The following is a 276472-nucleotide window of genomic DNA, read 5'->3' as shown; positions in this document are numbered from 1 at the left end:
AAACATACCTATTGGCCCTCTATGTTATATTCAGTAACTGCCCTATGATTATCAGGAGTACCTTGCTTAAATTTAGTGTGACTCCCAGATATAACTATAATGTGAGACCTTGTATTAATTAATTGCATAAGGGTTTGTGAATTAGTGCAGTACAGCAGATGGTAAAGTTAATTTAAAAACCATGCTGTAGGGCTTCCCTGGTGGCTCAGTGGTTGAGAGTCCGCCTGCCGATGCAGGGGACACGGGTTCATGCCCCCATCCGGGAAGATCCCACATGCCGCGGAGCGGCTGGGCCCGTGAGCCATGGCCGCTGAGCCTGCGCATCTGGAGCCTGTGCCCCGCAATGGGAGAGGCCACAACAGTGAGAGGCCCGCGTACCGCAAAAAAAAAAAACATGCTGTAGAAGCCTGAAAGCCATGCAGCACACCTTTATCTTTTTTGTTGCACAAATTCTTTTAGAATATTTCAGATTTCCAATTGGGTCAAATTGTGGACCTTTGTTTTAGTATTTTCCCTTTTTTTCCTTCCCTATTCTGTTTTCTTCACCACTGGATATGCTTCGGTGGAGGGGGGTGACCTCTCTACCCTGGTATTTATAAATTTTTTCCTCCAGAGAGCCTCACATTAGTGCTATCAGAGTTAGGGACCTCTCCCGTGGGAGTTGTAGGGTTTAAAGACCTCGGGATTAAATTGGCTTTGCTGTGCTACAGGGATGCCATGGGTGTTTTCCCCTAGAGCCCCAAGAGCCAGAATCTTACCTTAGAGGCGGGGCAGTAGCAGCAGCGGAGGTCCTGAAGAGTCCTGATGAGCCCTCTGGTGTAAGAGTGTAGATTCAGCCCGCCACCTAAGGGCTGCCATTCCCCTTCTCACCTCGGTTTTCCTTTCTCTCTTTTTTTTTTGTTGTTTGCGGTACGCGGGCCTCTCACTGTTGTGGCCTCTCCCGTTGCAGAGCACAGGCTCCAGACGTGCAGGCTCAGTGGCCATGGCTCACGGGCCCAGCCGCTCCGTGCCATGTGGAATCCTCCCGGACCGGGGCACGAACCCGTGTCCCCTGCATCGGCAGGCGGACTCTCAACCACTGCGCCACCAGGGAAGCCCCTTCCTTTCTCTTTTAAAGGAACTGTTCTTTCAGGAGTGACCGGCCAATGGAGCCAGCTCTTGCCCAGAGTACACCCAACCCCCCCATACCCTGTACTTTGAGGCCAAACAAGCACCACACTCAACAGATTCACTCTAAACACATGGTTAGGTTCCCACCAAGACATCGACCCAGGACCACTTTAAGAAGGGCCCCAATCCCGTACTTGCTCCCAAACAACAAGAAATTATCTGCATCTAGAACTGGTGGGGTCAATAATACAACACAGGGCAGCACAGCTCACAGCACGAGCTCCCCGACACCCAGCAGCCCAAGGCACTGGCCACCATCAGACAGCAGAGCAGGTGAGCGAGTCGGAGCAGGAGAAGACAGACCCACGGGTGGTGGTCATGTGTGGATGTAGTGTGCCCCCCACACATACACACACACCAAGGGGGAAGGAAAAGGCTTATGAATCACATAATTGAGGTCTCAGGGAAGGGGCGGCCTCTCAAGCAACACTGAATGGCTTCAGAAAGCAAGGAAAGGAGCCTGGCCTGGGTGTTCACTGCAGTTAGGGCTGGGGCAATAGTTCCTGCACTGGCAGGGCTTGTGTGGCTGGAACCTCCTGCTCTAAAGGAGAGACCACTCAGGCTTCCTCATCAGTTTTGCCCAGGTGGCGGCACAAGGGGAAGGGAAGGGAGGCTTAAGCTAGGGGCTGTCAAACATTAAAAAAAAAAAAACCAACAACTACTGTATAGCACAGGGAACTCTACCCAATATTCTGTGATAACCTATATGAAAAAAGAATCTAAAAAAGAATGAATATAGGTTTAACTGAATCACTTTGCTGTACACCTGAAACTAACACATTGTAAATCAACTGTACTCCAATAAAATTAAAATATTTTTTAAGTAATAAAAGAATAAGATTTAACAATTCAAAATATATACAAAAACTTTTTTAAAAAAATGAGAACAACTCGTCATTACAAGGACAAAGGTGGGTCAAAAAACATGCATTTGCAACTGCCTCTTTTCATATAAAGAAACACTAATAGGATGCTCAAGAAATGATCGACACTGGTTATTTGGGGGTGGCTAAAGCAAGAGCACTGGAGGGACCAGGATTTTCCGGTGATGAGTCTACTTTAGACCTTCTTATCTTTCAGATTTTTGCTAACCTTCTATGCATTTTTTTCTTAAGATTTTTTTTAATGTGGACCATCTTAAAAGTGTTTATTGAATTTGTTACAGTATTGCTTCTGTTTTGGTTTTTTGGCCACAAGGCATGTGGGATCTTAGCTCGCTGACCAGGGATTGAACCTGCACCCCCTGCACTGGAAGACGAAGTCTTAACCACTGAATGGCCAGGGAAATCCCCATGCATTTTTAATTTAAAATAAACTGAGTAATTTATAGAAACCATATTACCATTAAATAGTTTTTATTTATCTTGATTTTTAAATTTGATTTTAAATTAATTTAATCTTAACTCTTCTACATAGGAAAACATCCAAAGATTTAATCCTTTACACACTAACAGTTATAAAACTGCAAATCATACAAAATGTTCATGAAATAAAATTTATATTTTAATGCAGGACAAGAAAATTTAAACATATTCTCTCTGCCCATTTGGGCCACTCGTCCCCTTTTATGTGCAGTGTGCCTCTACATTTTTCATTAACCAGATCTCCTCAAAGACAGGAATGCCTGCTTGACCATAAAGAACAATTTCCTTCTGATTCCAGTAAGGATACGCCTTAAAAGATAACATTCCTCTCTCAGTCCTATAAGGGGTCATGATGACCCATCACCTTGTGCATGCAGATCTGGACTATGTAAAATGTCAATATGTCATTTTGATGTATACTTCTTTGCCTCAAAAACGTAGATAACTGTGCTTTGACTTCTAATAGGCTGAACAGTCCTCTGAGCTTTCTGAAAGATTGTCTCCTGCATATGAATCCTTGGGTTGGCTTGAATAAAATTCTCTATTTCTTTCTTAGATTAAGTATTGATTAATTTTTCACCAACATTTGCATGGTGTATTACACCAAGCAGGATATCAAAGACATCCACCAGGGGATACCTGGAGGCTACTCCAAACTGGCACCTGGTACCAGCCTGGAGCCTTTGAGCCCGGCCAGCTTCTCAGTGCTCCTCAGGTGCTCCAGCGAGTTCTGATATCCAGATCTCATTCCTTTAAGTGACAGTCCTAAAATTGTATTTGAGCTGTTTTTACTTGAGACTTGGTATCTTAAGGGGCACTGGTGCATTTTCATAGGTAGGGGTCTAGGGCAGCAGTCCCCAACTTTTGGCACCAGGGACCAGTTTCGTGGAAGACAATTTTTCCATGGATGGGGGTGGGGGGGATAGTTTGGGGATGATTCAAGCACATTACATTTATTGTGCTGTTTATTTCTATTATTATTACATTGTAATATGTAATGAAATAATTATACAAGTCACCATAATGCTGACAGGAGGCGGAGCTCAGGCAGTAATGTGAGCGATGGGGAGCGGCTGTAAATACAGATGAAGCTTCGCTCGCTCACCCGCCGCTCACCTCCTGCTGTCGGCCCGGTTCCTAACAGGCCACGGACAGGTACCGGTTCATGGCCTGGGGGCTGGGGACCCCTGATCTAGGGGGATCAGGGTAGGAGACACAGGGAAACATAGGTGGCTAGTTTTTGTTAGTTTGGTTAAATTGAAAAACAAGCTGATATACGGTTTGAAGAAACTGCTAGTGAAATGAAAGACTGAATTACTCAGCTCTGAGGAAAAGGGACACTTTCTCCTTCTGGCCAGAAGGTGTCCTCAGGTGTCTGAGAACCTAGGGGAAGTGTCTTGAGTATTAATCCTCATGACGTGCAGGGGTCCCACAGGGAACCGCTCTACAACCATTAAATAAATTTTGCTCATCTGGGGATGCATCATATAAAGGCTGATCACCTAGTGCTCTAAGCACCCGTGGCAGTTTTAGACTGTTGGAAGGAGAAACCAAGACATACAAGAGCTGAACCGAGTCAAGGGTAACGCTTTGGGGAGCGGGACTTAGAAGCAGCACACATTTGATTCATCACACTGTCCTCACAGAGTTGTTCAGATCATATCCGAATTAGGCTACCAAATCAAGAATGGGGAACCATGCCTCAAAGGCCAAAGAGCTCCTTGACAGACAGCCACCCATGGGAACCGCAGATACGTTTATGTATAACACCTATGGAACTGACACTTGCAAGTATTTAACTAAACAGCAAGGTCTGACCAAAGATAACTTCTCCCTGAGATGGCCCAAATGCGGCACTTTTGACTTACCTAAATTGGTTTATTTGTGCACTCAATTAGAAAAAGCTAACTATAAGATCAAACAGCCAGAACGGGAAGCATATTTTAATTGGTACCTAGAAACCTCAAAATGAGGGAATGATAGAATGGCTTCATTACAAGACACAAACCAAAAATTACTAGAAACAGTAGCTAAATTAGAAAAGACCTCAGAGGCCATTGCTTCTCCTCCTCCTTTCCCTCCTTCCCTTTCAGATTCTTTGTATCCTCTTCTTTCTGAGTTCCTCTGTCCTGACCTCCCTACTCTTCCACCTCCGATTTCAAAGGAAGAACCTACTGAGTCTAACAAAAAGGATAAAGACAGCCCTAAAATAATAGCTGCCCCCTTTAAGGAGAAACCCCCAGATAGAGGGGAACCTGCTCTTATCCATATCCCTTAGACTAGGACAGAACTTAACTAAGGAATTTCCAGATCCTTTATAAGATCCTTTGCTTGGGGGGCTTCCCTGGTGGCGCAGTCGTTGAGAATCTGCCTGCTAATGCAGGGGACACGGGTTCGAGCCCTGGTCTGGGAAGATCCCACAGGCCGCGGAGCAACTAGGCCCATGAGCCACAACTACTGAGCCTGCGCGTCTGGAGCCTGTGCTCCGCAACAAGAAAGGCCGCGATAGTGAGAGGCCCGCGCACCGCGAGGAAGAGTGGCCCCCACTTGCAACAACTAGAGAAAGCCCTCGCACAGAAACGAAGACCCAACACAGCCAAAAATAAATAAATTAATTTTTTTAAAAAAGAACCTTTGCTTGGGTTTTGCTACAGAATTTGATCTTACAGTAAGAACTTACAAGCCTGAATATTCAAACTTGTAACAGCTTGTATATTTACTAGTCTCTGAAAGTAAAGCAAAAGAATGGCTTCAAGAAATAAACTGGAAAATGCCTGTGGAAGATCTTCATAAACATGAGGTGGCAGATCACCAGAAATGTAGAGAAACTGCCCACAATCTGTATCAGGCTACTATGAAAAGCTTCCCAAAGATAGGTTGGGCAAAAATCCATCAATACAAAGGTCAAGAGACACTATTATTTCAAAAGATTTGAAAAGACATTTCAAACAACACTCTGGCATGACTCCAGAGAGTTTTCTGGACCATGAGAATGATCCAGTATTACACTCTTTTTTTTTTTTTTTTAAGAAGGATTAGATGAAGAATTGGCGTGACTGTTTAAAAGATAGGAACTTTACTGGGCTACTCTACATTCTAATGCGCTTGTCACCGTTGGTGACAAGCTCTCCAAAACCTTACAGAAATGAGAAAAAGAAAGCTGCCAAGGTTATGAACAGCAGTTCAGTGGTCCCTTGAAATCACCTGGACCAAATTTCAGTCAGTTTTGAGAAAAAAACCGCACCCGTTTTTATTGCCAAAACCTGGGCATTTTAAAAGAGACTGTCACAGGTTTAAATTAGATTTAGAACACGGTAAGATTAATAAGGAACAGGGCTGCTCTAAGGATTATAAGAGGGCATTCCCCCTCCTCCTCACAAACACCTTAGGGGAAATTGAAATAACAATCGGAGGGGAGACTTCTAAGGCCCTTGTAGACACGGGGGCTACCTTATCCATTCTCAACTCTACCCTCATTCATTGCCCTCTCCCCCCAGAGTAAACAGTCAATTCAAATGACAGGTGTTTCTCATTTACCTGTGCCAGTTTTAAAATCAGACACCGAAACTTTTCAGTTAGGAACTAATCACAGGAAGACGTGTTCCTTTTGGTGAAATGTGCTCCAACTCATTTGATAGGATGAGACCTTTTAGAGGCACATAATGCCCATATTGCCTGAGGGGCAAAATGATTTTAGAGTTAGTAAACTTAGATGCAGACCAGAAATTGATGGTTGTGAAATTGATGGCTGTGAAAACAAAAGTTCAGACAGATAAGGGGAAATTAACGATTCACTGTTATAAGTGCCTGAGGAATCATGGTCATCCTCCTCCTCAGACATAGGGAAAATCAAGTCAGCCACTCCCATTAAAATAACTATTGATAATCCCAAGCCTCTACCCAGTATTTGACAGTACCCATTTAGACCAGAGGCATTCCTGTTGTTCAGGAATTCCCTGAGAACGGACTTACAATTCCTCGTACTAGTCCTCGCAATACCCCCATTTTGTTGATAAGAAAGCGAAATGTAAAAGGCTGAAGGTTTTTCAGGACCTGAGAGCTATAAATAACACCGTGATCCCTTGCCACTCTGTGGTTCCTAATCCTCACACCCTGCTCTCAGCCATTCCAGAAGACACCTATTATTTTTCAGTAATAGACCTATGCAGTGTGTTATTTAATACTGGAAAAGGAAAGCCAATACCTTTTTGCCTTTATGTGGGAAGATCATCAGTATACCTGGACTGTTATGCCACAATCCTATACTAAAAGCCCTACTTATTTTTCTCAAACACTTAAAGCTGATTTGGCTGATGTACACTTTCCTAATGACTGTTTTAATTCAATATGTAGACGATTTGCTTTTGTGGTCTAGAGCTGGACAGAGACACTGTTCATCTGTTACAACAGTTAGCCTCTAAGGGGCATAAGGTGTCCAAAGAAGACAAAGAAAGAATCAAGAGAATCCTGGCTTTCTCACTTCCCAGAACAAAGAAACAGCTGAGAGGATTTCTAGGTCTGACCGGATATTGTAGGAATTGGGTATCTAATGTTTCCTTCATGGCCCAATCCCTCTATGTGTTACTTAAGTCTAACTGACCAGACCCAACTGAATGCACAACAGAAGAAAACGTTATAGATTCCTTAAGATCTGCATTGACTTAGGCTTTGGAATAAGGCCATCCGAATCAAAAATTACCATTTTTTTCGGTTTGTGCATGAAGATAAAGGAAACGCCCTAGGTGTGTTAACTCAGAGGCATGGTGACAGGCATCAACCCACAGGATATCACAGTCAGCAGCTAGATTCAGTGATGAAAGGGCTCCCCACCCTTCATGAGGGCTCTTTCAACGACAGCTCTCTTGTGCAAAGCTAGGGAAGAACTTAGAATGGGGTCTCCTTTGACTACCCATGTTCCACACTCAGTTGAAATGCTTTTGAATTCTCATCACACTCCGTACTATGCTGTGAGTCAACTCTCCTCTTACGAGGTATTGTCGTTTTCTTCACCTAATATTACTTTGGCTCAATGTAGCTACCTTAACCCTGCAATTTTACTTCCAGCAACCCAGGATGATAATGACCGTGACTGCATTATGCTAACGTTATCTTCTTATGCCTAGGAATGACTTACAAGAAATTCCTGTTGATAATGCTAACCTAATTTGGTTTACAGATGGATTTTACTTACCTAGCTAGATATGCAGTAATATCCACTGTGGACATAACTGAAAGCTCTTATTTACCAGATGCAAAGTTGGCACAACAAGCTGAATTAATTGCTCTAACCAGAGCTTGCCAGCTAGCTTAGGATCAAGTAGCAAATATTTATACTGATAGCTACTATGTTTTAGGAGTATCTCATGGTTTTGGAATGCTCTGGAAGTGAAGGGGATTTCTTACTTCCTCAGGCCAACCCATAAAGAATGGGAAGATAGTGTCAGAATTATTAGATTCTATACAATTACCTAAAAAATTGGCAAAAATACCTGGACATTTCAAATTTGATTCAGTAAAGGCAAAAGGGAATTAATTCACTGACATAGCAGCTAAATGAGGTACTTTAAGTTCCATTTCTGTCCAACTTCAAGGATGTCTGCTGCTCAAACCCAATGTAACTGTTAAGAAACTTCTTCTACAGGCTCAAAAATTAGTACCAAAAGATGAAAAACAAAAACGGAAAAAGAAAGGCGGATTCTTTGATCCCACCTCACAAATATGGTTCGGACCAAATAAGAGACTTATATAGTGCCTATATAGGGGCTCAGTTACCCTTACTCCAGCATGTGCATTCCCTGACCCATTTGGCTCCTGAAAAAATAATTTTATGGGGGAAACAGTATATCTGGAAGCCCTCCCCTATGGTAGCCCACAAAACATATGCCCGGTGCACTGTTTGCCCTAAATATAATCCCAGAAAACAACTGCATGAGTCACAAGGTCATTTTCCTCTTCGTAAAGGACCCCTGGAATTATGGCAATTAGACTTTGTCCAAATGCCACCATCTCAAGGATACACATATATTTGGGTAATGATCTGTATGTTTTCACACTGGGTTGAAGCTTGTCCCTGAAGGAAAGCAACAGATTTAGCAGTAAAATGCTATTGGAAAAAATAATTCCTGAGACTTCCCTGTGGTGCAGTGGTTAAGAATCTGCCTGCCAATGCAGGGGACACGGGTTTGAGCCCTGGTCTGGGAAGACCCCACATGCTGCAGAGCAACTAAGCCCGTGTGCCACAACTACTGAGCCTGCACTCTAGAGCCCGCAAGCCACAACTACTGAGCCCTGGCACCACAACTACTGAAGCCTGTGCACTCTAGGGCCCGTGTGCCGCAACAACTGAGCCCGAGTGCTGCAACTACTGAAGCCCATGCACCTAGAGCCCTGCTCCGCAACAAGAGAAGTCACCACAATGAGAAGCCCACTCACTGCAACCAAGAGTAGCCCCTGCTAGCAGCAACTAGAAAAGGCCTGTGCGCAGCAACTAGAAAAGGCCTGTGCACAGCAACGAAGACCCAACGCAACCAAAAATCAATCAATCAATAAATTTAAAAAAAAATTCCTGTTTGGGGGATCCCTTCTGAGTTGCATAGCGACTAAAGGACTCATTTCACTGGACAAGTAATTAAATCTATTTGTGATATTTGGCCAATAATGCAGCATTTTCACTGAACTTATCATCCCCAATCTTCGGGATTGGTGGAAAGAACTAATCATACTATCAAAACTCAATTGTCAAAACTCTCAGAGGCTTTTAATCTTTCATGGCCAGAAGCTCTCCCACTGGTGCTTCTCAAATTTATATCCCCTCCTTTGGGTAAACATCAATTGTCTCCTTCTGAAATAATCACTGGGTGATCTATGTGCTTAGATGAAGGCATGTATGAACCAGCATTACTTAAGGGAGATATATTACATTATTGTCAAGGGTTCATTAAAGCACTTCAAGAAAACAAAAAGGTAGTAACTAATCCCTTTCACAGTGAGCTCCCTGGAGATAAAGACCTTAAGGACCACAAATTATTACCTGGAGATTTTGTCTATTGGAAAAGACATCAGATAAAGGACTCTTTACAGCCACATTGGAAGGGGCCATATCAGGTATTACTATCAAACCCCTGTGCTGCAAGACTTAAAGGAGTAAACTCCTGGATTCCCATTTATCACCTTAAAAATGCCTCCTCTCCTGAATGGACTGCAACTCCTGTTTCTGACACACAGCTTCTACTAACCAGACCAGGATGAGAAGATGACACCTGAAGTAGACAACTTATCCAAGATGCTGGACTAGGCCTGCATACTGATTACCTTGATTTCTCACATTTCTGCTTATGAGCCAAACGTATTTCTTTATTCAGTTCAATCATATGCAAGCTTCAAAAATCAATCCAATAGCTAGATTTGTGGCCAATTACCTACATCCAGCACTTCTGGATTACCCTGGTGGATTTCACCTCTCCAGGGTTCTGATTGGCTAGTCCTCAGGGATTTTATCTTAGAAAAAGAAACTCTAGTACCATACAAGCTACTGCTGGTAACACTAAGCAGGGGACTTCTCTGGTGGTGCAGTGGTTAAGAATCCGCCTGCCAATGCAGGGGACACGGGTTCGAGCCCTGGTCCAGGAAGATCCCACATGCCGCAGAGCAACTAAGCCCATGTGCCACAACTACTGAGCCTGCGCTCTAGAGCCCATGAGGCACAACTACTGAAGCCTGCGCGCCTAGAGGCCATGCTCCACAACAAGAGAAGCCACCACAACGAGAAGCCTGCTCACTGCAACCAAGAGTAGCCCCCGCTAGCAGCAACTAGAGAAGGCCTGAACACAGCAATGAAGACCCAACGCAGCCAAGAATAAATAAATAAATTAAAAAAAAAAACACTAAGTGGGACCCTCTTACATGGCCAGTTAGTGACACCTGTTCTGAACCCAGCCATAAATATTCGTTTTCACTAGATGTTACTCAGTCCCAACCAGAACAACGTGCTAGAGTTAAACCTAAAAATGTGACTACCCATCTCTTTGGTGGTGTTATCCCCCAGTTAGGGGATGGATTTATTTGCCAATCCCAGGATATGGCCACATAAATATGAGGGCCCCTCTTTGCTGGGAGCAAACCAAGTATACCAAAGATAATCAACCTAACGGCATTCATAAATTAGGGTGAATACCACCTGAAACTTGTCAACATACTATAACTTTAAGAACCAGTAATTCAGGGGGATGGGGAAGGAGGGGATGAATTGGGAGACTGGGATTGATATATATACACTATCAATACTATGTATAAAATAGATAACTAATGAGAACCTACTGTATAGCACAGGGAACTCTACTCAGTGCTCTGTGGTCACCTAAATGCGAAGGAAATCAAAAGAAGAGGGGATATATGTATGTGTATAACTGATTCAATTTGCTGTACAGTAGAAACTAACACAACATTGTAAAGCAACTATACTCCAATAAAAATTAATTAAAAAAAAAAGAACCAGTGATTTGGGACTTCCCTGGTGGTCCAGCAGTTGGGACTCCGAGCTTCCACTGCAAGGGGCACAGGTTCGATCCCTGGTCGGGAACTAAGATCCTGCATGCTGCATGGCGTGGCCAAAAAAAAACAGTGGCTGGTTTGGAACTGACTGGTTCAGACAGCCTAGAATATATTGGGTGGCTCCTAATGAAACCCAATGGATCTGTGGAACAAATTTATGGTCTTGGCTTCCCCCAGGTTGGCTAGAAAAATGCATAATTGGTTTCCCTTGGGCCCAGGGTCAACTACAGGTAACCTTGGAAACAACCCCTGCCAATCTGCCTTTAATGTGAGCGCACTGGATTCAATCAGTTTTCCATTGGTATGATCATTTGGCTGAGGTATTTGTTCCTTCACTTGGAGTAGAAAATGTTATTACTCACATAAAGGCTTTAACAAAAGTTACCCAGCAAGGCTTGAATAATAGTAATCAAGCTATTAGTGTGCTCAATTCAGAAGTTTCCACGATGAAAACAGTCCTACAGAATCGTATGGCTCTTGATATTTTAACTGCTTCCAAATGGGAAACTTGTACTATAATAATACATCCTGAATGTTGCGTTTTTATACCTGATGAGTTTTCTAACATAACCCATCTTATAACACATATGAAGAATCAAATTTCTGCTCTGAATGATCCTCTTCCCAGTTTAGGGGAAATACTAGGAAATGGTTTGGTTCTGGGGGATCTTGGCTTAAATCTTTACTGATGACATTGTTACTCCTATTGGCGATTTTGATTACCGTTTGTGTAACTTAGAAAGTGATTGTTTCTTGCCTTTTGTGCTGTGTTATCACCTACTCCTACTAAGATAATGATATCTAAACAACTTGAAACTACTGATCACATCTTTAGTTCTCTATAAAATAAAGGACGTGCACAATGCACATGCATGGTAAAATAGCCCAAGTCCTCCTGGACAACTTCTCAGTGTAACAAAACCAGGGAGGGGAAGTGCTGACAGGACAGATTAGCCATGAAAGTTTCCCAAGAGGAACTTACAACCACAGGACTTCCCATAGGGAAGATCTCGGAGGGAGGGCACAAGGATTTCATGTAATGTAGTTCCACGTGGTTATTCTCAGCTTTCGCTCATGTAAAATATCCACAGACAAGAAATAGATATTTTAAAAGCTGTCCTTGGCTCTGTGGTAAAATGATAATTAAAATACTGCATCTATGGGACTTCCCTGGTGGTGCAGTGGTTAGGAATCCACCTGCCAATGCAGGGGACACGGGTTTGATCCCCGGTCCAGGAAGATCCCACATGCGGCAGAGCAACTAAGCCCATGTGCCACAACTACTGAAGCCCGCGCACTCTAGGGCCCATGTGCCGCAACTACTGAAGACCGCACGCCTAGAGTCCAGCTCCGCCAACAAGAGAAGCCACCGCAACGAGAAGCCCATGCACCACAATGAAGAGTAGCCCCCGCTCACCGCAACTCGAGAAAGCCCGCACGCAGCAACGAAGACCCAACGCAGACAAAAAAAGAGTCTAAATTTCAAAAGATACATGCACTCCAATGTTCACTGCAGAACTGTTTACAACAGCCAGGACATGGAAGCAACCTAAACATCCATCCACAGAGAAATGGATACAGAAGATGCGATACATATATACAACGGAATATTACTCAGCCATAATGAAATAACGCCATTTGCAGCAACATGGATGGACCTAGAGATTGTCATATTTAGTGAAGTAAGTCAGACAGAGAAAAACAAATATATGATATTGGTTATATATGGAATCTAAAAAAATGGTACAAATGAACTTATTTACAAAACAAAGAGTCACAGATGTAGAAAACAAACTTACGGTTACCAAGGGGGAAGGGGGGAAGGGATAAATTGGGAGACTGGGATTGACATATACACTCTATTATACATAAAATAGATAGCTAATAAGGACCTACTATATAGCACAGGGAACTCTACTCAATACTCTGTAATGGCTTATATGGGAAAAGAAACTTAAAAAGAGTGTATATACGTATAACTGATTCACCTTGCTGTACAGCAGAAACTAACACAACACGGTAAATCAACTATACTCCAATAAAATTTTTTTTATTTAATAAATAAATAAATAGGACAAGAGCCCCCATACAGTCCTAGATACTATCCCAACATAATCCCCTGGGTACACAATTTCCAGATATTAAAGTTGTGCAACTTTTGACAAAATAATAAAATAAAATACTGCGTCTATTTGAAATGCACCACAGAAGACAAATAGTTGATAATGATGCCATGACCGGAGGACGGATGCTTGCGTTTCAAGCGGTGGGATGGGATCTGGACATTCAGGCACTAACTGTCAGTCCTCGGAAGAGCTACATTTGGGGGATAGGGTCGTAGATTTGAGCCCTGCTTCCCAAATATCCGGAAAACTCAGGAGAAAACGGGACTGGGGACCCCTCCCCCAGACCACAGCTCCTCCCACGCACGAACCACGAAGACTGAGTCAGGATTGTCCCTTGTTGACCATCCTCGTGGTCACCGCACAATCTGGGGCAAACGACGGGCTGTGGGCTTAGAGCTGCCCAGAAAGGCTCCGGTCCTGGAACCGAAGATGCCGCCCGCAGTGACAGGACCAGACGCCCGGGGTCCCGACTGCCGGCCCCGCCCCCAGGCTGCGAGTTAGAGGGGACTGAGGTCTGAGCGGCGCCGGACGCGGACTCGGCTCCGCAAACTCTGGGGTTGACCGAGGGGAGGCCCGGGTTCCGCCATGGCCAGTTTCGTCCAGCTCTTGTCTCTGGACGCCCAGTCTCGCGCACTCACCATTTCCCGGCTTCCGGAGTCCCTCGGAGTCGCCACTACGGCTTCCATGGCGGCTCCCGTGGCTGGTGAAGGTAACAACGCGACAGGCGGCACGGCAGAGCCACACGGAGCCCTCCGCGGTAAAGCAGACACCAAGCCATAACCTGCATGATCTGAGAGAGTAAGAACGTCCACGCCGCTTAGGGAGCGTCGCCCCACCCACCTTCCCCAGCGGCGTCCCTGATTGGACAGTTCTTAAGGCTCCGCCGCCCCTACGTGCCGAAGTATCTGTGGGCTTGTCTGTTGCCACCAGAGATTTTGGTATTTAACCAGAACTGGTCCTGGACCCCTGGTCGGACAGTGCAGCTCCTTCTGAAAGCGGGAAACAAGTGTGCACAGGGGATTCCAGTGTCAGTTTCCAGATGGAGAAACGCGCTTGGCCAGGGCAAGAGGAGCCCCCCGGCCAGGTAGACTAGAACAGGAGCGCCTGATATCCTACCAGAGTCAGGGTCTTGGGATAATGCTTCGAGGCCATTCATGAACTGTGACCCCTGTTTACAAGCACACTTAAAATTTACCTGACGAGGGACTTCCCTCGTGGCGCACTGGCTAAGAATCCGCCTGCCAGTGCAGGGGACACGGTTTCCATCCCTGGTCCAGGAAGATCCCACATGCTGCGGAGCAACTAAGCCCATGCACCACAAGTACCTAAGCTCTAGAGTCCATGTGCCACAACTACCGAGCCTGTGCACCACAATACTGAAGCTTGCACGCCTAGAGCCGGAGATCCGCAACAAGAGAAGCCACCGCAATGAGAAGCCCGCGCACCGCAATGAAGGGTAACCCCTGATTGCTGCAACTAGAGAAAACCCACACGCAGCGACGAAGACCCAACGCAGCCAAAAATAAATAAATTTAAAAAAAAAAGAATAGTCAAGAAAAAAATTTTTTTTAATTACCTGAACATATGTGATAGAGTCTGGCTCCATTTGCATCCTTGACTGTTGACAGCGCTGAGGCATCCACTCATTCCTTCCCCACTCCCACACATTTGTTACTTTAAAGATCCCGAGGTCTCGAGAGAAGCTGGCTCTGGTGGGAAGTTTGAACACACAGCCCTAGCCTGAGCATAGGGACTCCTCTCAGACCAATCACAAGCTATGAGATGTGCTCAATAAAACTTTCAAGAGTACATTTTACACTGGAAGGAAATTTATATCTGTTTTTTAGTGTATCTCTAGAGAACTTTGAAATGCAAACAGGTATAATATCCATAAGGCAATCGAATTCTTATTTTTACTGATATAAAAATAAATAAACAAAAGGTTACTTAAATTGGGATGTACCTGTAAACTTTTTTTTTTAATTCATTTTTGGCTGTGTAGGGTCTTAGTTGCAGCGGGCTCTCTAGTTGAGGCACCTGGGCTTAGTTGCCCCGTGGCATGTGGATCTTAGTTCCCCAACGAGGAATCAAACCCATGTCCCCTGCACTGGAAGGCAGATTCTTAACCACTGGACTACCAGGGAAGTCCCCTGGAAACTCTTAATATGCTTAGCAGATTGGATCAAAACTAATGCATGCATGCATTTGTTTGTTTGTTTGTTTATTTATTTATTTATTTATACAGCTTTACTGAGATATAATACACATATTATACAATGGACTCCTTTAAAGTTTAAATTCAATGGTTTCAGGGGAATTCCCTGGGGGTCCAGTGGTTAGGACTTGTGGCTTTTACTGCGGTGGGTCAGGGTTCGATCCCTGGTCAGGGAACTAAGATCCCGCAAGCCACATGGCGCACCAAAAAAAACAGAAACAAAAAAACACCCTGTGGTTTCAGTATATTCACAGATACATGCAATCATCACCACAGTCAATTTTAAAACATTTTCATCACCTCAAAAGAAATTCCTCTCCCCTTTAGCTATCAGTTTCCTAACCTCCCATCTTCCTCCTCCAAGCCCCAACCCTAGGCGATTGCTAATCTATCAATACTTTCCATTTCTGTAGATTTCCCTATTCTGGACTTTCATGTGAATGGAATTATGTAATATGCGGTCTTTGGGATCAACTTAAGTCACTTAGCATAATTTTTAAGGGACATCCATGCTGTAGCATGTATCAATAACTGATTCTTTTTTTTTAATTTTATTATGGTAAAATACACCTATAATATTTAGTCTTAAGCATTTTTAGTATACACTTCAGTGATACGAAGTACATTTACATTGTTCTGCAGCCATCACCACCTTTCCATGTACAGAGCTCTTCATCCTGCAAAACTGAAATTCTGTATCCATTAACCAGTAACTCCCCATTTCCCTCTTCCTCCACCTCTGGCAATCCCCATTCTACCTTTTGTCTTTATGATTTTGACTACTCTAAGTATTGCATACAAGTGAAATCACACAGTATTTGTCCTTTTGTTACTGGCTTATTTCATCGTGAGCATGATATCCTCAAGGTTGATGCACGGTGCAGCATATGTCAGAATTTCCTTACTTGTTAAAGGCTTACTAATAAGGAAGGACTTACTGCTGTCATTTTGCTATTTGGTTTTTGTTTTGTTTTGTTATTTTAACATCTTTATTGGAGTATAACTGCTTTACAATGGTGTGTTAGTTTCTGCTTTATAACAAAGTGAATCAATTATACACTATTTGTTTTTTATATGCCTTATAGGTTTCCTGTGCCACATGTACTGCATTACTCTCTTCTTTGTGTTTGTTTGTTTGTTTTGTTTTGTTTTGGTAGTGAAATCTCATTGGTAGTTCTTCTCTCATTGCCTTTTGTGTATATTCTATAGCTATTTTCATTGTAGTTACCACAGAGATTACGTTTAACATCCTAAAGTTATGGGAATTCCCTGGTGGTCCAGTGGTTAGGACTCAGCACTTTCACTGCCAGGCCCGGGTTCAATCCCTGGTTGAGGAACTAAGACCCCGCCAGCTGTGCAGTGTGGACAAAAAAAAAAAGTTTTTTTAAATCCTGAAGTTATAACACTCTAATTTGAATTTATACCACTTTAATAATGTACAAACAGTCTTATCCTTTACATTTCCATCCCCAATCCTTTCAGTTGTTGATGTCCCCAAATTATATCTTTAGACATTTTGTGTCTAAAAACATAAACTAATAATTTTTAAAACTCATTAGTTTCTTAGATTATGTAGAAACTAACAGATGGAGTTACAAACCGAAGCTACAATAACATTAGCTTTTACTTTAATTTTTTTCAAAAAAATTATTTATTCATGGTTTCACCAGCTATTTGCTAAAAACAAAAGTTAATCTCAGTGAATTCTCCTTGTTATTTATTAAACTATTTCCCTCTAGTGTCTTATGTCTACCAGATATATTAATCCCCTTCTCTAGACACTGCCAGGTATATATCAAAATGTTATTACTATTCAATTATTTATTTATTTATTTATTTATTTATTTATTTTTATTTTTTTTTTTTTTGTGGTATGCGGGCCTCTCACTGTTGTGGCCTCTCCCGTTGCGGAGCACAGGCTCCGGATGCGCAGGCTCAGCAGCCATGGCTCACGGGCCCAGCCGCTCCGCGGCATATGGGATCCTCCCAGACCGGGGCACGAACCCGTATCCCCTGCATCGGCAGGCGGACTCTCAACCACTGCGCCACCAGGGAGGCCCTCAATTATTTATTTTTGTGTTCTTCATGCAGGTCAACTCCTAGTTTATTTTATTATTTTTAAAATAAATTTATTTATTTATTTATTTATTCATTTATTTTTGGCTGTGCTGGGTCTTAGTTGCTGGCTTTCTTTAGTTGTAGCAAGTGGAGGCTACTCTTCGTCTGGTGTGTGGGCTTCTCATTGCAGTGGCTTCTCTTGTTGTGGAGCCCAAGCTCTAGGCACACGGTCTTCAGCAGTTGTGGCACACGGGCTCAGTAGTTGTGGTACATGGGCTTAGTTGCTCTGCGGCATGTGGGATCTTCCCAGACCCGTGTTCTCTGCATTGGCAGGCGGATTCTTAACCACTGCGCCACCAGGGAAGTCCCTCAACTCCCTACTTTAACGCATCATCATATTAAGCAGGTAACAACACAGCTTCCTTCTCCCATGGTTAAATTGTAGCCTTGAGACATTTTGGTCACCTTAACTAGATTGAGGCACTCTAGTTTTTATTAAACACAAGAGATGACTTGCTGGTTTTGCAAAAGGCTTGCTGAGTGTCTCATTAATATCCCTTTCAGATATTAACTGAAAGGCAGCTTGGTGGGGAACCTCCCACCCCTGTGCCCAAGAGATCTGAATGTCTCATGATAAGGAAAAGTATTTTAAAATCAAAACACACAAACGCGGTTTCTCATTCTGCCCATCTGGATGGCACCAAAGGTTTGCATTTCTGTCAAGCTCCCATATGATGCTGCTGCTGCTGATATAAGCACCACATTCTAAGAACCACTGCTCTATCTAAAGGTTAAAAGTAATTAAATATGATCATCTACCAGTGCTGTGAGGATTAAAGGGAATACTATATATTAAAGTGCTTGATAATCTTAAACATGCAACATTTTTTTTTTTTTGCTGTACGCGGGCCTTTCGCTGCTGTGGCCTCTCCCATTGCGGAGCACAGGCTCCGGATGCACAGGCTCAGCGGCCATGGCTCATGGGTCCAGCCGCTCCGTGGCATGTGGGATCCTCCCGGACCGGGGCATGAACCCGTGTCCCCTGCTTCGGCAGGCAGACTCTCAACCACTGCGTCACCAGGGAAGCCCAAACATGCAACTTTTTAAATGTTGGTTGTTACTACTCATTTGTTATGTGAATCTCAAGGTGAATAATTATATTAATCTTTGTTGAGGTTTCAAGAGATAAATATAAAGAAAGGATGGAATATAAGTCTGATTAGTTTAAATGTTAACTTCACTGACTTCACAAATTTCCTAATGATCATCTAGGTTTTTGCTAATGACTGTTGTTGATTCTTACTAGAGCTTCCAGAAAGACTGTGTAATCATATATTTAACTCAGTGACAAGGTTGTATCAGAAAGCTCACTCGTTGAAATATAACCTAACAAAATCAATGTAAAATGGATAGGTTCAACCATCTATAAGATGGCACATTAATTTTTTAATGTATTAGTCTCATAAATCATGTAGAAAATAAAAAGTGGATTTACAAAGTGTTGTTACAATAATACCAGCTTTTATCATTGTCCCTGTATTTACATTTACTGAGATCCTTATTTCTTCATATGGCTTTAAGTTATGCTCTCATGTCCTTTCATTTCAACCTGTAGGACTCCTTTTAGCATTTCTTGCAGGGCAGGTCTAATGATAATGAAGTCCCTCCACTTTTGTTTATCTAAGAATGTCAATCTCTCCCTCACGTTTGAAAGACAGTTTTGCTGGGTATAGGATTTTTGGTTGACAGGTTTTTTTCTTTTAGCACTTTGAGTATATCAGCCCACTGACTCCTGGCCATAGTTTCTAATGAGAATCTGCTGATTATCTCATTGATGATCCCTTGTATATGATGAGTTGCTTTTCTCTTGCTGCTTTCAACATCCTTGCTTTCTCTTTGGCTTTTGACCATTGGATTATGTGTCTTAATGTGGGTCTCTTTGAGTTCATCCTACTTGGAGTTAATTGAGCTTCTTGGATGTTTATATACACAGGTTTCATCAAATTTGGGAAGTTTTCAATTATTTCATTATTTCTTCAAATATTCTCTGCCCCTTTTTCTTTCACTTTTCCTTTTCTGGGTCTTCCAAAATGTGTCCACTTGATGGTTTCGCACAAGTTCCTTACACTCTGTTTACTTTTCTTTAATCTTTTTTCTTTCCCTCTTCAGCCTCAATAGTTTCCAATGTCCTACCCTACAACCTTGCTGAACTTGATGAAAAACCATTCTAGGGCTTCCCTGGTGGTGCAGTGGTTAAGAATCCACCTGCCAATGCAGGGGACATGCGTTCAAGCCCTGGTCCTGGAAGATCCCACATGCCATGGAGCAACTAAGCCCGTGCACCACAACTACTGAGCCTGCGCTCTAGAGCCTGCGAGCCACAACTGCTGAGCTTGCGTGCCACAACTACTGAAGCCCGTGTGCCTAGAGCCCGTGCTCCACAACAAGAAAAGCCACAGCAGTGAGAAGCCCACACACTGCAACGAAGAGTAGCCCCTGCTCGCCGCAACTAGAGAAACCTCACACGCAGCAACAAAGACCCAACACAGCCAAAAATTAATTAATTAATTAAAAAACCATTCTAGTAGGGTTTTTTAGTGGATTCCTTAGGGTTTTATTTATACAATATATGTCATCTGTGTGTAGAGATAGGGTCACTTCTTACTATCCAATCTAGATGCATTTTACTTCCTTCCTTAATTGTCCTGGCTAAAACCTCTAGTACATTGTTGAACAGAAGTGGCAAGAATAGACATTCTTATTTCACTTTTGATATTTGAAGGGAAAGCATCCAGTCTTTCACCATTAAATATAATATTATATGTGGGTTTTTCATAGATGCTCGTTATCAGATTGAGGAAATTTCCTTCCATTCTAGGTTTGCTGAGTGTTTTTATCATGAAATGATGCTGGATTTCCCCCAGTACTTTCTCTGAGCCTACTGAGATGCTTGTGTGATTTGGCTCTTTATTTATTTTTTAAACTGTCTTTTTTAAAATTAGTTTATTTTTGGCTGCGTTGGGTCTTCATTGCTGTGCACTGGCTTTCTCTAGTTGCGGCAAGCAGGGGCTACTCTTCATTGCAGCGCACAGGCTTCTCATTGTGGTGGCTTCTCTTGTTGTGGAGCACAGGCTCTAGGCACACGGGCTTCAGTAGTTGTGGCACATAGGCTCAGTAGCTGTGGTGAATGGGCTTAGTTGCTCCGCGGTATGTGGAATCTTCCCGGACCCGGGCTGGAACCCAGGTCCCCTGCATTGGTAGGGGGATTCTTAACCACTGCACCACCAGGGAAGTCCCTTGGCCCTTTATTGATGTGATCTTTTACTACATTAATTGATTTGGGGATGTTAACCCAACCTTGCATATGGAATAAATCCCACTTGCTTATGGTGTGTAATTCTTTTTATATACTACTGGATTCATTTTGCTAGCATTTACTGAGGATTTTTGCATATATTTTTAAGAGATTTGGGTCTGCAGTTTTTCATATTTTTGTATGATCTTGGAGTAAGAGTAATTACTGGTCTCAGTGTTGTTCCCATTCTACTTTTTGGAAGTTTTTGTGAAGAATTGGTATTATCCATTCTTGAGATGTGTTGGTGAGGGTTTCCCTGGTGGCACAGTGGTTAGGAATCCGCCTGCCAATGCAGGGGACATGGGTTCGAGCCCTGGTCCGGGAAGATCCCACATGCCACGGAGCAACTAAGCCCGTGCGCCACAAATACTGAGCCCACACGCCTACAGCCCGTGCTCCACAACAAAGAGGAGCCACCACAATGAGAAGCCTGCACACCACAACGAAGAGTAGCCCCAGCTCACTGCAACTAGAGAAAGCCCGTGTGCAGCAACGAAGACCCAACACAGCCAAAACTAAATAAATAAAATAAATTTATTTTAAAAAAAATTTTAATGTGTTGGTGAAAACATTTGGGCCTGGGCTTTTCCTTACGGATAGTTTTTTTCACTAGTAATTCAACTACTTTGCTTGTTTTCTTTTGTTGTTGTTGTTGTTTAACATTTATTTATGTATTTATGTATCTGGTTGCACCGGGTCTTAGTTGCAGCAGGTGGGCTCCTTAGTTGTGGCTCACCGGCTCCTTAGCTGTGGCATGCCAATTCTTAGCTGTGGCATGCATTTGGGATCTAGTTCACTGACCAGGGATTGAACTCAGGCCCCCTGCATTGGGAGCGCAGAGTCTTATCCACTGTGTCACCACGGAAGTCGCTATTTTGCTTGTTATATATATAGATAAATAGATATAGATATTCACATTTTAAATTTCATCTTGAGTTAGTTTCAGTAGATTTTGTCTTTCTAGGAATTTGTCCATTTCACATAAGAGTTCTAATTTGTTGTCTTATGATTGTTCATTGTATTCCTTTATAATCCTTTTAATTTCTGTAGCATTCGAAGTAATGCCTCCTCTTGCTTTCTGATTCAAGGAATTTGAGTCTTCTTTTTTCCTAAGTCAATCTAGCTCAAGATTTGTCAATTATGTTGATCATTTTGTCCAATGACAGATGAATGGATAAAGATGTGATACATATATACAATGGAATACTACTCAGCCATAAAAAAGAACAAAATAATGCCATTTGCAGCAACATGGATGCAACTAGAGATTATCATATTAAGTGAAGTAAGTCAGAAACAGAAAGACAAATACCATATGATATCACTTATATGTAGAATCTAAAATATGACACAAGCGAACCTATCTACGAAACAGAAACAGACTCACGGACATAGAGAATAGACTTGTGGTTGCCAAGGGGGAGGGGGTTGGGGAGGGTAGAGTGTGAGGTTGGGGTTAGCAGATGGAAGCTTTTATATGTGGAATGGATAAACAACAAGGTCATACTATATAGCACAGAGAACAACATTCAGTATCCTATGATAAACCAAAATGGAAAAGAATGTTAAAAAAAAAGAATTATATGTATGTATAACTGAATCACTTTGCTGTACAGCAGAAATTAGCACATCATTGTAAATCAACTATACTTCAACTTAAAAAGGTTAAAAATTATGTTGATTATTTCGTTGAGTTATTGGTGGCACCTTGATAGTGTTGTCTACCTACATGCAGCAATCAACTGCTTTTTTTTTTTTTGGCCACACCACGTACCATGTGGGAGCTTAGTTCCCCAACCAGGAATAGAATCCAAGCCCCCTGCAGTGGGAGCGTAGAGTCTTAACCACTGGACCACCAGGGAAGTCCCAATCAGACGCTTTTTAGGGGAACAGAACTCTCCCTGGCTGGCCAATAAATAGTCCAAAGCTGTGTGGACATCAGCTCCCATGGTAGCCAGGGAAAGTTTTCCTCCAGGAAAAACATCTAAAATATTAGTCTCCTGCTGCATGGAGCAGGAGACGTTGGACGTTGGACGTTTCTTGACCGGCATCAATGATAGGAGTTTGTTGAATGACATCATGTGTGTAGGGCAGTGCCAGTGACAAGTGAGTGCAATTGATAGGAAAATGGCACTTTTATTTTGAGATGGGCCAGAGGGTTCTGGGTTCCCAAAATGAAATATTGGCACCCAGGATACACAGAATGGGCTATAAGAGGGGTAGGTTTTGTCTCCCATCATCTTTGGGGTTCTCTGGGGACTTCTTAAATAAGATCTGAAACGTAAAGTTCTTTCAGTGCATTCCATTGTTATTAAACAGGAGCCCCCTTGATGTAGTGGTAGGTGTGGGTTGAGGGGAGTTGTTCTATACTCCTAGGATTCAGTCTCAGTCCTTCTCTTTCATTCTTGATACTGAAAACATACATCATGGTTTTGTCAATGCCTTCTTGACAAAGACTACCAGGATGACATCTGTAGTCAAAGAGAAGGGGTGTAAAGAATCAGGGTAATAAGGAGGACTGAAAACCATAAATGACAATGACTTGCATCAGTAAGAGAATGCTCAAAAGGACTTCTTGTAGGCTTTGGGTTTGTGAGACTCTTTGGGAAATTAATACATTTAAAAACAGCCACATAGGGACTTCCCTGGTGACGCAGTGGTTAAGAATCCGCCTGCCAATGCAGGGGACATGGGTTCGAGCCCTGGTCCAGGAAGAACCCACAAGCTGCAGAGAAGCTAAGCCCGTGAACCACAACTACTGAGCCTGAGCTCTAAAGCCCACGAGCCACAACTACTGAAGCCCACGTGCCTAGAGTCCATGCTCCACAGCAAGAGAAGCCACCACGAAGAGAAGCCCGTGCACTGCAACGAAGAGTAGCCCCTGCTCACTACAACTAGAGAAAGCCTGCGTGCAGCAATGAAAACTCAATGCAGCCAAAAATAAATAAATAAATTTTAAAATAAATAAATAAGTAAGTAAAAACAGCCATGTAGAATGGGAGAAAATACTTACAAATGAAGCAAATGACAAGGGATTAATCTCCACAATATATAAACAGCTCATGTGGCTCAATATCAAAGAAACGAACAACCCAATCAAAAAAACAGTGGAAGATCTAAACAGACATTTCTCCAAAGAAGATATACAGATGGCCAAAAAGCACATGAAAAGATGTTCAATACCACTAATTATTAGAGAAATGCAAATGAAAGCTATCAATACAATGAGGTATCAGCTCACACCAGTCAGAATGGCCATCATCAAAAAATCTACAAACAATAAATGCTGGAGAGGGTGTGGAGAAAAGGGAACCCTCCTACACTGTTGGTGGGAATGTAAATTTATACAACCATTGCACTGTTGGTGGGAATGTAAATTTGTACAACCATTATGGAGAACAGTATGGAAGTTCCTTAAAAAACAAAAATAGAGCTACCATATCATCCTGCAACCCCACTCCTGGGCATATACCCAGAGAAAACCATAATTCAAAAAGATACATGCACCCCAATGTTCACTGCAGCGCTGTTTACAATAGCCAGGACATGGAAGCAACCTAAATGTCCATCGACAGGTGAATGGATAAAGATATGGTACATATATACAATGGAATATTACTCAGCCACAAAAAAGAATGAAATAATGTCATCTGCAGCAACATGGATGGATCTAGAGATTGTCATACTGAGTGAAATAAGTCAGACAAAAACAAATATGATATTGCTTATATGTGGAATCTAAAAAAATGGTACAAATAAACTTATTTACAAAACAGAAATAGAGTCACAGATGTAGAAAACCAACTTATGGTTACCAGGGGGAAGGCAGGGGGAGGGATAAGTTGGGAGATTGGGATTGCCATATACACACTACTACATATAAAATAGATAGCTAATAAGGACCTACTGTATAGGACAGGGAACTCTTCTCAGTACTCTGTAATGACCTATATGGGAAAAGAATCTAAAAGAGTGGATATATTGGGTTGGCCAAAAGGTTCGTTTGTTTTTTTTCCCATAAGATGGTTCTAGTAGCACTTAGTTGTCTTTAACTTCATTAGAAACAATTTCGTTAGATTGTATGTGACAGCTATCATATTAGCGTGCATTTTAAAAAAAGACTTATCAAAGTTGGTGAATTTTTGTGTAGCCATTTTAATATTGAAGATAGAAGGAAAAAGCAACATTTTCGGCATATTATGCTTTATTATTTCAAGAAAGGTAAAAACGCAACCGAAATGCAAAAAACGATCTGTGTAGTATATAGAGAAGGTGCTGTGACTGAACGTGTCAAAAGTGGTTTGCGAAGTTTCGTGCTGGAGATTTCTCGCTGGATGTTGCTCCACAGTCGGGTAGACCAGATGAAGTTGATAGCGATCAAATCGAGACATTAACTGAGAACAAGAACGTTATACCATGCGGGACATAGCCGACATACTCAAAATATACAAATCAAGCATTGAAAATCATTTGCACCAACTTGGTTATGTTAATCACTTTGATGTTTGGGCTCCACATAAGTTAAGCGAAAAACACCTTCTTGACCGTATGTCTGCATGTGATTCTCTACTTTAAAGTAATGAGGACTTCCCTGGTGGTGCAGTGGTTAAGAATCCGCCTGCCAATGCGATGGGACATGAGTTCAATCCGTGGTCTGGGAAGATCCCACATGCTGCGGAGCAACTAAGCCCGTGCGCCACAACTACTGAGCCTGCGCTCTAGAGCCCGTGTGCCACAACTACTGAAGCCCGCGCGCCTAGAGCCCATGCTCCCAAACAAGAGAAGCCACCGCAATGAGAAGCCCATGCACCGAAACGAAGAGTAGCCCCCGCTCGCCGCAACTAGAGAAAGCCTGCGCACAGCAACGAAGACCCAACGCAGCCAAAAATAAATAAATAAAACTAATTAATTAGTTTTTTTTTAATGAAAATTGTTCCGTTTTTAAAACAAATTGTGACGGGCAGTGAAAAGCGAATATTGTAAAATAACGTGGAACGGAAGAGATCATGGGGCAAGCGAAATGAACCACCACCAACCACACCAAAGGCCGGTCTTCATCCAAAGAAGGTGATGTTGTGTGTATGGTGAGATTGGAAGGGAGTCCTCTATTATGAGCTCCTTCCAGAAAAAGCAAATGATTAATTCCAACGAGTACTGCTCCCAGTTAGACCAACTGAAAGCAGCACTCGACAAAAAGCATCTGGAATTTGTCAACAGAAAACGCATAATCTTCCATCAGGATAACGCAAGACCGCATGTATCCTTGGTGACCAGGCAAAAACTGTTACAGCTTGGCTGGGAAGTTCTGATCATCCGCCGTATTCATCAGACATTGCGCCTTTGGATTTCCATTTATTTCGGTCTTTACAAACTTCTCTTAATGGAAAAAAAATCAATTCCCTGGAAGACTGTAAAAGGCACCTGGAACAGTTCTTTGCTCAAAAAGATAAAAAGTTTTGGGAAGACAGAATTATGAAGTTGCCTGAAAAATGGCAGAAGGTAGTGGAACAAAAGGGTGAATATGTTGTTCAATAAAGTTCTTGGTTGAAATTGAAAAGTGTCTTTTATTTTTACTTAAAAACCTAAGGCATTTTTTGGCCAACCCAATATATATATGTATAACTGATTCACTTTGCTGTACACCTGAAACTAACACAACACTTTAAATCAACTATACTCCAATAAAAATTAAAAAAAAAACAGCCATGTATACAGGGTAATTGTAATTGAGAAAAAGCACACACACAGAAGTCTCATGCTCCAGAGTCTGATCCAGTTTAATTCCTGCCCCTTTGTAGAGGTAGTTTGGGGGCAAGGGTTTGAGGTTTGTTTTGATCCCACGATGGCTTTCCTTATCTCTTTCCCTAGTTCTCTGGTAAACTAGCTGACCTGTTTCCTTTATTGCTCTCATTAAGCTACTAGCCTCCTCTTCACTGCTTACCACCAAAATCTCCATTGTTTTTGAGAATACCCTTAGTCTTGAACTTCCACATATGTTTCAAATAAAGTTAGCTACCTTAGAGTTTGGAGCTATCTCTTCTTAGGAATTGCCTCTGCCTATGAGCAATATCTTTGAGCCACAGCTCTGGAATTGTGGGTGAGGACATTGACTTGCATCTCTCTGAGTTACGCTTTGCTTTATGAGCAGGACATTGGTGTGGTTGGCAGCCTCTCATCTTCCTGGCTTGCCTCTCGTAGCATAGAAACTCCACCCTATGAACAAGCTAGGGCAAGGGCAATTGGGGTTGTATTCTCAACATGGCATGCCTGAGGTAGAGTCTCTATCAATGGCAGCCAGGTGGAAAAGATGAGCCTCTGAATTTCTTGCTTCACTCACCTGGAAAGAGCCTCTGCAACATGTTGCTGGAGGGGATAAGAAATGCTGTTGGCTGTGACAAAGGGAAAGAGAGGCATGGACATATATACACTACCAAACGTAAGGTAGATAGATAGTGGGAAGCAGCCGCAGAGCACAGGGAGATCAGCTCGGTGCTTTGTGACCGCCTGGAGGGGTGGGATGGGGAGGGTGGGAGGGAGGGAGATGCACGAGGGAAGGGATGTGGGAACAGATGTATATGTATGACTGATTCACTTTGTTATAAAGCAGAAACTAATAAAAAAAAAATACATGATGTAAAAAAAAAAAAAAAAAGAAATGCTGTTGGACTGCCCCTCCCAGAGGGATACCACAGTCCTCCACTGAGAGCAGAGGGTAGAGGAAGACTTGTGTTCTTGGCTGCCCCTGCCTGGAGTGGAGTTTCTATCACACTGAACTGGGAGGGGCAGAGAGCAAGTTGTGGTTCAGATGCCCTAGACTCTCACTTAGTAGATTTTATTGAATCAATGTTTCTTCACTTGTAGTATGCCATTATGACACTCCTAGAGACTTTAAATAATTGGGTTTTTTAAAATAATTTTTACCACTTATACTCATTTTTCTAGAGAGAGCATCCATTGAGCTCCTCATGCTGCCATTTCTGGAATAGCATTTTTCTTTTGATGCTATGGTGAATGGAATTTTCTTAATTTCAGTTTTGGATTTTTCATTGCTAATATATAGCAATGCAATGGATTCTTTTTTTTTTTTTTTTTTTTCAGTACGCGGGCCTCTCACTGTTGTGGCCTCTCCCGTTGCGGAGCACAGGCTCCGGATGCGCAGGCTCAGCGGCCATGGCTCACGGGCCCAGCCGCTCCACGGCATGTGGGATCTTCCCGGACCGGGGCACGAACCCGTGTCCCCTGCACCGGCAGGCGGACTCTCAACCACTGCGCCACCAGGGAAGCCCCAGATTCTTGTATATTGATCTTGCATCCTATGACCTTGCTATTAGTTCTAGTAGCCTTTTTTTCCTTTTTGATTCAATAGGAATTTCTACAAACAAGATCATGTCATCTGCAAAGATAGTTTTACTTTTTTCTTTCTAATCTTTATGCCTTTTTCTTTCTTGTCCTGAATTAAGTAGGTATTCTAGGACAAATTTCTAATAGAAGTGGTGAAAGGGGACATGTGCTCTATTTCCAGTTTGAGGGGGAATGCATTCAGTCTTACACTACTAGGTAAAATGTTACCTGTAGGTTTTTCATATGTTTCATCAGATTGAGGTTGTTTCCTTCTATATGTAATTTGATGAGAATTTTTATCATGAATGCATGTTGGTTTTTTCTCACGTTCTTTTCTGCATAGGGAGAGATTATCCCATGCTTTTTCTTAAGCTTTTTAATATTGTGCCTTACACTGATTTTCAGATGTAAAGTCCATCCTTGCTTTTTTTTTTTTTTTTTTTTTTTGCTGTACGCGGGCCTCTCACTGCTGTGGCCTCTCCCGTTGCGGAGCACAGGCTCCGGACACACAGGCTCCGCGGCCATGGCTTGCGGGCCCAGCCGCTCCGCGGCATGTGGGATCTTCCGGGATCGGGGCACGAACCCGTGTCCCCTGCATCGGCAGGCGGACTCTCAACCACTGCGCCACCAGGGAAGCCCCCATCCTTGCATTTTTTAATACTATGCTTCATTATAGTGTACAAATCTTTTGTGTATTGCTGTATTTCATTTCCAAATATTTTGTTAAAGAGTTTTTATATTTGTGTCATTCATCTGGTGGTGTTTTTTTTTGTTTTCTCACAGTCTACCCAAACCCAATACTGTTCCAGTGTTGTTGTTGTTTTTTCAGCTTTATTGAAGTATAGTTGACAAATAAAATTGTAAAATATTTAAAATGTACAGTTGACCCTTGAACAACACGTTTGAACTGCGTGGGTCCACTTACAGTTTTTTTTCAATAAATATAGTACCTGTATTTTCATTTTACAGATCTTTAACTAAGGGTGGGGAAAAGTTTGTGTTCAATTAGAGATCAGAATGTGTGGAATCAAAAGAACTAGGTTTTGAGTCCTGATTCTGTCCAATTCTATCCTGTTTCAGCTTCCTGTCCTTGGGTGAGTCATTTATCAATTCCTTTGTTTTTGAGGCAGAGATAGCAGTACGATGATTTTTTACTGCATTGGGGGTTGGGGCCCCTAACCACCGTGTTGTTCAAGGGTCAACTGTACATCATGGTGATTTGACACAAGTATACAATGTGAAAGGATTCCTGCCTTTTTCCTTGTGATGTCTTTGTCTAGCTTTGATAAAATAATTTATGATGCAGTTCCTCCTCTTTTATTGGTGTTGTTTTGGTATTATTTCTTCTTTGAATGTATGTTAGAATTCCAAGAGTGAAGCTATCTGGTCCATGGCTTTTCTTTGTGGGAAGATTTTTAACTACAAATTCAATTTCTTTACTTGATATAGGCCTATTCAGATTTTCTGTCACTATTTCTACTTGAGTCTAGGTGTGTGTATTGCTAGGAATTGTCCATTTCAAATAAATTATTCAATATGTTGGCATAATGTAGTTCATATGATTCCCTTATAGCTTTTAAAATCTCAGGTATGTGTGTAGTGATGGCTTTCTTTTTTCCTTTTTTGGTAATTTGTGTATTCTGTTTTTCTTGGTTGGCCCTGCTTTGATTTCATCCATTTCCCTGATTTGTCAGAGAACCAACTTTTGGTTTTATTAATTTTTCTCTATTGGTTTTCTGGCTTTCTAGTTCATTGATTTCTGCTTTTTCTTAATATTTACTTTTTTCCTTTGATTTGATATACTTTTCCTTTTCTAGCTTCCTGAAGTTGGAACTTAGTGATTTTACATCTTCTTTTCTAATGTATTTAAAACTATAAATTTGACCCTAAAACTTCTTTGTGTGTATTCCATAAACTTTGATGTTCTATGTTTGTATTTATTTACTTTGAGATATTTTTACAATTTTTCTTCTGATTACTTCTTTGATATTTTTAAACTTTTTTGTGATTTGAATTATGTGATTTCTTCTAGGATCCAAGGCAATTTTTTTATGGTTAAATTCTTGAATTCCTATATAGTTAACATCTTTTCCCATTAAAATGACTTAGTATCCATTCATATTAGTAAAAACTTATATCTTACTTTCATCGATACCCTGCAGCCAAAGACCACTAGGAACACAGTTGTAGTGGAACAGAGTTGAGTTACTGATTCATTGTAATGATGGAAACCACACACCATGAGGAACCATGATGCATCTCAGTATAGGGTGACTTATTGTATGATTTGAGCTTGCACTGGATGTTTGGGGGGGAAGTTCAGGAATCAGAGCTTTGGATTAATAGTATCAGGAAATAAATATAATTCTATGATTGGAATCATTTCTGGAATCATTCTTATCCAGAAAGCAGAAAGAATGGAATGGGGCTAAAAAGAGATCAAGAAGCAACAATCAGTCATCTGTGGCAGACTACTGAGGGATTTGGTCATTTTTGTGGTTTGGATAATTTTCTTATATAATCCAGGTACAGACATATAGTGGCCTTGTATTAGTCTTGTTCCATCACAGTCAGCAAGTAAACCTGTGTGATGCTGATTGTCTGTAAAATAGTTTATGTTCAGGAATTCCCTGGTAATCCAGTGGTTAGGACTCCGTGCTTTCACTGCCAACGGCGCAGGTTCAATCACTGGTCAGGGAACTAAGATCCTGCAAGCCGTGTGGCATGGACAAAAAAATAATAATAATAATTTATGTTCAACAGTAGAGCAACATAACCTTGTTGTGAGTGCCAGGCCAGCAGCTAGCCACACCAAGGCCTATCTGGGACTATCTGTTCAGCTACCACTTTGCAGAGTGTGATTACTGTCTATGAGATACCATTTCCAATGTTTTATGGAAGTGAACTCAGTACACATAGATTAATTCAGTAAACCCTCAGCAAATTCTATAAAGTAGATTTTTTTCATATCTTTATAAAAAAGAAGTGAGGCAATAAATTTCAGTAAACTTCCAGAGGTCACAAAAGCTAGTAAGTGACAAAAGATTGAATTCAAACCCATACCATTTGATCATTTGGCTCAGAGATCATGCTTTTTTTTTTTTTTTTGGCCATGCAGCTTGCGGAATCCTGGTTCCCTGACCAGGCATCAAACCTGTGCCCCCTACAGTGGAAGCACAGAGTCTTAACCACTGGACTGCCAGGCAAGTCCCTCAGAGATCATGCTCTTAATGCAGCTCTAATTTAGGAGCATCTCCTCTGTGCCAGGTGTTCTAAGTCAGAAGTTGGCAAAATTTCTCTGCAAAAGAGCCAGATAGTAAATTTTCTCATCTTTGCAGTCTATATGGTCTCTGTTACAACTACTCGATTTTGCCTTTGTTCCCCTAATAGGCAACTATAAATATAATGTAAACACACATGTAAACAAATATATGTGTTCCAATTAAATTTGACATACAAATACTGGTGGAGGGCTGGATTTGGCATGTGGGTCACATGGGATGCTGACCCTTGCTATAGTCTATAAACTAACTGTACTCAAAAGTAACCAAGGCACCCTAGGGTTTTGGTGTAGAGGCATGAAAGAGGAGGTCTAAGTGTCTTCTTCCTCCTGCTTGAGATCAATGTGTTGTCTGTCTCCATGAATAAGACACAGGACAAAGAAAGTAACAAAATATTATGCACAGAATGATGTCAGCAAAAAGGTGGGCTAGGAAGCTCCAAGTTCTTGTCCCCCCACAGAAATATTGGCAGGGGGAGCAGAAACTGTCTGAGCCGACTTTGCAAAGCTCTGGAAAACAATCAAAGGTTTACAGCAACCAAGTGAATGCCCAATCAAGAAAAAACCATCTTCACAAATGAACCTATCTACAAAACAGAAACAGACTCACAGACATAGAGAACAGACTTGTGGTTTACTAAGGGGGAGAGGGGTGGGGGAAGGATGGAGTGGGAGTTTGGGGTTAGTAGATACAAACTATTACATATAGAATGGATAAACAACAAGGTCCTACTGTATAGCACAGCGAACTATATCCAATCTCCTGGGATAAACCATAATGGAAAAGAATATATTAAAAAAAGAATGTATATATGTGTTAAAAAAATAAATAAAAAAGAAAAGAAAGAAGAGGCCATCTTCAAATAGTAGGAATATTTTATGCCTCTTTTCTTCATCCTTTCCTGATCCTCTCCCAGGCATGGTGGTGCCCGTAGTATGGAAGCAATGGCAGCCTGTTTCCCAGTTCCCTCCCTAGAACCCAAAGGAGCAGAGCAGACCTTAACTGCAAATTATTATGCGTCTCTGCTCTAACCTGTCTGAAGGACCCCTGAAGGACTGACACAGGCACTTGTCTCTGTTTCACCTAACTAGGAACCCCAGTGGGAAAAGCAGCCTGAATGGCTTATAAAAGCTGCAAGGTGACCACAGACCTGCAGATGACTGGGGCAAGAGAATGTGGGTAGAGACATACGATATACCATCTGAGGCCTGAGGAGAAGATGGAGTGAAACTCTTCAGGAAATTAGGACATTTAAAAGCAGCTGTGGGGCTTCCCTGGTGGCACAGTGGTTAAGAATCCACCTCCCAATGCGGGGTACACAGGTTCAAGCCCTGGTCCAGGAAGATCCCACATGCTGTGGAGCAACTAAGCCCCTTGCGCCACAACTACTGAGCCTGCGCTCTAGAGCCCGCGAGCCACAACTACTGAAGCCTGTGCACCTAGAGCCCGTGCTCTGCAACAAGAGAAGCCACCGCAATGAGAAGCCCGCTCAATGCAACGAAGAACCAACACAGCCAAAAAATAAAAACAAATAAATAAATAAATTTATTAAAAAATAAATAAAAGCAGCTGTGGGCAGGGTGGTAGGGATAAGTTGGGAGAATGGGACTGACATCTACACACTACTACATATAAAATAGATAATAAGAACCTCCTGTGTAGCACAGGGAACTCTACTCAATACTCTGTAATGACCTATAAGGGAAAAGAATCTAAAAAAGCGTAGATATTGGGCTTCCCTGGTGGCGTAGTGGTTGAGAATCTGCCTGCTAATGCAGGGGACACTGGTTCGAGCCCTGGTCTGGGAGGATCCCACATGCCGCGGAGCAACTAGGCCCGTGAGCCACAACTACTGAGCCTGCGCGTCTGGAGCCTGTGCTCCGCAACGAGAGGCCGCGATAGTGAGAGGCCCGTGCACCACGATGAAGAGTGGTCCCCGCTTGCCACGACTAGAGAAAGCCCTCACACAGAAACGAAGACCCAACACAGCAAAAATAAATTAATTAATAAACTCCTACCCCCAACATCTAAAAAATAAATAAATAAATAAATAAGTAAGTAAGAGTGGATGTATGTATATGTATAACTGATTCACTTTGTTGTACAACAGAAACTGACACATTATAAATCAACTATACTCCGGGACTTCCCTGGCAGTCCAGTGGTTGAGACTCTGCACTTCTACTGCAGGGGGCATGGGTTTGATCCCTGGTCGGGGAACTAAGATCCCACCTGCTGCAGGGTGTGGCAAAAAATAATAAATAAATAAAATAAATCAACCACATGCCAAAAAAAATTAATTTAAAAAAAAAGCAGCCATGTACAGGGGGATTTAGAAGGCCATGTGCACACCCAGACAAGATGCACACTCTGAAAAAAGCTAAGACCTCAAAGTTCTCACCCCAGGTTCAGAGCAAGTCCAGCTAAGTGTTGAACGAGTGGCCCAGAGCAGATCCAAACTGCAAAGACCAGGAGTGCTCCTGACAGTCATGAAACACTGTCAAATGATCATACTAAGGGAGGTAAGTCAGACAGAGAAAGACAAATACCATATGCTATCACTTACATGTGGAATCTAAGAAAAACAATAAAAAGTACAAATGAACTTATTTGCAAAACAGAAATAGACTCACTGATATAGAAAACAAACTTATGATTACCAAAGGGGAAAGCAGGAGAAGGGATAAATTAGGAGTTTGAGATTGACATATACACACTACTATATACAAAACAGATAAACAACAAGGACCTACTGTATAGCACAGGGAACTATATTCAGTATCTTGTAATAACCTATAATAGAAAAGAATCTGAAAAAGAATATATATATATATATGTATATCTGAATCCCTTTTCTGTACACTTGAAACTAACACAACATTGTAAATCAACTATACTTCAATTTTTAAAAATAAAAATTTAAAATAAATTAAAAAAATTTTTTTAATTTAAAAAAAGAAACATGTCAAAACATTAAACACAAGCTAAAGAAACACAGACTTCAGTAATCACAGACAAGCAATGGAGTTTGCAACAATAGTTTGGAGAAGTCTCAAAACAGGGTACTGTAGATTTCTACAATTAAAAAAAAAAATACAAACCCTAGGTAAGGGAAAGAATTTAATTTCCAGAGTTATCACATTAAAACAGTCAAATCGGCACTTCCCTGGTGACTCAGTGGTTCACAATCCGCCTGCCAATGCAGGGGACACGGGTTCGAGCCCTGGTCCAGGAAGATCCCACATGCCGTGGAGCAACTAAGTCTGCGAGCCACAACTACTGAGCCCCCGTGCCACAACTACTGAAGCCTGAGCACCTAGAGCCCGTGCTCTGCAACGAGAAGCCACCACAATGAGAAGCCCGTGCACCACAACGAAGAGTAGCCCCCACTCGCCACAACTAGAGAAAGCCCGCGTGCAGCAACAAAGACCCAACGCAGCCAAAAATAAATAAATAAATATTTTTAAAAAATTAAAAAATAAAATAAAATAGTCAAATCCCCAATTTTTAACAACAACAAAAAGAGGACATGCAAAGAAACTGAAAAACATGCCCACTCAAGGAAACAAAATAAATTGACAGAAACTGTCCCTGAAGAAGTCAAGACATCAGACTTACTAGACCAAGAGTTTTTTTTTTTTTTTAACAGAGAAAAGAAAAACGATGGAGAAAATCAATGACACCAAGTTTGGTTCTTTGAAAAGATCAACAAAACTGACAAACATTTAGCTAGACTGAGAGAAGATGCAGACTACTAAAATTTAAAAATGGAAGAGGGTATGTTACTACTGATCTTACATTAAAAGGATTACAAGAGAATATCATGAATAATTTTACACAAGTAAATTGGGTAATTTAGATGAAATGGACAAATTCCTAGAAGTACACTATACACCAAAACTGAATCATGAAGAAATAGAAAAACTGAATAGACTTACAACTAGTAAGGAGAACAAATCATTAATCAAAAATCTCCCAGCATAGAAAAGACCAGGACCAGATGGTTTGACTGGTAAATTCTAGCAAACATTTAAAGAAGAATTAACACCAATGCTTCTCAAATTCTTCAAAAAAAAATTTAAAAGGAGAGAATACTTCCTAACTTATTCACTGAGGCTAGCATTGCCCAGATTCCAAAGTCAGATAAAGACACCACAAGAAGAGAAAACTACAGACCAATATCTCTGATGAATACTGATTCAAAAATCCTCAAAAAAATTAGCAAACCAGGGACTGGTGGCACAGTGGTTAAGAATCCGCCTGCCAATGCAGGGGACATGGGTTCCATCCCTGGTCTGGGAAGATCCCACATGCTGTGGAACAACTAAGCCCGTGAGCCACAACTACTGAGCCTTCATGCCACAACTACTGAAGCCCATGCACCTAGAGCCCGTGGTCTGCAACAAGAGAAGCCACCGCAATGAGAAGCCTGCACACCTGAAACTAACACAACATTTTAAATCAACTATACTCCAATAAAAATTAATAAAACAAAAATTTGGTAAGGCGTGTTTGTCAAGGTCCCATATGTAACTACAGCCAGGCCCAGGCATGCTCTTCAGGTGTCCTTCACCAGCCCACACTGGTGACTCCTTCTTGAGGGGAACTTGGAAACATTTTCAAGGGATGAATATGACAACTGGGGCTATGTGAGCCCACAACCAAGACAGGGATGCTCTCTCCAGCCTCCAGGTCCAGCCAGGGCTGGTCACAGCCTGGGTGGGGGAACTTAGAAATGTTTTGGGGGACACCTCCAAGTACCAGGCCTGATCTGGGCTGTGGACAGGACCCGGGCATCCTCCCACAGCAGCTGGAGGGCCTCTCTGGCTGGCTGACTGGTTACTACAGAGACTTAGAAAATGTTTCAGGTGGTGGATTCAGCGAACAGGACCCACATGTGACTGTAGTTCTCCTGGTATAGGGACCTGACCTGGGGCCTTCCTCCCCTCAGGAAACATTTTCAGGAGGTACAGGTGGTGACTGTGTCCCGCTGAGGGCAGCTGACCCCAAGAGCAACCTCCTCAGGCCTCCCTTGCAGCCCCCTAAGGATTCAGCCATCTGAGGAAGACAGAAACTTTTTGGAGATTGGGATTGACATATATACTCTAATATGCATAAAATAGATAACTAATGAGAACCTGCTGTATAGCACAGGGGACTCCACTTAATGCTCTGTGGTGACCTAAATGGGAAGGAAGTCCAAAAAAGAGGGGATATATGTATACATATAGCTGACTCACTTCGTTGTACAGCAGAAACTAACACAACATTGTAAAGCAACTATACCCCAATTAAAAAAAAAAAAAAACTTTTTGGAAGGCCCACATGGGAATGAAGCCCCCAGGGCATCTAACTGGAACGTCCTTCACCTGCCAGGGCCAGGGCCACACCCTCACCCCAGGCAGAATTGGAACCGATTCCAGCAGCTACTTCAGATGACCAAGCATCTCCTGGGGACCCTGTCCATGGTACCTACCCCCTGCACCCCACTGGTTGGCCTGGGATGGTCCCTGCCACTGGAGGGAGGCTTGCAAAGGTTCGGGGGCGGGGAAAGTGTCCAAGAACAGGCCCCCAGTGTAACTGCAGTTGGACATTGGGTGCCCTCTCTCGGCCTCCCTGTCCCCTCTTCAGAAGGGAAAATTTTCTGGACGCACATCATGCAACAGTGCACCGCGCGATGCTGGCCCCAAGAGGGGGACCTAGAAAAATTCTCAGGAGGCACTCCAGACAAGCGGGCACGAGGTGGGAATGCAGCCGAGTCTGGGGCGCCCTACCCCGGTCACCTGCAACGCCTCCAGTCAGTCCTCGCTGGTGGAGGGGACTTCCGTGCGCCAGTCACCCTGCCCATGCAGTTCCCAGATGCCCCTCTCCTTTATACAGCAGAGACAACCTCAGAGGAGCCCGTGTTCAGAGGCAGAGAGTGTCGCATCCCAGAAGACGGCACTGCCGGCCTTATGGAACTCGCCCTTGGGCTCAGCAGTCGGATCCCACTTCAGTGGAGCTCTGGGGACTATATTAAAAAAAAAGGCCACCAGGTGGCACCCGACAACCAGCGCGACCTGGACGGACCTGGACCCCTAGACACCACCTCTCCTGGGTCTCACTCAAACAGTGTACCTCGGCTCAGCATCCGGGGTTGGCCTGGTGGGCCCAGGACACCGTCCACGGAACTCCCTGGACAACCGGGGCTGATCTCAGCCTCCAAAGGGGGACTTAGCCATTTTTTAGGAGGCACCCCCAATGACCCGGCCCCACTTGGGACTGTGGCGGGACTGGGGACTGTGACGGGGCTGGGGGCTGGGGCTCAGCCTTCTCCACGAGCCTCCAGGGCCATCTCAGTTCAGCCTCCCCCTCCCAAGAGGGCTTAAAAATATTTGGGGGAAGCACATCTGGTGACCCATCCCCACGTGGGACTTCCCCCAAGCCCTGGACAACCTCGGAGGTGGTCCTTAACCCTACTGGTCACTGCCTCTCTGCAGAGGAGGAGTTGGAAACATTTTCCAGAAGCATATGTGATGAACAGGGCCCACCTGTGACTATGGCTAGGCCCAGAACATCTTCCCTGGGGCCTCCCTGGATGGCTAGGACCAGTTGTCTCCTCCAAAGAGAGATTTAGAAAAATGAAGAGGGGGAGAAGCGCATCCACCAACTGGACCACACAGGTGTCTGCAGGTAGAAGAGGGGAGCCCTCTAAGCCCAGGCCAGTGGCCCTCATCCAGAGGGGGACTTGGAAACTCTTTTGAGAGGCACGACGACAACACATGACCACAGTCATGTCTGGGTACCTGCCCCCTTGGCTGACTTCCTGGCTCCGACTAGCTCCCACCAACAAAGGGGGAACCTCTGAAGATGGGACCCTTAAGCAGGACCATATAGCAGCCTCTAGCCGCCCCCCTCAGCCTCCATGGCTGGCACAGCTGGTCCAGTGTTCTAAAGGGGACTTGTGTTTTTAGGGATTGTCTCCAGTGACCAGGCTTTAAGTGGGTCATTGGGTGCACCTGGGGCACCCTCCCTGGTTGGCCCAGGCACATCCTCAATCCAGGCCCCAGACAGGCCATGGGCATTCCCACCCAGCCTGGGTTGGCCCTAGCCTAGTGAGGAGGACGTAGAGATCTTTTCAGAAGGTGATCTTAAAAGTTGGCACCCAAGCAGGACCACTATGGGCCGGTGTGCCCTGACACAGCCTCTCTGCCAGCCTGGACCTGTGCTCAGGACAGAAGAATGCAATGATCAGGGCACAACGGGATGACAGCCAGGCCACAGTCACACTCACCAGGACACACTGGTCCATCCAGTCCTGTCTATACCACCAGAGGGGACTAGAAATGTTTTTAGTCATGCCACACAAGACCACTGGCATGCTAAGGTCCCCACACAGACTCCCTGACTATCCCAGAGCCTGTCCACACTGGATCAGGACTTAGAAATGTATTAGGGGCATGTTTCTGCCAACAGGCACCCACACTGGATAGTAAGTGGGTTGCCATGCCCTCGGGCCTCCATGTCTGGCCCAGACCAGTCCTCCCCTCCACAAAAGGTCACGTAAACTTTTCAGGAGGGGCTCTCAGTGACCATGACCAAAGAGTGATAGCACCTGAGCCCGTGGCACACACAATGGGCCAGTAGGTCCAGCCCAGGTCATTGCCTCTTTGAATGGGGATGTGGGTGTGTTTTCAGGAGGCACCACCAGGTGCCATGGGTCCGATACCAGGACCTGTGCAGAACCACAGCCTGGCTCAGGCACCCACCCTGAGTCTTTCTGGCTAGGCTGTGCCTGTGCCCACTGCCAAGGACACCTTAGAGAGGTTTACAGGATGCATCGGTGATTGGGCTCCATGCACAACTGAGGGAGGACCCAGGGCAACATCCATGGGTCTCCCTGGATAATGCCCTGGATTTGGATACATTTTCAGAAGGCACATGGATGTCCGGACACGAGATGCCACTCCTGGGGCACACTGCCTGGCCCAGCCTGATCCCTTCCACCAGAGGAATATTTACAAGCAGTTTTGGTGGGCACTTCCTATGACAGGACCCGATGCAGGACAGCAGGCAGCCCTGGGGCACACGCCCCAGACTATCCTAGTCAGCTCTGCTGCCTTCCCCTTCTGGAATGAAATTTTTAAAAGTCTGGGGATGGGAGTTCCCTGGTGGTGCAGTGGTTAGGACTTAGCACTTTCACTGCCGTGGCCCCGGGTTCAGTCCCTGGTCAGGAGAACTAATATCCTGTAAGCCACACAGCATGGGTGATTGGACCCCAGGCAGGATGGCAAATAGACTGGGGTGCCCTCCTTGGGCCTCTCTGGTCTGTCTCTCTAGGGGGAGACATAGAAAACTTTTTTCAAGAGGCACATCTGCCACCTAGACCCCATCTGTGTTCTGCCCGAGGGTTCCAAGTCAGCCCAGGCTCATGCCTGTTCCCCCACCAAGGGGGATGGAGAAATATTTTCTGGAGGCACATCTGAGAATCAGGGGCCTGAGCATCCAAACACTGTTCTCTACACGGCCTACAGGTGGGCTTGACATGCCCTCCCAGCCTCCAGACGCCTTCAAGGGAACCACACAATACTGTATCGACTGGAGGGCAAGTCACTTCCTTTCAACTCTAAACCTCAGGTTTCATCCCAAGGTCTCCTTTCTCTGTAACAGACTCCAGAACACACCAGAACCAGGGTATGCCAGGCTCTCTACCTGTCTCCTGGGAGGCCAGAAGCTCCAGCACACCTGTCCAAGGCCCCACTTTGGGACCTGCCTCTAACTCTTCCTCCACCCCAAGACCTCCCAGATTCCCCACCTTCAGGGCCCCAAGGTAGAGTCTGGGAGGCCCTGGGGTATGTCTGGCTTTCAGGGCCCAGGACAAGCCAGCACAAGCCTGCCCTTAGTGGTTTCTCAAAACAGCTGTGTCAGGGACTTCCCTGGCAGTCCAGTGGTTAGGACTCGGCGCTTTCACTACCGTGGCCCGGGTTCAATCCCTGGTCTGGGAACTAAGATCTCACAAGTCGCAGGGCATGGCAAAAAACAAAACAAAACAAAAAACAGCTGTGTCACAGCCCTAGTGGACGGAGGAGTGAAGCAAGAGTGGAGGACAGAGTGGTAGGTGAGGTGGGGTGTGAACCGTGTAGACTCTGGTGAGAGGATTCAAACCAGCAAGTGGTCTTCCTGCAAGGCCTCGGGTCAAGGGTCAGCTACGGTTTGCTGACCTTTCTGGGTCATAAATTCCACTGCCTTCAAAATACAAAAAAAAAAACCCACACTCAGTTACACCTTGACCTGAGTCTTTTCTTGGTAATGGCATTTTAATGGCTTTCCTTGGTGGTAGCAGCAGCAGCAAGAGAAGGGGGAGAGTTTGCCCCACCCCTGGAGGAGTGGGCTCAGGCTCTGGGGGAATCTTGCCTCCACCAGGTCTAGCCGTCCTCTTCCCACTGGACTGAGGCCAAGAAGGTGCGGATTTCCATGGGCTGTAGCGTAATGGTGGTGGAGAGCAGCCGGGAAGGAGAAGGATGGGGGGTGGGGCCTGGGAAGGTGGAGGGGAGAAGGAGTGAGGGACGTAGACTTCCTTTGCCTTAACACCCCTATGCCACCCCACACCACACCTGTGCTCCCTTCTGAACACAGACATACCACCTTAAATCCGTCCCCAGGGCCTCACTCGCAGACCCTTCAACTGCTTCCCAGGGCCTAGATACCACCCCCAGATCCCCAAATCCCTCCCCAGTGCCTGGTCACCATCCTCACACCTACAAGTCCCACCCCAAGGACCGTCAAGCCAACGTCTGCCTCTAGAACTAGACACCGACGGAGATTCTCAAATCTTGTTCTTGGGACTGCACTCCATTCTCAAACCCTCAAGAACTACCACTAGTTTGCTGGACCCACCTCAGTCCCTTAAACCCCTAACCTAGATCCGAACACCGATCGACTCAGGCCCTCGAGCTCTATACCTGGACCTGGTCAACATTCCCACACCTCCCACCCGGCCCCCAGCTCCGGGCAGGCCCCCACCCGTGTTTGGTGTCCACTGGAGCCTGGAGGCTTGGGCCCGGAGCTGGCTGGCCGCCAGCGTGGTCTCCCGTAGGTCGGTGATGGTGAAGGCGGAGAACAGGTCCTGCGGGCAGTGGATGGGCCGGGCTGCGTTGGGACAAAGCTGGGGTTTCCCCTCCCGCCTCTCTCCTGTCTTCTTCCCACCTCTGCCCTCCTCACCGTCAAGTCCAAGGTCACCGGAGAGCTCAGGTTGCGGCCCGAGTCCTCCCCTACGGCGAACTGGTGCTCTAAGCGCAGCAGCAGCGTCTCCGGTCCCCAGCGGGCCAATGTTAGTAGATGCACGGAAGGCGGCAGCTCTCGGCGCAGCCCCGAAAACTGCGGGAAAGAGTGGCGCCGGGCTGAGCCAGGAGAGGTGGAACTGAGCGGCGGTCAGGAGGCGGAGACCCGGCGTGGAGGGGCGGGCCTTGGCCGCGGTGAGGGGCGGGGCTTACCGGGGAGGGGAGGGGCTCACTCAGGACAGAGCCAATGAGGGAACGGGGCGGTGCCAGGTTGGGGGCAGAAAGGATTTGGTCTGAGACTGAGTTAGGGCGGGGAGGAAGAGTGGAGAGACCCGGCTGGAGGGGGTTAGTAGACGAGAGGGCCGGGCCGAGGCTGCCGGGGTGACGGGGCTGAGCTAAGGGGACTGGACTAGCATACGTCCTCCCCAGGACAGGTAGGGGCAGGCGAGGTGGGTCCCAGTTAAGCCTAGGTAAATCCGCCCTCAACCCCGCCCCACCCCCGCAGGCTTCCTTCGGGTCCTCTTTCTGCCGGCCCCACCGCCCCTCACCTGCGTGCGAGGGGCGACCTCGAGGCGGTAGGGGTTGCCGCCACCTCGGGCCAGCACCACCTGCGGGGCCAGGACCTCCTTCTCCGCCTGCAACCGGTGCCCGGCGGCCGCGGTCCGGGCCTTGTCCAGCAGCACGAGGTGGCGCCCTCGCACCCAAAGCCCCGACCCCTCCTCCAGCAACGGCTCCCCTACTCCGCGTGCATCGTCTCTCAGCAGCCTTCTGTGCACCTGCGGGGAGAGTGGCCAGGAGAGGGCGAGGGTCCTTCTAGCCAATTTCTGGGCCAGAAATTGGGTAAAAGCAAGTGGGAATTTCAAGAAAAACTGAAGATTGGGATGGAACGGATGAGGACGAAGGTCTGGTAGGGGGTCCCCAGTAGAACTGGGGATCCGACCTAACAAGGGACTAGGACAGAGGGAGGTAAGGATCTAATGGGGGCGTGGATAGGGCAAATCAGGGCCTGGAGGGGAGGCTTGGGTAAGGATTGGATAAAAGCACGGAGTAAATGTCTCACATGGGAATGGAGGGCTCCGCTTAGCGGTGACCACAAACGGAGGGGTGCACCTAGCAACAGAAACTGGCTTCAAGGTCCTGCAGGGGGCCAGGGAGGGAACTGGTGGGAGGACCCTGACTTAGATGGGGCTCGGACCACTCACCATGAGCTCTAAGGAGCCGTCACTCAGGCTACTGCCCCCCTGGGAGCGGTCAGTCAACACAGTCAGCTGCACGTTCCCATCCTGGGGGGCAAGGGGTGAGTGAGGGGCTGCACTGCCGGCCAGCCCTGGCCCCCAGGCAGGCCCCACAAGGATGGTGGAGACTGCTGAGGACAGTTGGGAGATGTTAAGAATAAGAGGTAACCCCTGCTCTGTAAAGGGGTGTCAGGAAGATGTGGGGAGCAGGATGGGGGATGGGTACCGTGATGTAAATGCGACTGTTAACTGGATAGTAGTTTCCCGCCACTGGCTCAGTCTGGTTCAGCTTCCAGGTGAGTCGATAATCCCGCCTGGGGTGGGGTGGGATTTGATCAGGCCCGGGGTCTGGCTCCCCTTCCCCGCTCACCCACTCCTCACTCCCCCTTCACCCTCTCCCTCCCACACTCATTAGGATCAGCAGGTGCCCCCACTGGCCCTGGGCCCCGAAAGACCACAGACCACCCCTCAGTGCCCCCAGTCACCCCACCTCCTCTCCAGGATCTCCCGGCCATTGCTGTCAGTGTAGAAGAGTCCGTCTGTCTCCAGCACAGTGTCAAAGCGACTGATGACCTCCTTCCCCCAGCCATCACTATACCCAATGGGACGGCAAGGTGGTGAGCCTCACTTTAACTCCACTCTGCCCTTCACTCAGCCCCCACTCCCAGCCTCCACCACTCACCCCACAGGTATTGGCCCCACCGTCCACTCCAGCTCCAGGTGCCGCTGTCCCGGGTACAGACGAACCACCTGGGAGCACCAGGCTGAGAAGTTCTGGTGCACTTCCTGCACCAAGGCTGTCTGCAGGCACATGGGGGTGAAGGGCAGGTGTAAGCATGCAGCTGAGCAGAGGTAAGCCCTGCAAATGTCCGCCCCTGCTGTGAAGCTCATAAAGGCCTACATCAGGGTCGACCCCACTAATAGCTTGGGAGCCCCACCCACCTCCCCCACCTGCCTAGGTGTGATGCCCACACTTTGTACATCAGTCATAGCCATGTAATTTTTTGAGTTTGGCATACATGCTTGCTGCCCACCATTACCCTATCTCCCCTCCTTAGAACAGGATTCGAGCTTAGCACATGGCTACTGGGAATAGACTGTACTGTTTCACCTTTCCTGAGGTTCTGAGTAGCTGTGTGACCATGTTTGGCCCAGTCAAAGTGGTGTGAACAGTGTTCCTTGCCCCTTTCCCTCTTCCACTGGCTCAAATGCAAATGTGATGGCTGGAGCTTGAGCAGCCATCTTGGGCCATGAGGTGGAAGCTGAATGCTAAGGAGGGTAGAGCAATAAGATAGAAGACTAGGGCTTCCCTGGTGGCGCAGTGGTTAAGAATCTGCCTGCCAATTCAGGGGACATGGGTTCGAGCCCTGGTCCAGGAAGATCCCACATGCCACAGAGCAACTAAGCCCGTGTGCCGCAACTACTGAGCCTGTGTTCTAGAGCCCACAAGCCACAACTACTGAGCCCGAGTGCCACAACTGCTGAAGCCTGCGCACCTAGAGTCCATGCTCCACAACAAGAGAAGCCGCCACAGTGAGAAGCCTGCACACCGTAATGAAGAGTAGCCCCCCCTCTCCGCAACTAGAGAAAAAACCCACACGCAGCAATGAAGACCCAACACAGCCAAAAATTTTAAAAAATTAAAAAATTAAAAAAGATAGAAGACTAGATGACTACTGAACCATCCCACCTGCCCGGACTTTCCGTTAGATGGAAAGAAACTTCCATCTTGTTTTAGGCATGGTTAATTTGGGTAACTCTGTTACAGGAAGCAAAACTATATCCTAATACAGTGACCCAGGTATGCAGGTGTTCACCTCAAGGAGAATCATGTCAAATGTGAGGCTTTCCGTTACCTGCCCCATTCCCACCCTAAGAGGAAACGTCAACGAGAGGCCCCAGGAAACCCCACAAGCCTGAGCCCCTGTTCCCAGCCAGATACACCCTCAAATATCCACCCTAAGTTAGAATCACTGAAGCCCTATCCAAGTGTGAATCTTTAAATGTCCACCCCAGATAAAATCCCCTCCTACCACAGATCCTTGGTGAAATCTGCAAGCAGTTACACCTGGCTCTCCCTATCTGTTGGCCAAATGGGAACACCCCACCCCCAATTTCAAAATCTAAGTATAATCTTGACATTCACAACAGATGTGAATGCCTTTCTACGTGCTTCCATGGCGTGACTGTCACACAACCAGCCATGAATATCAACCCTGTGGGAGGATCCTCAAGTATTCCCCTCGGGTGTTAGCCTTCTTATTTGTTGGAGATGTAAATCCTCCCCCCACTGTACACATGGCACACCACCCTCCACACACACACCCCCCACATGCCCCATCCCCAAGTGCCCACTCATCAGTCTTAACCCCTTACCTTCACAAGGTGGGTTTGAGCCCAGTGGCTCACAAGCAGTGGTTCCTGTCGGTTGGGTCTGAAGATGTAGGCACCTGAGACCTGGGAGCTTAGACTGTTGCCTGTACTGGCGTTGTACCTGGGGCCAGGGCAGGTGAGAGTCAGGCAAGGGACCCCAGCTCTGCTCACACCTGTTCCCTGACCTGGTGGTCCTCGCTCACCAGTAGAAGGCTTGGCGAACAGGCAGCCGGAGGTTCTGGTCCAGGTTCTCCAACTCCATCAAGAGCCCTGAGTCCGGGTCAAACCTAGCCCGGATGTACTGGGGAGAAAAGGGTGGACAGACATTAATGACCACCGCTTCAGCCAACGGCAGCTTCATCCTTCCTGGGGCTCAGGAGAAAACCCTGGAGTCACCCACCCTTCCCTCCTCTCTCTCACTCCTCACCTCTGACTCTTTTAGCAAATCTCCACTTTCTACCTTACCCTCAATCTGACCACTTCTCACCACCTCAATGGCATTGCTGGACTGCAGCCAACCCCTTCCTGATCTCCCACCTTCCATGCTCGCTACCCAGTCTTTTCCCCCCATAACCGCCAAAAGGTGCCTGTTAACACCAGAAGTGAGATCACAGCCCATCAGCTCGGGACCCAGGCTGCTTATGCAACTGACAGAGGAACCACAGTGCCAGGACCCACAAGATTTTTAGGGCCCATGGAAAGGTATAAATCTCAATTTCTTTTAGGTTCAGAAGAAAACCTGAATGAAATAATAATGAATATATTATATTGAAGTCTGCATGGTTAATATTCATGTTAATATCCATACTATCATGAAATATAGTTTTTAACATATTTTTATGGAAGGAGGGACCCACAAAGGCCAAAGTGCTAGGACCCACAAGAGTCTTAATGCAACCCTGTTTCTCCCGTGGTTCCTTCACAGTAAAAGCCAGAGTCCTCCCCTCAGCCTTCCCTTAAGGCTCACATGATCTGACCTATCACCTCCACCCCAACACCCTGTTTCAGCCACACTGAGTGTTCTTTGAACACCCAACACCCGCCTACTTGAGGGCTTTTGTGTCTGCTGCTCCCTACCTGACTGGATCCCTCTTCCCCCAAATGGCCACACGGCTCCCTCCCCCAAGTCTCTGACATGCCTCACTTAATTTGCAAAACCCTACCTCCATCAGCTCTGACATTTCTGTCAAGTGTCACCCATGATTACATTGGGTCCTCATAACAGCCCCAGGAGAGGACACTGAGGCTCAAAGGAAGACGGTCACTCACTTGAGGACACACAATGGGGCGCTGATGATGCTAGACCATGAACCTAAGACCCACTGACCGAGGGTCCATGTGGCTTACTGCCACATCTCAAATTTGTCACCCAGGAATGAAAGGGGATATGAATAGGGTCTCACCTCATTCTGGATGACCAAGACACGAGACCAGGGCTTCTGGGATCTGGGATGGTGGATGTGGGCCTGGGGGCTTTGACCAGGCACCTGGGTTACTGAGTAGATGCTGAAGCCCAAAGCAGGCACTGAGGCTGAGAAAAGCAGCTCCTGACTGTCTGAGCTGGGAATCATCACCACCTTGGGTAAGGGACGAAGGAAACCAAGTCAGGAAGCTGTGAGTACACATATAAAGCCACACCACACATACGGGGTGGGGGTGGGGGGTCAAACTTGAGGAGGGGAAAGAGCTCCAGGATAGGGAGAAGAAATTTAGGAGTTGCCCAGAGGGGATGCGAGTGTAAGAAATGCTGAGTTAAAGATTGCAAAGAGGGAATTCCCTGGCAGTCTAGTGGTTAGGACTCAGCGCTTCCACTGCAGGGGGCACATGGGTTCGATCTCTGATTGGGGAACGAAGATCCTGCAAGCTGCATGACCAAAAAAAAAAGATTGCAAAGATTCATAAGGTGGGAAAAATCCACTAGGAGGGTGGAGCTACTGTGGGAGGTGGGAGAAGTGAGGGAGTAAATTCAGGAAGAGATCCTCGACACAGGGGAGGGAGAGAAAGACAGATTCTTGGCGGAGGAAGAGGTTAGTGGGAAGAGGCCTTCCAGGATGAGGGGAATATTCATAAACAGGAAATTTTTTCATGGGGAGATATTTAAAAGGGTAAGAGGTCTTCCCTGGTGGCGCAGTGGTTAAGAATCCGCCTGCCAGTGCAGGGGACACGGGTTCAAGCCCTGGTCCGGGAAGATCCCACATGCCGCGGAGCAACTAAACCCGTGCACCACAACTACTGAGCCCGCGTGCAGCAACTACTGAAGCCCATGCGCCTAGAGCCTGTGCTCCGCAACAAGAGAAACCACCGCAATGAGAAGCCCCCGCACCACAACAAAGAATAGCCCCCGCTCGCCGCAACTGGAGAAAGCCCATGTGCAGCAAAAAAGACCCAACGCAGCCAAAAATAAATAAATAAAATACATTTTAAAAAGGGGGGGGGGGAGAAGATACTCACGAGAGGGGGTAATGTTCCCAAGGGGGTGTGATATTAAGGGGTTGAGGGGGAAGATATTCAGAGGAAGAGACAGTAATGGGCAGAAGGTATTCATGGAGGGGGAGGTATCCAAAAGAGGGAGATGTCCATGGAAGGAGAGATCCATGGAGGGAAATAAACCTGGGGGAAGTGTCCATGGGGCGAAGGGAGAAATGCCCATGGCGGGAGGTTTCCAAGGGGTTAGGTATTCATGGGTTGTGGTATTCAGGGAAAAAGATTTGTCGAGTGGTCTTACATCGCTGGGCACAACTGTGCCACTGGGGTCCCTCACGAGGAAAACATGTTTGCTGACAGGCAGCCGCACCATCCAATCCACTTTCCGCCCCAAGGGGTTATAAATGGTCACCTGGAACTGGGGTGGGAGGGTCAGAGCAGGCATGGGTCACAATACGCCTTCTGCAAACCCACCCACCATGTGCAGCAACTTCCCTGGGTGATGTCCCTGGGTGATTCAAACCCCCAAGTGGTGCACTGGTCTCCATCCTGCCGCAGCTTCACTGAGCCCACAGTGACCTCGCCCCAGAGTGATCAGCAACCCGCTGAGGCCTCCAGAGCCATCAGCCCAACCACGCCGCCGCCCCGCGGTTTCACTGGCTCTCATCCCACCCACCACCCACGGAATCGGTCCCCCGGCCCCGCCCCTCCCCGTCGAGGCCGGCTCACGCTCTCCGAGGTCTGGGTGAGCGGACAAACGCTGATGTTGAGCTTGCGACAGAACATGAAGTCCTCCTTGGAGCCACTGAGACTCGCCAGCGCATTGCTCAGGAGAACCTGGGGAGGCTCGTAAAGTGAAAGGTATGCTCTGGCCCCCATGCGCGTCTCCTCCTCGCCGCCCCGCCCCCAGCCTCGCCCCTGCCTTGCCCCTGCCTTCTCCGCCCCTCCCATCCCAGGACCCGCCCCTCCTTCCACGAGCCCCGCCCCACGAACCCTTCCAGACACCACTCCGCTGTTTTCGACCACGCCCCGTAATGGCCCCGCCCCTTCTGCTCCAGGGCCTGCCCCTTCCTGTCTCCGCCTCTCCCAGGCTCCGCCCTCGCACCTCGCAGGGCCCCCAGCCTTCTGAAAGTTGGCGAGCGTAGTCGTTGGCCACGTGCTGGCGGGAGGTGCCGCTGACCGCATCGTGGTGCTGGAGCACGGCCATCGCCTCATCTGCAGGCAGACGGTGAGCCAGGTGGGGTCTCCGCAGGGCTCTAGGCCCCCGACCCCAAGGAGACGTGAAAAGTCATGTGCTGGCAGGCTGGGTTCTTAGGGGCTTTAAGAATGGACTCGAGGGGGCAGTGGAGGTCTGGAGTCCAGCTTCAGCCTCGCCCCCCGTCCCCTCACCCACTGGACACCTACTGAGGGGTGCACTGTCTCCGGAACCATAGGGTCCCACGTTGGCTGCCGGACCCGCCAGCGCCTCCAGCTGGTTGCACACCTGTAGAGCAAGGGGTATGTTGGGGCACCAGGCCTGTCAGGACCCCTGAGCCACCCCCTTGAGCCTGGCACCCACCTACCTGCAGGAAGTTGTAGCTGAGGCGCTCATAGCGTTTGAGGGCAGGCCGGCTGGAAAAGTAACCGGTCCAGAACATGTGGGGGCCGTCGGCGTAGGGGAAGAAGTCATCCTCTTTCAGCGACCTGCAACGGCAGCGGCATTGAGGGCAGGGTCATGACCCACAGGGCATGCCACCCATCCCCAGGCTCCCCAGTCCCCCCAAATACCAGGTGAGGTTGGCCTTGTTCAGCTGCCAGAGATAACAGGCTGGAGTGGAGTAGAGAACATTGACGCGGCTCCCATTGGCCTGTTGCTGCGGGGAGGTGTCAGTGTGTGAGCCCTCAGGAGCCCGGGGAGGGGGGAGCCCACAAGTGTGCACATACCTACTCACACACACACGTGCACACATTCATGCATCCAGTCGGTTCAGATTCTCTTAATACACAGTTTGAGTGCAAACCAATGGCCAAGTGTGAAAATGAATGTTGGCCAAAGCTAAATATTACCAGCCTGGAAAGAATTTCAGGGATGCAAGAATAAACCTGAGATTTTACTAAACTTTAAATAATTCGAATTTTATTATTTAAAACTTTCATGGAAAAACTAAATATGACATCATAGGACAGGAATAATAATTCCTCAGCACTGTAAGGTTATTGCCAGATGACACAACTGTTACAATGAATGGAGGCTCACTTTCAACTGAGGGAGGTGGAGGAACAAGAAGGTGACCTCCGTGAGTTAAAGGATGTTTGTTCTGCTCGAGTTGTGTCCCCAGTGCCTCGTACACAGTAGGTGCTCAATAAACACTTGAATGACCTAGAGAATATTATACTTAGTGAAGTCAGAGAAAGACAGATACTATATGATATCATTTATATGTGGAATCTAAAAAATAATACAAATGAATCTATATACAAAACAGAAACAGACTCACGGACATAGAAAACAAACTTATGGTTACCTAAGGGGAAAGGGAGGGGGGAGGGATAAATTAGGAGTATAGGATTGACAGATATAATCTACTATACACAAAGTAGATAAGCAACAAGGATTTACTGTATAACACAGGGAATTATATTCGACATCTTATAATAACCTATAATAGAAAATAACCTGAAAAAATATATATAACTGAATCACTTTGCTGTACACCTGAAACTAATACAATATTTGTAATACAATACAATATTGTAAATCAACTATACTTTAATTTAAAAAATAAACAAAACAAACTTGAGTGAATGAAGAGAAATGCATAGGACTACATGCCTTTATGTGCAAACACACATCTACACCCCTGAACACACACTCATGTACAGATTTACATACACACACACTGTGTTCACTGAGCAAACAATCACTTGATTCTGCAGCATGCTCAGGATTGTGGACACAATTTACAACCAGAGACTAGCCCTGCTCTCACAGTATTCACAGCCAAGTGCAGAGGAAAGAAACTGAACAGACAGTCAGTTGGTTACATTCAGCCTAGATGTATCATCACAGGTATTTGTGGGGACTCCTGTGAGCACAGAGGAAAAAGCAAGAGCTCGGCTGGGGCCTGGTGAAGGCTTCCTGGAGAAGAAGACGTTGCAACTGGTGTCTTAAGCAGCAGAAGATTTTCAGCCCCAAATAATAATAATAAACAACCATAATACTTATTATTTACCTGGCACTGGTCTACCGGTCTATGCAAATAAACTCATTAAACTTTCATCAATAGCCCTGTCAGCTGGGAACCACCATTATGCCCATTTCCTAGATAAGAAAATTGAGGCACTGACTGCTTAAGAACATTCCTCAAGGTCACAGAGCCAGTAAGTGGCAAAACCCGGATTTGAACCAAGGAACTCCATTTCCAGTAAGATGGAGTGTGTGAAGGAGCAGGCAGGAGAAAAACCAAAAGAGTGTGATCTTCTGGCAGCCCAGGAACAGGGTATTTGCAGGAGGAAGTAGTCAAGGTGTTGAAGCCTCCTCAGGGACCAGGGGCTTGGGGAGGAGTGGGAAATGTCTTCTGGAAGGCCCTTGGTGACGTTACGGAGAGCTGTTTTTGGTGAAACTGGTGCAGGGAGCGCGTGGAAGGTGAGGACATTAAAGACTGTGCCAGGGCTTCCCTGGTGGCACAGTGGTTAAGAATCTGCCTGCCAATGCAGGGGACACAGGTTCGATCCCTGGTCCGGGAAGATCCCACATGCCACGGAGTAGCTAAGCCCGTGCGCCACAACTACTGAGCCTGAGCTCTAGAGCCTGCAAGCCACAATTACTGAGCCCATGTGCCACAACTACTGAAGCCTGCGCACCTAGAGCCCGTGCTCCGCAACAAGAGAAGCCACGACAATGAGAAGCCCGCGCACCACAACAAGGAGTAGCCCCCTCTCGCCACAACTAGAGAAAGCCCGCGCACAGCAACGAAGACCCAACATAGCCAAAAATAAATAAATAAATAATTTTTTTAAAAAAATAAAAATAAAAAAGACTGTGCCAGTAGACAACTCTTGGGATGAAATGATGGGGGAGGGGAGACGAGGTTCTGTGCTGATGGGAGAGTGAATGCCTGCCCACACAGTCACAGACCATTTACAGAGGCCACATCAATACATCCACGGTAGACAGAATAATGGCCACCGAAAGATGTCCATGTCCTAATCCCCAGAACCTGTGACTGTGTTAGGTTACATGGCAAAAGGAAATTAAGACTGCAGAATTAAGGCTGTTAATCAGCTGACCTTAAACTAGAGAGATTATCCTGGATTATCTAGTGGGCCCAATGTAATCACAAGGGTCTCTAAAAGTTGAAGAGGGAGGAGAAAGAAGTGAGAGTGAGAAAAAGAGATGTAGCACCAGAGGCAGGGTCAGAGAGCTGCTATGTTGCTGGCTTTGAAGATGGAGGAGGGGGCCATGAGCCAAGGAATGTGGGCAGCCTCTAGAAGCTGGACAAGGCAAGGAGACTTTTCCCTAGAGCTTTCAGAAGGAACGCAGCTCTGCTGACATCTTGATTTTAGCCCAGTGAGACCCATGTCAGACTTGTGACCTACAGAACTGTAAGATAACATGGTTTCTGTTGTTTTAAGCCACTGAGTTTGTGGTAATTTGTTAAAGCAGCCATATAAAACTAAGATAGCACCCATAGATAATGTAGGTGACCCAAGGCCCAGGGATACAAGCACAGGTGCCCACGGGGTAGGCACACTCACCTGGGCATTGACCAGCTGGATGAGCTTGTCAAGGTTCTTGAACCACATGTTGGCATTCTCATATTGGAAGTCTGAGCCCATGGTCATCACAGTGTGGTTTGTGCGGTAGTGCTGGCCCTGTAGGTGGGATGAGGGGTGTCCTCAGGCCAGGGTGTCCTGGGCCACCCCTGTGGACAGCTGTGTCTCGATATATATGTGGTCAAGAATGTGGGTGCACAGAGGCATGGGGGGCAGGGGTGGAAGTGTGTCACGTGGGAGCAGAGGGACATACAGAAAAATAGCCACAAGCTGTTGAGTAATTCTCTTGGGCTCACCACCCAGACATGGGTACTGAGGCACTGTGCCATGCTGTCTCACGATCATGGTGGAGGTGTGCAGTGGTGAAGGGGTCTGCATTTCTAGTCAGGAATACACACAAATCCAGGAGGAGGGCATAGTGATGGTGAACGGAATACTACCTTCCTCTGAGGATGGTGAGGAGGTGCTAGGGATTGCCTGGGCCGGTGGAAGGGTCCCGTGCATGTACACCAGAGGCACAGGTTCTGGGTGCCAGGTTACCTGGGCAGTGGCCAACTGCAGGAAGTAATGGACCAGGTCCTTGGCGTTGTACTCAGGGCTGAGTGGGTCCTCCACAAAGGGCCTGTCGGCACACAGCGTGTCCCAGCACAGACCATCCGGTGGGTTGTAAATGTTGGGGAGCACACCTGTGGGCCGCACCAGGCTCAGGGGTGGCCCCACCCCCTAGACCTGCCAGGCCCCACAGGGGACGGACTTCAGAATTTGCGGGGCCCAGTGCAAAGTGCAAATGCTGGGCCCTTGTTCCTAAATTATTAAGAATTTCAAGACAATGACAGCTGGCTATAGAACCAAGCCCAGGGCCCTTCTGAGCGTGGGGGCGGCCCTCTCCCCACCCCACCCCCTTACTGGTGAAGAGGTCCGCGGCGGGGGGCTTCAGGCTGGCGCTGGCCCGCCACACCTGCTCCATTTCCATCTTCTCCTTCCGCGCGCTCTTGTCTTGATAATCCAGGCGTCCGAAGAAGAAGCCATCAAAACCCATCTGGAGGTGGCGCAGGATGAGGAGCGGGATGGGAGAGCCAGAGAGGGCAGGATAAATAAGGGCCTATAGCCCTCTCCTCACCAGCCGCCACCCCTTCAGAGCGCGGATAGAAAAACCAGGTCTAAAACCAGGGAGGCCCTCCAGTTCATTTTGAACTTGGGGAGGGTCGGAAGTCCTGCGGGAGCGCCGGGAGGGAGCTGGTCCAACGCTAGAACCCACCTCCACCTTCCGCAGCCTAAGCACGAGAAGGAGGCGGGGTCATGGCACAGGTAATGAAACCGGCTGCAAAACGGCAGGCCATCGCCTGCCACCCCACTGGGGGAGGAGCCAGGATCAGAGCAGACGGGGTGGGGTCGGGGAGTGGGGGAGGAGCCAGCTGGACAGGAGGGTGCGGGGGGTGGGGGGGTGAGCCTAGGCTGGGGCAGAGCAGGGTCAAGGCCAGAGAAGAAAAGGAATGGGATTCACAGGTCACCCAAGAGGCAGGGTCTCAAGGGGCCAGAGGGCCAGGGGCAGGGCCTGGTCCGAGTGAACTTTCAGGGAAGGGAGGGGCTTGAGTGACCGGGGGAGGAGTCAGAGGGAATGAAGGGGCTGGCCCAAGAGGCCAGGAAAAGACCTGCGCGAACAGCGAGGCCTGCTCCCTAGAGTGGCCGAAGGGGTCGATGTGCCAGGCCACACGGGGGCGCCCGTCGCTGCCAAACGTGTCCTCCAGGAAGCGCAGCCCGAGTGTCATCTGGTCGATGATGGCTCCGTAGTGGGTGGCCGCCTCATCGTTCATCACCCAGCCACCATTGGCAAACTCTAGGCGTCCTGTGCCGGGAGGGGCAAAGTCCAAGTCAGCTGGCAGGGACAGGAGTGGGGCCGGGGTTGGTGATGCCAGGGACGAGAAGACCTGCCTGCATGCCCAGGCCTGAGAGGCGAAGAGGGGTCACCCCCAGGCCAGTGTAGAGAGATACTGAACAGAAGGCCTCCTGGCATGGCAGGCTTTCCAGAGGACTCACTGGAGGTGGGGCCTTACAGGACGCACAGGAGTTCTCCAAATACAGAGAAATTCCAGGCAGGTGCAGCCACATACAGGCAGCACTTGGTATGATAAAAATCTCAGAAGCCAGAGTAGTAGAAACAGAAGCTGGGCTGGGTTTCCTCTTTTCACTTCCTTAGGGCAGGCTCACCCTGGCGCACCAGGTCCCGCACGATTTCCTGTGTTGTATTTGTCTGCTGTCGCCACCAACGGGAGAAGAAAGCAATTTCCACATAGATGAAGCGGCGGGTGGGCTCCGCCAGCAGGGAAGAGATGACCGAGTCTAGGATGTACTGCACGCCCGCGTGCTGGACATCATTCTGGACTGTGGGAATAGGGGTCAGGCAGTCAGGGACCAGCAAGCCAAGGGGCATATTCCTAGACACAGGAGCCCAAGCTGGGCATTGCCCCCACCCTAATGTCCAGGGCTGAAAAAGAATTCGAGGGGCTCCGAGGGGCCATGGGAGTCCTAGGGGTCAGTCCCCACCCTCTACTCACTGCCGTAGAAGTACTGGTCCACTGTCTTGAGCCAGCCCACGTCATCATGTGTGTGGGCCACCAGGTGCACATTCAGCATGTCCGGCTCCACCTTGGGGCATGTCTGCACAGGGACCCCAAACACAAACACACATACCCTGTCAGTAACCCCAAGGTTAGGAGGCAGGTTGCAGTGGGGCGTTGGAGAGGACATAAGGTGAGCCTTGATTTAGAGGCAAGTGACTCAGGTGGGGCCAGGCCCTCCCAGGGAGGACACACATAGTTGTGTCACAGATGCAACTCCCACCTGACACAACTTCTCAGAGAACCTCTCATTCACACCCTGGGGAAATAATAGTAGTAGCTAATGTTTATTAAACATTTGCAAATACCAAGCAGTCAGCCTGCGGGGTGGGGGCGGTATTAGCTCCAGTTTTCAGATGAGAACACTGAGGATCAGAGAGGTGAAGTGACTTGGCCAAGATCACGCAGCCAGGAAGTGGAGGAGCCAAGCTAGAACTTCAGGCAGCTGACTCCCAGCTCTCCACCAGTCCTCGCCACACATACAGCCGCTCACGTCCAGCCACACAGGTAAATGCATGCAAAGTCCAAAAGCAAGGGAAGCAGACCCAGACAGCCCCATTCTCACACACGCACAGCCAGACTTCTCAATGACACAAAGCATGCACGCAGACCACACTGTCATATTAGCAACCATTCACTAGGCGCCCACAAAACAGACCCACCCACACCTCCGGACCCTACTGGAGGCTTCACTCTGGCTCTTGTACATTTCCGCTCGCTGGCCGCGCTCACCTGGTATCCCGCGGCCCAAGCGCTGGGAGCCGCCAGCAACAACAAAAAGAGAAAGGAGAGAGGCGGGAGCGGTGGCCACAGCGCCCAGGAGCTCGTCCGGGACCCCCCCGCGCCCCGGCCGCCGCCAGCGCGGACCCCCGAAGACCGCGCGTCAGCGTCCATGGCTCTTACGCCGCCGCCGCCGCCGCCGCCGCCGCCGCCGCCGCCGCCGCCGCCGCCGCCGCCGCCGCCTCCCGGGGGTTCCCGGGCCTGGCTGGGGCCGGGTAAACGCCCCGCCTCCAGAACCCAGCTTGGCCAATGGGCACCGGGGGGCGGGGCTAGGGAGTGGCCCGCCGCGTCACGAGACCAAGGCGGTAGTTCTGGGTACCGCTGGGGACAATGCGGGCGCTAGGAGCGCAAGGAGGCGCTGGGCGCGTCCCACTCTCGGGGTGCTGGTTCGGTCAGACGAGCCTTTAGCCTCTCGTGGCCTCTGTGTGGCCTCCATGTGGACTTCGAGTGCCCTTTTGTCCCCCTGGGCGCAGAGGTCTCAGATTTTCCTACGGATGCTGTGTTTGCCTTGGAGGTAGAGTATATGCCTAGGATCCTAGGGTATTCCGTTGACTTTCTGGGCTAGGGTCCGCGAGGGACCTAGCTTGGCTAGGAACAGAGGTTAATGGGGGCTCTGTTCTGTCCTATGCATGGAGACGTAAAGTAACCGCCGTTACGGTGCTGGGGAGGGGAGGCATCCAGCCTTGTTCGAGAGATACCGGTGTCCTCTGATGAGGAGTGAGAACATGGCAGGTGGGGGAGAACTCAGCCTTTCATGCCTTCCCCCAGTCCCTACCAGTCCATCCAGTTTGCTGACAATACCCCCATTCCTCTGATAAGAAAACCAAAGCACAGATTCCTTAGATCAGCAGGGCTGTCTGCTGAGTTGCCAGAGGGCAGGGATCACTGTTCAGTCTCTGGCAGCTGACTTAAGGCTCGAGTCTTGTGAAATAAGCAAGTGAACTAACCAAAATGCTCCAGACTGGGGACCCCACCCCAAGCCTGACTGAGTGGAGGAACCGGAGCCCTTCCGCCTGTTATGACAATGCACAGAAGGAGAGAGAGGTCTCAGAGAACCAGAATGCAAAAATTTATTATTAACTGGTTTCAACAAGAAAATGAGTGGATACACCTAGAAACACGGATAGTATCTCCCCCAACAGCAGGCAGGGTGGGGAAGGAAGGCAGGAGGGGTAGGCCTAGGAGATTCCCCTCTCTGCTTCAGCGAAGTGGGATCCCAAGGACAGGGCCAGGTTCCCTCCATCCAGCTGCAGGCCCCAAGACTACCTCACGCTGGTAAGCCCAGGACTGCAGCTGACGGCAGGAGGCTGAGCAGCCACGGGCCAGGCTTAGGGCGTAAGGTGGATAGAGGGGTCCAGGATGTGACCCCTCTAGGCTGACATCACCAGGGGGGCGTCATGGGCTGAGGGTTCTGCAGATATGACATCACCACAGCAGAGATGGACAGCCTGAGATGGGAGAGAGGTGTCAGTCCAGGATGGATAGGCTTGGGGTCCCCTCCCCCTCACCCAGGAGTCCCTCCCTCTCCAGATCCAGCCTCACATGAAGCTACTCATCATCTGCTTAGTGTCCTCAGAGCTCCGGGAGTTGGCGAAGCTGATGAAGGAGCAGTAGACAGCGACCCAAGCGCACCACTTCAGCTGGAAGAGGTAGGTGGATGGGTGGGTTAGGTCGGTGAGAGGCACCCCAATGAGCCCCCACAAGGGCCATTCCCAGGCACCGGTTCCAACCCCATTTCCACCTGATGCAGCTCAAACCCTGAGCCCCAGGAGTCTCTCCGTTCCAGACCCCCATAGTTAACCCCAGGTACCCGAGTTCTGGTCCTACTCCCTGTCCTGCATCTCTGACCCCACCATGTCCCCTCAGGCCTAAGGAGCCTGGCCTTTGACATCCCCCATCGTGTATGGACCCCACATTTTCTCCACCAGTCCCCACCAAGTTGCATTAAAGCCTGGCCCCACCCTCAGACTGACGTCCTATGTGCCACCCTGACCCGGACACCTGGCTTCCCCAACAGCTCTAGCCTTCTTCACCCAGCATGACCCCAGCCCTGCCCCCTCAGCACTGGTCCTGCTTCATTCTGAATCCACGCCTTCCCCCACTGTCAGGCGGAGCTACGGGAAGGAAACTCAGCCCTGCCCACCTTGAGCATGAGGCCACACATGCTGAAGATCATGCCGAGCAGGTTCATGTAGTCCGGCGTTGGGTCATCCAAGGCTGGGTTACACTCGCTCGGCGGGGGCTTGTACCTGCAGCAGGGTCAGGGGTGCTCAAGCTCTGCCCCCAGGATGGGCAGGTGCTCCCCTGGGCCTCCAACCCACAACGTGAGGCCCATTCCCATCGTTAAAAATAAAACCACAGGCCCAAAATGGAGTCATTTATGCTAGGCCATGCCACTGAACTGGGGCTTAGTACCTCACCTAATTGGAGCTTCAGCCTCCCCAAGAAATGTAGTCTCAACCAGTCAGTCAGGAATTTTCTGGTCAGTACCAACGAAGTAGTCTGTCACATGGGCCCCTCTCCCCTCTCCATCCCCCAAAGGAAGAGGTAACCCACCTAATAAGACCCTTTTTTCCCAAAAAGGAGGTGACTTAATCTGAAATAATCCTTTCTTCTGTTTATGACTTCCTTGTCCTGTCTTTAAAAACCTTTCCCTTTCTGTAGCCCTTTAGAGCTCCCCTCTACTTGCTAGATGAGATGTTGCCTGATCCATGAAGCCTTCAATAAAGTCAATTAGATCTTTTTTTTTTTTTCCTTTGGGGTACGCGGGCCTCTCACTGTTGTGGCCTCTCCCGTTGTGGAGCACAGGCTCCGGACGCGCAGGCTCAGCGGCCATGGCTCACGGGTCCAGCCGCTCCGCACCATGTGAGATCTTCCCGGACTGGGGCACGAACCCGTGTCCCCTGCATCGGCAGGCGGACTCTCAACCACTGCGCCACCAGGGAAGCCCTGTCAATTAGATCTTTAAAATTTACTCAGTTGAATTTTGTTTCTTCAACAGATCTGGTGGCAGCGACAGGATCCAAACTAAACCTCTGACAGCATCCGGGGACAACGAGAAACAGAAGCATGGTACCCATGAACCCCTTTTTGAGTCCACTGTCTTTCTCGCCGTTTCTGGGAGCCATGGGTAAGTTTCTCTCAGTTCTGACCTCTGCTCTCTTTGTGTCACTCCCAATCTAATTGGCTCTCCAGCCAGTTCCCCATTTGTCTGGAATCACTAGTTCCATGTTGGGAGCTGCTGGTAGTTCGGACCACAGTTCCTCATTTGGTGGGATACCCCCAGCCTTGGCTCTGTTCCCAGATTCCATGTTAGGAACTGCTGGCGGTATGGTCTGCTGTTCCCCGTTTATTTGGGATCCTTTCCCAGATTCCACGCTGGGCACTGCTGGTGGCAGCTGCGGTTCCCCATTCGTTTGGAATCAGCCCACAATCCTCATGTGGGGTCTGCGGGTTCAGTCCTTTCCCCCAGCGCCAGGTTCTGTGTAGGCAGTTGGTGGTGGTGCGCACAGGGCCTTTTTCTTGGCCAGGCCGCAGTAACTGGTTACAGCTGGAATGTTACGGTATTCATGTTTGTCTGTCTTGCTTTGTGTAGATAAAGCCAGCTAAGAGAGATGGGAGCTTTCACCTTTAATGAATCAAGCATGCCACCCATCAGCACACCTGCCTTTTTTATGTCTAAGAACTATAATCCCAAAAGCTGTAAATATCTACAAAAATGGCAAAATATTACTAAAAACAACCTAGAATTACAGTGGCCACTGTGGGGAATGTGTCAGTGAGACAAGATTGTTTATTTCAGAAGTGCCTTTGAGGGACTTCCCTGGTGGCGCAATGGTTAAGAATCTGCCTGCCAATGCAGGGGACATGGGTTCGAGCCCTGGTCCGGGAAGATCCCACATGCTGCGGAGCAACTAAGCCCGTGCACCACAACTAGTGAGCCTGCGCTCTAGAGCCCACGAGCCACAACGACTGAGCCCACGCACTGCAACTACCGAAGCCCGGGGGCCTAGAGCCTGCGCTCCACGACAGGAGAAGCCACCGCAATGAGAAGCCCACACACTGCAATGAAGAGCAGCCTCCGCTGTCCACAATTAGAGAAAGCCCGCACACAGCAACGAAGATCCAATGCAGCCAAAAAACAAATAAATAAATTTATTAAAAAAAAAAGAAGTGCCCTTGAAAGTGAGGGTTTCCAAATTAAGCAAACAGAATGGGATACCTATTTTCATTGGTATATGGAAGCTTCCAAAAGGCTTCAAGTTTCCAAAATAGCTTCATTAAAAGATGGGTTACAGGGCTTCCCTGGTGGCGCAGTGGTTGAGAGTCCGCCTGCCGATGCAGGGGACATGGGTTTGTGCCCCGGTCTGGGAAGATCCCACATGCCGCGGAGCGGCTGGGCCCGTGAGCCATGGCCTCTGGGCCTGCGCGTCCAGAGCCTGTGCTCCACAACGGGAGAGGCCACAGCAGTGAGAGGCCCACGTACCACAAAAAAAAAAAAAAAAAAAAAAAAAAAAAAAGATGGGTTACAAAAAGGCTAATGAAAAATCAGAAACACAAGAAGTACCTAAAACAAAAAAGGAAGGGCTGACATGACTCCTACTGCTCTCCTCTCTCCTTTTTTTTTATAAGACTTTTTCTTTTTTTTTTGGCTGCGTCGGGTTTTCGTTGCTGCACGCGGGCTTTCTCTAGTTGCAGAGAGCAGGGGCTACTCTTAGTTGCGGTGCATGGGCTTCTCATTGTGGTGGCTTCTCTTGTTTTGGAGCACAGGCTCTAGGCGTGTGGGCTTCAGTAGTTGTGGCTCGCAGGCTCAGTAGTTGTGGCTCTAGAGCGCAGGCTCAGTAGTTGTGGTGCACAGGCTTAGTTGCTCCACGGCATGTGGGATCTTCCTGGACCAGGGCTTGAACCCGTGTCCCCTGCATTAGCAGGCGGATTCTTAACCACTGCGCCACCAGGGAAGCCCCTCTCTCCTTCTTTACCTGAGTACTCATGTTTTACTGATTTTCTTTCTGAACTGCTTTTCCACTCTGAAGGGACTATTCAACAGTTACCATGTAAGAGAGAACTACCCAAGGTTGCAGACGAACCTCCTCGGATATCTTTCACTCTTTGGTCAAAGATGGAACTAAGGGCCATAGTTAAGGCATTTCCTAAACCTAGGGAGGAACCCCAAAAGTTCTTTGAAGAATCTGGAGTCATCATCAGGGCCTCGACCCCAGGCTGCAAAATCTTTATCAGCTTGTGCACATGCAGGTAGGACCTGGTGAAGCACCAAATGGACACAGGAAGCAAAATGGCAAAACCCAGAGGATTATCTTCAAGATCCTCAACCAGAAAAAGGTGGCAAAACAGCACCTGACCTTTTATAAGCCATTCCTAGAATCTTCCCTACCCCAACTGATCGGTCTATTATTAAACACGCAAACCAAAGAAAGATGAATCGGGCCAACTTTAAGGCACGCTTGGAAGCTCTCCTCCTATGGCATTCTGGTCCCATATAAAAGAGTCACTCAACCTGCTCTTAGCTGCCCTATTTACAAACAGATTATCTCCTGAGATTAGTGCATTGATAAAAAGACAGAAAATAGGATGGGAGACCACCAGTCTGATGGAGCCAGTGACCATAGCTGAGCACTTTGAAACGACCTTAGAGCAAGACCACAAGCAAAAATTTTCCAAGTTGTTGGGCTTCCCTGGTGGCGCAGTGGTTGGGAGTCCACCTGCCGATGCAGGGGACACGAGTTTGTGCCCCGGTCCGGGAAGATCCCACATGCTGCGGAGCGGCTGGGCCCGTGAGCAATGGCCGCTGAGCCTGCGCATCCGGAGCCTGTGCTCCGCAACGGGAGAGGCCACAACAGTGAGAGGCTCGCGTACCGCAAAAAAAAAAAAAAAAAAAAAAAAAAAAAAAAAAAAAATCACTGAGCAAGGTGACTCCTTCAACGGGAACTTTCTTTTCTTAGCAGGGATCGAACCCATGCCCGCTGCATTGGAAGTGTGGAGTCCTAACCACTGGACCCCCAGGGAATTCCCAATGGGAACTTTCTTTGACATATTTGATTTTGCCTGGTTTGGATCCTGGGGCCCATGGCTCCAAAGTGCACTCCAAACATTGTGAATTATCTTGTTTATTATAATAATCTCCCTGGTGCACTTAATCTATCAAAAGCTTTAAATGCATACTCACTGCCACTAACCACCAAGCAAAAGATCTCCTTAAGACTCGAACATCAGAAAAGTAACAAAAAAATGACGAACTTAAAAACTGTGAACCTGAAGCCAGCCAGGACCTGTGACTATCACAGGGGTTAAGCAAAACCATCATAACCTATGGTTAGCACACAAAGGAACAAGAAAAACTGCAAGAACCTCAGAGCAGTAGCTGAGAGTGGCACTCATGCCTTAAGTTTTGCTCACATCTCTCAGTTAAGCTGAGAGTCTGATTAAGGTGGGGAGGGTGGGAGGAGGGGGCATTGTTAAAGAGAAAACCACAGGCCAAAAATGGAGTCCCTTATGCTAGGCCAAGCAAACAAAGCAGGGCTCAATACCTAACCTAACCGAAGCTTCAACCTCCTCCAGAAATGTAGTCTTAACCGGTCAGTCAGGAATTTTCTGGTCAGCACCAATGAGGTAGTCGGTCACATGGGTCCTCTCCCCCCTCCATCCTCCAAAAGGGAGACGAGGTAACCCCACCTAATAAGACACTTTTTCCCCCGAAAGGGAAATGGCCTAATCTGAAATCACCCTTTTTTTCTGATTATGACTTCCTTGCCTTGCCTTTAAAAAACCTTTCCCTTTTTGTAGCCCTTTAGCGCTCCCCTCTACTTGCTAGATGGGATGCTGCCCAATTCATGAATCATTTGATAAATCCAATTATATCTTTAAATTTTATAGCTGAATTTTTTTGTTTTGTTTTTTAACACCATGACAACTAGGATCCTCACCTCAGCACTTTGTTGGGCCTCCGTGGGTCTGACATACTGTTCGCGGACATAGCGAGTCGCACCTCTTCCGCTGCGGGAGTCTCAGCTTCCGGCGGCTTCCGGCAGGGAAACGGAGGATGGCTTTTAGAGTAACACCCTCAGCCCTCGCGCTTCCGTTCCTGCCGGCGGGAGCTGGAACTCCCCCCATCCAGGGGACAGAGAATTCGAAGAAGCCAAAAATGTTCCAAGAAAACAGGACGTGGGGGAAGAAACCGAGAAGCTGGAAACAAGCTTCAGTGTTTCCAACGCTTTCTCCAAAAAGCCTAAACGTTGAACCCGGAAGTGAGAAATAGGAAGTAGACTATGGAGGACAATAATAAGGTTACACCAAAGCGTGGGTTCCCAGGGCAGAAAGCCTCGGTGCGGGCAACTGTAAGGTGGCGAGGAAGGGAGGGCGGAGCAATGGCTTTCCCGGAGCCAAAACCGCGGGGCCCGGAGCTGCCTCAGAAACTGTTGAAGACGTTGGACTGCGGGCAGAGGGCGGTGCGAGCCGTGCGATTTAATGGTGAGCGCCCTTATCTTCATTCCGGGTCCTACCTCCGCCTCCTGAAGTCGGCGGCCCAGTAACCCCCTCGTGGTGTTCCCCAGTGGATGGCAATTACTGTCTGACTTGCGGCAGCGACAAGACCCTGAAGCTGTGGAGCCCGCTGCGAGGGACGCTACTGCGGACGTACAGCGGCCACGGCTACGAGGTGCTGGACGCGGCAGGGTGAGCCGGGGGCCAGGCCGGGATCGAGGCGCTGAGGCCGGGATCAGAGGTAGACGCTGATCTTCCCTGCTCTGCCCTCTAGCTCCTTTGACAACAGCAGTCTCTGCTCCGGCGGCGGGGACAAGGCAGTGGTGCTGTGGGATGTGGCATCGGGGCAGGTCGTGCGCAAATTCCGGGGCCACGCGGGGGTGAGTGCAAGCAAGAAAGGGCCTCGTTAGAACGGACCGGAATTGCGTGTAGGTGGTGACAGGGACCCACCCCTCCCCACGCAATTACAGCGCAAGGATCCTTCCCCACGGCCCCGCCTTCACCAAGCCCCGTCCTTGCAGTTCCTCCAAAAACTTCCACCTCCCCTACCCCTAGCCTTTTCCCTTGCTTTAACTAGCACTGGGAACCCTGCTTTTATCCCCATTCTCCAAAGTCCAGCCTTCTCTAAGCGGCTGTTCCTGTTTTGCAGAAGGTGAACACAGTGCAGTTTAATGAAGAGGCCACAGTTATCCTGTCTGGTGAGTCCGGGGCCTAGGCAGGTGGGCGCAGGGGGCTGCCCCGGCCCCCCCCAAACCTGATCCACCTTCATGCTGACCTCACAGGCTCTATCGATTCCACCATCCGCTGCTGGGACTGCCGCTCGCGGAGACCTGAGCCCATACAGACGCTGGACGAAGCCAAGGATGGCATATCCAGCGTGAAGGTGTCAGACCATGAGGTCCTCGCAGGGTGAGTGGGTCCAGGACCTTGCCCGTCCCCAGGTGCCACTGGGGATCATAGCTCTGTACTTAGATTAAAATCTACTCTCAAAAAAAAAAAAAAAAAAATCTATTCTCCTCACTGCACTCACAAGGCCTTGCATGGTCTGGTCTCTGTTGTGCTCTCAGTTTTTATTCATTCCCAGGCTCATTTCTGTTAAATATGCCACACATGCTCCCACCCCAGGACCGACTTTTGCAATTGCTCTTCCTGTGCCTGGGCTACCCTTCTACTACTTATTCAGAGTGTGTTTGAGTACCCCCTGCAGGTCACATTTTCAGTCAATGAGCATACAGGAGTGAAAAGATAGGAAAACAAGGAAAAACCCCCGCTTACATAGAGTTGATATTCTACCTGCAGGAGACAATTAAAAAAAAAAAAAATTCCCATGCAGGGCTGCCCAAATGTTGCCACAACCTGAGGGAGTGCCGATACCACCACTGGGGGCATTTGGGCTGCATGGCCTGGTGGCCTACCCAGTTCCCACACCTCCCCCCCTTGGACTGCACATGGTTGGCTCCTTCTCATCCTCAAGTACCAATTCAAACGTCACCTCCTCGGGGAGCTGATTACCCTCAGTCAGCAAGGCTTCACGTTGGCAGCAAGTGCTCCTGGCTTGGTAGCGGCTGTGTCCCAAGCTCCCACACAGGGTGTAGCCCAGAGAAGGAGCTCAGTATAAATCAGAAACAGATGCAGTGGGACCTGATTGGCCCCTGGGGCTGAGTCTCAAAGCCAGTGCCTCAGAATTCCACTCATGAATGCACTTCAATGCATGTTTTCTGGGGCCAGTCCTGAACATGACATGACAGTGAAGGGTGCCCAGGAAGGGCAGGCACCCAGCCTTGCTCTCAGGGCCCTGGCCAGGTGAGAGGGTACAGGAACACCGAAGCTGGAGCCCTGGACCTACTGGCCCCTGTGATGCTTCAGCTGGATCCATCCTCTCTTGCAGCTCCGTAGATGGCCGGGTAAGGCGCTATGACCTGAGGATGGGGCAACTCTTCTCAGACTACGTGGGCAGTGAGTGTGGCTGGGGCTGTGAGGCAGGCAGGGAAGGTGGGGGCAGCACGGGAGACCCCAGCCTGACCTGCTTGCCCACCCCTTCCCTTCCCCCAGGCCCCATCACCTGTACCTGCTTCAGCCGGGATGGGCAGTGCACCCTGGTGTCCAGCCTGGACTCCACATTGCGGCTTCTAGACAAGGACACAGGGGAGCTGCTGGGCGAGTGAGTCCTCAGGGCTGTGGGGCCCCTCCCCCACTCCCAGTAAGGCCCCAAATCCCCACTGATGCCACTCACACCCAGGTACACGGGCCATAAGAACCAGGAGTACAAGCTGGACTGCTGCCTGAGCGAGCGTGACACGCACGTGGTCAGCTGCTCCGAGGACGGGAAGGTGTTCTTCTGGGACCTGGTGGAGGTGAGCCTCTGCACCGGGGGTCCTGCCCTGTCCTTACCTGAGTCACTCCCAGGCCGTTATAAGGGAGTGCTGTTAGAACTGAGGGCTGGAAGGAGGAGTGAGTGAGGGGATGAGGCGAGAACATTCCTGGCAAAGGGCACAGCATGTGCTAAGGTTTGGGGTTGTGGCACACACGCATCAGTCAGGACATAGAAGCACTCTGGATGGCACTGGCGGCAGCAGAATCCAGGTCAGGCAGGGCCACTGGGACTGACCCTGGAGTAGGAGGAGCGGATAGTGGCATCTGACCTCAGGGGAGACAGGGCTGTAGTTGTTCAGGAAATCTGAGCTACCTCTGAGCATCCCTGTGGTATCCAGTCCCCAAGCCCTGTGAGCCCTGTCCTGATGTCTCAGCCTGGTGGGGGTGTCAGGATGCGAACTGAACAGCCAGGCGTAGTGGGGTCAGAGCTGGGGCTTGGCCAGAGAAGTAAGCCTCCTAAGAGGATGGAGGGAACCGGGGGGCCCTGGAGAGTCCAGGGGCCAGCTCTCCCTCTGGGAACTAAGAAGGTGCCAACGTTCTGCCTACTTCTCGAGGTTCCTGTAGACCGGAAGTCACCCTGAAGGGGAGGGCACATGAAGGGACACTTTCCAGATGGAAAGAGGAATGGTGGCCTGCTTGAAGAACTGTGTTTGTTGAGCTATGACTGCAGGGTGATGAAGGGAGCGGGCATTGAGGCTATCAAGTGGGCGGGTGAAGCCTAGATGGCGGCAGAGGGGGAGGGAAGCTGGGACCCACATGTGACCGGCCGTGGAGGAGGGTAGTGGCTGTGAAGGTGGAGAGAATCAGCAATCTCTGGGCATGGTCTAAAGGTAGAACCAAGAGGATTTCCCGACAAAGGGATGTGAGATGTAAGAGATAGATTCAAGATGTTTGACCTGAGCACCTAGAAGGACAGAGTGACTGAGGGGCTGAGTTTGTGGCTGGTTAAGTTTACAGTGTCTCGGAAGTACTTAGATGTATGTGGCTGAGAGCGGGGGAGAAGCAGCTGAGGGGAGGGAGACACACTGGTGACACTCCCACTCCCAACCCCCTCACTCCACAGGGTGCCCTGGCGCTGGCCCTGCCTGTAGGTCCCAGTGTGGTGCAGTCGCTGGCCTACCACCCCACGGAGCCCTGCCTGCTGACCGCCATGGGGGGCAGCATCCAGTGCTGGCGGGAAGAGACCTACAAGGCGGAGGGTGGCACAGGCTGAAGCCAGGGGACCCACGACCAAGGACAGAGAGAGAGACAGCCTGAGAAGGACCACTGACCATTTATTCTAGACATGCTGCTGACCACGGAGTTGGGAGGAGCTGGGTCTGCAAACTAATAAATAGAGGAGGTGGTGAGGCCTCCCTGGGGCTACACCGTCTAGTGTTCAGTCCTCATTCTTCTCGGGCGTGAAGGCATCTACCTTCTGGGCAAAGGTTTCAGCCACGAGCAGAGGAAAGACCAGGGAGGCATCAGCATAGACCTGTGGAGGGGACTCAGGTGAGCCACGGGACCCAAGGCCGTACCCCGGGAGACCCTGTGCCCCAGCTGGCTGGTCGGCCCTCACCTTGACAGGCTGTGCGTCCACCCGGATCTTGCCCCAAGAGACAGCTTCATCTGGCCGGGCGCCCGAGTCAGAGCCATCAAACTCCTGGGCTGTGTTGATGTAGACAGCGTAGTCAGCCCCATTCCGCTGTAGGGAGGGGCAGAGTGGGCTGTCAGCCACACAGACTCCAAGGCAGGGCACTGTAGCTAGAGGCTGAGGGACGTGTTCCAGGTGAAGGAAGCCCTTGGCGGCCCCTCACTCCAAGGGAAGGGCCCCACGTCAACATCTGGGCAGAGTGAGGGGTCACGGGGTGCTGGGCAGACAGTGGGCAGTGTTGCTCCAGACTCGCCTCCTAGGTAGCAAGAGCCCTCCCACATCTGCCACCAGCTCCATAGAAGACCTCCAAATCCAACTTACCTCTCCCCTCTCTATGGCCCCCACCCTGGTCCCCTCATTTGTTCCCCCCCAGAGCAGCCAGAGAGCGCCTGAGAGCACCTGAGTGGCTCTCAAGGCCCTGCACTTTCTGCCTGTCACCTCCTCCCACTCTAGCCTTCGCCGGCCTCCTGTCTGTTCCCTGACCTACATCAGGCACCTCAGAACCTTTGCACTGACTGGTCCCTCTGCTGGGAATTCTATCTCGCCCCCACCCCCCAAGACAACCACATGGCTCATGGGACCACCCCCTGAAAAACCTCTGTTCGCAGGTCACGTTTCCCAGGAAGCTTTCCCTTTTATGAACAGCACCCTTTCACTTGCCATCTCGTCATGCTCCCTTATTTTTCTCCATAGCAATTACTGCCACCTGATATGCATGTCACCTGTTTGCTATCTCCCCCCACTAGAACATCAGTGCCAGGAGGGCAGGGATCTTGGCCTGTCTAGTCCACAGCTGTCTACCCAGCACATGGCATAGGCCTAGTACACAGGCCTGTCTGCATGACAGGCCTGAGTGCCACCCCCTACTAGGGAGCACACACACTCCATCCCTGCTCACCATGAGGTTGGCGTTGGCAATGTGGTGCTTGACCATGCCACCGCCCAGGATGATCATCCCAGTGCGCTTGGCGAAGATGGCCTGTGTGTTGATGAGCCTCAGGTCTGGGAAAGAGGGCTGTGTCAGGCCGCGGGCCCAGGCAGCCCTCCTCCCCCGCTCCTCTGGAGCCCCAGCACCTTACCTTCAACGATGTCCAGGACCAGGCCTGGGTTCTTATAGGAATGGAAGAAGATCATGTCACCCAGCGAGCCATCTGTGAGTGCCGGGCTCAACACAGGGATGTGGTTCTGGGAAAGAGCAAGACAGGAGAGCGGTTAGAGCTTAGAGCCCTGCAGGGGCAGTCTGGGAGCATTCCCTCCTCTCTGCCTGATTCTGGGCAGGGAGCTTAACTTCACTTGTGCCTGGCACATAAAGAATGGTAGCTCTTGGGCTTCCCTGGTGGCACAGTGGTTAAGAATCTGCCTGCCAAGGCAGGGGACACGGGTTCAAGCCCTGGTCGGGGAAGATCCCACATGCCGCGGACCAACTAAGCCCGTGTGCCACAACTACTGAAGCCCGCGCGCCTGGAGCCCGTGCTCCGCAACAAGAGAAGCCACCGCGATGAGAAACCCGTGCACTGCAACGAAGAGTAGCCCACGCTCGCCGCAACTAGAGAAAGCCCGCGCACAACAAGGAAGACCCAACGCAGCCAAAAATAAATAATAAATAAATTTATTTTTTAAAAAAAGAATGGTAGCTCTTGTTTTTCTGATTGCTGGACCCCATAGCCTCTGAGGAGCATGGGACCCTACACCAGGCCCCATGGGGGCTGCTAAGCACTGCCCCCAACTGCTTCCCAGTAGTCTGGGAGTAGAGCCAGAACACAAGGACCACACTCAACAGCTGTGGGACCTCAGGCAAATTGCCTAACCTCTCTGTTTCTGAGGTTCCTCACCTAGGAGTGGAAATGATAAGAATAGTACCAACTCCCCAGGTGGCTGTAGAGATGAAACAACACATGCCAAAGCCTGGCAACTTTGCCACCACCCAGCCCCTCACCTTCTGGGCCCAGTAATACACTGACTCTGCGTTGTTTATCTCCTTGCCAAGCCGGGCGATCATCTTGGAAGGCGTCCACTTCACACCCTAGGAGGAGACATCAGCTTCAGCAGCGGCACCTCCCCTGACACCCACCGTGCCACCCCCCCTCAGGTTCCTCCAGCCTCACCTCCGTGTTCTGCTCCAGCACCATCTGGTCCAAAATGGGCATCAGCCAGTCCTCAAACTTGCAGTAATTGTCATTGGGCACCAGCAGGTTTCCGATCCTGGGGACAGGAGGCATGTGGGCATCAGGGTCCAGGACCCTCAGCCTGGCTCCCCTACCCAGCACCACTCAGGGCCCCCCACCTGTTGATCCCGTTCTCACGTAGCTCCTTTCCCCTGAGGCTGAACTCGCCCAGGTATGTGGGCGCCAGGCACTTGATGAGATCCTCCTCCACACCCCCAGCTGTGGTCACCAAGACGTCCACCTGCAGTCACAAGGCAGTGAGGTTGGCCAAGGAAGGGAGGCCCTGCTTTCGTACCAGGCAGGACTCCTAACTCCCAACTCTCATCCAGTGACCCTTGTGGGGAGCTCTGCTGCAAAACAAAACTGACCCATAGTTCCCTATCTCACTCCAATGACCAGTAATCTTACTGCCCATTAAGACCCAGAGAGGCCAAGGCCACAACCCCACCAGGTCCCCACCATGTTGTGCTGCACGAGGTAACGGATGGTCTCACGGATGCCCGAACTGATGAGGTTGGATGTGTAGCCCAGAAAAATGGTGCAGCCGGTGAGTGGGCGGCAGCTCTGGGTCAGGTCTGCATGTTGGTCTTCATCCTGAGCCAGCGGCTCTAGTTTCTTCTCTATCTAGGTGTGTAAGGGCAGGGTCGAGTTAACCTCTGGCCCCAAACTCCAGCCCAAGGACCCCAGGTGGGTTTCAGAGACAGACTCCGCGCCCAGGCCCTGCCCACTGAGGGATATGGGACCACTTCTACCTGGAACCAGGGAATGAACACCCCTGCGCAGGCTCCGCCCTTTCCACAGCCCAAGTCTCAGGTCACACACTCAGGCTTTGCCTCTTTTCAGGAATCACTTTTGCAGTCCCGACCCCTCTCCCCACAGGGAAAAGCAAATCCAACCTCAGGTCCCGCCCTGCCTTAGGCTCCTCCTTCAACCCCTCCCTCAACTGCGCGGTCTGGCCCCAGACTCCGCCCATCCCAGAATACTTGCACATGTTGCCTATAACGCGCCCCCTACCTAGAATCAGTCCCAACCCACTCCCCAGCACAAAAACTCGCGCCCAGGAGGGGGTCTCCGTCTCTCTCCAACTATCGGACGAAAAACACACCTCCTCCCAGGGAAGTCCCGCCCCCAAGTACCCCACAGTGCTACTGGAGGCCACGCCCCCTCAACCCAGGAAGTCCCACCCAGGCCTCACCATGGCGTTGACTTGCTGTACTGCGCGCCCGAAGTTGGTGGCCTGGAAACCAGTGGTGCCGAAGGCCTCCAGCAGCGCGCGGTAGTTCACGCCACGGTTGAAGTCGTAGCCCCGGACCTGGGCGCTCTCGGACGGCAGTGCCGAGCTGTGCTTCAACACGGCGGCCAGCGCCGCCGCGGGCGCCTCCCTCTCCAGGGGACCCTCCATGCTCCTGCGGCCGCACTGTCAAATCAGAGCCGCTCCAGGCCAGGCCTCCGGCGGCCTCGAACACCTCTAAGCCGCAGCACGCACAACCTGCGGAGGGCCGGAAGTTATATTTGTCACATGACCCGCCGACGCCCTGAGTCCAGGGTGCAGCCTTCTTTGCTTGTGTATTCCGTAGTACGGAAGCCTCAAGGAACCATTATTTCCTGTTTCTCGTGTTCTCAGTCTGAGATGAACGAGGAGCCCGCTGGAAACCCACCGCGTTGCGTGGCGCTTGCCCGTTCGTTTCTGTCCTCTCAGAGAGAGGGGATGGCTTCTTTGACGTCGCCCTTGGACAGAATTCGAATCACCAGGAAGTATCAGATAGTTTCTGCCTCTGAGCGTCGCTCGTCAAATGGGATAGTGATCCCTGTTCGTGTCTCGCAAGTCTCCAGAGCCTCCACAGGCTGCATAACCTTCTGGTCTTCCTTCCCCTGGCAGCTGCAGCTGTCACCTCCTCTGGGAAGCCTTCCCTGACCTTTTTCTGGGTAAGAGACCTCCTCTGAGATCCAGGGCTGACATCTCTTTCCCTCCAGCAAGACTGAGATCCTGGAGGGTGGTGTCTGTATCTCATGGGTCCTCCAAACCATGCATAGGGTCTGGTCCAGAGGGACCCCTTTAATCACTCACTCTGCAGTTTATGGAGTCTACAGTATACATTGGGCTTTGTGCTGGGGGCTGCATATTTATCAGTGAACAGAATGCAGACCCTGCCCTCCTGGAGCCCACAGTTTGGGGAGCTAGAAGGGTAACAACAGTGGTAAGTGCTATGTAGAATTAAACGGGCTGATGTGAGAGCCCATGGGGTTGGGGGTGGGTGGAAGAGTTGGTGGTTTTATTTGGAGGGAGAGGTGGTTGGGGAAGGATGCCAAGGAGGTGACATTTCAGCCAAGGTCAGAAGAGGCCTCATATGTGAAGATCTGGGGGAGGCCATCCCCACTGGGAGAGAGAACAGCCAGTGCAAAGGCCCTGAGGCTAAAAAGGAGCCTATTTAATTAGAGGAACAGAACATCCTCCTTGACAGCCCCCACTTGGATCTCAAACTCCTGGCCTCAGTTCCCTCACCACCTAACCCTGATCTTCCTGCAGTCTGCCACATCTCTGCAAACAGCCCTACCTTCCACTCATCTAGTAGGCTGAAAACTGGGGAGTTGAACCTCATGTTTCCCCGTTTCTCACACCCCACGTCCATCCCTCCACACGTCTGCCAAATTCTACCTACAAAATAGGTGCTTTTCTTTGTTTTCTTATTTATTTATTTATTTTTGGCTGCATTGGGCCTTCGTTGCTGTGCGCGGGCTTTCTCTAGTTGCGGCGCGTGGGCTCCAGTAATTGTGGCACGTGGGCTTAGTAGTTGTGGCTCGTGGGCTCAGTAGTTGTGGCTCGTGGGCTGTAGAGTGCAGGCTCAGTAGTTGTGGCGCACAGGCTTAGTTGCTCCGCGACATGTGGGATCTTCTGGACCAGGGCTCGAACCTGTGTCCCCTACATTGGCAGGCGGATTCTTACCCACTGTGCCACCAGGGAAGCCCTTCTTTTTTTTTTTAAATTGAGATGTAGTTGACATATAACGTTATATTAGTTTCAGATGTACAACATGATTCAATATTTGTATCCAGGTGTTTTTCTTCATCCCCACAGCCTCAATGCTGGGCACCTTCCCCTTCAGTCCATCCCCCAGCTGTAGCCAGAGAGCTCCTTAAACAAAAATCGGTTATGTCATTCTCTGTTAAAACGCTGTTACCGTGGTTTCCTCCTATGAGTAAAATCCGAGCTCTTCACCGTGGCCTGAGAAGGCACTGACTTGCCTGCCCTCGTGTCCCACCACTTGCCCTCACTCACTTTTCTCCAGCTACACTGACTTCCTGGCTGTTCTAGAACCCACCATGCTCTTTCCTGACCAAGGGGCGACGCATCTGCTGCTCTGCCTGGAACACCTACTTCCCCAGCTCCTTCTCCTCTGGGCCTCAGTCCAAATGTCATCTCCTCCAAGAGGCCTGCCCTGACCACCTGCTCTCACCTTTACCTTGCTTTTGTTGTCTTTCACAGCACTTAATACATTTTGTTTGCTCTTGTTCATTGTTTCCTGACTAGAACAGCAGCTCCATGAGGGCAGGATTTTGTCTGGTTTCACGCTGTTCCTTTTACTCTGCACAGTGCGGGGGCACATATTGGGACCTCGGCAAAAATGGACAAACAAACACACACAGTGAGGTCAGGGTGATCCATGAAGAATGAAGGGGGAAGGGGTTGAGAAGAAATGAATTCAGAGAGGGCAGAAGGTGCCAGACCAGGCAGGGCCCTGTGTGCTGTAGTAAAGAGGGTGGGTTTTATTCCAAGAGGCTGGGAAACAACAGGAGAGTTTTTTAAAACAGACTGAGAGGCTCTGATTTATTTTTCTCCAATTTTTTAAAATAAATTTATTTTTTATTTTTGGCTGCCTTGGGTCTTCGTTGCTGCACATAGGCTTTCTCTAGTTGCGGCGAGCGGGGGCTACTCTTCATTGCAGTGCGTGGGCTTCTCACTGCAGTGGTTTTTCTTGTTGTGGAGCATGGGCTCTAGGCACGTGGCCTTCAGTAGCTGTGGCTCGCGGGCTCTAGAGCGCAGGCTCGGTAGTTGGGGCGCATGGGCTTAGTCACTCCGCAGCACGTGGGATCTTCCTGGACCAGGGATCGAACCCGTGTCCCCTGCATTGGCAGGCGGATTCTTAACCACTGCGCCACCAGGGAAGCCCTATTTTTCTCCAATTTTTAAAATTGTGGTAAAATACACATAAAATTCACCACTGTAACCATTTAAGTGCACTGTTCAGAAGCATTAAGTACACTCACATTGCTGTTCAACCATCACCGCCATTCATCTCCAGAACTTACCCATCAAACACTAACTCCCCATTCCCTCTCTCTCCTCAGCCCCCAGCAACCCCCATTCTGCTTTCTGTCGCTATGGATTTGACTACTCTAGGGACCTCACATAAGTGGAATCATACATTATCTGTCATTTTGTGACTGGCTTATTTCACTTAGCATAATGTCCTCAAGGTTCAACCGTGTTGTAGTGTGATTTATTTAACAGATCCCACTGGCTGACTTGAGGAGAACGGGGTCGGGGCTGTGCAGGGCAGGGGAGACCAGGCAACTGCACTGGTCCAGGCACACTGAGCTGGGGGCACCAGGACCCGGATGCCTCCAACAGGGTGGAGAGAAGTGACCAGTTTGACAACTTGGAAGTTGATCTGTGAATAGCACAGGGAACCCTATTCAGTACTCTGTAATGACCTATATGGGAATAGAATCTTAAAAAGTGGATATATGTGTATGTATAACTGACTCACTTTGCTGTACAGCAACAACATTGTAAATCAACTATAGCCAATTAAAAAAATTAATTAAAACAAAAGAAAGTTGATCTGATGGCTCTTGAGGAAGGATCAAATGTGGGAATACTGGAAGAAAGGAATGAAGGGAGTTAAAGATTTGAGCCAGAGAAGTTGGATAGATGGTGGTGAATTGGGGGGCTGGAGGTTTCGGGGGAAGATGATCCAGAGTCCAGCTTTGGCCAAGTTAGGTGGGAGACAACCGAGAGATGCGTGTGATGGACCAAGGAGGGAGGAGGGTCCTCAGGTGGGTCTGAGGTCAGGGAAGGGGCTGGGATGAGGCAGGGGAAGCCATCAGCATGAGTGAGGGGCTGGGATGAGGCAGGGGAAGCCATCAGCATGAGTGAGTGGATTGAGTCGTCTGTGGATAAGAACCCTGGGCCATGAGTGCAGTTGGAGAGAGGAGAGACGGGGCTGCACCTGAACCAGGTTACACTTTGCACCTCCGCCCATTGGAGTAGGGCCGGAGCCTGGCAAAGAAGGACCGCAGGGGCCAATTAGCAGGGGATCAAGCAGGTCAGTGAGAGCCCAGGGCCCCTACACTCCCCCAGCCAAGGTGACACGTGACACCAGGGCAGCCACTGGGCCTCTTGGAGCAGGGACTCCCCCCTCAGCCTCAGCAGCTGCTACTGCCGCTGGTGACATTATGCTCCATGAGTGTCCTGGCTTCAAAGTCTCTGCAGGGGTTGGGGAGGGAGAGGAGGGGGTTGGAGAGGCCAGGGTGGTGGGGGCGGGAGCCAGAGCGGGGCTGCAGGAGGAGGACTGAGCAGCCAGGAGTCAGCCGGAGTCCTCAGCCGAGGTATGTGGTCCTGACAGGGGTTGGGGAGCAGCCACTCCCATCCCTCAGTCCCCAGGGGACACAGGAGGATGTGTGGGAGCTCAGGGTTTGGGGTTCAGCCCTCTGCCTGTGGCTCTGCTCACGACTCCCCCAGATGCCCGGCAAGGTGACCACTGGCAGCGACATCGGGCAGGCCCACTGGGCCGTGGAGCAGCTGCAGATGGAGGTGGGCATCGACCGTGTGAAGGTGAGGCCAGGGCAAGGTGGGTGCATCTGAGCAAGGGGGCAGGTGGACAGCCCAGCCCAGGTCTGGCTAACCGGGCTGGCCTGCAGATATCCAAGGCAGCCGCTGACCTGCTGCAGTTCTGCATGGAGCAGGCCAAGAGTGACCCCTTCCTCATGGGCATCCCAGCTGCCACCAACCCCTTCAAGGAGAAGAAGCCCTGCACCATCCTATGACCCTGTAGCCCGGACCACCCAGGGGGCCTCAATAAACATGAAGTGAATGCTCCTCAGGGCATGGCTTGGCCAGGTTGCGATGGGGGGCAAAGGGGGACTTCGGGCTTGCAGGGACCAGTGTGGTGTGCAACTGGCCCAGCCTCCCTCCCCGCCCACTCCAGGGCCATGGCCACAGGGGCCCACACACCCTGGACCCTGGACATTGAAGCATGCCCCTCCTTCACCCCCTACCTGCTACCCACCCTCCAGCCTATGGGGTAGCATTAGCAGATCCCCTGTCCCACTGCACAAACACACCCAGGGTTAGAGTCTCAATCTACATGCCAGCGCGTGCCACATGCATACACGCCCACATGGTGCACACACACACAGGTGCCACGTTCTCAAGTGTCTCCCTCTTCCACACAGACATACACAGACAGGAATACTATAATAACACACACAGCCAGACAGGCCTCTCTGGGGACACTCAGACGCACGTGATCCCTGAAATGCACCCGGGCGGGTGCACCCACACACACACACACACACACACACAGCAGTGGCTGTCGCTGAGGCTTTCATACACCAACTCAGACACACGCACATCCCTGGCATCCCTGCCCCGAGCAGCCTCGGGCGGATCCCTCAGGTGACACCAAGCTCACAGTCCAGGCCGGAGCACCAGTACATCAGGTTTATTTCTCCTTTGCTCTCCAGGGAGAGCAGGCATCCAAATCATAACAAAAACAAGGGCCCAAGGGTGGGGAGCAGCCCCCTGGGTCGGTCGAAACACAAACCTCACCTCCCCTGGCATGGGGCCAAGCCCAGGGACCCCACCACCACCACCACCACCACCGACCATGGCCAGGACTCCTTGTGCCCTAGGCCTGTGGGGGCGGGGCAAAGGCAGCACCAGTGTGGGGGAAGGTCCCCCCGAGAACGGAGGCCCCAGCCCAGCCTGCCAGCAGGCAGATCCACATCCACATCTGCCTGCTCAGGCCTGCAGCCTCCAGACCTCCAGCGACAGGCCCCCAGAGGCGGCCACCACCAGGTTGCCCTCAGCGCAGATCTGCAAGGACGGGGACATGAGGAGTCGGAGTCAGGGGTGCTCTTAGCAGCCAGGCAGGGCGCATGGGACAGGGCCTTACCCCATTCAGCACGTTGTGGTGGCTTCGAGTGCAGATGGTCCTTGGTGGGTCTGTGGGCACGTGCACCTGGTGAGGGGCAATGGGCAAAGGTCACGAGGTGTGCTCCTGGCAAGTGAGGGTGGGTAGAGAGGGGGGACTGTCGCAGGGCCTCACCCGGATGGTCTTGTCGGTGGACGTGGTGTACAAGGCCCCCAGGGAGTGTTTGATCCCTGTGATCTGAGACCTGTGGCCCACATCAAAGGACTGCGGAAGGGAGGGACAGGTGACACTCAGGTGTGGCTCTCCCAAGGCCAGTCCCCCACTGCCACCCGGGGGTTAAGAGGTAGGGAGGCAGCCCAGGGCGGGTCGGGTGGGGGCAAGAGCCTTGGCAGACCCGGACGAGCTGGAAGCAGCCATCCCGGTTGGCGAAGACATGCAGCAGGCCCTGGTTATCGCCGGCCCAGAGCTGAGACTCCTGGTAGGACATGCAGAGCAGGTAGGAGTCCAGCTGTGGGAGGGACATGGGACGGAGCAGCTCAGGCCAGTCGGGGCCCTGCCGCAGCCCTGGTCCCTCCAGCCCCCCTGGGGAGCGCCCACCTGCAGCCGCTGCAGGACGCTGTTGGCTCGGCGGTCAAACACCACCAGCGTGTGGTCCTCACTGCCTGAAATGATGTGCCGGTCGTCCGCCAGCAGCGCCAGCACCGCGCTTGAGTGCAGCCGCCGGCTCTTCAGCAGGGCCGGGCCGACTTCATGGGCGATGGGCCAGGGAGGAGGGGGACAACAGAGCCCCTTGGAGGCCCCCTGGCCCACCCCAGGACCCTGGGTCTCCATCCTTCCTGGCAAAATACTACTCTGTCTGCTCCCCCAACCCCCATCCCACAGGTGACCCTGTCGTTCCTCTGCCACCCCAGCTGGATCCGGGCTTCACAGGACCACCAGACCCCCGCCCCAACCCACCTCCATCCCTTCTCCTTCCTCCAGTCCCATCCGCTCGCAGTACAGAATGGACCTCAGCAAGTCCCGGCATAAAATGCTTCCCTCCTCCTGCAGGTCAGCCTGAGACTTGCCCCCACCCCATCCCGGCTCTGGCTCTGCCTGGAAAAGTTACACTGGGCCCTTCAATTAAAATAAGAATGAATAAATAAACAAACAATGGAAAAGGCTTATGTGCTGGGCCAAGTTCATTCTAGGCATTTTAATGTAAACATTTAGTCTACCAAAGTTCTTATTGTCATCTCCTCCCATTAGCCCTAGGCGGCTGGAGTTATTATTATCTGGATTTGACAAATGGGGAAACTGAGGTTCAAACCTGACTGGGGTCACACAGCTAGGAGGAGGGGGAGCCAGAATTCTCAAGGACTGTCCCGCCTCCTACGGGACTCAGGCTCAGAGGCCCCTCCTCTGGGAGCCCTCCAGCACTTGACCCCACCCCACGTGGAGGCGGGGCTTCCTCTGCCCCCAGTACCCACCCCCACCTGTCACCTTTGTGGCCCCCAGCACAACACAGGCCACTCTGAGTGGTCAGCCTCTCGTTATGTGACTGTCACCCCAGTTAGACTGTGAGGCCCAAGTGTCTCCTTCCCCAGGATGACCCTGGAGACACCAGGCAGCCCTGCTCTCCCACCTAGGCTTCAGGGTCCCCAGCCCACCTCTGGGGTCGTAGACGGTCACCTTCTTGTCATAGGTGCCAGTCACCAGGATATCAGGCCGGTAGGACAGGCACAGCACAGCTGCCTTGGCCCTGGGGACACACAGACCACAGGGCTGGGGCTGTGGCCAGACAGACCCCTGCCCACCCAGGCCCCCCTGCCCAGGACCCCTCACACTTTATCTCGCCAAACTGCTGTCCGTCAGCCGCCATGTCCCAGAGCTTCACCGTGCTGTCCCAGGAACCAGAGCACACTCGGTGGTCCAGCGCCGCCAGTGACCACACCCAGCCCTGTGGGACCAGACCCGTGTGATCTTCCCCATTTCACAGAACCCAGAGCGAGTCAGCACCGAGTAGAGATTAGAGCCTAGGTCTGTGGGTCTGACCTCAGAGCCCAGGACATGTGCACCCCAACCTAATAATATTCCTAAATTAAGTTCTGTAGAGCCTCAGCTGCAGTGGTGGTTTGAGGCCACATGACAGTGTGATTAAGAATGGGGCCTCCATGGGAATTTCCTGGCAGTCCAGTGGTTAGGACTCCAAGCTCTCACTACCAAAGGCCCAGGTTCTATCCCTGGTCAGGGAACTAGGATCCCGCAAGCTGTGCAGCACACACAAAAATGGGACCTCCAGGGAGTTCCCTGGTGGCCTAGTGTTTAGGATTCTGGGCTTTCGTTGTTGTGGCCCAGGTTCAATCCCTGGTCAGGGAACTAAGATCCCGCAAGCTTCTTGGTATGGGGGAAAAAAAAAGAATGGGGCCTCCACTCCATGACCTGGGTGAATGAAGTACCATCCCTCAGTTTCTTCATTGGGAAAATGGGCATAAAAAAAAGTCCCTGTGTCAGGAGCTAAAATGCACAGAACGCAGCTCCCCACTGACTCATTCCTCACCAAACACTCTGAGGAGAGTACTATGATGTGTCCCGTTCTACAGAGAATGAAACTGGTGCACAGAGAGGTTGAGTCCCTCACCCAAGGTCACACAGCCAGGAAATAGCAGAGCGGGGATTTGAACCCAGCAGCCTGGCTCCGAGACCAAGCTCTTGGCCACCAGCCTAGACCACCTCAATGGCTGGTGGAGGTGCCCCTCCATGACCACCTCTCATGAGATGACAGTCATGCTCAGAGCTGTCTGATCCCCAAGGGTGGCCTCATAACTGCCCTACCTGGGGCCACTCAAGGTATAGCTGACATCTCCTAAGCACCTATTGTATATGAACCTGAGCAACGCTCTTAATGCATATTCATTTCATTCGTCCTCATCCTAATTGACCTCTGGACAGAAGCAGAAACTAAGGCCCAGAGAAGTCATACATCTCACTTAAAGTCACACCAACAATAGCAGAGCAAGATTTAAATCTATGAGGTCTGGTGCCAAAACCTGTGCCCTTAGCCACGGTACCCTACCCAGGCCGCACGCCTCCTACCTCTGCCTGGCCTCCTACTCCCTCACCTTGTGAGTGCTGTTCTTCTGGGTGCCCAGGGCCTTGACCAGAACCCGGCTGGGCTCCACCCCCAGCTGTTGCAGGTCCCACAGGTTGACATTGCGATCTCGGGAGCCTGACAGGCAGAGTGTCCCACCCTGGGAGAGGAGTGAGGTGATGTTGTTGGGGTCACCCTGGCCCACCACTGCCTGGCCTTCCACCGACCCCCGTCTCACCTGGAGCAGCAGCACTGAGTCAATGGAAGCAAAGTGCCCATCGGCCAGGCAGAAGTATTCAGCCCTGCGCCCATCCTCTGCCCAGCGCGACAGGTGCTGCTCCAGCTCAATGCAGGCTGCTGGCCAGTCAAAGTCCTCCTCTGTGGGACGCAAGAGCAGGGTCCCCAGTGGGCAGGAACCCTGCCACCACCCACACCAGCTGTCCAAGCTCACCGCGCTGGCTTCCGGGGAGCACGACCTGAACCAGACTTGGAGAGAACCCACCTGGATCCCTTACCCCACCCAAGGAGGCCGAGGCTCTAGCTTTGGGACCACCAGCCCACGCACCTGCCAAGCACGTCTAGGATTGCTCCTTAACCAGTTTCCAGAAATTGGGTAACTGGAGCCTCAGGATCACCTTCCCGGGCCTCATCCCCTAACCCAAGTCTGGGGGATAGCAGCCTCAGGACGTTAAGGCCCTGCCTCGCCCCTGGCTAAGGTCCAACCTCAGCCCTCCCAACCCTCAGGCTGGGCACAAGAGCTAGGACTTCATAACTAACACTTCCTGCCTCGGCCATCTGAACCAGACCCATGGAAGTGTTTCCGAAACCAGCATCCCAAACCTGGGAGCTTTGTCAAGATGCGGAACCCAAGCCCTTGACCCAACCAAACATCTATGTTTTATCAAGCTGTTCAGTAAAGTCCCATCAATTCAAGATCACCAAGCTGCCTTATCCTCTAGGGAACAAAGACCTTGGAGGCAGGAGAAATTACCACCAGCCCCTGCCTAAGATCCCAGGTTAGAACCTGGACTCGAGGGTCTGTGATTGCTAATATCAGGGATCCCAACCTCTAAACCCTAGCTTAAGTTCAAGGGTTGCAGGCTCTGGACCTGAGTCTCCCTCACCCTCACCTAGGCCAAGACTCTAGAGGTAAGGGGATTTGGCATCACCAGTTACTGCCTTAGCACCTAGACCCAGAACCTGGGGATTCTTGGGCTTACTCTGAGCCCCAAGGAGATTCTGACAGACTAAGACTTCAAGTCCCTGTGTCAGCCCCAAGCCTGAGGATCGTTGGATTCCGAGTTCAGGGACCCCAGCTACCCAAGTAGATTTCCACAGCCTCAGGACCCCAAGTATCTGCCTCATAGTCCACCCAGAGGTCAGGGACTTTGGTACCACCAGTAAGTACCTCAGCCACCGCTGAGCCAGGACAGCCAGGTAGTCTGCTCCAGTGACTGTACTTACAGCACCCTGGACCCTCCCCCCGCCCCCAAGCTTGACCTGGGCGGGCCACCCTGGCCCCCGGGCGCGCGCACCTTCCACCACTGGATAGGGCGCGCGTACGCGGCGCTGCGCGCGTAGCCTCCAGGTGACATGGTCACGCACGAGGTCGCGCAGCGCGTGGCACACGCGCGGCAGGACGTGGAGCACGAGGCGCGCGTCCAGGTAGGCGCATATCTCGAGCAGCAGCTCCGGAGGAAGGCTCAGCAGGCCCGGAACCGCCACCGCCGGGCCCTTGGACGCGGCCCGCGGCTCCAGAGCGCCAAGGGACACAGCGGGCGCGGGCAGCGAAGGGGCGCGCGGGGGCGCCAGCCCGAGTTTCGGAGGACTGAGCACGCGGGCCACGTAAGCCTCGGCCTGTGCGTCGGGGTCAGGCTCCGGCTCCGGCTCCGAGTCATCGTCCCAGGCGCAGGCATCATCGCGCGGCCCTGGAGGCAGCTCCATGGCGACCGGGTGGGCGCGGCCGGCCCGGCCCTGTCAGCAGCCGGGCCCGCGTCCTGTCTCCTAGGCAGCGCGAGGGTACTTCCGGCGCTGCGTGATGACGTTAGGGCGCCAACCGGAAGCGAGCTACTCGTGTGGGAACTGGCCGCAGGCTGAAAGCCAGCTCCCTGGAAGGGTCTCGTTCTTCAGCCGCGTCGGCCCCGAGCTGGAAAATGCAGATTCCTGGTTCCTGCGTTTTTTAAACTAGCATCTCTGATGGTGCTGATGCAGAGGGCCAGCGGACTCTGGTTTGAAAAACACGGCCCTGTCGAAGGCACTTCTCACAGGTGACACTGACCTTACAAATAGAAAAAATAGAAAAGCCCTTTCTCCTGGTTCGCAGTCTGGGCATGCTAGTGACTCGAACTCCTGTTCTTTTCTTCCGGAGCCAGAAACAAGCAGTTACACTGCAGAGACCTCGGTGAAAGTTAACTCTGAGTTACCCAAAATCCTACTGATAAAAACAGCATCTCATTTACCGACAGCCTCTTTTGAGCCAGGCAGTGTTAACGCACAAATTCTAAGCAGCACTAGGTGTTCCCTCCCCCTGACTTTTTTTCTTTTTTGATTTAATTTTATTTATTTTTGGCTGTGTTGGGTTTTCATTGCTGCGCACAGGCTTTCTCTAGTTGCGGCCAGTGGGGGCTACTCTTCGTTTCAGTGAGCGGGCTTCTCCTTGCAGTGGTTTCTCTTGTTGCAGAGGACAGGCTCTAGGCGCGCGGGTTTTAGTAGTTGCGGCTCACAGGCTCTAGAGCCCAGGCTCAGTAGTCGTGGCACACGGGCTTAGTTGCTTCGCGGCATGTGGGATCTTCCCGGACCAGGGCTCGAATCTGTGTCCCCTGCATTGGCAGGCAGATTCTTATCCACTGCGCCACCAGGGAAGTCCCCGCCTGACTCTTCTGATAACCACGTGGCTCTTTGCTCAAATCACCTTCCCAGAGTACCCTACTGTCAAGACTGACCATTTTCCATAACGTTCTTTCTCCTCTCCCCGCTGTATTTTTCTCTATGGGACATTATCGCCGTTTCACGGATTAGCTTTCCTCTCACTAAAATGCACACACTTGTTAAACGGTTAAACGGAAGTTGGTTGTGTGTCAGCATTTAAAAAAATTTCCCCAGGTTGATGCAGGTGATCCTTGGGCTGTACTGAGGTTGCAACAAGATTTTATCCTGAGGCCTGTGCGTCCCCAGATGAGCAGTTTCTCATTTGCCTTTAACTGTTGCACATATTTACCTATGTCCCACAGGCTTGGCGCTGAGCTGAGCATTCTACAAAAATGTCTAACCTGCCCAGCAATCCAGAATTGTGAAGTCAAAGATGACAAGAATGCTGCAAGGTCTTGCTCCTTGCCACTCAGTGTAGTCTTTAGTAGATGGGGATCGTGAATCTGGGCTGTAACACTAATGGGTCCCCTTTAGTGAGCTCAGGCTCTAGTGAGCTGTAATTATGTCCCAGAGACTGCATTGCATGTGTTACGTTACCACATTTAATCTTTAACCTTACTTACTTCCCCACTCCCACAATTATTTCCTGACCTGATTCCTGTGCATCCCTTTTTCTAAAACTTCCCAGGCCCCCCTCCACATCTCTTCTCTACTGCCAAAGCCCAGGACACAAGAGGCCAGATGGAGACCAAGGGTTTCACAAGAAACTGATCTTTACTCAACAAAGTTCTACACAAGTGGAATCTCACGCCACCTTGGCGCCAGTCCCCAGCACAGCACGGTAACAAATGGACAGACCCTGGGAGCCCGCAGGAAGAAGAGGATGAGGGGGAAGGAGGGATGTGGGAACGAGAGGGACTGCAGATCGAGGCCAGTCAGGGTCCGCAGCCCTGCGCAGGGGAAAAGGTTGAGAAGCTGAAACTTCGTTGTGCAAAAATCAACCAAAAAATAAATTAAAAAATTAAATAGTTTTCTTAATTAAAAAAAAAAAGAAAAAGAAAAAAGATAACTAGAACCAGGCTCCCCTTCCCTGAAGGTGGTTGGAGGCCCCCCATCCTGGATGGAGAAGGGGTTACCAATCCCATCAGACAGCCAATCCACACACCCAAGAACCCAGCAGAGGATGCTCCAAAGAACTGGAATTACCAGAAAATTAAATGGTATTTAATTTTTTTTTCTTTTCTTTTTTTTTACAAATGGCTTCCAGAGACCTGCTGGAGTTTCACAGCGGGGGAACCAGCTGAGTATATGGAATGTGCACCAAGTGCCCCTTGGAAGAGAGGTGGGGCCTGACCCTGTCTGACAGGAGACACAGGGCTGTGATGAGGGTGTGATCCAGTGCTCGAGAGGGATGCATGGAGCAGGCCCCAGAATGCAGGAATCCAGTCAAACCCCCAAAACCGCAAAAAGAGGCCCCCAGAGAAGTAGAAAGCAGGGAAGAGGAAAACAACATTAAGGGGGCTTCAAGGCTTGGTTTCAGTTTTGAGGCCAACTGGGAAGTAACCATACCCCCTCTCTCTAGGGGAGCCTCTCCCACTGTGCCTGCATCCCCAACCAATCCCAGAAGTTCCCCTAGGATCGCTACCCCAATCTGGTGGGGTCTTGGGGCCTACTGGGAGCTGTGATGATCAGGAAGTCCCAGGGCCAGAGTGGTGTAAGGGCATACACCACCCTTCCCTTCCTCCAAGCCTTCAGTTCCCTCTTGCTGGCAAAGCATAAGCCTTTGTTTTCTATCACCATCAATTAAATGCCTCAGCCTTGGCCCTTGTGTTAAAACCCAGGCCTGGAAGAGGGCTCTTGGAAGCAGAGAAACGGACTGCCTTTGAAACAGACTTGCTTATGGAGAGACACAGGGGTAGATGTCAGCAGCTCTGGCTGCCCCCAACTCTCCTCAGGGGGAAAAAGTTCCAGCCCAGCATCTTCGAAAGTCACTGGAGCACAGGGGAGGGAGAAAAGGGCGACCTCTGGCCAGCCCCGGCCACTTCGGTGGTCCCCACTCTTCTGGCTGGGACGGGACAAGGAGGGAGACACACTGGCTGAGGCTGCCACAGAGCTGGCAAGAAGTGTGCGGAGCAGGTCCAAAGCGTGTGCGTGCTGGCTGGGCGGCCCCAAGGTGGCCGTCCTCTTCCCTCCCCCCGCCCCAGGGTCCCAGCGGAGGTCCCCAACCCACCCAGCCCTCCCTAATCACCGCCAATTCCGGCAAAACAGCAGAAGCTTCTTAAACTCTAGATGCAGGTTACACGGAAGGCCTTACGAGTTAACTCAGGGGTTCACTAATTCTACTGTCTCCATGCAGTCGGGGAAACGGTGGGGCGGCTGGCCCAGCCTGGCTGGCTGCAGCGCCCACACATGCGTGTAGCCACGTGTGTACGTGTGAGTGTACGTGTCTCTACAAGGACCCCCCTCCCCACCTGCTTTTCCCTTGCCTCATCCTAAGCCGGATTTGGTCGGCCGTGTTGATTCTTCCCTCCCACACGTGGCTGGCCCAAGTAGGCTGCCTGAGGTGACCCCAATTAGAGCAAGGGGCCCTTGCTGCCAAGAAGTCCCACCCCCCTCCCACATATAGGATGAACGTGGAGGCCCCACCCACCTGCCCACCCGCTGACCGGCCTATGGCCGGGCATGGCAGGTAGATGGACGGGGAGGGCGTCTGGATTTGGGTCCCACTCACTCCTCCCTAACCCCCCTCGACCAGGGCACGGCGACTTCTGGACGCAGCGCGCTCCCCAGCAACCCCTCTGACGACGACGCAGACAGAAACCTGTGAGGAGAGGAGGGGGTCAGGGCCTGCGCTCCTTTGGCTCCCACAACAGCACCAGCCCTCTCTGCACACGGCCTCCTCACCTGGCAGTCGCGGCACTCATCTAGACCCCGTAGAAGGCAGCTAGCCTCTCCTTAAGCAGCGGCGGGAACTGCTCTGAGAACTGCTGCCAGTTTTCCTCCCCAACTTGGTCTTTGAAGCCATGGAGAATCTGCAGCGAGGGAGGGGGTGAGGGGCGCCCCGGAGCGGAGCAAGATGAAGATGAACTCGGTCTCTCCCCACCCTGCCGCCTTCCGAGACTAGATCAGGGCCAAGCGGGAGCCCTACCTTATAAAACATGTCCCGAAGGTCATCCTTCGGGCTCACCCAGGAGGCTACAGCGTCGCAGAAGAAAATAAAGTCCTGAAACGTGACGGATCCCACGTGAGGGGCCGTCCAAGCCCAGCCCCAGCAACTTCCCTCAGAGCCCAGCTGCCCCAACCTGCACGACACCCCCGGGGTTGACGCCTATCATCATGCAGATGCCTCGGAAGGCCGAGTCCTTCTCCTCATTGTCCCTGATGTTCCTGAGGGATGTGCACCTGTGGGGAAGGGAAGCGGTGGGGAATCAGCCAGTGGGCCTGGGGCAGGATGGACATCTGTGGGGGACAGTGGGGAGCGGCGGGCCAGTGGGTGGTGGGGCTGAGATGGGGCATGTATCTGTGAGGCGTGGGGGAAGCAGGAGATCAGGGCGCGGTGGGGCTGGGTCGGGCATCCACAGGTGGGCAGGGTAGGGCTGGGCGGGCACAGGCGAGGGACTGGGTCGGGCCTGTCCCACCCTCCCCCCACCACCCAGCCCACCGTACGGCAGGCCCCACACAGGTGGGCACACACCAAGGCCGGATGAACTGCTGCAGCATGGGTGCCACCTCCTGTGGGCACACGTAGCCCAGGCGGCCGATGGTGATGGCTGGAATGGCAGAGGGACTCGTCAGGCGACCTGCAACCCCGAGCGGCCCCGGTACGTGGCAGGGCCTCTAACACGAGGCACCAGCCCCGCCCCACGGGCCCCAAGAGAATAGCTCCTGCCAGCTCCCTGGGCCCCCAAGCTTGGCCCGGTCAGGGTCTCTTCCCCACCCCACTTGGGTCTCTCCCAGGTCTCCCCCGAGGCCAACATCTTTCTTAGGCCTCCTCCCATAGCCCCATTCCAGGTCCTTCCAGTCACCCTCCTTGGTTCTTTCCCAAGGCCTCTTGTCAGCTACCCTCCTAGCCAGGATACCCCACCTCCAGGAGGCGGGCAAGCGGGTGGCAAGGGCCCAGGCCTGGGGCCCACCTGTGTTTTCCAGCAGCGTCTTGGGTGTGTTGGGCCGGTTAATGATCTCTACCAGGTTGTTGAGGACCATCTGCACGTAGGGCTGCATCTCTGCCCCTGGGGGACAGGCCAAGTCAGAGCCCCACACAGCCCACGCCACCCACACTGACCCTAGTTGTATCCAGACACTGGCCAACCAGTGAGGGAGCAAGCAACCTTCTCTGGCTATCTGCTGCCCAGGGTCCACGGCCAACCAGAGACAGACCCACACCCTCCCAACACCAGAAGCTTCCCTGGCGTCACTGCTGGACACCAGGGTGAGACCACACCACCCAGCCTCCCTGTGGGGTTAGGCAGAGAGCAGAGAAGCAGTCACAGTCTCCCAACCAATCCCAGGGGGCCTTCAGCCAATTGCTTGGAGGGGAGGGAGGTGACAAGTAGTCCAATAAGTACAGGCCTCCTGTCCTGTGCCTCTTTGGAGAAGCCAATTACAGATGGCCTTTCAGCCATTTGTCCCTGTCTCGGATGAAAATGCTCAGAGGTGTCCCCTTGTCCCTGGCCAATTGGAGCCTTCCTCAAGGAGCACCAGGGCCCTCTAGAGGGAACCTGTCAGTCAGAGCCAGACTCCTGCCCCCAGGCTGGGAACAAGCCAATGGGGAGGGACAGGGCCTGCCCAGCTGTGGGGCACTTACCCATCTGCATGCAGATCTCGCCAATGGCCCAGGTGGCATTGTTGCAGACAGAGATGAACTCGGGGTTCAGGTTGGTGCCCAGGATGGGCATGAACTCAGCTGGCAGGGAGAAAGAAGGGTGCTGAGCAGGAGGGCCAGCCAGGGTAAGCTTCTGAAACTTGCGGGGCAGGCCCCATCAGACAGTACGAATACATCCCAGTTCGGTCACAGTCCTCCCAGGTCATCTCTCCATCACTTGAGGCCAGGGCTGGGGTCATGGGCTAAGGACGAAATGGGGGTCGTACCGATACAGGGCTTGACATGGATGAAGCAGGCTTTGGTGAGGTCTCCCAGGAGGGCGAAGGAGCTCTGCCGGACCTCAGGCATCGAGTCCTGGGGGTTGGAGCAGGGTCAGCGTGGCCGGGCTCCCCTTCCCCCAACCAGCCGGGATCCCAACTAACCCCTCAGAACAGGGCAGCTAAGGGAGCAGTTCCTGGAGCATGACCTGACCCTGCCACTTCCCAGTGCCAAGGCTGCAGGCCCCATCTGTACATCTGGGACTCAGGGGGCATGTGAACGAGAATGCCCAGCTCAGTGCCACTACAGAAGAGAGTACTTGGAACTGCTGCCCATCCTCAGTATGCTGGGGGGTAGGGGCGTGATATTGGAGGGGCTTGTGCTTTCACATTTCCTATTTTCTACTTTTTAATTTTCTACATTGTTGGGTTTTTCAATGAGATTTTACGTGTCTTATTTGAATCACTTTTAAAAATAATTACAAGCTTTTTTTTTTAATGGGTCCTTTCTCCCTGATGTCCTCAGGGCATGACCAAGGCCCTGAGTCCACCCAAGGCAGCCCACAAAGGCTGCTGGGTGTCACCATTGTCCACTTAGAGGCCCGCGAGGGGCCCACCCACCTGCATGCACTGAAAGAGCAGTGTCATGATGTTGCTGCGGGCTACCAGCTGCTCCACGTGCCCACCCAGGCCCTCAGCCAGGCCACTGAGCAGGTCCAGCGCCACGATCATGAAGTCCTTGTCAGGGGCCTCATACTGCTCAGGGTGCTGGGTGTACATCTGGGCACAGAAGGGGGCAGGCAGGTGAGGGGAGTGGGCCCAGGCTGGGGCAGCAGCAGAGGAGCGAGTGGTGCTGGAGGGATGCTCACCATGGCCTGGGCCAGCGTCTTCTGCACCAGGGTAACGCAGCGCTGGTAGACGGGCTCGCAGTAGGGCAGGAAGCCACTCTGCAGGGCGGTGGCCACTGATGACAGGCACTGGCGGGGAAGAGGGCAGGAAAGGTGAGCTCAGGTGGGTGGGACAGGGCCTCGGGAGAGGGCCTGGAGCTCACCCACCTCCAGCAGAGGGAAGAGGTCCTTGTCTTCATCCTTGAGCTCGTTCCACTTCTGGATCAGCGGAGGCATCAGCTTCTGGATGTATTCCTGGAAGGGGAGCAGGAAGTTGGGGCTCCCTGGGTGTGGGTGGTGGCCTGGGAACCAGCAGGGCTCCCTGTGACTCAGAGGTGCCCGTCATCTGAGCAGTGAGGTCTAGGCTCCTAGCTTTGGTTCATGGGGCCCTGCGAGGCCTCGCCATCCAGCCAGACTTCCAGGCCCTCCTAGTTCACTCCCTTCTCACCCATCCCGAGCCCCACCCCCGCCCCCCTCCTGCCCCTCAGAGGCTGAGTCAGCGCTTCCTGCTTCCCGCAGGCCCCTGAGCTCCCCCAGCACAGCACTTACCACGCTGTCTCATAACTGTCTGTCTCCCCCACTAGACTGGGAACAGGGCGAGGGCTGGGGCCGGGTCTGTCTGTCTGCCTGTCGAGGTCATGGCCACGTCCCTGGCGTGCGACACGGGTCGCCGCCAGGTCACCGGACGCCAAGGGGCACAGGGATCGGGAGGAGGGAGCCGCTGTGGGGTCTCACCGGCTGGTTGAGGTGGTGGCCCACAGAGTCGGCCAGAGTGCCGATGGCATCGTAGAGGATGAGCAGGTTCTTGTGCTGGTACTTGCCAAAGGCAAAAACGAGGGTGTCCAGGATGTAGCTGAGGTAAGGGACCAGCTCCGTGCAGGCCTCCTCCTCCAGGGTGGCGAAGGCACTGGAAAGGGGGAGGGGTTTAGCAGGCAGCCACAGGCGGGGCTGGGCTCTGAGTGGGGTCAGGGAGGGTGCACTCGGGATCAGCCAGTACGAATACGTGAGAAATCAGCGCAATGTCAGGGGTCATGAGTATCATCACTTCCCAGAGAGCAGCCAGTGGGGCCAGGTGAGGTGAGGGCTGTGGGGCCAGGGGTCGAGGTTCACCTGCAGGCCGCCTCCTGTACCCTCTTGTTGCCATCCAGGATGCGCTTGAGCAGCTCCGTCATCAGAGGCTTGAGGTGCATGTCAGGGGGCTGGCTGACCACCCAGTGGGCATAGCGGCTCAGGGTCCAGCAGGCGATGGAGCGGACCAGGGCCTTCTTGTCCGATAAGCACTGGATGAGGTGCGGGATCAGCTCTGGCAGGTAGGGCACCATGCCCTGCATGCAGCCTGCAAGGAGCCGGCACAGAGGCAAGGCTGAGTCCAACTGGGCCGGGCCACATCCACCCTCCTGGGGAGAGGATCAGCCACACCTGACAGATGGGGAAACTGAGGCTTGGAGGTAAATAACTGGCTCAGAGTCACAGAGCCAGTGAAAGGCAGGGTGGGGATGGGAAACGGCATCAGAGCAAGACTTTCCTCTCCATCAGCTCCACCCCATTCCAGGGCTTGTGATGTTTTTATCTGGTCACTAGTTCATTGATAGATGGCCAAGCTGCACACTGACTTGGGCTTTATGGGCAGGAACAACCCAGATGGACAGAAAGGACCTTCCCTTTGAAACCTTTCTTGGATGTTTGTGATTTTTCTTTTTCTACTTTACATTTTCTCTTTTTAAAAACCCTTAACTGGGCTTCCCTGGTGGTGCGGTGGTTGAGAGTCCACCTGCTGAGCAGGGGACACGGGTTCATGCCCCGGTCCGGGAAGATCCCACATGCCGCGGAGCGGCTGGGCCCGTGAGCCATGGCCGCTGAGCCTGCGCGTCCGGAGCCTGTGCTCCGCAACGGGAGAGGCCGCAACAGTGAGAGGCCCGCGTACCGTAAAAAACAAAACAAAACAAAACAAAAAACCAAACCCTTAACCGTGTCTCTCTTTTCATTACAGAACACAGATAATAAATAGCACACCCTCTGATAATCCCAAGCCCTGAGATCTATTTTTACCAGTTTAGGGTCAGTTCCTTGAGATCTTTTCCCATTATATATGCAGAACACTTCACATAGTCTATTAAGATACATATGTGCATTGTGTAACATGTTATGTGTTCTATTAACATAAGACCCATTACTTATTATGTGAGGAAATATTTCCTTAGACAACTTTGAAAAGCTCTCCAGGGTGAGGGCCCCTGCTGCCCTCTCTGCTTGTTCTAGCAGGCCTGGATGCTGAGGGGGTCGTGTGTGCTGCCTAAACAGTTCTGCAAAGCCCTCTGGTAGTTCACGCTGTACACCCCATCCATCAGGACAAGGGGAACCTGGAAACCGTGTCAATACAGCACAAGCACACCGTGTGAAGTTTAAGGAAACACCACCGCACACTTCTGATTCTGGCAGGCCAGGCTCACAGCCAGAGCAGGTTTGAGGCCCAGCTTCACTCTGGGTGATGAGGGAAGTGCCGTTAATTCTCTCTGGACCTTAGTTCCCCCATCTAAGAAACCCACCTCCTCAGGTGGTAGTGAGCCCACAGGACAGGGCTGCCTGCTGTGGGGCAAGCACTGCGGAAGTGCCTGTTCTTCTTATTGTTGCTGTAATTATGCTTACGGCCTGTCCATGAGAATTAAGGAGAGAGCTTGCTTTCAGGGGTCCCTTTCAGGCCCACAGGCTGAAGGGAAGATTCAAATCCCAGAGCTGTTTGGAGTGGGGTGAGCAGGCCTCTGGAAAGAACCTGGGGATGGCGTCGCCCCCCACAAGCGTGCCTGGGCCAGCCCCAGTCTCACACTAGCGTGGGGATCAGAGGTCAGGCGCAGCCAGGCTGGCAGGCCACTTACCCTCAGCAATGGCGCCCAGCACCAGGATGCCCGACTCCTTGACCACCCACTCGGGGTGGAAGAGGAGGCCCTTGAGCAGGGGGAGTAGGTGGGGCAGCAGTTCCTCCCGGAAGACGTTAGCCAGGACGTCCAGTGCAGCCGCTGAGCACTTCCCTGGGGTGGGAGGGGAGATGGGGGGGAGGGGTGGCGGGCTCAGGGAGGCACATCAGGCAGGCCACCAGCCCTCCTCTCTGTACCCCCCAGGATCAGAGATCGTGATTAGAATCTTCATGATTTGCTCCGTATAGGCTTCTGATTCCCTCCTGAGAGGGGAGCCCAGGGCTTGCTGCCCCCTACTTCCCCCTTCTCACCCCAGGCCAGGCCACTTACTCAGATTCCAGTCGGACAAAGCATCATCGTCATCATCATCCTCTGCATCCTCAGAGCCATCAGGCCGCTCAGCCTCATGGGGCAGCGTCACCGTGCGTGACTTGTGGAAACGTGGCTTGATATCCTGCTCGCTGTCAGGGACGGCCTCATCCTCCTCCACATCCCCCTGTGAAGCCAGGCAGATGGCTAAGCACCACAGAGGCCCCCATCCCCAGTGCCCCAGCCTTCATCCACCTGCCTGTGCCTGGTGGTCAGCCCTAACTAACCTTGAGCAGGATGATGTCGATTTCTGAGTACTTCATCCCGTTTACCAGGATAGGGATCAACCTGTTGGAAGAGAGGCTGTTAATCAGGATGCAGGGGCCCCAGAGGGGGCTTACAGCCTGGGGAAGCGGGAAGCGGAGGGGAGGGGAGGAGGTCAGGGAGCCAAAGGCTGACCGCACATGCTGATCCTGCTTATGCCACACCCACTCATTTCCCTTAGTGGGTGCTATCTCAGCCGAGTCTCAGCCACTGTGACTGGGTCAGAGCTGACACTACTCCTAGCTCCACAGGAAGGCTCTGGACCCAGACCCCTGGCCACTCAGTGAATTCCCGACCCCTGAATACACTGAGAAGCTTGGAATAGTGCCTGACCCCTAGCACACCATAGAGCAGGGACATGTGGCCCTGTCACCAGGCACTTCCCTAGGATGGGGCCTGGTTAGGGGACCAAACAGGCAGGGCAGCTTGCCCCCTCAGCTGGAGCCCATGCACCTCGGGATTGGAGATTTTGGTTAGAGCCCTCACTGACTCGGGGATAGAAAAGTGATCCAAGTTGGTCAAGGAGGATCAGTCCTAGGATTTTTGCGGGTATACTGGCTGAGAGAGAATTTCTTTACTCTGAGGCTCCTGAGCTGGAAGGCTGCAGAAGGCCACGGTACTACGATGAGGGAAGGCTGTGCCTGAGAACAAAGCCAACATAGAGGAAGTGGATCTGAGACCAGACAGACGCCTTTCACATCCTTTGAGCACCTGGATCCAGCTATGCCTAAAGCCTCTGTTGAGTCTTCACTTTTTTCCACCTATAACTTAACCTAATTTTTAAGTCATTAAAGCTACATACTTATCGTTTGCAAAATAAACGTGCACAGGAATAAAAGTAAACCGAGATACAAGATGTGGACTGAGGCTAGCGCAGGAGCTGACCAGAAGGAAAGGCATAGGCATGGCAAGGGGTGGAGGCTGGGGTGGGACAGAGGGCAGAAGCAGCACTCACTGGACCAGGTGGGAGGCCAGGACTTCCTTGCAGATGGGCTGCTCAGCCAGTGTCAGCCAGAACTCGCAGGCCTCAAGGGCCACGTTCTCATCGTGGTCCTGGGTCCTCTGCAGCATGTACTGGGGTGGGATGGGAGAAAGGCTAAGGCCTGGCCCGGCCAGGGGTGGCTCCCCACCTGCCTCCCACCCCTCAGCGCACATGCGGGCTGGCCCTGGCCAGGCGCACCTGGATAATGCTGTGCATGTGGGGGATGAGCCTGTCGATCCGCACTTCCAGCAGCATCACCAGTGCACGGCACACGTTCTTCCGCACCTCAGGGTCATCATCCACGGCCAGGGCGAACAGATGCTACAGGGAAGCCGGGGTCAGCTGCGGCTGGGCCCTCAGCCCTCCCCCTGCTCCCCTCCCCAGCCCAGTGGCCCACCTCGATGAAGGTGTCGATGTTGTCCATCAGTGCCTGGGCCCGGTCCATGATAAACTGATTCACACAGGCGATGGCATGGGACCTGGCAGGGGGCAGGCAGCATATGAGTCACCCCTGACCCCACCCGTCCCACCTGCTCCAGCCCCCCTGCAGACCCCTGGGGAGCCGCACCCACCGGATCTTGGGGCTGCAGTGCTTGAAGAACTGTAGGAACTTGGGAATCATGATGTTGAGGGGCCTGTTGAGGGCATCGCTGTCCAGAAGTTCGGATGAGTCTTCGCAGATCTTCTGCAGGGCTCCGAAGGCTCCCTGAGTGGAGGGGAGCAGGCACATGGGTGTGGGTCCCGGTGTGGCCCCAGCTCCCGCTTAGGCAGGCAGGCCATGGCTCGTCCCCTACCTCACAAGTGTTGTAATCCTCCGAGTTGAGTAAGTTGCACAGCTGGGGCAGCAGCTCGGGCCACATCTGCAGCTCGCCCTTGGAAGCGATGGTGGTGATGAGAATGCCTGGGGCGGCCAGGAAAGGATGCTGCCTCAGGCTGGGTGCGGGCCTGCCTGGCGCCCCAGCCCTCCTTGCTGCGCACTCACTCCAGCACACACACTTTCTGTGCGCTACCCACTGTAACCCTACACACTCTTTGAGATCCTCTGAGTCTTACTGTGAGCCAGCCCTGTTTCAGCCCCTGGGATGCAGCACAGAAGTAAACACAAAATCCCTGCCCTTAGGAACTGACTGTCTAGTGAGGGAGGCTGTGAGGTAAAGATAAATCAGCAAAAGACCTGGGCGGCTAGATGCCAAGAGATAAGGGAGGAAATAAACCAGAGAAGATGGTTAGCAAGTGCTGAGGATGAGGGTAGCAATTTTTAATTGGGTGGCTAGAGAAGGCCTTACTAGGTGACACCTTGATATCTGAGCAAAGACCTGAGGAGGTGAGGGAGAAGCGTTCATCTAGGTTCTGTTCTCAGAAGTGAGAACAGCTGTTTCAGGAGGGAGTGGTTCAGAGCATGGACCTGACCTAGTCACTTCTGAGCTCTGATACTTGCCAGGCAAATCCCTTAACATCTATGTGCCTCAGCTTTCTCATCTGTAAAATGGCAGTAATAACAGTACTACACTACCATCCACGGTGCTGGAACATTCAGTGAATCAATATCCTTAACACACTGAGAAGTTTCTTGGCCAAGAGTGACAGCTCAGGGCATCGTCACAGGCTGACTCCCGCTGCACCCTCTTACCTATGGTGGCCCGGATGAGCGAGGAGGCATCGCCGATGTTGTTAAGACATTCCTGTTTGATGAAGTCGGCCACAGGTGGTGGAAAGCTCTGGTAGTGTGCCTTCACGTTGTTCTTGAGGATGAGGCCACTGAGAGAGCGAGTTGGCTCATCTGGGGGAAGAGGGCTGAGGCTTAGGGAACCAAAAGGGAGAACGTGGGGTCAGGCTTGTGTGGAGGGGCACCGAGGGCATACCTTCCGACTTGAGTCTGGTCAGGACAAATATCAGGTAGTTGTTGAAGTCGGGAAACTGGTTCAGTTGTTTGAGTTTCTGCTAGGTTGTTAAGGGTCTTGGGAGACAGAGGTCTTCCCCAGGCAGAGCCCCCTTACTGCCATAGAGCTGATACTACTTCTGACTATGGGGACCAGGCAACCAGCTCCTGGAACCCCACCTGTCAGCCCCCATGCCCAGAATAACACAGCATTTCAGGCACATGAGATCCATACAGCGGGTGGGGGAGCATGCCTGAGCTTCCCACCACTCCTGAAGATCTGGCCAGAGCAGGAGAGGGTTAGCAAACTCAGCTCTCTCTGAAGTTGGCAGCTCCACTCACTAGCAATCCAATGTTGCATGCTTTTTTTTAAAAAAAAAGGGAACTCACACTTTCAAGTGAAACTTGCTAATGGTTTAAATAATTTAAAAGTTTAACTTATAGCATTTTAAATGACCAATTGAAAAAAGGAAATTTTACCCATTAAACTCAACTAAAGCCAAGCGCCAGCTAAGAGTGCCCCCTTCTCCTGCCGGGCCACATTTCCTCTGGGAATGGGACCCAAGAATCCTAATCCTTAATTCTCTGCCAATTCTCTGCCTGCTCCTGCCACAGCAGAAAGAGTCTAAGAATTAGAGAGTAGACCCCTTCCTCTCTGGCCTTCAGGAGCTGCAGATGTCTGCCCCGTCCCCCCCAGACCCGGAAGGAAGGAAGGATACATCCTGCACGATGCGCTGCGTGGCTGTGTTGGGCGACTGCGAGTCTTTGAGCAGCTGCAGGACCTGCTGCAGGCCCTGCTCGTCTGGCTGCCAGTCCATGGCGCAAGGTGAACTGCGGGGGTAGGGGCCAGGATCAGCGCTGGATCCCAGGGGCTCCGTGTGAGTCCCGGGCTGAGCCCCCGCAGGGGTGGTGGCAGCGGTAGCAGGGCGGGAGCGTCCTCGGCGGACAGGGGGAGGCCGCCGATCCACGCCCGCCCAAGTGCGGGGTCCCCGCCAGCTGCGCCATCCACGGCCGCGCAGTCGCGGGCTCGGGAGGGCGGGCGGGGGTATGTGGAAGCGGGCCATGCGTGGTGGCGACGGGACCCGGCGGATCCTCATCCCACCCAACACTGGGCCTTCATCCCACCGCGGCCCATGCCGCCGCCCTCGGCTCCGGGCCTTAAGGCTTCCACTTCCCTCGAAGCTGCTAGGCGAGGGCCCAGCCACCTCCCCATCCAGGGGCCCTGCCCCAGAACACGACAGCGCCCCAGCCCCCGTGGTCTCTCCCGTGCCGGCACGCAATCCAGCGATTCCCCTTAATCAGACCCAAAGCAGTCTCCAGACAGGTCCCTCATGCCTCTCCGCAGGAGAGTCAACCAAGCCCACCTATCCGGCGACAGAAGGCCCCTGGACGGGTCCCTGTCGCTTCCTCAATCAGGTCTGGCAAAGCCGACCCCGACAGCGCTCCAACCCCCACCCCCCGCCCCAGTGAGCATTAACTCCCGCTGACGGGTCACTGCTGCTTCCCCCAATCAAGTTCGACCAAGCCTCCCACCACCTCGAACCGAAAACCCTCTTCGTCCGATCCCTGCGGCTCCCCCCAATTAGACCTGGCCGAACACTCCCCGGGGCACTTCCTCCAACTGATCCCAGCGACGCCTCGCAGTCAGACCCAGAAAAGCCCTCTAGGCCGAAATCTGAAACCCCTTCCCTATCAGGGTACAACAAGCACCCCCCCCCAACTTTTCAATGCGGCCTCCCCCAATCAGACCCAACCATGCCCCACCGAAACAGCCCCCTACACACACCCGATCCTCGCGACGTCCCCCAATCAGTCCCTAAGCAGTCCCCATACGATTGCCCCAATCAGAGCCCCTCCAGCCCGACCCCAGGCGACCCACTGGCCCGATTCTCGCGGCACCGGGACCTGGCCCGGTTCCGAGGCCCCACCCCCTAAGCCCGGCTCGGTTCCCCCCTCCCCCGCCCCGGCCCATTCTCGCTGCCTCCTCAATCGGGCCCAACCGGGTTCTCGGCCTTTCTCGGTCAGGCGCGGCCCCGACGCCCGGGCCGCGCGCCGCGCAGGCCTGAAGCCCTGCGGGGGTCGACGCAAGCCGGGGCCCAGCCGGTTAGGGTCCGGGTGAGGCTCACTTACCCGGCCTCGGGCAGCAGCAGCGGGGCCTTAAGCCGCGGCTTCTCCTGAGACTCGCGAGGAAGGAGGGAGCCAAAGAGAGGGAGCAAAAAAAAAAAAAAAAAGAAAAAAAAAAACGCGGCCGTATATGAACCGCGGAGGCTTCCGTACGCCGTTCAAACTGGCCTAGAAGAACCAATCAGGAGAAGCAGATGTCGCACGTGGCCTGGCACCGGGAGACCTAGGCCCCACGGATGCCGGGTCACGTGACCGAAGAGACGAAGGCTCTCTAGGCCTCTCTGGCCGGCCGGTCCTCCCACCATCTCGTTTTCTCAGCCTGCCTCACGCTGGCCTGACAGGAGCTCTTTTCTGGAACTAGGAGTTTGGTGGCGCGTGGGACTTTTTGGTGTATGGTGGACCTGGAAACCCTTCAGTCAGAGCCACCTGCGCCTTTGTCACCCCCCTCCTCTAATAATTGAACTGTGCCTTCCTCCCTCCATCCAGATGGTACTTGGGAGGAGTACATGTGCGTGCAGAGAAAGAGTGGAGGGGACTGAGCCTGGGGTGGACTTTATACCCGAGACAAAGAAGGGAAAGCCAGACAAAGGGAGTGCCTGAGACGGGCTGGGTTCCTGAAGAAGCCTCTGCCATATTTTGCGCTATTTATTTTCCAGTACTGTTTGACAACTTTTAAAAGGATATGAAAAAAAAAAAAAACACGAGGATATAAAATTTTAAACGAAATGAACTAATAAAATAAACGCTAGAGCAAAAGGCCTATCTCCTTTCGTTCCCTGAGGCTGAATGAGGTGAAACAGTTAAGGAAATTTAGGTAAGGGAAGGAAGACGAAAAAACACATTCCGTGATTCTTGCGCCGTCCGAGTACAAAGTAGGGCACCCCTTTTCTTTCTCTTAAGAGTAAAGCGGAGTAGGGAGGAGCATGAGCGTCCCCGTTTCCCCCTCCCCACGTCTCCGCCCTCCTGACAAAAAGTTGGGCGACCTTCTGCCCCTCGGAGCTTTAGTTTCCCCATTTGTCGAATGGGTATAAGAATAGTTTGCTGGGTTAGAGATAATCCAAGTTAAGCATTACAAGACCTGCAGTAAATTGTTCTTCAAAAACATGGCTTTTACTCCGAGGCTCAAGGCCGTCCTTTTACTGTATTTGGCCCCTCCCTAAACCAATATTTACTGAATTTACTGAATCAACTAGGGCTCTAATCCCAAAGAACAACCCAGCCCTGCCCCGAGGGACGTTTTGGCCTCGGGAGAGGCACAGGTCAATTCTTGCCCCAGCCTGGAGGAGGGGGACAGTTTTCTCAGTCCACTTGCCATCGGCAAAGTCAGTCCTGGCTCCGTTCATTCATGAAAAACAGGTACCTAAGGCCTCTCTTGCCGAATACTGGGGCCGCCAGGGTTTTGGGAAGGGTCAGCTGGCGCCAAACTCCACTTCAGGAGTTGGGATCGCTAAAATAGCGGACTGGATTCCCACCTCAGCCGGCTCCGCTAGACAGGAAATGGGTTTGAGGGACACATGCGGAAAGCCGCCGCCTTCGCATGCGCAACGGTCTTCCCTCGCGCATCGTGAGGGCCTAGAACTACAAATCCCATCTTGCCGTGCGCCCGCGTCGCCGCGCTTACGATCTCTGGCTGAGACTCGAATCTGAGGGGTTGGAGAGCCCCCCAGAGTTGGGCGTTGAGCAGAAGGAAGAATGAGGCTGAGGGGCTGGGACGGGATCTGGAGGTTTCGGGAGAGGATGCGAACCGTAGGAGTTTTCTGCTCACGGTTGGGGGTTGCCTCAGACAAGGGTCAGGTGGGGAGCGAGTTGGAGATGCAGGAGAGAATTTGTTAATGCTCAGCCCCTACTTTTAATATGTCTAGTGTCCAACGGCCCCGAGCAGGCCTCGGGGGAGAGAGGAGTCCGGGCAGAATAATGTGACCCCTGCTGCCTCTATAGTCCACAGTATTGGCCCTCGTGTGATCACAGGTCTTTCTTCCTCTCCCCAGATGGTGAATTTCAGTACTGAATCGAAAATCAAAAACAAAAAATTTTCCCCGTATTTATTATGCACCTACTGCCTGTCAGTGTACAAATGGTATTCTCACAACAGCGCTGTGCACGGCAAATTTACTTCAACTAGAAGCGCTCAGTGCAAAAAAGAAACTCAAAGAACTGATGCCCCACGGTGAATCTGAGATGGGAGACAAACACCTCTCAGTTTACAACAGCCTCCCTGCCTGAGCATCTCATCACACTGCACCTTCCTATCAAGGTATTTCTCAAACACGGTCCCCAAACACAAGCCAGTTGCTTCACCTAGAGAAGCAATAACAGCCACTTTGTCAGAGTTAACGATGGCTGTATGAACATTGCCCTTTAGAACTTCACTCTACGAGGAGTTTCAGTATTTTATCCCTACTTTATAGATGAAGAACCTGAACCACAAAAAGGCTGAATGACTTGCCCAAGATCACACAGCAAACAGACACCAGAATAGTTTGAAGCTGGGACTGTGTGACTCACCAAAACCTGAATTTGATTCTCCTCCCTCTTCAGGCTTTCCCCAGGTCAGGGCAGATGAGCTCAGTGAAAGGAGGTGCTGGGACGCCATCAGCTCCCTCTGCCTCCTGATACTCCAGAATAGAGGCTGAGCTGCTGCAGGGGCGACCTACTTCTCCCACTTATGTTTCTTTTTAAAGATCCAGAGGCTGTGGGTGGCTTTGAGGGAGGAGGAGGTAGAGTTGGCTCCATTGGCTTCCTATGTCCTCACCCCCACACTACATCCCCAAGGTTAAAGTCACACTTGGGGCAGCTCAGCATCCTGAAAGTAGGAGGGAGACCTTTGAGGTGATGTGGAAAATAAACCAGACAAGACTTACAGTGTGTTAGCAGGAAGTGACGGGGGGACATGTTGCCTGTTCCAAAGGCTGTTTGCTCACTCTTCAAGCCGGGCGTGGTTTCAGCTCAGGGTCTTTGCACCTGCTGTTCCTTTAGCCTGAACACTCTTCCAAGGACCATCTTCACTGCCTGCCCCACCTCCTTCGGGACTTGGAACAAATGGTGTGGCCATTCCCGACCAACTTAAAGTTGCCATCTCTCCCACTCTCATCACAGTCCCCCTTTCATGCTTTTTTCCCCAGCCACAGAATGTATAACCATGTGGTGCTCTGTATTTTGTTTCTTGTCTGTTGCCCCCAACCAGAACGTTCGCTCCACTAGGACAGGAAGTTTGGTGTTTTGGTGCTCAGTATTTGGAATGCCCCACGCCCCACAGGTTGAATCTGGCAGTGTGAGGCTGGGTAGGTGCTACCTCAGCCCTCCTCCCCCTCCCTCTACGGTGGTTGAGGGCCAAGCACATGGTTACCACCTGATCCTGAGAGTCATGATGCTCCCCTGTTGTAAGAGGGATGGGAGCCTGGCCCTAGGATGGGCAGGAGTGCCGAGGTGCTCAGCATTCGTGCCTGGAAAGGCCTGGGAGATGGGCCCACAGCTGGGGGGCCTAGATGTTGCTCCAGGTCTAATAGGTTTGAAAAGGGGTCAGGAGACAAGGACATCTTAAAACATTTGTGGGCTCCAGGGAAAGCAGGCAGCCAGGCAGCCTTCAGCTCCAGCAGGATGAGCAATGAGGCCAGGAAGACACATAAGTACAAGGAGTACTAGAGGGGCACTAGGGATATCAGGTTTCCTTTAGGACACCTTGTCCCCTGATATATCAACTGTCATGTTCCGCAAGGTGGGACAAACAAGCCCCTTCCATGGAAGGGCTACAGGTAGCTGGCAGGACAGAGCAGCCCCACGGGAATCCAGATCCTAGCCCTCTTTACTTCCTCCACTGCCAACACCCTACCACCTCCCCTTGCCTGATCATGGCCTGGCCTCCTCCATCTCCCAGGTTCTGCCCAGACCCCTTCAGCCAGAGGGATCCTGTTAAGACATACTGAATAAAACACATCATGTTGCTCCTTACCTCACAACCCCCCCAAAGGTTTCTCACCCAAATTCTCACCCTAGCACACAAGGCTCTGCATATAATCCACCCATGCTCCTCACTCAGCCAGCTCCAGTCACAGGGGCCTCCCCAAAGCTCCCCATAAGGGCCAGGCACTCTCTCTATCTTTATGCTGGCTGTTCACTACCCCTGGGACAGGCTTTCTCACCTCCCTCAGGACTCTGGTCAAATGTGTCAACTAAAATAGACCCCTCCCTGCAGCCTCTATCCTGTCCTTCTTCGCAGTCACCTCCCAAAATGGCTTCCCCCTTTCATCTGTGTCTGTTTCCTTCCACAATGGCAGGGAGCATGCATGGTCTGTTCTGTTCACTGCAGCAGCCACAGGGCCCAGAAAAACCCAGGCACACCAGAGGTGCTCAGTGTCTTCTGATCTGAACAAACTGACAGCTTTGGCCCAGCCCAAATGGGACTGTGAAGAGACACTGAACAAGAACACCCAGCAGTGGGGGGGGGGGAAGTCAGGGGTGAGACCTGAGGAGAGTTCAGGCCTACAGGAGGTGATGCACCCTCGTTCTCCCCCCACACCCCCAAATCCCTCCCTCACTGGGCCAGATCCAGGCTTTGGTGGGTGCAGTGCCAGCCATGAGGGGTGGGCTTAGGTTGGAGAACAGCAAAGAAGGCAAACCAAGCACACAGCTCCAGCACTAGGTCAAGTTCTTTACTTCCCAGAAGTGGTGGCTAAAGGGAGGGAGGAGAGGGTGAGAAGAGGAAGACAGAAAGAGCCAGAGAGAGGGAGGAGCTGGGAAGACAGGGGACAGTAAACCACTGTTCTATGAAGTCTCAGGAGGCAAGTGCTCAAGGTAAAAAAGAGTCCTGGAGAATCGTCCGCAGCTGCGGCAGCTGCGGGAAGCATCTCGGTTTCCTTCTGTATATAAGTCCTTGGGGGAAAAAGGCTGCCGCGCTGCCGCTGCATTAAATAGTTATGTACATCGCAGAGTCCCAGGCCGTGGGCAGGCAGGGAGGGGGGTCATTTCACCAGGGGCCGAGTTTTATCATCATCGCCGCACTGGTGGGCTTTGTACTTTTTCACCTCTGCCATGTACTTGGCCCATGCATCACCTTTACTTGTTAATACCTGTTGGGGGGAGGGGAGGGACACACGGGGGTTGGGAAGGAGATGCCAAGGAGGCCAGGAACCAGGGTCAGGACTGTCCTGAGACAGCTGACCCACCCACAGAGTCACCGCAAAGGTCTTGGGTGTGAGGTAAAGATATGGAGAATCAAGTTATCTGGGAACTTTGTTGAAAGCCCTCCTCCCCCACCCAGTACACCCATCCAAGGGCTAGATACTGAGGAGGGAGGGACAGGGCACCTGGGCCAGGAACTGAGGCTGGAAGGAAAAGGCAACGTGGGCGGCCCCCCATACCCAGCCTGCTCACCTCATCCTCCGTCTTCTGCTTCTTGGCTACTATTCCCGTCTTGAGGGCTAGTTTGTTCCCGCCTCTGCGCTTGCCCACCTGGGTGAAGGGACAGAAGACTGCAACGGTTACAGGAGCCGGGGCCCGCCCTTGGCGGCGCTGAGGCCCACTACACCTTCCTAGCCCGGCCCGGTGGCCCGTCCCGACGCCGCGCCCAGCTCCACCAGCCGGCCGACCTGCGCAGCAATCAGAGAGGAGCACACGCGACTCAGCGCCTGCCCTGGGCCCATGATGCCCAGGCAGTCCTGGGCCCCCGGGCTGCCCTCCCAGGGAGAGAAAAGAATTCCCACATCGGTGGGGACGAGCGCTGTCCTCACCCTCCCCTAGTAGAAACCACACAGGCAGCAACAGCTCCCTTTATTGAGCACTTACTGTATGCTAAGCCCTGTGCCAAGTGCTTTGGATATACTATCTCCTTCTACTTTCACAGTCACCTTACGATGAAGGTTACCATCCCCATTGTAAAGATGAGGAAACATCTCTGAAAAGGAGAAGCCTGTACCCTGGATCATGCCAACAGCAAACAGTGGAGCTGGATTCAGGGTCAGGTGTGTCTAGGCCACAGAGCAGCATCCTTAACCACCAAGCAACACTGTTCCCCTACATGTAACCGGGCCTGGCCTCTTTGAGGATGCTCCTGCAAATGGCCCCTTGATGAACAAATGAAACAGGCAGTGACAACTACTGCTATTCTCACTCACAGAGGGGCACTCGGCCTCCACCCAGTTCTCACACCAGCCCAGGTCCTGCCACTTCCCCTTCCTCAAACATGTCTTACTCTGAACTTTCATCCTGGTCCTCTGTTTTCTCCCACAGACTTGAGGGTTTCTTGTGCCCCAGGGGCTGCAACAGGCTTTACGGACATCCCATCCCTATCCCTCAGCCAGGCATTAAGTGACCTGTGCTGCTGGGACTATTCTCACACTCATTTCTGACGGATGAAGAAACTTGACCCCCAGTTCGTTACTCTCACACCACACTTTTTTCTCCATACCACAGGAACTTGCTCTCAACACCAGAGACAAAGCAAGCTCAGAGTTGACAATCAATATAGGTACCATTTCTTTGGCCTAGAGTTTCTCAATCGCATATACTAGTGACATTTTGAACTGGATCATTTTTGTTGGGGAGGGGGAGACGGTTGTTCTGCACATTGTAGGATGTTGAGCACCATTCCTGCCCTCTACTCATAAATGTCAATAGCACTCCCTCCCCCAGTTCTGACAACCAAAATATCTCCAGACTTTGCGAAATGTTGGGATGATGTGCGGAGAATCGTCCCCAGTTGAGAACCACTGGTTTAGCCCTTCCTATAAGAAAGGCCCAGTGCTAATCACATCAGAAGATGCGATGATGCCCATTTCTGCAAGCAGGGAAAATGAGGTTAGGCCACATCAGACGCCCCAGGAAAGCAGAGGTGCCTGTCATAATCAACACAGCATACCCATGACCTAGCACACTGCCCAGCAAAAGGTAAGGTGCTCAATAAATGGACACTGGACGAATGAGACTCAGGGAAGTCAAGCAAATCCCCTAGGGTCACACAGTAAGCAGTCTGAGTCTCTCATCCACACAGCTCAGAGTCCAGACTTGACTATGCCCCCCATCCCCATAGTGGGAGATGGTCCCAGTATCCAAAGTTCGGGATTCCACTCAAACAGGAATCCTGGTATCCTGGTTTCCCCATCCTCGGAGCGCTGTTAATAATGGAATTCCCCCCAGCTCCCAGTTCTTGCGGGCATACTGCAGGGGTCCCCACCTCCGCCCCCAGACCTCTCTCGTCGAGAATCCAGTTTCCGAATCCTCAGCGGGTGACCCGGACGGCTCCCTCATTGGGGTCGGAGGGTGGACCTGGATCCCGATCCCCTTTCTCGAGCCCGATTCCCCCTGCCAAGGAAGGCCCTGGCGCCCGCCCCCACCCCCGCGGCTCCTTACGAAGCTGAGCGTAGGGCCCGGGCCGCCCTTCCTCTTCGGATCCCCGGGACCCGCGGCGGCGGCGGTGGCCGGCTGGTCGGGTCGCTGCGGGCCCGGGGGCGGCTCTTCCTGCCGCTGCCGCTGCTCCTCCTCCATCTTCCGCTTGAACAGCTCCAGGAAGCTGCCGTCGTTGGCGAACAAGTTCACGCCGCCCGACACCGGGCTCGAACCCGAGCCCGACACTTCATCATCCCCGCTCTCGGGCGACGTCCCGGGCCCGGACTCAGCCCATCGGCTCCCGCCGCCGCCGCCGCCCGCGGGGCCCGGCGCCTCCCGGCCCGGAGGTTCCGCCCGTCTCCCTCGGGCAGCCATTTTGTCGCCAGGTACCTCGCAAAGGATTCCGGGAAGGCCGCTCCGGGCCCGCGCTTGGCGCCAGACTTGCCTCGTCCCGGGCAATGCATGCCGGGAAGACCGGTCTGGCCCTCAGGCATCCGCAGTGGAGGCGGGGCATGAGGGGCGGGGTGAATGAGGAGCAAGGTTTGACGCTACGCGCCGGGGGGCAGACGCCCCGCCCCGCCCCCGCCCCGCGGATCGTTATAGCCCTGCTAGACTCCCGCAGACGTTACGCAGAGAAGGTTTCTTCCGGAATGAGACTATTGTCTGCGCCTGGGGCTGTAGCGGGCTCTCGGAGTGAGGTTCCCGCTTGGGACTTGGGGGCGTATTAGCTTTTCGCAGCTAGAATCCACTTCTGGCACCAGGGATAATCTCAGTGAGGGATGGGACCTCGCCTGAGGCTGTGTGCTCAGCTGACACCTCGGAAGCTGGGTCCCTAACTAGAACTAACTAGAGGGCATATCTAGCCTGGGCCCCCAGCATAGAAATGGGGGTGTCTCTGGATTGGGTACCTGTCTCTGGGGTGGAGCTTTTATTTGGGAATAGAGACACAGCTGACTCCAAGGAGCTGGGGTCCCCATTTGAAAGTCAGGGTATTATTTTATGTGCTGGAGTACTCAAATGAAACCGAGGATATTTCTAGGCTGGAGTCTCCATCTAAGAGTGTCCGCTGAGGGCCTGGGACCCAGCCTGTATTCCTGCCCAGGGCAGAGTTTCAGAGAATTGGCTGAACTGGAGTTTCCCCTCGGACAGAGAGCAAACTGGAAGGAGGTTTTCGGGAACAGGGTCCCTTCTACGACAAGGAGCGCAGTTGCAAGAGTTGTCCCTGCCCTGTCCTGTCCTGCATGGGGGCTCAAGGCTCACTGGACAAGGATCTGCGGACCTCGCCCACAACTGGAGTCGCCCTCCCTCTAATCCACTAGCAGCCCCGTGACCGTCTCCAGCCAACGAATCGGTTTGTTTATGATTGGTTTGCGTCAGGAAACCGGTGGTTCCCAGCCAATTGAATAACAGAAGAGACGGACCTGAGGCGGTGTTGGGACCCAGGTTGGAGAATAGGGGGGGAATGATCGACATGAAGTTGAGCCTATGGAGTCAGGTCAGGGTGGACCTTGGATCTAACTTCTTGAAAAAGGTATGCAGCGGGTGTTTGGCCGGTTGCTAAGGAGAGGTTGCCGGCTACCGGGACCTGAGAGTGATTGGTAAAAGTAAGAAAAGATGTAGCCAATGAAAGGAGCGCTGCAAGACTTAGGGGCCAATCAATAAAGGGGAGTAGCCTGGGATTTACCAATATGTTAATTAGGCGGGGGGAGTCTTTGAAGAAAATATAGACAAGAGGCTGACAAGCTGAACCTTGGAAGGGGAAGACGTTGGAAATATAGCTTCTATTAGCTCCTGAAAGTTAGGCCATGAGAAAATTAGTTCAATCTTCTAGCCTTGATGGTGTTGTGATAGGAAATTTCCCCTGTAGGTGCTTTGCATGGTGCGCTCCGCTTGATCACGTGAGCCGTTTCCAAGATGGCGGCGGGGGTGGCCGGGTGGGGGGTTGAGGCAGAGGAGTTCGAGGATGCCCCTGATGTGGAGCCGCTGGAGCCCACGCTTAGCAACATTATCGAGCAGCGCAGCCTTAAGTGGATCTTCGTCGGGGGCAAGGGTGGTGTTGGAAAGACCACCTGCAGGTAAGGAGGCTGCGATGGTGGCCGGGAAAACGGATGGGATGTACCACAGGGCGAAGAGGAGGCCAAGGACCGGGTCTTCCACCACCAGCCGTGCAAGAGGGCTGGGCTGGGGCCTTCCGGGTTGTACTCTTCGGAAGTTATCTGGAGCAGATGGAAGCTACCTCCTGAATACAGGCCTGTTCAAGGGCTGAACCACATTGGATCCAGCGCACGGGAGCCTGGAGAGCGTTTAGATGTCCCAATCAGCTAGACTGTACCAGAGTGAGCCCAGAGTAGGGGGAGGGGCAACGGGGCGACCTGTCCTAGTCTGGTGAACCTTGCCATTCTATGCCCACGTGGGGGTGGGGGTGGGAGTGGAAGGCAGGAGAGAGGGCACATGATCAGACTACCCATTCAGCTGGGAAGAGGGGGAGGGGTCCCCGGGGCAAATTACCCTGGACAAGTGGACTGAACTATCGAATTTAGCAGGAGGTGCAAAGGACCCCATAGCTTAGAGTTGAGGGAGGGGACACAGGGTCAAGTTGGCTGGATAGCTGGACCATGTTACTTTGTGCCACCAAGGAAGCAGGCATCAGGCGGGACGGACACATTCAATTGAACCTTACCACTATATAGCCAGCTGGAGGGCTCAGTAGGTGAGGTCTGATAGGGTCCCTCTGCAGGGATTGAGGCTTGATCCCACAGTCATCCGTACTCTTCTCTCAAGGCCCTTGCTGATCCAGGTCCCCTGCTCCTGGGACCCTTCTTCTCCCCATGCAGACCTAAGGAGCACAGCCTAACCCTTCACTTCCCACCTTTTGGCCTTTCCCTTGCCCAGCTGCAGCTTAGCAGTCCAGCTATCCAAGGGGCGGGAGAGTGTTCTGATCATCTCCACTGACCCAGCCCACAATATCTCCGATGCATTTGACCAGAAGTTCTCCAAGGTGCCTACCAAGGTCAAAGGCTATGACAACCTCTTCGCCATGGTGAGTGCAGCAGGGCTCAGCCCCGCCCCCCCGCCCCAGCTCTGGCAAAGGCACCTTCAGGCCTTTCCTGTGAACACCCACCATCAGCTACCATGTCCTGCCCATTCTCCATCCTCTGTCTCTCCACTTTCACTCCTTCTTCAACATACCCACAGGGGAATGAGTGAGGAACGTTTGTGGAACAGAAAGGAAGCCAGAGTGACTGGAGCTTAGTGAGCAAGGGAAGGGAGGGAGACATTGATCAGGACCACATGGTGTAGGACCTTGCAGCCCACTGAGATCAGTTTAGCTTTGTTTCCAAGTTAATGGGAAGCTGTTTGTTTTAAGCAGAGTAATGTCATGGCCAAATTCGTTTTCCAAAAAGTTCCCTGTAGTTCTCATGCAGAAATTGGATTGTAAGTCAAGGATGGAAACAAGGAGACTGGGACAGTGACCAGGCTAGGAATGATGGCACCCCAAAATTGGGAGGAGGGGTGAGAAGTGGTCAAATTTGGGATGTATTTTGGAATTAAAGCAATTTAACTGCTTGGTTGTAATGGATGAGAGAAAGAAATGAATTAAGTATAAGTACATGTCTTAGTTGGCTCCCTGGGCAGCTGAGGTGGGGAAGACTGGGAGAGGAGCAGGTTTAGGAGGCCAAAAGTCAGGAATTTTATTTGGCCACAATGAGACCAAGGTGCCCACTGGTCATCCAAGTGGAGACATCAGGACAGCAGCTTAGTTATGTGAACCTGGAGCTCAGAGGAGGTTGGCGTTGATTTGAGAGTCATTGTCCCAATGGTGGTATTTAAAGCTGTGTGAGTGGAGGAGCGCGTGAAAGAATAAAGAGGCCCAGAAACAACCCCGGGGGCACATCAGCATTTAGGGTCCAGCAGAGGAGGAAGAACCATTGAAAGAGGCCAAGAAGGAGCCACAGGTGAGGTGGGAGGAAAGCAAGAGAGTGTGGGCTCCTAAGCTCCAGGAGGACAAAGGGACTAGGGCAGAAAGGTTGTCGGCTCTAGCAGGCACCTCAGTTTTAAGCAGATCACCCTGGGAATGGGGGCAGAAGCCTGCCTGGAATGGGTGAGCTGAGGTGGACACAGTGATCACCATGATGAGAGCAGAGAAATGAGCATGGCCGTCCCTGGAGAGGGAAGGGAATGAGGGTTAAGGAAGGCTTTTCTGAGGAAGGAGATGCTAGTGTATGTTTGCTGCTGCGCATGCTTCAGGAAATTCCCTGGTGGTCCAGTGGTTAGGACCCTGGGCTCTCACTGCGAAGGGCGCAGGTTCAACCCCTGGTCAGGGAACTTAAGATCCCACAGGCTGTGCGGTGCAGCCGGAGGAAAAAAAAAAAAGCTTCAACTGGGAGGGACAAGTGATGTTGCAGGAAGGAGTAAGGATGCCGGCTGAGGACGGGCCTCAGGCAGGCATGAGCTCGCTCCAGCGCACAGACCCAGGACTTGGGCTCTGCCAGGACCAGGGGCTTAGAAGGAATGTGGGGGGACTGGGGCGTTTCCTGGGAGGAAATGAGGGTGTTGGCAGCCAGTGGCTTCGCTTTCTCACTGAGGCACAGGCGAGGCACAGGCCTCAGCAGAGGGTGAGGGGCACACGGGCCAGAAGGGGTTTGAGGAGGGAGAAGATGTGGCGTTAACATTCCCATGAGTGGATTTTCTGGCTCGTCGAGTGCCTGTTGGAGATTTGTGATCAGGAATGGGGAGCAAGGTTGAGTTCTTCGTCTGGGGTGTTCCCCTGATGTTCACCTCGGTGTAGCCATGCCAGCGAGCTGCGAATAACCAGGATGGGGCTTTTGCCAACCACAGAGGGAGAAGGGAGTGTTTGCAGAGGCATCTTGTGGAGACTGGGCTGGATGAGAGTGCCGCCCAAGAGGGACACTGACGGTGAACAAGCGGGCAGAGGTGCGGGGATGAGGTGGCCCAGGAAGGTCTAGAATAACAGGAAGTGAGAAGGCTGGGGTCAGAGAGTGGCCTGGTGACTAGGAACAACCCATCAAGGGTGTGACTGTGGCGGGGTGATGTGTGGACAAGCTCCCTGCAGGGAAATGACCTCTGAGGCCAGGGAGTGGAGGGCTTCACCACAGGAAACATGAAGTCAAGTAGAAGAGGTGACACAGGCGGGAGATAGAGAGGCAATGGGTGCAGGACGGGCCAGGGACCCCAGGCTTGGTCATCTCCTTCATGGAATCTGCATCCATGTTGAGGACCTACTCTGTGCCAGACACTTCCAGGCACTGGGGACACAGCAGTGAACAAGACAGAAAAACCCCTGCCCTTGTGGGGCCGGCATTCTGGTTAGGGAGACAGGCGAAAATCATGCTAAGTAAACCATGTGAGGAGAGGCCAGATGTTAAGAAGAAAGGAAGGCAGGGCAGAGGGGGCTAGGGCTGCACTGTTAGATTGGGCGGTCAGGGAAGACTCATGTTAGAGGAATGATCTGGAAGAGGTCACAGGCCCGGGTCGGGGAACAGCCCGTGAGAAGGCACTGCAACGCACTCTGGCTTCCCTCTGGGACACTGAGCACAGTTGGCGATTTTCCATCTGCTTGAGAAAGACTTTTAACAATCTGTGCTACCACCCGAGACCTTAAGCGCCTAAGGGAAGGGCCAGGGCACCTCAGGGGTCTCCCCAGCTGTGACCTGATGAAGGGCTGTGCTCAGGGCGCCCCACAGGCTCCCTCGGGCTCTGTGCCCAGGTGGGAAGGCTCCAGGAACAGCAGCCTGAGTCTTGACCCTCTCGGCCCCCAGGAGATTGACCCCAGCCTGGGTGTGGCGGAGCTGCCGGACGAGTTCTTTGAGGAGGACAACATGCTGAGCATGGGCAAGAAGATGATGCAGGAAGCCATGAGCGCCTTCCCAGGCATCGATGAGGCCATGAGCTATGCAGAGGTCATGAGGTCAGGCCCGGCGGGGACTCTGGGTGCCCGGCGCTGCCTGGGGCTAGGGTGGAAGAGGGGGCAGAGCGGGCCTGATCCTCGTCTCCCTGCAGGCTGGTGAAGGGCATGAACTTCTCGGTGGTGGTGTTCGACACAGCGCCCACAGGCCACACGCTAAGACTGCTCAACTTCCCCACCATCGTCGAGCGGGGACTAGGACGCCTCATGCAGATCAAGAACCAGATCAGCCCCTTCATCTCACAGGCAGGCAGAGCCCCAGGGCATCCAGGAGTCCCCTGAATCAGAGTGGGCCCCCGGACCCCTAGATGTGCAGTGACAAAGGCATTTCCCACATACGCTGTCAGTCAGCGCTTCCCAGTGGGTGGGATGGATCTTCACTGCGGGGGGACTGTTCCCCCTACTCCGCAGCACTCAGTGTCCCCGCCTCCACCCGCTGAGTGCCCCAGACAGAGCTTGAAAGCACATATCCCAGAGCCAGGTGGCCCAGGTTCGAATGCTTTGCACTCTGGTGTGACACAGCTGTGTGACCTCAGGTCACTTCCCCTCTCTGGGCCTTATCTGTCAAATGGAGAGCATGCGAATCTCCCCCATGGGTTATTATTAGCACGACATGACAAGCCTGATGCCTTCACACTTTTGCACACCACTGCCACCTCCTTGGTTGTGTGTGGTCCCCCGGCGGGGACCTGTGCCTCAGTCACATTTGTGGGGCACTTAACTGTGTGCCAGATACTGTTCCAAGCACGTGACATGTCATATAGCACAACAGCTCTACACATGAGGAAACTGAGGCTCTGGGAGGTCAAGCTAACATGGCCACAGTCCCGCAGAAATGGCAGAGCTAGGGTTGGACCCCTGCGATCTGCTCAAGGGCCCACACCTTTAACCACTGGGAGGTGTCAGGAGTCGTCCCCCGGGTGTCTAGTGAGCCCAACCCAGGGAGTATAGTGCGCCCCAGGTAAACCATGAGCCCTCTCACATCGTCCCCACAGATGTGCAACATGCTGGGCCTCGGGGACATGAACGCAGACCAGCTGGCCTCCAAGCTGGAGGAGACGCTGCCTGTCATCCGCTCCGTCAGCGAGCAGTTCAAGGACCCTGTGAGTTGCGGTTCAGGCGGGCGGCAAGAAGCTCAGGGGAAGGAGACAGGGCTGAAATCTGCCCCTCCCTGCCCTCTCTTGGATCCTGCAGGAGCAAACCACCTTCATCTGTGTGTGCATTGCTGAGTTCCTGTCCCTTTATGAAACGGAGCGGCTGATCCAGGAGCTGGCCAAGTGCAAGATCGACACGCACAACATCATTGTCAACCAACTCGTCTTCCCTGATCCCGAGAAGCCCTGCAAGATGTGTGAGGCCCGCCACAAGATCCAGGCCAAGTACCTGGACCAGGTGCGCACACCCACCCTCCCGCCCAGCCCTCATACCTCTGACCCTGGAAGCTGGGGTCGGGCCCAGCCCAGCCAAGGCACTGCTGACCTTCTACTGTATTCTCTGACCTTTTGCTCCAGCCCACCTTCTGTCCCTCGCCCCAACCCCCTGCCCTTCACCCACTGCTTCAGACCTTCTGATTCTGGCCTTCATAGACTGGCTGGCCTGGCCTGGATACCTCTCACCCTGGGAGTGGGAGGTCCAGCCCAGTGGTCTCTGACCTCACTGGCACCACTCCCACCTATGGCCCTGTGAAGCCCTTGCTCATCTTCTCTCCCGGACTCTGGGAGACCCCTGGCCCGACCCTTGACGTTGATCACCTTCCGTCCCTGCCCTGTGGCCCCCTGACTGCCGCCTTCTGCCCTCTACCCCTGCCGCAGATGGAGGACCTATACGAAGACTTCCACATTGTGAAGCTGCCACTGCTGCCCCATGAGGTACGGGGGGCGGACAAGGTCAACACCTTCTCTGCTCTTCTCCTGGAGCCCTACAAGCCCCCCAGTGCCCAGTAGCACCACCACCAGCCCCAGCTGCTGCCATTTCACACTCACCCGCCACCCGCCGGGGCAGAGTTTGCACAAAGTTCCCCCATAATACAGGGGAACCACTTGGGGGAAGGGAGGCGGGGAGGGGGTCTTTTCCCCCTGGTGGGGCTGGGGGAGCTGTAGCTGCCCCCACACCTCTCCCCGCCTCTCCTCCCTCAATAAAATGATCTTAAACGACTGTGGATGTTGACATGGGGGGGTTGGGGCCTAGTACCTCCATGTACATTTGCAAAGGTTGTACAATGCACAAAGATGTCACATCCAGAGAGGCACAGATGTATGTTTAGGTCTCTCACAACAGAGACCTAATAGAGATGTGTGTTTATTGTGGTAATTTTGGAAGGAGGGTCCTTCTGTAAAGGGGTGCCTTTTTCTAGCTCTATATGGGTAAGGGTGTCCTCTGGGGCTGTAAAGCCTGGAGTAGAAGAAAGGGCCATCTGCCCACTTCCTTCATGGTTCAGAGCGTGGGAACGGGGAGGCCCCTTGGCCAGCCCCAGGCTGGTAGGGAGCGGATTAGGTCGGCAGCGGGCCCAGCACTGCCTGCTGTTTGGTTTGGGAATTAGTGGGCACCCTGGGCAGAGGCTGGGCCTGCCAGACTGCGGATTAACAGTCTCCACCCCCCCCCCAATTCCTGTTACATAGAATGGCATCAGCCCCTCCCAGCACAGGGCTGCAACAGGGGGGCTGATTAAGGGGCAGGATGACAAAGGACTCAGGCTGGACGGACCCTGAAGTCCTGTCCTGCCCCCAGAGAGTCTCACTGAGTGGCCTGCCACCTGTTTCCTGCAGTTTGAGCTTCAGTCCCCTAAAATGGAGGCAGAAGTGTGGCCATTCATAGGGCCATGGCACAAATTCACCTGACCCTGGAAGGGTTAGCAAACCAGCCTGAAAGGCATAAAGCAGCCCCCCTTCTCTCCTTCACTCCTCCCTCTGCCACTGCCTGGACAGTCACTGTCATCCCCAAGACCCAGGACTGGCATGACCTTGGGCGTTTGCAAGTTCCGAGCTGGAGCTGGATGGGGGTGGCGGGGGAAAGGGGGTGACTGAGGACACACATGAGTCAGGAAGTGGTGTTCAGACAGTGCACACCCAGGGTCTAGGCGTGCCAGGGTGTGTGTGTGAGGGGAATGCAACCACGAGCCTAGACGTGTCCCCCCAATTCAGTCAGGTGTACACAAGCCCATGTGGGCACGTCCACATTGAGGAGGTGCTTGTAAACGAGCATGGCAGTGCAGCCCATGGCAGGACCCCAGGCTCCGAACCAAACTGCCTGGGTTCAAATCCCAGCTGTGCCATGAACAGGCTGTGCGTCCTCTGAGCCTCAGTTTCCCTACCTGGATAGCGGGAATTAGGAACACAAACTTCACATTGCCTGCTTGTGAGGACACAATGAAATGAAATAGGTAACGCCTTTACAGTGGCCCCAGGCATGTACCTGCCAAGGACTATTTGTTACTATTCACTGTAACAATTAGTAAGCATGTGAACTAGCCCGGGCAACCCGCCTCTGCCCCAGCAGGGGTCCAGCAGGCGGAGTGTGTGGGGACAGCTGGGGGAGGGGAGATGAGCACGGGGGTCGATGGGGGCTGTGGAGGGGAGGGCTGGCTGCAGTATGTGAGGATACATCCAAGGGAATAGGGCCAGGTATGGAGCCCATCAACCTGAAGTCTGTCGCCTCCCCAGTTCCCGTAGCTAGCAGCATCACCCCTCATCCTCTTTTATGTGCTGTCCAGCAGCTGGACGGCAGAGGCACGGGTCCGAGTACAGCCAGTCCGAGCTGGTTCCTAACTACCCCGGGCTGGGCAGACACCTGCCAGATTAGGAACACAGCGTCCTGGCTGGCCGGACCTTCGGGGGCAGGGTCGAGCGGAGCCATGTGCACTCCTGGTGCTGGAGTGGACTTGAGAGGCTCAGGGGCACCCCAGGGCGCCCCTCTTGGAGCTGAAACCCTGAGCATCTGCCCCTCCCACACTGGGCTATGCATTCAATGGTGAGGATGGAGGGTTGTTTGTGCCAGGCTAGAGTGCCCCCTTTGTAGGTATGTCTGTAAAGGGAGAACATCTGTCCTGTATCCATGCCAAATGTGGGGACAAGGTTTTGTGTCCCTAAGCTTGTGTGTTCATGACAACGCCCAAAGTGTCTGAGACCCAGGGTGTGTGTTTGCCTGCCCATCGCCGCCCGCAGTGAGGGGGTGTTGGGGAGGGTGTGTCTTACGTATTGATGTACAAATAAATGCAGGTGAGTTTCATGAGGGGTTATGGCCTGACTCCATCTGGATGTGACCCTCTGGGTCTGTGGGACTGTTGGGAGGGGTCGATGTTGTATGAGTGTGTCTTTGCTACATTGGCATATCAAAGGGACTCCCTAGGACCCGGCTCTGACCCCAGGACTGTGTGCTGCTGTGCTGAGGGCAGGTGCTCCTGCATCTGGTGTGTGGCCGTGGTGCGTTTTTGTGCAGGGGAGATCAGGAATAAATGTCTGCCTCTTATAAACCTCCCTCTGTGTGATGGCTCACGTGTGAAGGCATTCTGGGGTCGGGCTGGGGTTTGCACTTGGCTGGTTGTGTGCCCTTGTGTGTGTCTTTATTACATAGTATGATCATGAAGGAATTCAGGGTGTCTGGGTCCCTGCCCCTGTGTTCCTGGGTGGCTGTTTGGAGCACTATGTGGGTGCCTGAGAGCTGAGAGCCTGGTGGGTTAGGGTCCATCTGCTTTATATCTGCATATGGGGGTGGGGGGAGCTAAGTGTTGTCTCTTTGGTGACTCTGGAAGTCTTTGTGACAGTGCGTACTGCTTTCTGGGTCACCGTGGTCGTGGGAGGCTGTGTTGAGGAAAGCTAAATTTGTGTCTGGGTCTATGGTGTGTGTTTCTAGGTGCATCTTTGTGTGTGATTACAGGTGAGTGTGGAGCGACCCAGACTCACTGAGCAGTGTGTGTAAATGTCTGGGTCTGGTAAAGACAGGGTTCCTGCCCCCTCCTCCAGGTCTCGGTCCAAGATTTCTAGGATCTGCCAGTGACTGACTGGGTGACGGGACAGGAAGGAGCTAAGGAGGACAAGGTGAATTCCCCACCCCCTGCCCCAGGTAACAAACTGATGAGACTTCAAAGTTCTGAGGCTGCAACTGAGGGGGGAGGGCCAGGGAGGGGCCACGCACGCCCAGTCCCCAGCCCCCTCCCTCATAGAATCTGGCTTCAGCCCCACCCAACCCTGAAGCCCATCCTTTCCCTGTCCCTGAGTGTCCCTGAACCAGCCACCAGGTGAGAAGGACCCAGGCCTGGGGGAATAGGGAAACTTGAGGACGAGTCGGTCTGCAGGCAAGAATCCGAGTCCTCAGGGTAGGGTGTGGAGGGCTCAGAAGGCTAGAGGGGAATGGACAGAGGAAAGGTCCAGGCGGATCCAGAAGAGGGAGGGGGCAGAGCCAGTTCGATTACGTGGGAGGGGGGTAGGCTGGGGCAGCTGTGCAGGAGAAGGAGCCAGCCTGAGACTGAGGGGCTATGGGGGAGGACCTGGGGCCTGGAAGCTTGGTGATCCGGCTTTGGAGGGCTTCAAAAAGAAGTGCCGGGGAGAGAATGGGCCGAGACTGGGTTAGGGGAGTAGGGGGAGGGAAAGCAGAAGTGGGACTTGAGGGAGGGAAGTCAGTTGGAGCCCCGGGAACATAGAAACTGAGGCGCTAGGGACTCGGGGAGCAGGGGGGAGGCTGTAGATGGCGTCCAGGTAAGGGGTATGGGATCAGAGAGGGCAGCTCGGGTTAACTCGGTGGACCAAGGGCCTTGGGGGTGGGGGATGAACGGAGAGGGCCTGGGGAGGTCGGCGCAGGACGCTGGGACCTGGAGTCCAAGGAAGGGAGTGGCCTCCCAGAGGGGCCTTGGGGAGGAGGACCGGGGGCTAGGGCAGGACTGAGCAGGTGGGAGGGGACGGGAAGCTGAGCCAGAGCCGGTACCGAGGAGGTGGCCGGGTGTGGAAAGTGACGCGGAGCTGAGTCGTCCCCACACCTTTCCACCCTCGCCCGCAGCCTTCCAGCCCGGCCCGGCCCCCCATTCCTCGGCCCCCAATCCCGGATCCGGTCCAGCCCCCTCTCCTTGGGCTCGACCGGCCCGGGCGCCGCGATGACCGTCACGTACACAGCTTGCGTGGCGAACGCGCGCTTCGGCGGCTTCTCGAAGCTGCTGCTGCTGTGGCGCGGGAGCATCTACAAACTTCTGTGGCGCGAGCTGCTGTGTTTCCTTGGGCTCTACATGGCGCTGAGTGCCGCCTATCGGTGAGGCGGCCCCGGGAGAGGGGGGAGGGCCGGACGGCGTGGGGGCGTCTGGGGAGGGGCTCCGGACCGGCCCCGGAGGAGGTGCGGGAAGAGAGACCTGCAACTGGGGACCGGGGCTCGCCCGTGATCCCGCGCCCCCTCCCTCGCAGCTTCGTGCTGACCGAAGAGCAGAAGCGCTACTTTGAGAAGCTCGTTCTTTACTGCGACCAGTACGCCAGTCTCATCCCGGTCTCTTTTGTGCTCGGTGTGTTCGCGCTCCTGAGTTCCCCATTCCCTTCATCCTGAGAAACCCATTGCCATTCATGCCTTTTGGAGACTCCCATTCCTGCCTTTCTGAGACGCCCCCCCCCCATCAAAGCCACACCCCCCCCCCACAAATCCCCATTTCTGTGTCCTTTAGGCCAAGTATGGGCCCAATTCCTGAGACCTTGTATGTCGCCTGGTCAGAGGGTCCCCTGAGGTGCCCCCAATGAGAACTCCATGTCATGCATAGGCTTATCCCTGGTCAACTCAGGGACTGCCATCTGTGTCTGCATGGGATTACTAGTGCCTCCCCTCACATGTACTGAGCCCCAGGGACCCCCATCCAAGGACCCCACATGACTCCATCCTTTCAAGTCCAGCCTGAGGGGCATCTATCTGACAAGTCCCAGCCCTCTGTCCTCAGTGACTTCACTTGACCTCAGCCTTCCTCCCACCATTCTGGGCCCACAAGGATGGGGTGACCAGCCTGCCCCAGATTCCCTGACTTAGACACCATGCCCAACCCCTTCACACATCCCTGGCTCCGGGGCTCCCTGTGGCTTTGGTGACAACCTGCCTGTGGGCCCTTTGTCTCCACCTCTATACCGAGATCCCAATCTCCCATCCCAGGTGACATCCAAGTAGCCAGGGTGATCCAGCCTGCACAAACCTCTCTGACCTCAGGGCTGAATCTCCAGGTTCCCAGCTCAGGTGGCCCCACATGGTCTGGGTATCCAGCCTACCGCATGTTCCTGATGAAGACCCTATGTCACTCCTCTTCCCATGACCTGGGACCCCAAACCCCTGGCCCTAGTGTCCCAACTGAGTCTCCCATTCCCGGCTCTCCTGCAGGCTTCTACGTAACGCTGGTGGTGCACCGCTGGTGGAACCAGTACCTATGCATGCCCCTGCCCGACGCGCTCATGTGCGTGGTGGTCGGCACAGTGCACGGGCGCGACGAGCGCGGCCGCCTCTACCGACGCACGCTTATGCGCTATGCAGGGCTCTCTGCTGTGCTTATCCTGCGCTCTGTCAGCACCGCTGTCTTCAAGCGCTTCCCCACCATAGACCACGTGGTGGAAGCAGGTGAGGCTCCGGCCAAAAGGAACGCGAGGTGGGGGGGCGGCGCAAAGACTGAGGGTGGGGCAAATAACCCCCGACCTCGCCCCTCCAGGGTTTATGACCCGCGAGGAGCGTAAGAAGTTCGAGAACCTGAACTCATCCTACAACAAGTACTGGGTGCCTTGCGTCTGGTTCTCCAACCTGGCGGCGCAGGCTCTGCGCGAGGGCCGCATTCGCAACAACGGCGCCCTTAAGCTGCTGCTGGAGGTGGGCTCTCCAGGTGGTCACTCATATAAAATGCCAGGGAAATTGTACCCCACGCACCCTGAGGTTGTGTGCCTGCCACGCACCTCCTACAAGGTGGATCCCAACCACCCTTATCTAGCAGCCCCCAGGTGTACACTTATCTCTAGGGGCGGCTCCTATGTGCATAGTGCCCCTAGGCGTACACTCACCACTAAATACTCTCCCTGAAGTCCCTAGAAGCACACGCCCACCTCCCACCAGGTGACCACTCACCTCCATCCCAGGTACACCCCCCACTTAATCCCCATGTGTGAGCTCACTATTCAGGCCCCCTCATGACCTGTATCTGCCTCCAGGAGCTGACTGTGTTTCGGGGCAAGTGTGGGATGCTCTTTCACTACGACTGGATTAGCGTACCCCTTGTCTACACCCAGGTAACCCCGCCGTGCCTCTTTATATTCCGCGTCAGAGGCCCTGGAGCGTTGGTCTCAAGGAGGAACTGAGGGCCAGCTAAGACCCCATCACAGTGACTCGCGATCCTAGCTCTGGTCTCTCCATGACCCTCCAAGGCCCAGAGAACCCTGAATTGGCACCCCATCCTGCCCCTCCCCCAGGTGGTGACCATCGCTGTGTACAGCTACTTCCTGGCCTGCCTCATCGGTCGCCAGTTCCTGGACCCGGCGCAGGGCTATAAAGACCACGACCTGGACCTATGCGTGCCCATCTTCACCCTGCTGCAGTTCTTCTTCTACGCGGGCTGGCTCAAGGTGGGTGGGGCCCCGAGGCCAGGACTCCAGGGGTGGAGCGGGCAGGAGTTTTCAGTTCTCCGCCTACCTCTCCTCTTCCCCACTCAGGTAGCTGAGCAGCTCATCAACCCCTTCGGAGAGGACGACGATGACTTTGAGACCAACTTTCTGATCGATCGCAACTTCCAAGTGAGACTCTCTCGGTTAAGACCATCCCTGGGCTCCCAAAGCGGCCCTGGCCCCACCCCTGCTAAGACTCGCTCAGACATTGCCCCTGATCCATCCTTCTCTGTTTGGTCACCACACTCCTACCCATCCAGAGGGGTCCACCCTGCGGTGCCGGCGCTTTTCCATGCCCACTCTTCCCCGCGTATCCTCGCCCGCAGGTGTCAATGCTGGCCGTGGACGAGATGTACGACGACCTGGCCATGCTGGAGAAGGACCTGTACTGGGACAGAGCTGAGGCTCGCGCTCCCTATACCGCGGCCACCGCCTTCCTGTTGCAGCAGCCCTCCTTCCAGGGCTCCACCTTCGACATCACGTGAGCCAGTGGGGATGGGCGGGGTCTCTTGGGGGCGGGGCTCATGACTGCGGGGTGTACCTGATTGAAGGGGCTGTGGGTGACCAGGTCGGGGCTAAAGGCTACACCCTGGAGATTCGGGGCTAAGAGCTAAAGTCATGAGGACTAGGACGGGGCAGGGGTCAGGGATTCGGGTCAAGGTCTGAGACCCGGCCACTAACTGGGGCTAAGGGCTACAGTCAATGAGGACTGGACAGGCCAGAAGCGATACCAAAGGACAGGCGGCAGGGCCCCAACTTGGCCTTTTTTTTTTTTTTTTTTTTGCGGTACGCGGGCCTCTCACTGTTGTGGCCTCTCCCGTTGTGGAGCACAGGGTCCGGACGCACAGGCCCAGCGGCCATGGCTCACGGGCCCAGCCGCTCCGCGGCACGTGGGATCCTCCCGGACCCGGGCACGAACTCGCGTCCCCTGCATCGGCAGGCGGACTCTCAACCATTGCGCCACCAGGGAAGCCCCAACTTAGCCTTTTGAGGCCTAAGTTTGAGCATAGCCAGAGCCAGAGGATAAGGCCAGGCTCTCGGGTGAGGGGCCAAGGTCTTTTGGGATAAGTGGGACAATGGGGTGGAAAAGCAGCGTTCCTCGGTCCCAACTCTGTTGATGAAGAAGGGAGAGGCCGCAGCGCTGACCCATTGTCTCTTCCGCAGGCTGGCCAAGGAGGACATGCAGTTCCAGCGGCAGGACGGCGTGGATGCGCCTCTGAGCGATGCACACGGCGACTTCCTGCAGCGCCTCCTGCCGGTGGGCGCGGGCATGGCCGCTGGAGGCCTGCTGGGCCGGCGCCTGTCTTTACTGCGCCGCAAGAACAGCTGCGTGTCGGAGGAATCCACAGCCGCCAGCTGCGCATGCGCGGGCGGCCCTGATGGCGCGGCACTGGAGTGCAGTTGCAGCAACGCGCTGCTAGACTTAGGCCTGCCGGAGCCGGAGTCTGACCGCCACGCCGGCCGCGAGCCGCCAGCCCCCGGGCCACCCGCCGAGCCCTTCACCGTTGTGCCAATGCCCGGGCCCCGGGGGCCGGCTCCACCCTGGCTGCCCAGCCCCATTGGCGAGGAGGAGGAGAGTCTAACCTGAGACCCTTGGACCCTGGATCCCCAAGGACAGGGAAAATGCCCCAACACCGCCCGCAAGCAGTGGTTTGGGCTTTATAAGCTGCCTGTGGACCCTTGCCTGCCCGCTTCTTACCTGCCTGCGTCCCGCCTTTACGTTTGGCACAGAGGCTTGGAACGCCTCCTGTGGGCCAGGCACTGCACTGAGGGCAGGGTATTCTTCCAGCATCTTTGAACTGCCGGTCCCTACCACCAGCTCTACTTCCTACTCGCCACTGCGTGAGAGTTTTTATCAGTGTGCCTTGCCTTTCTTCTTTCCTCAAATTGGACATATGAGTGCCCACCTCAATGAGCTGTGAGGATGAAATGAAATGTGTCTTTAAAGTGTTTGGTACATAAAAGGTGCTCAATAAACTTTTAGTGTTTTTTTGTTTGTTTGTTTTTACTCAACTCCTGCCAGGCATTATGCTAAGTAAGCTTTAAGGAATCCTCCAGATTATTTGATGGTGCCCTGCCCACTTCTTCCCAAATTCTCTCTGAAATGGCCCCATTAGTGCCCAGGGCTTTACTCATTCATCAATGTAGGACCCACGGTCCAAGGACCATAGCTTTCTCCTGCCAGCGTTTTTTTCTTTTTTTTTTTTTTTTTGGCCGTGCAGCTTTCAGGATCCTAGCTCCCCAACCAGGGATTGAACCCAAGGCAGTGAAAGCGCGGAGTCCTAACCATGAGACCTCCAGGGAATTCCCCTGCCAGCCTTGATTTATGTTTCTGCAAGTGACCCCTCTGCCTCAAGCCCCTGAACTCTCAGATACCCCTTCAGTGCTCTAGGTCTTACATCAATCGTATGTAGATGACTCCCGAATTTAGAAGTCCAGCCAGGATCCCTCCCCTGACTCTAGACCAAGAGAGCCAACTTCCTGCTTGACATCTGCATGTGGGGATCTCACAGGCACCTCGAACATAACATGCCCCCAAACCAGCTCCCTATCGGCTCCCCACTTGTCCCAACCTCTGTCAGCTTTGTCCTTCCAGATGATGAGGACAAAACCTGGGAGTCACCTTCAACTCCTCTCTTTCTTTCATCCCCTCTCCTTATCAACCCAGTAGCAAATCCCATCAGCTTAGTCTTCAAACTGTATCCAGAAGCCGACCATTTCCCATTCCTCCAGGGTCCACACCCTGGCCAGAGCCCTCACCATCACCCAACCACCCACCTGGACTAGTGACCTGGTCTCTCAGCTCTGGCCCTAACACCCCCGCAGCCTGTTCCTCCCACAGGAGCCAAAGGGAGCCTGTGAAAACTTGAATCAGGTCATGTTGCTCCTTTGCTTAGAACACTCTGTGGCTCCCACTTCACTTAGAATGAAAGCTAAAGTACTCCACACACCCCACAAGGCCCTGGACAGTCTCCCTGGTCTTGACTCCCTCCACTCTTCCCCTCACTCACTCCACTCCAGCCACACTGGCCTCCTCACTGTTCCTCTAACCCACCGAGCAAGGTCTCGTCCCAGAGCCTTTACACGTGCTATTCCCTCTGCCTGGATCACTCTTCCCCAGATACCTACATGGTCCCTCCCTTACCTCGTGCAGGTCTCTGCTTAAATTATGTCACTTCCTTGGTGAGGCCTCCTTTCCTGGCCTTTTATTAAAAATCACCACCTGGGCTTCCCTGGTGGCGCAGTGGTTGAGAGTCCGCCTGCCGATGCAGGGGACACGGGTTCGTGCCCTGGTCCAGGAAGATCCCACATGCCGCGGAGTGGCTGGGCCCGTGAGCCATGGCCGCTGAGCCTGCGCATCCGGAGCCTGTGCTCCACAACGGGAGAGGCCACAACAGTGAGAGGCCCGTGTACCACACACACACAAAAAATCACCACCTCCCAAATCCACGTCCTGCATCCCCATGACTTTTGTCTGCTTTATTTTTCTCTGTAGCACTTCTCACATCAAATATTTTATCTGTTTTGTTTGTTATCTGTCTCCATTGAACTGACAGCTTCCTGAGGTAGGGATTTTTGTCTGAAGCTTCTTCAAAACCCACCACACACACATACAGTTACACAGATACAGACATGATTCCAACTTCCTACTGGGTGCTATCGGTCACTCACACTTTAGTAAGAACACAAGCTAGGATTTTCTTAAAAGCAGTGACCTAAGCCCCCGGCCTACCTTCTCTCCCTCCCCTCAGTGCCCAGAGTCCAGCCAAGTCAGATTGAAAGTCTTTATTATCTTTCTTCTCAAATATAAAATCACTCTCTCCCCTGGAAGCTCACTAAAATCAAGAATAAGAATCACATTGCTAAAAAGAATAGGCCCATTCCTGCCTCCCGCCTCATCCTGCACTCTCATCCCACCTGGGACAGAAAAGGGCAGAGATTATGACTTCAAGGCTCTCAAGCAACTGGCTGAGGCATAATGCTGGGCCCCACGTGAGTCAGGGGAATCCAGGGTGGATTAAGCCGATTGGCTGGGCAGGTGGCAGGATCCTGAGATCCATCAGTGCTTGTCAGTGGGGCGCATGTTCAGGGGTGCTAGGCGTCCCAGGGGTCCGCGGCGAGCGTTGGTGGCCAGCCGCTGCTGTGCCAGGAATGACTGGGCATGGGCAGGTGCCCGCTCTTCCCCGGCTCGCTGCTGCAGAGCCATGCCCTGGAGGGAGGGGCATAGTTGGAGTCAGGGGAGCCCACAGGACCCCCATCCCCACCCAATACTTCAGCCATGGCAACGGTGCACTCACCATATTATACCAGGCACTGATGAGCAGCTTTTCTTCCTGCTCTCTCTGACTTCGACTCTTCTCAAAGTCCATCTGCTAAGGAGGCAATAGTCAAGGACCTGGACATGCTGGGGACAGTGAGAAGGGATAAGGACACCCACCTCCAGGTGCCGGATGCGGACATCCCGCTCCCGGAGCTGTGTCCTCAGGGTGTGGAGTTCCGGAGGAGCCCCCCCAGGTGGCCGCTGCTTGGGTTCCAGGGTCTGTATGACCTAGGGGTTGGGGAAGACACAGCCAGGGTGACCTTGGCCTCACAGGCCGTGGTGTAAATGTCTGTGACATGATTAGGTATGACAGGTGTGGGGGCAGGAGGCATGAACCAATGGGAGGCAGCAGCCTCGGCAGGAGGCGTGTAGGGCACCCAGCGTCCGTCCTCACTGTGCGCGCCTTGTCCACGTAGCGGCGGTACCGCTCCTCCATGGCCCGCAAGTCCGCGTCCTTCTTCTGCAGGTTGTGTTGCAGCTCCTCGATACGCCGGGCTGCTGGGGGAACAAGGTGGGCCCTCAGCTCTGTGCCAAGCTCGGGGCTCCCTGCACCCAGCCGGCCACCCAGTCCCACTCACTGCTGCTATCGGCAGGGGGCTCTAGCTCCTCGATGTACTCGCGCTTCCGCTGCAGCTCCAGATCTGCCTCATGCAGCTTCTGCCTGCGGGCAGGGGACCGGCAGCAGCAGGCTGAGCTCTGGGCCCATTTCTCTTCTCCTAGTGGTGGCCACAGGCTTCCCAGCCAGCCAGAAGTGTCCCTGCAGACCTCTCTGCCTGACCCCAAGCCTGGGGGCTATGTGCGCTGGCCCCACCATCTCCTCGGCCATCAGAGTCCCAACCCTCTACACCCCTCATCAGGTGGCCCCTGGACCAGCCCTCCCATCTGTCCACTTCTCCCCATTCTACAGCCCACACGCTGGTCCAGGCACCATCATCCCTTGCCAGCCCCCTCTATTCTCAACCCCTCAGTTCCATTCTCTACCCAGCAGCCAGGCATCTTTCTGGAATGCAAATCTCTTATAAAACAAAAGGAAATGCGGGACTTCCCTGGTGGCACAGTGGTTAAGAATCCGCCTGCCAATGCAGGGGACCCAGGTTTGAGCCCTGGTCCAGGAAGATCCCACATGCTGCAGAGAGCAACTAAGCCCGTGCGCCACAACTACTGAGCCTGTGCTCTAGAGCCCACGAGCCACAACTACTGAGCCTGTGCTCCACAATAAGAGAAGCCACCGCAATGAAAAGCCCACGCACTGCAACAAAGAGTAGCCCCCACTTGCTGCAACTAGAGGAAGCCCGCGTGCTGCAACAAAGACCCAACGCAGCCAAAAATAAATTAAGAATTTTTTTAATTTTTAAAAAAGGAAAGGAAATGCAAGCTAATACTTTACAGTTCTGCCACCTGTGGCAAAACCCCAAAGATTCCTGTAGGTGAGACTATTATCATGTGTTGGACATGGAACATGGTGTAACATCTAATAGTGAACCTCTGGCTATGTCTACTAAAATTACAAAGGCATGTACCCTGGGAGCCACCCATTCCATTTTTGTATATATTTGCACACAAGCAAAATGATGCATATATAAGGTTTACTTTGTTACATTGCTTGAAATTGCAAATACCTAGAAAGAATGAGTTAAACACATTATGATATTACAAAAAAATGCTATAGGCCAGGCCTTCTGGACCAGAATTCTACAGGAGAAGTAAGCCCTAATGCTTCCAGGTATCCATCCTCTGTAAGGAAATAACTTTCTGTGTTCCGGGTCGACCTTAGCTTCATTGCATCCTTGGCAGAACTGAGAAAATAGTCACGAAAATAATTTTCTGTAAGGCCTACTTCCCTCATGGAACCCCAGTTGACAAAGGCTGCTATATTTGAAAAAAAATAAGAAGGACTCCCTTTATTTATTCCTATGGAGAAATTTATCCAGTTAACTTGTTAAGTAGGGAAAGCAAAGTGCACATATTACACTACTTTTTATGTAAATAAGGAATGATAGTAAAAATCTATATTCATATTCATTTGGATCTGCTTTAAAAATTCTGGAAGGATTTCCATAATAAACTAATAGAAATGGGGGTGGACTGGGGCGGAAACTGAGTCGATGAGGGAGGACTCAGAGGTATATCCTTTATTTCTGTATAGCTCAGTATACATTTTGGTTTTTAAACTATAAACGTGATAGCTATTTAAAATAGTTTCTTTCTTTTTTTTTTTTTTTTTTTTAAATAGTTCCTTTTTTGGGAATTCCCTGTCAGTCCAGGGGTTAGGACTCGGAGCTTTCACTGCTGTGGGCCCAGGTTCAATCCCCGGTTGGGGAACTAAGATTCCACAAGCCACACAGTGTGGCCAAAAATGAAAAACACAAAAAAACAACTTTCCTTTTTAACAATGCAAAAGTAAAAGGTGACTATTACTTTGTCACACAACCTTGTTGCAATTTCCTCTGTGGTTCCCCATTGTTCCCCCAAAACATTCCATACGCCTTCCCTTAGTCTATAAGGCCCCACTTGAGCTGACCCTTCAGACTCCCTTTCCTCATCAACAGCTCCCCATCGACACCGGATCCACCCCCCACACCTTTGCCCCAGCCTTTCCCCCCACCAAGAGTACCCCCACTCTGGGACTCACAGATGCTCCTCCAGCTTCCTCTTCAGCAGGGTTGACTGGAGGAGAGAAGAGGCATTGGGTGAGTGAGGGCTCCAGAGGTCCCAACCTCTTTCCAGACTGAGGGTAGGGGGTGCCACCCTGGGCTCAAGGTACTTACAATGGACTTCACGGGGCATCGGGCAGCAGGGGGGAGAGAGAGAAGGGTTATTGGGGGCCACAAAGGAGGGCCAGGCAGGGAGGAGGTGGGCACTCACGTCTTCAGTCTTGCCCCCCTGCTCCTGCAGGGCCTTCTGCAGGTCCTCCACCTGGGCCCGCAGCTCCGACAGCTGCTGCTGGTTCAACCTGCAGGGGTGGGGGGCCCACTTAGTGCCTGCGCCCGCCCTCAGCCCCCCTCCAAGCGTGTGAGAGGCCCCCCTCCGCCAGGTGGGTCCTCACCGGTGCTGCATCTCCAGGCCGTGGCGCGCGCGGTTGGCGTCCTCCAGGTGGCGCTGCAGCTCCTCCTGCCGTTCCCGGTCGGCCGCCTCCTGCTGGCACAGGCGCTTGTTCTCCAGCTGAAGCTGCAGGAGCGTCTCCCTGCGGACCGGGAAGGAGTGAGCAGTGCGGGACATGGGTCACCACTCAGGCCTACCAAGGCTCCAGCAGGGAAACTGGGCAGACGGGGCCAGGAGAGGGATAGAGCCCTGGGGGAAGAGCCCAGCCAGACCCTGGGGTAGGGTTAGAGTACAGGGGAAAGCGCCTAGGCATGGGTGGGAGGAGCGCCGGTGGGGGTGGGGGGCAAAGTGGGCGGAGCCATGAGCTGGGTCTGGGGGTGGCGCCAGGGAAGGGTGGGGCTACAGGAGAGGGTTAGAACACTGAGAGGCGGCTGCCGGAAAGTAAGACACTGAAAAGAGAAAAGCTGGGGTGGGAGTTCTTACGGGCAGCGCACAGGGCAGTGAACCTAGCAGGGAATATACTGAGGACAGGGCTGTATCCTGGGGGCAGAACCCGATGTGGGCAGGGCTGGGGCAACGGATTTTTGCCTGGGGAGTGGAGACAGATGGGTTGGATCTAATTTGTGCACTGAGGACGGATCCTGAAGAGGTGAGCCACCAACAGGGCTAGAGCCCTGGCCGGGTAACAGCAGAATTAGGAGTGAGTGGGCCTAGAAGACCGGCTAGGACTTGGGAACCAAGTTGAGTAGGCCTGGCTAGCGGTAAATACCTGTACTGGGGACGGGGCTGAGGGTGGGCACTGGCAGGCCCCAGTGGGGCCAGAGCTCTGAGTGACCCCAGGATACCTGAGCTCCGCAGGTAGGATCTCGGCTGCTAAGTTTTCCACAGCCGGTGAGGTGGGATCCAGTGAGGGGTCTGGAGAATGCGTGAAAAGTCTTCAGATGGCTGCACAGTTCCTGTCCCCATCCCTAGGATCCTCTTTCCGAGAAGCATCTCTGGGGGCTCAACTTCGGCCAAAAGGCTGACTTGACCCAAACCCCACCCCTGGCATGACAGGGAGCCACGATCCTTGGCCTGGGTTTGCCTTTGCCCCACCCAGAGCCCCGATAGACAGTCCCTGCTTTCTGTCGGCCCATGTCACCTCTTTCCACTCTAGCCTCCCTCCAGCGTGGTCTAGCTCTGCCCCCAACCTAGACAAGCCCTGGGACACTGCCTTTTCTGCCTGCCCTAACAGCACACCAGGCCAGGTAAGGCTCCAGGCCAGCCATCTCCCAGGCCCTGGGATGGGCCTCCAACTCACCAGCTTGGGTCAGCCCACGAGGCTGCATCTGGGCGCAGCGCAGCTCCTCATTGGCCTCCCGCAGGGAGTCCCGCTCTGCCAGCAGCCGCTGGAGGGACGGGATGCAACAGGCCACTTGAGGCTGGATCGGTCTCCTAGGGTAGGGGTCCCCAACCCCTGGGCCGTGGACCGGTACCGGTCCGCGGCCTGTTAGGAACCGGGCCGCACAGCAGGAGGTGAGCGATGGGCAAGAAAGTGAAGTTTCGCCTGCCACTCCCTATAGCTCCCCATTGCTCGCATTACCGCCCCCCACCCCCAGTCCGTGGAAAAAATGTCTTCCACGAAACCGGTCCCTGGTGCCAAAAAGGCTGGGGACCACTGGGCTTCCCTGGTGGCGCAGTGGTTAAGAATCCAGGGTACACAGGTTCGAGCCCTGGTCCGGGAAGATCCCACATGCTGCGGAGCAACTACGCGAGTGCGCCACAGCTATTGAGCCCACGTGCCACAACTACTGAAGCCCGTGCGCCTAGAGCCCGTGCTCCGCGACAAGAAAAGCCACCTCAGTGAGAAGCCCACACACCGCAATGAAGAGTAGCCCCCGCTCACCGCAACTAGAGAAAGCCCGCGCGCAGCAACGAAGACCCGATGCAGCCAAAAATAAATAAATAAAATAATAAAATTCCCTTAAAAATTTTTTTATAAAGGTTGGGGACTGCTGTCCTAGGGAATGGGCTCTGCCACGATGGGCAGGGTGGGGCTTGGGCGGAGGGACCTCAGCCTCACCTCCTTCTCCTTTGACACCAACTCATACTTTTCCTCCAGATTGCGGCACTCGAATAGCCATTTCTCGGCCTTCATGGCCTCCTCCTGCCGCTGGCCCTGCAGTTCCTGAACCTAAACAGAGGAGAGGGGAGAGGACAGCAGGGTGGGAAGGAGGGGCAGGGACTGAGTACAAGGTGAAAGGGCGGGGCCAGAGGGACCAGCTGAGGGAACTTGGAGGAGGAGGCTTAAGAGAAGGGGTGGGGCTTACAAGCCTAGGGAGGAGCTGGCTGGACTAAAGGGCGTGGCCTCTATATAAAAATGGGAGCAGACTCTGGGTGGAAAGACTTAGCACCACGCTGAGCTAAAGTCAGCGGCCGGCCAAGAGGAGCCCCCACCCCAGTCCAGGTCCAGGCCCCCGCCCGTACCTGCCGCCGCTGCGCCTCTAGCTGGGCGCGCAGGGAGCCGGCCCGGCGCAGCTCTTCCTCCAGCTGCCGCGTGCGCTCGGCGTGGCCGGCGTTGCGCTCCTCCAGCTGCCGCACCTGCCGCCGCAGCTCCCGCAGCTCGCCCAGGCGGCGCCGGCAGCTGCTCAGCGTGGCCTCCAGCTGCCCTGCGCGCTCTGAGGACTGCCTGGGGGCGGGGGCAAGTGGGAAGAGGAGGCGGGGGTCTGAGGTCAAGGGTTCAGCCTGGATGCGAGGCCCTCAGCGCAGGGGAAGGTGTCAGGTCAGCCTTGGGGCATTTGGGTTCAAGGTGATGGGTCATGAGGGTCAGGAGTCAGCGGGGCCTGGTGGTGTTGGGGGAATCATTAGGGAGCATAAACGGAGCCCTAAACATCAGTGGTTAGCCCAGGGTCAAAATCAGAATCTGGGGGACACAAAAATGACTGTGGGGTTACAGGGGGAATGATGGGGCCCAGAGGGTCTGAGGAGCCCCCATAGACACTTTGGGGTCATGATGTAGCTGTGGGCCTAACAAGGGTATTGTGGGTGCAGGGGCCGTGGTGGGGTCATGGGGGATCTTTGAGGCAGAGCACTGTGGGGCTCTTGACGGTATGGTAGGGGCTCATTGGGCCCTTTAACATTACAGGGATGCCATGGGGGTCACAGGAGAGCCCTCTGAGGCAATAGAAGGCACAGTGAGGTTGAGGGGTGGGTGCTATGGGGGCCTACCAAGCACTCTGTGCTTGCAGGGATGCTGTGGAGTCATAAGAAGGTACAGTCATGTGATGGGGGGACAGAGGGGTCACCAGGGGCAAAGTTATTGCCTTGTGGGGTCCTGGAGGGCACCACGGGATGCTGGGGCATGATGGAACCCAGAATGGTGCAGTGGGGTCTGGGGAGCATTATGACCCCTAGGCTTGCTGGGGTCACAGGGATCCTATAAGGCAGCGGTCCCCAAACTTTCTGGCACCAGGGCCCTGTTTCATGGAAGACAATATTTCCACGGACCGGCGGGGGGTAGGGGGATAGTTCAGGCAATAATGCGAGTGATGGAGAGTGGTGGGGAGCGATGGGGAGCAGCAGATGAAGCTTCACTCTCTCGCCCTCTGCTCACCTCCTGCTGTGTGGCCCAGTTCCTAGCAGGCCGCAGACCGGAACCAGTCCGCGGCCCAGGGGTTTGCGACCCCTGCTATAAGGTTTGTGGGATACAATGTGGGATAACAGGGGGACACTGTGGGGTCCTGGGGGGCCCCATGGATCCAGGGAATTTGGTGTTGTTCAGAGGACATGGTGGATTCCAGGATAGTGCAGTGGGGTTCAGGATGGTATTGTGGAGTCAACAGGGCATTGTGGGTGCCCACTAGGAATTTGGGGGTGACAGAAGTACTATGGCATCAGAGGGGCACTCTGGCAATGGGGGTGTGTGGTGGGGACCTGCCACTCACCGAAGTTCATCCATCTCATCCTTCAGGGCCTGTGCCTCCTGGGCCAGGCTGGTCAGCTCCTGGTTCCGCTGCTGCAGCTCAGCGACCTCCCGTTCCAGCTCGGCACAGCGCACGCGCTCGTCCTCCCTGCCGCTCTCCAGCCTGGGGGATGGGGGAAGCATCACATGAAGGGACTGTGCCTGCCCCAGTCCCCTGGCCTGCTGGCCGTGTCTCCAACTGACCATACCTGAAGTTCTCTTCCTGCAGCTGCTCCAGCTGGGACTGCAGCAGCAGCAGCTTCTTGGAGGTGAGGCCGGTGGTGCCCTCACCCTCGGACCGGCCCACCCGCTCCCTCAGCACCTCATTTTCCTGAACCAGGCTCTGCTTCTCCTCTGACAGGAGTACCAGCTGTGGGCAGGGCATACAGACGAGCTGGAGCTGGGAGAGGGGCTATGCGGGCGACCCTGCCCTGGGAGCACCTGTGGACCCCCACCTCGACCCCACCTGCCGCTCCAGGTCCAGACAGCGCTGCCGCAGCTCGTCACCCTCATCAGCCTCCTCACTCAGGAAGTAGTACCTGCGGGACTGATGAGAGGAGTGGAGGGGGGAGGGTGGGAAGAGACAAGAAACTCAGGGATCCAGGGGAGGAAAATGGGGAAACAGAGGACGGGATCTTCAGGGACAGAGAGGAGGGAGCCAAGAAACCCTCAAGATCTAAGAAGAGAGGGCTGGGACCTGAGGGGACTGGAGAAAAGGCAATTCAGGAACCCTGGGGACCTGGCAAGGGAAGAGGATAGGACCCTGGAGAATGGGAGTGGTTTACAGGCTTAAGGTCAAGCCCTTGCTCCTTAGGCAGCCCTGAAAATCAGTAATGGGGTTGGACCTTTAACAAGGTCCCCACCCCTTACCTGGCTATCAAAGTTCCCATATGTTTCCGGTGACAGGGAGTCAGAGGTGTCTTTGGTCATGAGCTGGAGGGGGGGGGTGCAGTGGGAGGACATTGAGATGAACTGGGCCCTCTGAGGGCAGCCTCCAAGGCTTCTACAATCCAGCCTAAGAACTACTCCATCCTCCTGTCCCCAAAGCCAGTCCTCCCCAATAACCCCAGCCCAGAGGCTGCCCCATGTGTCCAGCACGCAGGGAGTCCTGGTCCTTCCCCCCTCCCCGGCCACCTGGCCACACTGCGCGCCTTGTGGGATCCTAGTTCTCCAAACAGGGGTTGAACCCGGGCCACAGCAGTGAAAGCGCTGAGTCCTAACCACTGGACCACCAGGGAATTCCAAGGCCTGGCCCTTTTAGTGTGCTAGGTTGTGAATTAGAGCTGGGGGGGGGACGCTGGCAGACACATGGGACAGGGAAATCTGGCCAGCTGAGTTCCAGACAGAGCCCAGACCTTACCAGGGCAGAGCCTGTGCCCAGCTGCCTTGGAGATGTCCCCTCCCCTGAAGCTCCTCGCTACAGTGGGCATACCCACCTACCTCCTGGATGGCTTCCATCACCACATGCTGAACTGATTCCTCTAGCGTCATGATTCTCTGGATGTGCTCTGGGGGTCAAGGTGGGGGAGACTGAGATGGAGGGTGGAAGGGCAAGAAGGGTTTCCTCAGGTCTTCCCCTAGGGACCCCCTAACCTCCCATACCCTGCTTCTTCTCGCAACTGATAGCACAGCCCAGCACCAGCTGAAGCAGCTTGCCAAGCTCTTCTGGGTCTGAGAACTCGCCAATGAGGCTCACATCTGGAAGGTGCTGCTCCAAAATGGGATGCCCCAGGACCTGAGGATGGGAGGAGGAAGGGGTATCAGGGGCTCACGGATCCCCCCTCCTCCCAACCCAACCCCCTAAATCCCTTTACAGTTACTCACATCCTGGGAGTACTCCACCAGGCTCTGTAAGATTGTCTTCAGATTGTTGACCTGGGGAGGGGCAAGGAGTTGTGTCCAGGGTCCTAAATCCCCCCAGAAGGGGCCAAGCAGCCCCCACCCTGAATCTGTCTAGCCCATTCTTTTTTTCCTCTGTCTCGCCTCCCAGTCCCTGGTCATCTCATCCTGTTTAGCTCCATTCTCTGTCTGTATGTCCCCTCTCCTAGGAGTGACCTGTCTGGCTGCCTGCCCTTCTTACCCACCTGCCCATCTTGTTCACGTGTCCCCAGAATCCAGTCACTTCTCACCACCTGCCCCACTACACTTTGACCCTAGCCATCATCATCTCTCACCTGAATTATTGCACCAGCTTCCACTCTTGCTGCCCACCCCTCCATTTCTCTACAAGCATCCAGAGGGAGTTTTTTAAAGCCCAAGCCAGGTTTGTGTCTTTCCTCTACTAAAATCCTTCCGTGACTTTACACAGCACTTAAAATAGAATCTATCTTCCCTGCTCCAGCCTGCCAGGCCCTTGATGATCTCATCTACCATTCCTGCCCCCTGGCTTTCTGTTCTGGCCCCCCTGCCATTCCTCGATCACACCAAGCTTATTTCCAACTCAGGGCCTTTGCATTTGCTGCTCCCTGTGTCTGGAATGCTATTCCTCCAAATCTTACATGGAGATCAGCCCATCTGGAGTAACCACCCAACCCACTCTCAGTTGCTCTCTCTCATGGCCCAGCTTTTATTGTCTTCATAGAACTAATTGCCATTGGAAGTCAATGTTAATGTTTGTGTATGCAGGTTTTTGTCTGTGTTATTCCTTGCTGCACACCCAGGCCTGCTTAATAGAAGAATGAAGGAATAAATACATAGTTGGCTGGTCACCATACATCTGTCCCTCTTCCTGTCCAGATCTGTTTATCCATCACCCAGGACATGTCTAACTGACCCTTCCCTGATCAACTCTTCACCAGTCTGTCCCCCATTCATGAGTCCACCTGTCACCTTCAACCTCCGGTTGGGACCTGGGTCGTCTGAGATGCCCTGGAGCCATGCCTCGTTGAACCAGGAAGGGTCTCTGGGGGTGAGAAGGTGGGATGAGCTGCTGGGGGACCCTTTTGGGACCCTCCCCCTCAGCCCCACTCACATCTGGTTCAGCACATAGGCTACTGCGAGGCCACTGCTCAGTTCCTGGGGGCTGGTACAGGGGGGCGGGACATGGAACGTCTGCAACTGGTGGGGGAGAGGAAAGTGCAACAGGCATTATCAGGTCCTGGGACCACGGAACAAAACCCCTTTTACAGACTTTTCCGGTCGGTAGGACCCTCACATGCTGGGTGGGGGCTGGCCTGTTGCTCCAGCAAGCCAGCTCCGTGGGGGGGTGGCTTCTGCTCACCTGGACGGACCGGAGGGGGCGTGGCCTCATTATACCTCTGCCCAACAAACCCCGCGCGACCAGGCGAGGGCAGACCACGAGTCACTTGGTTCCCACAGGCACCACGTGACCAGGCCAACTCACCTGTGCCCTCGCCCCACATGACCCAGCCACGAAGGGGCGTGGCCTCACCTGCTCTTTACACGCAAACCTGCCACTTGACGGGTCAGGTGCTCAGGCCAGAGTGCAACGGCCTGGCAGGCCGACGACCCCTTCCTCCTCCCTGCCCCAGGACGGAAGGGTGCACAGAGCCAAGGTCGGGGCTACCGGGCGAGAAGAGAGGGCGTACACCTGTCCCTGGCCCCGCCCCCGACCTACCCAGGTGAGCAGAGACCCGCATAGCTCGGCCTTGTCCACGCTCATGGCTCCCGATTGGATTCGACCCCGGCCGCGGAGCCCTGCCACCGCAGCGGCGTCCAGATCCGCCACCAGCGAGCGCCCGCAGCCCCGACCTCCCGCTCGGCCTAGAGCGCCTCCCCGCCCCCTAAACGCAGGCCCCGCCCTAGACACGTGATCTCCTCCCGGCACCAGCTCAGGGCTTCAGACCCGCCATCTTAGATCCGGGAAGCATTTGGGCGCCGGCCTGCCGCTAGGGGTCAGTCTGGGCCAGCTTTGCTCATCCCAAGGGTGGCTTCGCCTCCCCCCCTCCCCGAGCTCTTTTTGGGGTAGCGGAGACTTCACCGTCATTCCTCTTCATCAGAGGCGGAGCTGCCCCACCCTGTTGTACAGGCGCATTCGCATCCCTTCCCTTCGGCTGAAAGAAATTCTGCTGTCTAGCCACATTATGATCAGAGCCTTTGCGCAGGAGAGGGGCAGGTCATAATATATTCTATGGACTTGGAGGGGGAACACTAAAGGGTTCTTCCCAGTGTAGGTGACTAGATAGTCTTGCCCAGGGGTAGACAAGGGGATTCGGGTCCTAAGTCGACGGCAGGATGGGTCAGACACATGTCCTGCGTAATGGACAGACTTATTTGCCTAGACTGGATCCGTCCTCCACTGAGCTTTCCCTGCCCTTTCCCCTCCCTGAGCCCCGCGCCGGGGCCCTCCTCCCTCAGAACCGAGGACGGGGCCGCCCTGGTCGCCACAGCCCACCCGGGGCGCCTAGATAGCAGGAACGCGGCCTACGGGGAAAAGGATGGGCCCACTCTGAGACCCCGTCTGGGCAGTGAAGGGGGCTTAAAGGAAAGTGCTAGCAATACTAGTTAACAATAAAATCGCAGTCACCATTTATGGGGTGCCTACAAAATGCAGTCTCTGCGCTAAGCGATTTAAATATATAGATGGTTGAAATCTCCACGACTCTAGGTGGCAAGTGCTCTTTAAATTCCCGGTTCGCAGGCGAGGAAACAGAGGTTCTGGGTGGATCCGGCTTTAAGGGAGGGGGTAAAGCACCGGACCTCTGACGCCTGAGTTCCCCGGCTGTCCCTCCCCTGCGGAGCGGGCGAGGTAATGAGCAGTAATTAGAGGTTATTAGCTGTACCCAGAGAGAGGGGCGGACTCTGCTTTGGGGGTGGGTCTAGGTCTGAGGGGCGGGGAGCTGCTCCCTCCAACCCAGAGTCTGGCTTCGGCGACCCTGCCCCCGAGCGGGTTGAGCAGGATGACTACAGCTCCCCCCTCCCCCCCGCACTCCCCCCATCCCCGCACCATCGCAGGAACACAATCACTCTAGCACCAGACTCCAGGTTACAGCCCACTCAGACGCACAACTGCACGCACACAGGGGCCTTGGAGACTCGTCTACACCCCCACATCCCCTTCCGAGTTGTTTTCAGCCTCCATCCCCTGGGAGCAGAGTGGAGTGGGGGGAGTAGGGAGGAAGGGGACAAGGGCCAGCAGTGCCGGCTTCCGGACAGGGCTGCCTTACGGCGGCGGGCGTGAGAACAGCCGCCGCTGATTCCCTTATCCCGCACCCACTAAGGAGAGGGTGCTGCCAGTAAGGGGAAGCGGAGACCCCCTGCCACCAGGCAGAAATGGAAGGTGAGCCGGAACTATGGCTGTTACAAGGAGAGGAGGCTGGGATTATTTGTGAGAGGACCTGGTTGCCCAAAGTTGGGAGACATGCTAGGACTGCCAAATATTTGGGAGTGGGGTCCCCAGTACTTGCAAAACCCGCAGGGATCTTGATGTTTAGGAGGAATCTAAATATCCGGAGCATGGACTTGAATTGTTCTAACGTTGCCATGATATTTATAGGCGTTATAGATGTTCAGGGACCCAAAAGTCCCCAGATTTAAAGGAAGGTCTGGGTGCCCTCGCTTTGGGGGAGGAGTCACAACCCTCCATTTGGGGCGGCAAGGAATCTCATGTTTGGGGGGAAAGGGAGCTCCCTACGTTGGCAGGGAAGAGCAGCAATCCCTATTATGTGACGCAGGGAACCCCACTGTTGGGGGCATCAGTGTGCCTTCAATCCAAAGAGAGGGGTCACAAACCCTCATTTTGAAGCAGGGATCCTTTATTTGGGGGAAGGATTCAAATCCCCCACTTTCGGTGGAGAGAGCCCCAAAGTTTGGGGAATGATCTGGAGACCTCCATTAAGGACAGGGTGCAGGTCTGGACCAGCAGCCCCCAGCTGGTTTGGGGACCCCACCCCCTCCTGTCTGTTTCCAGGAACAGCTGGGCCCAGCCTGGGCTGTACTGCTGGGAAGTGGGTGACTCAACCCCTCCCTGCGGCCACAGCTGGACCCCCGTCCACCCCCTCCAGCCTTCACATCTGGGCAGAGACCCAGTCTTGAGAGCTGGGATGGAGACCCTAGGTTCACACATTTGGAAATGGTGCCCCTCCCCACCCAGGGCTGACCACAAGCTCAGGGTGGACACCATGCCCCATACCATGAGGGACTCTGGCAGATTTTCTGCTCTCCAGACACTGACATTCCACCAGGACTCCCATCCTGACCCCCTCGCCGGGTCTGTATATGTGTCTCTGAGTCCATGTGAAGTGTGTTCACATCTATGTAGGTGTGAGATGGTGGGTCTGTGATTGTGTGTGTACAGGCCTATGTGTCTGCATCTACCTGTGTCTTGGGGGCCTGGGAATTCACCCAACAGGCTATGTGTGTGTGATTTGGTGGTTTTGGGGGGGTGCTGTCAGGGACTAGGGCACATGCTTCTCTTTATGGGACCTTGCTGTGTGTCTATATCCCTAGGTCATTCTTTGTGTGAGAAGTGAATGTGTAACAATCAGTACTTCGGTATGGATTTAGGTTGTGTTTCTGTGACCGTGTCCTACTTTCTCTCCGTTATGTGTTTTTCTGTGATAGCATGAGCCTGTCATGTTTGTCCTTGGTTTGTCCATGTCCCCGAGACAATCTGGTGTCCCTGTGTGTGTGGTCTTGTGGGTTTGTGTCTGTGACCCTACTTTACTTCATGTGCCCTACTTGTGATGTCTGCGTGACAGCATGACCGTCGTGTGTCCGTCCCCAGCATGTGTCTCTGTGCCTCTACAATCTCCATGTGAGAGGAGTGGCTGTGTGACAACTGGAGTCCTGAGGTCCAAGACTTTTATCTGTGTCTTACTTTGTCTTGGTGTGGCTTTATCGGAGTGTCTGTATATGCCACCTATCTGTGTATGAAGATGGCCCTACCACAAACGGTGTGTGACGGTGTGACCCTGCCCACGTTCGCTGCGGAGCTGGCTGGACTAGTGAATGTTTGGCAGGTGTATCCTGTGTCCGTGTGACACTGTGGATCTGATAGTTTGTGACCTTGTGTGTGTGGGGGTGTCAAAGTCACACAAGACAGCGTGAGGAGGCGGTGATGTGCTGGGGGGGCGTCAAGCGCCGGGAGTCCTGCCGCTCTCGGCCCCTCCCGGCGCTGCGGGGGCGCGTGCGTCGTGCGTGACGTGAGGCACGACGGGGGTCGCTGCGTGCGTGGAGCCAGACGCGATCGTGCGTGCGAGCGCGGGGGGATGGGCTAGCTGCGTGCGTGCGTGGGCGGCCGCGGGGGTCAGGCGCGCGCGGGGGAGCGCGGGGCACAGCCCCACCCCGCCGGGGACTTTGGGCGCGGGTGAAACCCGGGAGGGGGCTGCCGTTAACCCCTTCCTGCCCGATCTGAAACTTGTGGCCCCTCGAGAGAGCGCGCAGGGGCTTCCCCAGCGCGCGGGGACCGTCCCTGCCGAGGGAGGAACCCCGCCATCGAGCTGAGAGACCCCCCAGTTACCATGGAAACCGGAGCTTCCCGCGCGGCCGGGCGCGTGCTTCCTCCCCCCCTCCCGCTCTTCCTCCAGCTCCGTATTCCACCGACAATGCGCTGCCCGCTCCTGGCCTCCTGGTCTCCGGGGAAGGGGCTGGGGTCAGCGAGGCCCTGGCGTGCGTGACTCAGGCCAGCTTGAGGGTCCCCTGGCCGCAGCCGACCTCGCTCCCCCTTCTCCACCCCGTGACTCACCCCTCGCGGCTTTCCCCTTGTGTGACTCAAGCCCTTGGGGAGGGGGCTGCGGACTCTGAGACCCCCCCCTCCAGGCAGTGGGGGCTGAGAACCGAGTACTGGGGGCCTAGAGCTTAAGGGGTGGGGCTTTCCCTCCAGCGAGGGTCGGTGTCTGGTGTCTTCCCTTAGACATCCCTTGCCAAGGTCACTAGAGCCGTTTCCCCCACCCCTGAATTGGCAGTACCTACCCCACAACCCTCCGGGAACCCAGCCCCCAGCCCCTCCCCCGTAGCCCACAGGAAGTTTTTGCAGAGCCCATTGGCGATGAAACGGTTAAAGCCGTTTTCTTATTCATTTCATCCAGGGGCCCCTTTTGACTCAGAGCAAGCCAGGCGCCCCCTTGAGCCGGGCCTCGTGGGGGCCTGGGTTCATACTCCACGCCACATGTACCATTTTTAGAGAGGGGAGGGAAGGCTGTTGGTGAGCTGGCTGGGGGTCTTGGGTAGCATACAGGGTTGGGTTCAAATCCTGCCTCTGCCCTCATTGCTCTCTGGGTCTCGGTTTCCCCATCTGAAAATGGGGAATAATTATGACCCACTTATTGTGGCGTTGTGGGATTAAGTGAATAATAGATGGGACGCTTTGTTCCCAGAGCTGGGCAGAGGAGCAGGGAGGGGGCTTGGCCGGTAGAAAGACCCAGGCTCCTCCTGTCTCTCAGGCCTGGGTGTCAGGGTGACCAGCAGAAGCGAGTCCTTGTGGGGCGTGCCATGCCCCACCCAGGCGCTCTGAGGCCATGGGGTTCATCCCGTCCACCCCCTGCCCGGGGCAGGCACCCAGGAAGTGAGAGGCGGGGCAGGAATGAGGCGGAACCTGTTGGGCCCGTCGCCTCCCCACCCCTCACCCTCATTCCGGGGCCCTGGCATGCCCCCCCCCACGTTGCGGCCCCACCCCCACCGCCCTGGACGCCTGGGTCCTGACCCGATGGTGGCCCAAGGGAGGGGATGTCGGCGGAGACAGCGTCTCGGGAACATCCTGTGGACTGCTGGCTGTGGACTGCTGGCTGGACAGACCGGAGGGTCAGCCCCTCCCCGGGCAGGGCAGAAATCGGCTGGGGGCAGAATAAACATGGCCCAGGGTGGCCAGACTTGGGGGGGGCGGCAAGGAGTGTACACATACACAGTCACACACACGACACCCGTGTCACCCTGGCCACAGAGAGACTGCCAACCGGGGACACACTGACAGGGTCAGACACAAATCTGGGCAATACGGCTGTCAAACACAGACAGTGACAGGGCAGACTCAAGAGGAAGACTGAAATGCTGCCAAACACACAAAGACACCGACAGGCCAGATGCATAAAGGCAGGGAGTGAGTGACACAGATAAATCAACTCAGCATACAGGCAAGATGGACACACTGACAGACACAAATACAGAAAGACATTGACATTCTGGTGAGAAGCACACAGCCTGGCAGACTGTGGCATGGTCACAGGCACTCTAGGACAAATGTGACAGGCCAGAAACACACAGGCAGGACGGACACACTGAGAACTGTGTGTCAGACACAGACGGGCAATACATGCATGTGGATAGACTCAGAGAGAAGGGACAGTCACTTTCAGTGCAGGCTCCCCGAGAGCTGCACGAGAGATGTTCATACACAGTGTCAGATCCTGACACACGAGAAAGCAACACAGGCGCGCACACACACACACACGAACACACACTAGCAAGATCACCAACTCAAAAATGATACTCAGAGGCAAGAGAGACATACATAAACCTATGGGAGATGGACATACATAAACCTATGGGAGATGGACATACATAAACCTATGGGAGATGGACATACATAAACCTATGGGAGATGGACATACATAAACCTATGGGAGATGGACATACATCAACCTATGGGGAAGGACATACATAAACCTATGGGAGATGGACATACATAAACCTATGGGAGATGGACATACATAAACCTATGGGAGATGGACATACATAAACCTATGGGAGATGGACATACATAAACCTATGGGAGATGGACATACATAAACCTATGGGAGATGGACATACATAAACCTATGGGAGATGGACATACATAAACCTATGGGAGATGGACATACATAAACCTATGGGAGATGGACATACATAAACCTATGGGAGATGGACATACATAAACCTATGGGGAAGGACATACATAAACCTATGGGAGATGGACATACATAAACCTATGGGAGATGGACATACATAAACCTATGGGAGATGGACATACATAAACCTATGGGAGATGGACATACATCAACCTATGGGGAAGGACATACATAAACCTATGGGAGATGGACATACATCAACCTATGGGAGATGGACATACATAAACCTATGGGAGATGGACATACATAAACCTATGGGAGATGGACATACATCAACCTATGGGAGATGGACATACATAAACCTATGGGAGATGGACATACATAAACCTATGGGAGATGGACATACATCAACCTATGGGAGATGGACATACATAAACCTATGGGAGATGGACATACATAAACCTATGGGAGATGGACATACATCAACCTATGGGAGATGGACATACATAAACCTATGGGAGATGGACATACATCAACCTATGGGAGATGGACATACATAAACCTATGGGAGATGGACATACATCAACCTATGGGAGATGGACATACATAAACCTATGGGAGATGGACATACATCAACCTATGGGGAAGGACACATACAGACCATAACAGAATCCCCCCATCTCCCGCCACAGTTGCACACACACTCAGAGATGCTCTGAGGACATCAGAAGTCGGCCTTACAGATACACACTACCTCACCGATGACACGCACGTCAGACCCTCCGACAGATTGGGCAGATGTAAGCAGACAGACTGACAGTCACACACATGGTCTAGCCAGACAGTCACACCCAACGCAGAGAAGCATTGACAGGCCACAGTCGGACATTCACTAACACACTGGCACAGAGACACCGTGACAGAACCTGTTGGCTAACACACACACACACACACACACACACACACACCAGCCACAGAGCCCACATATAGACACACACACATAGATGAGCCACAGACACACACCAGCCACAGACCTCACACTCACAGACCTCACACAGGCAAGCCATGGACCTCACACACACACACAGACACACATACACACTAGACACGAATAGGTTAGCCATATGAACTCCAAAACAACCTACATTCATGTACATAGGCCAGCCACATGCAACCTATTTCATAGACCATACGTATACTCACACACACACTAACCCCTCCCAAACCACCCCCCCAAAGCAGGCAGGTCCTACACACCCCTGCAGTGTTGGGCCAACACACAGACACATGCCCTGAGAAGACAGGCCTCACATGCACTCTCACACGTCCTGACAGGCCAGCCACACACTAACCCACAGCCAACCAGACACGCACGTGCCCCTGGACCATGCTGCGGGGCTCTGGGCTTCCCAGCCAGTCTCTACCCCTACCCAGAGATCCTGGTGCTTCCTCTCTCCAACCACCGCCCCCCCACCCCGCCCCGCTCCCCGGCCTGCTGTTTGTCACTTCCCCTAGGAGGCCCAGCTCAGCAGCCTCAGTCCCTGGTGGGGTGTGGGCCTGTTTTCTCAGCACATCCCCCGTAAATGGGGCACCTGGGATCTCAGCCATGCTCAGGCCCCCCAAGACCTCGCCAGCAGTGGGGGGCACAGAAACAGCTTTGTGGGAAACTCCCCTCATGCCCAGCTGAGTCAGCCTGAGGAGACAGACTCTCCTTCCTGCTTCCAAGAAAACCGAGCAGCTTCCTCTCTAGGAGAGGGGTGAGGGACCCCCCAAACCACAGAGGTGGAGGAGGGAAGTGACTGGAAAGCCAGGGGTTCCTGGGGGAGGGCCTCCTTGATCCTCAGCCTCTTCCTGCCAGCTGCCTGTCCACACCCAGGGGCAGGGACGAGGGAGCCTGGGTGCTATGACTTGCGGGTTCTCGTCCTGGCCTGCCCACTGGCTGACTCACAGACAGCCCCCAGCCCAGTTTCCTGGTGAGGGCCCTGCCGGCCAGTGGGCCGGGGGGGGGAGGGGGGTCGCCAGGCTATTTATAAGAAGGAGAAGTCCCTCCTGCCAAGGCCAAAAGCCCCAGAGAGACCTGTAGGTGGGGGTGGGAGAACTTCCTCCTTATCCAGTCCCCCAGGCCCCAGGCCCCTGGGCAGGAGGGAAGCCTAGGCACAGACTCCTCAGCCAGATGCTGGTCTGGAGCCCAGGGCCTGGGCAGTACCCAGATGCTAGTCTGGGCACCCAGGGCAGACGGAGGAGGGGGCTATCCTCACACCTTCCTCACAGGGACGGCTAGCCTTGGCGCCAGTGGGGCGGCATGAGGTGGTGGCACCCAGGCTAGAAGGGTGAAACTGGCAGGGGCTTGGAACCGGCTGTACCAGCTTAGCTGGGCCCCCGCCCTCCCTCACTGGCCCAATCCCCACCCCCTGGTCAAACACCCGTGCAGAGAGCATGCTGGCCTGCCCCCAAACACACCAGCAGCCCTCTGCCCTGTGCCCAAGCCCAGATAAATGAGACCCTTCATGAAAGGGCCTGCAGAGCTTGGCATACAGTTGGCACTGCATAAATGCCTCTCTGATTGTCATTATCCACATAAAAAGTGGCTAATGCTCTGGAGCCAGACAGCTCAGGTTCTAGGTCAGCTCCAGTGCTTATAGCTGTGGGATAGCAGGTAAGTTCCTTACCTTCCTGTGCCTAAGTTTTCTAGTCTGTTAAATGGGGCTACAAATAGCATGCATTTCGCTCGGTTGTTGGAAGCAGGCAATGTGTTATTCTATGTAAACCACTTAGAAGAGTGCCTGGCCCATGGTAAGAGGCATATAAGAGTTAGCTACTAAAATAATAATTATTGGGGCTTCCCTGGTGGCGCAGTGGTTGGGAGTCCGCCTGCCGGTGCGGGGGACGCGGGTTCGTGCCCTGGTCCAGGAGGATCCCATGTGCCGCGGAGCGGCTGGGCCCGTGGGCCATGGCCACTGGGCCTGCGCGTCCGGAGCCTGTGCTCCGCGGCGGGGGAGGCCGCAGCGGTGAGAGGCCCGCGTACCGCAAAAAAGGAAAAAAAAATAAATAATAAATAAATATTATTATTATTGTTTCTCAGTCTGTTTGCCTATCTTAAGGGTCTCTGAGTCGTGCTGTCTGCATGACTCTAACCCTGCATCCCTCCCTGCCCTGACCCCCATCCCCCATACATCCACTTTTCCTTGCTGGGTCCTTGGCCTCCATCTCTACCCTTACTGGGCCAGTCTCACCTCTCTCCAGGACTCTCCTGGCATGGGCAGCCTCAGCACTGGTCAGGGCTGACTCACTGTGGCCTCCTGGCCCGTGGGACCTGCAGGTTGGCTTCCTGATATGCTGCCCTCCAGCCAGGCCTGCCCAGCCCCCTGACGTTGCCCGCTGCGCCCCCGCAGGGCCCAGCCAGATGTCAGCTGCAGTTATTAGCATGGGCAGGAGACACAGGCCTGGCAGCTTGCCTGCCAGACTCAGCGGCCACTGGAATCTCCCTTGCGCCTGAGGCGGGGGAGGGGAGCAGTTCAAGCAAGGGAGGAGGAGAGGGGGTACCCAGGGATCACAAGCACCCTCCAAAGATGGGGACACCCCCAGCTTCTAGTGGGACCTTCCTCCTCAAAGCCACTGCTCTGCTGGACTTCCCCCAGCCCCCACAGAGCTCAGTTTCTCTTTTGCCTCTTTCGTTTTCCTTCTCTCCTCCACACTTGGTGAGCTCTGCGCTTGCCCTACGAAGTCTGGCTAGCCCCCCTCCCTCAGCCTCTCTCTACCCTAAAGAAACTTCCATGCTCCCAAAAGACAGAGGCCTCACACTCTCTCTGAGTGAGAGAGAGCGAGAGAGAGGGAGAGACTGAGCTCACCTCTAGTTCTAGTGGCTCACAGCCTATCTGCTTGGAAGTCCCACCTTAAGTCTAACTGGAAGCCTCACCATCTAAACCTTCTCACATTCCTGGGGAAGGGGCTCTGGAGGGGTTCCCTCAGATGAGGGAGACAACTCAGATGAGGGAAAGGATCCCCCTTTTAGGTATTCTGGATGGTGAGGCGACCCGCACACTGAAAGAGGAGTAGGGCCTGTCACCCACATGAGTGAAGGTGGGGATACCCCAGCCCCTAGGGATGTATGGGGGGAGGGGCCCCAGACTTCCTGGCAGAAAGTAAGGGCACCCAGCTCGAGGTAGGAGGCAGCCGTGCCAGCCCGCCCAGGCACCGGGGTCGCCTCGAGGCACTGACCCGCCCCCTCCACGCCCGTCGGGCCGGGGGCGAAGTCCGACCCAGGCCCGCGGGCAGGCGGGGACCTGCCAGGCTGGGTCGAGTCGGGTAGGGCCTGGCAGGACGCGGCCCCAGAGCGGCTGGGTGGGGCCGGGCCAGGCGGCCGGGGCTGGTCGGGACTAGCCGTCCTGGGGCCCTGGCGCGCCCTGGGACCTGGCAGACCGGGGCAGCCGACTCCTGGCCGGGGCTCCGGGACAGCGTTAACCCCACCCCTTCCTGTGCCCTTATATGGGCGGCGGGGAGAGACTCCGGGGGCCGCCCCGCCCCCAATCCTGCCCGCGGACTCCGGCCTGTTGCTATGGCGACCAGGCCCCGGTGAGTCCCCCTCCGTCAGGCCGATGGAATCGTCCCGGACTGCCAGCCTCGGCGATCGGCTGCGGGCGCCAAGGGCTGAACCATTGCTTGGGTGGGGATCGGCGACTGGAGGCCTCTGCGGCGGGACTTGTTCCACGCCCCTGGCTTCCTCTGGGGTCGCAAGCCCAGGTTCCTCTTACGAGGCGCAGAACCCGGCTGGACCCAGGGCGGGGCGCATGGTCCCGTAGGATTCGAGTGACGGAGGCAGGGCCCGGTTCCTTCCCCCCGGGCTGTTGCCACACTTCCTGCCGCGGCGCTCTTTCCCCAGCCTGTTTCTAAGGAAGGAGTGGGGTTGGGCGACCGCGCCCCGGCCGTCGGGCTGGGTCTAGGCACCAGGAGCCGACACTGTGTCGGTCAAGCCCAGGGTCACTGGGGGAAGTCTTTGGGGTGTGCACCTAGAGGTCACCCACAAGAGGGGACCCCGATCATGGAAGATGCAGCAGTCCAGGTCCCCAGGATCCTCAAAAGACCCCTCCTCTCATGTCTCAACCGGAGACCCTCTGTCAGTACTATCTCAGCACTGAAGGGGTGCCCCGACCCTTCTAATTCTCCTCCGTCGGGGCTTCGCAGATGACCCCCAGTGACCTCCAACCTCTGACAGTGTCCTAATCTTCTACCCCACATATTTTCCTTGACTCCGTGTACCCCAGGACCCTCACTCACTTCTTCCATATCTAGGACCCCCAATTCCTTCCCCTTCCAACTTGTGGGGGACTCTCAGTCTCTCCCATGGACTCCAGGACCCCTACTCATTTTCTGCATAATGGCTCTCCAGCAGCTCTCGTGTACACTTTTGATCGCTCCCCCTCCTCACTTTTCCTGGGTTCAGTTCCTCCCGTGAAAATTCCAGTCCCTCAACTCTTTTGTACCCTGGACCCCCACTCAATTTCTGAGTCAGGCGTCTCCTTACCACTCCCCCACCTACCCTGCTTAACCCTCCTGTCTCTCCTTTGGGGGGGTCTCTCAGTGTATTCTCAGCCCCCCAGCCCCTCTGGAAGACTCCAGATCCCTCAGGCCTTTCCGTGTGCAGCTCGGGACCACCCCCCTACCCACAACACACACACACACTTGCTCTGTACCACTTCCTCGTATCCCTCATCGCGTACTCCAGGGGAGTCATCGCCCTCCCTGAAGCCTCTCCCCGTGTACCTCTGACCGCCCCAGCGCCCCCTTCCTCGCGCACCAGGGTCCTCTGAGCCCCTCCCCCTGCAGTCGCTCCGAGCCACCCAGCCCGTGGCCGCTGTTTACAAGGACACGCGCTTCCTGACAATGACGCGAGCCGCCTCCTCCCCTTCCCCACGCTCCAGGAGGGGGGCGCGGGGGCCCGGCTCGGGCGACCGCCAATCGGAGCGCACTTCCGCAGCTGACAATCGCCGTATAAAGGCGTGTGGCTCCGGCTGAGCGGCCGGGACCTTGAGCGTGTCCAGGCCAGCTTCGGAGCCAACGGGGAGCGGGGAGCAAGGGGGACGCAACACGAAGAAAGCGAGTGCGCCAGAGGGGGGCAGAGGGGCTAGAGAAGCCGCACAGAGCTTCCGTGCACAGCCGCCTGTTGGTCTCTCTCGGCCCGTACAGGCCCCCGGGAACGCGCGTCCAGACACCTGGTCCAGCCATCTCCGCGGACTGCGCGGAGCGCAGCGAGGCCCGGGGCGGCCCCGCAGGGACCCTCAGACCGACCGGGCCGCCCGGATGTGCACTAAAATGGAACAGCCCTTCTACCACGACGACTCATACGCAGCGGCCGGATACGGCCGGACCCCGGGCGGCCTCTCTCTACACGACTACAAACTCCTGAAACCCAGCCTGGCGCTCAACCTGGCCGACCCCTACCGAAATCTTAAAGCACCCGGAGCGCGGGGCCCCGGCCCAGAGGGCAGCGGTGGCGGCAGCTACTTTTCCAGCCAGGGCTCGGACACCGGCGCGTCGCTCAAGCTCGCCTCATCGGAGCTGGAGCGCCTGATCGTCCCCAACAGCAACGGCGTGATCACGACGACGCCCACGCCCCCGGGACAGTACTTTTACCCCCGCGGGGGTGGCAGTGGTGGAGGTGCGGGGGGCGCAGGGGGCGGCGTCACCGAGGAGCAGGAAGGCTTCGCCGACGGCTTTGTAAAAGCCCTGGACGACCTGCACAAGATGAACCACGTGACGCCCCCCAACGTGTCCCTGGGCGCCAGCGGGGGGCCCCCGGCCGGGCCCGGGGGCGTATATGCCGGCCCGGAGCCGCCTCCCGTCTACACCAACCTCAACAGCTATTCTCCAGCCTCTGCGACCTCCGGAGGAGCCGGGGCCACCGTCGGGACTGGGAGCTCGTACCCGACGGCCACCATCAGCTACCTCCCACACGCGCCGCCCTTCGCCGGCGGTCACCCAGCGCAGCTGGGCCTGGGCCGCGGCGCCTCCACCTTCAAGGAGGAACCGCAGACCGTGCCTGAGGCGCGCAGCCGCGACGCCACGCCGCCGGTGTCCCCCATCAACATGGAAGACCAGGAGCGCATCAAAGTAGAGCGCAAGCGGCTGCGGAACCGGCTGGCGGCCACCAAGTGCCGGAAGCGGAAGCTGGAGCGCATCGCGCGCCTGGAGGACAAGGTGAAGACACTCAAGGCCGAGAACGCGGGGCTGTCCAGCACTGCCGGCCTCCTCCGCGAGCAGGTGGCCCAGCTCAAACAGAAGGTCATGACCCACGTCAGCAACGGCTGCCAGCTACTGCTTGGGGTCAAGGGACACGCCTTCTGAGTGCCCCCTATCCCCCGTACGGACATTTTCCCAACCTGGACGGCTGGGCGCACGCCTCCCATGGGGCGAGGGGGCAGGCGGTGGGCACCGGCCCCGGGGCCTGGGGGCGCCACAAACCACACTGGACTCCTGCCCGCCCGCTCTGCGGCCAGTCCTTCCACCTCAACGTTTACAAGCCCCCCTTCCACGTTTTTTTTTTTTTGTATTTTTTTTTCTGCTGAACTCAATTCATATTGAATATAATATATTTGTGTATTTAACAGGGAGGGGAGGAGGGGGCGATTGCGGCGGAGCTGGCCCCGCCGACCGGTACTCAAGCCCTCGGAGATACTGGGGAGGGGACCCCCGCCCCCTGCCCTCCCCCCCTCTGCACCGTACTGTGGGGAAGAAACGCGCAGTCGGTATCTAAAGAATTTATTTTAAGATGTGTTTGTGTGTGTATGTGTGTTCTTACTTTTTATTGAATCTATTTAAGTAAAAAAAAAAAAAGGTTCTTTATTAATTTCTGTTGTCTTTTTTTCCAAGCCGGGCGGGCGGAGGGAGGAGAGTACTGGGATGCCCCCACCCCACTGCGGTTTGTGGCTTGCTCCTGTAACTGTGTCAATCTCGCCAGCTTTGTTCGGACATCTTGCGTCCCCAGCCTGGGTGTCTAACCCTTCTTGCGTCCCCCGATCTCCCAGGTTGGAAGGTGCAGGGCGGGGACCAGGTCCCGCAACTCCCCAGCACCGGGGGACAGGATGCCTGGGGCGAAACGCGCAGTGCGCAGGCGCGGCCCCGCCCAGCCGCGCGCGCCGGGGCTTTCCCCGCTGACGCTACGGAAGCGCGGTCCAAACATGGGCTGATTCTGCCCCAGTGACGCGACGGCGGTCTCTGGGCAGATTCCGGGAATCCCCTCCCCCGCTCTGCCGGGCAGGACCGCGGCGCCGGGAAAGGGGCCGGGATTTTCCCAGGCTGGCGGCTACCGAGGCCCGGAAAGCCCCAGGCCTGGGTCCAGAGCGTCCGCGGTGGGCGGGCCGCACTCCAGAACCCCGGGAGCCACCCCAGAGTCTCCCCCATCGGGCTGGTGCCTGGGTCCTGCCGAGCCCACGCCAGCTTCGTCTGACCTGACCCGGGAGGGGGGATGCAGTTGCCTGCGCGTCGTTGCCGCCGCGATCCCCTCCCCACCCCCGCCAGGAAGGGCGGTGCCCGCCTGCCAGTTTCCCCTCCCGGGTGCCAGGCCGGGAGCGGGGCGACTGCCAGGTCTGGTCCTGCCGGGGCGGCTGCTCGGGCCGCCGGGCGCCGCCGCCCTCTCATGGGGCTGCCTCCCCCGCAGCTGTGACGGGTGCGAGGGCGGCTGGTGAGCCCCGATGGGGATCTGGCTGGCTTCGGAGCTGGCAAGCCACAGGGGCGAGGTAGGGTAGAACAGACGCTTCATTAATTCATTTATAAAGTACTGAACGACCTGGCCCTGGAGTCACAAGACTGAACCAGGGCCGACAGACAATAAACAAGCAAACGTGATTCGGAGATGGTGGTAAGTGCTAGGAAGAAAAAAAAAATGGTCAAAGTGGTAGTGATGGGGCTGGGGAGGTTAGCTGCTTTGGAGAATGGATTGGGAACATGGAACTTTAATGAGGCGATTTTTCAGCAGCTTTGATGCTGAGCCCTGAGAAGATCCTGAGTAACAGCGTTCTGGCAGAGGGAACAGCACATGCAAAGCTCCTGTGGCCAGAACAAGATCAGCCTGTTAAAGAACAGCAAGAAGGCCGTGTGCTGCAATGGAGTGAACCAGGAGTGGGGAGATGAGGTCAGGGAAGACCACGAAGGGCCTTGGGGAGGAGTGTAGATAAAATCCCAAGGCTGAGATGGGTGACCTTGGAGGGCATTAGGCTGGATAGCAATATTAATAATGGGTCTATGGATTAAATGAGCTTGTCAGTCCTGTTCTGTGGAAGGAAATGGGGGCTCAGAGTGGCAAAGCCACTTGCCTGAACATGCACAGCATCAAACTGAGCTCCTTCAAACACTGTCTTGCTCCTAACACCTGCCTCCCAACCTAACCCTCATCCTTCCACTTCAGGGGCAGAGGCACAGCCCCTCCAACTTGGGGTGGTGTAGAACTTGCAGCAGGGACTGTGCCTCTACCTCAAGCTCCCTCTCTTGGTTCTATGCTCAGGATTGGGTCCCCACCTTCTTCCAGCCCCAGGAACTTGGTCCTAATAACCATTAACAGAGCGCTGAGCTTCACGTACTTCATCTCTTTTAACGTGAAATGGTGAAATGTAGGTTTGTCTTTATTCCCATTTTGTTGTTGAAGAGACCCAGGGAAGATCACAGCTCTTAAGCGGCATTTGAACCCAGGCTGGCTGTTGTTTAGGTGTGGGCGCTGCCCTGCATGGCCAGGTTTCAGGTTGTAAGGCAGCCTGGGACTTGCTCCCTGCAAGGGGCAAACAGCACCATCACCCCCGGCCCCTCCACCCGTCTTCAGGCCAAGGAGAAAGAGGGAGGAGAGTAAGCAGTGAGCATGATGCAAGGCTGCCACCTTGTGGTGGAGATCAGTAACTACAACGTCAGTTCCCAGGCCACAGCCTGGAGAAGGGAGTGGGGGGTGGTACCATACCAGGACAAATCACACCAACACACTTACATCTGTCCCTAATACTTTATTAGTCACCTCTAGGCCTGTTCTCAGCTATGTGGGCTCCAAGGAGGGGGTCACCATTCACCAGCTCTCAGCTGGTAGCTTGAGAAAGCCTTGGCCTAGCCCTCTGGGGTCATGTAGAGTCTGAAGGGGCCTTTCCTGGGTCAGTATGGGGCACCCAGGTAGGGGCACAGATGGGGGCCAAGAGCCCAAGCTTCCCACCCCTCTGCCAGCCTAGTTGTGTTTGGAGAAATATTCCTTGCTGTCGTCCACATTGGGCTTGATTGTGTCACTGCCTGGCATCCAGCCAGCGGGACAGACTGTAGAAAAACAGGGGTGCACATATGAGGCTAGAGTGCCATATCCAAGGTAGAGCAGTAGTGAGGGGACAAAAAGAGGCAAAGCAAGAGCATGAGTTGCAGGAGAAAAAGCCTGGAGCCAAGTGGTCTAGGCCTAAGACCATGCCACATGGTAAGAGAAGCCCTCCAAGCCCAGCTGCAGGATTTTCTGACATTTTATTTTATTTATTTATTTTTTTTGGCCACACCATATGGCATGCGGGATCTTAGTTCCCCGACTAGGGACTGAACCCGTGCCCCCTGCAGTAGAAGCGCAGAGTCCCAACCAATGGACCACCAGGGAAGTCCCTATTTTATTTTATTTATTTTTTTGGCCACGCCGTGTGGCTTGTGGGATCTTAGTTTCCCTGACCAGGGGAAACTCGAGCCGTCGGCAGTAAAAGTACAAGAGTCCTGACCACCGGACCGCCAGGGAGTTCCCTGGCTGACATTTTAATTTCTTTCTGGCTCCTTTAATCGCATCTTTCTCTCTTAGCCCCAGCCCCAATGGACTTTGAGGGCCTGTGGTCAGGCTGTGGCCTTCACATGAGAAGATACTCTGATCCAACTAACATTCAAGCCTGCCTTGGTACAGGCCTTCTCAAATACCTTCTATAGATTTCTGTTACCTCCCCAGCTCCCCACACTTATATTGGGGTATCTCTCCCACCAGACTAGAAACTTCCTGCAGACAAGGCCCTGAGTTAAATCTTCTTTGGGGCCCTCACATCCACCCCACACAAGCGACAGAGCGGGCAGTGAATGTATGTGTGCATGACAGAGGGGCTGCCCGTGTACCCATGTGTGAACACATGTGAATGTGGGTTTCGGCTCACCTTCCCCGTGCTCATCTGTGTACTGAAAGGCCTGGACCAGCCGCAGAGCCTCATCCACGGAGCGCCCCACAGGCAAATCATTGATGGTGATCTGGCGAAGGACACCCTTGCCATCGATGATAAAGAGGCCCCTGAGATATAAGAGTCCACAGTGAGGAGCCAGACTTCCCACGGTCAGGACCCAGGGAGGGAGCACCGTCTCCCTGCTAGCCACAGGGCTGGGGGCAGGGAGGGCATCACCCAAGAGCGATCCCCTCACTCTGAGGATGGGGGCTTCCTGAGGGTCCCACAGTACCTGTAGGCGATGCCCTCATCTTCCTTCAGCACGCCATAATCACGGGACAAGCTTCTGGTTACATCAGCCAGCAGGGGGATGTTCAGGGGGCCCAAGCCTCCCTCCTTCCGGGGAGTGTTGATCCTGTGGGTAGGAGAGACAGGGCTGGGACCTCAGGATGCCTGGCACAGCAGGGTCCTCACCCTTTGGGCCTGCATGTGATAAGGGCTGGAGAGGGGGTGCTGGAGGTGAGAGATAAGGGGCTTTAGAGCAACCCCCGGGGAGCACCACCCACCCCACCCTGAAGTGGGTGCTGGGGCTGCTTCTCACAGCTGGGAAGACTAAGCTAATACTCGAGCAAAGTGGCTTCACATGTGCTGGTGGTTTCCAGCACCCTGAGGCAGAGAACCTGCCTTAGCGTCCCCGTCCTCCTCTCTCTAGCTCTGTGTCACTGGGCCCAGCCCCTCACTCTCTTGAACTGGAGTTTCCACCTTGCTGAAATAGTTCACGGGAGGGAGGCTGTGTTGCCCTAAGTGAAAAAAAAGCATCTGCCAACTCTCTACGCCACGAAACTAGTTTCCAAAAGCTAATTACTGTCATCATCATTGAGGACTTGGAAATCACTATTTCCATTATTTTCTTGATGGGAAAGGGAGGCGCAGAGGTTGAGCACCGGCCATGAGAACACACAGCTCAGACCCTATAGAGGTGTAGGTTTAGCTGCACCCTTCCTCCTTACTGGTCCCCACTCATACCAAGCCAGGTGAGTGAACTGAGAGTCGACAGAGACGCCCAGCACATTGCAGTGCAGCTTGTGGAACTCCTCGGCACGCTCACTGAAAGCGATGATCTCCGTGGGGCACACAAAGGTAAAGTCCAGCGGGTAGAAAAAGAGGACCAAGTATTTTCCTGGGGAAGGGGGTGGAAATAGACAAGGAATTAGGGCTCAGACCCTCTAATGCCTGTGCCCCGCCCCCACCAGGGCCCCCTCCAGGCCGCCCTCACCTTTGTAGTCTGAAAGCTTCACCTCCTTGAAGGCGCCATCCACCACGGCGGTGGCCTGGAATTCCGGGGCGGGCTTTCCGATGTGCGCGTAGCCGGAGGTCATGACTGAAAGCCGAGACCCCCCCACACCGGTCAGTGCGCCCTGGACGACCCTTTGTCCTCGCTTCCCAAGGTCACGCTGCGTACCGGGCCCAGTTACTGAGTCAGAGCGGCGGAGGCAGCAGCACTGCCTCGCACCCTCTCCGGGACCAGGTTGGCACGGCCTTGAGACTTTGGGAGACCCGCCCCCCGGGACAGCTAGAGGGGCCGGGCAGCTGCCGGCCGGCCCCCAGTTAGCGTGTCGGCCTGAGCGCGGTCACGCAAGCCCACCGCCCCAGGAGGAGATGCCGCGAGCTGGGGGCGGGGAGCCTGGGGCTGCGGCCTGTACTCCAAGGCTCTGGCCTCGTTTTTCCCCGCAAGGACAAAGGCAGCCACTACGACGGGTGGAAAACAAAGGCGGCCAGCGCTGAGATCTGGATAGGGCCCGAGCTGCTCCAAGGGAGCTCCCCGCAGCCCGATGCACTCCAGGTGTCCATACCTGCGTGGGCAAGGGCGGGACGCACAGACTCACAGACGCACAGACTCGCTTTCGCAGGGCGAAGCGAGTTGTGGGCCTTGGGGCCTTTTATATTAGGCCCGAACCATGACGCAAAGGGCGGAGGGGTGGGCGGACGAGCGGAGCGGTCGGGTCCACTGCAAGCGCAGGGGAGGGAAAGAGGAGCCGGCCGCGACCACTTGCCCGCGGGCGGCAGGGGGAGACGCGCAGCCGCCGGCCCCGACCACTGCGTCGGCCCGCGGGGGTGATGCGCGGGGCTCCTCTTTGGAGCGCGCTGGGGTCGGTTGAGTCTGGCATGGCTCGGAGCGGTGTGGCCCTACTGCTGCTTCCGCTGATGCTCCTGCTGCTGGCAACCCCTGCCCAGGTCTCCCCCGACTACCAATACTTCGGCGAGCAGGGAGAAGGGGACACCTGGGAGCAGCTCCGGCTGCAGCATCAGGAGAAAGGTAACTGCAGGCTGCGGCTGTGATAGTGCAGAAAGGTGCTTCATTGCCCCACTTCACCATCTGGCTGCAAATAGACCCTCCTTCAGGGACTTCAAATCCCTGCCCAGCTATGCACTGGCGGCGCCCCTCGGGCTGATTACTTTTCTCTGAGGCTCAGTTTTCTCATCTGTAAATTGAGATAGAGACTGTCTTTAAGCAGCCTACACGGGGAGAGGGGACGTGAGCAGGCAATAAATACCGACGCAGACATATCCATAAACTCATGGATAAGTGCTGGGAAAGGTGGAGATAGAAAAGACAGGGTGCAGGTAAACTTCTTAAGTCAGAGAAGGCCCGGCTGAAGATAGGTAACCAATGCAGCCGGAATGACAAGCAAAAGCCCAAAATGCGAAGATTTAGGGGGGAGAGTGCACCACGGAGTTGGAACAGCAAGTGTCAAGGCCAAAAGGCCTGACAGAGGACTGGAAAGAGGCCAGTGTTGTCTGGTAGAGGCTTGGTGAGGGCATGAGGTGTCAGGACTTTGTGAGCCACAGATTTGGGCTAAGACCTGTCAACTAGGGCTATAGGGAAGAGTCAGTAAAAGAAGCGTTGTGAAGGGTGTCTGATAAACGTTGTAGCTGCTTTGAAAGTGATCATAATAATTGTTTTTGTATTATGTGCTAGCACATCGCCAGGGGCTTTAAGTACCTTCATTATGACAATTATGTCATTTAATTTACCACCTGGCAACCCTGCTGGTCAGGTGACACTGTGCCAGTTGGACAGGCTCAAGATCATGCCCCTGAAGAGAGGAGTCATCTTCAGATGGTGGACACCAAGGGTGTTGTATCACATTCCCAACTGGACAGGCAGGCACAGGTGGGAAGTGTCATTTTGCAGTCCCTCTGGGCCATTCACCAGTTGTGTGAGCTTGGAAGGGTGGCTTGTTCTAAGTTTGTTTCCCCACCTGGGACTAATGGTAAGATTAGAGATAATCTATGGCGGGGGACCTGGCACAGAAGCACAACTGAGCAAATACGAACTGTTGTGATTTGTTAGTGTCTTTCTCCTCCTCCCTCCCTCGGGATGCGGGGGGAAAGGTTCCCTCCTACCTGGCCCTCCATCCCTAGATTTGGAAGACTCTGCCCTTGGCCCGTGGGGAAAGTGGCGCTGTTTCTGCGACCTGGGCAAACAGGAGCGCAGCCGCGAGGCTGTGGGCACAGCGCCGGGCCCGGTGTTCATGGACCGCGAGAATCTGGTTCAGGTGCGGCCCTGCCGGCAACGAGATTGTTCATCCTGCGAGCCGAACGACTGCGACTGGAGGCCCTGAGCCCGGGTGAGCCTCGGTCGCGGAGGAGGCGGGGCCGGGGCTGGTGGGCAAATCCGGGGCCGCGGCTCCCCAGGGTGGGCGGGGAGAGAGGAAGGGCTGTGGGGGGCCGGTACGAGACGGGCCTCGAAGAGGGAACAATGGGGCACTAAATCTGGGGCTTGAGCGCAGCGTGGGAAGGGAGAGCTGAGTCAGGAGATGTGAGCCCTGCTGATATCCGAGGAGAAAGGAAGAAAGGTGGTGGGGGCGGGGAGGGGAAAACGGAGATGGAGGAACTGGGACCCCGATGAGGAACAGAAACCCACACAGTCTGAGGGCGTGAGCTCTGTTGAGAGCAGGGAATAGAAAGAGACATGTTGTTATAGTGGTGGACAAATCTGGGAGGCGTGCTCCTCGCTAAGACGTGGGAGAAAGAGGGAGAAGGGTGGGAGAGGGGGCGGGAGCATGAACCCTGAATTGGGGATGGAGGGGAAAGGAGCCTGCGTGGTGGGCGGAGACTCTGAGCCGGAGTCTGTAGAGGTCTGGGATCTCGGTTCAGGGGTAGGAGAGACTTAGCCCGGATGAGAGAGAGGGTAGAAAGCAGGCGAGAGGCGGTTGGGTGGCTCTCTCGGTGAGCTACGGAGAGAGGGAGTTGGGGGACTCCAAGTCCGAAGGTTTGAGCCCAGCGTGAGCCAGGATACCTAGTCCAGGGGGCTTAGACTGTGTGGAGTGGCAGGGACCTCGAGTACAAAGAGCCTGAAACCAGATGGGGGACAGGAACTCAGTGATGTGGACACGGTATTCTGGGAGTCTAGTGGTATCTGACCTTCTAGGCTCTGACTGGGTTGAATCCTTCAAGGCCCCCCTCAGTTTCCCCTTTATTTTCCTCTCCTCCCACTAGCCCCGGCGGGCGGAGCTCCAGTGACACCCGGGCGGAGCTTGGAAAGCGACCCCGCCCATCCAGTTCCCCAACTGCAGAGCTCGGCGGTCAGCCTCGGAAACTACAATTCCCAGGAAGCTGCACGGCAGCGACGTCGGCGTGTGCTGCGCAAATGTCAACGGCGGCGGGAACGTTTGGGGCGTGTCTTGCGCGGCGATTGGTCGAGAGCTAGCACTACCTCGGGGCCCGAGGAAAACGCGCGCAGAGACCTTTCCTTGCAGACTTTGTTTCTGCCGCTGGTAGCGGCGGCCGAGGCGGCATGGATCTCAGCGAGCTGGAGAGAGACAAAACGGGCCGCTGTCGCCTGAACTCGCCTGTACCTTCTGTGTGCCGCAAGGAGCCCTGCGTCCTGGGCGTCGATGAAGCGGGCCGGGGCCCGGTGCTGGGTGCGCCCCCAGGGCCGGGTGGGGGAGGGGCGTGATAAGGTGGATGCAAGTTGCACTGGAACAGGAGCTGGGATTGCACCGCACTCGGGGGTGGTAGTGGTGGAGGGGTGATAGTGGTGATGGCGATGGCATTGGTGATGACACCGAAAGAAAAAGCGGTGATGATGGCATAGAAGTGGCGGCTTTCACGGGCTCACTGTTTGGACCCCTCTTCCCCAGGCCCCATGGTCTACGCCATCTGCTATTGCCCCCTGTCCCGCCTGGCAGATCTGGAGGCCCTGAAAGTGGCAGGTGAGCCCTGGGGTAGATCTAGGGGGGCGGTTCCTGGGCATGTTCAGGGGCGGGTGCAAGCTGGAGGGGGAGAGCAGGAACTCGGGGAACCAGCCGCTCCCCTTCTCTCCCAACCCTCCACCCAGACTCAAAGACCTTGTCGGAGAGCGAGCGGCACAGGCTCTTTGCGAAAATGGAGGAGGACGGAGACTTTGTGGGCTGGGCACTGGACGTGCTGTCTCCAAACCTCATCTCTACCAGCATGCTTGGGCGGTGAGGGGTCCCGGGGGGTGGGTAGCCATCATGGGCTGGAAGGGATGGGTGGCTGGAACGATGTTGACTGGGCTCTGTCCACCACCACAGGGTCAAATACAACCTGAACTCCCTATCTCATGATACAGCTACTGGGCTGATGCAGTATGCGTTGGACCAGGGTGTGAAAGTGGCCCAGGTGAGCTAACTGTTGGTTGGATTGTTCCCATTTAATCACCTCAGGATAAAATAGGAGTATAGAAGTGCGATGGACGATTCTGCGTCCGACATATCTGGAGTACCTCAGGAATGTGCTTTACTGCTGTTGATGTCCTACTGTTTTTCCTACCTTAAATGTGTGCCCCACTGAGGACCATGGTGGGGCCCCCAGCCTCAACCCCATCTAATCTATTTCCATATCCTAAAGGCTTAGTGTCTAGAACGAATCCCAGATCTGTTTCCCCCGACCGCAGTCTGTATCCTAGCCCAGGGCACCCTCCCCTCCTGGATACCTGCCCCATCCTCCTCCAGCCCCCTCCCCTACAATGTGCTCCCCACACAGCAGACAGTCATTTACGTTTTTGAAATGTAAATCTCGACGTTTAATTTTCTGAACACAGTGGGAATTAAATCAGGAAAATTTACAGGCAAGTGGAGAATGAGATTAAATCACCAGAGAGAAATATAAGTTGGCATTGCATCGAGTGCTGCAAGGCAAAGAACAGACCGTTTTGAGAGAATCACAGGGGTAAATATACTTGAGATAGAGAATGTAACAAGGGAGGCCTTGCTGAGAAGGTGGCTGAGGTCCAGGGCTGGAATGTGGAGCTGACGATGCAGTACTGAAGCAAACAGACAAGGAGCCTGCCCTCGGGTTCATGACCAAATAAGAGGAGATGGATGGGCAGCTGGTAAGCAAATAGGAAAGGTGATTTTTGAGAATAATAAATGCTCTGGAGATTACTTTTCTTGTTACTTTTCTGACCTCATTTCTGTTCTAGATATGTGGTCCCCGTACTGCTGTCCAGCGTACTTGACATGGTCCCACCTCAGGGCCTTTGCACTAGAACACTCTTTCCCAGATCTCCCTATGGCTCATTCCCTCATTTCCTTCAAGCCTTTATTCAGATGTCACCATCTCAGAGTGACCTTCCCTGAACACCCCCAAATTGTTTAAAATTATAATCTCTTCTGGATCTCCCTTATTCTTTATTATTTATCCTGTTTCTTGTCTGTGGCCCTCACCAGGGTGTCTACCCTGGCGTGTTTACTGCTATGTCCCCGACACGTAGAGCAGCCCATGGCATGCAGTAGGTAGGTGCTTAATAAATGTAGAATGGATATAGTGTGATCAGGAAAAGCCTCTTTAGAGGGTGATATTTGAGCTGAGACCCCTGAGAGGAAGACGCAGCCTGGGCATGAGCTGAGAGACATGTATTCCAGGCAGCGGGAACATCAAGTGCAAAGGCTGTGAAGTTGGATCATCTACACAGTTGTTTTTCTGGATGTTTGTTGAATGAATACATTTCTGTCACCACGGCAGGTGTTTGTGGACACTGTGGGGCCCCCAGAGACATACCAGGAGCGGCTGCAGCAGCGCTTTCCTGGTGTTGAGGTGACAGTCAAGGCCAAGGCAGATGCCCTCTATCCTGTGGTCAGTGCCGCCAGTATCTGTGCCAAGGTTAGGCCCCTGTTGGCCATGGCCAGCTCCCAGCATCCCCCTGGGCAGGAGGCAAGCATGGCTGCTTCATGGGTAGGGAAGATCCCAAGTGCCTATCTTGCCCACAGGTGGCCCGAGACCAGGCTGTGAAGAACTGGAAGTTTGTGGAAAAACTGCAGGACCTGGACACTGATTATGGCTCAGGCTACCCCAATGGTGAGCAGATGGCAGTGACAATAAACTAAAAAGGCAGGCTTGGCATGCTTCTGAGGTTTTCTAAGTTGTTCTGACCACCCCACTCTGCAGCAGAAGAGGCTGAGGCCCAGACAGGGGGGCCACTAGCTTATGGCCAAAATGTGGCAAAGTTGGAATCCAGCTGGCAGACTCCCTCTTCCCTTCTCCCTCCCTCCCTCTCTGCTCTCTCTCTGGAGCCCCAGTGAAGGACTGAGACTCACGATGGGCATCTGTCCATTTGTTAAGGGGCAAAGGGCAGAGTGAGGGGTACTGGCTCCTGTCGAGTGCTGTCCAGTGGCCCCAGCTTGAATCCATTGTTTTCTCTTCATTAGGAGGCTCAGTCTCCCTGTTTGTAAAGTGGAAATGATCATGCCCCTCCCCTCCAACTCTCCCAAAGACACACAAGGGCAGAGGCGAAGATTCAGTGGCTGGGTTCAAGGAACCCTTTGGCAGTTGGGTGGGGCAACACAGCAAGTCTGTGATTGGAACTTAGGTGAGGCCAAAGGGAGGAAACCAGGTCCAGGCCAAAGACACTTTGGGCAGTGTTCAGTGCTTACTGAACACCTGGTATGTGACCTGCAGGGCCAAGCCCTGGGGATTTAGCCATGAACAAGACAAACAAGGACCTCCTTGTGCCCACTGAGTTCGTGGTTACATGGGAGAGATGGGCATTAACTCAATGGTCCACAAATGCTGGTTTAATGCCTCATGTCCTTGGGGAGGTAAGGGAGATGTCTCAAGGGCAGGCTCCTTAAACTGCACCATAAGCAACTGTTGGCCAGGCAAAGAGTCAGGGGGAACTGCTTGTGCAAAGGTCCTGAGGCAGGAAGATGTCTCAGACAGTGGGCGGTGCTTCAGGTACTCCAGAGGAGGCCTGAGATGAGGTGGTAGGGCCTCAGATCCCAAGCTGAGAAGCTGGGACATTATGGCAGGGCTCAGGGCTATCACATTATCCACCCTACCCTTCCCCCAGATCCCAAGACAAAGGCGTGGTTGAGGGAGCACGTAGACCCTGTGTTCGGCTTCCCCCAGTTTGTCCGGTTCAGTTGGCGCACAGCCCAGAGCATCCTGGAGAAGGAGGCAGAAGACGTTACATGGTAGGTGTCCTGGAAGTGCTATGAGGATGGAGGGTGAGAAGCCAGGGCTCACCGCTGCCTGAGAGAGCCGATCCCCCAGAAGTCAGTGTCGCCACCTCTCTCCCACAGGGAGGACTCGCAGACAGGGGATCAGGAGGGACTCGGGAGGATCAAGTCATACTTCAGCGAGGGCCCCCGCACCCGCCTCCCCCATCGGTACTTCCAGGAGCGGGGCCTGGAGTCAGCCACCATTCTCTAGCAGCCAGCCTGTACTCCCTTTACCTGCTCCCACACCCACCCCACCCCCAGTTTGTGATTAAAATTCTTCAAGGAAAACTAAGTGTGGAGGTTCTGCTTTGGGGTGGCGGTAGGGTGGAGGTGTGCTCTCTCTGCATCTGGACCAAGTTGTTGACTTCTAGAACTTAAACAGGATGGACATTGATTTGATTTGATTTTTTAAAAATATTTATTTATTTATTTGGCTGCGCCGGGATCTTAGTTGCGGCATGCGGGATCTAATTCCCTGACCAGGGATTGAACCTGGGTTCCCTGCATTGGGAGTGCGGAGTCTTAACCACTGGACCACCAGGGAAGCCCCTGATTTGATTTTTTAAATGCATGGTATATTTGATGCAGAATTAAGGAGTATGCTGAGAAGCTTCCCTCCCATCCTACCCGCAGCACCCTGGTGGGCTTACTGGGGTGTCTCAGTCCTTTGTGGGCTGCTGTAACGAAATACCACAGGGTGGGCAGCTTGTAAACAATATATATTTATTTTTCACAGTTCTGGAGGCTGGAAGTCCAAGATCAGGGTACCAGCAGAGTCAGCTTTGGGGGAGGGCCCTCTTCCAGGTCACAGACTGCCATCTCGCCGTGTCCTCACATGGTGGAAGGGGTGAGGGATCTCTGTGGGGTCCCTTTTATAAGGGCACTAATGCCACTCATGAGGGAGCTCCACCCGCATGACCTAATCACCTCCCAAAGGTCCCACCTCCTAACACCATCTTCTTTGGGGGGTTAGGATTTCAACATATGAATTTTGGGGGGACACAAACATTCAGACCATAGCAGGTGCCTTCTAGGTCCTCTGGAGATATCCTGGCATGTTACAAACATACATACAGATACATTTTTTTTTTTTTTTTTGCGGTATGCGGGCCTCTCACTGTTGTGGCCTCTCCCGTTGTGGAGCACAGGCTCCGGACGCACAGGCTTAGCGGCCATGGCTCACGGACCTAGCCGCTCCGCAGCATGTGGGATCTTCCCAGACCGGGGCACGAACCCGTGTCCCCTACATCGGCAGGCGGACTCTCAACCACTGCGCCACCGGGGAAGCCCATACAGATACATCTTAACTGAAGTTTTTTTTTTTTTTACACAAATGGAAACAAAGTATTCCTTAGGTAGTGTGCATAGCTCTTTTTACCACATATATCTTGGAGATAATTCCAAATAGGTGTCTAAAAACCTTCCTTGTTCCCATTACAGCTGCAGATTCCTCTGTGGTGTGACTGTCCTATAGTTTATTTAACACCTTTTTTTTTTTTTTTTTTTTTTTTTTTTTTTTTTTTTTTTTTTTTTTGCATTACGTGGGCTTCTCACTGCTGTGGCCTCTCCCGTTGCGGAGCACAGGCTCTGGACATGCAGGCCCAGCAGCCATGGCTCACGGGCCCAGCCGCTCCGCGGCATGTGGGATCTTCCCAGACCGGGGCACGAACCCGTGTCCCCTGCATCGGCAGGCGGACTCTCAACCACTGCGCCACCAGGGAAGCCCCTTAACACCTTTTTTAAAAAATTTATTTTTGGCTACGTTGAGTCTTCGTTGCTGTGCGAGGGCTTTCTCTAGTTGCAGCGAGTGGGGGCTACTCTTCGTTGCGGTGCGCAATCTTCTCATTGTGGTGGCTTCTCTTGAGCACGGACTCTAGGCATGCGGGCTTCAGTAGTTGTGGCTCGCAGGCTCTAGAGCGCAGGCTCAGTAGTTGTGTTGCCCGGCCTTGTTGCTCCTCAGCATGTGGGATCTTCCCAGACCAGGGCTCGAATCCATGTCCCCTGCATTGGCAGGTGGATTCTCAACCACTGTGCCACCAGGGAAGCCCTTAACACCTTTTAATAGACCTTGATTTGCCCCCCATCTTGCTGTTAAACTTGTACAGCAGGGAATGACAGGTTTGCCACCATTTCTCACACTGTTTTGTCTGTAGAAAAATTCCCAGGGGTAGGTTTCCTGGGTTAGAGGGTCTGTGTGGTTTGTAATTTGGAGAGGTATTTCCAAATTCCCCTCTGTGGAGGCTGGTACTCAATGGCACTCCCATGAGCAATAGGTGAGCACTTGTGTCTCTCACAGCTTTGCCTGCACCAGAACAGGTTTATCTTACTCCATGAGAAGTTTGGAAGTCAGGTGGCTCAGCAACATCAAAGACACTTTTTTTTTTTTTGCAGTACGCGGGTCTCTCACTGTTGTGGCCTCTCCCGCTGCGGAGCACAGGCTCCGGACGTGCAGGCTCAGCGGCCATGGCTCACGGGCCCAGCCGCTCCGCGGCATGTGGGATCTTCCCGGACCGGGGCACGAACCCGCGTCCCCTGCATCGGCAGGCGGACTCTCAACCACTGCGCCACCAGGGAAGCCCCAAAGACACTTTTTTTAATCCATCTTCTGTTTTGCCAATTTTGGTGGGTTTTTTTTACCTCTTATCGTGCCAGTATGGCTGCAACAGCTCCAGACATCACATCCCAACCTCCAAAGGCCTCATCTCCAAGCAGCCACCCTGTCCCTTCCTAGCTGAAAGTAGGACATGTCTATGCCTGAAGTAATCTGTGGCAAGGGGAATGGGATATCTGGGGTAAAGACTCAAAAATTGGTACCTGGGGGTAAGGAGAGACTCCATATCCTCCCATCCTCCCCACTCTTGACCCTACCCCCACAACCTTGACTTGAACAGTAAACAGTAGGATTTTATTTCCCTTTTTTGTTTTTTTCTTTTTTGGCTTACGGGATCTCAGTTCCCTGAATCTGGGCCACAACAGTGAAAGCACTGAATCCTAACCACTAGACCACCAGGGAACTCCTGAACAGTGAGATTGATTTTTTAAATTAATTAATTAATTGTTTTGGCCACACCATGCGGCATGTGGGATCTTAGTTCCCCAACCAGGGATCAAAACCCGTGCCCCCTGTAGTGGAAGCACAGAGTCCTAACCACTGGACCACCAGGGAAGTCACCAGAATAGTGAGATTTTAATGGAAAGGAAGAGAGAATGGCTCTTCACTTTGTAATAAATGCTCTGATAACAGAAACCCAGGGCATTGTGGGAGTATTTATGGAGTGTGTATTATTAGTCAGCCAAGGGTGCCATAAGAAATATCATAGACTGGGGCACTTAACCAACATAAATTAATTTTCTCACAGTTCTGGAGGCTGAAAGTCCAAGATAAAGGTATCAGCAGAGTTGGTTTCTTCTGAGGCCTCTCTCCTTGGCTTGTAGATGGCCATCTTTTTCCCATGTCATCACATCCCTCTGTGTGTGTCTGTGTCCTAATCTCTACTTATAAGGACTCCATTCATTGGATTAGGACCCACTCATGGGACCTCATTTTACCTTAATTGCCTCTTTAAAGATTTATCTTTAAATATAGTTACATTCTGAGGTACTGGGGGTTAGAACTTCAACATATGAATTTGGGGGGTGGGCAATGGGTGCAATTCAGTTCATGAGACAGCACCTCTGCACTCTATGCGTGTCCTGTGCTGGACATGGGGAAGCCCATGCTGACCAGCCAGAAAGGGTCCCAAACCTCCCATTGAGGATAGAGGGACCCTGGAGTGCATATGGGGAGGCCAGCTCCAGCCTGGGGCTCATAGAGACTGAGGACCTGACTGGTCGAGATCTGAAGGGTGAGAGGGGTGGAACAGATAACAGGAGGGTAAAGGGGTTCTAAGCGGTGGGAACAGCAAGTGCAGAGACCCTGAGATGAGAGTACCTGGCTACAAGAAGGCCCTAGAGCAGAGGTGATGAGGGCAGACCTCGGGGAGGAGCCAGGACCACCCCATTTTCCCACCTAAAGCCATCTTCTATTCATACCTCTGCCTGTGGTTGTCACTATAGTTGCAACACATTACAGAACCTGATTCCATTTGTAATTCTGCCGTTTTCTATGCCATATATGCAGAGTATCTCAGACTTGCCTCTTTCCCTCTCAGAATTATTAAAATTACAGTTCATCTTGAAATTATAGGCCCTCTGACTGCTGATGGAATATGCCTTGGTAAGATAAGGAGAGGGACTTCCCTGGTGGTCCAGTGATTAAGAATCAGTCTTTCAGGGACTTCCCTGGTGGCACAATGGTTAAGAATCCGCCTGCCAATGCAGGGGACACGATTCGATCCCTGGTCCGGAAAGATCCCCCATGCCGCGGAGCAGCTAAGCCCGTGCGCCGCAACTGCTGAGCCAGCGCTCTGGAACCCGTGAGCCACAGCTACTGAAGCCCTCATGCTTAGAGCCCATGCTCCACAACAAGAGAAGCCACCGCACTGAGAAGCCTGCACACCACAACAGAGTAGCCCGCATTTGCCACAACTAGAGAAAGCCTGTGCGCAGCCATGAAGACCAAATGCAGCCAAAAATAAATAAATAAATAAATAAATAAATTTAAAAAAAGAATCAGTCTTGCAATGCCAGGGACGCTGGTTCAATCCCTGGTTGGGGAACTAAGATCCAACATGCCAGGGGCAACTCAGTCCACATGCAGCAACTACTGAGCCTGTGCACTGCAACGAAAAGCCCGTGCACCGCAATGGAGAGCCCATGCGCCGCAACAAGAGATCCCGTGTGCCGCAACGGAAGATCCAGTGTGCTGCAACTAAGACCCAATGCAGCCAAAAATAAATAAATAAATATTAAAAAAAAAAAAAGATAAGGAGAAACTGCTCGCCTCTTTCTTCCCATCTGGTGACAAGCAGAAACGAGTGGGTACCCTAAAGCTGTAACTCGCAAATATTTCTTCTAACAAAAGTCTAGGGATCCTTGGCTATTCAAAGTGGGGTTCCCAGACCAGCAGCATCAAGCTCACCAGGGAGTACAAAATGTGGAGTCCGGGGCTTCCCTGGTGGCGCAGTGGTTGAGAGTCCGCCTGCCAATGCAGGGGACACGGGTTCGTGCCCTGGTCCGGGAAGATCCCACATGCCGCGGAGCGGCTGGGCCCGTGAGCCATGGCTGCTGAGCCTGCACGTCCGGAGCCTGTGCTCCGCAACGGGAGAGGCCACAACAGTAAGAGGCCCGTGTAACGCAAAAAAAAAAAAAAAAATGTAGAGTCCAGCTATTTGGAACTGAGACAACCTTCCTAAGACCGTGATAGAGAACCAAGAGAATCACAAGATGGAATTGGGTGGAAAATAAAGAATGAATATGTGAGTCAAAAAAAAAAAAAAAAGAAAGAAAGAAATGTGAAGTCCAGGGTCCCACACCAAACCTGCCAAAGATCCCCAGGGTTTTATTTCAAATGAGGTTGAAAACAACCCCTGCTTCTTGAAAGTTTCAAATGATCACTCCCACTCTCCTCAGGACAGCCTTGTGGGTTATTCTTCTGACTCCCTCTCATTCATCCCCTTCTGCCCGTCTTTCAGTTCTCATCCCAAGGTCCTTACTGGTGCCCCTCACTTCCAGTCTCACCCTCCCCCAGACCTGCTTGTAAGTGGCAAGCAAGAGTGTCAGTCTGATGAACCTTCCCCTGCTTAAACCTTCCATGGCTCTCATACCCCTTATCAACAGGTCCAAGTGCTTTGCCAGGCATTCAAGTCCTTCTGTGACCTGACCCCAGCTCCCATGCTCTGTTCCAGGCTTTCTGAGCAGCTGGCAGTTCCCCAGAACCTGAAATCTTCAGGCCTGCTTGAAATGCCCTTCCCTGTGTTCTGGTCGTCTGCCTGGAGCTCCTTCAAAGGTTTACCTCACTCCTCTTCCTTGAATACCTGCTTATCCTCCTTGTCACAATAACAGTACATATAAAACATCATCAACAACAACAGTGATCATGGATGATGTCTGCATTTATTGAGTGTTAATTACGTGCCAGGCACTTTCTAAGCCTTGTATTTGACATCCTTCCCATTAGGAGGTGGAGTCTAGGGCACCTCCCTTTTGTCTTTAGTGACTTACATTAGTGAATAGAAAGCAGAGGTGACACTGTGTGACCTTTTTTTTTTTTTTTTTTTGGCCTCACCGCCTGGCTTGCAGGATCTTAGTTTCCTGAGCAGGGGTTGAACCTGGGCCCCAGCAGTGAAAGTGCTGAGTCCTAACCACTGGACAGCCAGGGAATTCCAGCACAGTTTGACTTCTAAGGCTAGGTCGTCAAAGGTGAGACAACTTCCACCTGGCTCTCTTTCTTGGGACATGTACCTTTAGAACCCAAACGCCATGTTATGAGGAAGCCCGAGCCACTGGGATAGGCCACGTGTAGTTATTCTGGCTGACAGCCCTAGCTGATGTTCAAGGCAAGAGCCAGTACCAACCACCAGATACGTGAGTGTGACTCTGCCCCAGCCACTCTCTGCAACTGCATGAGAGACCTTGAACAATAGCCATCCAGCTGAGCCCAGGGAAACTCCAGAACCATGAAAGATAATGATTGTTGTTTTACACCACTAAGTGTGGAGTTGTTTGTTACACAGTGATGCATAACCATAACAACTTGCATTAACTCATTCGATTCTCCCAATAACCGTATGAGAGGAACAATTATTATCCCCATTTTACACATGAAGAAACTGAGGCTCATAAGTGCTGGGCAACATGCCCAAATTTACAGAGTGAGTAAATGATAGAACTGGGATGTGAACCCAGGTAGATACACTACAGAGTCAAGGTCATAACCACCAGTCTCTGTGGTCAGTGTATCATGATTCCCTGACCAGCACTCCTTCCCCTTCTCTTGGTTTCATCACCTGACTTTCTTTTGGGGGGAACACCCCTCCTCCATCATCAGTCCATGTGGTTCAGATGGAGCTCACCCCACCATGGACCTTTAGGTACAAGCATAACCCAGATCAGGCCAGTGAGAGTACAGCATGCCCCTTGACACAATTATTGGCTTGGTAATGGGTTTATGAGGGGGCTGGATCAATGAGAGCCGGACCCGGGAATTTTGCTGGTTTTACAGAGAAATAGGCCCATTTTAATCAATAAAATCATGGAGTTGCTGGTCCATCTTTGCTACTGTGAGGACATCCTGTCCCAGAGTAGAGCCAAGAAAAAATATATATATATACAGATAGACTCGTAACATCATTTAAAAACCTAGAGACAGCCATTCCTGAAGCTTATCACTGTCTTGGCTAAAGGCACTTTGAACTGAGTTTGTCTCTGGCATCTGAAAGATGCCTGTCTACTACTCTCCCAGTGGGACATTTTGCTTCTTATGCTATTTCACCTTCACTGAGGGCAGGGAATGGGCCTGATCTATCTATCTTAGCACAGTGCCTGGACACACGAGGCATCCACCAATCTCGCTCTATTGAACAGAACTAAAAGGGATATTGCCCTGTTTCAAGGTGAGGAAACTGGTTCTCCTAGAGCCTGTGGATAAGGAGGAGGATTAAGGGTAGTGCTTACATGGGACTTTCCTGGAGGTCCAGTGGTTACAGTGTAAGTGTTTACAACCCAAATCCTGAATCTGAGTCAGTCCTTTGCTTTAGGTCCAGGAATGGCATTTGGGAGAAGCGGAGGAAGGAAAGAAGAAGACACCCTTGGGACTTACCTGGTGGCACAGTGGTTAAGAATCCGCCTGAGGGCTTCCCTGGTGGTGCAGTCGTTGAGAGTCCGCCTGCCGATGCAGGGGACACGGGTTCGTGCCCCGGTCCGGGAAGATCCCACATGCCGCGGAGCAGCTGGGCCCGTGAGCCATGGCCACTGAGCCTGCGCGTCCAGAGCCTGTGCTCCGCAATGGGGGAGGCCACAGCAGCGAGAGGCCCACGTACTGCAAAAAAAAAGAATCCGCCTGCCAACACAGAGGACACAGGTTCGATCCCTGGTCCGGGAAGATTCCCACATGCTGCGGAGCAACTAAGCCCATGCAACACAGCTACTGAGCACGCGCACCTAGAGCCGGTGCTCCACAAGAGAAGCCACTGCAATAAGAAGCCTGCGCACCCCAACGAAGTGTAGCCCCCGCTCACTGCAACTAGAGAGAAAGCCTGTGCACAGCAACGAAGACCCAACGCAGCCAAAAATAAATAAATTTTAAAAAATGGGGAGGGGTCCAGAAGAGGAACTGACAAGGAGAGGAGGTGTGCTCTCCCACTGTGCCACCAGTCCTACCAAGAAGCTTCCGGACTTGTACAGACCTCCAGAAACCCTTTATGGCCTTCGCCTCTGATTAAACAGGCCCAGTGGTGTCTTTTTTTTTTAAATTAATTTTTGGCTGCATTGGGTCTTCGTTGCTGCGTGTGAGCTTTCTCTCTAGTTGTGGTGAGCAGGGGCTACTCTTCGTTGCGGTGCACAGGCTTCTCATTGCGGTGGCTTCTCTTGTTGTGGAGCATGGGCTCTAGGCGCGTGGGCTCAGTAGTTGTGGTGCACGGGCTTAGTTGCTCCACTGCATATGGGATCTTCCTGGACCAGGGATCGAACCTGGGTCCCCTGCATTGACAGGTGGATTCTTAACCACTGGCCACCAGGAAGTCCCCCTCCCCATTTCTGACACCTGGATATTCCAAGTTGTGACAGATGCTCCAGGGTGTAGACAAGCCCTCATTTACATGCTCCTGTGAATCAGTCGCTAACTTTAGGACCTGAAGATTTGAGAGACAACTATCACTTTCTGGCAACTCTCCTTTCCACTTACTTCCCCCAAGAAGCAGCCACATCACGTGCTCTAACTGGCGACTTTATTCAGGGGGTGAGGAAAACAGTGAACTACAATTGGGTTATTTCTCAAATAATCTGAAGAGGGGCGAATCTCTGGGGCCCCAGAGAGGAAGGATGGGACTCTGGAAACTAGAAGGCAGAGAGGGACAGGGGTGGGACTCTGGGTGTCTTGAAGGGCGGGGCCGGAGGTGGGGAGAGGGAGCGCATCTTCCATTCAAGGCCAGGCGCCCCCTAGGGGCCGCTGCCACTTCCACTGCCACTTCCGCTGCTCGCAGCGTCCAGGATCCAGGTGCGAGGGCGTCGGGAGCGCCGGAAAGTGGTTTCCCGGGCCCTCCGTGCGTGTCTGGGACGCGGCAGCACCGAGATGGAAATGTTGAGGCAGTGACCAGAGCCAGGATCCGCCACTGGTACCGCGTAGCCCAGAAACGAGCGGCAAAGTTCCGCTCCGTCAGCAAAAGTCTGGCGGGAAGGGATGAAGTTTGGGTCCGAGTTGGTGGAGTCCAGATACCCTGGGGGCAGCGGCGCGATCTTAGGGCAGGAAATTCTCACCTCTAGGTCCTCCCGGGAGTCGGGGGGCAGGGCCATAGTGGGGGTGGGGCCTTGGGGAGTGCGAGTTCTTACTGGGTCCCAGGGGGCTCGGGTGGGGGAGAACCAGATTAAGGCTGGGGCCTTGGAGAAGGAGACTCGGGTTTCTAGGCCTTCCAGGGGGACTGTGGACGGGCCTCGAGCAGAGACCGTCCTTTGGGGAGGGCAAATCCGGACTCAGTGGGCCTTAGGGAGGCTACAGGCATATCCTACTATGGAGATTGGGCCGTGGAAGCAGGAAGGATGGGAGTGGGGGCCTTGGGAGTGCCAGTCCGGACTCTGGGACCTAGACGGGCTAACCCAGGACATAGTGAGGGGAAGTATCAGTCTCTTCCTTGCTTCCTCTGTCTCATACTCACCTGCCCATAGGTGGTGCAGCCAGGCTCGCAGCCCCTCTTTTCTAGGAGTGGGAGCCAAGTCGGGCTGCAGATGATATCACTTTCGCAGGTGGAAAACCTGGGGATGGTGTGTGGAGAGAGGAAGGTGGGTAAAGACTCCGCAGCCACGTCCTAGTGGGATTCCTGCTCTCCAAGGCTTTGCCCCGGGTATGTCCCTTCCCCAGATCCAGGCACCGCCTCTTAGAACCACGCTCCTACAAAAGCCACCCCCCAGATTTCAGCCTGCCCCATATTCTCTAAACTTACCCAGGGCCTTGTCACTTCAGGCCTCATCCCTGCCGACCTCAGACCATCTATTCCAGGCCAGCCCCACCCTTTTAGCTTCTCTTTTCAATCAAGAGGCCCTCCCCTTAAAAAAAAAAAAAAAAAAAAAAGCCAGCTCCATGGAAGGCCAGTCCTCCGTACTGCCGTACTTAGCAGCGGGTCCTCCACAGGCCCCGTCACTTTCTACCTAGCCTCTAAACACCAGGCCTCGTCCTGTACACCTTGGCGACTTTGGACGCAGGCCACGCCCCTTCAGGCACACGGAGGATCAAGCTGCAGATCCCTCGTTCGGCCCCGCCCAAGCCATAGGCCACACCCCTCACGCCCCGCCTCTCCTACCAGGCATCGCAGAGCTCCGAGCAGAGAGGCTGTGTCTGGCGTACCCCCAATAGCAGCAGGTGGAAACGACTGCGGAGGGCAACCTGGAGGTGTCCCAGGAAGGATTCACACCTGGACATCGGGAGAGACAGGCCCAGATAGGTCAAGATGCGCAAGCGCTCTGTCCCCTGGTCGGGGCAACTGGAGCAAAGAACACAAGGAAACACTGGAGGTGGCTGTACTTACCCGGGGCTCAGCTCCCCACAGCGCTCTGAGACGATCCCAGGGTCCGATGCCTCTGGTGTGTTCATCTCTGAGGGACAAGAGGGTCATGGAGAAGGGGACTCCAGTGAGTTGCCATCTTGGATCCTCAGGTAGGGTTGGGGAACCAAGGCTTGGGGTTCCTCTGAACGGGGAGACCCCAATTATATATGTTTTCTCAAACATAAAAGTTAAAGACTCTTCGCTTGGGATGCAAATGGAGCTTCAAGAAAAAATCACTAATCACAATCAGCTTATCATTTATGACATCCCTGGTGGTGATATAAATTCTCATATACTTACATATACTCTTTTACAACATCCTTATGAGGTAGGTCTATTATTTCTCCTCCTTTCTTAATGGCCCACCTGAGGCTCAGAGAGGTTAAGTGATTTGCCCAGGGTCACACAGCTATGAAGTGGCAGAGTTGGGATTTGAACCTAGGCAATTTGTGCTGTTTAACCACCACTAGACCCAGGTGCCTCCTCCGGTCACCCTAAACCCCTCTCCAAAGGAAATTCTGGCATTGTTATGGTTGAGTTGGGGTTTCTGGTTGTTAGAGTTTAGGCAAAGTCTGGAATGCTTACCTGCCAGGTGCAGCTGGCTTGTGCCCAAATTGGTTGCCAGCCTATGGTGTCTCTGGGATCTAGCTGGGAGTGGGTGGCTCCCTCCACAAGCCCCCAGCAGGATCCATGCCAGGGTCAGTTGCAGGGCCCAGGCCAGGCCCCTGGGTCGAGTGCAACCCCTGCAGGCCATGTCCACCTGAGATAAGCGTCAGCTGGGATACGAGGTGAGGTTCAGCTGTCCCTTTCTGGTAGCTCAGGGTGGCACTGTCCTGATGCGCAGCCAGGAGACAGTGCCAGGCAGAGCAGAGAATGGGCAGCTGATGAGGAAGCAATAGCCAAGGACCCTCAAATCCCCGGGGGCCACCAAGGTCTGTCTCTGACCAAGGAACCCCCCCATCAGACTCATGTCCCCTCCATCCCTTCAGGTGCAAGTGTCCCCACCCCTGTTTGACGATGGTTCCCTTCCCCCCCACTCCGACCCAAAGCGGGATCTCCCACCCTATGGGCCCTCAGGCAACCTCCTCCGTCCTCTAAAGGGACCTCCCCAGATCTTCCAATCCCCCCTTCTGTCCAGTAATTCCTCCTTCTCTTCTGCCCAGTCTCCTCCCTCCCTCTTGATCCCTGCTGGCCCCTTTCATGGTCACCTTCTCTCGGCCCACAATCAGCTTAGGGGCTGCCACCCAGGGCTGGACCTCTGGACCCAAGCTTGGCTGTGGCAGGACTCGGATTCTGCCAGTGGGATCCAAAGGCCCCAGGGCAGGGGAAACTAGGGATCTGTGAAGACAAGGCAATTCCCTCCCCATCTCTGCCCCCTCGGGCCACCCCTCACCTGTTAGCCGGACTGGAGTCTAGGGCACTGCTGAGACACCTCAGGGTCAAATCCAGGAAACAGCTGAAAGGGGCGTGGTTTGATGCAGGGGAGGGGTTTCCCATCGCCCCGCCCTCTGCTCCAGCTGACCAAAGACCAGAGGATCTGAGGCTGGTGTGTATATATCCTTGTGTTTGTCTTTATGTTGAGCTTGTGGCTTAAACTCTGTATATGTGTGAGGAGATGGATGAGGGTGTGTGTGGGGGGGATGAGGATGTGTTTTGTGTCTGTGTGTGTACTGAGTGGGTATGTGTGTTTGTTGTGTGACGGTATGTTTATGTGCATCTCTTTAGTGTGTGGTGTGTGTGTGTGTTCAAAATCTGGTTAAGGAGGTCTGTAAGTGTTCCAAGAGCCAAGCGTGTCCAGTTGAGTAAGAGTCAGATAATAAATTAAGGGGAGGGGGATGAAGGATGAGGATAGATGTTCTGCAAAAATATTGTGAATAGGTCACTGGACAAAGGTTATTGACCATGAATGTTGACAATGAGTGAACAAGAGGTGTTGTCATGTGTGGAGAGGGTGTGGGACTCCACCTGAAATGTGTGTGTGTGTGTGTGTGTGCCCCTTTGCAATTTCTGTGAATTTGTGTCGCTGCAAACATTCCCTCAATTCATTCAACAAACATTTATTGAGCACCTAGGGTGTGCCAGATTCTGGGGATGCAGTGTAGTGACTAAGACATGAAAATCTCAACCCTCATAGAGCTGATAGTTTAGTGGGGGAGTCCAGTAAGAAAAAACACCCCTCTAAAATAAAATAAAATAGAAAAGAAAAGAAAAACAGCCCTCCAGTGGGTATGTGAGTGTGTGTGTGTGTGTCCATGTTTCGCATTGGGAGCATAATGTGTCTGTATTTTGGACAAGAGTTTGTGTGCAGCTGAGCTTCTTTTGGTTTGGGGACGATGAGTGTGTGCTTGTGTTGTTGAGTGTTTGTATGTGTTGTTTGTGTGTGCCTGCATTGCCGAGTGTGTGTATGTCTGTGTTTTCTAAGTACATGTTTGCATGTGTGTTTCCAGAATGTGAGTTTATGTGAATGTGTTTCTGTGTTTGCTGAATGTGTGTTTGTATTCTGTGTTTATGTGTTTACATAGGACTCTCTTTGTCTATGTGCTAACTGCATATTTGCAAATGATTACATGTGTTTGTGAGTTTGTGTTTGCTGAGTATGTGTATGTGTGTGTATTTGCAGAATATGTGTTTTTGTGGAGTATGTGTTTGCAGGGTGTGTGAATGGGTATATGCGAGTCTGTTTGTTGAGCATGTGTTGGTACTTTCGTGTTTGTGTGTATGTTTGCACAGTGTGTGTGCATGCCTGTGCTTGTAGATTGTGCATATGTGTTTTTGTGAGCAATGACTACTACCACAAATCTCTCTCCCTCTCTTCTCGGACTAGTGCAGAGTTTTTGTCTGTCTCTTTTACTGATGTACTCCCAGAATCCAAAATACTACTTTGCACACAGTAGGTGCTCAATACCTGTTGAGTAAATTAATCAGGAGGCACTGTCTCCTGGCCCCTCTAAGGGCACCCACTGATGTCCTGGAGGCTTCAGCAACCAGTACTCAGTGGACCTAGCCTTCCTCCGGTTCATCTTGGGGTAGTCCAGGGTGCTCCTGGGTCTTATCTGTCCAGCCTCTAGGCTGTGCCTCCCGATAACCCTTCCCCTCCCCTAACCTCCGCCCCCAACCTGAGCTCATATTTCAGCACTACGGACAGGAGAGCTAGAAATCAGTACCACGGAGAGCTCCCGCGGCAGCCGGCGGGAGAAGGGGGCGGCAAGAGCGGTTTCCCGGCCTTGGACAGAGAAGTGCGAGGAACAGACTCAGCGATATGGCAACACGAGCATGCTGACAGAGACAGAGAGAAACAGACCGAGACAACTCAGGCAAAGGCGCAGAGATGAGCAGACAAGCGCCTGGGGAACACCGGGACCTAGACCTCGCTGTAGCCCCCTTTGACAGACAGGGGTCGCTCCCGCCCAGGGACCGCGCCCTCCAGAGTCTTCGGGACAGTTATGGACTGAGACCCTTGGGAAACCCCCACCCCACCATGCCCTCCAGTGCCAAGACTGGCGTGGGGAGGTCTCCGACGCTTTTCACTACAACTAGGGGAAGCATGGTTGGCTTGGCCTCAGCTGCAGGAACACTGCGGGGGAGTGGTGAAAATCGCTTCGGCTGCCCTCCTCCCCAGCCACCAGCTAATCGTTCCTATAAATACGGCCCAGCCTGGCCTGGCTTCTTAATCCTGACGATGAGGGAGGGGATCGCTAGGGAAGGGGGGTGGTATTAGCACGTAAATGTTTTTCGGAGGGGGCTTCTCCCTTAAGGACGGGTCTCCTCAGTGCAAATACACACTGTGTAAGAGTGTATCTCCTTGGGATGTGAGGTCTCGTGGGTGGGGACAATTTCCCATAGAGAATATGGCTTTCGTGGGGTCTTTCACTGAGGGTAACCTCACCAAGCTCCCCAAGTGAAATATCACCCGCGGGGATCTTTCTCTACGGAAATGTCTCCTCTTTGGAGGGTGGGCTTTTGAGAGGAAGCGTCACCCCTCAGAGACCATCTGTTTTAGAAATGATTTTCAGGGTGAGAGGAGTTCCTGATTGGAGAGGGCCTCCCTGTGGAGGCTACCTCCCCGTGGGAATGTGTCTCTCTGAGGGGGTCACTGCGGGGAGGAGGTTGTCTGCATAGGGAATATATTTTAGTGAGAATGTCTCCTTTGGGGTGTTTCTTGGGTTGGGAGTCTAGCCATGAGCATGTCTCTCCCCTGGCGTGTCTCTACAGGGGTCTCACGGTACCTTGACTTCCCTGGGGGCATCTGGAGGCTCCTTCCTCCGCCTGTCCGCTCCCCCCACCCCCCCAGCGCGGGCAGCCTTGGCTGAGGCCGGGCTCGGGCGCCCAGACGCAGTGACGACGCCGGGTCCGCCCCACTTTGCTCCGCCCCCGCCACCTCCCTGCCCCCCCCCCCCCCCCAGCCGCCGCCGCCGCCGCCTCCGCGGTCCCCGCGGCTTCTCACTCCCTCCCGCCTCCCGCCTCCCGCCTCCCGCCTCCCGCCGCCGCCCCTGCCGCCGCCTCCCACCTCCCTCCCCGGGGCCGAAGCCTCTGTCGCCGCCGCCATGGACGATTCGGGCCTGATTCGTCGCCGGAGGCTGCAGGTACGCGGCAGCCCTGGCCCCGGGTGGAGGGGAAGGGGTCGGTGCCCTGGGGCGGGGCCCGGCAGGAGGCGGGAGAACTTACGCCAGGGTTGGCCCAGGCGCCCTCTCCCATGGCCTCGGGACGCTACCTAGGGGGAACGCTGTGGCCGCGCGTCTCGCCGCGCTGGGGACCCCGCCCCTCAGGGGCCGCCCGGGGATCCAGGGATCTGACAGAGGGGGATGCAGCCTAGCGCTCCCCCTCGAGGATAACCCGAGGGGCTCCCGGCACGTCAGAGGGGGAAGGAGCTGGGATCGAGGTCTTTGCCCTGGTGCCCAGCCAGGCCGGGGGTGAGGGGGCGCAGAACAAAGTTATTGCCCCAGGGCTCGCGCCCCTCGGGGCTGCCGGCGCCGCAGCAGCGGTAAACATGTTTGTGCTGCAGCCTCGCCCCTCACCACCCCAGGAGCCCTTTCCTGAGGCATGGCGACCCCCTGCGACCTCCACGCACCTGCTCAGCCACCAGGATTCTTCCTACTGCCCTAATTGGACAGGCATCTAGACAGCCTCCCTCCTCACTCTTCATTCCACCCCGCTCCACTACAACACTACCCCCCCGCCCCCACTCCGCGATCCTCAAGTCCAGCCCAGCTTGTGGGTGGGCGGGAGCGATTTTTAGCTCCTTGCAGCCTTAGAAGATGTTGGTCTGTAAGCTGCGCAGGCGCAGGAGACGTGGGTCCACTGCGCGGAGTGGGACACTGAGGTTTGCTGTGGAGTGTGGGGAAGGCGGGGACAAATCCAGGCGTCAGGAATTCCCACATCCTAGATGGGTAGGGATTCTGAAGCTGAGAAGTGTTCTCTTCCGTCTGCAGCATGCACTTCTAAGGGTTAATACGGGGGTTCGGTGTTGGCCCCAAACTAACCCCAGAGAGGAAATCGATCAAAGGTTCACCCTAAGGTTTGCCTGGCATCTGGTCTTTCTGAGCCTCCTTGAAGCAGCCCCGAGCTAGGTAGTCTGGAGAAGTTTATATAAAGCCTAGAATGGGCCCAGTCTCAGGCTACATCCCTAGCCTGGAGCTTGGGAAGAGAAGGAGACGATTCAAACCATCACCCAGGGGCCTTGTCCATTTTTGGATGGGGCCATTTCAGGGGGCAGGAAGGACTTTCCCGGCATCTGGATGATGCTGGAGCCAGACCTGAGTTTTAACCAGAGCCCAGATGGGCTCTTCAGGTCTTCCTCGGATTTCCTTCCTTTCCCTGGGCTGGGTTAGGAGAACGGGTTCTGATAAAAGGGAGGGAGCTGCTGCAAAACCAGAGCAAGTGCTGAAGCAGTTAGACTGGGTCCGCGCCGTCGGGTCCCCAGAAAAGGGCTGAAACGGGTGGAGCCTGCATGGGGTGTGTCCCCGCCCCCTGGGCCGGCGCCGACTCCCATTGGCTCCGTGCCACGCGGGACTTAGCTCTCCGGTGCAAGACTACGCCCCCAACCCGGGATCCTCCCACTCATCCACCCATCCTTCCCCAGGCTTCTAGGCTGAGGGAGCTACCCACCGAAGTCCTGCCCGAACCTCTTCCCTTCTGGCAGGGTTAACCACTTCGCAGCCTGAATACACTCTCACACACTGGTGCAACCCCTTAGAAGCTGTCCCACAACCACGGAGCTCCCAAGGGTCCCCTGTGTGCAGTTGGGATCGTACAGCAACCTAAGTTCGAATGCCCTGGCCGCAGGGCCGTCCGTTAATCACGAAGAGATGCAGAATCCGCTGGGCAGAGCAGCTCTGCAGCTGGGGATGGAAGTGGCGTCTGTTTACACGGACGCCAAGGATCCAAATCCTCTACCTCTCCACCTTGCCCCTTTCTTCGACCCTAAAATGTTTAGGGATGCTAGCAGATGGGACTAGAGTCGAGGACTTTTCTAGGTAGCACTTAAAGGTCCCCCTGGGGCTCACCCTCGTAGGCCCATTGTACCCGAGTCTGGAGTACCGGGCTCCGTGGCGGGAAAATCCAGGTCTTGATTTTGATTGGGCCATTGCAGCCGCCTGGCCCAGCCGGGCGGCTCATTCAAGCTGATCCTGCAAAGACAGAGGGAAAACCTGGTATAGATTTCTGGTCACCCCTGGCTCAGGATGGCAGGGCTGCCAATCTGGACGGTGTTCCTTTTGACGGCGACCATCCATCTGTCCTCTGTACATGGGAGTGTGAGGTCCCTCTGGCCCATCTTCTGCCATGCAGCATGTCCATCCACAATAACTCCTGTTCCTATGACCTAACATTTATTGAGCACTTACTATATGCTAGACACCATACTAAGGTGCTAGGCACCTGCATCATCTCACAGAATCCTCTAGAAGGAATGGACTATTGGAAGGTCATTTGCCAAGGTTATAAGTGGCAAAACTGGGATTTGAACCCGGGGCTTTCTGCTATCAGAGATTCTAGAAAAATCCTAGAACACTCCTCATTTCTCCCTGGTTGGAGTCCCCACCAAAGGGCTTTGGAACCCTCACCTGAATCTTTCTGCCTGCAGCCCTACCAAATCCCTTTTATTCACCTTAGCCTGTGGACACAGAACTGGGTGGAAGGTGATGCCCCTTCTCCCCAGTGCTCTCAGAAAAGGGTCCAGACCTCTGTAATTTCTGGTCCCTGTAGTGGTTTCCTGTGTGCTTGACAAACAGAATGCAACCTTCTTCTGATGTGGACAGAGTTAATACCTACTTTTTTTTTTTTTTTGCCACACCGTGTGGCATGTGGGTTCCTTGACCAGGGATTGAACTTGCGTCCCCTCCATTGGAAGCACGGAGTCTTAACCACTGGACCACCAGGGAAGTCCCAATAACTACCAATGATTATCACTGCCATTACTGAAAAAGACCACCCAGCCATCACCTGATTCCCATGTCAAATCTCAGTTTGAGCCACCCTAACTATCCCCACCCCAACTCTGTGAACCTGATTGAGATGGGGTAGAACCACTGAGGTGTGGAGGAGTCATTCATTCATCCATCCAGTCATTCACCCTTTCATGCTTGAGCATGCCAAGTTTATTCCTGCCTCCAGGCCTTTGCAATTCCCTCTACCTGGAAAGCTCTCTCCACAGAGCCTCCCATGGCTGACTTCTATTTTTCAGCAACAAACTTAAAATCGTCTCCACAGAGCAGCCCTCTGTAACTATCATGTCCCCCTCCTAGCCATTTTCCATCACATCACCTTGCTTAATTTTATTCATAACATTTATTTCTGTCTAAAATTATTTCGTTCACTTCTACATTAATCTTGGTTGTCTGCTTCCTTCCTTTAAATGCTAGTCCCCAAAGGGCAGGATTTTTGTCTCATTCACTGCTGTGTCCCCAGTGCCTAGCATGGGGTCTCTCATACAGTAGGTGCTCAAGAAATATTTTTCAAATAACGACTCCTGGATGTTTTCATTTGCACAAACACATACTGAGACGCCAGCTCAGGAGTCCTATAGGGGGCCCTCTGCTGGCCTCTGGGGGTCGGGAGAGGAATCACCCTGGTACCCTTTTCCCCTAGGAGCCCAGCCCTCACCTCATGGCCAAGGGCGCAGGTGACCATGCTGATGAAGGACCTGTCCCACCCCACCTCTACCCCTCCAGGGGGCTGACAGGGCTTTTGGGCAGTGGCTGCTGGTCCCCGCTGACCTCTATCTTTTTGCCCCTTTGCCTTCCAGAAAGATTTGCCCCTGCCCCGGAAAAGCAGCAGGTGAGCCCTGGGGAGAAACGCGCGGGGCTGGTCGCCCCTACTCCGGCCCGGGTTGGGGCGCCAGGCGGGCACGCGGGCGGGGCCAGGCGCGCTGGTGCACTGCAGCGCCCCCTCCTGGCGGGCGGCAGCCGCAGGCCTTCCCCTCCCCCGCCCTACCCTGCCCGCTGCGGCTCCAGCCTCCGCCCCGCGCGTTTGCTCCCCGCGCCGCCGCCGCTGCCGCACCTGCCACCATGTCGCCGCCGCCGGGTCATGTCTGACTCTCTCTGGACCGCGCTTTCCAATTTCTCGATGCCCTCCTTCCCCGGCGGCAGTATGTTCCGTCGCACCAAGAGGTAGACCCCCGATCCCTCAGACCCTGACCTGGCCCTTCCCCCAAAGCCGCCCTCCGGCTGCTGCTGCAGGGCGGGGTCCGGGATGCTGCACCCGGTCCAGCTGCGCCAGAGGTGCTCGCTCGCGCCTTCCTGCCAGGGATGGGGCTGAATGGGGGGCAGTGTGGGCTGAGGCTGGGGGGACTGAACGCTAGAAAGGACCGCCGCGGGGGGAGGGGGCTGCGCCTGGTGGGGGATTGAGGCGCCTTTGTCTGATGGCGCTGCGGGCTCCGGCAGCCCGGTGAGGGTAGGGGAAGAAGGGGAGGGTGGGGGGCTTAGCACCCTCAGAACAATAGCCGCAGCCTGGCCTCCCCCCACCCCCATGCCGCGTGCTCTGGCCGCGCGAATATGCTCAGTCACTGAGCCAGGGAGGGGGGTGTGTGCGAAGAGAATGGAGGGGCTGGAGGGTCCCTCTTTGGAAGCTGGGATCCTGAGGGGCAGAATGAAAGGGGGGGGCTTTTATCATAGCACAACCACCCCCCAAAGAACACAGCCTCATACGAAAAATAGTGACACACAGCGTCACGCAGGACATGATGTCACACACACATACACACACAACAGCCCTAGTGTCCCAGATACACCCGGGAGTCGCCACGCGTACCCAGCCATATGATGGCCATAGGTCAGAGGCACGCACAGACACACAAGGGCACTCGCAGCATCACACAGACAAGTAAGCCCACAGGCACAGTGTAGTGTACACTCAGTAAGAGGTCACATGCCTGGTGATCCACGCACACAATTGTGCCATCTGAGATGCACACAGACACATGTGTGGCAATGACATCCGTGCAATGTCACAATATACGATATCACCTAAGCATGTCATATGCTGTGCCACACGGATGAGAGAATAACAGACACAGAATCTTGCAGAGTCGGAGACACACAATATCACACGTTTTCACTTATTTTCATCCATGTCACACACAGTGGTATGCTCAGACGTGCCCAGTGTCACAGGGTGTTAAACTCACACACAGTAGATGCCACACGGGAACACACATGGTGAATGTCACACTCAGACACAAGGACAGTATCTCATACAGACTCAGATTGCTACACAAAGACAGACACGTAGCAGAAATCATGCATCACGCACACTTTACAGCACACAGTGGCACATCTAGTCATGGACAAGTGGCGCTACACTGTGTCATATAGACACACAAAGCCACAGGTCATGTCACACAAGATAAACCCAAGGACTGTCACACATGATGTCACACTAGGATGCTCCCAGTGCTGAATTCACACACGAGGTGCCGCACCTGGATACACACAGCGAATGTCACGCAAGGACCCAAAGACACACAGACACTCAGTATCTCCATTGGTATCACGTGGGCATGACTATCACCCCGTGACTGATACACTGTGCCATACATGGTCACACAGGATCCACACCAGGAGTCTTGCACATACACAACACATACGCATCCCCACCCATACACAGTCCTACCGAGGCCTCCACTGCCTCCTCCTCTGAGCAGTCCTTTGGGAGCACATCCAAGCACACACAGTTGGGAGACAGGTGGGGATCTGAGATGGGAGGGCCGCGGGTTGGGTCCACAAACTCACTGGGCTACGGCCGGGTCCGGTCCCTTGCCTCGCCTTCCCCGCAGCTGCCGCACCAGTAACCGGAAAAGTCTCATCCTGACCAGCACTTCGCCCACGCTGCCGCGACCCCACTCCCCACTGCCTGGACACCTGGGTGAGACAGGTGGTGGGTTTGTGGGCCAGACTAGAGGAGGCGTGGTCACAGGCGAGGGGTGTGTCCATGCCACAGGAGTGATGGTCCAGAGTCTAGAGGGAGAGGACCCGGATTGGACAAGGGGCGGAGCCATCCTTGTGTTGGCTTGGCCGGTCCGCAGGGGGACGGGCATTTGTGGGCGGAGGCCCAGGAGGAGCTTGATTGGAAAGGGGATGGAGCAGAAAGGAGGAGCCATACCTAAGGGGCGGGGCCACCCCGAAAAAGACGGAATCGGCCTGGAGAGGGGCTGGGCTGACTCGGTAGCCAAAACATTTTGGGAGGCAGGGCCACAGCTAAGGGGAGCGGTCCACCCATAGATGGGTGCGTTTTGACTAAAGAGGGGACAAGCTGCTGTTTGGAACCCGCTTTGAGGATAAGGAGGTTTGATGGGATTGCCTTCCATCCCAAGCCTGAAGATCCCCCTCTTTCCTCCACAGGTAGCAGTCCCCTGGACAGTCCCCGTAACTTCTCCCCCAACACCCCCGCCCATTTCTCCTTCGCCTCGTCCCGAAGGTGAGTCCCTCTCCCCAGGGCCCCAGAACCCTGGCCCTACCCTCCCTACCTGCCGTCTGGGCCCCCATCTGTTCCCCTTCTAATTGCACCTGAGTCAGGCCTGAGGGACCCGCAGAGTGCCCCAACGTCCTGGCGGGAACAGGCACCCAGTCTTAGGGGCGGGACCTATAAGAAGGCGGGGCCAACCACCAGTTCAGAACCAGGGAAGGGGCGGGGCTTCCTTTGCCACGGAGCGAAAGCGCTTGCGCTATGGGACCTGGGTCTTAGTCTCCCAAGCCTCACTCTCCAGGCCAGGCGTTTCCATAGCAACGGGACAGGAAGCAGGGAGGAAGTGCGCAAGCGCAGACTACTTGATGCCCATCGAAGGACTTGGTCCTTGACGTGCGGGAGGGCCCCTAGGGCTATTTCTCGAGGCCCCAAGAGGAGAAATCTCAGGTTTCCCTCCGGGGGTTTCTGTGGGTTTCTGGAGTGTCCGTAAGATGAATTTTCTGGGGGGCTTTGTCAAGATTGGGGGAGGAATAGAGATTCTTTGAATTTTGAGGGGGAATCTTCGAGGAGTCACCAGGGTGTTTGGGCGGGTCTCTTTTTCTTTGAACTTTATTCATTCTAAAAATGTTGTCTGAACAACTGGTGTGTTCTTGGACCTGGGATATGGGGTGAACCACATCCCTTCTCTATCCTTGGAGTTGAGTTGGGGAGGCAACGCAGATCACCGCAAAGGCTAGTGAAAGCTGTGGGGTGCGAATCACAGGAGACTGTGGGGACAGAGGACGGCTCCCTTGGAAGAATGGGGATCCCCTTCGACCGTGGAATTCAGCTGAGGGCAATAGGGAGCCAGAAAAGGGCTCCACGATTGGGCCGGATGTGGTTACCTACATGCAGGGTGAGCTGGGAAGCAGGTGAGCTGAGTGAGGTCACTGCCTGGAGAGAGGAGTCCAGTGCATGGGAGTGTGTGTACGTGTGAGTGTGCAATATGTGTGCTGATGTGGATGTGTGTGAGTTTGTGAGGCTGTGAATATGGGGGGCAGCCCATGCCTGTTGTTGTATCCATGGGTGTGTAGCAGCGCGTGAGAGTGAACGTGTGTGACTGTGTACTTCTAGGGTTGTAAATGTGTGTGTGAGTAGCTGAGGAAACATGTACCTCCATGTGTGTCTCCATGAGAATGTGTAATTTGTGTGGGAGTGTGAATGAGTGTGTGGCTCTCTGACAGTTTGAATGTGTGACTGAGTGCGTGAGGGTGTCTTCAATATGTGTCACGTGAATGTGAGTCTAGAGTGTGTGGGGGAGTGTGTGTGTATGTCAGAGTGTGAGTACCAGGTCTCTGTAAGAATATGTGTCTATATGTGAGTGTACGTCTCTTTTTTCATGTATGATTGTGTGTTAGCCTGGAAACATGTGATATTTGGGTCCATGTATGGAACAGTGAATGCATGTGAGTGTCTGTGTTGAAGAGTCACGTGGTGTGAATGTGTGTGACTTTCAGTGTGTGAACTCAACTGTACTAGTAACAGTAATACTAATGGATGTAGCTATGAGAGTGATTGTGTCTACGGGAGCATGTGTGTGTGTGTGTGTGTGTATGAGGAAGGAACATTTCTTCTCTGAAAAGACCCAAGTGATCTTCCTCTGAGAATTTTCTCATGGGGGGGTCCTCTAGCGGTCATCTTTTCTGGGTCCCTCTGGGATGACTTCCTTGAGTGAGCTTTTCACTTTGGGGGCTTGTTTGGCATGAGGTTGACAGGAGAGGGGCATAAACGGGAAGGAGCAGAGGAGACTGGTCTTTGCTCCAGGTCCCGGGTGCCTGGCTGGAAGACTTCCTTTTTACCTCCTTGACTCTGAGGGACTTCAGGAATCTCAGAGTGCAGATATATTCCCCCACCTCCTGCTCTGGCCACGGCCAGTGGTTTCTCTCACACCCTGAGGAATGGGGCTGTCTGGTGGGAACTGGCGGCCTCTGAGCATGTCGGCTGGGTTCCAGGGCGGACGGACGCCGTTGGTCTCTGGCTTCACTCCCTTCATCTGGCTATGGCACCAACACACCCAGCTCCACGGTCTCGGTGAGTGTGGCAGGTGGGGCCGGTGGGTGGGAGCCGCAGGGGGCCGGCTGGACTGGCCTGAATGAGAGCTTTGGGTTTCTCTTGTTCTCCAAGGGTGTCATCTGTCCATCTCTTAGTGAGTTCCAAGTCCCCTCCAAGGTCCTGTTCTCCATCTTCAACATATCTTCTTGGGGGTCTTACTTACCTCGGACTTATTTTAATTATTTTACTTATTTTACTTATTTACTTGTTTTACTTACCTCGGATAATGACATTAAAGCTCATGTGTTAAGCCAACTGCCCAAGTGTCTGCAGCTGGCCAGGGCCAGGACACACCCCTTTCACCCAGATTCCCTTTGCTCCCCCACTGCAGTACCCAAAGTCTCTCTCTCCATCTGCCCTCTTTTCTACCTGTCTCTCTGGTTCGCTCATCCATACATTGGTGTGATGTTCAACAGACATTTATCACATGACTTTCATGTGTGTGGGGCTCTACAAGCCGGGCCAGGGCCCAAGGATTCACAAAGCCCTCATGGGAGGAGACAGATCAGTAAGAAGGCATTTATAACTTGGGGTGCTGGGGTGGTCAGAGCTGTGATGGGGGTAGCATAAGGCAAGGGGATGATAGCAGAGGGGAGGCACCTGACTGAGCTGGAGGGAGGGTCAAAGAAGTTTTCCTGGAAGAGGTGGCATTGAAGCCAAGACAAAGGATCAGCAGGAGTTTGGCAGGTGGAAGAAGGGAGGGAAGGGTGTTTCAGGAAAGGGGAACAGCATGTGCAAACTCCCAGAGGCAACAGAGAACTTTTCACATTTAGAAAGGTGAAAATAGCCTTGTGTGGCTGGAACTTTGGCTTGGAAGTGGAGGGATGGAGGTGAGGCAGGCATCAACCCTCATCATGCTGGGACTTCTTGGCCAGGATCGTGAGGTGGATTTTATTCTAAATGCAGTGGGAAGACATAGAAAGGCTGTTTTGCTTTATATTAAATTAAATTAAAATTTCAGTCCAACCTACTGATTCTGTAGGTCATAGATTGTATGCGCTGAAAAGATTAATAGATAATGATGGGGTGGGGACTTTTAAGCAAGAAAGTGAGTGATATCATGTTGAAAAAGATCATCCTGCCTGCAGAATCAGGTGGCTGTCCTTGTGTTTCTCCACTGATGTCTGTGGGTATGTGTTTGCCCCAACTGCATGCCAGGCCCTGACTGGGGCCAAACAGAACCAAATCCCTGCCCTGGAGGAGCAGACAGCAGTAACAAATAAGTCATAAAGATGTACAGTAGTAAGTAAGGAGATAAGAAGTCAGCAAGAAGAAACGGGTTGGGGCAAGGAGAGGGAATGATGTGTGTGGTCAGAGGAGGCCTCCCGAAGGGTGACTTTAAAGTAAAGACTTGAAGGAGAAGTGATCCATAGTAGATGTGTGACAGACAGAGGGAACAGTCAGTGCAAAGGCCCTGAGGCACAAGTGTGCCTGGTTTGTTCAAGGACCATCAAGGAGGCCTGTGCAGCTGAAGCAGAGCAGGTGAGGGGGAGAGTGGGAGGAGGTGATGGCAAGGAGACAGGATCAGATCTTGCAAGACCTTGTGGGCTGTGGGGAGGACTTAGGCATTCACCATGAGTACGGTGGGAGCTATGGAGAGTTCTGAACAGAGGAGGCATAAGACTTGACTCAGGTTTTCACAGGCTCCCTCGGGCCACATTCATGTCTGTGTCACTGTTCTCATCTGTGTCTGTCCCTGCCCCCCCGCCCCCCTCTGTTGCCAGGAATCCCAAGCTGAGCCTTGGGATCCAAGGATCATAAGCCAGGTCCAGATTCTGGCCTTGCTCAGTGGCCCGCCAGCCGCGGGGGTCCCAGACCAAGGTCCCGAGCTGTGGGGGAACCGTGGTGGCTCTGACCCCGGCCCCGCCCCTCCCCCCAGTCTTCCTGCTCCTCCCAGGAGCGCCTGCACCAGCTGCCCTACCAGCCCACCGTGGACGAGCTCCACTTCCTCTCCAAACACTTCGGCAGCACCGAGAGCATCACGGATGAGGATGGTGGCCGCCGCTCCCCTGCGGTGCGGCCTCGCTCGCGGAGCCTCAGGTGGGCCTGCATCCCCCTCCCCGTCCAAGCTGGTGGGTCTGGGGGCTCATGCTCTGCGAGACGCCTGTCTGCAGTTTTGGAGGAAGGTGGCTGGACGCGATGGGCTTCTCTCTCCGCAGCCCCGGGCGCTCCCCCTCCTCCTACGACAACGAGATCGTGATGATGAACCATGTCTACAAGGAGAGGTTCCCGAAGGTGAGGCGGGGCAGGGGGCGGCTGCAGGGAAGCGGGGCGGCCGGAGCCCTCGCTCGCTTTAGCTTCGCGCGCCCCCTGGCGGCCGGAGCCGCGCAGTGCAGGCTTTGGCAACCACTGCCTCCGGGCTGAGCCCCGCGCCGGCATCCCGGCCCTGCCTCCGTCCCTCCCTCAGGCCACCGCGCAGATGGAAGAGAAGCTGCGCGACTTCGCCCGCGCCTACGAACCTGACAGCGTGCTGCCGCTGGCCGACGGCGTGCTCAGCTTCATTCACCACCAGATCATAGAGCTGGCCCGGGACTGCCTGACCAAGTCCCGCGACGGCCTCATCACCACCGTATACTTCTACGAATTGCAGGAAAACCTGGAGAAGCTGCTGCAGGACGTGAGTGCACCAGGAGGCCGGCCACACCTTAGGCTCTGAACCCCCAAATCAGGCTCAATGGCCCCATATTTTCCTTCGCCCCACATCCACTCAGGGGGCGCCTACCACGTGCCAAAGGGCTAGTGTGGATTGAAGGGTGGAGGAGAAAGACTAAAGCCCCGCTCTAGGTCTGAAGGAGGAAGCAGGAATTTATATATATACATATATATTTCACAAAATGCACCTTTTGCCTTTATTTCATCAAAATCACTATATTGTTATAACCAAGATTTTCACATAATTTGGTGATATTGACAGTAATAATTTAAAAGTTTCTTTTATTTTTTTTAAAATTTATTTTATTTTATTTTATTTTCTGCGATACGCGGGCCTCTCACTGTTGTGGCCTCTCCCGTTGCGGAGCACAGGCTCCGGACGCTCAGGCTCAGCGGCCATGGCTCAGCCGCTCCGTGGCATATGGAATCTTCCCGGACCGGGGCACAAACCCGTGTCCCCTGCATCGGCAGGCGGACTCTCAACCACTGCGCCACCAGGGAAGCCCCATAAAGTTTCTTTTATTTTTTTCACTGTTCTAATTAATTTTATTGGAGTATAGTTGATTTTCAACGTTGTGCTAGTTTCTGCTGTACAGCACAGCAAATCAGTTATACATATACATATATCCACTCTGTTTTTAGATTCTATTCCCATATACGTCATTACAGAGTATTAAGTAGAGTTCCCTGTGCTCTACAGTATGTTCTTATTAGTTATCTATTTTATACATACAATAGTGTGTATATGTCAATCCCAATCTCCCAATTTATCCCTCCCAACCCCCCAAACAGGAAGCAGGAATTTAACATCCTTCACCTCCTTCAGGTCTTTACTCAAATGCTACCTCCTCAGATGGCATCAGGACTGAGACTAGGATGAGGCAGGTGATTTCTTTCCCCCTTCAGAACATTAATTATTGAAAAAGTTGAAAAAAAAAAGGTATGTTAAAACTTAACATTAAGTTTAAATATTTTATTTATAATTAAACCAAAATTTGTTATAATTTAACTTTCCTGGTTTTAATGGAAACGAACTAATCAGTAATACTGTTTTCATTAAAGTCATTAATCATTTGAAAAACATAAAAACATGTAGAGATGGTCCCACACGTTTCCTTTTGATTCAAGCTCCAGTATGGTTTGGCCCAGCCCTCTGGGATCCTGTCCTTATTTAAAGTTTTCCGGGAATACCCTGGTGGCCCAGTGGTTAAGACTCGGTGCTTTCACTGCCAGGGCCCGGGTTCAATCCCTGGTCAATCCCTGGTCAGAGAACTAAGATCCCACAAGCCTCGTGGCCAAAAAATAAATGTTTTGCTTATCATTTTTTTCTGCATTAATTTTGATTTTTCAAATAGTGCATTAAAATATTAGTTATCTTGAAGACTGAGGTTTTTGGTGTCCAAGGTGACTGCCTCATTTGCCTCACCATAGTCCTGACTTTGATGGGCATGATAGATAAATTAATATGTGGCCTGTTTGATAGAAAACAGGAACAGGAGAGTAGAGTAATGGCGATTGAGAGTCCTACCAGGTAGTGGGGTGTGATTTTGGATTGGAGGGGTCAAGGCAGGCCTCCATGAGGAGTTGACAACTGAGCAAAGACCTAAAGGAGGAGAAGTAGGAAGCCATGCAAGGATTTGAGGAGAGAGCATGCCAGGCAGAGGGATTTTTAACTCGGCCTGGATTATAGAGCTGTTTTGAAGATGAATTGAGTGAGTGAAGGTTTTAGGACCATGTTTGCTATAACAATAATGATTATTTTTTACCATGTGGCCTGGGCCTCAGTTTACTCATCTGTAAAATGGGACAACAGCAGCAGTATTGTCAGTTCCTGTGGGGATGGGAGAGAAGCCTGGCTCAGGAAAGTCACCTGTGAACCATACCCCCACTATGCCCCGCATCCCAGGCCTATGAACGTTCCGAGAGCTTGGAGGTGGCCTTCGTCACTCAGCTCGTGAAGAAGTTGCTCATTATCATTTCGCGCCCAGCGAGGCTGCTGGAGTGCCTGGTAAGGGGGCTGGGCATGGGCAGGGGGCAGTTGGTGGGGGACAGGGGAGGGGTTGGCTGGGACACCTTGGAGTTCACCCTGAGCGCACCCTGCCTTGCCTCAGGAATTCAACCCCGAGGAGTTCTACCACTTGCTGGAGGCAGCTGAGGGCCATGCGAAGGAAGGCCACCTTGTCAAGACGGACATCCCCCGCTACATCATCCGCCAGCTGGGCCTCACCCGTGACACCTTTCCAGGTGCTGGCTGCTGGGTGCAGGGGACTGTGGGTGAACCAGCTGGGACCCCAGTCTCCGCTCACTCTCATTCCCTTCCTAGATGTGGTGCACCTGGAGGAACAGGACAGTGGTGGCTCTAACACACCTGAGCAGGACGACCTCTCTGAGGTAAGGCCAGGTGGCCTAGCAGGCAACACTCTGGTCTGTCCCGACTGGTCGGGGCTCACCTCCTGGCTCTTTGTCCTCAGGCTGGGTGGACCTCTTGGTCCCCACTCTGAGCCTCAGTTTCCCCAACTCTAAAATGGGTTAATAATAGCTCTTCCTCCATAGGCTTTTTTCTTTTCATGGTAAAATACACATAACATCGTTATTTACTACATTCACAATGTTGTGTGGCCATTACCTCTGTCTAGTTCCTGACCATTTTCATCATCCCAAAAGGAAACCTTGTACCCATTATGCAGTTCCTCCCCATCCTCCCTCCCCCACAGCCCCTGGCAACCACTGATCTGCTTTCTAGATCTTTCTGTCTCTATGGATTTGCTGAATCTGGATATTTCATATAAATGGAATCATTCACCCTGTGGCCTTTGGTGTCTGGCATAATGTTTTCAAGGCTTATCCATGCTGTAGCATAAATCAGTACTTCATTCCTTTTCATGGCTGAATAAAATATGCCACATTTGGTTTATCCATCGTTCATCAATGGATATTTAGGTTGTTTCCATCTTTTAGCTATTGTGTGAATAGTGCTGCTATGAACATTTGTGTACAAGTATTTGTTGGAACAACTGTTTCAGTTCTTTTAGGTACATACCTAGGAGTGGAATTGCTGGGTCACATGGTAATTCTATTTTTAATTTCTTGAGGAACACTGCATGGAGTTTTGAGTGGGTTGAGTGTCTCTGTGTGCTAACAGCTCAGCATAGTAAAAATTACTATAATTCCACCCCCCGGGCCAACCACACTCGGTAGATGTTCCACATATCTGGTGGAGATTGCCCACCATAATGGTCATGCATGTGTTTTCTCTGAGCTGCCTAGTGTTTTCAAAAATATGAAACAAAATATAGAAATCAGAAGATTAAAATTAGAATCTGGGTTTGTGCCTTTTTTGAAAAATTAGAAGCTCTGACAATACTGTGATGGAGCCAGCTGGCATTGAGTGGGGGTTGGCCTATGATATGGGGTATCCACACCCCAGCCACCCATGGCTCTCACCTGGTATGCCTGGCCCCTGAAGGCATTTGGATTTGTGACCTTTGTTTCAAATTGTGTCTATGAATTCACACATACATACACACACATCTGTCATATATATATATATGTATATATATATATATTTTAAAATCTCATTATACATGCCATTTGTTTAATTTTTTGAATAGGTAATGGAATGACATCACTCAAAAGTCTAAAACTCTAAAAAGGTATTTATCTTTAATTGTTGTTTGTAGGATCCTATGTAATTCCATTCAATCAAACTTGTGAATTGAGTGATTCAAATCTTCCATCTTCCTATTCATCTTTTTTTTGCCAGATTGATCTGATAGTTTCTGAGAGCCATGTGTTAAATTCTTGTTTTGAGTAATTTCTCTTTGTAATTCTGTCAATGTTTGTGTCAGACTCTTTTGGGCTACATTTTTAGGAGTGTAGAGTTCAATATTTTTATATCTCATAGATCTTTTTGTGAAATATTTATGTAATAAATCTCTTGTCCCTAAGAAAAATAAATATTATTTTTTAAAAAGACATACAGTGAAAAATCTTATACCCACTCTTGTCCCCCATATCCCTATTACCTCAAATATGATTATATTTTGTCCCCTTTTTAACACAAAAGCATACAGTAATATTATTCCTTGTCCCGCTCCCCATTTAACAAAATACTTTGGAGAACTTACTAATAAGTGTACAGAGATATTCCTCATTTTAAAAATGTACAGGACTTCCCTAGTGGTCCAGTGGTTAAGACTCTATGCTTCTACTGCAGGGGGCACGGGTTCGATCCCTGGTCGGGGAACTAAGATCCTGCATGTGGCGCAATGCAGCCAAAAACAAAACAAAACAGCGGTAAAATATTCCTTTAGATTATATCCCCTCATGTGTTTATTTAACCAATTTCCTGTGTATGGATTGTTTCCAGTCTTGCAATGAGCAGGAGAGTATATATGTCATTTTTCACATGTGCAAGCATATCTGTAGCATGAATTCAAAAGTGAAATTGCTGGATTAAAGGGAACATGCATTTGTAATTCTGATATACACCCAAGTACCTTTCATGGGGGCTGTACCAATTTATACTCCCAAGAGCAAGGTATAAAAGTATCTGTTGGGCTTCCCTGGTGGCGCAGTTGTTGAGAGTCCGCCCGCCGATGCAGGGGACACGGGTTCGTGCCCCGGTCCGGGAAGATCCCACATGCCGCGGAGCGGCTGGGCCCGTGAGCCATGGCTGCTGGGCCTGCGCGTCCGGAGCCTGTGCTCCGCAATGGGAGAGGCCACAACAGTGAGAGGCCCGCGTACTGCAAAAAAAAAAAAAAAAAAAAAAAAAAAAGTATCTGTTTCCCCACAGCTTTGCCCACAGAGTGTCAGCTTTTTGGATTTTTTTTTTTTTTTTTTTTGCCAATCTTCTGAGTGCAAAATGGTATCTTGGGGTCATTTTAGTTTGCCTTTTTGTCGTTATATGTGAGGTTTAACATTTTTTCACATGGTTAAGAGCTCTAACTCTAGTTCACATATCTTGCCTATTTTTTCTCTTCAATGTTAGTTTATTTGTTGATGTCTGAGAGCTCTTTATATATTAGAGTGATTAGCCATTTTGTAGGTTTCTTTCCTAATGGAGAGAAGTTAGTTATCAATATATGGCTTCAGGGTCAGCCAGTCTTGGGTTCAAGTCTTGACTTTGTTACTCCCTCACTGTGGCACTTGGATGAAGGACACACCCACCCCCTCTGTGCCTCAGTTTCCCCATGTGTTAGGTGGAATAACAAGAGTGCCAATCTCATGATGATGATGGGGGTGGTCTCCATCTTTCCCCTGCAGGGCCGAAGCAGCAAGGCTAAGAAACCACCTGGAGAGAATGACTTTGAGACCATCAAGCTCATAAGCAATGGTGCCTACGGGTGAGCCACCCGGGGCTCTGGCGGGGGGAGGGTGGCGGAGGCCGGGTGTCTCGGAGGTGATGGCCGGTCCTCGCTCTCTCCCCCTGCAGCGCCGTCTACCTGGTGCGGCACCGAGAAACGAGGCAGCGCTTCGCGATGAAGAAGATCAACAAGCAGAACCTGATCCTGCGCAACCAGATCCAGCAGGCCTTTGTGGAGCGCGACATCCTCACCTTCGCTGAGAACCCGTTTGTGGTCGGCATGTTCTGCTCCTTTGAGACCCGGCGCCACCTCTGCATGGTCATGGAATATGTGGAAGGTGTGGCTGCCTGCAGGGCTGCAGGGAAGATGAGGGGGTGCTCGCTAGTCAGGGCTGCGGGGGGTGGCCTGCCTGAGTCCCAGTCACCGAATTTACTACCCACCTGTATGTTTATCCAACCATTTATCCATACGTTCCATCTGTTTATTTATATCCAGCCATCTATTGACTTATCTTCATTTCTCGTCACTGATTTTCATTTCTCTCAATATAGATACATCCATCCAATTATCCATCCTTCCTTCATTTCATCTATTCATTTGTTAATCCATCTGTTTTTCTATCCATATATCTATGTGCCATCTCTCCATCCATCCATCCATTTATCCGTCTGTTTGTCCATCCATATTTCTGTTTATCCATTACATCGTTATTTATTCAAGAATAGTTGATTTACAATATTATATTACATCTATTTTTAAAAATTAATAGACTTCATTTTTTAGAGCAGTTTTAGGTTTATAGAAAAATTGATTGGAAAGTACTGAGAGTTCCCACATACTCACTTCCCCCTCCCCCCAGTTTCCCCTGTTATTTACATCTTGTATTAGTGTGATACATTGGTTACAATTGATGAACAAATACTGATACATAATTATTAACTAAAGTCCGTAATTTATATTAGGGTTCATTGCTTGTATTGTACATCTATTTTCCATCAATCCATCTTTTTCTATATCTAGACATTCATTCATCTATCTATTTATTCACCTAACTACTTACCATCCATCTATCCACCAATACCTATTTACCTATTTATTAATCCATCGGCTATCCATCCCTCTTTCCATCCATCCATTTACTGTTCTTAGTTTTATTCATTCATCCAAACCTCCATTCTAGCAGCTATCTCATTTTATCTAGCTAGCTATTTAAATCCATCTATTCATCCACAATTCATCCATCAGTTTATCTGTCCATTTACCATCCATGCAATCATCCAACCACCAATGTATAGGTTTTTCATCTGTTTATCCATCCCCAATATTAATCCACCTATTGTCCAAACAGACATGTATTATGGTTATTAGGACACACACATGATCTCACAGGGATACAACTGTGCCACTTCCGAGCCTTAATTGACCATTCAGTCACTCAACAGGTGTCCCCTCATCATCTCCCTCATGCCACATGCTGTGCTGGGCACTGGTGGATACCCAGACAAACACACTTTTCCCTCATGTAGGTAACATTCAAGTCTGTATAAACATACAATAAACAAGAAAAATAAGCCAAAAGAGACAAGGTTGTTTCATATAGTGAGGTTGGCAACAAGGGATATAAGGCTCAAGAAGACCATGGCCACATGGGCACTTTATTCTCTGCATAGTGTGTCAGGATTATCTAGTGCCCAAATTCATATTCCCTGGCAGTCCAGTGGTTAGGACTCCGTGCTTCCACTGCAGAGGGCACGGCTTCAAGTCTGATTCATCAGTTTCTGACATAGATAAATCTGGCTGAAGAGAAAAAAAGGAAAGAAAGAAATTTATTGACTTGTGATAGAAAAAATCCATGTCACCTTCAGGAATGGCTGTATCTAGGTGCTCAAATCATGTCATTCGTAATCGCTCCATATTTTGCCTCTGTGGACTTTCCTTTAAACAGGCCCTGATATAGTGAGGTTACTATCCAACAGATTCCAGTTTACATTCTATGGGCTTAGTAATCTTTGTGAAAAAAGAGGGAAAAGTCATTGGCACAACTTGGGTTACATGCTGACCCAGCTGTTAAACCTGGAAGGAAATCTGGCCCTTGTAAGAAAAAAGAGAAATGGACACCGAGGGAGACTAAAATATGAATGCTGCTTGCAGTAAATCTGGTGGGGGCAAGTAATTTATATATTAAGGCCCCGGACCCTCAAGGTTCAGACTCCAGATCAAGGGCCTAAACTCAGTCGATAAGCAGGCAGCCTTGGCCCAAACCAAACCTTACCTCCACCGTCAACTCCCTGCATGACCCAACATCTCTCTGAGTCTCAGTCCCCTCCTGGGTAAAATCAGCTGATTATACTGACATTGGAGGATGGCTAAGAGGACAAGAGAAGGCTGGTAGAGGGCAGTCCCTGTGCAAGCTGGGGACTTAGATAGGGAGACCCCTCTCTAAGCCTCAGTTTTCCTTAGCTATAAAATTGGGGCAATGTGAGATGGGGACTCGGTACTATGGTGCATGTTGAGTGCTCAGCTCTGAGCCAGGGGTACCTCCCTCTTCACGTGGGCCTATTCTTTCACCCCCAGGGGGGGACTGCGCCACCCTGCTGAAGAACATTGGGGCGCTGCCTGTGGAGATGGCCCGCATGTACTTCGCTGAGACAGTGCTGGCGCTCGAGTACTTGCACAACTATGGCATCGTGCACCGTGACCTTAAGCCTGACAAGTGAGCCTTGACCTTTCCCATCACTCCTTCCCTGCCCCTCGGGAGGCCCTGGCATGAAAGGGCCAGGAGTGAAGTGGATGGTCCTCGCCTCTAAGACCTCAGTTTGTTTCTGCAGCCTCCTTATCACCTCCATGGGGCACATCAAGCTTACGGATTTTGGCCTCTCCAAGATGGGGCTTATGAGCCTAACCACCAACCTATATGAGGGCCACATTGAGAAGGACGCCCGGGAGTTCCTGGACAAACAGGTGTGTGTGCGGGAGTGGGGGTCACTTCGGGTGGAGTGACCCGGCAGGACTGTGGGGCCCAGGGCCTGGCGGGGGGCACTGCTCCCCCGGGAGGCCCCTCCTGTGGCCAGGGCGTGGGCTGACGTCCTACCCCCAGGTGTGTGGGACCCCAGAGTACATCGCACCCGAGGTCATCCTGCGCCAGGGCTATGGCAAACCGGTGGACTGGTGGGCCATGGGCATCATTCTCTACGAGTTCCTGGTGGGCTGCGTGCCCTTCTTTGGAGACACACCTGAAGAGCTCTTTGGACAGGTCATCAGTGGTGCGTGCCTCCGTGGTGGGCAGGCAGGGGGCACGGAAACATGGGCTGGCCCAGGGCCTCATGGACTCCAAAAGCAAACCCCAGCCCTACACCTTGCTCTGCAGATGACATCCTGTGGCCCGAGGGGGACGAGGCCCTGCCCACGGATGCCCAGCACCTGATATCCAGCCTCCTGCAGACCAACCCCTTGGGCCGGTTAGGGGCAGGTAAGGGGTCGCAGAGAATCTGAGCTGGGGGGGTCTGTTGTCCGGGAGCAGGGCTCCCAGTGCTGTGTCCCTGGGCCGGAAAATGGGTGGGGAGCTGGGCTACTTGGCTGGCCATAGCTGTCGCGAGAATTCCCTCCCCTACACCCGCCACCCCTTCCTCCCCAGGCGGTGCCTTTGAGGTGAAGCAGCACAGTTTCTTTCGAGACCTGGATTGGACAGGGCTGCTGAGGCAGAAGGCCGAGTTCATCCCCCACCTGGAGTCCGAGGATGACACCAGCTACTTTGACAGTGAGCGGGGACAGGGTGTGGGATCCTTTGAGGGGGCGCTTGCATATGGCCTGGGCTGGGACGCAGCTGGGTAGGAGACTAGCCTTAGAAGAGAGGAGAGAGCTGAAGTTGTGGCGGAAGCGGGGGCTTGGCATAGGGGCGTGGCTCAGTCTGAGAAGAAGGTAAGAAAGGAAGCTGGGGTAGGGGTGGGGCCTGGACAGGAGTAAGTTCTAAAACTGGGACTGGACCTAGGTTAGAGGCGATGCTAGGACGCGGCATGAGGCAAGAGCCTGGGCTGGCGGAGGCGCCTTTGGTGCAATCTGGGGATGTGGCCTCTGTGGAGGCAGGGCTAGACGAAGCCTCAGAGAGTGGGACAGGGACCCAGCGAGGGGGCAGGACCTAAATCTGATCCAAGAAAGGGGCAGGGGCGTGGCCGCAGGACCCGAAGCTGGCTCCCGTGGGGGTGTGATTTGGGGAGTGGACCCATGCCCGCGGTCACGACCCACACCTCCACTCCAGCCCGCTCAGACAGGTATCACCATGTGAACTCCTATGACGAGGATGACACGACGGAGGAGGAGCCCGTGGAGATCCGCCAGTTCTCCTCCTGCTCCCCGCGCTTCAGCAAGGTGAGGCCAGGCGGGGATAGGGGTGGGGTGAGACCGTCGGGAGGTGGGACCTGTGTTTAAGTACGGGATGGAGGTGGGCCTGAAGTGGCCAGGGGCTGAGGAGGCTATGGGGAGCAGGGTCCAGGCCCAAGGTCTCAGACTAGAGAAGTTACTGAGGCGGTGAGGATCGGGGAGTGATGAGGCTTGGGCGGGGGCGGGGGGGGGACATCTTCACTGGATGTCTTGGAACCGACCTTTGGCATCGAGTGGAATCTAACGGGAGCCTGGACAATTGTGGAAATGAGGACCCACAGTGGGGCGGGGCTAGATCTGGACGGGGCGGGGTCAGGGCCTGGGGATGGAGGGGGCTGGGCCAGGCCTTGGCGAGGCTGGGCAAAGTCTCGCTTTGAGGAACAGCACGTAGGGGGGGTGCAGAACCTGCCTTGGGCGAGGGCACACATAATTGGGCGGGGCCTGGAGGGGCGGGGCAGGAAGGAGAATAGATTCTTTAGGGCTTGGGCAGGGCAGTGTCTAGAATAGGTCGGAGCCTAATTTTGTGGGGTGGGGCCAGAACTGAAGAACTGTAGGTGGTCGGGGTCGGCCCAGAATTGGGGGGCTGGGCACCCGGCTTTACTGGGGCGGAGCGTAGTTTGGCCGGGTCCAGTAGCGGGAATTCGATTGGTTCGGGAGGGAAGGCGGGACCTGGGGGCTGGACTTGCCTCCATCACCACTCATCCGTCCTTGAAGGTGTATAGCAGTATGGAGCAGCTGTCGCAGCACGAGCCCAAGACCCCCGTGGCAGCAGCGGGGACCAACAAGCGGGAGCCGAGCGCCAAGGGCCCAGAGGAGAAAGTGGCCGGCAAGCGGGAAGGCCTAGGTGGCCTGACCCTGCGCGAGAAGACCTGGAGAGGGGGCTCCCCGGAGATGTGAGCAGGGGCAGGATTTGGGGTTTGAGGGCTGGACCCGAAGGGGAGTAACTCCTCTGACCACGCCCCCTTTGCGCAGCAAGCGCTTCTCGGCGTCCGAGGCCAGCTTCCTGGAGGGGGAGGCCAGTCCTCCGTTGGGCGCGCGCCGCCGTTTCTCGGCGCTGCTGGAGCCCAGCCGCTTCAGCGCCCCCCAAGAGGACGAGGATGAGGCCCGGCTGCGCAGGTCTCCTCGGCCCAGCTCCGACCCTCCAGGCTCGCTGGATGCGCGGGCCCCCAAGGAGGCAGCTCAAGGGGATGGCGCCCCCAGCGCCGGGGACCCGGAGGCCAGTGAGTGCCCCCTCCTGCCGCCTTCCCCAATTCCCCAGGGGTCATATATGAGCGTTCAATGAACCTGTACTGTTTATGCAAGTTCTCGTGTACTCTTCACACTCCAATCTGGGATTCTCATCAACATGAGGAAGACCCGTATTCCATGGTCAGTCAACAAAAGTATTTGAGCGCTCCTCTGAGTCAGGAGCTGTTCCTGACGCATGTTACCTGCTCCCATGAAATTCACAATCCAGCGAGGGAGAGAAGTGGGAAGGGCATTCCAGGCAGAGGGAACGCATGCAAGAAGTTTACAACCTTGGAGTGACCCCTAACCCACCTGCTCTGTTGCAGCTGACCGCCCACGCCCAGGCGACCTCTGTCCACCCTCGAAGGATGGGGACCCATCAGGCCTGAGAGCCACCAATGACCTGGTTCTGCGCCGGGCGCGGCACCAGCAGCTGTCAGGAGACCCGGCGGCGGTAGAGAAGCGGCCTTCTCGAACCGGGGGCAAAGTCATCAAGTCAGCCTCGGCCACTGCCTTGTCTGTCATGATCCCTGCAGGTGACCCTGGGCCCCGCCTGGCAGGGGAGGGGCTGCCCCCATTGGTGCCAGCTGCATTTTCCTGGTCCACAGTGACTGGCTCTGGGATAGGCCAGTGAGAGCTCTGGGACTCTGACTTGGGAGGAGGGAGGAGCAGACACAGGGAGAGCTGTGTCTGTTGGCTTTGACTTCTGACCATGGGTCTGTGTCTGCAGTGGACCCCCATGGAAGCTCACCCTTGGCCAGCCCCATGTCCCCACGATCTCTCTCCTCCAACCCGTCCTCACGGGACTCCTCACCGAGTCGGGACTACTCGCCAGCTGTCAGTGGGCTTCGCTCCCCCATCACCATCCAACGCTCGGGCAAGAAGTATGGCTTCACACTGCGTGCCATCCGCGTCTACATGGGTGACTCAGATGTCTACAGTGTACAACACATTGTCTGGGTGAGCACTAATGGGTGGAGCCTGTGTTCTACGGTGGGGGTGGGGAGAGAGACACCCCCCCCTCCCCAGGGGTGAGGGACAGCTCAAACTCTGGAACCAGGCAACCTGGATAAGACTCCTCTGTGACCCTCCTCTGTAACTTTTCCTCTCTGACTCTCAGTTTCTTCATTTGTAAACTGGGGAGAGTAATTGTTATTTCATAAACTGTTATGAAGATTACCGTGCCTGCAGAGCTAGGTGTCTGGCACATAAGCTTAGGGAGCTTTCCTTGTTACCAAGCCTGTTAATTCTGCTCCTGTGGGGTTCCCTATCCCCAGCACGTGGAGGAGGGCGGCCCAGCCCAGGAGGCAGGGCTCTGTGCCGGGGACCTCATCACCCACGTGAACGGGGAGCCTGTGCATGGCATGGTGCATCCTGAGGTCGTCGAGCTGATCCTTAAGGTGAGTCCATGGGAGAGAGCCAACTGTCTTGGGGTGGGGGTGGGGCGAAGGGTGGGGGAGACCCCAGGGAGTTGGAGTTGCCAGAGCAGCTTCCAGCAGAGAACTTTCCCCCTTTCTTCCCCCAGAGTGGCAACAAAGTAGCCGTGACCACCACGCCCTTCGAAAATACCTCCATCCGCATCGGCCCTGCGCGGCGCAGCAGCTACAAGGCCAAAATGGCTCGGAGGAACAAGCGGCCCTCTGCCAAGGAGGGCCAGGAGAGGTGGGTGGGGCCAAGTGCAGTGGGCGGGGCTATAAACAGCAGGCCCCTGGAACACTCCAGTTTATGCGCGATGGCCAGGGCTTACGTGGGAGAAGCATAGGTGAGGACAGGAGAAGGGACATTCACAGGAAAGGTGGCCGGGGCCACCAAGTGAAGAGCAAAACCAAGACAACAGAGAAGGAGGGGCTGGGAAAGCGGGAGGAGTCAGGAAAGGAGGATGTACCAAGCTCCTAGGCTGAAGGAAAGGCACTGTGGGAGCAGAGCCGGGCCAGCAGATGTGGACTAAGAGGGTGCCGTCCAGGAGATGATTCTGCCTTGCCGGATGTATTATATTTAGGCGACTGAGAGGGGCCGGGAGAAGAGATTTCTATCTGGGATGAGTATGCCAGGCCAGTAGAAATAATTTCTTCCCTTATATGTAGGAGGAACTAGGAGAGGTGGGTGGAGCCAGGAGAGTTTTCTGTTTTGATCAGTGGGTTTGACCTGCACAAGGAGTGAGTGGGGATTTGAGATAAGCCTGGCTGAGTCCAGTGAATTTCTTCCCACTCTGACAGGTGGGTATAGTTGGAGAGGGAGGGGCTAGACAGGTGGGCGGGGCCAGAAAATGTTGGTTCTGTTTTGATGGGTGTTTCCAGCTTGGACTGTGAGTGGTCAGAAAGGAATGGGTAGACCTGAGGTGGGAGGAGCCAAGTGGGACGGAGCTAAAGGAAGTTCTTTGGTCTGGAACTGTGTTGTAGTTGAAGAGGGAGGGGTCAGAAAGGGTGGGTGGTTCCAGGAGGTACCTTGAAGTCCTGAAGTGGGAGGAGCCGGGAGCTCTGGAGTCTGGTCTAGGGAAGGTGGTCCCCTCCTTGTCCTCCAGCAAGAAGCGTAGCTCCCTCTTCCGCAAGATAACGAAGCAGTCGAACCTGCTGCACACTAGCCGCTCTCTGTCGTCGTTGAACCGTTCGCTGTCGTCCAGTGACAGCCTCCCGGGCTCGCCCACGCACGGACTGCCGGCGCGCTCGCCCACCCACAGCTACCGCTCCACGCCTGACTCCGCCTACCTAGGTAGGCCCTGAGCCTGCGCGGGGGCCGAGCTGCGCGCGGTGGCGGGGCGGTGCCCTGGCGGCGCCCGCGGCGCTCATCGTCCTCCCTCTCCCGTCCGCAGGCGCCTCGTCCCAGAGCAGCTCGCCGGCTTCGAGCACGCCCAACTCGCCAGCGTCGTCGGCCTCGCACCACATCCGGCCCAGCACGCTGCACGGCCTGTCGCCGAAGCTTCACCGCCAGTACCGCTCTGCGCGCTGCAAGTCGGCCGGCAATATCCCGCTGTCGCCGCTAGCGCACACGCCGTCCCCGACACAGGCGTCGCCGCCGCCGCTGCCGGGCCACACGGTGGGCAGCTCTCACACGACGCAGAGCTTTCCGGCCAAGCTGCACTCGTCGCCGCCAGTGGTGCGCCCGCGCCCTAAGAGTGCCGAGCCCCCGCGCTCGCCACTCCTCAAACGCGTGCAGTCGGCGGAGAAGCTGGGAGCCTCGCTGGGCGCCGACAAGAAGGGCGCGCTGCGCAAACACAGCCTCGAGGTGGGCCACCCGGATTTCCGCAAGGACTTCCACGGCGAGCTGGCGCTGCATAGCCTCGCCGAGTCGGACGGCGAGACGCCCCCTGTCGAGGGTCCCGGCGCGCCCCGGCAGGTCGCCGTCCGCCGCCTGGGCCGCCAGGAGTCGCCCCTGAGCCTGGGCGCGGACCCGCTGCTGCCGGCTTCGAGTAAGGAGAAAGAGTCCCCGGGTGGCGCCGAGGCCTGCACCCCGCCCCGCGCGACGACCCCCGGGGGCCGGACCCTGGAGCGGGACGCCAGCGGCACGCGACACCAGAGCGTGCAGACAGAGGACGGCGCGGGCGGGGCGGCCAGGGCCGTGGCCAAGGCGGCGCTGAGCCCGGTGCAGGAACACGAGACGGGCCGGCGCAGCAGCTCCGGCGAAGCAGGCACGCCCCCGGTGCCCATTGTCGTAGAGCCTGTGCGGTCTGGGGCCAAGGCTGAGGTGCTGCAATTTCCAAGTGTGGACTCCAAGGGGTTGCAGGAATCTGCACCCCTGGCACCTCCCGCACCTGAGGCCCCGCGGGGCCGGGAGCGCTGGGTGCTGGAGGTGGTGGAGGAGCGGACCACGCTGAGCGGGCCTCGTTCCAAACCTGCCTCTCCCAAGCTCTCCCCAGAGCCCCAGACCCCCTCCCAAGCCCTAACAAAGAGTGTACCCAGCAGTGCAGGGCCCCCAGCCCCACCTGCTTCCCTCCTGGTCCCCACCACCAAGCCTGAGGTGGCGCTGACTTCCCGGTGCCCTGCTGAAGCTGTGCCCCCAGTAGCCCCGACCAAAAAAGGGGCGCCCTGCCCCATGCCCCCGGGCCCATAGCAGAGGGAGCCACTGGCCCTGCGCTGTACAGCCGCCTGTATACATATGTACACATATAAATAAAGTGCGTCCGTGCTGCGTGAGCTTTCTAGAGCCCGCCCCTCCTCCCCTAGCAAGGCAGGACATCATGTTTCCTCCCCCTTGCCTGTGTGCTTGTTGAGGGGTGGAACTCCAGTCCTGGTTACCATAAAGAGGGGAGGTGAGTCTTGGTTGGCCCTTCCTTGTGGTCCCACTTTGTGTCTCACCTATGTGCCAGCTGCCCCCAGACCCTCAGCAAACTGCAATGCTGTTCTGAGTCCCAGTGACCACCTGAAGAAAAGATTTAACAGCCTCATTTACCAATTTCTTTTTATTCCTCAACAATCCTGAGTAAGGTGTTATGATTCCCATTTTGCAGATGAGTAGACTGAGTCACAGAGAAGTTAAGGCACATGATTAAGGCCAAATAGGAAGATACTAAATAGATTCAAACTGAAGTCCAAACTGGCACCTGAGCCTTAGCTCTTATTGCTCTGCTGGGCTTTCTAGAGAGAAGGCCCTGCTCTACTTTCCACAGGGCTCCCATGCCTTCACCAGAGGCTGGAAGGCCTTCCAGAGGGCGGGCAGCTGGGCACACAGTGTGCCCCCACCCCGGTGCTCCTCTCTTTTGTTCCGATTCATGTCACCCACACAGGCCCAGGGCCTTTCTGGGGCTACACACCACTTGGAATGGTCTTCTGTGGCATTGAAGGTTGGCCCAGCTAGCCCAGGGAAGGCTGTCTGGGTCACATCCAGTACGTGCTGGACCCCAGAGCAGTTGGAGGGCAGGATGCCAGAAGATCTTTGCCAGAACTGGACCTGTAGGTCACTGCCAAGAGCTTCCACCAGCCAGCCAGAGTACAGGTCTGCAGAAGATGGAAAGAGGACAAGGACAGGGTCAGGATCACTGCTAGGGATTCCCTAGGCCACTTCCTGTCTCTGAGTTGTTTCCTCAGTTATCGATTCCTGGCAATCTGGGGAATTATAACATTAAGACTAATAGCCCTTACTAAATGCTTTATATGCATCATGCCACTCAACAGCCCATTAAAGTTGATACCATTATTCCCATTTTTCAGAAAGGTAAGTTGAGGCTCTGGTTAAATCATGTATCACACAGCCAGAAACCAATATTTGAACACAGGTATATTGGTTGTTTACCTCTCATGTGATTATGACTCCAAGGTGTTCTAGTTCCTAACCATGACCTGCCCTCAGCCATGGACACACCAGACACCCCCTCTGCAGAAAAAGTTCTCCAACTGTCAACCTCAAGGCTCACCATCTCCAAAGTTTCCAAATTTGGCAAAGCTCTGGAACATGTGTCCTTTGTTTGATGTGAGTGTTACACTGCTGTTCCATGGTCCCTGGCGAACATGATGGCCCTTGACTACCTCCTCCAGGTGGGGGAATTTCTGGGCGAAGTCCCCTTCCAGCCTATGGTCATACACGAGGGGATAGGTGTAGGTCAGCTGTCTGCCTGGAGGGCAAGGGGCGAAGAAAACGAGGGACTGTTCCAAGATTCTAGCCTGGGAATCAGGGACTCGCCCTGCCTCCCCGTCTCCACTCACTGATATTCAGGAACTGGGTGAGAGGAAAAGATACACAGATCAGGGTCTGCCCATACTTCCGGGCACCAGGAGGCCAGCTGTACGCAGCAGAGGAGGCAGGTGGAGGGAACTTCGGAACGCTGTGGATCAACCAGAAGCCCCCTTCGTGGTCCAGGAGCAGCACACCTGAACCAGAAATTGGAGATCAGGGGGACTGCTTGAGGCATCCCAACAAGCACATGTGCAACCCAGGAACACTCAAGTCTGTAGGGGGCCTGGACCACAGGACCAGTGGGCAGTGTCAGAACCACTGCTGAGCTCAGTTTCCACAGCCAACGATTCTCATAGTCCAGAGGAAGGACAATGTTGATTTAAAATAAGGAAACAGACGGCTAGGGCCTGACAGAGCAGCCCACCCTCACCCCCCTGGCAACTCATGGGTTAGCTGGGGGAAGTGCACAGGGAAACCTGAACTCTTCCCCAGTCCCCAGTCTGGCCTCACCCTTCGTGTGCCCACGGCTGGAAGAGTCCTGAGACCCGCTAGATTGAGGCGGTTGGTCATTGTAGAGTAGAAAGGCGAGCTGGGGAAGATGGACAGGGGCAACTTGAAGGTTCCCCCAAGTCGGGCCCACCCTAGAGTCCCACCCCTGTTTCCGCCGGGGGCGTCTTCACTTGGCTGGTGGTGTTTCGGTACAGCGGCAGCAGGCTGCGGCCCACGGCCCCCGTGGAGCTGCTGATGAACCCCGCACCGTTGCGCCAGCCCCCTGAGTCTTCGTCTAAGTACTTGTACCGCAGCCCCCTCTGCGCCGCATCTCCGGGCCCGCTGTGGGCCGGCAGCTTGTAGACGACGAACCTGGAGGTTAGGAAATGGACAGAATAGAGGGAGAAGAGAAGGAACCCCAGTCTTCACCTAGGAACGCAGCAATCCCCAGTGCGGCCCTGGAGGGATAGTCGGCTCCCGCGCACTCACCAGTCCACAGGCTGCCCCGAGTCCCCGTAGCAGGTCAGGGTCCCTACAGGGACCCAGAGCAGCGAAGCCAATAGCAGCAAGCTCAGCGCGGCCATGAGCTCAGAGCTCTAGCTGGGGTCTAGAAATCTATGTCGGGACCACAAGGCGCGGGATCACGAGCTGGGCCAGACCCGGCCTCTGGTGACTTCCACTTCCCCAAACCCGCCTGGGCCCGGACATCACGAGGATGGAGACTCCGCCCGCGAGGTGAGAAGCAGAGGTTTGAGCTCGGCTTTCTTCGGGGCAGTCACTCCCTGCAGGCTCCGCCCCCGACCCGGCCAGCCTGGGGCCTCCTCCTGCTTCCGGCAGACTAGTCCCTGATAGGCTCTACTCTCTGGCTCGGCCCAGACACGGCCTCTCATGGCCAGGTGGTTTCCAGTGTCCGGCCTCCGGCTCTACTCCTGGCCAATCACAGCCCACGCCCCTCCAGCAGGCCCTGCCTCCGTCTCAATTCTCGCTAATCCCCATCAACCGTCAGAGGCAAATTTGGATTTTTTTTTTTTCCTTTTCTTGCCTTACAGGCTGAGGTCCAACTCTTGTGACTTTTTTTTTTTTTTTTTTTCGATACGTGGGCCTCTCACTGTTGTGGCCTCTCCCGTTGCGGAGCACGGGCTCCGGACGCGCAGGCCCAGCGGCCATGACTCTCGGGCCCAGCCGCTCCGCGGCATGAGGGGTCCTCCCGCACCGGGGCACGAACCCGCGTCCCCTGAATCGGCAGGCGGACTCCCAACCACTGCGCCACCAGGGAAGCCCCCCGACTCTTGTGACTTTTGCTCCCTTAAAGGGCGCTTGCCCTCCTGGTCCTCCCCCTTTTCATTCTGCATGTTCCCGCTCACCCCCCACCCCCCGCCACCGCTGCTGAGCTAGCTGCGCGTGGGCTTTACTCTAAGTTGCGGTGAGCGGGGGCTACGCTTCGTTGCCAAGCGCGGGCTTCTCACTGCGGTGGCTTTTCGTTGCGGGCACCTGCTCTAGGCGTGCGGGCTTCAATAGTTGCAGCACGCAGGCTCGGTAGTTGTGGCTTGCGGGCTCTAGAGCGCAGGCTCAGTAGTTGTGGCCCTTGGGCTTAGTTGCTCTGCGGCATGTGGGATCTTCCCCCACCAGGGCTCGAACCCGTGTCCCCTGCATTGGCAGGCAGATTCTTAATCACTGTGCCACTAGGGAAACCCCCGGGCCGAGGATTCTTAAGTGGAGGAAGATGGTCCCTGTGAATGTCCCTGGGTTTCGAGGCAGGAGGCAGGGACAATGTAGCCTGACCTTGGGGTGGGGGAAGGACCGGCTGCAAGTGCCTGAGGAGGGTTGCCCAGTTTTAGGAGAGGAGGGTGTGAGTGTGTGTATGGCTCCCCAATAATCACCTCTGAGATTAAGCTTCTTCCCAACTTCCACACCCAAAACCCACAAATTCAGACCAACACTGAAGCTTTATCTGGGAGGAGCATTTTTACGAGACCCGTAACCATTCACAGCAATGCCAGCCGCTATGTGGAGCTTCAGGAGTCACAGTGTGAAGCCTTCTTCTAGAACCAGGGTCTCTGGGAAGCCTCACCGCACAACGCCTCCATTGTCTAGGGCCACCTGTGAGCTGGTCTGATGGTCCAGCTCTCTGAGGGTCTGTCTCTTTGTCAGAAGTATCTAAGTATCCACCTGAGTCCATTTATTTGGAGGTCTATCTCGCTCGGTCTACATGACCGTGTGTGACTGTGGCTCCCTTTGGCCAAGGACATGTGGGAACTTCTGCTGGAGGCTCCCCCAGGTCTGTCTATGGGCCAGTCCTTGGTGGATCTGTGGGCCCAAGAGTCCAGACGAGGGTTCATCCGAGGGAAAACCACCGTGTCTGGATCCATTCTTGTTCTAACCCCAGTCCCCAGAAAAGGTCCAAGTGCCGGGGCGGGGCTCAAAGATGACGCTTCATGTGCAAGGCCAGATGATCCGAGCGTGAAAAAGCACGCGAACAGAGCTGGCAGCGGAAGGGACGCTGACCGGTGTGCTTTCGGTAGTGACGGGTCAGCTCGTCAGAGCGCGCGAACCTCCAGCCACAGCCATCCCACGTGCAGGCGTATGGCTTCTCCCCTGGGGGGACGAGGAAGACTTGAGAGCCACTGTCCCCCACACCTGGTCCCAGAGTCCTCCCTCCTAGCCTTGGCCAGGACTAGGGTGAGGCAAGTGAGGCGCCTAGGTCGTGAAATTTAAGGAGGCACTCATTCTCGGGGAGGGTCTGAATCTGTACCCAGGACCGGCCTCTGCTACCCGACCCTTCTTCTTCTGTTCCTGCTGGTGCCAGGCCCCTTTTCATTTCCTGGTCACAAGTTGTGCCCTCTACACTACTAGCCCTACTTCCTGTGCCCGGTACCCTGCCCCTGCGTCCTAACACCGCCACAATCTTCGTCCTTTGGTACTGCCCCTATGTCCCAGCCCCTCCTTTGCACCAGGGGACCCTCAAGCTGCTGCCCAATCCTGTCCCTGGCCTTGGCCCTTGAGCCCTGAAATCCACCTGGTGTTCCAGGCCCTGTCCCCAGTGATTATACTCTCCCCCTGCTAGACATGGCCCCTCCTCCCTGCGTTCCTAGACAGGTCTGTACACGTGGCCCCATCCTCTGAGCGGACCACTATGCATAGGCCTCATTCCTCCTCCTCCCCGCCTCTGTTCCACGTCCCCTCCCCTGTCTTTGGCTCCTTGGGACCCGGCTTCTCCTCCTATGCCTACCCTCTTGTATTTCCCAGCCATTTCCCTTTGCTCTCCAGGACCTGCCTCTGCGTCCGGGCCACTGAAACTAACTCTCCTGAGCTCCAGCACGCCCCCTACAGTCTAACCAAGCAACCCACTCTTTATACTCCTGGCTACCACCCCAGAACACCTAACTCCGCTCCCGCTTGCCCCAAAACTGAACCCTGGGTCTTTGGCCCCGCCCTTGGTATTTCGAGCTGTCCTCTCCCCGCAGTCCCTCCTCTAACCCCGGCCCCTACACAGCTTGCCTGGCTTTCTGCTCTTCGGCCCGTCCCTGGCCCAGGTCTTAGCCCTCGGTTCCTTGAAATGCTTCCCAGGTTTTCCATGTCCTCTCTCCGTCCCCACATGCCTTCCGCACTACTTCCCATCCGGCTCCTGATGTTCCAGACTCGTCCCCAGCTCCTTCTGCCCAGCCTTTTTTCTCCGAGACTTTGCTTGAGCCCCGCCCCTTGCTCCTGGTTTCCAGCTCCTCTGCAGCTCTTGGCTCCCAAGGTCCCACCCAGCCCCGCCCCTGCACCGGGTCCTGCCCCCTCACCTGTGTGCGTGCGTAGATGCGCCTTCAGGTGAGAGCTCTTGGTGTAGCTCTTGCCGCAACCCGGGTGCGTGCACGTGTGCGCAGCCTGCCTCTTGCGCGCCCACGATCGCCTGCTGCGCTTGGATGGCGCGGCCTCCGCGGTCCCTCCTGGGTCTCCTGTGGTCCCCCCGAGTCCTGCACCCGTCGTCCCGGGCCCTAGACAACTCAGGAAGGAGTGGGGCGTGGCGGGACCGGGCGCCGGAGCCTGGAGCCCGCGGAAGAGCTGGAAGTGCCCTTGGTACTGCGGCATCGGGTACAGCGCAGGGTACCCGGACAGCAGCCCGTAGGGGGCTCCCGGCGCTGCAGGCACTGAAAGCCCTGTCCGGGGGAAATAGCTGCCGGAGGAACCCGCACCCGGTCCCGGGTACATCGGCTGCAGCGGCAGCGCCTTGGGCTCGGGGGCTGGAATCAGGGCTGGGCCCACGAAGGCATCGGGAGCCGGGGTTCGTGGGGTCGGGCGCGCCCAGCCCGGGTGCTCCTCGGGACCCAAGAGCCCAGCCACCAGCCCCGGGCCGCCCGCGTACGCGCCCAGAGTCTCGGGCGGCAGTGGATATTGCACCCCGGAACCTTCGCCAGGCGCCAGAGCGCAAGTCTGGGGGACGCAGGTCTGGGGCGCGCTGCCTGGCTCTGGGCACGGAAAGTTGGTGAGGAGGAGATCCAGGTCCCAGGAGGTAGCCGCGTCCCTCTCATCGTCTTCGTCCTCCCCAGGCGTGTCCTCCAACTCAGGCCTCACGTGAAGGGGTGGCCCTGTGGGGTCGGGGGGGCCTGGACCCAAGTCCTGCACCTCTTCAGAGCGCCACCACTGTGGGAGGGAGCCGGTAGCACGAAGCTTCAGTGGACACCAGGGTATCCTGCCCGGAGACGGTGGGGGCCGGATGCCCTGATGGGGGCAGACTGGCTAGAGGCTCAATAAAGGGGTCTTGTTTGCTTGTCTGTCATGTCAGTCTGTCCCTCACATTGTCCTTCCCCCCCTCCCCCCACCACCTCAGCTCCAGAGACAGAGGTCTATCGGTCAGGCTGGAGACAGGAGATAAGGCTTACATTATCTGGAGCCACACTCAGGCAAGGGGGAAGGGTGGCAGAGCCAAGAATGGAAGAACGGGGGAGGCTCAGCCTTGCCTCAGTTTCCCCCAAGAATCTTCCTCTTCTTCCCTGTCCCCCAACAAGATTAATTCCAAGATTAATTCCTGAATGTCCCCTAGACACATCTGCCATTTCCCTCTGATATCTGGGGGTGTCTCACTGAGCCTAGATCCCTGAGTTGTTCGGTTCCCAGCCTCAGTTTTCTATGACAGAAATAGGCCCTTAGACCAAGTTCAGACCCCTGGCCTGCACTGAGGACACCCAGTGCTGACCAGGTCTCTGAATTCCAAGGTAAGATTCAGACCTTATCCCCCAGCTCTGTGGCCTGGGCCCGGAACCCCTGGCAGCCCATCTAGACCCCACTGGCCCCACCTTGAGGAAGTCTTCCTGTGTGTCCAAGAAGGGGCCCAGGGTGGTCAGCGTGCTGATGGAGGGCAAGGCGGTCTCCGCTGCAGCCATGGCTGGCTGGTGCCCACCCTGGGGCTCAGGCCTCCTCTCCTTTGGCGGCCTCGTGGGCTCTGAGGCTCTGATGGCCCCTTGGAGGGCTCCTCTCTGCCCTCAGCTGATTGGCTGCAGCCCCTGATAAGGGGCAGGCAAAGGCGGGGATCACCGTTTCTGGGGGAACAGACTTCGCCTAGGCCTGTTTGGGGCTGAGCCTTAAAGACTGATCCTGTATCCAAAGCCAATCAGATGTTCAGGGGCTGGGGGTTCAGGGGCTGGGGGTTCAGGGGTTGGGCAAAGTGAGGCAGTGGGTTCCCAAAGAAGGAGAACCTTGGAGCCTGTTCTCAGTTACCTTCCTGGAGAAGGGGTGACAGGCAGAATGGGGATTCTGGGAAGGAGCTTCAAGACCCCCTTGTCCCTGACCAGGACCTTGCAGCTCTCCCCTTCCCCATGAACAGCAGCAACCGTGCTGATGGCGGGACTTGGCATGAACTCCCTGCCAAGCCAAGCATTATCAGACTCCCCAGATGTTGGAGGCTGCTATCAGGTAGGGGCCCAGAACAGCCAAGGCTCTGTCCCTGGTGAGTGGGAGGGCTGGGGACTGGGGATTAACTTGGTTTTAAATTTCCTGGGTAGTGAGCTCCCAGGTCTGAGCCCAGTGGCAGGAGAGGCCCCTGCCAATCAGCCGTCACTGTCTACCATGGACACCCCCCCAACCCAGGGGGCGTTGCAGGGAGTGTAGCTGCATGGAGGCTGAGGCTGGTGCAACTAGAGCTGCTCCAGCGTGATGGGGGCTGGGAAGGAGGAGGGGACTCCCTCTCCTGCGTGGCATGGGAAAGTTGGATCGGGCCATAGGAAATACCTGACCTGCAGGAGACCTGGCTGCTTCTTGATTTCTACCCCACATGGAGGAGGGAATCTGAGGTTCTGAACCAGAGACTGTGGTGCCAAGGGAGTCCAGGTGGGTGACACAGACACACATCACAGACACAGAGTTCATAGTCACACACACACACACACACGCACACACTCACCATGCAATTACATAATGACACAAATCCCCTGGTCCCTAAGTCACACACCCCATATAGTCCCTGCACAAATACTTGTGTGTCTGTGTGTCACATAGACCATGCACAGACATACAATTCTCAGGCACAAAAACAACCATCCACTACGTTGGTTACATGATGTTATAGTCACACAGTCCCTCAGACATAGAATTCATTATCAGGTGCTGACAATCATACACAGTTACCCAAATCACACACAGTCACACACACGATTTAGTCACAACCAAACGGACACATGGAGAATCCTGGATATGTCGTCACAGAACTATAGAAGATGCAGTCACACAATCCCATCAAACACAGACGAAGCCTGAGACACAAAAGTGTAAAACACATCCACACAACCATTCATAAACACACTTTTTAAAAAAAAATTTTATTTATTTATTTATTTATTTATTTTATTTTGCTGTGTTGGGTCTTCGTTTCTGTGCGAGGGCTTTCTCTAGTTGCGGCGCGCGGGGGCCACTCTTCATCGGGGTGCACGGGCCTCTCACTATCGCGGCCTCTCTTGTTGCGGAGCACAGCCTCCGGACGTGCAGGCTCAGTAGTTGTGGCTCACGGGCCTAGTTGCTCTGCGGCATGTGGGACTTTCCCAGACCAGGGCTCGAACCCATGCCCCCTGCATTGGCAGTTAGATTCTCAACCAGTCCACCACCAGGGAAGCCCCATAAACACACTTTTGATGTAGTCAGGCACACAGTTATACATCAGGCACAGACATGATCACACACTACAACCTTACATAGTCACAGCCACCTGTCTCTGATACTGTATATAATTATTTAGTCACACAACTGAACTACTAATGCACAACCACAGGGGGCGCACCCAAACACAACCACACTAACATGAAACCAGACACCCTGATAGTGAAAGGCATACAACCTCACCCAGATGGAGGCACATCACCAGAGTTGGTGCACCATAAATGCATCACACAGAAAGACGAAAAATTATCATGTGCAACAAGGGTGGGGGGATCAAAAAAAGTAATGTAAAAATCAGCTCGGCAAACCTACTAGGATGGCTATTAACAACAACAAAAAAGGAAAGTAACGAGTGTTGGTGAGGATGCAGAGAAACTGGAACCATCGTACACTGCTGGTGGGAATGAAAAGTGGTGCAGCTACTGTGGAAAACCGTTTGATGATTCTTCAATAAGTTAAACATAGAGTTACCATATGACCCAGCAATTTCACTCCTAGGTATATACCTAAGGAAACTGAAAACATGTACCGGATCAAGTATGTGTACACTAATGTTCACGGTAGCATTAGTTTCAGTCGCCAAAAGGTGGAAACAACCCAAATGTCCATTAACAGATGGATAAACAAAATGTGGTCCATCTATACAAAGGAATATTATTCAGCTATAAAAAGTAATGAAGTTCTAATACATGTCACAATATGGATGAACTTCAAAAACCTCAAAAACATGCTATGTAAAAGAATCCAGTTACAAAATGTCACATATTATATGATTCCACTTATATGAAATATCCAGAATAGGCAAATCCACAGAGACAGAAAGACTAGTGGTTGCCAGGGGCTTGGGGGGGGGGGAGGAGGAAATGGGGAGTGACTGCTTAATGGGTATAAGGTCTCCTTTCAGGGGTGATGGAAGTGTTCTGGAACTAGATAGAGGTGGTGGTTGTACAACATTGTGAATATACTAAAAGCCACTGAACTGTACACTTTAAATGGTTCATTTTAGGGAATTTCCTGGTGGTCCAGTGGTTAGGACTCGGCACTTTCACTGCTGTGGCTGGGGTTCAGTCCCTGGTCGAGGAACCAAGATCCTGCAAGCCACACAGCACAGCCAAAAAAAAAAAAGTTCATTTTATGTTATGTGAATTTCACTTCCATCAAACAAAATGGTTGAAATTAGAGTGGTTTCCTGGAGAAGAAAGCAGAGTGTCTCTTGGGGAGACATCTCCTTGATTTAGGATAAAGCACTAACAGGCATGTTTGGTTCTGAAAGGTGAGGCAAGAGGTTGAGGGTCGGGGAGTGGGGTGGGCATCTGGTTGGGAGATAAGGCCTCTGGGAGCAGGTAGCCAGTACGGATGACAGACGTCCCTGGGTGGCAAGGCCTGAGCCTCAATTTGGGTTTCCTAATGTGTATGCTGTCATCACCCTCTACACCCCCCTACAGAGAACTCCAATATCCACAACAACTCCAGGGCAGGGAGCTTTGGTGAAAGGAAGGGATGGAAGGAGGGAGGCCATTGTTTCCTGGCAGAGGGAGATGTCCAGAAGAATAAGAGTTATGCAGAATCCCAGACAATTCAGGGTGGTGATGGACTCCCTACTGAGTGAAGAGGAGAGTTCAAATCGTTTTATTTGGATATTAAGGGCAAGAAGGGTCCAGAAAGTGGAAGAGTCTGGACACACCCAGGCCCCAGGCACTTGGGGATATGTAGGCTAGTGATCACCTTCAGACACAGTCTCACAGTTATTCCCATCATACTCAGTCAGAGACAATGTGTGAGACAGAGCATTCTACACACACAACTACCCAGACTGTCTATGTGGGAAGAGGTGTTCCTGGGTGAGCAGGGAGGGGTCTGTCCTGGGAAGCAGGAGGCCTGGATCCCAGTCCTGGTCCCTGCTCTGCACCTGGTCCATTGTGACCTTGAGCAAGACCAATCTGCTTTCTGAGCCTTACTTTCCCCAACTGGGAAATGGACAGGGTCATGGTAGATGAGTGACTTTCAGATACAGAGATGGTCAAGCATGATGCATCCAGATTCGAAAGCACATGACACAAGTGCTCATAAAAGTGATCTAGGTGAGCATAGCCATTCACTCAGCTATATACTCAAGCTCACAACCACACACACAACACATAGACACATATAGTTATATACAATCGCCCAGACATACACAAAAATATCTAGTCATATTCTCACAAAGATAACAGCCACATCTACAGAGAAAGCCATCAAAACAGAGTCATGGGGCTTCTCTGGTGGCTCAATGGTTAAGAATCTGCCTGCCAATGCAGGGGACACGGCTTTGAGCCCTGGTCTGGGAAGATCCCACATGCTGCGGAGCAACTAAGCCCGTGCGCCACAACTACTGAGCCTATGCTCTAGAGCCCGTGAGCCACAACTACTGAGCCTGCGTGCCACAACTACCGAAGCCCACGCGCCTAGAGCCTGCGCTCTGCAACAAGAGAAGCCACCGCAATGAGGGAACCGCGCATCACAAAGAAGAGTAGGTCCCGCTCGCGGCAACTAGAGAAAAGCCCTCACGCAGCAATGAAGACCCAACACAGCCAAAAATAAATAAATAAATTAAATTAAATTAAATTAAAAATTTAAAAAAATCAGTAGCCCTGAAAAAATTATTAAAAAAAGAGTCATGCACACAGTACCACAAAAACACACGATCACACAGAATACCATTACACGAGCTTACAATTAGACAAGAAACCACAAAGACATTCAGCCACACGGACAGTCACACAACCACCCATAGTCAACAGCCCCACAACGTCACAGAAACAGTCAGCCCCATTCACATATAGATACACAGTCACTCAGGCTCAATCAACCGCACAGAATCACAAAGCATAGGGAACCACACCAAGTCACAGTCACATGTGGCTAGCAAGCTTCCTGGGACAGACTGGCAGACAGCTTGGGCTGAGATCGCCCACCAGAGCCCACCTCCTCCTCCCACACAGAGTACCCCCATTAAAGGAGACCTTGAGGTCTGGTCTCCTGGGTACTAGGTAGGACTCATTTTTCTCGTGCCTCAGTTGTCTACTTTAACTCCAGACTCTGCCCTCGCCCCCTACCACCAGGAGTGGGCCGAGCTCCCTCCCAGGGCCAATCAGAGCAGGAATACAGCTGGCCAATCGAGTTGGCGCACTCGCCTTCCGCCCCCTTCCCTCTTCCGTCCCTTAAAGGGGTTAAGATGCCTCGGCTTGGGCGTGCCTGCTTACGCCTGCAAGGCTGCCGTGGCCCCTTTAAAAGGCAGAGCCTTGAAAGAGCGGAGTCTTAGGACGAACCAATGACAAGCCCCACTTGGCCTCTTCCCCGCCCGCCCCCTCCGGAGGTCAAAAGCCTTGGTCAGTAGCACTGTGGCCTGTGCGGTGAGCCCGGGGGCTCCGGGTAAGGACTGGCTATAGGGGCGAAGGGCGCAAAGGGCCAGGGGAGCAAGTCCGCTCAGACGCCTCCATTCCTCCAGGTCGGCCTTAGTTGTTCCGCTCGCCAGCTCGCTGCCCACATGGCCCTGAGAGGCGTCTATAGGCGGCTACTGAGCCGCGGACCCAGCCTACGAGTCCTTCGTTCATGGAGCTCGGCGGCGACGCAGACCGGTCAGTGCCGGGCCGGGGGTGGGATTGGGAGGGAGAAACTTGAGGCTCGGGGACTCTCCCGGGGTGATTTTCCCGTCCTGTGTTTGCAGAAAAAGGCGGGAAGACCCAGAGCCGATCAGCCAAGTGTAAGGACCCCTTGTCGCGCCGTGTGTCTGCGGCCCTTGTCCAACTGTCTGTCTGTCCCGGATGGGCTCTGTCCCGGAATCCGAGGGCTGCCCAGGCGGGGAGGCAGGGCCGCTGAGGCAGTGAGTTTCCCCGAGAAAGGCCACTTTGTCAGTCCTGTTTGCAGCCCACGTTTTTCGGGAGCGAAATGGGGGTTGAGGGATGGGGCTGATGATTCTGGGGGAGGGTAGGGTGTGGTGGTCGGGTGGGCAGGGATGAGCCCCACCTCCTCCAACTCTGCCCAGCCTCGCGGCCCGAGTTTGACTGGAGGGACCCACTATTGCTGGAGGAGCAGCTGACAGCAGATGAGGTCCTCATCAGGGACACCTTCCGCACCTACTGCCAGGAGCGCCTCATGCCCCGCATCCTGCTGGCCAATCGCAACGAAGGTGCCCAGGCAGGCGGGTGGGCACCCTGGAGCTCCCGCTGCCACCTGAACCACACTCTCCACCATTCACACCAGCTCTGCCTGCTCTAGCTGGGCCTTAGGGCACCTCTGGCCCTGGGTTGGGGCTCCAGTGGGCCAAGGCTGAAGTTGGGCATCTGTCCCTTTGCAGTTTTTCACCGGGAGATCATCTCAGAGATGGGGGAGCTGGGTGTGCTGGGCCCCACCATCAAAGGTAGGGACAAATTTCTCTCCACACTCTGCAGCCCCCACTGTGTCCTGAAAAGCCCCTTCCTTTCCTTGAGCCTAGTTTCCCAGTCTGTAAAGAGAGGATGTTAATCCCTCTGTCTGAAGTGGCTGTGGGGATGAAACCCTCAAGTAAGGGCCAGCTTGGTACCCTCTCCTTGGGTGCCCCTATGTAGCTCTGTCTCTTGGGTCCCAGGAGTCACTGATCTCAGCTGGGCAGGGCTTTGTCCCCCATTGCCCTATTGCTCCCCTCCCCCCGCCCACCCACCAGGGTATGGCTGTGCTGGAGTCTCATCTGTGGCCTATGGGCTCCTGGCCCGAGAGCTGGAGCGAGTGGACAGCGGCTACAGGTCAGCAATGAGTGTCCAGTCCTCTCTTGTCATGCACCCTATCTATGCTTACGGCAGCGAGGAGCAGCAACAGAAGTACCTGCCCCGGCTGGGTGAGCAGCTGCCTGTGGAGCCTGGTGGAAGGGAGGCAGTCCCAATGGTCTGAAACTCAGGGGCGGGGCTGTCCCCAGGCCTGCCTTCTGTCCTCACCCCAAGGATATTACCAGTGGCCACTCAGGCCCCCTGCCAGACCCTGGGCTTCACCCCCACATCTGATTCTTCTAAGTCTTTTTTTTTTTTTTTTTTTCCCTAGATCCCTCTTAGCTCTGCCCCTTCCTCACCACCATCAGATCCCCCGTGATTTGCTTTCTGTACTCCCCTTCCAGTCCAAAGTTTAAAGTCTTAACTTCCTAACTGGGTCCACAAAACCCCACATGAGCAGGCCTCTGCTGATCTCTCCACCTCATCTCTGGCCACTGCCTTGATTGCTCCTTCCCAGCCACACTCAACTACTTGGAATTCTCAGTTGTACCACTAGGCCTTTGTACATCCTGGTCCCCCTATCAGGACTGCTCTTCACACTTTTCCTGCTTAACTCCTTTTCACTGCCCTTCAACACAGTTTAGCCCACCCTTTCCTGACTTGTATTGGGCCTCACCCCATCATGGCATTGTGACTATGGCCTGGGTGAGACCTGTTCCCCCACCACCTGGGAGTGCTGTGAGGGCAGGGCTGGATCTGCCTTGGCCTGGCTCAGTGGAGAGGCTGACAATTTTCAATAGAGGAAATGAATGGGGGAGAGGCAGCCTCGTGACCCTGTCTCATGCCTGCAGCCAAGGGGGAGCTCCTGGGCTGCTTTGGGCTCACAGAGCCTAACCATGGGAGTGACCCCGGCAGCATGGAGACCAGAGCCCACCAGAACCCGTCCGGCAGGAGCTACACCCTCAATGGGGCCAAGACCTGGTGAGGGGCCTGGGAGCCTCAGGCAGGTGGGCAAGGGCAGTGGGTGACGGCCAGACGCCTCACTGCCTGTCCTGCCTCCAGGATTACCAACTCACCTGTGGCCGACCTGTTTGTAGTGTGGGCTCGGTGCGAAGATAGTTGCATTCGGGGCTTCCTGTTGGAGAAGGGGATGCGGGGCCTCTCGGCCCCCAAGATTGAGGGAAAGTTCTCTCTGCGGGCCTCGGCCACGGGTATGATTATCATGGATGATGTGGAAGTGCCAGAGGAGAATGTGCTGCCCAAGGCGTCTGGTCTGGCGGTAAGCAGCAGCCACCTTGGGAACTGGCATCAGGTCACCTGCTGGTTCTCTTTTCTTGGGCAGGTACCATGCTAGAGACCCAGCTGGGGAACAGTCACACATGGAGTTCACACAGTAGTGATTTGGAGAGGCTCTGCCTGGCTCACTGATGTGCAGAAGCTGCCCCATTTTGGTGACCATCTCACTCATGCTGGCTCTGCCCAGTACATATAGGCCTGAACGAGCTTAATCCTTTGATGCATGTGCATCTTCCTGTCTCCTTACATCAACCCCAGGTCTGAGTATCCAATCCAGACCCTGGGCTGGGTAGAACTGTATGCAAACCAAGAGTGAGCAGTGAGCAAGACCTTATGTACATGAGCTTTGGTGTCAGGGCCATGTGTGACTTAAACAGTTGCCCTGAGTCCCCCTTGTTTACACTGACTGCATGTCTTGAGTGTCTGGGGAGGGGGCCTCCCCCCTACTTAAAAGTTAGTTCTGCGCAGGCCTCTCATCTCCTCTTGGTGGGGCTGAGGCCCCCTCTGAACCCTGCAGGGTCCCTTCGGCTGCCTAAACAATGCCCGCTATGGCATCACCTGGGGTGTGCTTGGAGCTGCTGAGTTCTGTTTGCACACGGCCCGGCAGTACACCCTGGACAGGTGTGTAGGGGCTGCCATGAGAACTCCTGGGGGAGTGCATGGGGGCTTGGGTTCCCTCTCTTACCCCCCCACCCCCGGCCCCCACCCACGAGACCTAAGTTCCCTGCTCTGTGAAATGGCCGAGGGAGTCCTTCTGAGCAGCGAGGGGCTCAGTCAACAGTAGGACCAGAGTGAGCTGCATGGGGGCTCAGGCAGCATGGGAAGGCCCTGGGACAGGACTGGAGAGTGGGCCCTCCTTGTACTTACCCTGACCCTGACCACATAGGATCCAGTTTGGTGTCCCACTGGCCAAGAACCAACTGATTCAGAAGAAGCTGGCGGACATGCTCACCGAGATCACGCTGGGCCTTCATGCCTGCCTGCAGCTCGGCCGCTTGAAGGATCAAGACAAGTAGGGGCTGTGTGTTTGGGGAGGAAGCGGGAGGCAGCTGTGGTGGGAGGACCCAGTGCCCCTTCTGGGCATGGTGGCAGCTGGCCCTGGAGAGAGAGCTCCTTCCTGCCTGGTGGCCCCTTGGGAGCCATCCCTTCCTGCCTCTCCCTCATTAGGAGCTGTGTCTGTTGCTGTGACGGTAACCCTCCTCCCCAGCTGGGTTTGTCCAGGGTGTAGGGATGCCTGGATGCCCAAAGCAGGGTCAGTTCTTTATAATCCAATGCTCGTTACATGTCTGTGCTGTTCCCAGGGCCACCCCGGAAATGATCTCCCTGCTGAAGAGGAATAACTGTGGGAAGGCCCTGGACATTGCCCGCCAGGCCCGAGACATGCTGGGAGGGAATGGGATTTCTGATGAGTATCACGTGATCCGGCATGCCATGAACCTGGAGGCCGTGAACACCTATGAAGGTGGGGGCCGGATCCCTGGGGTGGGGTTCACAGGGGCCTCATGTCTGGGGAAGAGGACAGCAGACCCAAGTCCTACTCCCAGCTGTCACCAGTCGGCAACATGACCTGGGGCAAGTCCCACCCTGTGTCCCTCATCTGGAGTGGCCCATACTGGGACCGTGGAAGTAAACTCTCCCAGTCCTTTCCTCCGTTATGCTCCAGGGGAGGGATGTTCCCAAGCCTGCTTACGGCTTCCTCAGGCATTCCCAGAGCGGGGCATTAATGCCCAGCGAGCTGGTGGATGCAAGGGAGTGAGAGTGCAGCTACACACAGGAATCACCACTTCATTTTATGTGAGAAAAAAAGAGAAAAGGTAAATCATTTGCAGGCTGTGGTGTTTGCACCTCACAACTAGTTGTGACTCACATGGGGCCCAGAACCCCTTGCCTCATGGGAAGACAGACATAGAAAAAGATAATTAAAAAGAAAAGAGATGTGGGGAATTCCCTGGCGGTCCAGTGGTTAGGACTCGGCCTTTTCACTGCGGTGGCCTGGGTTCAATCCCTGGTTGGGGAACTAAAACCCCACAAGCCGTGGTGCGGCCAAAAAAAAAAAAGAAAAGAGGTGTACACTTTCAGTGTGAGTCACGCAGAACTAGAGGAGCTGTAACAGGCACTCAATCTCTTAGGGAGAAAGTGGGACCATGTTAAGCCTTGAGGGAGGTGTAGGAGCTCCCTGGGCAGAGATGGTGAAAAAGCATCCATGTGGTATTCTGGATGGGACATTCCAGAAACAGCAAGAAGGAGGGCTGGGGGTGGGGGGTTTCTACAGGCATGACAATGACCCGGAGGACAAGCAGAGGGCACCTTCAGATAGTTTTATGCAGGGGAGGGACAGGGTGAGATTTGCACTTTAGGAAGAAAATAGAATTATTTTGCTCCATAAAAGGGAGGCCGTAATCTCTGCCTTCCACCTCTGGAAGCTGAGGAAGAGCAAATGAGAACACTGAGGGCTGTAAAGTATTACTTAGACATGTGGATGTGGGATGGGATGTGGAATGTAGGGCGTGGGGCGGTGGCTCTAGGATGGGGGATCATCTGGGACAGGCAACTAATTGTCTGATGTTTGCTTTCCCATTCCTCCTGTGAGTGAGAAAGGGCCTGATCCATTTCTGCAGAGCTCATCAGCTCTTTCCACCTCTGTGGGAAGAAAGCATAGCTGGGTTGAAAATCAACTGTTTAATCAACCGTGTGGGGTTGGGGTCGGGTGAATCGGGGAGCACCAAAGCTTGGCCCATGGTGGGGGCTAGACTCACTGCAGTTTTGGGCCTGGCACAAGGAGCTTTGGGTTGGTTGGTCGGTCGGTTTTTGCCAAGATGCATTACAGAACTCTGAAAAACAATTTTCTCGGCATGGCCAGAATGGTGGCCTCTGAGCCTTCCCTTGGTGGCTGTCACTAAGGGGGCTCTCCTGGCAGCTGTCAGCATTCGCTGTCTTTGTGGGTCTGTTCTCCTTCCAAAGTAAAAGTAGTAGCCTGTGGGGAGACATGAAGATTGACTTTAAAGGGAAGTTGTGAGCTGTTAAGACTCCAAACCAACTCTGCATTTATCTTGCCCAGGCACTCATGACATCCATGCTCTGATCCTCGGAAGGGCAATCACAGGGATCCAGGCGTTCACAGCCAGCAAGTGAACCCACTTCACCTGGGAGCCCGGATGGTACCAAACCCCTTCCCAGGGAGATACTGCGCTCTGAGCTTAGTCAGGGAGGTGGCAGATGGAGCCATTTCTTCTGGTGGGAAGTGAGAGACGCTGATTTTTAAATATCAAAATTTCCCTTTTGAAGTCATTCAAATGTGTTCCTTAAAAAGAAGATGGGACTGTCTGTACTGAGTTTCTCAATCCAGTTTTAACTGTGGATGGGAACAGACTCCACTCACCTTGGAACAGAAGCTCCCTTTGACAGGGGAGCAGGGAGAGGGAAGGAGAGTGACACGGAAGCAACTTGTGAGACCCACCTGGTGTCTGACGACGCAAACTACCCCCTCCACACAGCAAGAGTTTACTCTGCGCCCTCTGACCCTCCCATCTTAGGGTAAGTGCCTTATGCTGGACGTTGGAGCAGAGTGAGGGGGAAAGAGAGAATAATAAAGAGTCAGCATGTCTGAGCCCACAGTGTCGGACCACAGTTACTTGTGACCACCCGAGAAGTTATTTCAGTCACAGGAGAAAGGAACATGTGTCGGGGCTGTGAAGCGCGCTGGGACCTGGTGGGGATTTCCCCCGCCCCAGAGTGATCCATGCCTGAGTCTTGGGCTCGGCTGTAATAAATAAACCTGGTTAGGCACTGCCAGGGCTCAGGGCTGAGGGCAGAGGGGGCTTTGTCCTTTCTGTCACCACAGAGCTGACGCACAGTGTGGGAAATAACGGTCCAGCTTCTCAGTTCGGACTCACCACATTACAGGAGAGCACGGGGCCACAAGTGGGATGGCAAGAGCCCCAGGGCTTTTGCAGAAATAGTGGCCCCTGTGGGGTTTAGGGCCCGGTGGTGCTAATGTCCTTGTTCTCTGTTGACAAATCTGACTTTACTTTCATCTTAGCTGCTACAACTCTCGTTCCTCCGGCAGCACCCATGTGCATTCGTGAGTTCAGTCATACCTCAGGCTGGCCGCACAGGTCTTTGTACATGGTCTCCACGGTGTGGCATACTTCTTTGAGCTCTGTTTCCAGGTGACTGATCTTTGCCATTTTTTGGGTGAACTCTTGGAGCTTTTCCTGAATGATCTTGTTGTGGTGATTATAAATCTGATACATCCTCTCCTCTAGCTTCTCTGTCAGGTCTGAAACCTTTGAAAGAATAAGATATGTTCTTGGAAAGTCAAACAAGAAGCATCACAAGACATTTGTTCTAGCTGGCTCTTTAAGATTTCTGCAATTTATCTTATAAAAGTGGTAAAAACAACTCCTGTGACTGGAGGCGAAATTGCCTATATGTTAAGTTTTTCTTTTTAAAAAGCAAGGTGCGGGCTTCCCTGGTGGCGCAGTGGTTGAGAATCCGCCTGCTGATGCAGGGGACACGGGTTCGTGCCCCGGTCTGGGAAGATCCCACATGCCGCAGAGCGGCTAGGCCCGTGAGCCATGGCCGCTGAGCCTGTGCGTCCAGAGCCTGTGCTCCGCAATGGGAGAGGCCACAACAGTGAGAGGCCCACGTACCGCAAAAAAAAAAAAAAAAAAAAAAAGCAAGGTGCGAGAATTCCCCAGTGGTCCAGTGGTAAAGAATCCACCTTCCAATGCAGGGGATGCGGGCTCAATCCCTGGTCAGGGAACTAAGATCCCACATGCCGTGGGGCAACTAAGCCCGTGTGCCACAACTACTGAGCTCCCACACCTCAACTAGAGAGCCCGCGTGCCGCAGAGCCCACACACCACAACTAGAGAGAGGAAAACCCGCACACCACAGCTAGAGAGAAGACTGCGCGCCGCAACCAGAGAGAAACCTGAGCAGACCGCGTGCCGTAACTAAAAAGATCCCGCATGCCTCAGCAAAGATCCCGTGTGCCATGACTAAGACCCAACGCAGCCAAAAAAAAGTAAGGAAAATAAATAAATTAAATAAAATAAATATTAAAAAAAAACAAGGTGCAAAATTATGTACATAGTATAAGCTCAACCAGGTTAGGAGGAAAGTACATAGAACAGAGACTGGAAGAAAACATACAACAAAGTGGCTTCTGGGTGGTGGTATCATAAGGGTGTTTTTATATTTTTTCTGCTATGTTATATTTTTCTCTACTCTCTAAATTTTCTATGTACAAGGTAGGTAGGGATGGTGGGGGGCAGGGAAAAAAGTCAGCCTGTCATTGAGAGATGACATGTGGAATCCACAAGCTGTCCAGCTCATAGGGCCCATTACGCATTCTGAAGAAGCATCGGCGGGGACAACCATTAACACCAGACCTGAACATAACATCAGGCTTTGTTAGATATAAGTCCCAGCCATGTCCAGGGACCTCCACTCTCCTGTCACAAATCATTCGACTTCTGGAGGACAAATGGGTGTGACAATGCAGGTTATGCCTCAATGCCTTCCTGCCACAGCCATTAGTCCTGGCATGAAGTAAGGGCTTGGGCTGTGGGTGCAGATGAACCTTGGCTTCTTATCCTCGTTCTCTCACTTGGGAAAATTATTTCCAAACCTTACTTTTCCCATCTACAAAATGGGTCCAATCTCTTCTTTGCAGGATTGTTGTTAAGAGTGAAATGAGGTATTGCATGCAAATTGCCTAGCACCATGCTGGGAACATAACTGCGGTTCATTCTCTGCCCTTTCACTTTTTTTTTTTTTTTTTTTGGCGGTATGCAGGCCTCTCACTGTTGTGGCCTCTCCCGTTGCAGAGCACAGGCTCCAGACGCGCAGGCCCAGCGGCCATGGCTCACAGGCCCAGCTGCTCTGTGGCATGTGGGACCCTCCTGGACCGGGGTGCGAACCCATGTCCCCTGCATCGGCAGGAGGACTCCCAACCACTGCACCACCAGGGAAGCCCCCCCTTTCACTTTTTACACAAAAAACCCCCTCCCCTTTCACTGGGGCTTGGCAGTATGTAGGGGGAAATCCGTCACCTTGATCCTGAGGCTGTCTCTGAAGTTGGTCATGAGGGCATGGTCCTTCTGCCTGCTCTCGTTGATGTTTTCGATCAGCTCCTGGGCCCTCTTCTTCAGGATGTCGATGCTCGAGTCCAGAGAGGAGAAGTAGGGTCCTGACTTCCCTTCTAGCATCATCAGGTGGCGGTTGGCACTGGAGGTGGCGATAGAGGGGCTAGAAACCTGACTTCTGAAAGTATAGGAAACTGAGATCAGCGCCAAACTCTGTTGACAGTGGCTGATCTGAATTAGCTCTGTGGTGGGAGGAGAACCTGTGTTGTGTGTCTCTCGTGGGTGACACTTGTTTATTTCATTCACACATACACCCCCACCCCACCCCTGAGAGGCAGGGATGGCATCCCATCTTATAACTGTGAAAACAGACCCAGGAGCACAAACAAAATCTGCCCAAGGTTCCAGAACAAGAAGATCTGCCTGACTGCAAAGCCCACAGTCGTTTTATTACACCAACTTGCTGCTTTGAAATGAGTATCAATAATATTAAAAATAGTTTAGATGCTTTCTTAGATGATCTTCCTGTCACCAGCCTGCTGAATCCCTTTCCATCCCTTTCTAAACCTACTTAGTGATGCTCATAGCAGCATGCAGACCACCTGGGGCTAGTGTACCTGCGTGTCTCTGCTCCCATCAGGTAAGGTGGCCTGTCAAGAGGTAGTTATGGGGGGCTTCCCTGGTGGCACAGTGGTTAAGAATCCGCCTGCCAATGCAGGGGACACGGGTTTGAGCCCTGGTCTGGGAAGATCCCACATGCCGCGGAGCAACAAAGCCCGTGTGCCACAACTACTGAAGCCCGCACGCCTAGAGCCCGTGCTCCGCAATGAGAAGACACGGCAATGAGAAGGCCACGCACTGCAACGAAGAGTAGCCCCCACTCACCGCAACTAGAGAAAGCCCATGCGCAGCAGCGAGGACCCAACACAGCCAAAAATAAATAAATAAAATAACAAAAAAAAGAGGTAGTTATGTTAAAAAATAAAAATTTAAAAAACACCCCTCAAAAGAGTTATGTTTGTCCCACACTGTACACATGACTATAATTATGCAATTCATTAAATATCATGTTAGCTAGTGACATGTGAAAAAGGGACAGGTGTCTAATAAAGCTAAATGGAATGAATAAAGGTGACCCTAATAAAACATAACTATTAAATCAAGTGTGGGGGAGACAGCTATATATTGGGACCAAGAACCTAAAAATCTAGAAGGATTCTGCGTACAGATCACTTTGTCAAGTCCTGTAAGTTTTTGCTCTGCTATAAAAACACAAAAGTGGAAATTGTGGGTAATGCATTATGAATGAGGTTTATGCAAAAAAAAGAAAAATGTTGCAATCTGATCAGCAGACCCATTGGTGTTTTAAATTAAGCTAAAATGTTTAAGGTAAGTTGCTTTTTTTTTTTTTTGGCCATTTCTTTGCTTTATCTGCCATGCACCATGCTAAACTACATGCCTCATCTTGCTGCATCCTCACAACCACGCTTTGGGGTCTATCCCCATCATCTTTACCTCATAGCTGAGGACACAGGCTCAGCGTGGTTGTGTCACTTTCTCAGGATCACCAGCCAGTCTGTGCAGAGCCGGGTGTGGCGCCCAGTTGGCCTGACCCCCAGCCTGTGTCCTTCTTCCCCCAAAGTTCTCAGTTTCCTCCTCGCCCCCTGAGGTGCTTCCAGCTCTGAATGGCTGACTCGGAGGTGCCAACACAGCAGTTCCTCAACACACCAGTTCACACACAACCATAAAGTCAGCCATGACTGCAAGCCAGGCAGAGCTACTTAGAAAAACATGTCTTGATCTTTGGATGCTTCCTCCATACAACTATTTTTTTGACTTCTCCCCGACTGCCTGAGCTCTTCATTTTGGCTCAAGATGCAAGCACAGTGAAACCTGGGTGCATGAGAGCCAGGCTCTCACTGACACAAAAGTCCTCAGGCCTGAGATGCTGGCTGTGTCCTTGTCCTCGTGTATTCCTTACCAGAAGTTTTCTTGCCCCTGGGCCTTTGCATTTGCTCTCTGACTGTGAGACCTAGCCCTGACCACTGCATCTCAAAGCCGCCTATGACCTATGCTTGTCACTGTTCACACCCTTATCTCCCCATTTATCTCTGCATTCCCAGCATCCAGGACATAGTAAGTCCTCCACTGTTTGCTGAATGAGTGAAGGATACTGATCTAGTCCTCCCTCCTCTGGCTTCACACAAAGCATGCAAGTTCATCTGCCTCCAAAGCCAGACACTTGTGTTCAGTGCATTTGTCAAGATGAGAAAGTGTGCCTCTGATCAAGGCAGACATTTTATAGCAAAGCCTTATATCAGCTAGAAAACAACAGACCAACTAAAGTCTCCCTGGGCATTCTTGTTAAAAAAACGTTTTGCTGTCCCCGGTACCTACCTCTCATGGGAAGAATAATAAAAGTGCATCAAATAGATGAATGAATGACTAGCAAGGGCTTTCATTACCATCCATGCTTTCATGTCTCCCAAACTTCTTTTTTTTTTAAATAAGTGTATTTATTTTATTTTTGGCTGTGTTGGGTCTTCTTTGCTGCACGTGGGCTTTCTCTAATTGTGGCAAGCGGGGGCTAATCTTCGTTGCATTGCGCAGGCTTCTCGTTGTAGTGGCTTCTCTTGTTGCGGAGCACAGGCTCTAGATGCATGGGCTTCAGTAGTTGTGGCACGCCGGCGTTAGTAGTTGTGGCTTGCAGGCTCTAAAGCGCAGGCTCAGTAGTTGTGGCGCACGGGCTTAATTGCTCTGCAGCATGTGGGATCTTCCCGGACCAGGGCTCGAACCCGTGTCCCCTGCATTGGCAGGCAGATTCTTAACCACTGTGCCACCAGGGAAGCCCTCTCGCAAACTTCGGAGCTCCCAACAAGGTACCTGACTATCCCCAGGCCCATTCCACTTGGCTGTCCCAGAGGCATTTCAAACTCCTCTAAATTTGCACACCAGGGACTTCCCTGGTGGTCCAGTGGTTGAGACTCCATGCTTCCAGGACTTCCCTGGTGGCGCAGTGGTTAAGAATCTGCCTGCCAATGCAGGGGACACGGGTTTGAGCTCTGGTCTGGGAAGATCCCACATGCCGCAGAGCAACTAAGCTCATGCACCACAACTACTGAAGCCCACGCACCGCAATGAAGAGTAGCCCCTGCTCGCCGCAACTAGAGAAAGCCCAAGGGCCAATGCAGCCATAAATAAATAAATAAATTTATTAAAAAAAAAAAAAAAAAGACTCCACGCTTCCAATGCAGGGGATCCCTGGTCGAGGAGCTAAGATCCCACATGCAGGGCAGCGCGGCCAAAAAAAACAACAGCAAAAAAAGCTACACACCAGCCCAATGTTGTCCTCCCTCCTCATTTCATTGAATGACACCAAAAGCCACCTGGTTCCCAAGCCAGAAACTTAGCAGTCAGCCTGGAGCCTGGCTTCTCTCTGTCCTTCCAAATCCTGTCACAAAATCCTTTCATTTCCACCTCTTAATTTCTCCCAAATCTATCCTCTCCTCCCCACCCAACCATTCACAACCCCACGCCTATCATTCTCACCTGGGCCCTAGTGACCTTATAACCGCTATCTGATGTCCCATTTCTGCTCCACAGCCTACAAGAGCCCCCACCAGCTGCAGGATCAAGTAAATTCCCTAGCACAGCACACAAGGCTTTCCAGGGCCCTGGCCTCCACCTTCTCTTTTCACCCTCCACTCCCAGCAACCTGAAACCTTCCACAATTTCACCAAACTCATCAGCCTTTGCCTGAAATGATTTTTCCTTTCTGCCAATTTCACGAGGCAACGTTTGGAGCATCCTTACCTCACCTTTGCTTTCTAATCACAACACTGCCAGTTTGTATACTAGATTCCCCCCAGGCGCCATGCACACTCTGGGCAGGGGCTGCATTGCCTTCATTCCAAAGGCATCACAACTATTTGCTGAATACCTAAATGAATGAACTGCTTCTGGAGCCAGAGCCAGATATAACATTCTTGCTCTTAAGCCACTTTGTACCCAAAGTTGCTTTGTTGTCCCAACAGTATAGGATTCAGAAATTAAAATAAATGATAGAACCAGGTGCTTCTTTTTGCGTAATTGCTCACAACCTGCTTGAGCTGCTAACTGTTCAGAGTTGCTCCTTTTTCAAGCTCAAGGGATAAAGCTGGAACTGGTCTTTGTGGCAGCTACACAAATGGTGAAAAATCAATGGAATTCAGCTCACTCAAATTTCGTTATGGGACAAAGGCCTGCATCAGATGTCTGCAGAGAGCTTCTTGATTTTTCCCAACCTCTCCTTTGGGGATTTATTCCTTTCCATTTCATTTTTCTTAATACTCAGCAGCTGCATATTAATCAGGATGCTAATGAATCATAGGCTTCCCTGGGCCTGCATTCACCAATTAACTTTAATAAACAAAATGCACCGTGTCCTCTCCACCGGCTTCCCCCCATTCCTGGGCCTGCCTCTGTTGCCCAACCCTGGATGGAGGCCAGGGAATGGAAGTCAGCTCAACACAGTAGGCCACGTGTGCAGGGGGTAGGGCAGTGGGCGGTCGGGATGGGGGCTGTGAACACATCCCTCCGCTCATCTATGATGGTCTGTCCTTCTAAGGAGTACCTAATTCGGCTTTGAGGATTAGGACCTAGCTCCCGAGAAGAGCTCAGGCTGGCAGGGGGCCCGGGAACTGCGGAGGAAATGGGTTTAAGCTAAGAGACCATCTGTTCGCTCCAGGTAAAGCTGTGATTGGCAGGCGTGTGAGCCAGAGCCACCCGCTGGTGGGGCCCTCCTTCCATGGCCTCTAACAGATATACAAGTAAACAATCCGCCAGCCACTTATGACCACTGCAGGCGGCAGTCCCAGGAGGGGAGGAAAGCTAATCAAACATTCAAGGAGGAACCCAACAGAATCTTTGGCGCTTGGGCAAAACGATGTTTTGCTGAAGTACAGCCAGGAAGGGGGAAGGTTTGAATCGAAGCTGAGGAGCCCATTCCTTTCCCCCTCTGCTCTTCTCGCCCGAAATGTGCTCACATTTTAATCATGTCACTGAGAGTCTGCTGCTGGATCTATTAACTGGTCCTTGCACTGGTTCTAATCCATCTGCTTCTCAGCCCAAAGCTCTTTTGTTGGAACTCCTCGAAGTCTCTCAATGATTTGCAATTTTCTGTGTCTCCTCACCACTTAGATCCCAGTCTAAACATACTATTTGCAGGAAGGTGTTATCAAACTACTTCAGTTATTATTTACTTCTTTTTTTTCTGGTCTCCAATTGACTGCACACACCTGGAAACCATCCCGCCCTGCGGTCTGGTTTACAACTGAGGAATCTGGGAGGCAAGAGGAAGCTGGCTTTGTGCGTGGTGCGGTCCTCAGGCGCCCTGTCCTGAGCCTCATTCTATCCCCAGGTGAGCTCCTTCACTGAAGCAGCACCATCTCCAGCCCCTGGCCGCCCCCCCAAACCCTGAATTCTGCGTCAGAAAGTCCAACCCCTATCTTGGACGCATTCATGTTTATTTCTCTGGTCACCTCAGACTCAACAAGGGCAAAATACAACTTGTGCTTCTGCCAGCTGGAAACTGCCCCAAGCCAGAAAGCGGGGAGCAGTAGTGGCAGGGGAAGCCTTGTAGTGTTCTTTGTAGTGTTTGCCAATTTCCATGGTGCAGAGACTCCCACTATAGCCAATTTCAAGCTACTAACATGAAGTTGCTAAATGCCAGGTTGGGAAGTGATGTGTAGAACTGGCTCTTGCGGGCAGGAGCGGGCTCCAGCACACCGCAGCTGGGAGACACCCTCAGCTCATCACCTTCCTCATGCCTCACTAAATGACCCCGCTCTTCTCTCCATCTGCCCTGCTAGATGCCAACCCTGAAGAAGCCTCCCACCTATCTCCCAGGTCCACTCATGTCCCCTCCCACCCATTCTTCACAGAGCAGCCGGTGTCTTTTTATAACAGGAACCTGAGCATGTTACTTCTATGACCCAGCCATTCCCCACCTAGGTATCTACCCAAGAGAAATGAAAACTTGTACATGGGTGTTCATAGCAGCATTACTCACAAGAGCCAAAGAGCAGAAACAATGCAAATTTCCACCAGCTGACGAATGGATAAATAAAACGTGGTACATCCATAATATAGAATATTATTCAGCCACACAGAGGAATGAAGTTCTGATACATGTTACAACAACACAGATGAACCCTGAACACATTATGCTCAGTGAAAGAAGCCAGTCACAAAGGACCACATAATTGTATGATTCTACTTATATGAAATATCCAGCAGAGGCAAATCTGTAGAGACAGAAAGTAGAGTTGTGGTTGCCAGGGACTGGGAAGGACGCAGGGACTGGGAGGTGATGGTTAAGGGGTCAAAGGATTATTTCAGGGCAATGAAAATGTTAAAAAGTTGACTGTGGTAATGGTTGCAGAGCTCTGTGAATGTACTAAAAACAGTTGAATTGTACATTTTAAGTAAGTGAAGTGCATGGTATATGAATTATATCTCAATAAAGCTGTTACCAAAAAAAAAAAAAATCCTTAGGATCAAGTCCACAGCCGACAAAATGCCCTGCGACCTAGCCTGTGCTGAGTCCCCCTCTGGCACTCACTCCCCTGCCCACAAAGGAAACATTTTCCTAGCTACCTGACCTCCTCCGTGTCAGTACTTGTTCAGTATATGCCTCTCCTGTCAGATGGAAGCACTGGGAGTGTATGAGCATGTCTGTCAGTGTACACCGGGTGCCACTGCTGCCAATCACAATGCCTAACATGCTGGCCTCCCCACTGTTCTGTGAACACACCAGACCTGCTCCTGCCTCAGGGACTTGGTACTTGCAGCTCCCTCTGCCTGGAATGTTTGGGGTCCTGGGCGCCTCCTGGCTGGCTCCTCCTCATGTGACCTCCTTAGAGATCTCCAGCTACTCTAAACTCCCTGTCACTCTCGTTGCTCCTTCTCTGTTTTGTTTCTTCACAGCATTTGCCACCAAGTGAAATCACATTTTAAAAAAAATTATCTACCTTTTAGAAAGGCAGCTTGGCAATAGACCCAGGATAGCCAACACAATATTAAAGAAGAATGAAGTTGGAAGACTGATGCTACTTGATTTCAAGACTTACTATAAAGCTGCAGTGATCCAGATAGTGTGGTACCGGTGAAAGAATAGAAAATAGGTCAATGGAACAGAATAGAGAGCCCAGAAATAGACCCACACATATATAGTCAACTATCTTTGACAAAGGAACAAAGAAAATTCAGTGAAGAAAGGAGAGTCTTTTCAACAAATGGTGTTGGAACAACTGGACATCCACATGCAAAAAAAGTGAAGTTGGACACAGATCTTGCACCTTTCACAAAATTTTTCTCAAAATAGATATCATAGCCCTAAATTAAAACACAAAACTATAAAACTCCTAGAAGATATCATAGGAGAAAATCTAGATGGCTTTGGGTTTGGTGGTGACTTCTTAGATACAATATCAAAAGAAAAAATTGGTTAGTTGGACTTTATTAAAATTTAAAACTTCTACTCTGCAAAAGACACCATTAAGAGAATGAAAAGACAGGTCGCAGATTGGGGGCAAATCTTTACAAAACACAAATCAGATAAAGGACTGACACCCAAAATATATAAAAAACTCTTGAAACTCAGCAATAAGAAAACAAAAAATCCAATTTAAAAATAAGCAAAAGACCTGAACAGATACCTCACCAAAAAAGATATACAGATGTCAAACAAGCATATGAAAAGATGTTCAACTTCATACTTCGTAAAGAAGTTGCAAATCAACACAACGATACCACTACTGCCGTTAGAGTGGGGAAAATCCAAGACACCGTCAACACAAAATGCTGGTGAGGATGTGGAGAAACAGGAACTCTCATTCATTGAAGACAGGAATGTAAAATGGTTCAGCCACTTTGGAAGACATTTTGGTAGTTTCTTACAAAACTAAAAATACTCTTACCATATGATCTAACAATTGTGCTCCTTGGTATTTACCCAAAGGAGCTGAAAATTTACATCCACACAAAAACTGCACATGAATGTTTATAGCAACTTTATTCATAATTCTAAAACTTGGAAGCAACCAAGATGTCCTTCAATAGGTGAGTAGATAAATAAACTGGGGTACATTGTATAAATTACTAAGTGTGTATTACTAAGTGAAAGAAAGCTCCAAGAGAGCAGGAATTCTGATTTGTTCACTATTGTATCCCCAGCATCTAAAACAGTGTTTGGGTAAAGAAGACCCTTGATAAATACTTGGTGAATAAATGTGCAAGACAACAATATCTTTTTAAAGTTATCCATGACACTGCTCTTTCTCTCACTCCAACATCGAATCCCCTAGCAGTTTATGTTAGTTCTATCTTCTTAAATCTATCCAGAATCTGACCACTTCTCATCACCTGCATGGATCCACCCTGGGTCAAGTTAGGGTCTTCTTGCACATAAATTATTCCAATTGCCTCATCACTGGCCTCCCTGCTTCCAATCCCGCCCTCAATAATCTATTCTCTACACAGCAGCTAGAGGGAGCCTTTTAGTCCAGAGGACTACAAACTTCTATAAAGGGCCAGATAGGAAGTCTTCTGCTTTGCAGGCCATATAGTCTCAGGTGCAAAAATTCACCTCTGCAGAAGCAACCCTGTTACAATAAAACTTTATTAACAATAGTCCTCACCCTGCTGTAGTCACTTCCTGTCACTCCTCTATTCCAAATCTTTTCATGGGTAATTATCATTCAAAGTCCCATTACCTGACTGTATCTCTTACTATCTCCCTCTTACTCATGCTGCTCCAGCACAGTCCTCCCTCCGGGCCTTTGCAGCTGCTGTTTCTCTGCCTGGAGTGTAGTCCTCCTTACCCTCATGGTTCACTTGTCACCTCCTCAGTGAAGCCTTTCCTGACCCTCTGATCTAAACTGGCCACCTGGACCACCTAGAGGGGTGGGATAGGGAGGGTGGGAAGGAGACGCAAGAGGGAGGAGATATGGTGATACATGTATATGTATAACTGATTCACTTTGTTATAAAGCAGAAACTAACACACCATTGTAAAACAATTATACTCCAATAAAGATGTTAAAAAAAAAAAAAAGAGCAGCTTCTAAGATCACTAGAGTCTGGTGGGTCTAGGAACATGAGCCCTGTTGGTTTTCAGAGTTAGATATTTGGGGAGCTTATCTTTCCAATGTATGTCTTAAAAGTTGAAATGGGGCTTCCCTGGTGGCGCAGTGAGAGGCCCGCGTACTGCAAAAAAAAAAAAAAAGTTGAAATGCCTGAGGAGTGGGTTTGAACCCTTCAGTCCTCAGGGAGAAGCTCCAGGGTTTGAGTTCCCTCCTGCTTGTGGGACACCGCACTGGGGGTAGGGCATATGGTGAGATTGTTTCCTAGCCTTTCCTACCCACTTTGATGTGATTTTCTTCTCATTTGCCTAATGTGTAGTTATTACTCAGCAAGCCTTTAGGTTTTTTTTTTTTTTTTTTTTTCCTGTGGTACGCGGGCCTCTCCCGTTGCGGAGCACAGGCTCCGGACGCGCAGGCTCAGCGGCCATGGCTCACGGGCCCAGCCGCTCCGCGGCATGTGGGATCTTCCTGGACCGGGGCACGAACCTGTGTCCCCTGCATCGGCAGGCGGACTCTCAACCACTGCGCCACCAGGGAAGCCCAGCCTTTAGGTTTTTATAAGAGGAAATTGTTCCATATGTAGCTGTAGACTCTTGGGAGGAGGGGAGTTCACAGGCATCATACTGGGTTGGCCCAAAAGTTCGTTTGGGTTTTTCCTGACCATTTTATGGAACAGTCGGACAAACTTTTTGGCCAACCCAATACACAGCTGTCTTGAACAGGAACTGCTATATGATGTTCTTAAGCAATTTTTTCTTCATTTTCAAATTAACTCCAGGTACCTAAGGGCCTCTTCAAAGCAATACTTGGCTGGATTAATTTAGATTGGCTAATGCATATATATAAAAGTTGTTTCCTAGTTGTTAAAAGCTTATTTTATAATTTAGACTTCGCTGATTTAGACTGGCTTTGTATTAGAATAAACAAAATGTGTTTTATCAACTTAAAAATAAATAAATAAATAAACTGGCCACCTGTCACTCTCTCCCTATTTTTTCCCTCAGAGCACTTAGCATCCCCTGACTACTGCATATTCCCGAGTTTATAGACATTCTCCTAGAATGTCACCTCACTGCTGTGTCCCCAGCACTTCCATTCCAGGCACATGGGAGATGCTGGACGAGTATGTGCAACAAATGCGACAAGAGCAGACACTGGTAGGGTCTTGTGGAAGAAAAGGGTGAATGAGAGGGACTCAGGGGTCTGTTTGGACTCGATGGGCCGGGTTCTTCCTCACCTAGCTGGCCCTCGACCAGCCTCCTCTTCGCGGCTCTCCTCGCCTTGCTGCTGCTCCTGGCTCTCCCCCAACAGCTGTGGCTCCTGGTCCTTGCACTCTACCTGGGGCATGTCCACCTGTGAGCACGGCCAGCGCTTGAGAGGTCGAAGGAGGGCGAGAAGTGGTCAGATCCCCCTCCTCCCGCCCCTTCAACCCTGGGCACCTCTGTCTGCCGCTGCGGCATGTTGGGGACCCGCAGAAGAGACGGGGGGTGCTGGGACGGGCACCACGAGGACCGCGGGGATCCTGTGCCTGGAGCACAGGAGGACTGAGGTGGGGAGACCTGGAGGGGCTTGGGTGAGGACAGGTGCTCCGGATGGGGTGCTGGGGGGCCTGGGCTAACTGGTGTGCGAGTCGGCTCAAGGCCTTCAAGGAGGGAAAAGAGGTAGGAGAAAAAGAAGAAGAAAAACGGGTGAGGCGCGTGGATGTCTGAGTCTCTCTCTACCCTACTCCTGCCACTCGCCATGCGTGGAAGTCGGTCCTGCCTGGGCTGTCAGCGCGTCAGTCACACAACCAGTCGGTTAGTCAGGGCCCGGTAGGTCAGTCAGGAAATCGGATCCCAGTCGGGCGAGGAAGGGCCGCGATGGCAGGAGACAATGGGCAGGGCTCGGGTTCGTCGGGGAAGCCCAAGATCGTTGCCATTCCCTGCCCGTCCGCCCGCCGCCCGCCGCCCGCCGCCCGCCGCCCGCCGCCCGCGCGAAGGAAACAAGCGCAGCGTACTCCCTGCCGCTCCATTCCGTCTTCTCCCGCCTTCTTGTTCGCGCTCTCTGCGCACGCGCCTGCCCCGCCCCCCGGAATGCCCCGCCCCCAAGATGGGCCGCGGTGCGCACTCCTAGCCCCGCCTCTTTCTGGGAACTTGCGCGTGCAGCGGGGCGGGGGCGGCCGTTAAGTGGCGGTTGGGCTGTCTAGGGGCTGCGCGCGCAGCCGGCACCGCCGGGAGGAGCCTGTGGTCGCTGAGCGCGCGTGTGCGCATGTGTGAGGTTCCAGGGCCCAAGGTCAGTAGGGGAATCCTGAGAACCGTGCGTTCATTCCTTACGTTTCCGTTCATCTGCTCTGCCCGGAGAAGTCTTTCCAATAAAAAATTCTGACCTTTGCTGTCCCTTCATTACGACCTATTGCCCTCAGTGAAAAAGTTTACGCAGTTACCACCTTGAATCAGAGTTAACCTGCACTCCAAAACCAGAAGCTCCTTGAAAGCATGGGGGCCTGGCCCTTAAGAGTTGGGCCCATACCCCTTAATAATAAGAGTAGTAATAACAATAATGAATTAATAGTGACAACAATAATAGTAATTGGCACACAAGGAGCCACAGACTGGGAGAAAATATTTAACAACTTGTATCCAGCATCTACAAAGACCTCTTGCAACTCAGTGAGACAGAAAAACCCCAGTTAAAAAATGGTCAAAGGGGCTTCCCTGGTGGCGCAGTGGTTGAGGGTCCGCCTGCCGATGCAGGGGACACGGGTTCGTGCCCCGGTCCGGGAAGATCCCACATGCCGCGGAGTGACTGGGCCCGTGAGCCATGGCCGCTGAGCCTGCGCTCCGCAACGGGAGAGGCCACAACAGTGAGAAGCCTGCGTACCGCACAAAAAAAAAAAAAAGGGCAAAGGATTTGAAACGGTTGGGCAAAGGCCCTGAGGTCTGAGCAAGCTCAGTGCCTTTGAGGAGTGGCCAGGCCTGGTGGGGCGAGCAGGGCTTGGGGGAAGCAGTGGGTGAAGGGTGAAGGGTTGGGACTTCGTCCCAACTGACTGGGAAGGAGATGGAGCTCCTCTTCGGGACACCTGTCACAGTGTTCACAAAAGGGAGACAGTGGGAATCTGCTCACATCGCTCAGCCCTTCTGTGCAGGGCTCTGTCCCTGGCCACACACTAGAGCACACACCTTTACACCTACGTTCTGGAGAACTGGGTTTCAATCTGGGCTCTTACCGATGGGAATGATCATTAAACTGCCACTCACTCTCAAAACCCATCTTTGTCTAATAGCAAGACGATAAAATCTAAAGCATGAGACTATTATAAGGGTTTCAGGGATAAACATTTGGAACACATTAAGAGTTTAATAAACAGTGGCTAACAGTATCTTGTGGCAAAGCTGCAAGTTAAGTGAGATGCATCTTCCTGCAGCATCAGATTTGAAGATTTGAGGATTATCTACTGGGAAAAATCTTTTTTTTTTTTTTTTTTTTTTTGCGGTACGCAGGCCTCTCACTGCTGTGGCCTCTCCCGTTGTGGAGCACAGGCTCAGCAGCCACGACTCACGGGCCCAGCCGCTCCGCGGCACGCGGGGTCCTCCCGGACCGGGGCACAAACCCGCGTCCCCTGCATTGGCAGGTGGACTCTCAACCACTGCGCCACCAGGGAAGCCCCTCAGACTTACTTTTAAGCATGCATACACAAACACACTGGCACCAAACCAAAACAAAGGCAACAAAGAAGATGCAAGATGATTTTTATGGTGCACGGTCTGTATAACATTTGAAAACATGCAAATTGAAACCATGTCTTGTTAAAGTGACACATGTAAGTAGCAACAGTTTAAAAGCACATGAGAATGATAAATACCAAATTCAGGAGGCGGCAACCTTAGTGGGCTGGGGGCAAAAGAAACTAGGACAAGCTCATAGGGTCTTCAAACCATTAGTCGCACAGATCTAAAAAGTGAAAGATCCAAAGCAAATATGATCTATGTTCAGATTCGAATGAACTAGGGGTGGATTCTTGGGTGTTTACTGTATTATGCTTCATATTATACATGCTTCACCCTCACCAGCCTTTACTTTTTACATGGCTTCTACCCCTCCCTCCGTTTATCTGTTCATCCTGTCTCTCATGCCTCCCCAGGTCCCTCCCCATCCCCACCCCATGTCAGCTCCTGAAGGCAGGGACCTGAGCCAGCTTTGCCCACTGCTGGGCCTTCAGCTCATGAACACTGCTGGCACTTGAGAGATGCACGTTTCAAACTATTACATTTAGAACAGATAGGCAACAAGGTCCTAATGTATAGCACAGGAAGCTATATTGAATATCCTGTGATAAACCATACTGGAAAAGAATATTAAAAAAGAATGTATGTGTATAACTGGGTCCCTTCGCTGTACAGCAGAGATTGGCAAAGCAATGCAAATCAACCATACCTCAATTAAAAAAACCTAAAAAAAAAAGGTGTACATTTATTGAATGAAGGAATATTTTTCTGTATTCCTGGATTATTTAATTTGAAATAAATAAACAAAAAATTTGAGTGAGGAGCCCTTGGAAGATTGGTGCCCCCAGGCCCTGGGACCAGCAAAACCCATGGCCTCAGCTGACTGCCAACTGCCCTGGGTATGAAAGTGGCCTCATGGTTACATAAAAAATTGTCTATGTTTCTAAAAGCGTGCTGCCCCTGAAGATCTGGGCTGAGTGATGTGGTGACTGGGATTGGCTTTAAAATATTCCCATAGAAACAGGTGTGAGATGCTGCTCACTGTTCAGTGGAGTGGTGGGTCCATGGAGCTTTATCCTACTCATTCATCTCTATTCTGGGCTCATTTGAAATCCTTGAGAGTTTTTTTAAGAGTAGTTTTTTAGGGGGAGGAGAAAGGGATGAATGTGTGGAGCACAGAGGACTTTCAGAGCAGTGAAAATACTCTCTATGATACCATAATAATGAATGAATACACGTCATCATACGTTTGTCCAAACGTACATACAACACAGGCAATCAACTGTAATGTAAACTATGGACTTTGGGTCATTATGATATTGTCAAGGCAGGGGGTTTACAGGAAATCCCTTTACCTTCCACTCAATTTTGCTATGAACCTAAAACTGCTCTTAAAAAAACAAAAAGGGCAGCTTTAAAGGCTTAGCTTGCTATACGCCCCACCCCACCAACGCTGGCTCCCAGGTGGTGGGAATGCTGGCTCCTGGGGCCCCAATGCCCGCCTTGGCCTCTCCTTCCCAAATGCCCCTTCCACAGGGGTAGGGGGTTCTGTTCCCTTCACCTAGAAGAGACCTGGCACCAGGAGGTAAATCAGTAAATGCCTGATGGAGCCAGTCTTCCCTGGTGGGATCTGGCTCAGGCTGGCCAGGGGTTCCTGAGGATCCAAGACCTCCAACCCACCACGCCTCACACCCGGGGCTCCAGCACCCCTCCACCCCTAAGGAAAGGCACCAGATGAGGGCAAGTGCCCACTTTATTAGCCAGCAGCTGGTCTGCAGGGCTCCCCAAGGCCCACCCTTCACAGGTGGACAACAGAATGAACCTGCTACCCGCTCCCCTGTCCCTGGGACCCTGGGGCCAGTGGGGAAGAGGAGATACCAGGGGCAGGGGGACTGGCCTCACAGAGGCCTCGTAAGTACAAGGGGGTCACTGGCAGGGATGCAAAGGGCAGCAGGGTCTTGGGGAAGGCGGCCTATCCAGGGCGGTTCGTGTCATGCGGCCTCCTGTGTCGACGGGGGCCCCCGTTCGGCGTCTAGGCGGCACAGGGGACTGTCGTACACCATCTGCAGGTTCACCTTGTGGCCCACCAGCTCCCGGATATTGTTGATGCCGTATTTGATCATTGTCGGGCTTGGCGGGGGGACATGACATGGTTTAACACGAGGTCAGGTCACATGCTGTCTTCTGATCAGAACCTCTCTTATCACCTTCCTTGAGTAAAAGCCCAAGTCCTCCCTGGGGCTCAAAAGGCCCTGCTCAATCTGTCCTGTCACCTCCCCACCCTCATCTCCTCCCACTCTCCACCTTCACTCACTCATTCCCTCCAACCACAGCAGGCCCGCTCCAGCCTCAGGGCCTTTGCACTGGCTCTTACCTCTGCCTGGAACGCCATTCCCCAGATATCCTCACAGCTTACCAATTCACCCACCTTCAGTCTTTGCTCAGATGCCACCTCCTCCGAGAGGCCTTCCCTGACATCTCCTTAGCCCTCCCTGCTGTGTTTTCTCTATAACACTGCTTTTGGACATACCTTAAGCTTTACTTGTTGACTTATTTATCTCACTAATTATCATCCTCTGTGTTCCACTAGCACCCCTGGCTTCATGGAAGTAGAGATGTGTATGTCATAATCACAGCACAGGACTCAGTACACAGCAGGTACTGTAGATGGGGCTGAAAGTCTGCAGGCCCCCATGCCTGGCAAGCCACCTGAGTAAGGCAGCCAATACCCTAAGTGGTTTGGGTACTCACCGCTCAAGGGAGAGGCCCCAGGCAATGACGGACACATTCTCAGGGAGCCCCATGGGCAGCAGCATCTCGGGGCGGAAGATCCCGGAGTTTCCAACCTCCACCCACTTCTTCAGGCCTGTGAAGGCAGGAGAACGACGGGGCCGCTTGTGTGGGTGATACTGGGCCTGGCAGTTAGCTTGGGAGGTGGGGTGTGGGCTTGGCAGTGACGGGGACCTGGGCTGAGCCGTGGGCAGCCTGAGACCTCCCTCCCTGTCCCAGTACTGGGTTCCACCCTGACCTTGGTGGTAGCTGAACACTTCCATGCTGGGCTCGGTGTAAGGGTTGTAGGTCGGCTTGAAACGCAGCTGGGTGATACCTGGGTGGGGAGGCAGCCAAACAGAGTGGGGGTTGCGGGGGGCAAAGGGGGAGGAGAGGGGCAAAGGGGGAGGGTCAGGCTGACGACCAAGGCATCCTCCTGCTTGCCCACCCCAGCCCGCCTGCTCACCCAGCTTGGTGAAGAACTCCCGCAGGACGCCCATGAGGTGGCCCAGCGTGAGGCCGTGGTCAGCCACGACGCCCTCGATCTGGTGGAACTCGGCCAGGTGCGTGGCATCTAGGGTCTCATTCCGGAACACACGATCAATGGAGAAGTATTTGGCCGCTGTGAAGGGCTTCTGGAGATGAGAGGCAGGCCAAGCCCGGGCATGGGTGAGAAGGTCAGGATGACAGCCCTGCCCCCTCCAACGCTGCCCAAGCCCCGCCACACCTTCTGGGCCAGGCGGTAGAGGGCGCGGGCGCTGGCCGACGTGGTGTGGGTGCGCAGTAGGTTTTTCCGAGCCTCGTCCAGTTTCCAGTTGTACTTGTACCTTCAGAGGGACATTCAGGAAGTCCATGATGCAGCTCTCGGCCCCCAACCTCTTTCCCCCGACACCCCTGGGTGTCCTGCCCAGGACCCAAAGTCCTGGGTTCTGTCTTACCCCTGTGAGCCATAGCCGCCTTGAGAGTGGGTCCGCTTGACGCGATGGACGTAGTCCATTGGGAGCTGCTGGGCCTGGGCTGGATCTGGGCAGGACAGAGCAACATCTGGTCAGTCAAGGAGCATTTCTCAAATAGCCACCACACTGAAAACAGATAGTGACACAGGCAGCTCCCTCCCCCGCCCTCCACAGCTGCCAGAGGGTACCTGGGAACACCTGAGTCAGTCACAACTCTCTGCCCAGAACCTTCCGTGGTCCTATTTCCTCTTTTTTTTTTGGCCATGCTGCACAGCTTGCAGGACTTAGTTCCCCAACCAGGGATTGAACCTGCGCCCTAGGCAGTGAAAGCACAGAGTCCTAACCACTGGACTGCCGGGGAATTCTCTCCTCCCACTCTTTTTTTTTTTTTTTTTTTCTGCGGTACGCGGGCCTCTCACTGTTGTGGCCTCTTCCGTCGTGGAGCACAGGCTCCAGATGCCCAGGCCCAGCGGCCATGGCCCACAGGCCCAGCCGCTCCGCGGCACGCGGGATCCTCCCGGACCGGGGCACAAACCCGCGTCCCCTGCATTGACAGGCGGACTCCCAACCACTGCGCCACCAGGGAAGCCCTCTCCTCCCACTCTTAACTGATCACTTCCTCCAGCCACAGGGCTGCCCTGCTGATCTGTGAGCACACCAGGCATGTGCCAACCTCAGGGCCTTTGCACTGGCCATTCCCTTTGCCTGGAACTTTCCTTCCCCAGGCATAGCTCCCTCCCTAACCTCTTTCCATCTTTGCTTAAGCAGCCTTCATTTTATTTTATTATTTTAAAAAATATTTTATTTATCTTATTTGGTTGCATTGGGTCTTGGTTGCAGCAGGCATGCTCCTTAGTTGCGGCAGGTGTGCTCCTTAGTTGTGGCTTGCCAGCTCCTTAGTTGCAGCATGCGAACTCTTAGTTGCGGCATGCACGTGGGATCTAGTTCCCTAACCAGGGACCAAACCCGGGCCCGCTGCATTGGGAGCACAGAGACTTTTTTTTTAAATTAGTTTATTTTTGGCTGAGTTGCGTCTTCATTGCTCTGCGTGGGCTTTCTCTAGCTGCGGCGAGCGGGGGCCACTCTTCGTTGCGGTGTGTGGGCTTCTCACTGCGGTGGCTTCTCTTGTTGCGGAGCATGGGCTCTAGGTGCATGGGCTTCAGTAGTTGTGGCATGCAGGCTCAGTAGTTGTGGCTTGCAGGCTCTAGAGTGCAGGCTCAGTAGTTGTGGCGCATGGGCTTAGTTGCTCAGCGGCATGTGGGATCTTCCCGGACCAGGCATTGAACCTGTGTCCCCTGCATTGGCAGGTGGATTCTTAACCACTGCGCCACCAGGGAAGCCTGCAGCCTTTATTTTAAATTGACAGCGTGCTCCCCCATCAACATAATGTCAATTCCCCCATCGCATTTGCTGCCATCTTGCATCGCCGTGTTTACAGCTTACTCAGAATTAAATGCATATCTTGCCCAACCAGGATATGTGGGTCTCATCAGAGCAAGGATTTCTGTCTCATTCATGGCTGGGACTCAGGTGTTTCACAGAGACTTTGGCACACAGGAGCTCAGTCATAGGTGCAGACTCTATGCTGCACGAATGTGCAAGTTCTTATGACTCCCTTCCAGAGACACAATTTTAGTGCACCTGAAAAGCCTGACATCAAATCCCAGCTCCACCGCCTATAAGCTGTGACCCTGAGCAAGTGATGTCCTCTCTCTGAGACTTAATTTCCTCATTTGCAAAACAGGGCTAACAGTCTACTTCCTATAGTTGGTGGAGAGATTAGGACAGTGACAGCTCAGTAACTTTTATATATTTTTTTTTCTTTTTCTTTTTTTTGGCCACACTACATGCCATGTGGAACTTCCCTGACAAGGGGTCAAATCTGCGCCCCCCTGCAGCGGAAGCGGAGAGTCCTAACCACTGGACCACCAGGGAAGTCCCACAGCTCAGCAAGTTTTGGATGCTGAAATGATGACAATGGCGCTGTTGCTCCTGGCCAGGTAACAGGCACCCAACAGCCTCACCTGCCCTGCTGGTGGGGTAAACAACAACCATTTTGTAAAGTCATTCAATTTCAGAGACTACTAAGGATTGTGGAAGAAAGAAAGAACTGGGAAGCAATGTTGAAGACTAGCAGTGAGGAACTTTTAGAACTTGGGGGGACAAGGGCATGTCAGGGTGGCCTCTCTGAGGTGACATGTGAGCAGAGGCTTCATGCCAGAGCCTGCCATGAAGACCTGGGAGAAGACAGTTCTCGGCAGAAGCCACAGCACGGGCAAAGGCCCTGAGGTGGGCAGGAGGGGAGATGGAAGAAGATCACAGAAGTTGATGATAGTGGCTCACACGGTTTGTAGGCCACACTGAGGAGAATGGAGTTTATCCTGTAAAACGGTACGCCACCCCAAAAGGCTCTGCCTAGACCTGGCACCTCTGATGGCATGGCGGGGCCCACACACCTCGCAGGAAGAAGGTGTCATGCTGGTCCCGTGCTGGGTGCTGCTGGGGCTGGAAGAGTGCGTCAAAGTTCCAGAAGGAGCTCTCAATGTAATTGTCGGTCGGCATCTCGGTGAACCTGGTGGGAGACACAGCCTGACTGCTCTGCCTGTGCCAAGCAGGTGGGCTAGCCCCACCCCCGGCCCCATGCTTACCCCATCTCCAGGAAGATCTGCCGGAACTGGGTGCGGACCTTGAGCAGGGGGTGCAGGTGGCCGCTGTCAGGGAGGACGCCGTGGGCTGAGAAATTGTAGGGCTTGAAGGGCCGGTCCCGCCAGGAGCCACTATGGGGGGATGCAGGGTACATGGGTCTGGTGGGGGCTGCCTACCACACCCCCATCGGCCCCCAACTCTGGGGCTACCCCCTACCTGGAGATCATCTCTGGGCTCAGCTCTGTTTCCTGCTTGGAGATGCTGGTGCTAAAGGCACTGCCTTTGCTCACCCAGTAGGTCTTCAGGGTCCTGAGGCCAGAGGACAACGCTGTTACCTCCTCCAAGTGGTTTCCCTTGACCTCCCATCTGATGCTGACCCCAAAGTCACCCACCAAGTCACTCTGCTGTATTTTCTTCCTGACACTTACCATCTCCGGAATCCTCTTAGCTGGCCCCGACCTACATCCCTATGTTCATGCAGTTACTCATTCAACAAACATTTACTGAGAACCTACTGTGTACCAGGGCCTGTTCAAGGCACTAAGCATATAGCTGGGAGTGATAATAATAGATCAAGTTTAGAGAGTTTGTTCCACACTAGGCTCTGTTCCATAAAATCACCCCATAATCCTGCGTGAAAAGGAGCCATTTTACACATGCATAAACAGAAGCTTGGAAAGATCAGGTGACTTGGTCAAGGTCACACAGCTAGCATATGGCAGAGCTGGGACTTGAATCAGGCAGCCCCGCTCCAGTCTTTTTTTTTTTTTTTTTGGCCACACCATGCAGCACATGGGATATTAGTTCCCCAACCAGGGATCAAACCCACGCCTCCTGCGGTGGAAGCTCAGCGTCCTAACCACTGGACCACCAGGGAATTCCCAGTTTGCGTTCTTGTAACTGCTAGGCCACTGCTATGTCTGCTCAAAGGAGTCGTCAGCTCTGTGAGGGCAGAGCCCCCAGCCTGTCCAGGTCCCAGCAGTCATAAACTTTCAGACAGTGCTTAGGACTGTAAAGGAAGTAAACAGGGCACAAGGGATGGAGGCCAGGAGTGAGGAACTTTTATGGAATTTGAAGGGAAGAAAGGGTGTCAGGGTGGCCTCTCTGAGGGGACACACGAGCAGAGGTTTGATGTCAGAACTTGCTTTGAAGAAGAGCAGGAAGATCTTTCTCAGCAGAAGGCACAGCATAGGCAAAGGCCCTGACATGGCATGAGCCTGGCGTGTGTGCTCGACAAGCACAGTGTGAAGGGAGGCTGGGAGGAGACTGATAGCACCCTGGCCCAGTGTGGGCAGAATGGCTCCCCTTCTGCTCCAGGGCCATGCAGGTGACACAGGTGTGAGCCTGGGGGGCGGCACCCACTCACACTTCAGTCAGCAGCTTCCTCTTCCTGAGCTCGCTCCTCTCCTTCTCTCCCAGCTTCTCGGCCTGTCCACCCTGGACCAGCTGGAGCCGCCGCTGCACCTCATCCTCCACGCTATCCACCTGCCACAGTGATGGGCGTGAGGGGCTGTGAGGGCAGGGGGCCCACCTGTCCGACTACTTGTCCAACCACCGCCCGGCAGGGACTCACCACTCTGAACACCCGGGGCCCGTCAGCAGCACTCTTGTCCACTCGGATCCACTTGTTGGACATGGCCTTGCTGAAGCCCACCTTGCCACTGGGCAGTCGCTGTGGGAGCGAGGCTGCAGTGAGGGGGACACAAGGGTCGCCCTCATCCCAACACCTCCCTAGGCCCTGCCCACTCAGACCCCTACCATGAGCTCGCTCTGGGGCAGGCCCTCTGGGGGGACGCTGCGAAACACCCGGGCCTCATGGCTGCCCTCCCGGGCAATCTCCTCGCCCTCAGCGGTAAGCTCCCAGCGCTTGGTGGAGCGCAGCTCAGCCTCGATTATCTGTAGGAAAACAGGGGGACACAGGCAGGGACAGGGTTCAGATGCAGGCACCCCCTTGCCGCAGCACTGGGGACACGGGTCAAAGAACAGCCTGTGATGCCAGCTTTGCCTCTCAGCTGTACCACTTCCCAGCGGAGTGATCTCAGCTTGTTGAGCCTCAGTAGATCTTTTGTGACACAGGGAAAAATGACAAAAATGATTCACACCTCCCAGGGTGAGGTAAAGTACTGAGGGTATTACCTGCCTGGCAAAGAACAAACCCTATCACTTTTGAACCTGGGAAAGATTTTTTTAAAGTCTCGGGTGAAATGATTTATTTCCACACTTACATGCATCTCAGTGTAGCCAGATGTCAGAGAAGAACCCAGGCTGCCCACATTACACACAGGAACCCTAGGGTCCCCTTTCATTCTAATTCCTAGCTCTGCTCCTCTCTTGCTGTGTGACCTTGGGAAAGTTGCTTAACGTCCCTGAGCAAATTTTCTTATCCATGAGAGAAGGGTGTGGTGGGCTCTACCTCAGAGAGTTGTTTTCAGTAACTAAATGAATACACAAAAAGGACGCAGAGCGCTTAGTATGCAGCAAATGCTGCATAAATATAACTACTACTACATTAATATCATCGTCATCATCCTTACAATGAACCACATTAAACTGCCACTACTTAACCCTCAGTAGCCTACACAAATGTCACTTTCACATCAATCAAGGTACTGTCATCCCACACACCATAGCTTCAATCCCCTTCTGCACTGACGACCTCAGGCTTCAAATCCAGGTTTGCCTGTTCCTTCTAGTGACACTGATCAAGATTCTGACCAGTGCTTAGAAGCTGTCACGTCTGCAATATGGGGATAATAACAGTGCCATCAACTGAAGGTCACATCAAAGATTGGATGAGGAATAAATCTGAGGCCAGAGCAGGGCACATCATGTAAGTTTGATGCTTTCAGCTATGTTTTTTTTTTTTTTTTTTTTTTTTGCTGTACGCGGGCCTCTCACTGTTGTGGCCTCTCCCGTTGCGGAGCACAGGCTCCGGACGCGCCGGCTCAGCGGCCATGGCTCACGGGCCCAGCCGCTCCGCGGCATGTGGGATCTTCCCGGACCGGGGCACGAACCCGTGTCCCCTGCATCGGCAGACGGACTCTCAACCACTGCGCCACCAGGGAAGCCCCAGCTATGTTTTTTGAGTCCTAGCCTCATCGATCCAGCCTGCTGGGTGACCCACGGGTCTGTCAGCATCCTCCCCCTCTGGCTCCAACACCCTACCCTTGTCCAAGTCAGAAGGCTGGGCTTCATCCGAGCTACATCTACATTTCCATGAACCTTATTCCATTCCTTCACCTGAATCCCTTCTCCATTCCAGCTGCCTCCCTACAGCCAGGGACCATACCCTGTAGTTTGGGGATATGCCAGCCTCTGCCATTGTCCCCTTGCCTCCAGTCCTGCCCGCACCAATCCTTCCCAAGAGTGATGTAGGCAGTACGCACATCTCATTGGCTCTAGCTCCTGCCATGGCTCCCCAGTACCGCTGTGAGATAAAGACCTACAAGGCCTCGCAAAATCTGGCTCTGCTGGGTCTCTCTCACCTCTTGTGTCACCCCCCTACCCCACTGATCCTTAAAGTGCCATGGCTTTTCTACTCAATGCAGAAACCCGACTCAGCTGTCATCTCCTTTGGGATGCTCTCCCTGATCCTCAGAGCTGGGTCTGAGTTCCCCGTGCTTCCTCATCACTCCGGTCACTTGAGTATATCCATTATACTGCAGCCTGCGTGAAGGCGGCGACTGCGTCTTTCTGGTCCACCATTCTCCTCTCCACCCCCTCAACACTGATCATGCCTCAATGGACGTTTACTGCATGAGGAACATCCGTACGCCGGGGCCCTCACTCGTTCCTGACTCCCCGCCTGCGCACCCTGGGCGGGACACATACAATTACTCCTAACCAGGCCTGAGATAATCTGGCCTGGAGGCAGAGCCCTCCTGGCAAGGGAACCGCAGATGCAAAAGCGAGGAGGCCCGGCATCACTGGCCCAGCTCACCTCACCCAGCGCCTGCAGGCTCTTCACGGCGCCCACCACGGTCTGGTGCTCTACGCCCAGCTCGGCCGCCAGTTCAGCGCTATCCAGGCCGCCATCGGCCGCCTCCAGCCGCTGCAGCAGCACCTCCGCCACCGGACCATCTGCCATGACTGCTCCCAGGGCGCTCAGCGTGTGCCTGCCGGCGGTCAGAACAACCGGAACCGGAACCGGCGCCGGGGGGCGTGCACCGTCATCTTGAGTGTGGCAGACTATGCTGCAGGGCTCGGGGTGCCGCCATCTTGAGCGTGTCACTTGGCTAGACTGGTGGTTTCTGGTTGACCAGAGAGGTCAAATTAATGCCATCAAAGACAGACTCACAGCATTGCTTTAAGCTTCACCCAGCCCCACCAGCAGGGGCTGTGTGACCTTGGACTTCCCCCTCTCTGGGCCGCAGACCAGTCCTCCCCTGGGGATTCTTTCTTACCCCACAGGAGGGCTGTGGGTGGTGGACTCCAGACATAGTCATCCTGCTGATGTCAACTACTTTTATTTTTTTATTATTATTTTTTAAAAATATTTATTTATTTATTTGGTTGCACTGGGTCTTAAGTTGCAGCTCTCCAGCTCCTTGGTTGCAGCACATGGGCTCCTTAGTTGTGGCTCCAGGGCTCCTTAGTTGCGGCATGCATGTGGGATCTAGTTCCCTGGCCAGGGATCGAACCCAGGCCCCCTGCATTGGGAGCACGGAGTCCTAACCACTGCACCACCAGGGAAGTCCCTGATGTCAACTACTTTTAAATTTTCAAAGGGAGCTGGGTAGGGACCAACCCTATTTATAGAGGGGAGAAGGACTCAATACTAGTATATTATTGAATAATATATTCAAGGTTGCAGCTAACCTGTATGGACATTCTCCCCTGTGCCCAGCCCAGTGCTAAGTGCTTCAGGTGTACTTCATTTTCCCCAAAACTGTATGATGTAGATACTGATATAATATACATTTCACATATGTGAAAACTGAGGCTTGGAGGGTGGTATGCCTTGCTCAAGGTTCTGCAAGGAGCTGGTGGAGAGTGTCAGAAATTATAAACACTCCAGAGCCTGCCCCCTCCTCCCCATACCTCTGCTCTGAGAAGACCAGTGTCAGGGAAATAATTTGTAGTATAGATCAGTGCTGTCCTATAGAAATATAATTCAAGATACTGGGAATTCCCTGGTGGTCCAGTGGTTAGGACTCCACTATTCCACTGCAGGGGGCACGGGTTTGATCCCTGGTCAGCATGCCACAGCTTGGCCAAGACAAAACAAAACAAGAAATATATTTCGAGATAGAAATGTAATTTTACACATTTTAGTAGCAACGTTAAAAACAAAAGGGGTGAAATTAATATGAAGAATTTATAGAACCTAAATGTCCATATTTTCATTTCAACACTTAATATAAAACTACTAGTGAAATATTTTACGTTATTTTTTCACATTAAGTCTTCAAATTCTGATGTGTATTTTCCACTTACAGCTTAGTTCAGAGCAGCTACATTTCAAAAGGCAATAATCACATGTGGCCAGTGGAGACTACATTAGACAGCACAAGTAGATTCTAATCCCAGATCTGCCATTTCTGTCCCTCAGCCAAATCACTTAATCCTTCTGTGCCTCAGTTTCCTCGCTTGGATGGAAATGATATGAGCCCAGGTTACTGTCAGAATTAAGTGAAATAGTACCCACACACGTATGCAATACTTGCTGGTACTAAATTGAGTGTGGACTCTGTGTTAGGTGCTGTTCTAAGCACCTACTCATTTAGCCATCACAACTGTTATTTGAGCGTGGTAAATGGGGTTACTAATATCCCCCAATGCTGGACCTACAGTGAGGTCCTGATAAAAATTCAGAATGCATCCCTCAAAGTCTCTTCTTAGCTTCAAAGCACTTTCCCCATTTTTGCTTATTTAATTCCAGCAAGAGTCCTTCTTTCCTTGCTTCTGTCACACGTCAAGTAGGTTTTAAGCCTGTTCTGTGCCCGGTGCTGCAGGAGACACTGTGGGGTGGGGGTGGGGGAATGGTGAGGTGAACAAGACAGGCACAGTGTCTACTCTCTGGCAGGAAGCACCTAGCCCATGTGTCCCTGACACATGGTAGAAGGGAGGGAAGGCGGGGGAAAGGACAGTGGAAGGCCTAGAGCGGTCATCCCAGACTTGGGGGGTCCTCGTTGGGGAGGACCAGGTTGGGCAATACTGGATACTGTCTTGGGGAAGGGGCAGAACCCCAAGTTCTCCAAGACTCCTCATTCCTCTCTTTTCTGAGCCCCCACCACTAGAGGGGAAGCACCCCCTCCCCACCCTTTTGCCAGGATCCCCCCCTTCAGCAGCAGTTTACTTCCACTTCCCAGGTGCAGAGCCAATTTGGTCAGAGTTTGGGAAAGCCCCAGCTCTCCTTCCTCCTTCCTGCAGCCTAGGGGCAGGGAGCTGGTGTGTCACTTTCAGTCATGTGCCTCTGGCTTCCGAAGAAGGCTCTAGTTTCAGGGGTCCTGGCCACCTCCCTTAGACCTTATCTTCCCCACCATCTGTCCTATTTCTTCCCTCCCTAACGGAACCCCCTGCCCTCTCATCTTTAGCCGTTTAATTGCAAAAGCAGGCCGTTTGTGGGAGACCACAAGGCAGTGACCCCTTTCATTTACCGGCTGAGGAGGGGATGGGGGGTAAAGGACAGGCTGCAATAAGGCGAACAACCGTAGGAGACCCAGCCTATAGTCACAACTTCGAGCCGTTCAGGGCTTCCTTCCCTCTGTCCCAGACATCCCTAAAAGCTTTGAAAGCATTTCTGCCGGCCAGCAGCTGGCCGGGGTCGCTCCTCTTGGCCTTTCAGGAGCTCCTGTGCCTTCAAAGAGGCTAAATGCCTTGCCCCAGCTCACACAGCAGCAGTCTGACAGGCTGCCAGGGAACTAGGGGCCGTACGGAGGAGAGATCCGTCACTCCCCCCGCAGGCCTGCACAGCTCTGGCGCTGGGGTGAAGCGAAGCCCCAGGGCTCGATGCCCTCTGCCCCATCCTGGCGGGGCGGGGGTTAAAAGAGAGAGAAAGAGATGGAGAGAGAGAGGGTCGGAGTGGTGGGGTTCCCCAAATTCAGGGTAGAAAAGGCTAGGAAAACCTTGCCTACCCATCCCTATAGAGGAGATAAGCGGAATCGATGCTGGAGCAGGGCCCTAGCTCTAAGCGGCGGCACCTGCGCTCGCGCGGATTCTTTAAACGCCTAAATCTCTAGCGCTGCTAGCGGGCGAGGGCGGGGTTGGGCCGAGGTCTGGTCACATGACCTGGCCTGAGGGGCTCGAGGCCCCACTCCACCGGTGGGCGACCCCCACAACGCGTGGTCGATCTTCATTGGCCAGCGGTGCGGCCAATAGAAATCGGCCATCTGGGAACCCAGCGTTCCGAGGCACAGCCTAACTTGCTGAGCCCAAAAGGGTCCAATGGAAAGGCAAAGCTGTGGCCACAGACCAATGATAAGGTGGAGGAGGAGGGCCAAGAGGCCGGACCAGGTTGGTTTGAGAGGCGGCCGGCTATAAAATCGCACAGCTGGCGGCACCGTCCGTCCCTACTGCAGAGCTACTGCTGGTAGAGTGACTTAAAGGGCCAGCGCGCCGCCGCCCCCTCGGCCCGCCATGCTGCTACCCGTGCTGGTGCTGCTCGGCCTTCTTGGCCTGGGCGCCGCTGAACCCGCCGTTTACTTCAAGGAGCAGTTTCTGGACGGAGGTAACTCGAGGCCGTCCTAACGACGCGGCTGGCCCCCCAGCCCATATCTGCGTGTCGCCTGTAGTTACTGCTCAGAGGACCAACACAGTGGCCTCAGGGACTAGAGCCGCAGGCGATCTTTCCTTCTGCGTCCCTGGGGAGCGGGGAGGGCGCGGCGGCCTTCCGCGGGGGGAGTTAGGGTTCGCCCGAGGATCTTTTAAGCCACCAGAGATGTCAAGCTAGAGGTTGGGATGGGGACAGTCGGGGGGAGGGGGAATCTCCTTCCTTGCCCCCAGCAGTTTGTAGCTCCTGGTAGATGTTTGGTGGGGGGTGATCAGCACCGCTAATCTGACCTGCCCCTTTGGTCCCCTAGACGGGTGGACCGAGCGCTGGATCGAATCCAAACACAAACCGGATTTTGGCAAATTCGTTCTCAGTTCCGGCAAGTTCTACGGTGACCAGGAGAAAGATAAAGGTAAGAGCCTACGGGTGGGTGCTCAGATCCAGGAGGACTTCCTGGAGGAAGCCCTAGTCACCACACAGTTTGGGTATCCCTAGAAGTAGAACAGGTGGAGGAAGGGAGAGTCGTCTGTATTTCCCATCCTGAGGGTCTCCCGGGGGTTGTTGCTGAGCCGTGATCTGACTACCGTTCCTTGCTAGGGCTGCAGACAAGCCAGGATGCCCGGTTTTACGCTTTGTCGGCCAGATTCGAGCCCTTCTCCAATAAGGGTCATACACTGGTGGTGCAGTTCACCGTGAAACACGAACAGAACATCGACTGTGGGGGCGGCTACGTGAAGCTATTTCCAGATGGTCTGGACCAGACAGACATGCATGGAGACTCTGAATACAACATCATGTTTGGTGAGCGGGCCCCACCCTGATGCTGACCTCTGATTAGTTAGAGGGAGTTTGAAACCCCATGAGTTCTTTATAGCCCATGAAAAGTGGTCTTAAGATCATAGAAAACACTTAAATGGTTAGACATTTCTTTGGAGGGGAAGCTGAGAGGATAGTTACAGTTAGTAGCAACTTTCTGCATTGTTATCGTTGATTTAAGACTGCTAATTCACGCGAGTTTATAAGGTAGGCATTTCCTAATTCTGCAAGTAAAGATACTGACTTCTAGAGCACTGATTTTTTTTTTCTTTAAATCCCTAATCGCGGTCCCTTAGAGATATCTGAATTTTGTCTTTTCACCTTGACAGACGTGAGTTTAAGAACCAAGTTTTCTTTTTGTAAATGGGTGGGGAGGGGTTCATAATGGTGGACAACCTCTAGCTCTGACCGGATCTGCTTCTCATTAAGGCCCGGACATCTGTGGCCCTGGCACCAAGAAGGTTCATGTCATCTTCAACTACAAGGGCAAGAATGTGCTGATCAACAAGGATATCCGTTGCAAGGTGTGCTCTGGGGGTGGTGACAAATGGCTGTAAGGGAAGGCTCAGAGGCCAACCTGGTGGGCGGGGCACTGATCTGCCACTCTCTTCAGGACGATGAATTCACACACCTGTACACACTGATTGTGCGGCCTGATAATACCTATGAGGTAAAGATTGACAACAGCCAGGTGGAGTCAGGCTCCCTGGAGGACGATTGGGATTTCTTGCCTCCCAAGAAGATAAAGGATCCTGATGCTGCAAAGCCTGAAGACTGGGACGAGCGAGCCAAGGTTGATGACCCTACGGACTCCAAGCCTGAGGTTCGTTCTTGGGCAGGGGCTCCCCACCATGGAGGGTGTGGAGGACAACTGGGCCAACTCTGACCTCCTAATGTACCTTCAGGACTGGGACAAACCTGAGCACATTCCTGACCCTGATGCTAAGAAGCCCGAGGACTGGGATGAAGAGATGGACGGAGAGTGGGAACCACCAGTGATTCAGAACCCAGAGTACAAGGTGAGACTGGGGCTCTGAGCAGGGTGGTGCACAGTGGGGAACGCACTGATCTCCACTCACCCACCAGTTCACTTCTTCTGCAGGGTGAGTGGAAGCCCCGGCAGATTGACAACCCAGATTACAAGGGCATCTGGATCCACCCAGAGATCGACAACCCTGAGTATTCCCCTGATAGCAACATCTACGCCTATGAAAACTTTGCTGTACTGGGCTTGGATCTATGGCAGGTGAGACACGGAGGGAAGAGAAGGATCCCAGGACCTCAAGTGCTCAGGGTCAACCCAGGAGGAGAGGGACAAAGGAGGTCTGACTTCAAAATGGTGCTTTTTTTTTTTTTTTTTTAAAGAAATTACTGGTTTGTCTTTATGGCATTCTTAAAGCACCCACTATGAAGTTGTACTTACTAACTTCTTGGTACTTTTTCAAGTACCTGCGGGAACCAACTCATTTTATTGCCCCCAACAACCTTAGAAGGTGGTTAGATAATCCCATTAGAAAATTAGGTTCACCGGGACTGAATTTTTGTCTGTTCTGTTCACTGATGTACCTTCTGCACCTAGAATGGTGCCTGGCACGTAGTAGGTACTAGAGAAATATTTAAAGAAGGGAGTGAGACCCCTTTTTACAGATGAAGAAATTGAGGTGCAGAGAGGTGAAGTCACCAGCCCGAGGTCATGTAGGCAGGAAATGGCAGAGCTGGGGTTGGAACCCAGGCAGCCTGTTTTTTAACTGCAACATTCAACTGTAGCATTGTGTAGTGGTTATGGGAATATGGGCAAGAGACCTTTTCGAGGCCAAGGCCAACAGGTATATCCCCTCTGACCACCCTTCCGACCACCCCTCTACTCCCTGGCCCCATACAGGTCAAGTCTGGCACCATCTTTGACAACTTCCTCATCACCAACGACGAAGCATATGCTGAGGAGTTTGGCAACGAGACATGGGGTGTTACGAAGGTGGGACCAGGGTCCAGTCTTGGGCTTGGGGGTGGGCAGGGCTGGCAGGGGAGTCTGGGCCCTGAGGTGTGTGGTTTGCACACAGGCAGCAGAAAAACAAATGAAGGACAAGCAAGACGAAGAGCAGAGGCTAAAGGAGGAGGAGGAGGAGAAGAAGCGCAAGGAAGAAGAGGAGGCTGACAAGGAAGATGAGGAGGACAAGGATGAGGAGGAGGAGGAGGAGGATGAGAAAGAGGAAGAGGAGGAGGAAGACGCTGCCGCTGGCCAGGCCAAGGATGAGCTGTAGGGGCCACACCGCCGCCTCCAGGGCTGGACTGAGGCCTGAGTGCTCCTGCCGCAGAGCTGGCCGCGCCAAATAATGTCTCTATGAGACTGGAGAACTTTCATTTTTTTCCAGGCGGGTTCCAATTTGGGGTGGATTTTGTTTTTGTTCTCCCCCTCCCCCCCTTTTTTTTTTTAAGTTTTTTTTTTTTTTTTTTTTTAACTGGTGTTTTGTCTCTGATTCTCCTTCAGCCCCCACCCCTGGCCTTCATCTTTCTTGATTTGACATCTTTGCTTTCTGCTGTCCCCTTATCTCCCCAGATCCCTTAGTTCCCCTCCAACTTGGGGACTCAGGGTGGGGTGTGGCGTGAAGGAGAAGCTCCAGGCCCAAGATTCCATCTGCTCTCCTTCCTGGATCCCACAGGGGGGTAGGAGAAGAGGGTGGCATCACCAGCTCCCCAGCACTGAGAAAGAATGGGGCTCCTAAGCCCTGAGCTCTGACCTTCCTTTCTCCTTTCTCCTCTGCCCCCAGGACTGGGCCAGTTCCGAGTGGGGCAGCGGGTTCTAGCTCGGCTCATACTGAGAATGTAAGAACTACAAATGAAATTTCTATTAAATTAAGTTTTGTGTCTTCCTCCTGTGTTTCCTTTTGGGGTAGGTGACTCTTAAGTGAGGCTCATTTTGCAGCCACTACAAGTGTTGGTTGAATGTCCCATAAGGTTACAGGGGCCCTTGTTTATCCCCAGAACCCCAAACAGGTGGGAAAGAGTAACTATTCTAAGTGCCATTACAAATACTCCACTTATTAACTCATTGAGTCGTTGCATCAAACTGGTGAGTTTTGGTTCTATTACCAGTTGTGTTTGCTGAGGAGACTGAGATTTAGTAAGAGGTGGGGTTTGAACCCACACCTTAGCCACCAACTTGTACCAACCGTTTTACACTGTGCCACATATGTACGTCTTAACCTATTAAGGAGCAAGACTACACAGCTACTGGACAGTTTTAAACACATTTTCTTAGTATTAGCCAGTGTCAAAAGCTATTAATTCTCTTTATAGTCAAGGAAATAGGTTCAGAAATGGTATCTATCTTGTCCAGTGGTCTTCAGTGGCCAAGTCAGGATTTGAACCTCTTGAAGGGAAAGAGGTGGCACCAAGGGATGGTGCAAAAGTGGCAGAGGAGAGTGTGGGCCCCCAAGGTTGGCCTAGGCCCACCCCTGTTGGGGTCCTGAAGGCTGCCACTTATGTCCAGTGGGTGGTTGGGAACTGATGTCCCTTGTTGCCAGAGGTAAGAATCCCTCAGCCAAGTCTGGCCTATTCTTGTGGAAACTTCTTAGCTCAGGGCATGCAGTGAAGGGAGAAGCAGCAGGACCTGGTAACAGTTGGGTAATGAGTGAGGTGGCAGGAGACTGCCTGGTGTCCTACTTGGATGGGAATGTTGAGCAGGTTAGGAGGCAGGTAATGGTCAGTTCAGGATTGCGGGGGGGAGAGTCCACCCACTCACTGGAAGATAAGACCATCACCTCCATCCTGTCTGCCAAAGCACCCTGTTCAGCTTTGGCCAACCAACTCTTCAATTCCTTGTTCCTTGGACAGGCCTCCTTTGAGCTTCCTGTGTCCTGTGGCCTAGCACCACCCTTCTGGGAAGCCTCCAGGATTGGCATATCCAGGGAAAGTTTAAGGAGATAATTTTGTATTCAGTGTAGGGGAGCCTTGAAAGTTAACATCTTCCTTAAAAACTGGGGTCAGGGCTTCCCTGGTGGCGCAGTGGTTGAGAGTCTGCCTGCCGATGCAGGGGACATGGGTTTGTGCCCCGGTTTGGGAGGATCCCGCATGCCGCGGAGCGGCTGGGCCCGTGAGCCATGGCCGCTGAGCCTGTGTGTCTGGAGCCTGTGCTCTGCAACGGGAGAGGCCACAACAAGTGAGAGGCCCGCGTACCGCAAAAAAAAAACCCCAAAAAACAAAAAAAAACTTTGGGGTCAGACTGGGGGTAGCTGGGTGAACAAAGTGATCAGGGAAGGAGCAGCAGAGAGGTGGGGAGACCCAGGAGCTAGAACTGTTAGATTCATTCCAAAAATCCAGCTCTTCCTTCAGGAATGGATGGGGCCACAAAATGGCCTCGTGTCCCCAGTTCCTTGGCCAAACGTGTTTACAGAGTTTTCGTTTAATTGTTGGTGACCTTTCAAGTATCCTTTGTAGTTCTTTCAGGACTTGACAGGCTTCCTGTCAGGGTAGCCAGACCAGAATAAAACTCATTTGGAACGAGCAAAAAAACACGAACATTTTATGTAAGAAATGGAAGTATAACAAGTACATGAAGTTTGTTTAACGTCAACAAATAAATGAAACTCGTAGGCTTGAAACTGGGGACATGGGAGCCATTTTGTGGCCGCATGACGTCACCGCTAACGGGCATGGCGTCACTCGCAGGAAGCCACGTGACGGTTGAGCTAGAAGTCCCCCCACCCCCGGAGCAGAGTTTAGTCTGCGCATGCCTGGCTCGAGGCCGCTCTCTTGTGCATGCTCACGAAGGCAAAGGGGGCGCGCTCAGAACACGTGCTGCGGTGGTCGGCGCGCGCACCGCCTGCCCCGGAAGCGGTCGGTGTACGGCGCGGCTGGGCGCTAAGATGGCGGCGGCGTGAGTTGCATGTCGTGTGAGGATCCCGGGGCCGCCGCGTCGCTCGGGCCCCACCATGGCCGTCACGATCACGCTCAAAACGCTGCAGCAGCAGACCTTCAAGATCCGCATGGAGGCTGATGAGACGGTGCGAGCCAGGCCGGAGCCCGGGAGCGGGAGCGACGGGTGCTGGTGATGGGGTGGGGGCGGGGGCGGGGAGGCCGGGATCCTGACAAGAGAGGCGGGGAAGACGGCGCGGCGCCGGGCCGTGCCCATTCTCCCAACGGGCCTGACTTTCCCAGATACCCTGATGGTCCCCGGCTCAGCCCCTGGTGGCTCGGGCGGAGCTCTTGGATCTCTCTCCAGGCGAGGCTCCACCCCCGGGGCGCCCGCCAGGCCCCGGGTCCAATGTCAGTGTCTTCGCGGGGCGCGGGAGCCGCGGGCTCGGATTCCCGGCCGGCCTGCTCTGGGATGGGTCCTCCGAGTTCCCAGCTTTATAAGCTTCTCCTCGGGACGTTGGTGGCCGAATCTGGGAGTAGTGACCAGGAGATGCCGGGTGATGACAGCAACGACGATAATAATAAACGGCCTTGAGTTTCAGTGGTCCTTGTTTGTTCTTCACCAGTCACTGAGCGTTTTTATGTTATCTTACTAAATCTGCGAAGTAGGCTTGTCATTCGGGGACTCTGAGTCTCCCCACTTTACAGATGCGGAAACTTGGATTAAAGAACATTGGTATAGTTGCATATGCACAAAGCAAGTCATGGCAGAGCGGATTCAATTCGGAATTGCCTCAAGTGAGAGCCCACGGTCTAAACATGATGCTGTCCTTTTAGCTGAAAAGAGACTTAGGACCTAACAAACGTATGTACTTGGCACTTTTTGCACAATTTCCCCCACGAGGGAGACATTGAAGTTCACCTTTTGTAGAAAAGGAAACAGGCTCAGATTTTTTGACCAGCCTAACTCTTTGATTTGGGGCAAGTTGGTTAATCTCTCTGTACTTCTGTTTTTCTCAAATATAAAATGAGGCTAATGGTAACTGTTTCACTCAGTTATTATGAGGCTTTAAACTTGTGACCCGTGTACGTTTACAATAGCGTTGTCAACTTAGGATTCTCTTAGTAAAGATCACTCTCAGCAGCATGGAGTGAGGAATGGTCCTGTCTCCCGTTTATGTTGATTTGCATTTCATCATGTTTACATCATCTGAAATATGTGCTTTTTCTTCTCCCAAATAAATGTCATCTCTATGAGAACAGGGACTTGTGTTGAGTTTTGTTCTCTGCTGTATCGTCAGTGTCTAACACTGCACCTGGCCCATATCAAGTGTCCAGCAAATATTCTGTTTATTGGTGGAATGGTCTAGTATGCTTGATTATGAAGCTTAGCTTCTCAGCCATCAGGGCTTGCAGCCTCCCCCCTGCCCCCAAACTAGAAGGGAAGAGAGAATCTCGGGGTTTGCAGTGACTGTCTACCCCTCCCTCCAGGTGAAGGTGCTGAAGGAGAAGATAGAAGCTGAGAAGGGTCGTGATGCTTTCCCCGTGGCTGGACAGAAACTCATCTATGCTGGCAAGATCCTGAGCGATGATGTCCCCATCAAGGACTATCACATCGATGAGAAGAACTTTGTGGTTGTCATGGTGACCAAGGTGGGTGATGTATGCTGGTTGGGAGGTTGGGTGGATTAGCTGGGGAGCTGGCAAAGAGCATGTGTGCCCAAGAGAGATTAGCCATGAACAGGGTGGGGCTGAGATGTGGAAGGATGTTGGGGCTAGATAGAGTTACTGATGCCTGCTCTCTTTTTCTGGGTGTCACAGGCCAAAACTAGCCCAGGCACCTCAGTACCCCCAGAGGCTTCACCCACTGCTGCCCCGGAGTCTTCCACATCCTTCCCATCGGCCCCTGCCTCAGGCATGTCCAGTCCCCCACCTACCGCCAGAGAGGACAAGAGCCCATCGGAGGAATCAGCCCCCACGACGTCCCCGGAGTCTGTGTGCGGGTAAGGCAGGGAGCAGCAGCCCCAGATTGGGCCCTGTCTTTCCGGCACATTTCAGCGCCCACATTCGTGGTTCCACACACCTTGGGGGAGGGCAAGCCACCAGAAGCCAGGGTCCGATTTCTCTCTCTTGAATTTGCAGCTCTGTTCCCTCTTCAGGTAGCAGCGGGCGAGAGGAAGACGCGGCCTCCACGCTAGGTGGGTGGGTGGTCCCCAGAGCGAAAATGACTGGGTGCCCCAGCCATCAGCTGGGCCTTGTGGGGGTGTGGGGGAGGGCCTGGGAGCTGTCCTTCCCTCTCCTTGGTGACCCGCCTTTTGCCGCTCCCTCCACAGTGACTGGCTCTGAGTACGAGACGATGCTGACGGAGATCATGTCCATGGGCTACGAGCGGGAGCGGGTCGTGGCTGCCCTGAGGGCCAGCTACAACAATCCCCACCGGGCAGTGGAGTATCTACTCACGGTGAGGTGGGGCTGCTGCCGCCTGGGGAGTCCTCAAGGGAGCATGCAGGCTTTGGTGGCCTGATGGCTAGTCAAAAGCTGCCCCCAAAAGCCTTTGGGTTATGGTTCTAGCCAGGAAAGACCTCCTGCAGGAGCCTGGACATGAGCGATGGGGTGGACCTGTGGAGGGCAGAGCAGAGGCTTCACGTGTTTCCCGCCAGGGCTGAGTATGCAGGAAGGAGGCAGTGGGCAGTCTGTGCTTTGAACTAAATAGGACCCCTGACAGGGAATTCCTGGGAGCCCCGAGCCAGAACACAGTTCTGTCCAGGAGAGCCAAGTACCCGAGCAGCCGGCCACAGAAGCAGGTGAGTGGATTGGGAGGTGTGCATGTGGGGTGTCTGCTGTCAAGGCACCTGACTCATCCTACCCCCCCATACTTCAGGGAGCCCAGGGTGGTATCTGACCACACCCTTTCCTCCTGCCAGCAGGAGAGAACCCCTTGGAATTCCTGCGGGATCAGCCCCAGTTCCAGAACATGCGGCAGGTGATTCAGCAGAACCCGGCGCTGCTGCCAGCCCTGCTTCAGCAGCTGGGCCAGGAGAACCCCCAGCTTTTACAGGTACAGGCCTGGGGGCAGAGGGAGTCAGTGCAGGTAACATCTCCCTTCTCCTGTGGGTACCACAGCCCCAGAGAGTGAGCCTGGCCCAGCGTGGTATGTAGGCATCTCTATGCTTGGAAAGCAGGACTGACGACAGCCTTCTGCTGTTCTGTGCGACCTAATGACCTACATGGTTTCATGTAATGCTCTCAACCACTCTGTAAGGTGTGGGTGCTACTGTCATCTCCACTCCATGGAGGAAGATGTCAGAGGCTTGGAGCAGCCTGGCAACTGGTGGAGTGTGTGTCTGCCTCCAGTCTCTGGATCCTGTGCTCTGGCTCCACTCTGCGTTTAGCTGTTGCTTCCTGAATGTCCGTAGGGTTGTATGGCAGCACCCAGGACCGCTGTGCCCTAGTTGGTTTTGGGACCACCGTGCTCAGCAAGGCTCCATCCTGTCCTTGAAGGTTCCTAGGCAGAGGGGCAGTGGCCCCTGGGTGTGACAGGGTCTTCTGGGTCCTCTGTGAAAGCCTGCGTCTCCTGATTCAGGCGTCTGCTGCTTCTGCCCCCGACTTTTCAGTCTCCTTTGCTGACTCCTGCTCACCTCCAGATGTTGGGCCAGGGCTGCACATCTCCATTTATCTGCAGTCAATCCTGGGGCTTTCAGTCTGTGGCGACCCTTAAATCCATATGACCAGCCTGGACCCTCTGGATGCCATGCTCTCTCGTGACTGACTTGATACCTCCGTGAAAATGCTTGCTAGATATCCAAGACCAGAACAGATCCTCCCAGCCCACCCTAACCCCGCCAGGACCAACCTGGGGTTGCTTGAGCCCCAGGCACTGAGGGCCTGCTGGGGTTGTCTCTCACCTGTCCTCTTTGCTCTACTTCCAGAAGATCTCACTCACCCCAGCCCTGCACTCCACCTCTGTGGCTGCCACCTCATCTCCCAGGTCCGCTGGCAGCCACCACCCAGTTCTCTGCATCTGCACAGACCCCACGGTCCATTCTCCACTAGGAGCCAGATTCCTGAAAAAGCACTTTTTCCTTTGATGTGTAAATTTTCAGATGTACATAAAAAGAGAGAGAGGCATATTAGAACCCCCAGATACGCAACACCCAGATGAGTTAATCTTTTTAAAAGGTACACAGATGTCTTTCCCTATTTAATCCTTACCACCGTGGTGTCCCATCATACTAGAAGAAAGCATAGCTGGTCCCTGCCTCTCTGATCTGATCTTCTGCTTCCTCCTTCCCTTCCTTGTTTACTGTTTTGCCACATGGATCTTTTGCTTTTGGAATTTTCCAAATGAACCCCATCCCTGGGCCTTTGCACTTGATGTTTGCTCTACGTGGAGGGAAACTTCCTTCCCCATCCAATACTTCATAGGGCCCTCGCTCCTGGCCTAAAGAGTCTTTCCCAGCCCAAGATCTACCCTAATGTATGTCACGCCCAGTATTTACATTGTAAGTAGCTGTCAACTGGCTTGTTTATGGCCTGTCTCTCCACCCTGGAACATCAGCTCCTCTAGGACAGGGCCCATGTCCACCGTGTGGCTGTTTGGCCAGAATAGACACCCTTTAAATATTGGCTGAGTGAATGAAAGAAAAAGCAAGGGCTGTGACAGGGACCTGGGGAAGGGGGGGACGAGGGCTGTGGGTCACCATCACTTCCTCTGTCTCCCACAGCAAATCAGCCGGCACCAGGAGCAGTTCATCCAGATGTTGAACGAGCCCCCTGGGGAGCTGGCAGACATCTCGGACGTGGAGGGTGAGGTGGGCGCGATAGGCGAGGAGGCCCCACAGATGAACTACATCCAGGTGACACCGCAGGAAAAAGAGGCTATAGAGAGGGTAAGAGATCTGGCTGAGAGGGGTGACCTCATGGGTGGGCAGGGCCCCTACCTCTTGCTCATACCTGCCCATCTTCCCGCAGTTGAAGGCCCTGGGCTTCCCAGAGAGCCTGGTGATCCAGGCCTACTTCGCTTGTGAAAAAAACGAGAACTTGGCTGCCAACTTCCTCCTGAGTCAGAACTTTGATGACGAGTGATGCCGGGAGGCCAGGCCGCCCACTGCTCCCTCCTTCCCACCCCCAACTCCACAAAAGTTTTATAAAAGAAAAAAATATATATATATTCATGTTTATTTAAGAAGTGGAAAAAAAAATCAAAACCTAATAAAAACCAAAACACTCCACCCCAACTTCCCACTCTCCTGAAGTGGCCCTGCATTCCCATCTTGGCCTGAGAAGACCTGGGCCAGACAGCTGTCCTCCCATCCCCCACCCGAGCCCAGCCTGCTCCAAAGAGCTGGCAGGACTGGAGGTGACAGATGGGCCCCTCTTGGCCTCTGTCCCAGCTCCCTGCAGCCAGATGGAGAGGCGGCTGCTTGCTTCCCCATCCCCCAAAGAGCCCCTGAGAGCTCCCCCGCCCTCCTGCAGGGTGAGGGGAAGCTGGAGCTCCAAACTTTGATTCTCCATTGGAGTGGCCCAAATCTTTCCATCTGGGGCGAGCACTCAGAGGCCCAAGACCCCTCCATGGTCTGGCCTTGGCCTCCATCCTGCATCCTTTTGCTGGGGAGGAGGAGGTCTGGTTTGTCTTGCCTGGGGAAGGGGAAACATCAGAGTCATTCTGGAGGTCAAGGCCACCCCCCAGCCCAGAACAGAACCGTGTCTGATAAAGGTTTTGAAGTGAATAAAGTTTTAAAAGCCAGTCCTGTGGTTTGTGCCTGCTGGGGCATCCCACTCCAGCTTGTATGGGTCTGGGGCTAGTTGGGCACAGGAGATGCGGGAGTGCCATGAAGGGGCAGAGGGGTCTGTCAGCCTCTGCAGACTGTGGCTCCCAGTGGCTCCCCTCCCCCTCCCCCAAGCTGTCTCACTCCCAGGCAGTGTCTCACTCCCAGCCCTGGCTCAGCCTTGGAAGGGCTGCTTCTCCCTGCCCCCCACCATCATCACCACAGTCTGTTTTGGCTACACTTCCCCCCTGGTAATTGGCTAATTACTGGAGATTAATGTTGGTAAACAAAAGCCTTCTTCTCCTCTGCCATCTGCTCCTCCATTATTTCCCCATTGCATCCCCCTTTCACTCCCCCTGAAGCCCCAAAGTTAGTCGGCATGGCCTAGAGTCCCTAAGTGAGCAGAGTCAGGGAAGGGTGGGGATTCCCTGGCTCCAGGTGCTGGGGAAAGAACCAGGGTGCCCAGGGAGGGGTGGGATAAGAGAGGATGCAGAGCTCTTCAGGGGTGGGGCTATCAGGCAGCAGGTTTTATTGGGAAAGAACACAACTCAGGAGCTGGGTGTTGCAGAGTCTGCTGGGTCTTGGGCTGCAGCAGCGGCCATCGCAGCAGCTCGTGCCTCCTTCTTCTTTCTTTGTTTCTCCTCTTTGAGGCGCTTGCGATGCTGCTTCTCCAAGTCCTGCAGCAGCTCCTGGAAGCGGGCACTCCTCGGGTCCACGTGGTACCCCAGGCGCTCCTGGGCCTCAGCCTGCAGCCGAGCCCGCCGCTCCTTGTCTGCTTGCTCCTTCTGCCTGCGCTCCTGCTGCTGCCGCTGCCAGTTCTCAATCATCTGTGGCATCTTGGCCATGCGCTCTTCAATGAGCTGCTCCCTGCAGGGGAAAGAGAGTGGTCAGTGAGGGCAGCCAGAGCAGTACCCATCCACCCACACCCCACCCTCAAGCCTTTGCGCACATCCTGCCTCTCCCAAACCCCCCATATCTCAAGATGAGAGACTGGGAAGACTTATGATGGCCATTAAAACTGTGAAGAAAAATTCTTGACAAGTGAAGAGAGGCGGGAGAGAGAAACCAACATGTGTAGCCTTGAGCATGAGAGAACCAAGCCCCAGTAATTCCTAGGAGCAGACCCCAAGTCAACGCAACTTTCCCTGAGCTGTCTAGTGAATGTCACATGTTATGCTGCATGTTATGCCAGCTATTCCCACAGCTCACTCCTCCGTCCTACAGACATCACTGAGCAACCACTGTATGCCAGGCCTACTTCGAGGCATAGAAGTGAAGGCAAGAAATGGATTGGACCTTTCCCTCTAATCCTGTGAGTTTGTAGGTGTGAGTCACTGTTCCATTTTAAGAATTAGAAACATGAAGCTGAAAGCCCCATGGCAGGGTTAGCCAGCTGGGATAACGGGGGTTATCAGAGAGGTGTTCACATCCTAACTCCACCGTTCACTGCCTAAGTGACTGGACAAGTGACTTCACCTTCTTAGGCCTCAGTGTCCTCTCTCTAAAATAAGGGTGGTTCCCTTTTCCTCTTAGAGCTGCTGTGAGGATAAGAACAATAAACACCAGGAACACATCTGCCTGCCTTTGGCTGCCCCCTCCCTTCAGTTCAGTGGCACAATCAATGTCCCTGGTCTTGCTTCCATTCTACTCCAAATCCTTCAGACCTGCTTCCAAGTCTGACCTCTGCCCTTGATTCCATGCCCCATCACCTCCCACTCTTCCCCAGCTACACTAATGTCCAGGCTGTTCCTTAAAGCACATTCCTACCTCAGGGCCTTTGCACCAGCTGTTCCCGCTACTGAGAACACTCTGCCTACGATCTTCCCATGACTACCACTGATCATTCAGGTTTCTGCTTAAACATTTGAACGTCAAGTTCTCAGAGAAGCCTGAGGCCTACCAAACCGAAGTCCCCCTCAGGCATGCATGCATTCTCCACCCAATTTTATTTTCCTAATGGCTCTCTGTCTGAAATTATCTTTGTTTTGTTCCCTGCTGTGTCCTCAGCAGGGGGTGCAAGGCCTTGCGCACAGTAGGCGCTCAGTAAAGGTTTGTTGATGAATGACTAAATGAACTGTTATTCAGAAGTCTCTTTTGTATCTAGGTGAGGATTCACGTAAATACTGCATGCAAACCCCGCGATAAAATGCCCGATGGACTAAGTACTGCTGTTGGGACACAGTTCACCCACGGCCCGCAGCCCCGCGCCTGCCCGACCGCACGCACGCACCTGGCTTGTAGCTTCTGCTCCTCGGCCAGCTGCTGCACCCGCAGCGACTCCTGCATGGCCGCCAGGCTCGGGTACCATTCGCGCTCCTCAGCCTCCAGCTCTTGCAGTTGTTTCCGCGAAGGCCACAGAGAACCGGCGGCCACCCCGGAGGCGGCGCCATGCCGCCCGAACTGCTTAGCTGCGTAGCGCGGCCCCAGCTGCCAGGGCGGGGTCAGTGGGTCATCCGGGTCGGGCCACCAGGGCCCCGTTGAGCGGCGCGGGGGCGGAGGCGCTCGGTAGCCGCGGGAGCCCGGGCCTAGGGTCGTCGCCAACCAGAGCAGGCTGCGCGCCTGCCTTACGGGCGCAGCCATATTGGCCGTACAGGGTCCTCGCGAGCTGGCCGGGCTGGCCAAGGCGCTGCCTGCGGGTGAGGTTTGCTGAAGCCCCAGAGGAGGCCAGTAGCTTCCCTACTGCCTCTGTTCCGGGCAGGGAGGAGAAGAGGGGAGTAATATATTTTTTTACACATCTTCAAGTGTAATTTTAAATTTTATTGTAGCAGTTAGTTTATTAAAGTCGTATTTAAAATTTAATTCTATATTTTAAAAATAGCAATTATGGGCTTCCCTGGTGGCGCAGTGGTTGAGAGTCCGCCTGCCGATGCAGGGGACACGGGTTCGTGCCCTGGTCCGCGAAGATCCCACATTCCGCGGAGTGGCTGGGCCCGTGAGCCATGGCCGCTGAGCCTGCGCGTCCAGAGCCTGTGCTCCGCAACGGGAGAGGCCACAACAGTGAGAGACCCGCGTACCAAAAAAAAAAAAAAAAAAAGCAATTACTTTCTTTTTTTTTTTTTTAAGAAGATGTTGGGTAGGAGTTTATTAATTAATTAATTATTTTGCTGTGTTGCGTCTTCCGTTTCTGTGCGAGGGCTTTCTCTAGTTGTGGCAAGTGGTGGCCACTTTTCATCGCGGTGCGCGGGCCTCTCACTATCGCGGCCTCTCTTGTTGCGAAGCACAGGCTCCAGACGCGCAGACTCAGTAGTTCTGACTCACGGAACTAGTTGCTCCACGCCATGTGGGATCCTCCCAGACTAGGGCTCGAACCCGTGTCCCCTGCATTAACAAGCAGATTCTCAACCACTGCGCCACCAGGGAAGCCCAGCAATTATTTTCTATGTTATAATTTAAATGTTTAACATTTAAAATCATTTAAATATTTAAACATTCAAATGTCATTTCAATTTTAAGTTCAATCTACGTAGTACTTTATATTTTAACTTAAATATTTTAAATCTATTCGAAATATTTAAATTTTATAAACAAATATTGTTCATAACATTATTTTATGCTTTTTAATTTGATCTTAGTATCTTTATTAAAATTTTAATTTTCAATAATTATTTAAAGATTTACTTAACATTTATTTTAAATATTTACATTTCTGTTTAAAATATTTAAATTTGAATGTAGCTATTGTTTAAGATATTTATGTAGAAATTTTATTTTAAATTCTATTGTAAATAGTTACTTTATGCCTTTTAATTTAATTTTTTTATATTTTAAAACGTTTAAAACGTTTGATCGTGGTGTAGAAATTAAATACTATTTTTAAAAAGGATTTCCACCTTCAAAAGGAAGGAAATTCTGACCCATGCTACAGCATGGATGAACTTGAAAGACATAATACTGAGTGAAATAAAGCAGTCAGAAAAGGACATAGATTGTATAATTCCACTTATATGAGGTGCATAGAGTAGTGGAATTCATAGAGACAGAAAGTAGAATGGTGGTTGGGAGGGGCAGGGAGATTGGGAATGGGAGTTACTGCTTAATAGGTATAGAGTTTCTGTTTGGGATGATGAAAAAGTTCTGGAGATGGATGGTGATGATGGTGGCACAACACTGTGAATGTGGTTAATGCTGCTGAACAGTACACTTAAAAATGATTTTAAAAAGGGACCTCCCTGGTGGTGTGGGTGACAGTGTGGGTGACAGGGCCGTTATTGATTCAGGAAGTCAGTGAAGTGGGTTCCAACCAGCATTTATTTATTTATTTCCAGGTTTACAATTAAGGGAAGGATGATTCATAGAAAACATTTTTTTAAATTTAAAACTTATTTACTTTTAGGGCTTCCCTGGTGGTGCAGCGGTTAAGAATCCACCTGCCAATGCAGGGGACACGGGTTTGATCTCTGGTCTGGGAAGATCCCACATGCCGCAGAGCAGTTAAGTTCGCGCCACAACTACTGAAGCCTGCTCCTAGAGCCTGTGCTCCGCAACAAGAGAAACCACCACAATGAGAAGCCCACGCACTGCAACTAGAGAAAGCCCGTGCACAGCAACAAAGACCCAATGCAGCCAAAATAAAGAAATAAAGGTGTCTACTCTTAAAAACAAACAAAAGGGGACATCTGTCCCCATTAAACCCTAACTCCCCATTCTCCCCTCCCCCAGCCCCTGCTAATCAACAATTCTAATTTCTGTCTCTGTGAATTTGACTACTCTTGGGACCTCGTACAAGTGGAATCATACAGTATTTGTCCTTTTGTGACTGGTTTATTTCACTTAGCATAATGTCCTCAAAGTTCATCCACATTGTAGCATGGGTCAGAATTTACTTCCTTTTTAAGGCTGAATAATATTCCATCATAAGTATTTACCACATTTTGTTTATCCATTCATCCACTGATGGACATTTGGACTGCAACCACCTTTTGGCTACTGTGAATAATACTCCTGTGAACATAGGTGTATAGCAGTTATTATTAATGAAAAAAACAATTAAATTAAAATGTCAGATTGTATCACATATAGTAAGGGTAAGTATTGTTTGGTAAAGCTTTTATTTCTGTCACAGATACGTGTATGTATATACTGGTGGTACAATTGTGATTGATGCTAACAAACCTTCCCCAAACAACCATTTTATTATGCTCATTGTGTAGATCAGGAATTTGGGCAGGGCATGGTGGGCATGGCTTGTCTCTGCTCCATGCTATCTGCAGCCCCAGTGGGAAAGATTGAAAGTTGAGTGACTTTATACCCTGTGGCTAGAATCATCAGAAAGCATCTTTATTTATTCATGTTTTATGGTTCATTCTGGCTGGATACTCAGCTGGGCTATTGCCTGGAACAGCTACACAGTGGTCTCTCTGCATGGGCCAGTTTGAGCTTTCTCACAACATGGCAGCTGGATCCCAAGTGAACAAGACTGAAGTGCATGGCATTTTTATGACTGAATCTCAGAAGTCACATGACTTATCTCTGCTGTATTCTATTGGTCAAGCCAGTCACAAAGGTTGTCTAGGTTCAAGGGGAGGGGTCAGAGACCTTGTCACTATGTCAAAGGATTGTCAAAGTCACATTGTCACAGTCGCATACAAAGGATTGTATGTAGAGCATATAGGATAGGACATATTGTTGAGGCCTCTTTGGAAAGTACAATCTGCTGCCTCTGGTTTACAGTGTAAAATGTATTTCTTACTGCATTTAGCGGTTAAAAAAATAGTTGGAAAAAATATCTGCTCAGTATTATCTGTAGTATGAATAAACTATAATTATTCTGTCAGGCTGTTTTGATGGATGTTTGTTTCCAATTTTTCTTTTTTTAAAAAAATTAATTAATTTTGGGCTGCATTGGGTCTTCATTGCTGTGCGTGGGCTTTCTCTAGTTGCGGCAAGCGGGGCTACTCTTTGTTGCGGTGTGCGGGCTTCTTATTGCGGTGGCTTCTCTTTTTGTTGCAGAGCACAGGCTCTAGGCACCCGGGCTCAGTAGTTGTGGCGCATTGGTTTAGTTGCTTCGTGGCATGTGGGATCTTCCCGGACCAGGGATCGAACCTGTGTCCCCTGCATTGGCAGGCACATTCTTAACCACTGCACCACCAGAGAAGTCCCTCCAATTTTTCTTGATTGCAGAAATGATGCTGCAGTAAGCCTCCCTGTCTGTGTCCCCATGTGCCCACGGGGAAATTTCCCTGAGGTGCTCAACAAGTCTGTCCCCAGGGTTTGCTGAGGGACAGATAGCCAGCGTGCTTGAGGTCCAGTGAATGAAGAGGATTGAAGGGGGAGGCAAAATGAATAGTGTTAGGCAGGAGCCAGCCATGCAGGAATTATAGGGCATGATGAGGGGTTCTGGTTGTATTCCAAGGGCAATGGGGAGCCATGGGAGGTTTCTGAGCAGAGCAGTAATGGATATGACTTACAATTCTCCTCTGGCTGCTGAGCAGAAAAGATATTGAGCGGGGCGACATGCAGAAGCAGGAAGACCCATTAAGAGGTAGAAGGGGCCACATGGTCCCTGACCTGCACTGACCTCAGAGCCTTTTCATTACTTTTGCTGTTATCATGCCTAGAACTGTCTCCAGGATCTAGACATGGTGGGCTCTTTCTTGTCATTCAGGTTTAACTCAGTGGACACCTCCCTGGCTCCTTGGACCTTTGAAGAGATAGGAAATGAAGTAGACAGTCCCTGACCTCAAACAGCTCACAGTCTTGTGGGTGAGACAAATAAATAATTATAGTGGAGGCAAAGGAGGAGGAAAGTGCCTGGAATGGAGCTGATAGGCAGCCAGGTGTGGGACATCTGAGCTACAGTTTCCTACCAGACCAGGAAATTAGGGAACCACTCTGAGTTTTAAGCTGGGAACCAGAGCTTAGAGGTTAAAAGTAGGCACTCTGATGTCAAACCAGCTTGGGTTGAATTTCAGCTGCTGGCTGGGGTTCTCTTCACCCAGCAGGTACCAAATGGTAATGGGGAAGTGGCTTCTGAGGGCAGGCCTTAAACTGAGGTAACAGTCACACAACATAAAATTAATCATTGTAGGGCTTCCCTGGTGGCGCAGTGGTTGAGAGTCCACCTGCCAATGCAGGGGACACGGGTTCGTGCCCCGGTCCGGGAAGATCCCACATGCCGCGGAGCGGCTGGGCCCGTGAGCCATGGCCGCTGAGCCTGCGCGTCTGGAGCCTGTGCTCCACAACGGGAGAGGCCACAACAGTGAGAGGCCTGCGTACCGCAAAAAAATAATAATAATAATAATCGTTGTAAAGTGAACGATTCAGTGGCATTTTGTCTACTCACAATGTTATGCAACCACCACCTCTATTTACCTTCTTGCACATTTCTCTCACCTGTACCCATTAAGTAGTCACTCTCTAGTCCCTCTCCCCACCCAGACCCTGGCAACCACTAGTTTACTTTCTGTCTCTATGGATTTGCCCATTCTGGACATTTCATGTAAATGGAATCATACACAATGTGACTACTTGTGTATGGATTCTTTTTCTTAGTTGTTTTTTAAAATTTATTTATTTATTTATTTATCTATCTATTTATTTATTTATTCGGCTTGCCATGCAGCATGTGAATCTTAGTTCCCTGACCAGGGATCGAACCCATGCCCCCTGCACTGGGAGCGCAGAGTCTTAACAACTGGACCACCAGGGAAGTCTCTCTTAGCATATTTTTGAGGTTCATCCATACTGTAACATGTATCAGTACTTGTTATGGACTGAGCTGTGTCCCCCCAAGATTCATATGTTAAAGTGCTAACATTCAGTACGTGACCATACGTAGAAAAGGTATCAAGTTAAAATGAGGTCATTAGGATGGGCCCCAATCCAGTATGACTGATATTTTTATGAAAGAGGAAATTTGGACACACACACACACAGAGGAAAGACCGTGTAAAGACACAGGGAGAAGATGGCCATTTACAAGCTAAGGAGAGAGGCCTCAGAAGAAACCAACTGTGGTGACGCCTTGATCTCAGACTTCTAGCCTCCAGAACTGTAAGAAAGTAAATTTCTGTTGGTTAAGACCCCCAGTCTGTGGTACTTTATTATGGCAGCCCTAGCAAATTAATATAATACTTCATTCCTTTTTATAGCTGAATGATGTTCCATTGTAGGCAATTAAATTTTTTAAATTGAAATACAGTTGACTTACAATGGGCAATTTTTTTTGTAGTAATGAAAGATGAAAAATGCTCAAATGTCTAAGAATAGTGGACTTGTCAAAGAAATTACTGATATCCATACAATGGGATACTATGCAGATGTTAAAAAAGAATAAAGGTGCTCTCTGTTTCATGGTTCTCAAAGTGTGGTCCTCAGGCCAGTGGCAGCATCACCTGGGAACTTATTAGAAATGCAGGTTCTCAGGCTCCATCCCAGAATCAGATCTGTGCGAGAGCCTTCCAGGTGATGCTGATGTGGGCTCAAGCTTGAGATCTACTGCTGTATATAACAACACAGCCCATGGGTTCACAGCAGCCCTGAGGTGCTTTTTTAAAAACACCACTGCCTGGGTCCCATCCCCAGAGATTCCAATGTAGTAATTGATTTGCAGCAGATTCTGGGCATCGATTCCTCATTTACAAGTGACTCTAATGTGCAGCCAGGAATGTGAACCACTGATAAGGAGCAAACTCTCGCAGATAGAGTAAGTGCAAAAACCTAGGTGAAAAAGAGGTACATTCCAGAATATTCTTTGCAGGATTGTTTGTGATGGTTAAAAAATTGGATAATGAAGAAAAAAATTGGGGTGTATATATGTGCAGTGAAATACTGAAGGGCAGGACAGATGAAAGTTAAAAGGATATATACATTCAGATGCCGTGTATATTGTTTTAAACAAAACAATTTTATGTATCTTTTCTGAATGGACACATATACAGTAAAACTATGAATACAGGCCTGAGGATTATAATTGGCAAATTCAGGGATTAGGGACAAGTATAGAGTCAGTTTCTCTCATATCTGTGATCTTTTATTTCTTAATTGTTGCAATGAGTACAGAGGTGTTTGTTATATTTTTATCTCTCTGTATTATATATTTATATTACTTATATATATATTACTATATATTTATCTATATCTATTATATAGTTTATCTATTTTTATCTATACTTACTTGAATGCCCCAAATCACTTAAAAAACAAGGGGCAGAACAAAGGTATTGATTGCTTTCATTTGTGCTTTTTTCTTAAGTTTTTTTTTTTTTTTGCATTGAATTTTTAAACTCTAAAGGGACACCGCCCCCTCCCCCCTCCCCCCACCCCCGCCAATCTCATCTGCCTATTTAAATGTCCCTCCCCAACAGGAGAATCTTGCTGCTCTTTTCAGTGTGCAAATACAATTAAATTGTACCTGTAGGGGCTTCCCTGGTGGCACAGTGGTTAAGAACCCACCTGCCAACGCAGGAGACACGGGTTCGAGCCCTGGTCCGGGAAGATCTCACGTACTGCGGAGCAGCTAAGCCCGTGCACCACAACTACTGAGCCTGCGCTCTAGAGCCCGCGAGCCACAACTACTGAAGCCCGCCTGCCTAGAGCCCGTACTCCCAACAAAAGAATCCAGCATGAGAAGCCCTCGCACTGCAACTAGAGAAAAAAGCACGTACAAAGACCCAATGCAGCCAAAAATAAATAGATAAATAAATAAAATTTAAAAATTGTACCTGTAAATTCTTATCCCTCTTCCCCAAAACGTCAGCACCTTGTTGTGAATTTTTTTTAACTTCATTTTTCTTAGCTATATTTTCCATGTTGAAACTTCAAGAGTGTCGCAGCCCCGTACAACTGTGTAGGATTATGGGATTATGCCTGGGTGAGTCTACGGAAGAGAGAAGTCCGCGTGGCTGGAGGGAGTGAGAAAACGGGGCGAGAGTGCGGAGAGATGAGGGTGGGGTGGTGATGGGAGCAAACTGGGAGAGGCCTGCTGGGCTGCAGGGAGAATTTTGGCTGTTAATCTCAGTGAGGTGGTTCCCGGAGGAGCCCTCTGGGTGCTGTCGGAGGAACAGACTTTGAGGGAGGGAGGAGGCGGGAGCTGGGGTACCAGAGCGGAGGGACTGCACTGGTTCAGGTGGAAGATAATGAGGATTATGTCCAGGTTGGGGACCGAAGAGGGAGTGAGAAATGGGCGGATTCTGGGTAGATTCTGAAGTGGAAGGGACTTGCAGTCATATCAAATTGGGGAGGGGGTGAGTCAGAGAAAGAGGGGGCTTAAAGATGCTGCCAAGTTTGGAGCCTCAGCACCTGGCAGGACGGAACTGCCATTAGCTGGGTCTAGAGGACAGCGGAAGGGCAGGTTGGGGGACGCTCATGGGCTCGGATGTAGCGGGGTCAGTGGGAGGTGCCCGAGCACCTCCCGGTGGGACGTCCGGGAGGCAGTTGTCCAGGGCACGGTCGCCGTGCAATCCCGAGAGATGCCGCCAGAGGGCAAGCGCACCCCATCGCACTCGCAGCTCCGGGGGGCACGGGAAGGACCGGCCCTGCAGCATCTCAGGGCCCCGGGGCCTACAGCTCCTCACCTGGGTGTGAGATGGGAGCCGCGCAGGTGCCAGGGCCAGGACTGGAACCCCCAGGCGCCTCCAGGGCCCCAAATCCTGGGACGGGGCTGTTTATGTGCTTCCAGCACTCCAACCAGCACTCCCCACGGGGCTGTTCCCACAGCACATAGGGCCTCTGCAAAAATGTCACTTCCACAGGAAGACCTTCCCCGACCACCCTGGGGTCAGAAGCCCCCACCCCGATTCCTCTAAGGCACATCCCATTTTAGTATCTTCGTAACACTTAAGACTCTGAAATCATCTTACCTTGTGTTGTCTGTTTTCTGTACTACAATGTAAAGTCTGTAGCGGCGAGGACCCATTTTCTGTGTTGTCCTCCTGTATCCCCAGGGCTCAGAATTATTCCTGGCCTCTAATGCATGCCAAAGAAAAAAACAACAGCAATAGTGTTAACCATAGCTTATTCATGGTGCTACTGTGTACCAACCTCTATTTGAATCTCCTTACATAAATTGTCACCAGTCTTCAGAACAACCCTACCAAGCAGGGACTGGCTTTTCTGTTTTATTTTTTGGGTTTTTTTGGTGGCACCTCTTGGCTTGCAGGATCTTAGTTCCCCAACCAGGGATCGAACCTAGCCCTGGCAGTGAAAGCACCGAGTCCTAACCACTGGACCACCAGGGAATTCCCCCAAGTAGGGACTGTTGTTATCCTCATATTACAGAAGAGGAAGCTGAGGCCCAGAGAGGTTTAGGGACTTGAGACTGCATAACTAGGGAGTTTCAGTGTTGAGTCCGAAGCCTGAGAAGCCTAACTGCAAAGTCTGAGTTTGCTAAATGGAAGAATGGGGCCCTGATGGGAAGGGAGCCCCTTAGGGCATTCAGCATTGTGCCCCTAAGCCCCTGCATCTCCACCTTTCCTTTCTGGTCTCCACAGCCAAACACACTTGCAAGCCCAGCCCCCAGATCCCCTGCCAGGCTAGGGAGGGGTGGGAACCCAGTAGGTAAGGGGTTTACTCTCCTCCCCATTGTGGGTTTGCAGAGGTGCCTCCCAGGCTACCCAGGTTGGGGGCAAGCCATTAAAGGTGGATCTGGGGACTTCCCTGGTGGGCCAGTGGTTAAGACTCTACGCTGCCAATGCAGGCACCAGGGTTTGATCCCTGGTCAGGGAACTAGATCCCGCATGCCGCAACTAAGATCCTGAATGCTGCAACTAAGACCCGGCACAGCCAAATACATATACATTAAGAAAAAAACAAAGCAAACAACAACAAGAAAGGTGGATCTGGAGAGAGTTCCCTGGTGCCCTTAGTGGCTAGGACTCAACGCCTTCACTGCCTAGGACCCGGTTCAATCTCTGGTCAGGGAACTGAGATCCTGCAAGCCATGCAGCTCAGCCAAAAAAAAAAAAAAGGGGTGGGGGGGCTTATCTAGAGAGCACAGATTCCACCTACCAGACAGCAGGGTTGGCTGCCCAGGACCCTGAGCCCAGTCCCAGACTGACCAACACACAGAAAGACAGACAAACAGATGATCCTCAGCCAGCTGACCACTCTCTTGAGCCTGCTCAGTGGGGCCTGGCTACCCACAGGCTCAGGGAGGCCTGGACCCCGAGGCCTCCCAGCTCAGCTCCAGGCTGATGCCAATGAGACCCAGTCTCTGGGTCAAGGGGCCCCAGCTTTCCCAGTGCCACCCTTTGCCCTTGGCAGCTGGAAGGCCTTCTTGGGCCTGCAGAAAACTGGGCAGCTGGGGACAGGCAGGCTGCAGCATGGGCAGGATGTGACCATCACTGTCTCTGCCACTGGACCCACAGGAAGTGGCCCAGGAGATGTGCAAAGCTGTGCCCTTCACTCAAGCAGGGGAAGGAGAGGGCTGGGTTTCAGTGTTGATAGAGCACAGGCTGTGGCACCAGACAGATTTGGGGTCAATCCTGCATCCTTCACCTAAATGTCTCTGATCTTCAGTTTTCTCCCTTGTAAAATGGGGCATAAGCATCTCCCACCTGGGCCAGTGCAAGTGCTGCCATCTTGGTCTCCCAGCTTCTGCTATGGCCACCCTGTCTCCTGAGTCTAGTTTTCCATCTAGTGGCCAGAGGGCATCTGGGAACACCTGAGTCTGGGCACATCCCTCCTCTGCTCAGAACCCTCCATGGCTCCCACTTCACTCAGAGTGAACATCCAAGTCCTTCCTGTGGCCCACAAGTCCCTGCACGAGATGCCTGTCATCTCCTGCCCTTACCTCCTCCCACTCGCCCCCTCACCCACTTTCCTCCTGCTGCACCAGCCATCTTGCTTTTCTCCAGACACACCAATATTATGTCTACCTCAGGTCCTTTGCACTGGCTGTTCCCTTTGCCTCTAGCACTCCCCACCTTCAACATTCTATGGTTCCTTCTCTCACCTCCTCCAGGTTTTTACTCAGATGTTGTTTTAAAATGTTCCCCCTTCCTGCTTTATTTCTCGCTGTAGTTCACATCATCACCTAACAAATGAAATTGATTTTGTAGTTGCATTTACCATCTATCTCCCTCACTAGAATGTTTGCTCCACCAGGGCAGAGATTTTTATGTCATGTTCACTTCTGTAGCCCCATCCCTGCTCTAGAGCAGAGCCAGGCACACAGTGGGCACTCAGTAAGTATTTGTTGAATGAATGAATGAATGAATGAATGAATAATAGTAGTACTTGCCTCCTAAGGGCTATTGGGCAGCCTGAATGACAGGGGTAAGGGAAGCATTCTTACAGCTGCATTCAGTTGGTGCTCCGTAAAGGTTTTGATAATTCATACCATGTATTGTTTATGGCCCAGGTTTTGGAGCTAGGCGTACCTACGTTCAACTTCTGCCTCAGCTGCTGATTTCTGTGTGACCCAGGGCAAGTGGCTTTCCTGCTTTATGCATCAAGTCCCACCTTTGCAAAAGGGAGTTAATAATAGTTGAGAACTCATGCGAAGTGCTTGGCACCATGCCTACCAGGGTGTCAGTTCCCAAGACCCCTTGGCTTGTTAGCAATCCTTCATTGAATCCAGACAACTCAGTGGTATTGCACAGCCCTGGACCAGCTGCCTCAGTGGCCCCATACAGCCGTGCACACTGCACACAGCAGAGGGGACCCCTGACCTGGGATCCAGCTGTGTACCCTCTCCCAGAGCTGCAACTGTCCCAGGGGGGCACAGGGATGCTCTAACGGCTAGCAGTCCCCTCGGCAGCTGTGTAGTCTTAGGCAAGCAAGGGACTTCTTGGAGCCTCAGTTTCCTCATCTGTAAATGGGGATATTAATGGTTCCAGCCTTGCAGCATTGTGGGGAGGAGGGAGTTCCTCAAAGGTGAGCAGCATGGGCTCGGCAGGGTGTTAGGGCTCAGCAAGTGTTAGCTTTTGTTATGATGCACCTCTTGGGGCTATAGCCATAAACAAGACGGAAAGAGTCCCTGCCTTCATGTAGTGAATATTCTGGGAGAGAGAGGAACATTGACAGTCCCCCAAAGAGACATAACAATGAATTGCTATGAGACCCTGGAGAAAGAGATGAGGATGCTAGGAGAAAGACTACCAGGAGGGTGAAATTTGTCTTGGGGGTGCTTTTGAGGAAGGAAGGATGAGTTGGAATGAGCTCTGGGAAGGGTGGATGGACGAGAAGTCCAGGTGGAGGGCACAGCAGGGGCAACGTCCCGGAGGCAGGCACAAGTTTGGTGCATTGAAAGAACAGCGAGGAATAGAACTACTATATGATCCAGCAATCCCACATATCCAGGGCATATACGTGGACAAAACTATTATTCAAAAAGATACATGCACCCCTATGTTCATAGCAGCACTATGCACAATAGCCAAGACATGGAAACAAAATAAATGTCCATCAAGAGATGAATGGATAAAGAAGATGTGTACATATATACAATGGAATACTACTCAGCCATAAAAAGAATGAAATAATACCATTTGCAGCCACAAGGATGCAACTAGAGATTATCAGGCTAAGTAAAGTCAGAAAGAGAAAGACAAATACCATATGAGATCACTTATATGTGGAATCTAAAATATGGCACAAATGAACCTATCTACAAAACAGAAACAGACTCACAGACATAGAGAACAGACTTGTGGTTGCTGAGGGGGAGGGGGGTGGGGGAAGGATGGAGTGGGAATTTGGGGTTGGTAGATGCAAACTATTACATTTAGAATGGATAAACAACAAGGTCCTACTGTATAGCACAGAGAACTATATCCAATCTCCTGGGATAAACCATAACAGAAAAGAATATAAAAAAAGAATATATATATATGTGTATAACTGAGTCACTTTGCCATACAGCAGAAATTAGTACAACACTGTAATCAATTATACTTCAATTTAAAAAAAAAAGAAAGAAAGAATAGGGACTTCCCTGGCGGTCCAGTGGTTAAGACTCCGTGCTTCCAATGCAGGGGGCTCGAGTTTGATCCTTAGTTGGGGAATTAAGATCCCACATGCTGCATGGTGCGGCCAAAAAATTTAAAAAAGGGGACTTCCTCGGCAGTCCTGTGGTTAAGACTTCTCTTTCCAATGCAGGGGGTGTGGGTATGATCCCTGGTCAAGGAGCTAAGATCCCACATGCCTCGGGGCCAAAAAACCAAAACATAAAACAAGCAATGTTGTAACAAATTCAGTAAAGACTTAAAAAATGGTCCACAACCAGGAATAAAGACGCAGACGTAGAGAATGGACTTGAGGACACAGGGAGGGGACGAAGTGAGAGAGTGGCATGGACATATATACACTACCAAATGTAAAATAGATAGCTAGTGGGAAGCAAATGCATAGCACAGAGAGATCAGCTTGGTGCTCTGTGACCACCTAGAGGGGTGGGATAGGGATGATGGGAGGGAGGGAGACGCAAGAGGGAGGAGATATGGGGATATATGTATACATATAGCTGATTCACTTTGTTTAAAGCAGAAACTAACACACCACTGTAAAGCAATTATACTCCAATAAAGATGTTTAAAAATAAATGGTCCACATCAAAAATAAATAAATAAATAAATGAAAAAGAAAGAAAGAGAGAAAGAACATTGAGGAGACCAGGGTGGCTGGGGCAGTGATGGGGGGGAAGGGCAGGGTGATGTGGAGGCGGGAGGGCGGATGGGGGGTGCAGGGTTTAAACAGAGAAAGGCCATGATCTGGGAGCAAGTTGATAGATCCACTTAGGTGGAGGGGATCATAGAAAGAACTAGCATTTACTGAGTGCCAACTGTGTGCCAGGCAATGAGCTAAGGGTTTTCTGTTTAGTCCCCCCCAGGGATCCTGGAATACCACCCTTCCTATTGTCCCTCACCCCTGGAGGTGGCAGCAGCTTCCTACAAGTGCCCATCCCCAGGCCACCTTATCTTTACCATCATCTCTTGCTAGGGAAAAGCAGCCCTGCTCTGTATTAATTCTCTCTGTCAAAAGGCCTAGAGTGGTTTTCTTTTTTTTCCTGGTTGAACTTTGATGATTTTACAGG

The 276472-nt window shown here is 52.9% G+C and overlaps 25 protein-coding genes across 42 annotated transcripts; 11 read left to right on the top strand and 14 right to left on the bottom strand.

The window, feature by feature from the left end:
- Nucleotides 1-40737: 40737 nt before the first annotated feature.
- On the bottom strand, nt 40738-56018 carry MAN2B1 (mannosidase alpha class 2B member 1; the record flags this gene model as incomplete). The annotated part of the gene is made up of 24 exons (XM_079703776.1): nt 40738-40974; nt 41463-41565; nt 41661-41816; nt 42268-42495; nt 42922-43002; nt 43181-43268; nt 43445-43546; nt 43637-43755; nt 45331-45448; nt 45531-45628; nt 46731-46904; nt 48053-48169; nt 48481-48588; nt 48857-48966; nt 49156-49234; nt 49314-49434; nt 49519-49604; nt 52492-52605; nt 53047-53192; nt 53413-53545; nt 54159-54352; nt 54715-54888; nt 55062-55164; nt 55857-56018. The coding sequence occupies 24 exons, from the start codon at nt 56016-56018 to the stop codon at nt 40865-40867; spliced, it is 3024 nt and encodes a 1007-aa protein (XP_079559902.1). The 3' UTR covers nt 40738-40864.
- Nucleotides 56019-56951: 933 nt separating this feature from the next.
- On the bottom strand, nt 56952-62908 carry WDR83OS (WD repeat domain 83 opposite strand). The gene is made up of 4 exons (XM_079703674.1): nt 62846-62908; nt 58048-58153; nt 57447-57544; nt 56952-57352 (listed from the first exon to the last, which is right to left on the bottom strand). The coding sequence occupies exons 1-4, from the start codon at nt 62893-62895 to the stop codon at nt 57286-57288; spliced, it is 321 nt and encodes a 106-aa protein (XP_079559800.1). The 5' UTR covers nt 62896-62908; the 3' UTR covers nt 56952-57285.
- A 346-nt stretch (nt 62909-63254) lies between these two features.
- Nucleotides 63255-66987, top strand: WDR83 (WD repeat domain 83; the record flags this gene model as incomplete). Of its 2 annotated transcripts, XM_079703767.1 has the most annotated exons (9): nt 63255-63389; nt 63473-63593; nt 63676-63781; nt 64051-64099; nt 64184-64310; nt 65290-65357; nt 65454-65562; nt 65641-65755; nt 66838-66987. In XM_079703767.1, exons 1-9 carry the CDS (start codon nt 63287-63289, stop codon nt 66985-66987), a joined length of 948 nt encoding a protein of 315 aa, XP_079559893.1. In that variant the 5' UTR covers nt 63255-63286. The 2 variants fall into 2 exon arrangements, with proteins under 2 accessions (XP_079559893.1, XP_079559892.1); XM_079703766.1 differs by having other exon boundaries at nt 65290-65562.
- Nucleotides 66988-67028: 41 nt separating this feature from the next.
- DHPS (deoxyhypusine synthase) lies at nt 67029-70974 on the bottom strand (the record flags this gene model as incomplete). The annotated part of the gene is made up of 9 exons (XM_079703765.1): nt 67029-67248; nt 67333-67458; nt 68306-68409; nt 68487-68592; nt 69344-69430; nt 69513-69609; nt 69692-69813; nt 70032-70196; nt 70768-70974. 9 exons carry the CDS (start codon nt 70972-70974, stop codon nt 67153-67155), a joined length of 1110 nt encoding a protein of 369 aa, XP_079559891.1. The 3' UTR covers nt 67029-67152.
- Nucleotides 70975-75315: 4341 nt separating this feature from the next.
- On the top strand, nt 75316-75620 carry GNG14 (G protein subunit gamma 14; the record flags this gene model as incomplete). The annotated part of the gene is made up of 2 exons (XM_079701872.1): nt 75316-75408; nt 75495-75620. 2 exons carry the CDS (start codon nt 75316-75318, stop codon nt 75618-75620), a joined length of 219 nt encoding a protein of 72 aa, XP_079557998.1.
- Nucleotides 75621-76282: 662 nt separating this feature from the next.
- Nucleotides 76283-81743, bottom strand: FBXW9 (F-box and WD repeat domain containing 9; the record flags this gene model as incomplete). The annotated part of the gene is made up of 10 exons (XM_079703473.1): nt 76283-76671; nt 76751-76816; nt 76904-76993; nt 77124-77237; nt 77327-77475; nt 78379-78470; nt 78556-78668; nt 79831-79959; nt 80038-80177; nt 81335-81743. The coding sequence occupies 10 exons, from the start codon at nt 81741-81743 to the stop codon at nt 76597-76599; spliced, it is 1377 nt and encodes a 458-aa protein (XP_079559599.1). The 3' UTR covers nt 76283-76596.
- Nucleotides 81744-83422: 1679 nt separating this feature from the next.
- TNPO2 (transportin 2) lies at nt 83423-95857 on the bottom strand (the record flags this gene model as incomplete). Its single annotated transcript, XM_079703896.1, has 25 exons — nt 83423-83617; nt 85399-85488; nt 85572-85699; nt 85816-85890; nt 85970-86069; nt 86362-86437; nt 86801-86896; nt 87472-87570; nt 87756-87843; nt 88368-88526; nt 88616-88723; nt 88802-88888; nt 89369-89540; nt 89744-89969; nt 91507-91659; nt 91876-92041; nt 92142-92202; nt 93134-93252; nt 93359-93481; nt 93558-93639; nt 93733-93866; nt 93955-94061; nt 94791-94940; nt 95023-95098; nt 95759-95857. The coding sequence occupies 23 exons, from the start codon at nt 95855-95857 to the stop codon at nt 85592-85594; spliced, it is 2664 nt and encodes an 887-aa protein (XP_079560022.1). The 3' UTR covers nt 83423-83617; nt 85399-85488; nt 85572-85591.
- A 5934-nt stretch (nt 95858-101791) lies between these two features.
- Nucleotides 101792-104858, bottom strand: TRIR (telomerase RNA component interacting RNase; the record flags this gene model as incomplete). 2 transcript variants are annotated; one of them, XM_079703506.1, is made up of 3 exons in its annotated part: nt 101792-102229; nt 102534-102611; nt 104508-104858. In XM_079703506.1, 3 exons carry the CDS (start codon nt 104856-104858, stop codon nt 102122-102124), a joined length of 537 nt encoding a protein of 178 aa, XP_079559632.1. The 2 variants fall into 2 exon arrangements, with proteins under 2 accessions (XP_079559632.1, XP_079559633.1); XM_079703507.1 differs by lacking the exon at nt 101792-102229 and having other exon boundaries at nt 102535-102611; nt 104531-104858.
- A 1539-nt stretch (nt 104859-106397) lies between these two features.
- GET3 (guided entry of tail-anchored proteins factor 3, ATPase) lies at nt 106398-112553 on the top strand (the record flags this gene model as incomplete). Its single annotated transcript, XM_079702422.1, has 7 exons — nt 106398-106558; nt 107376-107523; nt 110264-110412; nt 110505-110655; nt 111405-111512; nt 111604-111801; nt 112221-112553. The coding sequence occupies 7 exons, from the start codon at nt 106398-106400 to the stop codon at nt 112350-112352; spliced, it is 1047 nt and encodes a 348-aa protein (XP_079558548.1). The 3' UTR covers nt 112353-112553.
- A 3938-nt stretch (nt 112554-116491) lies between these two features.
- Nucleotides 116492-120903, top strand: BEST2 (bestrophin 2; the record flags this gene model as incomplete). The annotated part of the gene is made up of 9 exons (XM_079702406.1): nt 116492-116643; nt 116793-116887; nt 117739-117972; nt 118061-118215; nt 118551-118628; nt 118809-118961; nt 119049-119129; nt 119327-119481; nt 120165-120903. The coding sequence occupies 9 exons, from the start codon at nt 116492-116494 to the stop codon at nt 120586-120588; spliced, it is 1527 nt and encodes a 508-aa protein (XP_079558532.1). The 3' UTR covers nt 120589-120903.
- A 1654-nt stretch (nt 120904-122557) lies between these two features.
- Nucleotides 122558-133925, bottom strand: HOOK2 (hook microtubule tethering protein 2; the record flags this gene model as incomplete). 7 transcript variants are annotated; one of them, XM_079703574.1, is made up of 22 exons in its annotated part: nt 122558-123210; nt 123299-123370; nt 123439-123549; nt 123716-123819; nt 123900-123982; nt 125954-125988; nt 126187-126274; nt 126368-126505; nt 127209-127278; nt 127664-127751; nt 128426-128536; nt 128830-129031; nt 130287-130427; nt 130513-130673; nt 130770-130850; nt 131174-131236; nt 131744-131811; nt 131906-132038; nt 132128-132178; nt 133133-133205; nt 133275-133360; nt 133881-133925. In XM_079703574.1, the coding sequence occupies 22 exons, from the start codon at nt 133923-133925 to the stop codon at nt 123061-123063; spliced, it is 2154 nt and encodes a 717-aa protein (XP_079559700.1). In that variant the 3' UTR covers nt 122558-123060. The 7 variants fall into 7 exon arrangements, with proteins under 7 accessions (XP_079559700.1, XP_079559702.1, XP_079559701.1 ...); XM_079703576.1 differs by having other exon boundaries at nt 123439-123540; XM_079703575.1 differs by having other exon boundaries at nt 123716-123816.
- Nucleotides 133926-146322: 12397 nt separating this feature from the next.
- Nucleotides 146323-147868, top strand: JUNB (JunB proto-oncogene, AP-1 transcription factor subunit; the record flags this gene model as incomplete). Its single annotated transcript, XM_079703376.1, has 1 exon — nt 146323-147868. One exon carries the CDS (start codon nt 146323-146325, stop codon nt 147364-147366), a length of 1044 nt encoding a protein of 347 aa, XP_079559502.1. The 3' UTR covers nt 147367-147868.
- A 2125-nt stretch (nt 147869-149993) lies between these two features.
- On the bottom strand, nt 149994-153060 carry PRDX2 (peroxiredoxin 2). Its single transcript, XM_079703099.1, has 6 exons — nt 153017-153060; nt 152440-152544; nt 152190-152343; nt 151456-151578; nt 151161-151291; nt 149994-150306 (listed from the first exon to the last, which is right to left on the bottom strand). Exons 2-6 carry the CDS (start codon nt 152540-152542, stop codon nt 150221-150223), a joined length of 597 nt encoding a protein of 198 aa, XP_079559225.1. The 5' UTR covers nt 152543-152544; nt 153017-153060; the 3' UTR covers nt 149994-150220.
- A 269-nt stretch (nt 153061-153329) lies between these two features.
- THSD8 (thrombospondin type 1 domain containing 8) lies at nt 153330-154789 on the top strand (the record flags this gene model as incomplete). The annotated part of the gene is made up of 2 exons (XM_079703100.1): nt 153330-153480; nt 154590-154789. The coding sequence occupies 2 exons, from the start codon at nt 153330-153332 to the stop codon at nt 154787-154789; spliced, it is 351 nt and encodes a 116-aa protein (XP_079559226.1).
- A 1139-nt stretch (nt 154790-155928) lies between these two features.
- On the top strand, nt 155929-159919 carry RNASEH2A (ribonuclease H2 subunit A). 2 transcript variants are annotated; one of them, XM_079703124.1, is made up of 8 exons: nt 155929-156091; nt 156311-156382; nt 156508-156634; nt 156725-156812; nt 158157-158267; nt 158402-158489; nt 159481-159604; nt 159713-159919. In XM_079703124.1, exons 1-8 carry the CDS (start codon nt 155965-155967, stop codon nt 159840-159842), a joined length of 867 nt encoding a protein of 288 aa, XP_079559250.1. In that variant the 5' UTR covers nt 155929-155964; the 3' UTR covers nt 159843-159919. The 2 variants fall into 2 exon arrangements, with proteins under 2 accessions (XP_079559250.1, XP_079559249.1); XM_079703123.1 differs by having other exon boundaries at nt 158157-158294.
- An 8748-nt stretch (nt 159920-168667) lies between these two features.
- Nucleotides 168668-180565, bottom strand: RTBDN (retbindin; the record flags this gene model as incomplete). Its single annotated transcript, XM_079703881.1, is given in 7 exon segments — nt 168668-168895; nt 169381-169477; nt 170023-170133; nt 170248-170314; nt 170851-171025; nt 180492-180508; nt 180511-180565. Coding segments are annotated over 7 exon segments (750 nt in total).
- Nucleotides 178789-200864, top strand: MAST1 (microtubule associated serine/threonine kinase 1; the record flags this gene model as incomplete). The annotated part of the gene is made up of 26 exons (XM_079703880.1): nt 178789-178871; nt 180536-180624; nt 181101-181176; nt 183156-183234; nt 185135-185295; nt 185415-185490; nt 185663-185872; nt 187814-187915; nt 188019-188151; nt 188231-188298; nt 191173-191252; nt 191342-191550; nt 193788-193926; nt 194042-194174; nt 194311-194476; nt 194581-194682; nt 194848-194970; nt 195469-195578; nt 196305-196483; nt 196563-196810; nt 197144-197353; nt 197548-197777; nt 198095-198217; nt 198343-198479; nt 199339-199526; nt 199627-200864. 26 exons carry the CDS (start codon nt 178789-178791, stop codon nt 200862-200864), a joined length of 4692 nt encoding a protein of 1563 aa, XP_079560006.1.
- Nucleotides 200865-201227: 363 nt separating this feature from the next.
- On the bottom strand, nt 201228-203497 carry DNASE2 (deoxyribonuclease 2, lysosomal; the record flags this gene model as incomplete). 2 transcript variants are annotated; one of them, XM_079703479.1, is made up of 6 exons in its annotated part: nt 201228-201748; nt 202165-202362; nt 202454-202618; nt 202935-203013; nt 203105-203285; nt 203403-203497. In XM_079703479.1, 6 exons carry the CDS (start codon nt 203495-203497, stop codon nt 201408-201410), a joined length of 1059 nt encoding a protein of 352 aa, XP_079559605.1. In that variant the 3' UTR covers nt 201228-201407. The 2 variants fall into 2 exon arrangements, with proteins under 2 accessions (XP_079559605.1, XP_079559606.1); XM_079703480.1 differs by lacking the exon at nt 202454-202618.
- A 1835-nt stretch (nt 203498-205332) lies between these two features.
- Nucleotides 205333-208279, bottom strand: KLF1 (KLF transcription factor 1; the record flags this gene model as incomplete). The annotated part of the gene is made up of 3 exons (XM_079703009.1): nt 205333-205508; nt 206699-207539; nt 208193-208279. The coding sequence occupies 3 exons, from the start codon at nt 208277-208279 to the stop codon at nt 205333-205335; spliced, it is 1104 nt and encodes a 367-aa protein (XP_079559135.1).
- Nucleotides 208280-213567: 5288 nt separating this feature from the next.
- GCDH (glutaryl-CoA dehydrogenase) lies at nt 213568-219668 on the top strand (the record flags this gene model as incomplete). 2 transcript variants are annotated; one of them, XM_079703832.1, is made up of 11 exons in its annotated part: nt 213568-213661; nt 213751-213786; nt 214069-214212; nt 214381-214443; nt 214726-214896; nt 215617-215746; nt 215828-216044; nt 216579-216682; nt 216948-217073; nt 217363-217523; nt 219120-219668. In XM_079703832.1, the coding sequence occupies 11 exons, from the start codon at nt 213571-213573 to the stop codon at nt 219191-219193; spliced, it is 1317 nt and encodes a 438-aa protein (XP_079559958.1). In that variant the 3' UTR covers nt 219194-219668. The 2 variants fall into 2 exon arrangements, with proteins under 2 accessions (XP_079559958.1, XP_079559957.1); XM_079703831.1 differs by having other exon boundaries at nt 213571-213661; nt 219347-219668.
- Nucleotides 219669-220152: 484 nt separating this feature from the next.
- SYCE2 (synaptonemal complex central element protein 2) lies at nt 220153-233286 on the bottom strand (the record flags this gene model as incomplete). The annotated part of the gene is made up of 4 exons (XM_079701497.1): nt 220153-220347; nt 222121-222295; nt 232513-232628; nt 233272-233286. The coding sequence occupies 4 exons, from the start codon at nt 233284-233286 to the stop codon at nt 220153-220155; spliced, it is 501 nt and encodes a 166-aa protein (XP_079557623.1).
- Nucleotides 233287-236746: 3460 nt separating this feature from the next.
- FARSA (phenylalanyl-tRNA synthetase subunit alpha) lies at nt 236747-245472 on the bottom strand. The gene is made up of 13 exons (XM_079702557.1): nt 245291-245472; nt 243109-243246; nt 242924-243022; nt 242717-242835; nt 241567-241659; nt 241353-241481; nt 241161-241276; nt 238687-238771; nt 238476-238575; nt 238215-238383; nt 238008-238085; nt 237731-237845; nt 236747-237109 (listed from the first exon to the last, which is right to left on the bottom strand). The coding sequence occupies exons 1-13, from the start codon at nt 245435-245437 to the stop codon at nt 236971-236973; spliced, it is 1527 nt and encodes a 508-aa protein (XP_079558683.1). The 5' UTR covers nt 245438-245472; the 3' UTR covers nt 236747-236970.
- Nucleotides 245473-248928: 3456 nt separating this feature from the next.
- On the top strand, nt 248929-252747 carry CALR (calreticulin; the record flags this gene model as incomplete). The annotated part of the gene is made up of 9 exons (XM_079701824.1): nt 248929-249019; nt 249372-249473; nt 249659-249862; nt 250307-250401; nt 250491-250700; nt 250783-250896; nt 250980-251123; nt 251760-251852; nt 251938-252747. 9 exons carry the CDS (start codon nt 248929-248931, stop codon nt 252136-252138), a joined length of 1254 nt encoding a protein of 417 aa, XP_079557950.1. The 3' UTR covers nt 252139-252747.
- Nucleotides 252748-254745: 1998 nt separating this feature from the next.
- On the top strand, nt 254746-259895 carry RAD23A (RAD23 homolog A, nucleotide excision repair protein). Of its 6 annotated transcripts, none has more exons than XM_079703036.1 (9): nt 254746-254880; nt 256223-256384; nt 256553-256734; nt 256874-256929; nt 257065-257192; nt 257457-257535; nt 257659-257789; nt 259456-259620; nt 259703-259895. In XM_079703036.1, exons 1-9 carry the CDS (start codon nt 254809-254811, stop codon nt 259814-259816), a joined length of 1089 nt encoding a protein of 362 aa, XP_079559162.1. In that variant the 5' UTR covers nt 254746-254808; the 3' UTR covers nt 259817-259895. The 6 variants fall into 6 exon arrangements, with proteins under 6 accessions (XP_079559162.1, XP_079559161.1, XP_079559164.1 ...); XM_079703035.1 differs by having other exon boundaries at nt 257659-257816; XM_079703038.1 differs by having other exon boundaries at nt 257656-257789; nt 259456-259555.
- A 26-nt stretch (nt 259896-259921) lies between these two features.
- GADD45GIP1 (GADD45G interacting protein 1) lies at nt 259922-263186 on the bottom strand. 2 transcript variants are annotated; one of them, XM_079703041.1, is made up of 3 exons: nt 262730-263186; nt 261048-261366; nt 259922-260368 (listed from the first exon to the last, which is right to left on the bottom strand). In XM_079703041.1, the coding sequence occupies exons 1-2, from the start codon at nt 263077-263079 to the stop codon at nt 261048-261050; spliced, it is 669 nt and encodes a 222-aa protein (XP_079559167.1). In that variant the 5' UTR covers nt 263080-263186; the 3' UTR covers nt 259922-260368. The 2 variants fall into 2 exon arrangements, with proteins under 2 accessions (XP_079559167.1, XP_079559166.1); XM_079703040.1 differs by lacking the exon at nt 259922-260368 and having other exon boundaries at nt 261003-261366.
- Between the last annotated feature and the right edge of the window lie 13286 nt (nt 263187-276472).

This window comes from Hyperoodon ampullatus (assembly GCF_949752795.1).
Source record: "Hyperoodon ampullatus genome assembly, chromosome: 4".
In the NCBI taxonomy this organism is placed as follows: Eukaryota; Metazoa; Chordata; class Mammalia; order Artiodactyla; family Ziphiidae; genus Hyperoodon; species Hyperoodon ampullatus.
Note: the sequence above shows the minus strand (reverse complement) of the source record. Positions and strands in the feature narration are given on the sequence as shown.

Excerpts from the sequence above, each read along its gene's own strand:
- WDR83OS (XM_079703674.1), bottom strand. The coding sequence starts at position 62,895 with ATGTCCGCGAACAGTATGTCAGACCCACGGAGGCCCAACAAAGTGCTG. Across the intron at positions 57,545-58,047 it reads TGTGTGGCCTCATGCTCAAG|CTGAAGTGGTGCGCTTGGGT; the intron begins GTGGGCAGGGCT and ends TACCTCTTCCAG. Across the intron at positions 57,353-57,446 it reads CAGATGATGAGTAGCTTCAT|GCTGTCCATCTCTGCTGTGG; the intron begins GTGAGGCTGGAT and ends CTCCCATCTCAG.
- RNASEH2A (XM_079703123.1), top strand. The coding sequence starts at position 155,965 with ATGGATCTCAGCGAGCTGGAGAGAGACAAAACGGGCCGCTGTCGCCTG. Across the intron at positions 158,490-159,480 it reads TGGCTCAGGCTACCCCAATG|ATCCCAAGACAAAGGCGTGG; the intron begins GTGAGCAGATGG and ends CCCTTCCCCCAG. Across the intron at positions 159,605-159,712 it reads GAGGCAGAAGACGTTACATG|GGAGGACTCGCAGACAGGGG; the intron begins GTAGGTGTCCTG and ends TCTCTCCCACAG.
- PRDX2 (XM_079703099.1), bottom strand. The coding sequence starts at position 152,542 with ATGACCTCCGGCTACGCGCACATCGGAAAGCCCGCCCCGGAATTCCAG. Across the intron at positions 152,344-152,439 it reads GAAGCTTTCAGACTACAAAG|GAAAATACTTGGTCCTCTTT; the intron begins GTGAGGGCGGCC and ends CCCCTTCCCCAG. Across the intron at positions 151,292-151,455 it reads GATGAGGGCATCGCCTACAG|GGGCCTCTTTATCATCGATG; the intron begins GTACTGTGGGAC and ends CTTATATCTCAG.
- GADD45GIP1 (XM_079703041.1), bottom strand. The coding sequence starts at position 263,079 with ATGGCTGCGCCCGTAAGGCAGGCGCGCAGCCTGCTCTGGTTGGCGACG. Across the intron at positions 261,367-262,729 it reads GAGCAGAAGCTACAAGCCAG|GGAGCAGCTCATTGAAGAGC; the intron begins GTGCGTGCGTGC and ends TTTCCCCTGCAG.
- RAD23A (XM_079703037.1), top strand. The coding sequence starts at position 254,809 with ATGGCCGTCACGATCACGCTCAAAACGCTGCAGCAGCAGACCTTCAAG. Across the intron at positions 257,193-257,456 it reads CAGTGGAGTATCTACTCACG|GGAATTCCTGGGAGCCCCGA; the intron begins GTGAGGTGGGGC and ends GACCCCTGACAG. Across the intron at positions 257,536-257,655 it reads GCAGCCGGCCACAGAAGCAG|CAGGAGAGAACCCCTTGGAA; the intron begins GTGAGTGGATTG and ends TCCTCCTGCCAG.
- FARSA (XM_079702557.1), bottom strand. The coding sequence starts at position 245,437 with ATGGCAGATGGTCCGGTGGCGGAGGTGCTGCTGCAGCGGCTGGAGGCG. Across the intron at positions 243,023-243,108 it reads TGCCCCAGAGCGAGCTCATG|CGACTGCCCAGTGGCAAGGT; the intron begins GTAGGGGTCTGA and ends TCGCTCCCACAG. Across the intron at positions 237,846-238,007 it reads AGTGTTCAGCTACCACCAAG|GCCTGAAGAAGTGGGTGGAG; the intron begins GTCAGGGTGGAA and ends CTGCCTTCACAG.